A 288,358-nucleotide genomic window follows, 5' to 3' on the forward strand; every position below is an offset into this window, starting at 1 on the left:
TAACGAGAAGCATTGGCCTTCCGTGATTTATATGCAGTGACTGTAAACCCAGATGCTTCAGGGACCAAACTAACAATGAAATGAGCAATGAGGGGAGGGTGCAAAATAATACAGAGTGAGGAGAGCTGAAGAAAACCCCAGCATGGTTCCCCATCTAGGGAGAGCACCAGATACTTAGCTCAGATAATTGTTGCCATAAGGAATCTTGCTTGGCCCAGTGATATCAGAGTTTCCAGTTTTTATTTTTTTATTCTTATTTTTAATTTTTAAGATTTATTTATTTATTTATTTGTCAGAGAGAGAGAGAGAGCGAGCATGTGCCTAGGCAGGCAGAGTGTCAGGCAGAGGCAGAGGGAGAAGCAGGCATAAGCTGAGCAAGGAACCTGATGTGGGACTCGATCCCAGGCCTCTGGGATCATGACCCAGGCCGAAAGCAGCTGCTTAACCAATTGAACCACCCAGGCATCCCAGAGTTTCCAGTTTTTAAAGAGAGGCTAAAATGTCTACTGTTCACACAGTCATCTGATGTTTTTTAAAGGTTGGCCATTAAGCCCATTTTTAAGATCAGGGCCAGATTCTGAAGGCTCTCGATGTCACTTCCCATCTGTGGATTAGCTCTGACTTTTGTCTGGAGACTGTGCTCAGGGAGCCTGTCTGCTGAAGCCGGGCCGTGGCCTTGAATCCGAGAACCTATCCTGGCAGGCCTGCTGCTCGGAGATGCTTTTGGAGAGAGTGGGTGCTGGTCCCGTGTGCTCAGGCTGGTTCCAGGTTGGTCACCTGCCCATTGTAGACATAGTTACAGATGCTTGGGTTTAAAGGATCATTATTAAGCTGCTCTCAACAATAAAGAACATAGAGAGCCAGAGGGTTTCTGTGTCCCCCCCACTACCCACCTCACTGCCCACAGTCCTTCACTCCACAATATGACCTATTAAATCACCCAATCGAAAATCCAAAAGCTTTTAGACCACATGTTCAAAATGTTTTATTGTCAATCAGGTGAGTGTGACAGGGGAATGGTTAACTGTGTGAGAAAGACGAGCTTGTGATTATCTGTTGGTTTGTGGCCACTTTTCCATAACTGTCACCTCGTTGGTATAATTACTCACAATAATCTCTTTTATGTAAGTGTTAGAAAAAGCGCTTCTCTCACTAGTCACGTCTGACCAGTTAGAAGAGGTTCTTGTTTTTGTTTTTTAAGATTTTATTTATTTATTTGACAGAAAGGAAGAGAGAGAGTATGCGCAGGGGGAGCGGCAGGCAGAGGGAGAGGGAGAAGCAGACTCCCCATGGAGCAGGGAGCCCAATCTCCATTCCAGGCCCCTGAGATCATGACCTGAGCCAAGGCCAGATGCTCAATACACTGAGCCCCCCCCCCCCCCCCCCCGGTGCCTCTGTTAGAAGAGTTTTAAAAGAAAAACAGATCTTTTTAAGTCATAAGAGTAATTCATTGCTGTGAAAAACTGAAACAAATCCCAAGTGCATAGAGTAAATTTACAACAGAAAGCTCCTGTTTGCTCCTCTCCTATGCCAGGAGGTATGCATCAGCAAGTGGGTGTTTTTATCCCGAATCTTCTGTTCCTTTGTATGTGCACACACAAGCACATACACACACACACAGATACATAGTTTGTGTACCTTAATATCTTAAAGGTAAATAGCAAAATGCCGTACGTAATGTCCCGTATTATTCTAGGACCTGCTTTGTGTGTTAGACCCCGTGTTGGAGGTGAATATCTGTGAAGTTTTCTGACCAGCTTTTATAAACCTTGTAGATGATTCATGAATATATGCATGAAGTGTAACTAAAAATGCTTGCCTTGGATTTGGAAGCTTATATAGAGGCTTTAAAATCTTGATAACCAAGTGGGATAGTTCTACCCCAGATCTATGTAATAAACACAGCCTTAGAAAGTGTTACATTCACTGAATTTGTACATTGAATCGTATTATAAAAATGTCCAGGAAACTGGCTATTGGAAATGATTCAACAATTGGAGTGATATTCATAGGGAATGTTCTTTAGGAATAAGAATGACCATCCCTAATATACCACTTGTGAAGAGTCAAATACATTTTTTTTTGTCTTAAGTTGGGGCACTTATTACATGAGCTTGAGCCACCCCAATGCAAGCAAGCCTGATGGAACTGGAAGAAATTATTCATTTTTCTTTTTCAGTGTTTTGACATGTTTTATTAAAGCATAAGCTAAACAAAGAGAAGGACCGAAACCTCTTGGCAGGAGGGATAGCTCCCATCCCTCGGATCCCGTATTTAGATATAGCATGCTAAACTTTACACTGGTCCTCATAAAATGCTCAAAATCCATCAAAACTTATTAGAAAAAAAGAAGTATTTTTTATGATATGGATTGATTCATCCGGAGTCAAACTCTTAACCGATATTCATTCACCCTGATGAGAGCATGCGCACGGGGCCATTCCTCGTCCAGCCCCCTCTTTGCAGGAACATCCCCTGCAACTGTTTTCTTTGAAAGCAAGGTTTTAAGCTGACATTTCTCCCAGCCCGAAAGGGTTTTTGTTTTTGTTTTTTTCCCCTCAAGAGAACTTATGTTGGATGATTTATTGAAAGTGTCCACACAGAAAAAACGGTTTTCATTAGTTGGAAGAAAAGAGTAGCTCCGTGAACCACACAAGATGGGTGTGCACGGAACCAAGGAGAGTCCTAGAGCCTAGGGCTTTGGTCAGTTTATCAGCAAACGGTCATCCCTAGTCGCCAGAGGCTATTAATCCTCAGGTACTTTACATAATGTGCATACAAAGGTATACAGTAGCTTTTAAAAAGACCTGCCAGCCATCATCCTACATAGCAGTTTGCAAATTCTGAAAGGGTGGTGTGCCAAATTTTGCTTGGATCTCAGAATGCATTCCCCAATATGAACTGACTAGATTTCCAGCAAAGCCCAGGAAGCAATTTGATTCATTTCGAGGGGAAATATTATCCATAGATTCACTGAATTCCAGACTATCTTAGGAAGCCCAGACGGTACTGCCCTCTCCAACACCCCAGGGGCCTGGGACAGGTGGGTGTGTAGGTTTGGGGAGCTAAGGTGGGGGACCTGTGGTTTCCATGGCAGCAAGAAGCCGTCTCCTGCAGTGAGAGCTGGGTGGGCCCATGGCGATGCCCAGTCTCGAGAGAAAGGTGGGAAACTGCTCAAATCTGAGTCCGAGAGCTTCAGTTTCCGTGTTCTGCCAATTCCTGGATGTCCGAGTTAGGCCTCTTCAGGGTGGGAGGAACAGAAATGGGAATCTGATACCAAGAATTCGAGGACTGGGGTGCCTGGGTGGCTCAGTGGGTTAAGCCTCTGCCTTTGGCTCAGGTCATGATCTCAGGGTCCTGGGATCGAGCCCCACATCAGGCTCTCTGCTCAGTGGGGACCCTGCTTCCCCCTCCCCCTCTGCCTGCTTCTCTGCCTACTTATGATCTCTCTGTGTCAAATAGATAAATAAATAATAAAATATTAAAAAAACAAAAAGAATTCGAGGATGGCACAGGAAAGGACCTCACAGTGACTGAAACAGGCACCTTGGAACCGTCTCAGGGGTGGTTTGCTCCCCTGGCCTGCTTCCCGGCACACCTGCCTCCTTTCTTCCTCACAGCACAGGGTGGAGGTATCTGGGCCATGTTGTAAGCTCTGGTTTCCAAGTTTTCTTCTCTTTCATTCAGCAGAGGCTGCCAAGAGGCTTGGAATCCAAATTCCCAAGAAGAAAGCATTTGGGGAGCCCCAGATAGGTCAAGTGTCCAGCCTAAGGCCAGCCAGCTCTGGCTCTGGGCGGGCGGGACTGGGGGGTGGACAGGCCAAGTCAAGCAGCTCAAGGCTGACTAGTAGCCTTCCCTCCCATTCATTCCTCTGCCTTCCCTGCGGAGCCTGTCTGCGCAGACCCTGCACAAAGTATTTAATACATTTTGTAATTTGGGGGAAAATCACATCTTGGCGCCTCCCCTAAAATGAAGAGAAAACCACTCCCCTCTCAGAGTGGTAGCCTTTTTTTTTTTTTTTAAAGATTTTATTTATTTATTTGACAGAGATCACAGGTAGGCAGAGAGGCAGGCAGAGAGAAAGGGGGAAGCATACTCCCCGCGGAGCAGAGAGCCCGATGCGGGGCTCGATCCCAGGACCCTGAGACCATGACCTGAGCCGAAGGCAGAGGGTTTAACCCACTGAGCCACGCAGGCGCCCCAAGAGTGGTAGCCTTTTTGAAAATGAGTTGTAACCATTTGAAAATGAGTTGTAAACTCTAAAAACTCTCAAAATGGTGAGATTTTACTCTTGGTCACCATTCACTGAATGAGTATATACTGAGCCCTTGGTTCACACTGGAAACGCTTTCTAATACAAATATGAAGAGTGAAGATGGATTCTGGGACGATCATGTGAACGTAGTAACAGAGAGAGGGCACTTTGGAGTCGCCCGGGCCCTGCACTGAGTCCTCCTTCTGCCATGTATCAGTTGTGAGCTTTGGGCATGTCTCTTCTCTCCAAGCCTCAGTCTTCACATCTGTCGAGTGGGAGTATTACTCCATATGACAGCCTACATGGCCTTATCTGGTCTTGGTAGGACGGACTCCTTTTTTTCCTTCAGGTCTTTACACAAATATCCAGTCTCAGAGGTAACGAGCTTACCTAAATAGGTCTTTCCCCTTCCCAGCACCTTGTCCCTCGTCACAGCATCTACTCCTCCCTAAAACTACATATTACTTGATTTCTTTTTAGCTGTGTTCCCTACCAAATAGAAGTTTCATGATCCAAGGACTTTGTTGTTGTTGTTGTTGTTAAACTTATATAACCCCCCCAGCCTGGAACAGTGCCTGATCTTAGTAAGTGTACCTACTGTCTTTCCGGGAGAACCCATTCGACGGCAGAGAAATTGGAGCAGTACTCCCGTGAGCCAAGGGTCACCAAGGTTTGCCAGCGGCCACCAGAAACAAGGAGAGGCATGCTGCACATCCTCCCTGTGAGCTCCCAGGAAGGAAACTAGCCTGCCCACACCTTGGTTGTGGACTTCTGGCCTCCAGAAAGTAGGAGAGGATAAATGTTTGTTGTCTGCAGCCATTCAGATAATGGTCATTTGCCACAGCAGCCCTAGGAAACTAACACAGTACTTATTCGATCCATGGAGGTTATTATTATTTGCGTTAATAATGTAGCTCTCAAAAAAAAAAGTAATGTAGCTCTCAAAAAAAAATAATGTAGCTCTCACTACAATAACCTTGGTAGACAAGGGCGAGCAGTCATCCTATAACTGCCTTTACTGGGAAGATTCTCTACTGCTCTGAGAACATACCCACCCAGTTCACCTTGGGTGGAACAGGGTTTCCAGACCAGGTTTGGTCCCTTTCTCTACCTGCACGGTTGTCCTGCGGGCTTCCAAAGGTACTCCGGGACCAGAGTCTGCTCTGTCTGGCACCTTGGTGAACACTGGACCAGAGTTGAAGATGACATCTAAGTCAAGAATAGCGTTGTTCGGAAGCACCCCAAATGTTCATCAGTGGATGACTGGTAAAGTATAGTGCCTCTTCCACTGATACAGAACAATCTCTAGTTATATAATATGTAAAAGAAGCAAGATTGAGAACATTATGTAAGGAATGTGACTATTTGTATCCAAAATAACAAACTGTAGATTCACATTTGCTTGTCTATGCAATGAAGTAAAATCCCGCTTGAGACAGTCCTTTGGGAAATCTGAATTCCTGACAGGATCCTGGGACGAAGCTCCCACCCCCAGCTTCTCCCTGCCCCAGCTGCCCTTCGTCTCCCAGCCAGCCTCCCCAAACATCGTCTGGAAACACAGCTTTTCACAGGTTCTTCGTTTGCTCTCCAGTGGCTTTGCATGACGTCAAACATCTACCACAAACTTTTTTTTTTTTTTAAGATTTTATTTATTTATTTATTTGACAGACAGAGATCACAAGTAGGCAGAGAGGCAGGCAGAGAGAGAGAGGTGGAGGCAGGCTCCCTGCTGAGCAGAGAGCCCGATATGAGGCTCGATTCCAGGACCCTGAGATCATGACCTGAGCCGAAGGCAGAGGCTTTAACCCACTGAGCCACCCAGGCGCCCCACATCTACCACAAACTTTAATTGCCATTTGGGTCCCCCTGCTTACCTCAGGATGCAATTTCTCTTCCTCACGTCACTCCATTACTCAATCTGGGAACTCTCTCTTCCAACCAAACACAAGTACCTTCCAACCCAGACACGACACCCATTTCTATTTTATTGAGGGGTTTTGACAAGAACGCATGTTGACTTTTGTCACATAACTTTTCTGCATGTGTCCAAACGAGCCTGTCCAAGTTTCCCAGGGCTGCTGTCACAGTACTGCAAACTGGGTGGCTTCCAACAATAGAATTCTTTTTTTTTTTTTTTTGAGATTTTATTTACTTATTTGACAGAGATCACAGGTAGGCAGAGAGGCAGGCAGAGACAGAGAGATAGGGAAGCAGGCTCCCTGCCGAGCAGAGAGCCGGACACAGGGCTCGATCCCAGGACCCTGAGATCATAACCCAGGCCGAAGGCAGAGGCCTAACCCACTGAGCCACCCAGGCGCCCCGCAACAATACAATTCTTTAACTCACAGTTCTAGATGGGGGAAGCCTGAGCTCTGGGTATTGGCAGGGCCTTGTCCTTCCCAAACCCCTTTGGTTGCTAGTTTCTCGTGGTTTGCCAGCCATCTTCCTGACAGCTGTGTAACTCAAATCTCTGCCTTCATCCTCCATGGTGTTCTCCCTGTGTGCCTATCTTCTTAGAAGCACATGTGGCACATTGGATCAGGGGCCTGTGCCACTCCAGTATGACCTCATCTTAACTCACTATGCCTGCTGCGACCCTATTTCCAAAGAAGGTCCCATTCTGAGGTACTGGGTGCTAGGACTTCAACTATCTTTTGGAGGCAGGGAAACACAATTCAATGTATATAATAAATCATATGACTTTTCTTATCACTATTAATATGATGGATAATATTGGTGGTTTTTTTTTTTTGTTATTTAATGACGCTTATTCATGCTATGGTAGGAACCAATTGCATTTAGCCACAATACCTTCCTCTTTAAATGGATTGTTGGATTTCAGCTGTTGATATCAAGATTTTGAACCCCACTCACCAGTGAGAGTATTCTGTTGTTTTTCTTTTGGTGCTCTTTCAATTTTAAGATCAATATCATAATGGCTTTAATAACAGGAATTTTAAAAAATTCTTTCTTCTAGAATAAGTAGCACTGAGGTTATCCATTCCTTAAAGGTTGGGTAGAATTTCCCTGTGAAACCATCTAGGCTAAGTGCTTTTATGGGGGAGAATTTGAACCCCTTTATCTTGGTCTGTGATAATTGCTCTCTTAGAAATTCTTTACTGGGGCCAATTTTAGGTAAGTTGTTTCTTTCTAAAAAATTATCTATTTCATCTGCATTTTCAGATCTGTTTGCACAGGGGCATGGGAAGTGCCCTCTAAACACTTTTAAAATTTCCTCTGCTTTTGATGATTATTTTTCCTTAGCATTTCTAATTTTAAGCTTTCATCTTTTTTCCCTTTTATTCTTTCTTTGCCATACTACTGGTTTTTTTATTTTGTTAATTTTTTCCATAGACTGCTTTTGGATTTATTTATCAGTTTCATTGTTTTTCTCTTTCTTAACTTAAGAATTTATGCTTTCAATTGTCTTTCAATTGTCTTTAAGGTGTCTGTATCTGCCAGATTTTTGAGGTAATTCTGATCCCAGATTTGGGAATTATAACTGTGGCACATGCAGTTTTTTACTAGAAATTAGTCTTCTGATGCCCTAGGTCTTCCATTATACCATTGGATATATGACTCATGTCATAGCACATTTTTTGTGTGTGTATGTGCATCTTATTTTGGTAATAGATGGAAGCTCTGTGAGGCCAAGGCTATGTATCATTTGGGGGGGGGACAATAAATATTGATATTGTAAAGATGAAGTTAGAAAGTTAAAGTAGGTGTGAGAACCTGTAGTAAGCAGCTTCCAGAATGGCTCCTGGTAATCCCTACATCCTACTGTTCACACTCTAGTCTCATTCCTTCTCCCTTTGAATGTGGGCTGGACTTACGGACTGGCCTCTAATAAGTAGACTGTGACAAAAGATACTGCGGTGTGACCTCCAGTATCAGATCATAAAAGATGACTGTGTTATCTTGCTCTGTCTCTGATTCTCTCTGTTTGATGAAGGAAGATGCTGGGTTGTGAGCTGTCCTGTGGAGAGACCCATATAGTAAGGAAGAGACGGTGACCTCTGGCCAATGACCCACAAAGAATGGAAAACTACCAACCACCACTTACGTGATTTTGGAAGCTAATCTACCTTCAGCTGAGCCTTGAGATGACTGCAACTTTGTGCAGAACCCAGAGCCAGAGGACGCTGTTAAGATGTTTCTCAATTCCTGACCCACAAAAACTTCAAGATAATAAACGCTGCTATTTTAAGCCACTTTTTGTGGGATAATTTGTTTTGCAGCAATAGGTAACCAATACAGAATCCCAACCCTGGATATTTGTCTTAATCTAACAAATACTGTCAGCTTGAAAACTGAACGGTTTGGTTGAAATCTGGAAGTAACCTTCTCTGTAGAGAGAGAACTCTAAATCAGAATTTAAAATGGGATAATGCAATTAATACCAAACCTTTTCATTTAAAAGGCATTTTGACATCAATTTATTTTAATTTCCTCATTTTTAATTTTTAAAAATTTTTTTAAATTTCATTTTTTCAGTGTTCCAAGATTCATTGTTTATGCACCACACCCAGTGCTCCAAGCAGTTTGTGTCCTCCTTAATACCCACCACCAGGCTCACCTATAATTTCATTTTGATTCAACAAAGACATGACAGGTTTCCCTTTCACTTTACTTATTTTTAGCACTTTCTTTTTAAAAAGTTGTATCTGCACATGCGTATTTAGAATGTGTCAAATTAAAGACAGACTGCCTAGATAAAATTGGGCAGATGATGGGTTGAATTATAACATAGATTTATATCTTACAACATTTAAACCAACATTGGTTTGATTTCCATAACTGATGTCTGCCAAAAATCTGTCCTCCCTGCTTTCATAGAAATGTAGTTGAATCTGGACATAGGCTGCCCTGCTAGAGATGACATTTCCAAGCCTGTCTTGGGACATGTGACTTTGTTCTTACTGATGGAACACAGGCAGCTGCTCAGGATACTCACAGATTTCAGATGTACCCATAATCCAGCTTCAATCATGCAGAAGAAGAAAGTGGCCTTGGGCTTGGTTGCAGGGTGGGAGGGGGGCAGGGGAGGACAGGGAAGGGTGATAGTCAAGATGAAAAGAATCTGAGTTATAAGATGAAAAGAATCTGTGCACTTTCATGGAGCAGAGCCTCCACTAACCCAGACTTCTCACCTTGGAACTCTTATATGAAAAGGAAATAAAAAGCTGTGCTCTTCAAGCCACTAGATTTTGGGGTCTCTTTGTTGCAGCAGCTTAATGAATACATCCATCGCTGTCCCTTTAAAATATGTCACTTAATAATTATTATATATGGACAATTAACCAAAGTGCTAATACCTTGATTTCTGCCCTGGGGATGGGGGAGGTGGGGACCAGCAAAATCTATTCCTCCCAGGCATGACTAATGTTAAACTGTCCAAACAACTACAACTACAGATGATTTTTCTGCATCAACGTCATTTATTTATACGCATGACTTCAGGCTTGTAACTTTTTGTAACTTCTCCACTAAATATTAGGCTAGAGCAGTCCTTCAGCCTAGCACTTCTCGAGGACATTGATTTTTGTTAGATGGGATGTTCAGAACATCAGCCTATGCCCTAGAAGAGAGGATCTGGGGAAGCCTACGGATCACTGCCAGAAGTCCCTGGCTTTTCAGTCTCACTCAAATTGTTCGGGGCCAAATCCTCCTGAAGATTCATTCCTAAATTGAATGGCTCCTGAACAACACAGAAGGCTACGGCTATCTCACCAGGTTGCCTTATAGAGCTTACTTAAAGATTTTTCACAATAACCTTATAAGATAAAAAGTGCAGATTATTATTATTTGATCATATGAAAAAACCAAGGCACACAGTGGCATCACAAATCACAGGAAGCTGGAACCATTACTTGGTCCTCCAAGGAGACCAAGTACATTATCTGAATGCTCAATTATTTGGTCTTACGTTAAGCCATGCTTGCTTTGCTTCTTCTGTCTAATTGAAAGAAAGGAAAACTGAAGCATGAAATTTCAGAGATACACCACTCAAGTGTCTTCATGGGAGAACCTATTTCATTCGCACATAAAAAGAACAGGTCCTGCACTAGTCCAACTTTAGCTTTTAAAACTAAAGGATAGAGTTTGGGCCCAGGGGCTGTAAATGACAGCAATGTGGGGGAGAAGAGCCTTCTGCCTCCAGGACAGGATACCTCCATGTGTCATACATCTGGGTTGTGACAGTAGCCCTGTGCTGCTTCTGTAAACTAAGTATCTCCCAAGTGTCATTGCTTTGTCACCTTGATCTTGCTCTCCATCAGGATTGGGAAGGAGAACAGAAACCAAGGCATGAGGGAGACCAAATCATCCTTGAAAGCTACATCCCAAAGACATCCTGATCCAAAAGGACAACTGGATAAACGGGAAAGTGGCAGGTGTTTTTTGATAGTCACTTGTGCAACCAAATACTCAGTAGGCTTTGCATGGGCTGCCAGTAGCACGCAGCCTATGGCTGTAAACTGAGGACGGGACTAGGATTGCAATTCTGTTGCAGGCTGAGCAGCTCAGCCCAATTTGACTGTACCTCTCACTCCTTGTCAAGAAGTGCAGAGGCCCTCGTGGGAGAATCGCAGTTTCCTTTGCTCCTCTTCTGCTGAGATCCTTAAAGCAGGCAAGGGCGCGGTGAGATGTCTAATCCTCCTCCCCGCCCTTCACCTGGTTCGCTTGGGGCCTAAAGGTCGTGAACGATCTTGTTGTGTCTCTTCAGTGCCCTTTCCTAATTAGAGGCAGAGCAGACAAAAAGTAGAAGGGAGGGGCAGCATCATCTTTCCCAATGCAGAATACTGAGGAAGAGTAGCGTTTCCTCCACACCCGTCTAAAAGTGTTCACCAATTGCCCAATCACGAGAGCCAGCACCAAGGACTCAGGATGATTCAGGGCATACTTTCAACCTCCTCAGTTCTTGAGCAAGGTCGAGGAGGTCGGGCTTCCGGGGAGACGTTGCATCACAGTTTGGAAAAAACTTGGGAATCTTCCTTAGAGGACTCATTCTTCCAGGAAGCGGGCAAAGAAAGAGCGGAGTGGACGCCTGGGTGCTAGAAGCTGTAAAGAAATCCGACCTCACCTTGGGCTCAAGAGTGAAAGTGGGGTCACTCCGGGACCAGCCCGCGCATGGCAGGAAGGACTCCCGCAGTTCTCCACGTGCTCGGCCGCTCCCCATTAGGTGGCACTTCTGCGCCAGCCCGAAGGGACCGGGGGCGCGGTGGCACAAAGATAGGCGCGGTTTAAACACCTGTGCGCCTCCGCCCAGTTGCGAGCCGGCGGGACGCCAGGGACCGCCCGAGCCCTTCCGAGCCCGCGGGGAGGGCAAGGAGCGCCGACGTGCCCCGCGCAAGGTGGAGGCGGCCACCTGGGCGCCCGCGCGCGCGGGGCGGCGCTAGGACCCGAGCGGCGCACCTGTTGGCTGGCGCCCCGGGCCCCGCCCGCCCTCCGCCCCGAGTGTCCGGCCCGCCGAGTGCCGGAGCGGCGGGGACAGTGCTAGCCGAGGGCATCGGCGTGGCGGTGTTGGAGCGCGGCCCCGGGAGCACCATGGCCGAGCTGCTGCGGAGCCTGCAGGATTCCCAGCTCGTCGCCCGCTTCCAGCGCCGCTGCGGGCTCTTCCCGGCGCCGGATGAAGGCCCCCGCGAGAACGGCGCGGGCCCCGCGGAGGGCGCGGCGCGGGCGCCGGGGCTCGGGCAGCTCTCTGCGGCCAACTGCAAGGGCGGCGGGGGGCCGGCCAACGGGCTGCGGAGAGTCGCGGCCCCGCAGGTAACCGCGGTCAGGTGTTCGCGGGGGGTGGGGGAGGGGACAGCCCGCGCCGCAGCCGGCGGACTTGAGGGTCCCGCGGACTCCGCTACGCCGGGGACCGGCGAGCGCCATCCCCGGCAGCGACCGGGCTGCGGGCACCGGGTATGGAGGGGAGTGGGGGCGGGGAGTCCAGTCACCAGGATGCCATCCCTTAGGCTGCCAAGTAGCACCCACGTCCGTTCAGACATCAGATGCACCAGGAGCTTTAGACACAGTCTAAAGACTTTCTCCTTTCATGAGTGAAATTCATGTTGCTGAGCTTTCTCCCAAATGTGTAAGAGTTACGTAATTGAAAAGGGCGGGGGGAATGTCCTTGGCGTTTTCTCTGGAGGCTTCTCTGGGGAGAAATTCTGAGGACTCCCGCAGGATTCTTGAGTTTTCGCCCCATTCTCCCCACCCACCTCCCCCCGGCCTGATCCGCACTCAAGGGGTGTAACAGGGCTCGCTGTGCCCTTCACTGTCCCGCATTTCCAGCTCTAAGGACAGAACTTCAGGTTTCAGTTGCGCCTGGAGAGATCTACAAACCGCACCCCTACCCGCACCGGGGCGGAATCCCCATCCCCTTTCTGCCGGGTGGGTCTCTTGTGACTGGCACCAGGGACTTTGAACAGATGCTGTCGAGAGAAAAGCTCACCGCGCTTCCCTCCAGGCGTTCAGAGTGTGCTTATACAACCCACTGCGGCTCTGGGGAGCCAGCGTGTGTTGTCATCGCGGTGCACAGAGACTCAAGGCAGGAGGGACCGAACAGGCTGCAGATGCTAGCGGGCCAGGGCTGCTGGCCTCCCCGGCGGGGGGGAGGGGGGAGGGCTGCCCGAGTCGGCCCTGCCACCCGCAGAAGCTGCCCTCGCCCTGGGAGAGCTCACAGTGTGGCACTGGAGGAAGGAAGCAATGTATTGACGATTCCCACTCCTTGTGTTGGGGGCGGGGGTTGGGGAGGGATGAAGAGCTGTCTCAGTGACAGGGAGGTGACATTTATTCACGTGTAGCTTTCCAGATCTCCTAACTGAGGAATGACGGAGACCTGGCTTCAGTGTGGGATGGCATATTGTGGGCATTGGATTAGAAAATTTATTTGAGAGAGTGAGGGTGGGGTGTGTGCTCCACTCCAGAGAAATCCTCTATAATGTTCTTTTCTTTTCTTTTTTTCTTTCAATTGTTCCTTCTCTGTCCCATATGACATCTAGTAACTTTTAGATGAGTTTGAGACCTGCCTCCACCCCTTCCGCTTTCCTCTTGCCTTGTCTTAAAAATGGGACAGAGTGAGGATCTAAGAACCAGTCACATACCTGAAATGTGGCAGGGCATCTTCTGTGCACACACATACGTACCGTTTAACACACAGGGAGGGGCCCCAGTGGCTTTCTGATGCTCTCTCCCCACCTTTCCCCTCTGTTTCTTCAATTCCAGAAGCTAAGCAGGGTGCATTTTCCCGCGAATGCTTTTCCAACTGTTCAAACATTACCTCAATTCTGGAAAAGGTTCTTCCTGCCTTTTAAAAGCAAGATAAACAGATGTCTTGCAGAGAGGTGACCTCTACCTGCTTAAAAAGCCTGTGCCCCCAGCCACATAGCAGGGGTCTCTCTCTTCCCGTCCAACACACAACCTTTCTCACCATAGACGGTGAAATACTGAGAGGAAGCTGAAGATTCACGGTGAGAAGTCATTGTATTGGTATATGATGGGGGGAAAATAGCCCAGGAGAGCATTTGATACATGAGAGGTTAGTGAATGTTTTTATTTTTATTTTCATTTTTTTTATTTTTAAAGATTTTATTTACTTATTTGACAAGCAGAGATCACAGGTGGGCAGAGAGGCAGGCAGAGAGGAGGAAGCAGGCTCCCCACTGAGCAGAGAGCCCAATGCAGGGGTTCGATCCCATAACCCTGGAATTACGATCTGAGCCGAAAGCAGAGGCTTTAACCCACTGAGCCACCCAGGCGCCCCTAGTGAATGTTTTTAAAGGCGGGTCTGTTTCAGGTGACTTCGGGAGATTAATATTTTGCAAACGTAGAGAGGGTTCAATAGGAAAATGATTGCATACCTGTCTTGGATCCTTAATAGGACTCTAAGGGGACAATTGGGAAACTTCTCTCCAACAAGCTATTCTTCCCTGTGGCCTTTGGCCTCTGCCCAACCTGTGGCAGGCCTGAGCTGCCTCTCCTTTCTCCAAATAACCCCACTCATCCTTCAGTTTCAAAGGTCAGCTCTTCAAGAGACTCTTTTGCTCACCTTTGAGTCTCACTCCACGTTTTAGAGGTTCTCTTTGTTTCTGGTGATTCTTCATTACAGCGTTTATCACATTATGTAAATATGCCTTTGGAGAGGGGGTGGTTCCTGATTATCATCAGTCTTTTCCAGTGGGGGAAAAGCTCTGAGAATGCAGGAAACTTGCCTGGTGTGCTCATTATTTTCTTCACGTGGGAGCTCAGTGAATTTTGGGAATAAATGAGTGCGGACTGTAATATAAAATCTGCCCTATAAAAAGCAAGATAAGCAGATTTCTTGCAAAGACTCATCTTCTTGCTGCTTCAGCAAGCAGCATGGTAGGGTTTTCCCCCTTCCCATCCCCAACACGACTTCACTCACTATAGATCATGAAAAAGTAAAAGAGCTGAAAATTCAAAATAAGAGATTAAAGATTTTTTTTAAATTGAAGAGTAACTATGGAAAATCAAATGTTTTCCATGTAGCCTAGAAATCAGGAAGCATGTGGACACTGATTTAAGACCCTCCTAACAGTAGAGAAGTGTTTTCTTCATTTGGGTGACTTCAGAATGCAACACATCTAATTTTTCTCACCTCGCACATTTGCTGTATTTATTTTAATCCTTAAAACAGGACAAATGCAGAAACAAGTAATGACTTCCGGGACCAATTTTCACGTAACACCATGCACTGCTAAGTTAAAGATTAACTACATCCTTTACAAACCAGGGCTGGGCTGGGATTGCACAAAGCTGTCATTGAATAAGCCGGAGTGGACCTCAGAGGCTGCTCACTAGTCCTGCCTTTCACGGACAGATCTGAGTCCTGAAGGCTTAAAGGCTTTGTTGAGGACTTCCCAGACTTTCACACAAGCAGGTCTTTTGATGCTCAGGTCTAAACTGCTCTCTTCTGTGCACCTTCCAGGATTTTGTTTTATCTGTCTCACTGTGAAGGTGTGAGGTGTTGGGCATGGCTGGGAGCTGGGCAGAGGTTGGGTGGAAAGGGAACACGTTGCTTTCAGAGTGCAAGGATAACTGGTTTGCAAGGGTAACCGTAGGAGGACATTCCTGGCAGTAGCCAAGACCAAGAAGCAGGAATCCTGGGACCAAGGAGAAGGGCAAAGTTCTGGTTAGAATAGTGTTTGTTTGTCCTGGGGTAAATCCAGCCTCGGATAGAATGGTATTTTGATTTTTATCATCTTTGCTTACTCAACATAGTTGCATTAAGACAGACTATGCAGAGCCTTTCCCTATCATTACGTTAGACTGGAGTGACCTTTCCAAATTGTACTGTGTTCCATAAATACCTTTTAATAATTATTTTTTCAGGCATAGTTCTACAGTTGGGTTGAGGTATTTAGAGAAGTCCTTGCATCCCTATTTTGAAATATTTGGGGACCCCCAGGTCTGACAATCTACAAAAAGCCACCCGTCCTTTGTTGGCTTGCTCCAGTAAAAAGAACCATCTTTGCAATCAGGAGACCTGGATCTGGCTCCACCTTCATGTCACCTTGAACTTCTCTGGGTCTCATCTGTAGACGGGCAGAGTGGAATAGAACCATGGGTTTCCACCTGTGGCTACACAATATAGTTAGTCAGAGGAACCTTGAAAACACAACAAACCAGTGTCCAGGGTCCAGGTGAGAAGTGGGGTCTGGAGAAATGGCCGACAGAGGTGGGAAGCTCCCTTCTCCTGGGACCCACCACACTTAGTGTGCTCAGGATGAGAATGGTGGTACTGGAGGCAGCGGTCATGGCCACTGGGACATTTTGGCTTATGACTCCACTGGCCAACAGGCTGAACTTCAAGTTTTGATTTTCTTTGATGTTCAGGTTTGAAATGGTAAAATAAGCCACTTTGAAAAAGGTCCCTTTGATCTTTTTTTTTTCTAGTTACAGATATTATTCAGATGAGAAAACTTGGAAAAAGACAAACAAAAATTAAATCCATGGCCATTATACCACTGCCCAAAGGTAATCATGCAGTACATGTTCAACCTGATTTTTAGGGGCTGTCTGCTACTCTCTAGCATAGATAAACTATGATTTAGTTGGCCTATTGCTGGGCTTTTAGGTTTTTTCCAGGTTTTGCATTAAAAATAACATCTTTATATAAGTATCTTTCCATGTATCTTGATTGTCTCTTTTAATTAAGATGTAATTAACACATAATATTGTATTAATTATTGGTGTACAATATAATGATTCAATATTTGTAAATACTGTATTGTGAAATGATCACAGTAAGTCTAGTTAATATCCATCATCACCCATAATTACAGTTTTTCCTTCTTGTGATGAGAACTTTTTTGTTAAAAGATTTTACTTATTTATTTTAAAGAATGAAAGAGAGAGAGCTTGCAGCCCAGGGGAGGGACCGAGAGGGAAGGAGAGGGAGGGAGAGAATCTCAAGCAGACTCCGAGCTGAGCGTGGAGCCCTTCAAGGAGCTCGATCTCAAGACCCTGAAGTCATGACCTGGGCCAGAACCACGAGTCAGGCGCTTAGCCACCTGAGCCACCAGGCGCCCCATGATGAGAACTTTTAAGATCTACCCTCTTAGCAACTTTCAAATATACATTATTAACAGTCGTTGCCATGCCGTATGTTACACCCACAAGACTTATTTATTTTGTAACTTTACGGGTGTATTTTGTCACCACCTTCACCCATTTCACCAGCTCCCGCCCCCAGCACCTCGGGCAACCACCAATCTCTTCTCCTCATCTATGAGTGCAGGTTTTTTGTTTGTTTTATATTCCACATATACATGAGGTCATACCGTATTTGTTTTTCTCTGACTTATTTCACTTAGCATAATGCCCTCAAGTTCCACCTCCCATATTCTCACAAATGGCAAGATTTCCTTCTTTTTTATGGTGAATATTACAGTGTGTGGTGTGTGTGTGTGTGTGTGTGTGGTATGTGTGTGTGGTGTGTGTGGTATGTGTGTGTGTGTCTGTGTGTGTGTGTCTGTGTGTGGTGTGTGTGTGTGGTGTGTTTGGGGGTGTGTGTGTGGTGTGTGTGTGTGTGGTGTGTTTGGTGTGGGGGGGTGTGTATGTGTGGTGTGTGTGTGCGTGTGTGGCATATTTTCTTTATCCATACATCCATAGATACTAGAGTTGTTTCCAAATCTTGGCTGTTGAAAATGATGCTGAAATGAACATGGGGGTGCAGATATCTTTTCAAGTTAATGTTTTCTTTTTCTTCAGATAAGTACTCAGAGATGGAATTTCTAGATCATATGGTATTTCTATTTTTAGTCTTTAAAAAGATTTTATTTTCTTTTATATTTAAGACATTCATTTATGAGAAAGAGAGCGGGGGGGGAGGGGCAGAGGGAAAGGGAGAGAGAGAATCCCAAGAAGATACCCTGGTGAGCACAGAGCCCCATGTGGGGCCCAATTCCATGACCCCAAGAGGATGACCTGAGCCAAAATCAAGATTCAGACACTTAACTGACTGAGGTACCCAGGTGCCCCTCAAGGTTCTATTTTTAAGTAATTTTGACATCCAACATAGGACTTGACCTCATAACCCCAGATCAAGAGTTGCATGATCTACTGACTAAGCCCATGCCAAAATCAAGATTCAGACACTTAACTGACTGAGGCACCCAGGTGCCCCTCAAGGTTCTATTTTTAAGTAATTTTGACATCCAACATAGGACTTGACCTCATAACCCCAGATTAAGAGTTGCATGATCTACTGACTGAGCCCACCAGGCACCCCTATTTTTAGTTTTTTTGAGGAATCTCCATGTTGTTTCCATAGTGACAACTTACATTCTCTCCAACAGTACACAAGGATTCCCCTTACTCCACATCCTTGCCAACACTTGTTGTTTTTTGCCTTTTGGATAATAACCCTTCTAACAGGTGTGAGGGGATATATCATCATCATTTTGATTTGCATTTCCCTGATGCTGAGTGATGTTGCACATCTTTGTGTGTGTCTGTTGGCCATCTGAATGTTTTCTTTGGAAAACTGTCTATTCGGATCCTCTGCCCATTTTAATGGGATTATTTGAAAAACAATTCCCCTTATCACTTATATGATTTGCCAATATTTTCTCCCACGTGGGAGATTGCCTTTCCATTTTGTTAATGTTTTCCTTTGCTGTGCAGCAGCTTTTTAATTTGATGTAGTCGCACTTGTTTGTTTTTGCTTTCGTTGCCTTTGCTTTGGGTGTCAAATCCAAAAAAATCATTGCCAAGACTGATTTCAGTCTTTGATTATCTTTTTAATTTAAATTTCCAGCCATGGGACTGCTGGGTAGAAATACACGTATTATGGCCTTCAACACTAAGCTGTCTGCAGAACAGGGGTACTAGGATATGTAACTGTGAGTGCAGGTTTTCCCAGCCCCTCACCACTAGTAGGTACTAACACCCTCTTTAATCTTTGGTGAAAATAGACCACCCCTGCATCTTTTTTTTCTTTTTTTAAGATTTTACTTATTTAATAAAAAATAAGAGCGTGTGACAGCAGGGGGGAGGGGCAGAAGGAGAGGGAGAGAGAGAATTTCAAGCAGACTCTGCCCTGAGCGTGGAGCCAAGTGTGGGGCTCAATCCCACAACCCTGAGATCAGATGCTTCACCAACTGAGCCACCCAGGCACTCCAATAAGCCACTTTCGCATTTATCTCATATTTTCCAACCATCATTTCTTTTTTTTTTTTTAAGTTTAATTTTTAGTTTATATATAATGCAATATGGGTTTCTGGAGTAGAAATCAGTGATTCATTACTTACATGTAACACCCAGAGCTCATCACTTAACAAGCACCCTACTTCCTCCTCACCACCCAGCTAGCCCCTTCCCCACCCACCTCCCTCCAGCCACCTTCAGTCTGTTCTCTATGTTAAGAGTCTTCTATGTTTTTTTCCCTCTTTCCATTTTTTCTTTTCCCCCTTCCCATATGTGCATCTGCTTTCTCTCCTAAATTCCACATATGAGTGAGATCATATGCCAGCCAACATTTCTTAATCAGCTACTCTGATTCTTGGATTGGCCTCATCCTTAAAGATCCAAAGATAAATAAGATCTAATTCCTGTCATAGGAAAGCCACAAAGAAAATGACACAATGTAAAGAATACAAGAATAGAATAGGTATAATAGCTCATAATAATATTAGGATATGAAGCTAATAATAATAATGATAGGCTGATAATAATAATAGGATAAGTTTGTGGCCAGGGAGACAATAGCAGGAGTAGCTCACCATCCCTGGCGGAGCTCATGAAGTCTTGAGTGGGGACTAAAAGAGCAATAAGAGTCAAACAGATGAAAATGTGAAAATCTCAGGGCACCTTGATGACTCTGAGGGTCTGGCTCCGTGCTCAGCAGGAAGTCTGCTGGAGATTCTTCCTCTCGCCCTTTCTCTCTGCCCCTTCCCCTGTTCACATGTGCACTTTCTCTAATAAATAAATCAATCTTTAAAAAAAGAAACTATGAGAATCTCCTTTCTTTACCTAGGAATCTTAAGTGATAAAACATAAAGGCACATTGCCATTTTTGGTGAAGAGTGAAACATTGAGCCTGGGTAGAGTAAGATTCCCAGCAGGAAACAGATCAAGGGGTAATTGAGCCCTTAAAAAAGGTTAAAATGGCAAATTTGGGGATGCCTGGATGGCTCATTCAGTTAAGTAGCTGCCTTCAGCTTGGTTCGTGATCCCAGGGTCCTGGGATTCAGTCCCTCATTGGGCTCCCTGCTCAGAGAGGAGCCTGCTTCTCCTTCTGCCTTCTGCTCCCCCTGCTGTGCTGTCTCTTTCTGACAAGTAAATAAAATCTTTTAAATAAATAAACACATGGCAAAGTTTATGTTTTGCATATTTTACCTCAAAAAAAGAAAGAAAGAAAATATCCACAGGTTCTACTTCAGGGAGGAGAAACATAATGTCCTTCTCCTTAAGTGTGGGCCACAGAGGAGTCATTTTACAGTACAGACTCCAGGAAGACACCCCCCCTCAGCCAGGTCATCACGGTTAACGTCAACAGTGTAAGCCACGGTGATGCTGTGTGCTCTTGACGCATGTCGAAATTATGTACTCTTGATACATGTTGACCATGGCACTTCACCGGGGTGGTCTTGTTGAAAACCCACACCCTCAGCCTAATCACAAGAAAGACACCAGACAAATCCTAGTTGAGGGGCATCCTGCAAAATACCTGGCCTATCCTCTTCAAAGTGCCAAGGCCGTAAATAACTAGGAAAGTCTGACAAATGTCACAGCCAGGAGTAGTCCAAGAAGACATGACAGCCAAAGGTCATTGTGGCATCCTGGATGGGACCCTGGAATAAATAAAAAAGGACGTTAGGTAAAAACTAAGGAAGTCTGAAGAAAGTATGGAATTTAATTAAAATGCATCAATAAATTTTACTGCAAATTGAAAACTATATTAAAAACTAGGGGTGCCTGGGTGGCCCAGTGGGTTAAAGCGTCTGCCTTCAGCTCAGGTCATGATCCCAGGGTCCTGGAATAGAGCCCTGCATTGGGCTCTCTGCTCAGCGGGGAGCTGGCTTCCCCCTCTCTGTGTCTCTGCCTCCCTCTCTGCCCACTTGTGATCTCTATCAAATAAATAAATAAAACCTTAAAATATATATATATTCTAGGGGTACCTAGGTGGCTCAGTCATTAAAGTGTCTGTGTTCGGTTCAGGGCATGATTCCAAGGTCCTAGGATCGAGTCCCACTTCAGGCTCCCTGCTTGCAGGGAGCCTGTTTCTCTGTCTCCCCGACCCCTGCTCATGCTCTCGCTCACTGCCTCTCTCTCTCTCAAATAAATAAAATCTTTAAAAATAAATAAATAAATAAATTTAAATAAAATTTAAAATAAAATTTTAAATTTAAATAAAACTTTAAAAGTCTTTAAATTTTTCTAAAAGGAGGTAGGTAATTGAAGGAAATTCAAAGATGGATCATTTACAAAGTTGTAGGTGGTGTTGGAAAAACCAACAAGGAAGGGTTAGCATCTAGGAGCAGATGACTGTCAGTCTAAAATGCCAAGAGGAGAACATTGGTTCTGGTAAGGCCAGCCTCAGTGAGCAATTAGCTGTCAGAGAGAGGCCCCTGACAGGAGCTGCCTTTAGTAGAGAAACAGCCACAGCCAGGCTGGAGGAGTAGAGGAACTCTACCTCCAAGTCATTCTCCACACACCCGTTCCTATGCTGCCAGTGCCTTCCTTGGGCCAAATTCAATCAGAAGCCAGGGAGACTGGGAGCCTGCCCATGGCCCCACACGAAGGTCAGCCTCCATGGAGAAGGGTGTAGGGTGGACCCAGAAGGACAAATGGGAAGTATCCAGCCTGGGTAGCATAAAGAAACTGGGATGGTTCTACCAGCTGAAGTTTGGAGCTTGAGCCAGAGTTTTAGGCTGGAGCCTGAACGTGGCTTCCTGCAGAATTTGGTCTTCATCCTGTAAACAGGGGGATGGCAAATCAATTCCATGCCATGTGTCAAATCAGAATTAGTGATGGAGCATCGTGATAAGAAAGGTTCTTGGGGTGTCACTGTGCTCCATCACAAAGAGTGTGGGATTGAATGGCGATGTCTTTGCGGAGTATGGGGGGAGCCTGGTGCTGAAACATTTAAGAAATGGCAATGTTCTGGGCGCCTGGGTGGCTCAGTGGGTTAAGCCTCTGCCTTTGGCTCAGGTCATGATCCCAGGGTTCTGGGATCCAGCCCTGCATAGGGCTCTCTGCTCAGCAGGGAGCCTGCTTCCCCCTCCTCTCTCTCTGCCTGCCTCTCTGCCCACTTGTGATCTCTGTCTGTCAAATAAATAAATACAATTAAAAAAAAAAAAAAAGAAATGGCGATGTTCTGTTCCAACAGCAGTGGACATGGTGCTAACATGAAATCAAGCCTTAATATCTGTTTGGATTCCTTTGTGATACCCTTGAGTGGCACCTTCACCCACAAACTCTTAGGAGGAAAGAGACCACTAATGGTTTCTTAAGACATAGGTTTGTCTTGTTAAACTTTCAAATAAAACAGTAACTTTGTAACGAAAATGGTTTTATTCAGGAAGAGCAAAGAATTGCAATTTGGGACAAGGAAACTCCAGCAGAACCAAACTACAACAAAACAGAAAAGAGGAACACTCTTTACAGAGCGAAGAGGGGGGTTGGGAAGGCTGTTAGAAACAAAAAGTCCATTGGCATAAACTAGAAGTTTGAAGTATAGTAGCTTTTCATTGGCTGAGTTGTGACAGCTCTCATTGGCTGGGCTGTTGCTTGGCCTGGAGAAAACCTTTCTTCCTCTTGCTGGGGTGGTCTGGACTTGCAGGTTTGTTTTGGGTTGCGTCTGTAATTGGCTGAAGAGTGGTAGGGTATGAGAGCTCCCCCTGCAGGCCGCTGGTTCCATTCCAAAGGAGGTTTCCTTTCACCAATTTTCATACCATAGTTTGGGACAATGGGACCCATCCTGGGACCCCATTATTATGGCTCCAAGCCGATTGGATTGGGAAGCAGCCCTCTACTCGTTGGAAGCCTTCTATAGGCTGTTCAATGTCTGATGACGTGGCCTGAGGTGAGGACCTCACCCAAGTGGGCCATTATTGCCCAGGGGAGAGTGATGGCACCAATCGCATTGCACCCCGGGGGGAGTCTGAATGCAGGACCCACAAATAGGGACAGAAATGGTGGAGTGGTGGTGAGTTTCAGAGAGAGAAAGGAGGCCACAGGCAGAACCCTTCAGCCAGAGATAGCAGTAGGAAAGTAGAAGCTCACAGTATCGAGGAGAGCAGCAACTCCACGGCCATGGTAAGAAGTCGAAGAGAAAACTCCCAAAAGGAGAAAGAAGCTCCATCTTGAGTGTGGTTGGCTCCCCTTCGGAGGGCAGGTGCTGGAGGCACTGTTGGCCTTCGGGATGGAACAGCTGGAGGCGGAGGGGGGCGGTGCCCAGGGATGGTGACTGGTTGTACGGCCTCTGAGCACATCTCGTTGCTTCCTGAGGAATCACGGAACAGACTCCTCTCCCTGGAAGAGGCCTGTGTGGGTCTTTCCTTGTGAGCGATTTGTGCTGGTCCCCTGCTGCTTCGAGGGCGTGCCCATAACTTCGATCAGATTTTATCACTTTTTTATCACTTTTGTATAGTTGGGAATGGGGACAGGTAGGTAGTGGCAGGGGTCAGATCCCCCTTTCTCCTGTGCACCCCCAGGGCCAAACATGGCAGCTACTTAATACTACCTGTTGAACGAAGCATGTAAGGCTGTGCTAAACTCGGAGTCTTTTCTTTCTTGGCAGAAATACAATCACCTGCTCTCTCCTGTCACAACTGGGGTCATTTTATCCCTGACGACTTTACCTGGCTATGTGTTCTTTTAGCCTAACTTTTTGTTGTTGTTGTTGTTTTGTTTTTGTGTTAGCTCCTTCCTTTTAATCTGGGAAACTGATGAAGGGTTTTGATTAATGAATAACTTTTTTTTATGAATTTGCTTTCTTTGGACACTGTGAACGGAGTTTGGGGATGGATAGAAGTTCATGAGGGTGAAACAGACACCTGTCAACTTTTTTTTTTTTTTTTAAGATTTTACTTATTTATTTGACAGACAGAAATCACAAGTAGGCAGGCAGAGAGAGAGAGGAGGAAGCAGGCTCCCCGCCGAGCAGAGAGCCCGATGCGGGGCTCGATCCCAGAACCCTGGGATCATGACCCGAGCCGAAGGCAGAGGCTTTAACCCACTGAGCCACCTGTCAACTTTTTAAAAATGTGATTAAGCTACTATGTTTAGGAAAGCTGTTGACAGCAAGCCTTGTTTAATTCTAATTATCTTGACTTATAATTAAGATGTCAACATTTTTAAATTAAAAAAAAGCACTTGCACGTCTGTTGTTACAGTTTTTGTTAATTATTTAATCCTCTGTTTTCCTGATAAGAATTATGTCTCCAACAAAGGCATTCTTGCATTTTGTTTGGCACAGAATTTTCCTGGGAGAAAATACTGTCACGGTTTCCTGGCAACACGTTTTGAGTGTTTCTATCTGTGTTAGAAATCTATGAAAATGCTAAAATTGGGGGCATCCACTGGCCTTTATTATCTGCTTGCCTGGTGAGATACACGGCACATAGAAAGAAAATGAGATATTGAAAAATCCAGTGGAGACCGCGTGACCCATGTTTTTCTGTCCTCACTCCTGCTTCCAACACAGTATGAACTAATTAGCCAAGTGTTTTAAAAATCAAAGCAAGCAATCCTTAAGTGCAAGCCCCGGTGGCCGGAAGGAGAAGGAAATAACCACCTGAGATCTTGAAAGGAGGGCTGAAAAGGGAGTCATGGTTTCCTTGAACCATTTTGAATAAATGCCTGCAGGCTCCCAAATGCTCACTGGCATTTTTATACCCATTTGTTTAATAAAACAAAACAAACCATCAGATTTATTCTTGCTTCTGTGAATGCTGTTTCTTTGGTATGCATGCCTGCTGGAGAAATGCCCTCTCAAGTATGTTTTGATTTTTCTAAATGGCAAAATCTTTGTTCCCATAGAGTTTTATGGGAAACAGCCCACCAAGGCAAGGGCTCCTATGGGTAGGAGGGAGAGGGAGTGGTGGTGAATAAGAAGGTTCCTTTGAGGGGCGCCTGGGTGGCTCAGTGAGTTAAGCCTCTGCCTTCGGCTCAGGTCATGGTCTCAGGGTCCTGGATTGAGCCCCGCATAGAGCCCCGCATCCGGTTTTATGCTCAGCAGGGAGCCTGCTTCCCCCTCTCTCTATGCCTACTTGTGATCTCTCCCTCTTTGTCAAATAAATAAATAAAATCTTAAAAAAAAAAAAAAAAAGAAGTTTCCTTGGGTAAAATGTTGGGAGCTGAGAAGCCAGGATTTAATTGGTGGAGAAGGGACTTAGGTAAACATGATAATGTTTTTCTGAAGTTAAAAAAAATCGCCTTCTCCTGAAAGGTGATTTACAAAGTGGCCATGAAATATACATCAAAGATTTTGTTAAAGACATAAGTGAAAAGTGGCTCTGTTAGAAGTTGGGTTTTTGTGGAGTTTTTTTTACGCCTATGTTCTGAATTTTGATCTTTTGATGATTTTCGGAGGAAGACATTAAATATTTTGTAATTAATTTTTGTACTTTTTAACTCCTTTTTTTAAGGAATTTTTCTTCTCTCTCTCTCTCTCTCTCTCTCTCTCTCTTTTTTAGGATTTTACTTATTTTTTGAGAAAGAGAGAGTGAGAACTAAAGGGAGAAGCAGGGATCTGCTTCTCCCTTTAGGAGCAGGGAGCTGGGCAGATGGCCCGGTGCGGGACTCCATCCCAGGACCCTGAGATCATGACCTGAGCTGAAGGCAAGACGCCTAACTGTGCCACCCAGGCATTCTTAAGTATTATTTCAGAAATCTTTTATTTTTGACTTTTTAGGATGTAATTTCTGATTTTTGAAAATCTGCAAGAACACTATGAAAAAATTCCTATGTGCTCTTAACCCATGTTTTCCTAATGTTAGCATCATATATAGCCACAGCATAGAAAATAGTGTGCAGTCTGTGGACTTTGTTCCATTCTGGAAATTCTTCAGTCTTTCTTTGCATTTCTCACCTTGACTTCTAAAAAGTACAGACCACTTTGTATAATGTCGTTTTGATTTGTCAGTGTTTCCTCATGATGACACTTAGATTAGATTCTGTATTTTGGGTGGGGAACACTACAGGCAAGATATTGTATTCTTAGTGCATCATATCAAGAGGCACAAAATGCTGATTTATTCCATCACCAGTGATTTTAACTTCAAACACCTTTAAACGTGTGTTAAGTGGTTTCTTTCAGGTAAATGTTTTTCTCTTTACAGTTAAGAACTATGCTGTAGGGTTCCTGGGTGGCTCAATCGTTAAGCTCAGGTCATGATCTGATGATCTCAGGTCATGATCCAGGGTCCTGGAATCGAGTCCCACGTCGGGCTCCCTGGTCAGTGGGGAGCCTGCTTCTGCCTCTCCCTCCACCACTCCCCCTGCTTGTGCTTACAAGCTCTCTCTCTCAAAGAAAAAAACCAAAATCTGTAAAAAAAAATAAGTAAATAAATAAAAAGTATGCTGTAGGCCGGTATTAAGACACATCGTAAATGTCTTGTTTCTTGGCATATTTTCATCATCCATGAATTTTGTCCTCCATTAGTGACATTATCCTTTAAAAAGTGATCAGCCAATTTGGTAGTGGAATGAAAGCATCTCATTATTCTAATTTTGTATTGCTTTCATCTCTAATGAGGTTGAATATTTTTCTTCTGTTAGCAGATACTTGTATTAACCCTTTTTGTGAATGGTCTGGTCAGAGACTTATTTCTTTTTTCCCCCACTGTGATTTTAGTGGAGGTGTTTTTCCTACTGATTTTGGATGGTCCTTTTTTAGTTCATCCATTGTGCACCAAAATCTTCCACTATAATCGGTTAACATAAGCTCACAACCAATAAGTGACTAATCCTTCCTTGTAAAGAGAAAACCTTTGGAGTCTGGGGAGAAGGGAGTTACAGAGGAAGTAATAGCTTCCCTCTAGTTATCTGTGGGCTTAGATAAGTTATGCTGGGTTTCCTCGTTCTTCTACCTGTTATTGCCAGGTCCAGAAAGCCCATCATCCCCATCCTGTGACATGCTTGTGATATTTCAGTAGCGTGGGGCAAGGGTTGGGGGTTCTGAAAGGTTAGGGAAAGCCTGCATCCCTGACAACCCTGAGCAGGGAAGGCAGTAGCTTCGAGGGTGTTACCGCCATATTGTGATGGTGTGTTAGTGAGGCAGTCAAAGAATTCGTTCGGTTGTGCACTGCAAAGGGTGACAGACAATTCTGAGCTCTCCCAACCTTGGTTGGTTCCCAAGGTGGCCTCTGGGCTGCTTTCTTGCTGTGCTGTTATTATGCCACACGTGTCCTCAAAGAGAAGGAATGGATTACTATCCCCAACATTCATTCAGTAACGTTAATTCTGATAACCATCACTTTTGGAAAGGAGGGACTAATGTCCATTGATCACTTAATTTTGCCTCCATCTAACCCCATCTAATGCCTCAGTCATATTTTTATCATCCGAAAAATTTTGACCCTGACAGAATTATCTGAATTTTTCTAACATGTTGGGTTATAAATGGTCTAGCCTTGATTTCTTCATGTTTACCTCCCTAGTACCACTGCAGGGATGGAAATGGGACTTCCCACACTCATCCCGAGTACTTCCAGGGTTAGACAAGTATATCTGCATAGATAATGGCCTTATTTATTTAAACTTTAAGAGCTTATGTATTTAATTTTTAAAAGTTAGTACTAAATATACATTTACCTTGCAGTCCACAATTACACTCTTGGGAATTTATCCCAGAGATATGAAAGCTTATTGACACAAAAAACTGTACATGATTGCTTATAGCTGCTTTGTTTGTAATAGCCAAAACCTAGAAATAGACAAAATCCCCCCACTAGATGAATGGCTAAATAAACCGTGGCACATCCATACCATAGAATACCACTCAGCAGTAAAAAAGAATAAATTAAGGACACCTGTGTGGCTCAGTTGGTTAAGCGTCTGCCTTCAGTTCAGGTCATGATCCCGGAGTCCTTTGATGGAGCCCTGTGTCGGGCTCCCTGCTCACTGGGGAGCCTGCTTCTCCCTCTCCCTCTGCTGCTTCCCATGCCTGTGCTCTCTCTCTCTCATTCTGTCAAATGAATAAATAAAATCTTAAAAAAAATAGATTATTGATATACCCAACAACTTGGATGGATCTCAAAGACATTTTGCTGAGTGAAAATGCCAATCCCAAAAGATCACATGGTGTATAATTCCATTTATATACAACATTCTTGAAGTGACAAAATTATAAAGACGGAAGACAGATTAGTGTTTGCCAGGGGTTAAGAATGTGAGGATGACAATAATGGGGTTGTACAAAAGGGATCTTTCTGATAATGGGGCAGTTTTGTACCTTGATGGCAGTGGTGTCACATGGGTCTAGGGAGTCTACACAGGTATAGTAAAATGGCACATAAATGTATATACACATTGTCCCAATGCCAGATTCCTGGCGCTAATATTGTGCTATAATTATGTCGTATGGAACCATTGTGAGAAAACAGGTGAAGGGGATATGTACATCTCTGCCCCTCCTTTGCAAATGCTTGTGAATCTACAGTTATTTCAAAAATAATTTCTTTTTTAAAATTAATACTACTGCCTTCTAAAAATTGGTCCTGCCACCCTTCCCACGGCTTTTACTGAAGGCGCTCTTTGTGTACCCCACAGGAAACACAAAGCAGAATTTGGGAGATCTTCCTGAGTTTGAGCCAGTCATGCTGCTAAATCTGTTTCCAGAGCTGTAGGGCTGGGTTGTAACCCTGCCCTTGACCCTAGTTTCCTGACCAAGGAGAAACAGAGAAGTATTTGGGGGTCTCAGAGCATATCTATCCTTAACTTTATTTCAATTCGTTTGCTTTATAGCTGCAGGGTTTTTGCATTTAATATTTTTTGTTGTTTTTTGTTCTGGGAAGTCACTTCCAATGGGTGTTGCCAGTAGGTCAAGTTCACACATGGTGTCTTCAGTCTCTCCTCCAATTATTTTTTCTCTCAATCTGTAAACATGCTGAAAATGTTCAACCTCCTCTTTACACACTGCAGAACATCTCCTTTCAGCCACAGTGTTCCTGGCAACTACAAATCCTGCCTTTCTTGAACCATGAGCATCTCCAAAGAGTCATCTGAGGTCTACCCTTCTTTATGCTTTCTCACCCATAATTTTCTGGCAATGTGGCCTCAGCTGGTCCAGTAAAAACTACAGTGAAATCAAACCAGGAGAGACTGCTTAGTGGAATATATAATTTTTGAGGTTTCCTTTGGCCTTTTCATTGAGAATAGCTGATTTTAAATTAAAAATTGGAAAAGGGAAGTCCCTTCAAATATATATAAAAAGTAAAGCAGCTTCTTCTTTATTTCAACTATTTTCCAAAAGGGCCATGGCTGAAGTTATGGCCAGGGGAGTTGAATGGAAGCACAAACTCCTATTTTAATGGCTGCCTTTTCTGGTTTCAAGGTTAACCACAAGGTCAACAAGCCATTTGCCAAGTAGTAAACCCATTGTGTCTGTTTAGTAGATGAATGCCCTTCTCCCACAGGTGGTTTTCGTCACCCGAAAGTGTTTTCAAATATCTAACTGAAAAGGTTTTTTTCAACTGTGTTCTACAAAGGGAAAAAATAATGACATCCAAAGGAGATCTTGAAAATAATTAAAATTCCATATATTTCTAGACATGGAAATGCAAAAAACAACAACAACAAAATTTAAAAACAATATCTGTAATATAACCCAAATTTCAAAAACTACATAAGCTTATATTTGAATGTATTTTTGAAAAGGATCTGGAGTAATGAATCCAATGTTACCAGTGGTTCTTTCTGAATATCTTTAAATATTTCTTCAATAACGCTTTTTATTTTGTTCATGCTTTTATATTCTGCATTTTTTATACAATTAAAAAGTAGTGGTTTTATGTTTAGAGAGAATTAAACTATTTTTGTTTTACTGAAAAAAGAAATTTGCCCTGAGGATGTTTTGTAGTTTTGAGGAATTTTCGTTGCTAAGATTACTAAGGTTGTTCCGCATAAAACTTTTTTTAAATTACCATGGGCATCTCTGCAACAAAGTTCTGAATATCAGCAGTTTTGCTTGTGTTCCTACCTTGAGGGGATATTTATTAAACCACTGGAAGTACTCCAAAGCTTTCTTAAATGAAACAAAACGGCTCCCTCCCTGTCTGGGTAAAGACCCCATGTGAAATTACAGCACACCTTTTCCTGTCCTGTCCAAACAGCCGCATGAAATGCCTGCGCTTAAAACACTCGTGGGAGTTTCTTCATGCACTGAAAGAGTTTGGCCCCCAAAAGATCTCCTCTTTCCTTGGCCAAAGTTGTCTTATTAGAGAGTCCAGGAAGTCTTGAGAAAAGCAGATGCAGCAGTTACCCCTCCCAACACCCCCCCCCTTCAGGCGAGTTTTGGCAGGTAGTTTTTGTTGTTCCTTTAAAAGTTGTTTGGGAAGGTCTCTTTTTATTGTCATAGATCCAAACACTTGTGAGTGGTTTTAGTTCTTGAGTCACCAGCAGAAGGTATCTTGGGCTTGCTCTGTGTTACAACTTAGTTTCTCCTAATCTGATGACAGTGTTTACAACCCCCCCCAAAAAAGTACAGAGACCCAAAATTCAGTGTAGCGTAGGGACATCACAGCCACCGTTGTCCGTTGTTTGGTGTGGTTCTTAATTGAATAATATAATTTATCAGTTTTCATTTTAAAATAAAGCATAATTACTAATTTCAAAAACAAATGAATGGATATTTTCTTTTTAAAAGTAACAAAATTCCTTACTTCCCTAAAGAAATGTAAAATAATTTTTACATAATATTAATTTTACTGTAATTTTTTAAAAATAGCCAGTTTTTGTTTTTCTTTTTTTAAAAGATTTTATTTATTTTTTTGACAGACAGAGATCACAAGTAGGCAGAGAGGCAGGTAGAGACGAGGAAGCAGGCTCCCTGCTGAGCAGAGAGCCCAATGTGGAGCTGGATGTGGGGCTCTATCCCAGGACTCTGGGAGCATGACCTGAACCAAAGGCAAAGGCTTTAACCCACTGAGCCAACCAGGCGCTCCTACTGTAATTTTAATTTGAGTTATATTTAATCTGTGGGTTTATGTGGAGATAATTAACATCTTTATGATACAGAGTCTTCCAATCTCTGAACATGTTAGGACTTGCCGTTTACTTAAGTCTTTTTAAAATATCTTTCAGCAGAGTTTTATAATTATTTCCATTAAAATCTTCTACCTCTTTTGCTAGATTTATTCCTAGATACTTTATGTTTTGTTACTATTAAAATAATACTTTGAAATTGGTTTTCTGCTGTCATGTTGGAATGCAGTCGTATTTTGTGTATTTATTTCACAAACTTTCCAAATTTCTTTAATTCTAACAAATTGTCTCTCATTTCTTTGTGTTTGCTATGAAAACAGTCAAAAAGCAGATTTTTTGTGTTTCTTTTCAATTCTTATTCCTTTCATTTCTTTCTTTCTTTTTTTTTTTTCCTACCTTACTGCAGAGACAAGGACCTCCAGTATTATGTGGAGTAGAAGTGGTGATGGCCCACTTTCTTGTCTTGTACTTGAGTGTAAGGGAATGGTTTTAATATTCCACTTTTAAGTGTTATATTTGATGTAGTGTTTCCCTCCCTGCTAGGGTTTGTTTGCCTAGTGATATACTCATGAATTATGGCTGAATTGTATTGACTCTTTTTTCTGTATCTAATGAGAGGATCATACCTGGGTTGTTTTGTTTTGTTTTGTTTTAAAGCCCTTTGATCTTACAAAAGGTAAGTTTAAAGAGATTTTCTTTGTTGAACCAAACTTCTATTTATGGAATATACTGAGTCATTGTCATGATATAATAAATAGCAAACATTTACTGCTTGTAGCACCTATGATAAAAATACTATCTAATAGAATTTTTATAGTAGTGTATTTTAAAAGCCTCTTCCTCCATCCCCCTTCTCTCACCCTTTTTGGCTTTATTGGGTGAAGCACAGAAAAACACTGGACAACTTACTGACGCCGTTTTTGTAAGCACAGAAAAACACTGGACAACTTACTGACGCCGTTCATCTTCCTGTGTCCATGAACATTGGATATGCATCATAAAATTTGCTTAATTATGTAAAGATCCTTGAACATAAAAAATGAGTTTCCCTCAGCTAAGAATCCAAGCTGTCTTTTTAAAAAGTAGTTTCTTTTTGCAACGTGCTTCTGAATTAGTATTTGAACTGTGAATTAGTATTTGAAGTGTGTAGCAGTTTAGGAAACCACATTGGAAAGACGTGACACAGGGGGCCCTTGGCTTCCTCCTTCCTCCGCGCCACCACTGTTTGGTAGCGCTCTGAGCCACAAAGTCTCCACCCACGAGCCTGGCAAGATCCCTCAGAGTGGAGCCTGAGCGAACAACCCTGAATTCAGAGTGACCAAACATTGAATCACAGTATTGTGCCAAGGAATTGGCACACTTGCATGTAGGGACCTTTCTAAAACACCCACACTTCCAAGGAAAATGACCATGGTCGGGCTTTCTCCCCTCAAGAGTCACAGAATTAAAATTGAAAATATATCGTCCGCACATCAGTTGTCTTGTGAGGTAAAAGTACCGCATCATGAAATCAAAGTATCCTTGGCTTTGCTCTGTGAATCTTTTTCTTTCTTTCATTTTTTTAAAAAAATATCGGTTTATTTTATTACTGACAGAAAGGATGCATGAGGAGCCAGCAGAGAGGGAGGGAAGGAGCCCCAGTGATGGCTGGTCCTTCCTACTGCCCCTCCCACGGTGGTTCCTGAGAGATCTGTGTTGGGCCAGGAACAGGTGTCACAGTAATTCTGTTGTTCTTAGGTTTCTCACCACTGGTTTTGGTGGTGTTAACTTGAGCTATGGGCTACAGGGATGTTGTTTGTGGCCAGCCCTTCATGGTTGCCAGGGCCCTGGTAAAAGGTCTGTATGTTCCGTGCCTGTGTAGTGCTTTGGTGGGAGGCAGTGTAGTAAATAGACCAAGATGGAACCTTATTTCTTAGACTTCCAAACCACGTCACCCTGGGCATATGATATGAGCTTTACCGCCTTGCTCTCCTTATCTGTGAAATGGGGGAAATAATCACATAGACCTTCTAGTGTTCTGAGATATGAATCAGGTCATCACTGGAAGTGCCGAGCATCACGTTGTGTCTGGCATCAAGATGCTATCTGTCTACATCAGACAACAACTGTCTCCACCACCGATGCTGCTACTCGTCCTAATGACCCTACTGCTATTTCTTTCCAGCAGGTCTTCTGGAATAGATTTCCTCTCTTATGGTGGGGCAGGAGGAGTGTTGGACCACACAGGTCATCAAATCTACTTTCCGTGCCACTTCAGAATGGCTTCTACCCTAAAATTTGGGCCAAATGTACATTAAATTGTCTTGAAGTACATTTAGTTTCATGTTTCTTCCTTTTGAAAGTTTGTAGTATCCAACCCCTGGCCATAAAAATGCTTTCCCAGGTCCCGCTCCCCCTCCTCTGAACTTATTGAGTTACAGAAAGTATACCACGGAATGTTTTTGCTTTGACATAATGCTATCAGTGCTCAGCCTAATACACGAAGAAATAGTGTGCCAGACCTTGAACTGTACACTGAGCACTCAGCAAGGCATTTGCCTCACTTTTCCTGCTCTTGAAGAGCTGTCAGTCTATCTGGAAGATGGGTACATTGATGAACATAACGTGTGGTGAGAAAAGACATATCTCAAAGATTTTCAAGGTTCGGTTGGACAAGATCTTCCTTTCTCAGATTCTTCCTTGTTCCTTTTGGAAAACTCTAAGTGAACATTCTGAAAGAAGTTGCTTCTAAGATTTCTGATGGACCCATGAAGAGAATCCAAAACTTACCAAATTTTGAATTAGAACAGCTGGCGGTCTCAGATTTTAGACAACAGTAAATATGATGTCATATGGAAAAATATTCCTGGAGGGTTTTTTTTTTAATTACAGTATGTGATGTATAGATTTCATGCTTAAGACTAAAGGGACGCCTGGGTGGCGCAGTTGGTTGGACGACTGCCTTCGGCTCAGGGCGTGATCCTGGAGTCCCGGGATCGAGTCCCACATCAGGCTCCCAGCTCCATGGGGAGTCTGCTTCGCTCTCTGACCTTCTCCTCGCTCATGCTCTGTCTCACTGTCTCTCTCTCTCAAATAAATTAAAAAAAAAAAAAAAAAAAAAAAAGACTAGAGTATCATGGGGCACCTGGGTGGCTCAGTGGGTTAAGCCGCTGCCTTCGTCTCAGGTCATGATCTCAGGGGTCCTGGGATCGAGTCCCGCATCGGGCTCTCTGCTCAGCAGGGAGCCTGCTTCCTCCTCTCTCTCTGCCTGCCTCTCTGCCTGCTTGGCATCTCTGTCAAATAAATAAATAAAATCTTTAAAAAAAAAAAAAGACTAGAGTATCATAAGTTAAGAGAATTTAAAAATGGGAAAAGACCTTGTGTGCCTGAGTAATATGGTAAAACTTTGAGTATGTGGGGGTCAAGATTCCTATCGATTCCTGGCCAAACACCTGGCCCAGGAGAGCATTAACTATTTTAGGGTGGAAGCCATTCTGAAGTGGCACAGGAAGTAGAATCATTGTGGAGGGGCTGGGCTGTGAAAATCTACTGCTGTTGTGGGGAGTGGAGGTGCAAAGGCTGATGAGCTCTGGCTTCTTGGAATCCTCCCAGCACCAGCCTTGTATGGACCCATCACCTGCCTCCTCCATACACTGGCCCAGGATCCTCATTCTGCGATGAGGCTTCAAAGGATTTGTTGGGTTTTGAAGAATGAAGAAGATATGAATTGTCAGAGGAGATGGAAAGACCATTCCAGAAGGAGGGAACCACGGATCAATGTGGGAATGAATGTGCTACATAGAAGGAACAGTTAGGAAACCAGACCCACAAAAGCAGGGGAGTAAGGTGAAAATAAAGTTGGTTCTTTGGCTGTTTAATCTGTTCTTGAATTCTAGGCTGAGGACCGGGGGCTTAATCTTAGAGAACTCGCCCCTGTTCACTGTAAACAGGGGTATGGATGACGAATGCAGATGATGAGGAGGTTAATTTGGGGGCTGAAATGGTAAGAGACAGGAGGTGGGGACCACTGGAGGTAGTGGCTGAACTGTTTTCCCTGGATGCTGGTAATGACTGGGGAAGGGAGACATTGGGATGAGTCAGAGCCACCAAAACAAAAGGACAAACTTTTTTTTTTTTTCTTATTACATGATCATTGTGTATTTGCTGTGGAAACTTTAAATAACCAAAAGCTTGAAATGAAATGGTCAGACTCAGTACCCAGATTACCCAGAGATATTTGATGTTACTATTTTGGGGTATAACTTGCTGGACACTTTTCCTGTGCATATATTATATACATTTTTTAAAAATACTGTTTATAAAAAAAGTACTCTTTTCTAATCTGAGTTTCCAGTTGACATATCTAGAACTTTGTCCCACATCAACAAATATTTGTTCACAATACTTTAATGACTACATAATATCCCATTTTCTATCTGTTACTTGTCATGATTTATTCTTGCCAGCCAACTAAGATCATTTCCACCTTTTCTGCTAACCGGCACTTACCCTGTTGCACTTACCCAAACACTGTAATAGTTGTTTGTGTGCACATCCTTATTGATTTGACTGAGACATTTTGAATGGATTTGAAGAACTTGGAGATGGATACCTTCTTTGCCATTTGTATCCAAAGATAACTCAGCATTCTGAGCCTGAAGAATTTGGAGCATAATGACTATTGACATAAATGAGAAAATATGGAAACAGGAAAAATTGCAGTTGTGAAAAAAGACATAGTAGATCAGTAAAGATTTTTTTTTTTTTTGGCTATAGGTAACAGTAAACCCTATAATAGTTGCTAAAAATTTTTATTTTTCTCATGTAGCAGTTAAGTCCAGTGTTGGTGAATGCCAACATTTGTTCAGCTGCTTCCCAATATCATCAAGGACTCATGCTGCTTCTTTTAGCTCCTCCAGCTTTAGCTTGCAGTCTTCTTGTCTCATGATGCTAAGATGGCTGCTGTTGCTCCTGGCATCTAGTCATGTTCAAGTTAGGAAGGAGGTGGAGGTAATGACAGCTGTCTCTATCGTTTTTATGAGGAAAACAGAAGATCCTCCCAACCTCCTTACTTCTCACTGGCTGGAGTGGATGACATGGCCACCCCTAATTGCAAGTAAGCTTGAGAAAGGAGAGAGGAGAATTGTCCAGATTGACTGGCCCTGTTGCCTGAGGTTCAACCTGAGTTTGGGTTCTGCTAACAAGCCAGAGGATAGGGCAGCATCTAGTAAGCAATTCATGATGTCTCTGAGCTATGCTTTGACAAGCTGAGTTATCAGGACAATCAGGAGGTATTGCTGGGGACAGCAAGGAACCCTGGTTTCTAGGCCGGGGCCGCACGGTGGAAGAGAAGATCAGAAAGATCACTGCACAGCCATAGAAGGAGCCAAGTTGGCAAGTCACACACATAGGACAAAGTTAAACGCAGATTATTAGGTCTGAAGGAGCCAACTGTGGGAAGTGGGAAGAACTCTCATCTTTGTTACATTTTACAGAGGTGGATTGATTTCATCCTCCTAATGACACCTGAGTCATTCTCCAAATACTACTGAGGGCTTCCCATGGCAGGGCTGGGCACTGGGGTCACAGTGTTGAATAAGGCGGGCAAAGCCTGTGCACTTCTGAGCTCACAGACTAGTGAAAGGAGGCACAATACCAACCAGGGAAGCAGATCATGTCAGGTAGAAATCGTGCCATGAGGACACACAGAGCTGGATAAGGGGAGAGGTGCACCTCCCACACCCTACTTTCCTGCCAAGGGCCCTGAGGCAGGCGGGCCGATGTCCGCAACGACCAGGTAGCATTTAGCAGAGCCTGGACCCTGATCCTGGTCGGCTCTGGAGCACAGACTTGGGAATTCGCTTTTTGCCGTGACTTCCTGGGCACCGCCGGCCAAGGCCAAGTGTGGTTGTTGGAACAAAAAGACCGCACTCCCTGCCGTGAGCTGCCTGGGCATGCCAGCCCCAGTTTATGGGCAGGATGGAGACACAGTGAAGGGATCCCAGTCTCCGAACTCCAGCTACTTGGGTTTGAACCAGCACTGCTAGGTGTATACCCTCGGGCGAGTTAGCCTGCTGTGCAGCTAAATTTAGTGCCTTGCTATGAAGAGCACCTGAAACAATGCAGGTTCCGGGCCCAAGGGCAACACTTAACACACGCTCACTGTGTGAGTTGTCACTTGTGGTGGCTTCTGGAGAATCTTGGCACCCTTCGATGTTAATGCTCACAATGCAGAGCAAGCCTCTGAAAGACATCCTTTTTGTCTCCATGTGAGAGACCTCACAGCCACAAATTTATAAACTGCAAACAGCCCGGTGGCATGGCAAGGGCTCGTGTTCTCCTGATGGCACATTTCTGAAGCACAGCATGCTCAAAATTTTATCTTCCCGCTTGACATGCTTTTGCAGACGGCACAATATGGAACTGGTCAGACTCCTAATTATGACAGTGGTCCAGAGCCAGGATCCAATCATCCCGTTGACAAAGAACTTGGTACAGAGAACGGTGACCAGCTGTTCCCCATCTCCAGTGAGCAGAGAGTAAAGAGGAAATGGGTTTAAGCTGCGTGAAGGATTTGGGTTATTTATGGCGAAATTTCCTGACAGTGAAGGTTGCTGAACATTAGGGCCGGATTAGAGAGAAGAGGTGGAGGAGCCCCGTCTGTGGAGATTCTGCAGACGTGGTGTTGGGTGTGCGACTGTTGCTGATGGAGCCTTCCAGCTGTGCTCTCCGTCCTGTCCCTCCCTTTCTGCCCATGTGGTGCTCGTAACCAAGCGACCCTTCTTCGAAAGACCAGGAAGGACGAGGGTGGTCTGCAGAGAAGATAAGGGGCTCCTGGTTAACCCACCTGGGGCATTCTGGGTGAGACACATGAAAAATTGGGTTAGTTCACTTTGCACTGAGAAGCCCACCTGGGTCAGGTGAGAGGCGGGGATGGTCAAGTCGAGGACCCGGCTGAGCATGGAGGACACAGGGCAGCCCTGTATGAGGCCTGGTGAGTCTCCTCACAAGGCCCGTGGGCACTTACCCAATTCTCAAAAGAAGAACAAAATGTAGGGGGATTGAAAATTCTGGCCACTGTTTTGTTTTTTAAAGATTTTATTTATTTGGGGTACCTGGGTGGCTCAGTGGGTTAAAGCATCTGCCTTCGGCTCAGGTCATGATCCCGGGGTCCTGGGATCAAGCCCCGCCTCGGACTCTCTGCTTGGTGGGGAGCCTGCTTCCTCCGCTTTCTCTGCCTGCCTCTCTGCCTACTTGTGATCTGTCTGTCAAATAAATAAATAAAATCTTTACAAAAAAAAAAAAGATTTTATTTATTTATTTATTTATTTGACAGAGAGAGAGAGAGAGAGAGACTCAGCGAGAGAGGGAACACAAGCAGGGGAAGTGAAGGAGGGAGAAGCAGGCTTCCCCTGCTAAGCAGAGAGCCCAATGCAGCATTCAATCTCAGGACCCTAGGATCATGAGCTGAGCCGAAGATAGACGTTTAATGACTGAGCCACCCAGGCACCCCTGCCCACAAATATTTTAAAAGCCAGTCACATGTGGGCTAGAATGAGCATATCTCTGGGCCATAATTCTGCCCAGAGGGCCCTCTCCTGTGACCTCCGCTCTGCCGGGCCCTGCTGGCCAGGAGGAGGATGAGCAGCTCTTCAACTTCAAACCCGGACCCGAGGCAGCAGAATTTCTCCTTCAGAATGCAAACCTCTGTATTCATGGTTTGAGCCCAAAGAACTGCTGTTTTGTAGAGCAATAATTATCAAATATTGGCAATCTTGTATGCTTTGATCTAAAAGGAATCATTCACGCCTTAACAAAATAATATTTGATATAAAATGATATAATATTCGATATAAAGCAGAGGGAGTCTACTTCTCCACTCACTCTCTTCCTCTCAAATAAATAAAGTCTTAAAAAAAAAAAAAAAAGAAGAGTGATACATTGATTTTAAAACTGTATCCTCGCGACCAGGGAGCGTGGCAGCAGGTGTGCGGGGGAACCCAGGGCCTAGCGGTGATTGCTGAGTGCCTGGAGGGGTGAGCGGTCATTATCATCGTCAACAGCCGACGGTCGTTCACTCAGCACTTTCTACACGGCACGCACTGTTCTAAACACTCCGTGCGCATTGATGCGTTTCGTTTTCGCAACTCTAGATGGTTGATGTTGTAGTTTCTAGAGTTGCAGACCCAGGCACAGAGCCAGGGCCACCAGGCTAGTAGGTGGCAGGGTAAGGAGAAACAACCCAGTGCTTAGCCACGGTGCTGCCCTGCCTCTTCCGATCAGGGTGCCAAACCATTCGGGTATTTCAAAACAGGGCATTCATTTTGTGAACACGTTGCTCTACTTAACACTCTTCTGTGAAGGTCCCTTTGGAACCTCCAGGAATGAGACCTTTTCTACCTCAGGCCTTTTTTGTCAGTGCAAATCAGGGAGTTTTCTCTTAAACCTGCCAAGAGTCTAAAGGGGAAGCGGGGAGAACCTGGTGGCTTTTATCTTTCTAACGGAGAGAAGGGAAAATATATCCGTGCTGGCTCTCGGTGGAGGCTGTTCCTTCCTGTTTGCCCAAGTCCCGTGTTTTATATCCTCCTTTGGGGGTCAGACTCTGGAGAAGAGCAGCCAAGGTGACCTGGGCTACGGCTCTGCCAGGGCGGAAGTCTTAATGCCAGGAGAACGTGGGAGAGAAAGGGGCAAGTTGGGGACTAATGTGGCTACTTTGTGATAAACTTTGAGGTGGCCTGTTACAAGAGGTCTTCCCAGTCCATGATTTGGAATAGATTTCTCCTCGCCGTGAGCCACAGAGGTTTCACAGGTATAGGGGATCCAAAGTTCGTGTAGATTTGTTCCTGGAGAGTTGAGCTTCTCAGACTTGATACCTAGGCTTGTTGCTTGACTAGCTTGAAACCCCATCAGGCCTGAGTCTCAGTCACCTCCTCTGAAAACAAGACAATAGGATCAAACAGTGGAGCTTTAAAAAAAAATAAACCAGTTTGGGTCTCACTCCCAATCTGGTAGATCAGACTGACTCAAGGGGTGAGGTCCAGGCATGTGTGTTTTCTTCAGTTCTTTGGGTGGCTATTAAGAACTTCTAGATGGTTCTAAGGCCCCTTCCATTCAGAGTGTATGCTGACGGCAGGCTCAGTCCTCATTACTCTGTTCATTTAAGAAGTGTTTATCGGATGCTTGCTGGGGGGTAGGCGGAAAACAACCACTGTGCTGGATGCCGGGGGTCCCACAGGAAGGCGCTGGTCAGGCTTGCCGTCTTCAAAGAGCTTGCCATCTGGTGCAGATGAGCAAGCAGGTCTGAGAGTGAGAAACTCCAAGGTGGGATAAGCTTGAAGAGAGTGGAACAGGGTCCTGCCATGGAGCCACCGGGCGGGGGACTGGAGAAGGCATCTCTAAGGGGAGGCCTTGAGGGGCTGACATCTCAGAAATGGGAAGAAGCCAGCCAGGCAGAGCCAGGCTCAGTACAAAGGCCTCGAGGCTGTAACATGCTCAAGGAACAAGTATGAAAAGAAGGCCGGAGTGGTTGGAGCATAAAAAGGGAGGTGGGCCTCCGGAGAGGCCGGAAAGATGCACAGTGGTCAGATCTCCAGCCTTGACCAGGAACAGGCATGTGGACTTCCAAGTGCAGCATGGAGACATTTGAGGGGGGTAGCCATTGTTTGTTTTGTTAGCTTTCCCAAATGAATGGGTTCTCTCAGATTTATGAATTTACGTTTGTATAAGGTCATTTGGGCTGCTCTGAGGAGATCTGACAGGGAGGATTTATGAAATTAGTACTTGATATTTGGCCAATTAGGCCTTACTTTTTAAATTGAGATGCCAGCGAATTCACCCTTTTGGAATGTACAGTTCAGTGGTTTTTCATTTATTCACAAAGCTATGAACCAACCGCCCAGCTCTGGAGACAATATATCATAGCTCTAGAGATATCGTATCTCTGGAGATAATATATCACCGCTATCTACTTTGAGAATTTAAGAATAATTTGCATTAAGTTGCAAAAATGTGACAGGATAAGAAATCACAGTGCCAACAGCAGAGTGAGTAAGAGAAGGCTTGACGGGAACTATAGAGAAAACATGAAAATGCTTCCTGTTCATTCAGGACATGCACTAAAACTTTCTGTGAGGATGGAAACCTTCTATATCTGTGCTGTTCAAATTGGTAGCCATTAGCCACATGGGGCTGTTGAGCACTTGAAATGTGACTAGAGCAACTAACTGGATTTTTTATCTAATTAAATTTAAATTTAAATTAGCCACATATGGCTGCCATATTGGATGGAGCAGCTGTATGGCAACTTACAAATTCAGTCTTATCTGAGATCATATCCCCCATGTCCCCTAGCTCCCTAGTTTCCAAAATGATTGAAATTTTCAAACATATGCTATACAAATTGTTGTATTTAAACTTAACCTTCACTACAAAGAAAAAGCTGCAGAGTTCCCACAAGGAATCCAGATGACAGGATTGGGAGAAAGGCAGAAGGGACAGGGGAGCCTGTTCTGGAAATACATCTGAGTGGGAGTCAACTTGGTCGGTACCAGGCACGGGTGACATCTGTACACTCCCGGGAGGGCAGAGGAAAGTCACGAGCTTGGCCTCGGCTTCACAGCTCACAAGGAATAAAAGTAATTCCAAAACCAGAATATTTTGGAGGCCACGAAAATAAGGTTGCTTCTCCGGCTCAGATTGTGGGTTGTGTGTGACAAGAACAAAATGGTCCCTTCCAGGATTCTGTCACCAAACTACCAGTCAAGAAGAATCAGAGAGCCGTGAGAGGCTCTATAGACTCTTGTGCTTAAACTCATTAAGTTTTTCCTCCTCCCCAAAGTTCCAGTTATGCTGCTCCTGTTATTTAAAAAAAAAAAAAAGAGTCTACAGTGCTTGCTTTTTTTTTGGCGGGGCGGGGGGGTAGTGGTGGGCTTTTCTATTCTTCAGAAGAAGAAAAGCAGCTCAGGAGTGCCTGTTTTCATTGCTCTTTATTTCCTGGGGGTCCCCCTCCCCTTTTGTTTAACCACCAGGTTTTGCAAATAGGAGGCATACATGAAGACAAACACATTTAAGATGCTTCTTATCCTAAAGCTTCTTGCAGTGTTTCAGAGCAAAAATAAATCCTTGGTATTTATTATGTATGAAGTTATGAAAAGATGAGATAGCCTTTAATGAATATTTTATATTTATCTATAAAATCTGACATGCTGGGGAAACCAGAAATACTGCTCGATAAACTTAGAAGAAAAAAATAACCGACCTCTAAAATTACAGTGTTTTAGGACAAGTCACAAATGAAGATAGAGATCCCATAGACAACATATTCTGAAGTTATTTCTTTAGCTAATTTATGCATTAAATATGATATGTTGTGGCTTCCTACTTTGACGTATATAGCTTCCTGTAACCTGGAAAGCCAGGTTCATGTTTAGAATTCTTAGGCTCCCAGAGTTCCAGGTTGGAATGTTGCAAATTCAGGAAGCCAGCCCTTCACCCATCCAGGACTACAAGATTCTCTCCCCCATACCCCCCAACCTCCCTTATTACCACACCACACCCCCCCCCCACCCCGTGCCTGGGCTGTCCATGTCCCCCTCCCCCACCACCAATGGCTAACCCTCAGGTCTGAGGAATGCACACTGGTGCTCCCATCCACACTAGGGAGGACAGACCTCCAGGGGACACCTGCATATGCCCTGTAGGCAGGCACTTGGGCATTTCAGCCAAGAATGCTGGGGTTCCAAGTGCCTGGAGAACAATCTAGAAGTCTAGACCTCTTCCCTTGCTCTGTGAGAAAGGACATGGCTCAAGGAGGGTCAGAATGGGGCGTCCAAATCACAGAGTCCAGAGCATGGGCCCTGGTGGCCTAGCTCTAAGGGTAGCACTGAATCTTTTAAGAGCAAGTTAACCATTTCAGTGCTTCTGTGTCGAAACCAGCAAGCGGGGATGGTGGAAGAGTCTCTCTTGAGTTACCCTTCAAGATCCAGTTCTCCACATGGTCTTTGTTACAGAAATCAGAAGTTTTTAGTTTGGTATTTCCAAACCTTTTGAGTGTTTTTATTTAGATTCTGAAGCTTTATTGAGATATAATTCACATACCATGCAGTTCACCGATTTTACTCATTTTTAGTATATTCCCTATATTCTACGCTGCCCTCACCACCATCAGTCTATGAGCATTGCCATCACCCTAAAAAGAAACCCGTATCCATTAGCAGCCTCTCCCCTCAATCCCCGCCCTAGGCAACCCCCAATCTTCTTTCTTCCTTCCTTCCTCCCTTCCTTCCTTTCTTTTTAAGATTTTATTTACTTGTTGACACAGAGAGAGACAGCGAGAAAGGGAACACAAGCACCGGGAGAGGGAGAGGGAGAGCCGGACGCCATCTCCATCCTAGGACCTGGGGATCATGCCCTGAGCCAAAGCAGATGCTTAACAACCCAACCACCCAAGCGCCCCCCGAATCTACTTTCTGTTTCGACGCATTTGTCTGGTCTTCATGGCATGATTCTCTGCTTTTCAAACTGTTTCCCCTTTCATGGTGTCTGGGCCCAGAGAGAACAGTGTAATTTCAGTACATTCAAACATTTTATTTGTTTTCTCAGGAGTATAGATCAGTGCTTCCCAAACATTAATCTTCTCGCCTTTTAATGCACATGCAAATCACCTGGGGTGTCGGGTTAAAAGTTGCTGTGATTCTGTAGGTCCGGGGTGGGGCCTCAAATCCTAAATTTCAAACAAGAAGAAGGACACGGATGAGGCTTGAGGCATGATTTTAGCAGGGGCAGCCTCCGTTTCAGACAGCGCGTGGAGGACTGTCTTGGCGGGGAAGGCGCCCCTTATCGCCCGGAAAGCCGCGGGAAGCGTGCGTGGGTCTGCACGAGGCAGTGGATGGGGCTTGGCTACGTGGGCCTCCGACTACCCTTCTGAAATCTGGGTGGGAGGATACCCACCCCCAACCTTTTTTTTTTTTTTCCCTCTCTTCTGTCTTCAGATCTGCGCTCTCCCTGCTGCATGCTGGGCCCCGGATAAGCAGCAGAGATGCCACAGGGTTGGGGGTGGTGGTGAGGTGTTCAGCCTGGTCTGGTTTCCTGGCTTATCAGGGCTGCAAACCCATGTTTCTCTGATGCATCAAGGTCATCGGTTCTGATCATGCCGTGCGTACTGGAAACTGTTCCGTGAAAAGAAATGAGAACCACATTTTCAGCGAGTTTGGTGTTTTCAGCGAGTTCTATGTCCTTGGGTCTATGAACCGTGGACCCGGTGACAGAGATGAGCGGAAACCCGGAGCCTCTGGCTTTGTTCAGGGTGGAGCATCACCCGGCCCATGTCATTCAGTCACTGTCCATGGAATAACTCACTTTCTCTGGGTTTCATCAAATTGTTTTTGTTCCTGTGGTTTCTTGTTAAATAACTGTATCATCAGATCCCACATGAGTAAGCCACGGCCAGAAGCAGAAACCAGGCTGTCTTCGTCTTCCCTGATGGCCCGTGGAGACGCTCAGAGGGTTCAGCTTTTCCTTCAGATGCAAAATGGGATCACAGGGAGGCTCACATGGGTCTGTGGGGAGCAGGGGCAGAGAGAGGCCAGGTGTAATGCCCTCTAAGAGCACAGCATGGGATGGGGTTTGGTGGACCCAGGCAGCCTGTCTGTGAATAACCCTTGGACATTCTGCAGCTGCAAGAGATGGGAACTCATCAGAAAGGACAGGACTGCAAGCATATGGTGGCCATTTAGGCACATCCCTGATGGGTCACTTTCTGGCTCTCTCTCTGTGGCCCCCTGTCACCCAACCTCCTTGTCAGGTTCTTAGGACTCCTCTGTCTGGCTCTGGTCTTCTTCTGGCCCAGCTACCAGCAGCTCCCCTTGTAAATACCTTACACTCTGGTTTACTGGACGTGTCCCACTCGGGGACATTGTGGTTGGCTGCCCCCGTGGCTCTCCTCATGCTTTCCCCTTTGGCTGAAGGCCTGTCTTCCCTTTGTTGTCTGTCACAGTCACAGTCATCCTTCTGGGACATCTTACTTGCCTCCGCTATGATTTTTTGAATTTATTTTATTTATTCATTATTGTGTTTAAGTAGGCTCCGTGCCCAACATGGGGTCCAACACAGGACTTGAACTCATGACCCTGAAATCAAGACCTGGGCTGAGATCTAGAGTCAAAAGACTAACCAATCAAGTCACCCAAGAGCCCCTGATGTCTTTGTTTTTTAAATCATCTTACTTCTTTCCCTCCTTGTATTCCACTGTAGTTGGATACTTCTGACAATTTCTTGTTAGTTATACTGTTAAAAAAGCAATGCAAATACAACTACCATTTATTGAACATATACTGAATGTCTGATGTGCTATGATGTGGTTTATAGAAGGGACTTCATTTCCTCTTCCAAACATCTTTGCAAGGGAGCTGGTGTTAAACGCACCACACAGGTGAGAACACACCTGCTGCATAGGTGAGGCCATACTTCCTGCACAGGTGAGAACATACTTCCTGTACAGGTGAGAAAGCTCAAACCTCCCCAGAGCGGTCCCAGCAGATCTGTCATTGGACCTAAGACTGGGTAACACCCAGCCCCTCTTAGGTTCCATTTAGATCCATTTACCTCAACCAGAGGTGGCTGGAGCTGATGAAGGAGGGCTCTGGGTTGAGTGCAAACCCTAGAACTTTCCGAGCCAGGAAGGCCTGGGTTTACCTCTTGCATGATGGATTATGGAACTGTTTCTCTTCCTCAGCATAGGGACTGTCATGGCTCATGCTCATCTCCAGGTCATTTTTTCTTTCTTTTGCTTTCTTTTTTTTAAGATTTTATTTGTTTGAGAGAGAGCGAGCGCACAAGCAGGGGGAGCAGCGACAGAAGTGGGGGAGTGGCAGGCTCCCCTTGGTGCAGGGAGCCAGACGCAGACCTCTATCCCAGGAGGGGAGATCATGACCTGAGCTGAAAGCAGATGCTTAACCAGCCGGAGCCACCCATGTACCCTCATTCTCTATTTTTTCAGCAGTGCACATTGTAGCCCTTGGATGGCGTTAAAGGGCATCTCTGCAGCTTTTGCATAATCTGGCAACGAGAATTTAAGTCGTTGGGAAGACAAAACAAGCAAACAGTAGTACCAAAAATTATAAACAAGGGGGTTGCAGGGAATGTCATAGGTGTGGATGCTTATTTGGTCGGGTTAGGAAATGAATGAAGAGAGAGGCTCCTGGAACGGTGCCTCCAGGTGCCTCCGCAGAAGTGGGCAGGGAACTCCGTACAGCTGGTGGCTGGTGAGATTCCTGCTCACACGCACACAGGCCAAGCTTCAGACTTGTTTGCTGCATCAGTCTGCGTGGGGATCTGCCATGGGAATGGGTGAGTGAGAAACTGGAACACAATGAAGGCAGCACTTGTAAAAAGTTGACAGCCTGGGGCACCTGGGTGGTTCAGTGGGTTAAGCCTCTGCCTTCAGCTCAGGTCATGATCTCGGGGTCTTAGGATCAAGCCCCGCATCGGGCTCTCTGCTCAGCAGGGAGGCTGCTTCCCTCTCTCTCCGCCTGCCTCTCTGTCTGCTTGTGATCTCTCTTTCTCTGTCAAATAAATATGTTAAAGTTAAAAAGTTGACAGCCAAAATCATGATCTTAAATAATATTTAGGGACCTAGGGAAATACAATACAATAAATAATACTTAAAAATTTAAGGGAATTTAAGGGAGGTCTGGGTGGCTCAGTTGGTGAAGCATCTACCTTGGGCTCAGGTCATAATCCCAGGGTCCTGGATTGGAGCCCTACATCAGGCTCCCTGCTCAGTGGGGAGCCTGCTTCTCCCTCTGCCTGCTGCTCCCCATGCCTGCTCATGCGCGCTCTCTCTCTGACAAATAAATAAATAAAATCTTCAAAAAATATTTTAAGAGCAGAATCTCAATTTTGTTAGAATACATGTTACCACATGATCTCATTTATAAGTAAGAAAAAGACCAGTGGAGATATCCAAAGGGGTTGAGTCTCAGGAGTGGGACAAGGGGGCATCTTTACTTTATTTTTATGTAGTTTTTGGACTCCCAAATGTTCTCCAGTAAAATGTGCTAATCAGAAAAAAACATAAGCAATAATCAGATAATCAGGGAAAAGAAACACAAAAAGCAAGTGATATATTTTTTAAAAAAAAAAAAAAGCCCAGAACTTTAACTCAAAAATATAAAAAGTGAAACAAGATGAAAACAAAACAAGAACAGCCTTCCAAAGGCACAAAGAAACCAGAGTGTGCCAGGGACAAGCTGGGTAGGAAGAACCATTGTTCCGACCCAGTGTGGCTTTCTTCTTCATGTCCTTTCAAGGGTGTGCACACAATTTCAAAGCTTTTCCTAAGTTTATTTTTGTGACCAGTGGCTTTAAACTGGCTCAGAGAGAACCTTCCAGAGGGAACTTCAGTTTGAAAACATGGTGGAAATTGATGGAATTTCCCCTCCCACACACGCAAGGCTTAGGGAGAGCGTGGAGGGAGCCAGCCTCTGGGGAAGCATGCTCCCCAGGTCCGTCTGTCCTTCCTGGATCTCTCCCGCCCCACTCCCTCTCGTGCCCACTGCCCCTTACTGACAGTGCCCCAGGGAGTGGATGTGGACCAAGAAAGAAAAATTGTTCCAAAGTACTATCTTCACCATCTTGGATTCCTGGAGAGTTCTAAAAGTAGAGGGCTGGGTTTAAGAAGTGGGGAGGGGCAGCGAAGAGAAGGATTTTTTGCTTTCCGCCTTCTTCCTGGACAGACAGGCCTGCATTGCAACGGTAGACTTGGACAAAGAAAACTCCAAGTTAAAAACGCCAGGCCCTGTTTGGCCCAGCGAAACAAGAAAGGAGCAGGAAAGCCTCTGGATAAAACCCCCTTGACTTCGGTGGCCAAATGGTCAGGCTTTATTTTCCTTTTGTCTGATTAAAATATGTTTTTAAGTCTTTAGAAGTAAAAGATCACCAAGAAGAAAACCTTCCACGGACCCAAGTAATTTTCTTACGTTTTGGTGGTGCCTTCTAACGCTGTAGAAAATGTTTTCTGAAGGGACTTAGGAATGGGTGAGTTCATGCTGCCTGTTAGGACTAAATCAGCCTGTCCACATTCTAAATGTGTGCATCAGGACAGGAGGGATGAAATTCCCGGATTAAAACTAATGAACTCCAAGTTTATAAGACTCCTTCTTGCACATACAGCTCTTCCGAACGTCATTTTGATAAGTTAATATAAATGAATCAGAAACATCTGTACCAAAAATCCCCCCTGAATACGCAAGGGCTTACCAATTAAGCAGAAGAATGTTTGGTACAATGTGTTTCAGGTTTTAGCAGATCCAAAATGTTTTGAAAAACAGTTAAGTTCTTAACACATTTTGAGAATTTAAAGGGCAGCTGTTTCTCCCTCCCCCCCACTTAAAAATGGGAATGGTTATTTCTGTTCTTTGTGGTGACTTCTGCTGCTCTTAACTGCCTGGGGAGGGAATTCTCCGAGTAGAGGCCCGCATCTCTCAGCTTTGCAAAACACTGTCCTTCTCTCTCTCTCTTTCTCTCTCTCTCTCTCTCTCTGATTCTTCAGTTTGCTTCGAAGCAGATAATCGTGTGTGTCAGGCACAGGGTTCTGGAAGCGATGATGAGACTGCGGTTCTTTCAAGTTGTAGGACCCGTTTCTAGCTTCAGGCGGGGCATTGTTGCCCTGGTGGGTCACTGTCACAATTTCAAGAATTTCACAATCTGGGGAGCCCGGGGCGCTCAGTGGGTGAAGTGTCTTCCTTCAGTTCAGGTCATGATCTCAGGGTCCTGGGATCGAGCCCTGCGTGGTGCTCCCTGCTCAGTGGAGAGCCTGCTTCTTCCTCTCCCTCTGCCGCTCCCCCTGCTTGTGCGCGCTCTCTCTCAGATAAACAAATATAATCTTGAAAAAAGAAAGAGAGAGAGAGAGTTTCATAATCTGTGATACTTATCGGTCCGCTCCTTCTGCTGGTGCCCAAGATGACAGCCAACTTTTGAGGAAAAGAAAAAGAAGACATCAAATCCCCAGAGGATGGGCTGAAAGGTGACGGATCGGCAGGAGGGAAAAAAACAAAGTTCAAACCCCACTAGAACCTGCTGTCAAATACCGCATTGGGTCCAGTCCCTTCCAGCCACTCTCTTATTCTGGGACACAGACTGAAGTGTCCCAGCAGATGCCAGCAAGCAGATGAAAGGGGTTGGTGGGCAGTTCTCCTTCAAGCTCTTTTATTCAAGGAAGCTTCCCTTCCATTTTATTGACTCTCAGTGTCACCATCCTGCAATTTTAATCACTGAGCCCTGAGCAGACATCGGTGAGCTCACCCAACTTGTAATTCTATCTGGACTTCAAGATGAAAGGAGAAACCCTAGCTCATTCTTGTTCCTTCTGTTTCCCCTTCAAGGGACACTGCCAATCTTTCTTAGGCTTGCTAAGTAATCACCATTTAATTGTCTCTGTGGGTTGGACAGTCTTGATTCCCTGAACTTAAAAAATATAATAATAAGAGTAATTAAAAGTGATGGGAGCGTACTGGTAAACAGACGTGAATCTAGGACACCACCGTCTACCTGACTGTGGAAACAATGGGAACCCCCCCCCCATTTAAGTTCAGGGCGGCTAATGAATGGTATTTTCCCACGACGTTTAAGAAATCAAAACACCAAAGAGTTAAAGCAGGGCTTCTTCTCACTGTTTCTGAGCCAAAATTTGTTTTAGTCTTGTCAGAGCAGATCAGATCATGCTCTTATATGAAACTGTCTCAGCAATTTACCACTCCTGCTAGCCTAAAACCCCAAGGCTTGGCCTGACCCTGCTCCTGCTTTGCACCTCTCTCTCTGTCTCTCTCCCCACCTCTCTTTCCCGCCATGTTCCGACGCACAGACCTGGTTGCTTGTTTCAGGGTCTTAGTAAGCGGTCCCTCTGACCCTCAGACCCCGAAGGAACTGGCTCACCTCCCCGTCCAGGGCTCAGCTCGAAGGGGTCCCCCTTGGAGAGCAACCCCTAAAACACACATACCACTTTGTATCACACTATTCGCTTTAATTTCCTCACATTGCTGACTGACATAATCTTGCTTATTGTCAACTTTCCATCACCAAAGAGCAAGCAATGAATGACTCATCTACAGAGTCATGGCCTCTGTGGAGAAAAGATTTGCCATTTTCAGTTTTCTTTTGAAATGTTGGGCCTTGCTTGGTTTGTACATGGTGTGTTAACATGCTAGGTAGCTGTGTCTCATGATAGCTTGAGAGAGTTTATTTTATAAATATTCCTCCAGGGTGTAAGGACAGGTCCACCCAAGCCTAGTCTTGCAGAGCTAGATGGCAGGACACAAAACTTGCAAATCATAGATTCTATTGAAAGAGGCATTGAGTTCCTTGAATTCACCCTTCCCAATCTCTGGGCTCTAGATCAGAAATTCTGGCTGAATATATACAGGGTATGACAGCAAGACTGGGTGGAATTTTAGTCCTGAATCTATTGCCTTTTGAGGCATTGCCCTAACCATGGAAGGTATTTTTCTGAGGTGCCCCCAGTCTCCATAAATGGCTAAAAATCTGGACACCAGAGGCTGATGCCCCTCTTCTCCCACAATTCCAAGCACATGAAGAAATAGCCAATCTTGAAAAATAATCCTGGGCAAGCGGGTGCTTGGAAATGAATGAGGATGAGTGTGCAGGCTGAATGCACGGGAATGCGGATATAAGGAGAAATGACAAAGAATTTCCAAAGTTGGGTTAAAAAAAATTCAGAATTTCCAAAGACCATCGGCTTTAATAGGATATGGGATACTTTCCTCTTAGATTTTAATCTTTCCTTTAAAAAAAAAAAAAAAAGCAAATTGCTACCTCCTTTGTAACGGAGAACCCAAGGACGGATTCTCAGGCCTGTAGAGGTCAGAGAACCTAGTTTTCAAGCCAGGATCCTGCAAGATTCTGACAGCGCGGCAAAAGCTCTTTTTAGGGAAATAAGGTTTGTTTTTGGGATGCCCTGAGAGGTGAGGCGTGTTTTCAAAACTTCATGACTCCCTCACTAATTTTGGATTTGTCGTCCAGGAATTTATACAAACCCTTCTCCAATGAAGGCAAGGAGCCCAAATGCCTGCGGGCTTTCTTGCTTCTTTCTTTTTCTTTCTTTCTTTCATTCTTAATAATCAGTTGGTTAATCTGTTATTCTATTGGCTGCTGTTTCAGGGGGAGCATCTCTTTTAAGATTTTTTATTTATTTCACAGAGAGAGAGAGAGATCACAAGTAGGCAGAGAGGCAGGCAGAGAGAGAGAGGGGGAAGCAGGCTCCCCACTGAGCAGAGAGCCCGATGTGGGGCTCCATCCCAGGATCCTGGGATCATGATCTGAGCCGAAGGCAGGGGCTTTAACCCACTGAGCCACCCAGGCGTCCCATGGGGAGCATCTCTTACACGTGCCAATCTGAGAGCTTGACTTTTGTCTTTAAAAACTCCTCAGTGGGCTGGCCTTTCTACTCAAAGTTCGCAGCTGCACGACATGGCAGCCCCCGGCTCACGTGGGAGCTCGAGAACGCGCGGCCCCGATCCCGGTGATGCGCATGCCCGTTAGAACGGCGAAGTGTTTTCTGGGAAATCTCTCCTGCTACCGTCCCGTCTTGGCGCGCCGCTCAGTCACTTCTTTGTGCCGAGGGCTTGGCGGGCGTTATCAGCAACACTGATTTAATCCTGCCAGTGTCCCCAAGGGGTAAGTGCTCTTATTATTCCCATTTACAGAAGGGGAAACTGAGGCTCTGGGAGATCATGGCATTGGTGTGAGACTAGGCAGTCGTGCATGTCGGTCCTTTGCTCCAGAGTCCGTGGTCCTGACCCCCGGGGCCTGGTGACCTACCCTCTGCCCGGCTCCTGTGTTCAGTGCTGCTTTCTCGTCAGGGTGTAAAACTTCCCTAAAGCAAAGCCTGGGTGAAAGGAATGCTGCTGTTCAATGTGTTTTTATAAAAGAGCTTCGGGCCTTTAACTTCTTTTTAAGTAAGACCAGGCCGTACCCCATTTAGATGTGACCCCCCTCGGCCCTAGAAGATGAGCTTCCTGCTACTTTCCATTTGAAGTGTCCTGCTTGGGGCGCCTGGGGGGCTCAGTCATTAAGCCTCTGCCTTGGGTTCAGGTCATGATCCCTGAGTCCTGGGATTGAGCCCCGTGAGCCTGTTTCTTCCTCTGCTGCCCCCTCTGCTTGTGTTCTCTCTCTCTCTCTGTCACATAAATAATAAAAAATAAAATAAAGTGCCCTGCTTAGAGCCGCAGACGGTATGCCCCTAGACATGAATCCCTTCGGGCTCTGCTGAAGTAGAGGACTCTCTCAAACTTGACCTTTCAAAAACACCATTACAGCTCTGATCTGAAAAAAAAAAAAAAAAAAAAAAGTAAAATGACCTCACAACGACATTGATCCTGAGTTTATGAAATCCTTTAAATAAAGACCTCAAGGTCGGCAGACCCATAGCCTGTGTCCTTCTGGCCCCGGGTTCATTACAGAAAGGTATGAGAGGTCTGACAGAGATGAAGGTCAATGGTTTTCAAGCTGATCTCCGACCTGTGTTCAAGGAGACACTCCAGAGAAAGACTTGGGGGTACAAGGTGGCCTGGCCTGAAATTAGGGGTCCCTTATACTTCCCCTCACTTTCAATCAGTTAGTCCAGTCTTTCAGTCTTATTTTATAGAATAGGCTCTGGGATGACATTTTATTCAAGGGGCCTTTCCCCACCTGTAATTGTTTTTTGTATATTAAAAAGCAACGGAGCTAACCAGACTCCATCCTCTGCCGCTGAGGCTGCTGAGGTGCAGAAGGGCGAATTCACCTCCCCAGGGTCACGTATTGTTTTGGCTAAAAGCAATTCCTTGTATTCCTCTGAAAGCTCAAAGGCTGGGCCAGCTGCCAGGCCCACTCCACGGTCAGTCGCTCCTCTCCTGTCTGGGTCAGCCCTCACTGCATCCAGCGGTGCTGACCTGGCTGGATTTCCTTTTTGTGTAGGACTCCTCAGAGTGTATTTGGAAAACCAAACACCGTTCAAGGTGTTCAGGGGTGGAGGGCGGGTGGGGCGCGGGGAGAGCCAAGTCCAGAAATCCTGTACCTGTGTGCCCTTTCCCTAAGAGCCTGCAGTCACCCCGTGTGGTTCCCCTTCCTTCTGATTTATTTATGCCTTGAAAGCAGCCTTGCTGAGAACACGCAGCAGCAAAACACAGCAGCTGTTCTCCACCCAAAGGCCGTTCCCAACAGCCCCATCTTGGGAGCCTACGTTAGAGAAAATTATGCCCTGAAAGGAAAAATTGTTTTCACCTATGGAAACACTTTTTGTTTTCTAAGTTCCCGAAAACTAAAGCAATAAACAAAACATGCAAATAGGAATGTCCAGGACGTTTGCCACTAGTAATAATGGGTATGTGGTCCTTTCTGCCTTATCCTCCCTGTTGACTAGAAACATCTTCATTTGACTTTGTGACAGATGAGCAGCTTACTGAGAAATAGTGGATTTCTACGCGTAGGTCTCCACCCACCTAAATATCCAATGCCTTTATGATCTTTTGTGTAAAAACTAGCTGCTAATTCCTGCCTCTTGGGTTCGTGGTCCAGAGACGCTGCCCACAGCCTGGCGTGTCAGCCCTGGCGTGTGGCTGGTTCTCCAGAAATCGAGGAGAGTCCTGGGACCTGGTTTCCCTTCTCCCAGCTTCAACTCTGCTCCTCTCTGCCATTGGTTTTATCTACCATTCCCTGTTTCCGCTCCCTCTAATTGTTCCCACTGAGACCAACACAGGCACTGGCATTCTTGTTATGTCCAAAGATATACTGAAGTCCTACACTGAGATTTCCTACAAGGGAAATGTAGATTCTGGTTCGGAAAAGACAAGAACTCTTTTATTTAGGTTCATCTAATTCCCAAGAATTTGGAGACCGATATTGGCTCTCCTGCTACTACTTAATTACATATTCAGAGATGTTATCTAAAAACTCCTTCGGGTGTCCTATATATGCGCTGATATTTTTAGTTTCACTTTTGCTTCTTCTGTTCCTAAGAAGATTTAAAGAATATCTAACTCTCCTTTAAAGAAGAGAATTCCTCAGAGATTGTAAACAGCAAGTCCAAAGATGTTAATTAGTAGTATGTCACACGAAAGTGATTTGCTGTCTTCCCTGACAGTCTTCCAGTTATTTACCAGGATTAAGGTACTGAACTTGGTGTCAGGTAGAGCTCTCTGGGGTAGGGAAATGGTCGTTGCTGAGTGTTGATAATGTCCTATAACCTTTAGGTATCATGAAATGACACAAGGGAGGAGTTTGACCCTTTTCAGAGTCTGGGAAATTCCTCCCTGTAAAGCTTCAAGGCAGGACAGATTCCTGGGTATACTGGTAGTTGGTGGATTAAAATAACGAATCTTTATGTTTCGTTGTATGTTCAATATGGGGTTTTTACAGGTTTTGTCTCAAGGACAGGCCTGTAGGATGTACTCTTAAAAACCAGAAGCCGCTGGATTAAGTCCTCCTATCAGAAAGGGGAAGGAGCTTGTCATTTATTTGTCACAATTTTATTTTATTGGTTCTTGTTCTGCAAATCCAGCCCTAATATCTTGGCAGAGAGATGAAACTCTGTATGCTTCCTTATTTCATTCATTGTGGGCATTATTGTCTTCCCTATTTAGGATGGATCTGTCGCCATCCTAACTTGAATTTACTTAGAAGTAAATTTTGTCCCTGAAGAGACATGCAGTGTTTAGCTAAAAGCGTGTGCTTGCCCCTGACCAGTGACTTTCTTCTGGGTTGTGCCATGCACTTCTTGGCTTGAGGCCAAAGCCTTGAACTTCTCATGACTGGAGCTAAGAGCAGTGTCAACTTCCCCCTGAGTCACAGGACTCAGGGGGTGGGAGGGAGGTGGAGATGTTGGAATAAAATTGGGAACCTTTTAGAAGACAGGAATGCATACTTGGCAGGCAGCCAACAGTGTCAAGTACAGTTAATATTCATGCAATTTCCAAGGTCATTTTTTTTTGTTCCTTAAATATAAAAGTAATCTTGGCTTTTTTTCAAAGCCTCAAATACCATATTGGTCCTTTAAAACTTCATTCCCCCAAACAGTACTCTCTGGTACCCGCCCCCCCCAACACACACAAGAGCGCCTGGAAGCCAGGCACTGTGCCTGGCTCATCTGAATATCCTTGGCACGCACAGGTTCTCAGTTGCAGTAGGCACAGAATGAGTGTTTGCAGAATAAATGCATATGCAACTTACTCTCTGAATTCCCCCAGGATTCGAGCCCCTCGGACTTGGTGTAAAACAAAGCAGAGCCAAAATGCAGACCTACAAAAGTCCCTTTACACCATTCCCTGCCATAGGTCTGCATCTTCTCCCTATTTTCATCCTTGACATTTTGCTTTGATTTAATTTTTATAAAGTTTATGACTACCATAAAAAGCAGCATGAAAACTCTATTTTTTAGATTGATTTAACAGGGTGACCATGTTTTTGTTTGTTAACTCATTACTAATCTACCATAATTTAAGGACATTTGTCACAGTTTAAAATAGATTGCATATTCCTGTTTTAACCCCCTTAAGTCTTTTTTTTCCCCCCTGCCTGCTGCCAGGATAAGAGGGAGGAAAGGAATGGTTGAAAATAGGTTTGCATTTTAGCAGACCCTGTTCTTGATGTGTTTCTTATACCATCCCTCCACTGGGTTGACTGTACTAATCCCATTTAAAAGGTAAACCCAAGGGGCGCCCCAGTGGCTCAGTCAGTTAAGCATCTGCCATCGGCTCAAGTCCTGGGATCAAGCCCCAAGTCTGGTTCCCTGCTCACTGGGGAGTCTGTTTCTCCCTCTCCCTCCACTGGGTCTCTCTCTCAAATTAAAAAAAAAAAAAGGTAAACTAGAAATATTCACTGGTGAGTGATGTTTCCAAAGTCCCCGTGTTCGTTATCCGTGACTGCTGCAGTTCTCTGTCAGGCCACCACTCGCTCAGTGGCTCAAAGCAACACAAATGTATCTTTTTCAGCTATGGAGGTCCAAGGTCCAAAATGGTTCATATTCAGACAAAACCAAGGCATCACCGAGGCTTCATAGCTTTCGGAGCCTCAAGGGGAGAATCTTCCCTTTCTTTTTTCCAGCTTTCAGGGGTGCCCTGCCTCCCTTGCCCGTTGGCCCTCTCCCCATTTTCAGATCACCCTCTCCTTGACCTTCCTGCCTCCCTCTCCCATTTTGCGAGAATCCTTGTGGTCACACTGAGCCCAAAGAGAATGTTATCTCTCTATCTCAACAACGTTAATTACACCTGCCAAGTCCTTTTGGCCACATAAGGCAGCAAGTTCACAGATCCCTTAGGATGGGGAAATATTTGGCTATGTTATTCTACCTGCTATAATCCTAAACCCAGAAAGTGTCTTCACAGCATTTGCCTTCTGTATATACAAAGGAGACAAGATTGAGGCTTGGCGTGCCTTTTGCTGATAGCCTGTCATGATGCTACTTAATTTTATGAAGAACTAACCTCTTCTGTATCAGGGTTGAGAACACGGATAGCAATGCTACTGTAATTACATCATGGAAGCACCCTGGCAATTCAGAGCCCATGAGTTTTACACAGAAGTTTTTTAAAAACTTGCCCTACAGTGTCATGTTGGAGGAACTCAGAGTCTTCTAACTTTTGTCTTTTAGGCTTATGTACAGAAGTACATTGTGAAGAATTATTTCTACTATTACCTATTCCGATTTTCTGCTGCTCTGGGTCAAGAAGTCTTCTACATCACATTTCTTCCATTCACTCACTGGAACATTGATCCTTATTTATCCAGAAGACTGATCATCATATGGGTTGTAAGTATGCTTATTACCTACTAACCACGACGCCGCCTACAACAACCACCTGCTTTGGAATTCAAGTACTTTGCATATGTGTTGTTGTTGTTCTTCTTTTTTTTTTTTTTTTAAATCACTTAGAGTTAAATTTTTATATGGTTTACTTTGGAAATATTTAAAAGCTATGAACATAACTTGTTTTGTTTGCAAAAACCAGACAAACCTGTGATGCGTGTACACTGGCGCACACCTCTGTTTGTGGGAACAAACCCAGAAGAGCAAAGATGTGAGGTGCAGAGAAGAAAGGATGTTTCTGAGAACCCATGTAGGGGCATAAAAATGCATCCCCTCAAGAGGCCAATTTTAGTACAATCTGACCCAAAACCGAAACTAGAAGCTGTTGACTGATCATTCCAAGTGGTCTTAGAAGCTTAGAAGTAGGGGCCTGGCATGTGGGAGGACGCTACCCATCGCTGCTTGAATGTGGTAATGCTTAGCAACTCATCTGTGAAGGCGAAGGAGTTTTAATGGTCAGCCAGTTCAGAGGTCAGATGGCTTCTCTGGGCAGGGGCACATCAGAGCGAGGCTGCCAGCATGGCTGTTTCCATAACTCAAGATTCTGTGCTGAAAACGGGGGTTCAGGAACACTTGGCTGTGTGAAGGGATCTGGGCTCTTGCACAGCTCTGCTCTGAAAAGCTGTGTGATCTTAAAGAAATGACTCCACCACTCTGGGCTTTATTTTTCTCATTTGTAGACCAAGTTCTAGGGGCCTCAGACAGAAACCATAACGTCACATGTCCTTTAGGACAGGGGAAGGGAAATCAAGGGGTGAAGTCCTGGGTGGGGAGGGTGGTGGGGATGGTTAGGGGTCGTAGAGGGAGTGGGGGGTGTCAGTGAGAGTCACGGTGTGGCCACTAGGGGCACTGGGGAGCAGCCACCTCTCAGTTCCACCTGTGACGGCCCTGAAGCAACTGGGCTGGAGCTGTTAGATTTGTTTTTCGTGGGAAGCCTCCCATTTTTTAAATGTAGGCATACATCTTTAAAACATTATGCGTCAGCTGAACAAAGAATCCTTGAAGTCCACATGTACGAGGACTGGTTTGAAGCCTCTAGCCTAGAGCTTTAACCACTAAGGTCTCCAGGGCTTATAGTTATGATTATTTGGCCCCAAATTCTTCCCGACTTTTTTTTTTCTCCTTTTCTCTCTAAACCGACAAGCCACTGGTTCCTTTCCCCATCCCTGTCTCCCAAGCAGTCCTCTTCTGAAATCTAGCTCCTGTAAGCGCGAGTATGACCTGAGACTCTGCAAAAGCATAGGCTTCTTGCAAAAGGCGAAAGGTGGTGTCATCAGTCGTGCGTGTCTCTTTCTGCTGTCCCTCCGAGACCTGCAGAGCAGGGCCGTCCCGGCTCCACTGGGAAGGCAAGGAGCGCGCATGGGGGCAGGGAGCATTTCTGAAATGCAGCAAAGGCACTGGGTGCTTGAGTTTCCTCCCATTCATTTACTTTCTATATGTGTGTGCATATGACTATATATCAGTTTTCCAACTTCTATGGTGGTTGAGGGAGGCAGATGATGTTAAATCCTTTTATAATTGTTCACGTATGCCATCGGCTCGAGGCCTGCTGTCTCCCCCACCGAGAGTGGTCCGTTTTTCCTGAGCAGCTGAGAGAAACTTTACACCGGATGGTAGTCAGGGGACTCTCTGATTGTCGTTTGGTTGTCACAAGTCTTCCTTTCAAAGTGCCCGAAGGATTTCCTGTGTGAGGTGGAATTACCAGTCTTTTGTCAGAGAGTGAGTAGATCAGATCTTTTCCTGAGAAAGGAAAAGAGCAACCTTTGAGTAGTAGATTGTCTTGTGCTTTGGTGACCTGTTCCTTGCTTTTAAAAAAATGGCTTGTGCGCTCAGGTCCACAGGCCACCAGGCTCGAGGTTCCACGTCCTGTGTGGTCAGTCGGATCCTCGAAGCAGTGAATTCCTAGTAGGTCTTTGTGCAGACAGTGGAGGCCATTTGAGGAGATAAACGAGAACAGTGAGGGACAGGGACAAGCAAAGGTGGAGGGGGAGAGGTAGGAGGGGGGAGACAAGAGGGGCGAGGGGGAGAGAGAGAGAGCAGCCCAGAGACTTAGATGGAAAGGTACGTTGGAAGGTGGGGAGGAGGGAGCTCTGTGCCTGTTGCAGAGATAATAAAAGATGCTTGGTTTGGCTCTGGGAGGAAGGCAGGAAGGGAAGGGGAGTCCCTGGTGGGTTTGGTGGGAGTGGGGGAGGTTGGGAGGGACGGCAGGATGGAGCACAGTGAGGCCCTCCCCGGGGAAGGAGCTTCCTCTGAGGCAGCCTCTCTGGCAGAAGAGACATGGGTCTTTAGGGAGTGAGGTTGCAGCCACGCCAATGACACGGGGCAGAGTGCGAAGCCTCCTAGCATTAAACATCTTCTCTCATTTAAGAGGCTTGAAAAGGCAACTGTGTTCAGGAGCACTAAACCTCTTGTGAGATTTTCTGTCCGTTCCACGGTTTTCCTTGGATGGAATCCCAACAGGTCTTATTGCATTAAAAAGTTACTTGTTATCACGGGGGTGACTCATACCATCTGAGGTAGCTTAGCAGAATTTATGGTTCTAGTAAGCACTTCCTCGTCGCAATCCTGACTATCCCCCCACCCCCACCCCCCCACACAGTACATCTTCTATTGCTTTTACTGGCATCTGTGTTGTTTATCTTATTTGATTTCATAACAATGGATGAGTATCATTTTCATCATTTTATAGATCAGGAGAGTAATGCTTCAAATAATACTGAGCCATAGCCTACATTGAGTGCATCAGCGTCGTTCTACAACTTATGCCTTCCGTGAGACGACGCCTTCGTATTTTTACTTCCTTTAACCCTGCCTGTGATCCTGAGAGGTGGTGCTTGCCAGCCCATTTTACAGATCAGAAACTGGTATCTAGAAAGACTGAATAACTCACCCGTGATCACATTGGCTTGAGTGGACTTGATCCTGGCATCCAGGGCCTCGTGGGCTGGAGGCAGCTGCTGCTGTCAGTTCCTAGAACAGAGCTAAATGACATGAAGAGCTTCTCCTCTTTTTTTTTTTAATATTTTTTTTAAGAGGTGTTAAAACCAAGGCTTTAAGCATTAAAATCACTTGCCCAAAGTTACCCTTTTTTTTTTTAAGATTTATTTTTAAGTTATCTCCACATAGAACCTGGGGCTCAAACTTACAACCCCAAGATCAAGAGTTGTTTGTTCTACCAGCTAAGCTAACCAGGTGCCCCCCAAAGTTACCTTCTATTGCATATTTGCTATGATTGTGTTTCAGGTTTGCCCATCTGACATTTATGAACTCTGTATTTTATCTAAGTGTCTTTTATGTAACTTTCTTGACAAGTCAAAGTATTTCATCCCAGAAAATTTAGACAAGCGAGCCTTTTTAGTTAGCTAAAAGACATCTGTCAAGTCATCATTTCCCTCTTCTGTCACTTACCAGGGTATTTAACCTGGCATTGGATTCCACCATTGGATTTCACGGAGCAGAGATGACTGTGAATGGTTATTGACCTAGATTCTCATGAAAAGACGTGGTAGACCGTGCTTTAGGAAGAGTCACTATCCAGAGTGACTGTCCCAACTCTTGTCTTCCACTTTGGTGTGGTGACACCCCTACCAAAAAATAAAGGCTTTAAAACAGTATTGCTGTTCTCAAAAAGATGAGAGACCATTTCATTGAATCTGCATGGTGGTTGGCTTTGTAACGTGAGGCAAAATCTCACTTTCTGCTAAGTCAAGTTATTCTCCATTTAGTAAAATAGCAGTGCAGATATCAATACCACAGTTCATCCTTGGGAAGCGCCTTTTTGTCTGCTCTTATGTTACTTATTTCTATGCTGCTCTTTTAAGATATCTCTTGGCATTCAAAATGAGATGCAAGTAAAATGGGAAAAGCAAAATTAGGGGAAATATGGATAAATTAGGAGATAAAGGCCTAGTCTGAAATGAAATGTAGCTTACTGATTCAAAGTTGAGCCGCAAATTTGTCTTTGACTTTGTCCTAACCAAACCAAAATGAGATTCAGTTACATCCACTAGGAAACATTTGGTTTATTCCTAAGGGAGCAAAACTTCTGACACACAGAGTTTATAGAATCGTTGAGCTCTGTTGCTAAATTATTTTCCTAGAAATAGTTTGGTATCAAGCACCCCCATCGTGTGTGAGTACCCCTTTTGACATTTCCTCATAAACTTTGTGCATTCTTTTTTTTTTTTTTAAGATTTTATTAATTTATTTGTCAGAGAGAGAGGGAGAGAGCGAACACAGGCATACAGAATGGCAGGCAGAGGCAGAGGGAGAAGCAGGCTCCCTGGAGCCCGATGTGGGACTCGATCCCAGGACGCTAGGATCATGACCTGAGCCGAAGGCAGCTGCTTAACCAACTGAGCCACCCAGGTGTCCCGTGCATTCTTATTTTTAAATCACTGCTAATTTCACCAATGGAAAAAAAATGTTATCTCAGTTAATTTTCATTTCATATAGTTTTAGTGAAGATGAAAGCATTTTTCAGATTTTTATTAACCATTTGTATGAACTCCACTGTGAATTGTTATTCTGCCTTTTGAGTCTGTGTGTGTGTGTGTTTTTTAAAGAGAGGCTTTAGATTTTAAATGGATTTTTCATCAGTTATAAAAATGATACTGAGCTATTGATTTTTTTCCATGGATCAGAGACCATGTATCTTTACAAATAAGATTTTTAGAAGTTTGCGACTTTGAGAAATGGTATTTAAATTTATGGTGTCATTAGTAGTGACTTAAAGTCCTTTAAAACTGAACAACACCGGTTCCTTTGGTTAAGTGTCTGACTTGATTTTGGCTCAGGTCATGATCTCAGGGTCCTGGGATTGAGGCCCATGTCTGGGCTCCATGCTTAGCAGTGAGTCTGTTTGAGGATTCTCTGTCTCTCTCCCTCTGCCCCTCCACCACCCTCTAAAATAAATAAATCTTTTACAAAAATTGAATTTCAGTGCTTTCCTACTGGGTATTCAGTTTGGGCACAGACCTCACCACTCCCTGTTGTCTTACCCTTTGTGACCACACTGGCCCCTTTCAGGCATTTGAATTTGGGATTCCTAATTTCAGGCACCTAATCTTTCTGACTAATAGTTTCTCTGGCCATAAATAGCTTACTCCAGTGACCGGCCCTTAGAAAACCTGGTTCCTGATGCCTGAACTCCAGTAAAGTTAAAATTTGTCTCGAGTTTTTCCTTGCCTTTTTTTCTACTTGTAAACATTCCTCTCATTTGTAAACACAGCACGTTTGCACATGAGAAAATTTGCAGATTTTTTCCTAACATCAAAAAATCTGTTCCCCACCATTCTTACTTAAGTATGACTATTTTAAGAAATTATTACCTTATCCAAACTATTCTGACAGTTTTTCTGATGGCTGCTTCTGAATGTTTTCAGGCAGAGTTCATCTCTCTCCTAAGAATCCATGGCTTCTGCTGACGTCCCTGATTAGAAGCCAGGCCCGCATGTGGGGGATAGGATGGGGGGGCTCCTTCCACTTCCATCCTCAGCTCTGAGGTCTGGTCAGAAGGATCTGGTCCTGTAATACCATGAAAGGAACATCAGGCTGATGTTTATAGGTAGTGTTGTTTGGTTCCCAGAAAGAGAGACCCACTCAAAGTTGCTCGGGAAAAGGGGGACTTAGCGTAAGATTCCAGGGAATCTGAGAGCCAGAATGTCACAGGGCCAGACTCCTGTGGACAGTGTGGTCCTCTGATCAATGAAGCTGGGACCCCATGTACTTGCTGCTTCACCTCCTGTTGCCTGCTGGTCACCTCCCAATGGTCCTTTCCTTTAGATTTTCAAGACCAACGGACCCAGCTCAGTAAGTCTCATGATTCCAGCCATCTCGTGCCAGTCCAAACTTGGTCCGAACAGCTCTTTTGGGGTGGGGATAGACAGTTAATTGAGGCACAGAGCCACGGGCCAGGTCAGAATATCAAGACTTGAACCATAATCCTTGCGGTGAAACCTGTGCAAGGCAGGTGAGGATTCCCGCCAGCAGCGCCCCTAGCTCTCAAATGGAAGGACTCAGCTAGACGATGCTCGGAGGCCTGCAACACAACACGGTCCTGAGTCCTCTTTGTATGTCTGCTGTGTGACCCTTAGAAGAGCTTCAGCTATGGTGTGGAGTAAGAAGCAAAAGAGCCAGTGCTGGGCCAGATCACATTTAAAAAAACAAAAACCAAACCCATGTCCTCTCTTTTGCGGACCGAATGCTAATGTGGCTTTACTAATTTTGTCTCTGCGGTGAATCCCGTCAGTGTTAGTGCAGTTGACATCCATATCCAATCCATTGCCGAATAATTGTTGGGCTGCCCGCTGTTTGTGTTCAACAGGATCGAAGGAACACTTTAAAGGAAAATGCTTAATTGCTTGGCGAATATAAAAGGAATCTGAACAGATTTCTTTTTGCCAGGCCCTTCTGTTCCTAGTCTTTTCAGTCATATTCGCACCGGAGTGCTGAAGTTTGAAATGATGCATTTCACGTGGCTCACATGCTGATTACTGAACACTAGCTGGCTGATATCTGTGGTTCAAAGACCTGAAATTTACACCTACACTGTGTCCATGATCTAGACAGTGTCTAATGGCTGTGGAGTCTAGAGTAATATTTTATAAAGCTTACCCATCAGTTGGTTAAGAGGCAAACTTTGTGATAACCTGTCGCAGTGGGCAGAATGGAGCCCTGTCTCTGGACGTGGGCAGGCTGCCATCTGGCTGTCCCACAGGGGAGTAAGGAAGAAGAGGGAACGGCCGCCCAGTCCCTGTAATTCATTCCCCTCGTCCAGAGTCAATTTTAGTGCCCAGAGATGACTTTAAATGTGATTAACTCCTAATCCTCTGTTTAAACCACTACCACCGTTCACTTCAAAAGATTGCCCTGCTCGTTAAATTGGTTCTTGCCTGAGATTAATGAGTCTTGAAAAGTATTCAACACTGGCCAGATTGTAACCCACGCTAACTTGCATTGAATGAAGCAGAATTAGGCGGCAGAGATGCTGCCCAGTTTCTCTGAAGTAGCATCTCTTAATTTAGTTTTAGTTAAATATTAAGTAAATGGCTCTAGGGGGTTTCTTTTGCAAACTCTATTGGATTGGTTTTGAAACACAGTAAGGAACTAGTTTGGTTTTAGTCTGGGTTTAAAAAAAAGAAAAGCTTAAAACTGGTGAACAGATAGTTTGGGTCTCTCTTTGGATCGTGGGTCATTCTCATTACTGGAGAAATGACCCCCCCCCATATTATACCTGGAAAATGTGCCCACATTCTTCCCTACTCCTCCTGCCACCCCGCCCTCCAATACTGTCCCTGCTCCCTGCCCCTTAAGACTGCAGTACTGGATTCAGTTTGGTTCTGTTTTGATTGAGCAGAATTGTAATCCTTCCAGATAGTGGCCCCCCTTTTCAAGAATCCCCTTCTAAATGTGCCACTTAATTTATCTTGTGGGTATGTGATGGCTTTAGAGCTTAGTTAGGTATGAAGTTGTTTGTTAGAAACCCCAGGGGCCTGGAGGTAGGATGCCTTTATGGAGCTGCTGCTTTTTTTTTTTTTCTTTTAAATTAACATATAATGTATGATTTGTAGGGGCACAGGTCTGTGATTCATCAGTCTTACACAATTCATGGCACTCACCATAGCACGTACCCTCCCCAGTGTCCACCACCCAGCCACCCCATCCCTCCCCCGCAACCCCCCAGCAACCCTCAGTTTCCTGAGATTAAGAGTCTCTTACGGTTTGTCTCCCTTTCTAGTTTCATCCTGTTTCATTTTTCCCTCCCTTCCTATGATCCTCTGTCTTGTTTCTCAAATTCCTCATATCAGTGAGATCATATAATTATCTTTCTCTGATTGACTTATTTCGCTTAGCATAACACCTAGTTCCATCCACATTGCAAATGGCAAGCTTTATGGAGCTCCTAAAATAATGCGAAACACTAAATATTTCATAGAGTTTTGTGTGCGGTTAGTCCTTATCGGCTCCCTTTGGTTTCCTGGCAGCATTTCAAGTCTTATATAAAAAACAAACAAACAAACTAAAAAAAAAAAACAAATAGTATTCGCCAAGTCCTGTCCAGAGCAGAAACTGAGAAACAGACAGGCAGGGAGGAGCAAAAGGCATTTGGGACTCTCCGAATTCACTGGAGTGGCCCCGGGAAGGGGGTCGGGGGCTGCTGCGCCCCTCTGCCTGTGGGACAGTCCCTGCAGGGCTTTACAAAGTACCCTCCTGGATGGGACTTTTGTCCCAGATTCCCTCCCTGTCACCTAATCCACAGGCCATGGGTGGTGGGGGGCAGTCTTTCAGATAAAATTTTCAAATTAAATCTTAACAAAACTCATTTTTTTTCCTACCAATCAATTCCATTTACAAAGCTGTATTCTTGAAATGGGGCTGCTTAAGGTCTGCTTATAGACCCTCCTCTCCACGCCAGACCTTTTATATCTATGAACCCCACTTTGCAGATGAGAAAACCAAAACCCAAAGGGTTAAGTGACTTAACCCAAGGGACAGGACCAGTGAGTAACACAGGGAGGGCTCATCCCTGGTTCTAGCTCCAGACTCCAGGTCCTTCTCCACTTGCTTGAACTGTGGCTGCACTTGGCTCATTCACCACCCACCCACCAAATGCAATTCTTCGGGAAACACGCTGGGCCTGCGAGGTTGGAACGTCTCCTTTACAAGTGCCCTGTGGGGTACGACAGCACTGTCACAGATTTCCCAGACATTCACCCCTCACTTCTCTGTGCAGGGGTCCCTGTGAGTAACCCGCTGGTCAGACCATGTGCCCCAGATATGCTCCACTTTTCCAGAAGGCCTGGAGCCCAGGAGGGTGGAGAAGGGCTTTGGTAGCTTTGTTTCAGGGCTGGAAGCCTGAGGTCTGTTGCCTGCCGACCCCGTGGGCTTGTCATACCTGGGCCCACTCTCCACGTCCTTGCCCTATCGTGCAGAGCAGTCAAGTGGAAAAGGAGGAGCGAATATAATAGTGGCCCTTTATCCCACGAGGAGGTGGTGATTTGACCCTCAGGGGGCTATCCTCGCCTGAGGAGACAACCTCCTGGGGAAGGCCAGCCTTTTTCTTGTCACCACCATGCCCTGCGTGCCTTGTGTTTCCCAAGCTTGTGGTCTTCGGGCACCTTCATCAATGGTGCATTCCGCGCCTATGGGCCCCTCAGTGCGAGGATGAGAGTCTTACTTTCCTCAGCAGCTCTCCCAGAGCTTTTGAGGGTCGGGAAATTTCACCTTTGCTGGGAAGGGGAAGGAGAGGCCTTCAGTAGTTAAGTGCTCTACCTGTTTATAGCTGGAAGGTCATGCTTTAGTTAGGCCTCCGGAATTTTCTGGAAGCCTGAGACCTACTAGACAAACCCAGTCTTACTAACCTGCTAGCTGTCCTCTCTCCTCCTCCCTGTCCTTTCACCGGCGCAGCACCAGAGCTTCCCAGAGGAGGCAGTTGTAGCCTCTTCTCCCCAGGGCAGACAGCGCGGGAGGCCCTCCCCAGTGGGCGGACCAGCTGCCACCAGCCCCAGTCTGGTGGCCTCTGCGGGCACACACAGCAGCCAGGAGGCACTAGGCCTGCTTGGTGGGAGTCGGACCTCGGTCATCTGAAGGTTAATCTGGGAGACAGGCTTGCTGGCCCGATGGACTCCAGAGGCCCCAGCTCTGTCTCCGGTCCATCTGCTGGCATCGGAGCCCCACTCCAGCACTGTCCTCGGGGGTCTGTCCTCTGGGTGCAGCCCATTTGCTCTTATCTTGTCCCCTGTGAGGTGGAGAGAATATATACTTTTCAAGGAGCCACACAGTATGAGTGCTTATGAATACATGACAGCCGAAAATTCAGAAGTGTAAGCGACGTGCTCCTCCCAGGAGCACAGCCTCTATGCCAGCTTTCAAGACCATGATGGCTCAGCGTGGTGACAGCCATCATTTGTCAAGTACCAACTCTGCTAGATGCGGACAATGGACTTACAGACATTACTGAGCACACTAGAGGCACTGTTGTTATTCTCCTTCTAAAGGCAAAGAAGCAGTGAGGGCAGAGACTGGGTTTGAACCCATGACTCTCTGATCCCAGAATCCTGGCCATGAGCCACTGCCATCTGCACTAGCCTTTTCCCTTAAATACGTTCAGTGTACCTCCACTTTTTTATGTATTTAACATGCTCAATTTTATTTTTTTCATTTTATAAGTAGCAAACTCCGTTAATACAAAAAGGTAGAAAATAAGAAAAAGTTTCCTAAATTCTACCTCCTTTATTGATTGGAGGGCAGTTCACCCCTTCCATCTCTTTGCCGCCCCAGCCACACAATATCTGACCACAGCATAGGGTTTGCGTACTGCTTTGAGACAAATGATGTGCTAGAACATTAAAAAGGGCTCAGCATTCACGCATGAATACAGAAGAAAAAGAGGGAACCGGGGTCGGGATGACTCAGGAATCTTTCAGCTTAAAAGGAATAATTGAATGAGAGGATGGTTTGTTTGCCCTAAGAGGTAGGAGACTTGGATTCTAATCCAAGTGAAAATTGCTCCCTATTTTACACAGCGTGGGTTTCCGCAAGCCGAGAGGGGCCCCTAGCTTGCAGGCTGTTCGAGGTATGCAGCCTATGGTAGTCCAAAGTTTACTAGTAGCTCCTCAAATGACCTTTCTGGGCCTGTCTGACCATCTGTGAAATGTGGACTTGAACAAAATAACCACAGGGCCCCTCTTACTTTGAGAGTTTTGCAATTATAAAAAAAAAAATGCAGATGGTCTTTCCAGAAAACAGTCTTTAATCCTATGTTCTGACTTTGACAATGCATCTGGCCCCATAATATTTCCCTGGAGAGACGCCCCCTACACCTTGACTGGGTTAGCTCCTACTGGTTTTTCTGGGGTCGCCCATGAAGAGCTATAGTGGTTCCCTATGAAAAGGGTCCTTAGGGAGATAGGTGGAGCCACTCCAAGACTGAGTCCCTACGAACCATTTGGCCTTCGGGCGGAGGAGGGACAGAGGGACTCACTGAGGGTTCAAGACTCCTCCTGGTTTGGGCACAATGGCAATGGCAGACATCAAGCACGCAAATCTAGCTCTGAGCTTCCGTGTGCGCGTGCGCACTGTGGCACGTATGAATTCATTGTATTGCATATGCGCAGATTTAACTAGAAAAAGATGTTGGTTTTTGTTCTTTCAAAATTAAATTTCTTCTGGCATTCACAGGCACTGAAATCAGAGGGGAAAAAATGTTTTGTTCAACTTGAAAATGTTTTTCAAACACAGAGCAGATTGACTCTAGAGGTTGGGAAATGACGTTCTGAAGGTTTTTCCAGAAACTCTCAACTTGGAAATTAACAAGCTGTGAGCAGCCGTAAGCAGGCTTCCTTTTAAACTAACACGGCTATACCAATAAAGGCTCAGTGAAAGAAATAAAAGCTGATTTCTTTTATGAGGCCTTAATAGAAGGTGCAGGCAAAGGAGAAAATGAATCTGCATGTAATACTAACGCTACAATGCACCCTGGTGGGATAGGGGCTGCCCATGGGAAGTCAGCCCATCCCTGCCTGACCACACCCCAAAAGGGCTTCATAAAGAAGGGGCCGTGAAACAGATCAAGGCTGAGCAATTTCCAGTGTTTGACTACATAATTGGGAAAAACATTTAGCTAGAAAGAGGGGACACGGGGGAGGGGGGTGGTAGGGGATGGAGAGGGGTGGATTGAAAGTCTCCATTTTTCTCTAGCCAACAAAAATCACAAGGTGACTGTTTCATTGGAATTCATTTAAACCCCCCCCCCCAAAAAAAAAACAGAAACTTGTTCACTTGGGTAAGTAAGCATTCCCAACTCGCTAAATGTTCATTTGAGGCTTTTGCTTATTGGGGCCTGGATTCAGAAATTCAGAAACCTAAATTTGTACTGTAGAAAGCTTTTCAAATGTGTAAGACTGAAGTTTTACTGCTTTAAAAAAAAATTCACTTAATCTACAAAGAATGTTTGACTATTCCTCCTCCCCCCCCCGGGGGGGCAATTAAAAGGGTATGATTAACATTGAATGGATTAAATAATTGAAACTGTCAAGAACCTGGGTTTCAGAAAACCAGGTGCTCATCTATATTTAAAAACCTCTCCCTTACCTACAAGAGTATTGAAGGTATGATAATCAGTTACCTAGCTCTCTTATGAATGTTGATCTTGGGTAATTTTATACATTCATGAGGAATATAGTTTAAAGAAAACCTATGAAAGAATATAAAATAAAACTACCTAGAGCTTTCTTAGGGGATCATCTTTAAGATTAAAACCTTAAACACCATTCATGAGATGGATCCCAGTTCAGAAAATAGTCTTGAAAAATGGAAGAGCAGCTTCTGTGATTGCGATTACCCTACAAAAGCCAAGGTGAATGGACAGGCACCCAAACCAAAACCCCAGGATAAATACTCTGTTGTGGTCCCCTGGCCATTTTCCACCCTTTGCAACCTGAAACGCTGGGAGTAGGTGCATTTACACACCAGACATTGAGATAAGTGGGAAGACAAGCATGAAGGCGTCTCCTAAAACATCTGCCTCTTGGGTTCTTGGAGAGACATCAGGCTTGAGTGTCTACCGGTAGTTTTTTGTTTGGGGATGTTGTGACCATAAACTTAACGCATTAGTCATTGCTACCAATGCTTTGGTCCTCAGCTACATCCAGGTGGACCCCTGGGTGAGTAAAAGCAGATTAAAATGTGCTTGTCTCTTAAGATGATGAGATGGTGCCGGAGTGTAATTTGATCTCATGCCTGCTGTGTGAAAGCACACAAGCAAATGCTGTAGAAATGGGAATTGTTGCATTTCTTTATCTACAATATGATGTTGGAAGCATGTTGATAGGTTCCACACATGGAATAGAAGTTCCATGAGTCAGTCATTGTTTCTAAAAATAATGTTTTAAAAAAAAGAAGCCTACAAGTCCACAGATGGCATAACACTTCCAAATATGTTCCTTTCCCCCCACCCCAAACATATTTTTATCTCAATCTAACTTCATTTTGATAAGATACTTAATTCCCACATTTACATATGATGAAATAAATGAAGGATGTGATCTTGATAATCCTGCCCAATCCAGCCACCTTCCCATGTCCTCATACTGTGTCCAGCCTAAAATAAAGGGTGTTTTGGAGGAAATGAAGAGTTTTTGGAATGGGCCCAGTAGGTTAGCCTGTGGATGGTAGAGAGAATGTTCATGGATGGGCGAAAGCATCTCTTAGGAAAGTTCAAAGAAAAACAATCATATAATGAGTCACTATCACATATATGGGATAAAAAGAGCAGGGTTTCAAGACCTCCAAACCTTCGGTCAAGACTGGGTCTTTTGGTTTCTTCTAAAGGAAACCTTGCACCTTTACACCCAGTGACCCAAGTCCTGGTTTCACTTTGCAAGTCAGCTTCTCTGAAAGTTCCTGGCAGTTTTCTTCGCTTGTTCTTAATCTAAGGTGATGAGAGCCTTGAATGGGTTTACAACCTCAGAGCTGATCTCAAAGTACTTTCACCAAAATCCTTTTTAAACCTACACTTTCTCGGGGTGCCTGGGTGGCTCAGTGGGTTAAAGCCTCTGCCTTCTGGCTCAGATCATGATCCCAAGGTCCTGGGATCAAGCCCCACGTCGGGCTCTCTGCTCCGCAGGTAACCTGCTTTCTCCCCCTTCTCTCTCTGCCTGCCTCTCTGCCTACTTGTGATTTCTGTCTGTCAAATAAATAAATAAAATCTTTAAAAAAAAAAAAAAACCTACACTTTCTCCTACAAAGCAAAACCCATTTAGGTCAAGTTCTCAGTATCTTCTTCCCTTTCTTTTCTTTTTAAGCCAAGAGCATATCTCTTGAATTTTACCTGAAACCCTGAAGACAATCCTCCCCTCTTTTGTATTCCAGGAAATGACTCACTACAAGGACCCACCCTTCCCCAGGTGACTTCAACAACACTCACAGATTTCCCCCTTATCGACCTGTGACAAGGCCAGACTCAACCCTTCAACTCCCATTTTTTGCCTTGTCAATGATTTGAACCTTGTCTCCCCTGACCAGTCTGGACAATAAGTGACTTGACCAAACTTGGAACTTCTCTCCCTGCCCACACCCCTGAACTTTGACCCACCTTTGCCCCACACAGCACATAGCCCCTCCTGAAGGGCCCTCCTGAGAATAAATTGAGCTCAGGGTCCATATGCTCTGATCTACTGTCCTGTCCACCTCTCCATACCCGGGAACATCTTCATTCCTCCCTAGTAAAGGAAAGCCCTTCTCTGACTAATCTTTGAATGCTCATAGATCTCCCAGTCAAAGAGGTTGCCTGATTGCCATAGTCCCCTCCATTTCTTGCAAGAATCCTTTCCAATAAATCTCTCCTTACCTGAATCCAGATTTGGGGCTTTTTTGTTTGTTTGATGGAGGCAATGAAGAAGCTTGGAGAATTCCACCCTAGAATAAATACCTGTGTGGGGCGGCACTACCGTTTTCTTCCAAATATTATTTTGTGGCAAATTTTAGTTTGTGTTTGTTGCCTTTATGCCACATGCAGTGTTTTGTGTTGCAGAAAAACTTTCAGGAAGGCATTTGAATTTCTCCTCTAACTAAGGCGACATGTAAATAACAAAATGAGGAAACGGGGCCCTCTTGTTCAGGCTGGTATTTAGCCTCACTTGGACTAGTGGTGGAAACCAGATAGAGATCTAAAGATTGCTGCTTGAACAGGAAATAGGTTCCTAACTTTATTTTTATAGTGTCCAATCACAAGCATCAGCTAGGATTGATTAGATTATAAGAGAGGCAGTTGACCCTTGAACAGCATGGGTTTAAGCTTTGCCGGTCCAGTACACTCCGATTTTTTCAGTAACTGCAGCCTACCACTATAAAGGTGAATGCATTTTTCTTACAATTTTCCTAATAACATTTTCTCTAGCTCACTTATTGTAAGGATACCATACATAACACGTAGAACATACCAAAAAATGTGTTATCTAGCTGTTTTTATTATCTGTAAGGCTTGTAGTCAACAACAAGGTATTAGTAATGACATTCGAGGGGTGCCTGGCTGGCTCAGTCAGTAGAAAACAGGACTCTAGAGATCCTCGGGGTTGTGACTTTGAGCCCTACGTGTGGTATCAAGTTTACTTAAAATAAAAAGAAAATGCGTTTTTAAGTTACACGCTGATTTTCCACATTTCCCCATGTGCCTCTAACCCCTGTGCTGTTTCAGGGACCAACTGTATATTCAAATGTAACTACAAAAGCATCTTCCACAACCAAACATTGCATTATTTCTGTATGTTTTCCCCCTTTATTTTAGGGCTGGCTTTCGCAGCATTCATGAGAACCTGCTCTCTAATACCCCCTTCTCCGTGGGGTGCAGACGGTATATTAACTTGTTTTATTACTGTTTCTAAGTGAATAAATAGTTCACAGAGATCATGGATTTTTAAAGATGCTGTATCACTTTCAAATAATATGTGGAAAAACTAATTCTATTAGGTCATGTGCACTGTTGATTCAGCTTTATCAAATGTGTGTTCTACTCAACATGCTGGTTAATTCAGGGACCTTGATCTCACGAGATGTAGGATCAGATCTGGAGTAATCAATCCTACAATTTTTTGTTCACCTCAGTAGGTGAGCCTACAAGTTACACAGTATCAAAGAAGGTGTTGCATAGCATTGTACGTAAGATTCTCAGTTCTGTCCTAGAGCACTGGCTACAAGCTACAGTCCTAAATTACTTAGCGATATGCTCGACTTGTTGACTTTTATTTTTTCATGAGCTTCTTGGTAGATCCAAAGAGTAGGACTTTTAAATCAAAACATCCGACGCCTGGGTGGCTCAGTTGGTTAAGCAGCTGCCTTCGGCCCAGGTCATGATCCCAGCGTCCTGGGATCGAGTCCCACATCGGGCTCCTTGCTCGGTGGGGAGCCTGCTTCTGCCTCTGCCTGCCATTCTGTCTGCCTGTGCTCGCTCGCTCTCCCTCTCTCTCTGACAAATAAATAAAAAATCTTAAAAAAAAAAAAAACAAAAACATCCGAATGATCTCCCTTCACACAGGGAGCTGTGAAACAGAAAAGCTATAAAATAAACACGAGCCGCCTTAAAACTGTTCATGTCCACTGGGTCCTCACGTCTCAGATTGATCCGCTTCCTGAAGCAGTGAGCAGAGCCATTCTCCAGGGAACCATGAGCAATGCACTTATTCATTTAGTAGAGATTTTTGTTCTATACTGTGTCCTTGTAATTTTATATTTCCCACATTTCTGGAAATATGCCTTCAGTGCAAGCCTGCATCATCTTTATTTAGTGCTATTGCATTAACTTTCTAATGAATCTCCTTCCAGCTATTTAAATGTCCCCCTCCCCCCCACACCCACAGCATGTAGTGTGACCTCTCATGCAAATCTGACCACACACCACTCTTTAAAACACATTAATATCCAAACACCTTAAAACTACCTGTAAGGCCTTTTACAAGATTCCTGCCTAAATCTCTATCTTTAGTCCTTCCTATCCGTTCTCTGGAATTGCAGAAATCCTGGTGATGACCCACATTCCCATCTCAGGGTATGCATTTTAGGCATGCCCTGCTCTGCTTTATGCTTCCTTCCCAGAACTGCCACTGTCTCTCATGATGTCCCAGCCCCTGTTTGCTGCAAGACTCAGCACCGGCTTCGTCTTTAGAAAAGTCACCTGGATCTTGTATGTGCATTCCCTCCTAGATGGCTCCTTATTGTCCCTCAAAGCTACCACATAGTAGCTACTCAAATAATTGGGTAAAATAAATAAAGGCTGTTTCTACAAAGATGACTTAAGAGTTGTCCCCTCTTGGGGTCAGACCTGCAAAGAAGTAACGAACAGTTCAGTGTACTTAAGGTACTCTCAAAATTTACAAAATCCTGGGGTAGTGTCCTGCAGAACGTTCCAAGTGGAATTCCTCCACACCATCTGGAATGGTTCTCCAGTGTCCCTACTGGAAAGTCAGGACCCACATTTGGTTGAGGTTCCATCAAGGTGTTTTCAGTATGAGATTAACAATTCTATTTGTTTCTGAACTCATAAATAGTCAAATCAGAAACCAGACTTTGTTTGCTTTTTAAAAAGAGGGTCAGACTTTCTTACCCTGTCGTTGTTGGGCAACAACTTGAATCTTAGTCACTCATTTATTCCTTTAACCAACATCTGATGACACTAGCCTAAGTGCTGGGGAATGAGCAGCAAACAACACAGATGCCCTCCTGGAATTACCATGGAGGCAAAATAGAAATAAGGAAATTGATACAGTCGAGATGGTCTGATTATCATTTGGGCCACAACTAGGGGGAGAGCAGAGACCTACTTGAAAGATCAAGAAAGAGCCCTTTGGGGGCACCTGGGTGGCTCAGTGGGTTAAAGCCTCTGCCTTCAGCTTAGGTCATGATCCCAGGGTTCTGGGATGGAGCCCCACATCGGGCTCTCTGCTCAGCGGGGAGCCTGCTTCCCTTCCTCTCTCTCTGGCTGCCTTTCTGCCTACCTGTGATCTCTGTCAAATAAATAAAATCTAAAAACAAAAAACAAAAAAAACGCTTTGTGCTGTTTCATTTAACCCAAGGCTTGAAGGATGAGGGGGAGCCAGCCAGGTGGGAGGCTGGGGCAGAGATTTCCAGGTTGAGACAGGTGGAAAGGGCAAGGATTCCCCCGCTGACCCAGGCACTATTCCAGACTCCATGTCTCGAGTAAGGTAGGGCATCTGCTCAGGGTGAGGGTGGGACCAAGAAAGTAAAAATACATAGTCTAAATGGAGGCAGGGTAAAATTCTATGAAGAAACATAAAAAGGTGTGGGGAGAGGTAGCCATGTTAGGGAAGGGGGTCAGGGAAGGTCCTTCCCAGATGGTAGCATCGGGGCACAGGGCTGACTTGACACGTAGTTACTTAGAGCTCACATGCAAATTGTGGCAAATCTGGAATGTTTCACAGTTAGCAGCAGTCTTTCTTTCTTTTTTTTTTTTTTAAGATTTTATTTATTTGACAGACAGAGATCACAAGTAGGCAGAAAGGCAGGCAGAGAGAGAGAGAGAGGAGGAAGCAGGCTCCCCGCTGAGCAGAGAGCCCGATGTGGGGCTCTATCCCAGGACCCTGGGATCATGACCCAAGCCGAAGGCAGAGGCTTTAACCCACTGAGCCACCCAGGTGCCCCAGCAGTGGTCTTTCTATATCCACAATGTCTGTATTCATTTGGAATTCATTTGGAAACCGGGGTTCTCAAGAATTCTGAACGACCTGGCAAGCAAGACCCGAAGAAGAAGCTAGAAGATGAGAAGATTTTTTAAAAAGCTCCAAGCCACCTTCCAGGGGGTCTTTTCTGTCTTCAAAGCAAAACTTGGGCTGTGATTCAAATCTCTAAAATGTTTTGTGGAACTTTGCACAAAGGCTTGTATTGCCCACCACCGTGTGGACTGTGGCCTTCCTGTGGCTGGTGCAAGTGAGGGACAAGGGTTCAGCCAGAAGAACATGGATGTGCCTGCTGGCCCAGAAAGCAGACACCAGCTCTCAAGCCTCTCCCATTACAAAGGGTCACCGGGAGGTTATAGCGCTGGTTGCATTTGGGGGTTGCTGACTGTGTGATCCCCAGCCCCCCCTAATAGAGTTAATCACTCACTGGCCAACTGGAAAATCAGTGGAGCCTGTGTCCCTCATGCCTGTCCTCCTCCAGACTCCCTCCTTTGCCTCCTGCAGAGAGCAGGCGTCAGGCAGGGGACCCTCTGGGAGTCTGTCCCTTCCTGCTCATAGATCTGTGCTTCTGGGGAGTCGTCTAGCTCCAGGGGAGGAGGACCAATTCTTCTCTGCCTGGAGAAGCCTTGTAATGAAGCCTTCCTCCGGAGAGGCAGAGGAAGCAGGGAAGACAGGACATGAGGGGGAAAAACAAAACAACAACAGCAAAAACAAAAACAAAACAGTTTTTTGGAAGAAAGACATTTTTGCAGCCGAAATGAAAAGGAAACTTGATTTTCAGAGATGACAGGCTCAAGACTATTTCCACATCTACCACCCCTTGTCAGATGCAGTGGCATTTCAATTTTTAGGGGGTGGGAGTTGTGTTTTGGGGGTTGGTGTTGTTATGTTTACACCAAGCAAGCCCTTCTATAGAGCTCACTAGAACCAGAGGTCTCTTGGCAGAGATCCTGAAGGATCAGGGTACCAGCAGCTGACATGAAAACTTACAGTGTTACCTTCCCACATCAGGCTGGCTCAGAGTCGGTCTGAACCATTTGGCTGGCAGAAAGATGTCACCTGGAGAGGAATTAACCCAGTGTGTCTGGCTGACTGGTTTCGTGCCTGAGGTATGAAAACCTCCACCTGGATGTTGGGTGGGGGCTCAAGTACTCTCCTCTCTCTAGAGGAGACTGTCCAAGGTTCAGGTGTTTCCCAGGAGTAAGGTTAAGTCTTAGACCAGGACCAGATACTTTCATAAGTGGGATGGGAAGCTGCTGTTCCCAGGGCTAGTGATAGTGGGGGAGGGGAGCAGCAGAGTCCTGACTGTGTGGGTCCTAACGTTCATAGTTATTTGAAATAATGATAGTTGTTCAAACATGAGTATGAGGGGCGCCTGGGTGGCTTAGTGGGTTAAGCCTCTGCCTTCGGCTCAGGTCATGAGCTCAGGGTCCTGGGATCAAGCCTTGCATTGGGCTCTCTGCTCAGCAGGGAGCCTGCTTCTTCCTCTCTGCCTGCCTCTCTGCCTACTTGTGATCTCTCTCTCTGTGTCAAATAAATACATGAATAAGAGTATGAAATTGGCTTTGCCCGGTGCTGATAGCTCAGCCAGTGATGTCAGCCTGAGAGTGGAAATAAACGTTGTGTAAAAGAATAAAATAGAAGAGACCATTTGACTGTTCTCCCTGATTCATTGAGTAGATACATAGCCAGGCTGCCTTCACCCCAAACTGACATCATCCACGTTGTCCTAAGTGAATTTTCCTCCTTACATCCTATGATTATGGCTTCCATAATTTTGTTAGCTTGCATATTGAATTTTTATTCTTATGCATTTCCTTAGCTCTCCATTTCCTTTCCAGCCTTTTAACTGGTAATTTCGTTTGCTCAGGGACTGCAGCACAAGAAGGCACCTTATCAAGAAAGCGTGCCTTCTGCGCGAAGGTGTGGCTGTTCGAGTATGAGGAATTCCTCGTTGGCGGTACCGGCCTTTAGAGACAGAGAACACCCAGACCTGAAGGTCTGGGGACTGTCACCCACTGTTCTCACCCCAGTTAGCTCGATGTTAAATTCCTTGCTGAGGAAGATTTGGACATATGTGGAGGGAACAAATCTGGGCAAGCAGACGGCCCCTAACCCTTGAACTTCCTCTAAGAAGGGCCATTAGCACACTGTTTTCCTGATTAAAGAGGGTTGTAATCCCTTCGGGTTACAGTAGGAGTTCCCTGAGCCCAAGCCATTAACTGTGTATCTTTCTGTGCAGCGGGGTTCAGTGGTCCTGGGAAAGGCAAGCCACCGAGACGCGGCTGACTGCACTCAGAACTTGAACAGATGAGGCTGCAGGCTTGACTCCTTGAAGTCTTTAATCCTTCCAGAAAGAGAGCTTTCTTTTTTATTTTATTTTAATTTTTTTATTTTTTAAAATTTCTCTTGTGTGACCACCATTCAGAGCTTTTCTGAGTTGTATAGGAATTCAGGCTGTCAAACCCACCGAGGCAACCTCTCAAATCTCAAGAACCTCTCTTTTACAGGAAGCCAACTTGAAATGACCCAACTCTGACTAAATGTGTGAGGAGAGCCTGGAAAACGGTCTAATATCAGACCGTTAGCCTAAAATTAGGCTCAGGGTCTGTCAAAATCAGCATGATGGCCACCCCAACTTCCCCACACCCAGAGACTCCCTCCTCCACAGATGCTGCCGTAGAACATAGATTTTTTTTCTCTTGTCTCCAATTTAAGACTAGACTCCCTCTGAGGCTAAAGAGATCTCAAGATCTAGTGAGCCTGAATCCCATTTAAACAGTACCTACGCTTTTTCCAATTGATTTCTTTTTTCCTCAGAAAATTCTGACACACATTATAGAAAGGCAAATGCTTTAGTCTACACAGCTGTTTTTGTTTTATTAAATGTTTGGGGTTGGGTGGAGTTGAAAGGGGACATGTAAGAACATTTGTTTTTATGACCAGCAATTTTTAAGACAGATGCTTTATGGTGAAGCAGAAGTTACTGGGTGTCCCTAGCCTGGCCTGAGCTTGAAGAAGGTTCTGGGCAGACATTCCTTGTGTCACTCTCATAAATTTTCCCATTTGCTAGGCCCACTGCTAGAACACGACTGATAGAATTGTGGGAACATTTGTAAAAGATGAACAAAACAGAGAAACTGGCCGAGGTGAGGTAGATTTGCTCAATTAAGTTTTAAAAAATCACCAGGAATTAGAGTAGTACGTGAAAATGTCTTGGGAAAACTCTGAGATAAAAAATTAATAATTTGGGGCAACTGAGTGGCTCAGTTGTTAGCCATCTGCCTTCAGCTCAGGTCATGGTCCCAAGGTCTTGGGATCGAGCCCCGCATCGGGCTTCCTGCTGGGCGGGAGGCCTGCTTCTCCCTCTCCCACTTGCCCTGCTTGTGTTCCCTCTCTCACTGTCTCTGCCAAATACATAAATAATATCTTTTTTAAAAAATTTCAAAAATTCATAATTTAAATTTACCTACTGGTCTCTCCTTCTCATTATATCTCTGGAGAAAAATAAGAGAAGGACTTCCCGGAGTCCTTTGAAGATAGAAAACAGTGCTTTCCTGACTTTTTGCTAGAGCATATCTTATATTTGCTTTATCATATGAGCCATATATAGGCTGCTGTTAGCAATGTTGATTTGTAACCTCTAAATGGCTCCCAAGCTGATGGATATACAAGCAAGTAGGGATTTAGGGAAAGACAGCAGCAGCTTATTATTAATGCACTGTGCTGAAAAGCTCTGGCTTGCTGTTGATAAACACAAGAGCTCTGGAGGGAGATGATAGCTCATTCTGGAAGCTAATATTAGAAATGGTAACAGTACTGAGGCCAAGCCAGTGAGCTTCCCATTCAGCTTGGCAATGACATTGCACACAGCCTTGGCAGGACTAGGGATTCAGGAGTAATGATCATGGACATTACATGACAGCATGCCAGAAGGGCCATTATGATCCTCACCCATGATCATCACAGAACCATCACGATCCATGAGCACTGATAGCATGGACCATGACCTTGGGCTCCTCTACATTGCCAAGGTCGTCATGGATAACCTTGGCCAGGAGGGTCGAGCACTAGGTCTGTAGATGGTATTGCTGACAGTCTTCAAGCAGTTGTCCTTGTCACAGTTATCTCCCTTTCTGAGCATTGTGACATCAACACAGGGGTTCAGGATGACAATCCTTTGTCTTCACCTTTCAAGTGAGCACCTGCCTTGCATAAGATGGTAAAGATAGCAGTGGCCTCTATGAGGTATTTAGCACATCAGCCCATTTGATGTTGGTGGGATCTTGCTTCTGGAAAATGGGGATGGAATTCCTGCTGTCAGGTTCCCATTCTCAGCCTTCATGTTTCCTTGCACCTGCTAAGGGTAGAATCACTTACTAATATGTAGTCCATGTTATCAAGGTCAAGGAAGGGAATCACTAATGGCCACAATGGCCACTTTGGAAGCGGGCTGGTGACAAGGCACCCGATACAGGCAAATCCCCTTAATCCAACTTTTACCATCATGACAAGGATGTGGCCAGCACCACGTAAAAAGGTGAAGCTTCTGGAGCACCTGGATGGCTCAGTAGGTTGAGAGGCTGACTCTTGATTAGGCTCAGGTCAAGATCTCAGGGTCCTGGGATTGAGCCCTGTGTCGGGGTCCATGCTTGGGGGCAGGGAGTGGGGGAGAGTCTGCTTGAGGTTTTCTCTCCCTCTCCGCCCCACTTCTGCTCATGCTCGCTCACTCTCTCTCCCTCTCTCTCTCTAAAATAAATAAATCTAAAAAAAAAAAAAAAGGTGAAGCTTCTATTGAGTGGGGAAGAACTGAGAGTTGTGTGAATTTTAAACATGAAAAAGGAAGTAATGCATTTTAGGCCAAGTCCACGTAGCAAGGTGGAGTACAAAGGGTTATGATTTGTTCAAATCTATTTGGTTCCTGCATTCCAGATGGCAAGTGACATGAGGTTTGATAGCAAGAAATTTATCCACATGTTTACCTCCGTCTCTTCAGCTTCAGATTTCAGAAAACAAGAATTTGGCTAGTGATGGATACATGCATATTTACTGCTTGTTTGCTTGCTTGTATGCTGTGTGCGTTCAGGACCTAGGCTTGTTGCAGGGGCCAGGGAGGCTGGGTGGCTCAGTCGATTCAGTGTCCGACTCTTGATTTTGGCTCAGGTCATGATCTCAGGATCATGGGATCGAGCCCTGCATCCATCTGGCTCCACCCTCAGTGGGGAGTCTGCTTGTCCCTCTCCTTCTGGTCCTCCCCCTGCTTGCACACATGCCTGCTCTTTCTCTCTCTTTCTCTCTCTCTCTCGTTCTCAAATAAATAAAAGCTTTTAAAAAAAAGCATAGCCTAATCTAGAGGTAATCATATGAAAATGAGTGGCGATCGGCAACCTCATAATTATGTAACTGTGATTCCCAGAGTGCCTAGTACGTCAGAAGGGGAGGTTTGTTTTTGTTTTTTTTTTTAAATATGCATATCTGAGTTCTACTTATGTTGTAAAATATAACCAACAATCAGGTTGATTTCACAAATGTTTTATTAGAAATGAGTAAGCCACTCTGAAGACCAGTATTATTTAATAACATGAGACGTCCATGGATGCAGCAAAATCTAGAAGGTGGTGTGTAACTGACTGTCGTTTAGAAAATGCTAATGAGAGTTTGACCTGGGGGGGAACCCCAAACCCAGCGGGGGAGGAGGGCCACAGAAAGGGTCACAACAGAGGTCCAGACAAATTCCAGTTAAAACAATCCCAACTCAATCATGAAAACACTAAGAAGCTAGTCGTTCAGGCTGTCCTTGCCCCACAGAGGCCAAGGATGATGCTTGGCTGATTGGTAAAGCTGATCGCCAAAGAATTCTTTTAGACTCTTGGTTTTGATTGCTTGGGGTGATTTTCCTGAATTTGTTGGGTTTCCACCCTGTGGGAAAGTCCCGCTGTAGGTTTTACTGTTTTTGATGCAGACAAGAGCAGGAAGAGTCTGGGCTTAGTCGTCAATCAGCCACAACTGAAGGTGGAGTTTCCTTCCAGCTTAAATTCTTTTTTTTTTTTTTTTTTAAGACTTTATTTATTTATTTGACAGAGATCACAAGTAGGCAGAGAGGCAGGCAGAGAGGGGGCAGGAGAAGCAGGCTCCCTACAGGGCAGAGAGCCCAATGTGGGGCTCGATCCCAGGACTCTGGGATCATGACCTGAGCTGAAGGCAGAGGCTGAACCCACTGAGCGACCCAGGCATCCCTCCAGCTTAAATTCTAAGAATTTTTTTCTTCTTCTTTTGCTATAGCCTAGGCTGCCTGGCTGGGTTACACGCACAGCATTTTAGTGCATGCTTGAAGATGCAAGTAGTTTGTGGTTTTAATCAGATGAGAAAGTTGAACATGGTGAGGGACTAACATCTATTGCATTTTTGCTTTCAGGGGTCTATAAAAATAAAGGTTTTGATCTTTCAACATTATTTTGCAGTTTGTTTTTCTATAGTCAGCAGGGCCGACAATGAAAATACTTAAAAATGTGAGGGAAGAGTCTCATAAAAAGGAATTTTCTTTGCCATGGTTGCATTGTTATCTGAAGGGAATTTTTATTTTGTATTTTTATTTGTATGAAAAACTCAAATAGTGCACAAGGTAGCCACCCAGACCTCAGTTCTACCCCCCCCTGTGATTCTGCTGTACACAGTTTCCCACACACCTACATGCATTTATATGTAAACACATTTTTTAAAAAATACAAATGGGATCAATATGTACTCTTGCAGACTCTGGCTTTTTTTCACTTAACTGTCTATTTCATAATGCTTTTTGAACTGTGGCATAATTTATTTAACCAGTGGTTCTGTCATGGATATTTAGTTTCCAAGTTTTTGTGATTCGCTGGTTGAAGGAGGGTGGGTTTATGCATGATTTTAGCTTTTGTATGTGCTCTATAATTATTAGGACTGAAGACACCCATTCTGTCAGTGGGTGCCATTTTGGAGGTGATGTCTCTCCAGTAGTGCTTAAAGGATGCTGTGGTCCCAGCCTTCGGCTGGATGGTTCATTGGTGGAATGGTACAGCTATGAATTTGGTAATTTTCTTGTCAGCGGTGACATCTTAATCTCTTAGTCCCAGGGTAGTCAAGTGACCTCTATTGTGTGCTACATGTGTGTAACGGGTTAGGATCATGGAATTTGGGCTCCTAAAGAAAGATATCTGTTTGAATATATTAATCGTCAGATGCTTAGTGGTGGAATGTGGTAAGAAGACCATAGGATTTGGAATCAGAAAACAAAATTCAAGTCCAGCTCCACTACACAGATTATGTTATCTTTAGTGAGGCATTCACCGTCTCAGTTTCCCCATCTGTAAAGTAGGAATGATAAGAATATTAAAATAAATAAGGTCTCCGAAAACGCACTCTAAAAAAAATCACTATACAAATATTAGGTTATTACTGAACCCAGCTCCTTCTTAATAATGAAAAGGAGGCTCAGTTGGTTGTAAGTAATTTTCCTAAAGGTGTTCATATGTCTATGACTTAGTTACTAATCTTTGTGCCTTTAATAGGTCTTCAAAAAAGTTCAGAAGCAGATCTGAGCCTGAAAAAAAATGGAGCATTAGGAAGAACCAGCAAATGTTGTAACTTAATTATTTTATTTTTCTCACCTGTCATTTGTGCTTTAGTTATTATATCTCCATTTCCAAGGGACCTTGAATATGTAAAGACCAGTTTTCTGTCAGTCTTCAGTGATTTATGGTGTTTGCTCTGTAATTTCTTTGTTTTGGTGCTTCAGGCATAGAATGAAATCTTATTAGTTTGAAATTACAGTTGCTTCTCTCAGTGACTCACCATCCCACCCCACCCCCACTACACACACACACATGGCACACACTGGAAATGAGCTTATAAAATAAAGCCATGCCACAAGTACAAGAAGACATTCACTAGCTGAAAACAACTCATGCTGGCTGGTAGGCAGTGGCTTCTAGAATGTTCTGAAATAACCATAACAAAGAGCTGTTTAAAGCTGCCACAGAGACCCCCACCCGATCCCCATCCCCACATCTTCCAGGGAGAAGGGAGGACAGTACCCAGGGTCAACAGGAACACAGCCCAGTGCAGCCAGTCTCTTGCAAAAAGCGTTGATCTGGAAAGCTTCTGCAGCTAAATGCTTTAAAGTGAGTCCCCTACTCCTATTTTGGAGTAGGTGGGTTTTCAGCAGCCTTCTGTGTGGCCTTGGTAGTCACCCCCTGGCTGCCCTGCAGTACCCGGTATGGGCAGAGCTGGGCGGGGCTCCTGAAGCAGAGAATATTAGTAATCCCCCTAGGGCTTCTCTGGAATAGGTACTGGAAGGCGTTGTCAGTAACACTTTGCAGCAAAGGACTTCAAGGACACAAAGAAGAGGTATTTCAAGGACCCATTTTGCTGTCTAGTTTCTCTTTTCAGAATATGTTGAAATTCCCATATCATGATATCCACTCTTTAAAGGACTGTTAATTCAGTGGTTTCTAGTGTATTCATGAAGTTGTGCAGCCCTTACCCCGATCTACTTTCAAAACAGTTTCATCTTCCCTAAAAGAAGCCTCCTATCCCCGTTCCCCTCCCCTCTAGCCCCAGACAGCCACTGATATAATTTGTCTCTACGGACTTGCCTATCCTGAACGTTTCACATACATGGAATAATACAGTATTTGTCCTTTTCTCATCTGGCTGCTTTCACTTAGCATAATCTTTTCAAGGTTCGTCCACATTATAGACTGTTTCTGTACTTCATTGCTTTTTATGAACACATAATATCCCATTGTAAGGATATACCCCATTTTGTTTCTCCATTCATCAGTGGATGGATGTTTAGGTTGTTTGTTTAAATTTCGTGGCTATTGTGAAGGATGATGATAAGACCATTCATGGGCAAGTCTCTATGAGGACATAGGTTTTTAATTCTCTTGGGTACGTAACTAGAAGTGGAATGATTGGGTGTCTGGTCTTTCTTCATCCAAATCATCAGATCAGTAATGAGAAGCAGAGGAATGAGCTTAATTTGGTTGGATTAAGAAACAAGATGGGTATGTATGGCCAGAGAAACTGTGGTCTTCGGATTTCATGTTAGTGTTCTCTAGTCTCCAGCAGTTAAACAATGATATAACTCAATTCCTGACTTCTTAAAAATAAATCCGTGGATAGGTGAGCTATAAATCCCAGTGACTCATGATGTCTCTGCCCCATGAGACCTAAGGAACACAGTTTTTGTTATTGTAATTTTATGTTACTGTGAGCCATGGGTATAGGAGGAAGGAGGAAAGATGTTAAAGTTTATCAAAGTGTGCTTCTGGATGGAGGATGGTTGGGGGAACGTAAGAATTTAGCTTTTATTATAACAACAGTGGAGCCTTTACACCATGGGGATGGGGATGCTTCGAGAGGGGGAGGACAAATGGGGGAGCTGATAATCTCATTGTATAAAAAAGAATGATTAACTGCCTTACTAGTAATAATGTTCTTGCAAGGATCCTCTATTTTCAAAACGATCTGAGTTTTATTTAACTAGTGTGAAGAGTAAAGTCTTGTTAATGTGAGATGTGTTAGACACAGTGGAGTTGTCAGTGGAATTGTAATAACACAAAAGGACAACCACGCAAAGAGAGCATGCACTGTTTTCTCTGAGTGCCCCAGATGAGCCCAGATATTAAGATTAGACCCCAAAGCTGCAAGTCCTTCCATGCAGGTGAGACGTATTTTGTGTTGACAGAACTGGTTTCCTAGAAAAAGCCTTTTGTCTGCTTGGGATCAACAGTAGCCTATCCAGAAAACTAGATTTTATCCCCTCACCTATACATTTCCTTTCTCTTGTAATCAGGGCAGAAGTATTAAAACAGAAAAAAAAAAAAAAAAAAGACTAATTCCTTGTCACCAAATGCCACAGGGCCCCAGCACCGTACAGGAGACCCAGACAGCTTGCTAAGGCGTTAATGATCTATAATTACTTCCTGCCTTGCTGTGTCTCATGGATTTTTCCTTCACATATAGGCCTTTGGAGCCTCAGCCCAAAGGAACATGATGGATGATGAAACTTAATTTGGTCCCTTTAGGTAGGAGGACCCTTCAACAATAGAGTGAAGCCTTCCATTTAGGGCCAGCCATGTCAAGTTAATCATTATACTCTTGAACTGCAAACTAAATGGAGAAATAGTTCTCTTCTGCCATAGTACTCTTTTTTTTTTTTTTTTAAAGATTTATTTATTGTAGAGAGCATGCGGTTGAGACTGGGGGCGCCAAGGGGCAGGAAGAGAAAGAGAGGGAGAAAGAATCCTCCAGCAGAGTCCCCTTTGGCCGGGGAGCCCCTCAGGGCTCCATCCCAAGTAACTGAGATCATGACCTGAGCCAAAAATCAAGAGCCGGCTGCCCAAATGACTGAGCCATGCAGCCACCCCTGCCGTAGTGCTCTTTTTAATAGATTTGATTTTTTTAGAGCACTTTTAGGCTCATAGCAAAATTGAATGAAACATATAGAGAGTTGCCATATAGTCCTTGCCCTCAGCCAAGCACAGCCTTCCCCATTATGATCATCCCCCCCCTCAGACCAGTACATTTGTTAGAATTGAGGAGCTTACACTGACATGTGATATTCCCACAAAGTCCATAGTCTACAATTCGCTGTTGATGTTGAACATTCCGTGGGTTTGGACAAATGTCTAATGACTTGCATGCACCATTACAGTACCATACAGAGTAGTCCTATTGCCCTAAAAATCCCCTGGGCTCTCCCTAGTCCTCTTTCCTCCCCTCCAGTATCTGCCAACCCCTGATCTTTCTACTCCTCCACAGTTTTGCCTTTTCCAGAATATCATATAGATGGAATCCTATAGTATGTCGCCTTTTCAGATTTTTTTTTCACTTAGTAGTATGGACTTAAGGTTTTTCCATGTCTTCTCATGGCTTGAAAACTCGCTTCTTTTAGCTCTAGTATTCCTTTGTCTGGGTATACCACAGTTTATTTATCCTTTCACCTACTGAAGGACATCTTGGTCGCATCTAACTTTCGGCACTTATACGTAAAGCTGCTATGAACACTCATGTGCAGAGTTTTGTGTGGACATAAGTTTTCAGTTCATCTGGATTAAATACTAAGGAGCATGATTGCTGAATCTCACAGTAAGAGGTTGTTTCGTTTTGTCAGAAGCCTCCAAACTGTTCTCCAAAGTGGCTCTGCCATTTCGCATTCCGCTGACAAAGAATGAGCATTCCTGTTGCTCCCCCTCACCAGCCTTTAGCGTTGTCGGTGTTTTAGATTTGGGCTGTACTGGTAGATGTGTGATGATATTTCATTGATTTATTTTGTAATTCCCTAATGATGTGATGCGTATATCTGCGGTAATGTTTTTATATATTGGACTTTTTGATTCTGCCAGACCCAGCGGAGTTTTTTTTTTTTCTTTATCTTTTTCTTTTTCTTTCTTTTTTTTTTTTTTTAAGCAGGACAATGTTGTTTTATTGAAGTAAATGAAATGCAAGGAAGCTAAGCATACTTCCTGCTCATGTTTTGATTCATAGACTCCCTAAGAACAAAGATCTGGTCTGTCTTGTTCTTCATGGTGATCCCCAGTCCAGCACAGTGCCTGGTTATCCATACACTATTTGCTGAATATAGTGGATTAAATGGTAGTCTTCAAAAAGATACGTTTGCATTCTAGTGTATGGGACCTGTGAATGCTATCTTTTTTAGAAAAAGAGTAGTGGGAGAGGTAATTCAGTTAAGGATCTTGAGATGAGATTATCTTGGATATGTGAGTGGCCTTCAATCCAATGGTAAGTGCCCTTATGAGAAAAAGGCAGAGGGAGAGCTGAGATGGACGGAAGAGCAGTAGACAGAAGGAAGAGGAAGAAGAAATGTGATCACAGGGGGTGCAGCCACCAGAAACTAGAAGAGACAAAGAAAGGACTCTACCCTAGAACCCCGGGGAGTGTGGCCCTGCTGACACCTTGATTACAGACATCTGGTCTCCAAGGTCTAGCCAACCACTAATCTCTCTTCTGTCTCACTGGATCTGCCTATTCTGGATATTTCTGGATATAAATGGAATCATTTATATGTAGTCTTTGTGTCTGTCTTCCTAAACTGAGCATAGTATTACCTCCTTTTATACCCTAAATGTATTGTAGTTGCTTTCCTTAAGCGATATTCATAGAAAATATGACTTACTTGCATAATTCCTAAAAATCTGCCTTGTCATAAGAGGGTGGCTTTTAAAATAAGCAAATTCTAGGCCTGTCCACATAGGGTAGTAGGATCCTTGAACCTATAAACAGGGTCCCTGTGTGTCAGCTATGGTGGCGTGGACACAGGCATGTGGCATTAGAGTCTCAAACATAACAAACAGCATTTCCAGTGGTGACCCGATTTCTCTAAATGGTGAGCAATTCTAGATACAGTTCCAAATAAATCAAACTTCAGTCTTTTTTCTGTTTACTTGGTTTTTATGTTCTCAGAACCTTCAGTGCATGTTCAAATCTTGCAAGAAAACATTTGGTGTTGACTTGTAACAGAGACTTAGGCCCTCCATTCAGAGGATTACAGATAGGTGTTCACCTACAGGAATGGTGGAGTCCTCAAGAGTCACATTGGAAACAAAAAACGATGTTCTAGAATGGTACCATCTTGTGCATTGAATGGCACACTGTGACCCGAACTTCTTTCTTCATGCTGGCAGTGCCCACCATCTTCGAGCTAACCAAGAGTGTCTCCAGGGAAACCATATGTTCTTTGTGGGGACCAGTGGTTTAGCTGTTCTGAACTTAAAGACTTCCACATACACTATCACCTCTGGGCTCCTAGTCCACTGATTTCTGAGGATTTTCCCCCTCCTTTTTATTTAAATAATTTCTACTTGCCATTCTTCCAAGACTTATAAACCTATTCAACATTCTTCCAGTTTAAAACAAAAATTTCTTTTAATCTGTCTGCTGCCCCACTTTTGCTGACCTTGGACCCACCTTCATCTCTCACCTGGATTTTGCAATATGCTCTTACCTGGTCTCCTTCCATCTAGTCTTGATGTCTATGCCCCCACTCTGTCCATGACCCCAGAGGACAGATCAGGTCTGCCTACACCTCTTCCCCAAACCTCCAAGTGGACCGAAGCTCCAGATGGCCTTCCATATAGTGTCTCACAGCCAGGCCCACCGCACAAACACCTCTTCATTCTTGAGAAAACTTTCAAAGTTTTGACATGTTGAAACCCAGTTTTCAGTGGGATGGTATTAGGAGGTGGGGTCTTTGGGAGGTGTTTTGGTCATGAGGGTGTAGCCTTTACAAATAGGGTTAGTGCCCTTTTAAAAGGAACTCCAGAGAGCTTCCTCACTTCTTTTGGCACATGAGTATCCAGTGAGAAGTTGGCTGGCTGTGAGCCAGGAAGCAGGCCCCACAAGACCCCAAATTTGCTGGTGCCTTGATCTTGGACTTTTTCTCCTCCAGAATGTAAGAAATAAATTTCCATTATTTATAAGCCACCAGTCTATGTTTGGTTGTTATGGCAACCCAAGCTATGACAGCCACATTTTAAGATGTGATTGACATACAGTAAATTGCATGTCTTCAACAGCTTTATCAAGGTATAATGCACACACCATACAGTTCACCCATTGAAAATTGTCCAATTCCGGGGTGTCTGGGTGGCGCAGTCGGTTATAAACATCTGCCTTTGGCTCAGGTCAGGATCCTGGGGTCCTGGGATCGAGCCCCACGTCACACTCCCTGCTCAGCAGAGAGCCTCCTTCTCCTTCTCACTCTCCCTCTGTGCGCTCTCTCGCGCTCTCTCTCTCTCTCTCTCTCTCAAATAAACAAATGAAAGTCTTTAAAAAAAAAAAGAACAAAAGAACATGAAAATGTCCAATTCCATAATTCTTAGTGTGTTCGCAAACATGACACATTTAAAAATGTCTGAGTCGGAATATATGACATACCCCTGGAGTCATCACAATTATTAAAAAAGATATCCATCACCCTAAAAGTATCCTCATGCCCGTTTGTGATTTCTTTCCTCCTTTCCTGGCAACCATAGGTCTGTTTTCTGTGCCATAAGGTTAAACCACTTTCAAGAATTTTATAAAAACAGAATTATATAGTATATGCTTCTTTTTTCTTTGTTTTTGTTTTGGTTTCTTCATTCTGCTTCTGCAGATATATATATGCAGAGAATTTGTTAGATAATTTTTTTCAAAGCATATTTGCATTATGATGAGGTCTTCTTTTTATGCAATGGTTTCCTCCACTCAAGGATGGGAACTTAACACGGGCCTGAGCACATCATCACTTCACTCTAGTGACTACAAAGACAGTGACAGTACTTCCCAAGCCATGAGTGGTCCTCCTTTCCTATGACTTAAAAAATATAGCCCTATTTTCTGTTTAAAGAGAGCTGTCATTACCGTAATCGTTACTTGAAATTTATTGATCAGATACAATGTGATGCTGTGGTAATATTGTTGAAAGGAAATGAACAATTGTCCTAATTCTTAAAAGCATCCTTCAAACACAGAAGACAAAATAGAAGTGAAGTCAGAGGGATTTGTGAACGTCAAGGAAATTTAAAACTGTGTCTGAAGACCTCCCTGGCTGTCTTCACCTAATGATTCTAAGGGTCCCTGTCTGAGGATTTTAAGAATTTTTGAGCAAACCAGAGTTATGATGCCTGCAGTGTTTTATTTCAGCCGGTGAGTGGGGAAGGGGCAGTGTTGAGAAATCCATCTCAAGCAGCTTCTGAGACATTCCTGGTCGTCAGTGAGAACTGTGAGTTTTTCAACTCCACACATCATTGTCAGTCTGATGTGGTTTTTACAGGTTCACAGGAGGGAGGCGGAAACATAAAAGAGTGAGTTGGTTTCCAGGACAGTAGTTCCTGGTAATAAGGGGATGGTAAAGAGGTTGGATTTCAAAGTCAGATTAGAAATCACAGCTATGGAATTCAGTGATTGTCACTGAGGCTTTAAAGCCTGTGGATCTGGCCTGCTGTGCACAGACAGTGGCTCTTGGTTTCTTAACCTGAGCAAAATGGCAGCAGAGCACAAAACAGCAGTAGCGCCTTCTGGGGAATGTGTGTATGCTGGACTAATGCTCTGAATTAAATGAGTTAAAAGAAAGGACCAGAATGTGGAAACCCCAAAGCACTCTGGCTGACTAATGAAAGTTATTTTGAAATAGTCCTTCATCGTGGGTTTTGTTCCAAAGCAAGGTAACTCCATCCATCATGAGCTAAATAAAGCCCTCGTAAAATCAATAGAGTCGCGGAAAGATGATGGGAAGGTTTATGATTAAAGTCCATGACGAGGGGCCTGGGCAAGGACGCAGGGTCAAACAGGGCTCCTCAAACTCTCGTGCACCCATGAACCACCTGCGAGTCTTGTGACCAGGGATTCTAACTCGGTCTGTCCAGGAGGCTGGGGACTGAGATTCTGCCTTTGAAACCAGCATCCAGGTGGCGCACACGCTGCTGGTCCTCAGACCACACTTGGAGCTGCAAAGGCAGATGTGAGGAAATGAGAGCTCTTCCCTCCTTATCACTGATCCTGAAATCATCCTGTAAAGTTCCCTGACAAAATGAGTTGTGGTTATACTCCTGTTCCTCTCTGAAGGGCAGAGAAGCCAAATTCTGATTTCTACCTTGTGCTTTAAGAAAAAGAAAGGGGGGCAGTCTTTTCGTTCATGCCATCATGAAAAATCATTTGAAAAAAAACTGTAACGTGAGTTTTCTGTATTGTAGGGTTGAAAATACTCATGCCGTGTATTTTACTGATGCCTCTGATGACTGAAAGAAATTAAATTTTATCCAGTATGTTACCTACCTGCATCAGGAATTCACAACTTTTTAAAGCAGAAGTTCTGTGAGAACAGTCACTTTTTTGGTTAAAACTTAAAAATGAAGGCTGTCTGATTAGAAAACTGTCCTGGGTTTTGGGGTGTTGCCATGGTACCGTCAGCCACAGATTTTGCAGCAAAACTCCCTGGTTTCTTCGCGCACTCTGAGGGTCTCACTTGTTTGGTTGGACTCACCCCGGTCCTTTGGTTTTTCAGCTGGTGATGTACATCGGCCAGGTGGCCAAGGACATCTTGAAGTGGCCCCGCCCCCTCTCCCCTCCAGTGGTGAAGCTGGAGAAGAGGGTGATTGATGAGTACGGAATGCCGTCTACCCACGCCATGGCAGCCACCGTCATATCCTTCACCCTCCTCCTCTCCACTATGGACAGATACCAGGTGAGGCCGCCTGACTCCTCTCCCGCCCCACCCCCATGTAACCTCATCCATGCAGGGAGGCAGCAGAGAGGTTTGCCTCAGAATTTTCCTTTTTGAGGGACTTTGAGGCTTACGAAATGAAGACTATAGGGGATCGAAATGTATTGAGCCATCAGTGACAATTTCTTCATAGAGAAAGTGACATATGGCTTCGCGTCCAAATGAGGCCGTGCCTCATAGTGAAAGTGATACCCCGGTGACAACCCCCACAATGCGACAACATGGACAGTCCTGGGATCCAGGTATGGAGTCTCCCCAGAATTGCACCGTCACTCTGAGATGCCCGACTAGACAGCACGCCATCCATTCTCTCCTGTTCTGTTTGCAGCAGACGCGAGGAGCTGATGATCCTCGTAAATAATCCTCCCGGGCTGAGATGATTCCCCAGATAAATCCTCCTGCTAGACTCCCCAGGGCCTGGGGCAGGAAAGAGTCTGTGTCCCAGATTGACTCTCAAGGATGCCTCTGCCCCTGGTTGGGGCTCAACCACTAGAAACAATGGCTCCGTGTTTTCTAGAGGACTCTCTGACAGCAGATTGATAAATGTTGCAAATAGAAGAATTTCACTTAATATCTGCTTAGATGCCAGTTACAGTCAGACCTTTTAAAAGTTACATTCGCACAGCACTGAGGTTTTGTTTCACTTGTCTGACAAATTTTGCTTCAACTGTGTTTCATTTCGTAAGTGTTACCCTTTACTCTCTGAACAATTTAGACTTCAACCTAGCTATCTTGTATGTAAATGGCAGTAGTGTTTCACCTCATCCCTTTACCCTCGAAACACGGATATTCTGTGCTCCAGGTGGTGCAGAACTAGGGGACAAGGACAAGATTAGGGTTGGATCCTGGCTCTCCCTCTGTAGTCTTATACCTGCTCACTGGTTGGGGCGGGGGGTGGTCAGACCTCAGTTTCCTGGATGGGAATGGGACAAGTCTAAGGAATACGCCCAACTAGGTATATTTTCTATCGTAACTTACTTACATGTCATACAAGGATTAGAGATGTCCGAGATCTCCAGCACTGTCTGAGTTCAATTAATGCAGACTTCTGAGCTATGTCATACAGGGTATCTGCCCCAGAAGGACATGGGGGAGCCAGGGCAGGTCCCCTTGGGCTGCTCTCAGCGTCCAGAGAGGCCTCATGCAGGAAAAAAGCCCCAAGTAGCAGCTGACTGCAAGAACACAGCAACAACACCGTTTATAGACTTATTTCAAGGCTGCCTGGTCCTTCTCAAAAAACTCTTTTCAGCTCATATGATGCAGCAGTTTTCAGCCTGAGTTGTTATGGACGTCTCTCCTATTCAATTTTTAATGAAAAATATATTTAGCTTTTTGGGTTATTTGCTGTAAACAGTCCTGAATATGGTTTATTTATATGACTGTGTGTTCGGGCAAATGCCCCAACTCTAATTTCTGAATGCATTCACTCATTCATTTTTAACACTTTTTCTTAAATTAAATTCTGAGACCCAGTTAACGATAAATGTTAAGAGAAGACCTATGACCATGTGTGATTGTTCTTCCATCTTGCATCAGAAAGAACGTGCTGGGCTTGGATTCAGGAAAGGTGGCTCTGGTTCTGACTCTTCCCTTCTACGGGCTGTGTGACCTTGGGCAGATCATTTGACCTCTCTGGGGCCAGCTGCTGCTTTGAGGATCAAATGGGATGATGGATGGGAAAGCGTCTTTGTGCTTAAGTTTAACAGTAACTGTCAAGGTTAAGGGTTTCCTCGGTTGTGGACTGGAGCTAATAATAGAACCTACTTCATAGGGTTGTGTGAAGGGAGGAGCGTGGGGCTCTAGAGTGCTTCCCGTAATGCAGACAGCTCTCTGCCGCCTTTATTCTCTTCACCGTGGGACAGCACAGGTGTTCAAGCTTGAAGCACATGGATTACGTCTCTGTGTCTTCATTTATAAGCAGGATATCCCTATAGGACTCAGCAGTAGCCTGAGTCCTCTGGCTGCTGTTGTTATACACCAGCAAACGTTGAGTTGTAGTAGAGTCTGGATTTCTGCCTCAACATCTGTATGGAAAGGTGCCCGTTCTTAGCCTGGGCTGGGCTTCCTTGGGAAGGTTTACTCACCCAGCCCTCAATGGGGAAGCTGTCAGTTGCACTTCTGGGTGATGGGACTGTCCCTCTACCTTGCCCCTCACTCCATACTGTACCCTTCATGCATGTTATGCTAAGAATAGTCTGAAATAAAGAATGATTTATTTCAAGAAAACTGTCAGCACCATGTCTGTGGTCATGAGACCTAACGCCAAGTCCTAACTGTGTCTGATTTGTAGGTTTATATGGTGAGAAGCTTCCTCCCAGAGCCATGGCTGTGGACGTCTTCCCCTTCTCTTTGCTCTTTTTCCCACTTTTCAAATGGTTTGAGACCCTGAGACTGCTGGTCTAGGGAAACTGAGGTTGAGACTAACAGTCACTGGGTGGAAATCTTTTCCTCCCACAGCATCAAACTGTGCAAGCGTGATCTCATGGCCTTGCTTTCCCTTCTCCCCCCACAGTATCCCTTTGCTCTGGGACTTCTGATGGCTGTGGTGTTTTCCACCTTGGTGTGTCTCAGCAGACTCTACACCGGGATGCACACGGTGCTGGTAAGTCCTGCTGTCAGGCCTTCGGGTGACTGTCCCTATGACACTGTGGCCCCTGTTTCAGTGTGTTCTTCATGCTGTATTACTTCTGAAGCTGTTTGTGTGTGTCATTATATTTCCCTTCAGGCCATTGAGGTAAGTCATTATTATTTTGTGGCCTAATTATACTAATGAATCATTAAGATGATATCAAGGAGGCTGAGCTGGCCTAGACCCTCATGACTTGGAAGATCGGCTAGAATGGCAACAGTGACCCAGTCATTTAGGTTCATGTGGGTTTACTGATGAAGCAGAAACAGTGCAGGAAAAACACCCAGGGTCAAGGAGGCGGGTGGGTGGATAGGGTTCCCCACAGAGACCCTCACAGAATCAGGCCTGGATTTTTAAAGATCTCAGCTGACCTTTCAGGGAAAGAGTCCTGTTGTGTCAGAAGAGCCCAGAATCATGGGCTCACTTCCTTCCATTCTGTTCTGGGCTGGAGGTGGTGGTGGGCACAGAGAGACCCGCCTGCATGTAAAGGTTCAGCTACCCGTTTATCGTACTCTGATTTCCAGGGCTGCTCTGGTTAGCACAGTTAACATTACCTCAGAGCTCAACTTCCTGGTGTAGCAGCCAGCTGCCGTGACGTTCCAGCACACAAGGCTGCCCGTGGTCTACCACAAGGCCGTACTCCTCATCATAACTGGCCTAAGAAACATCTCTAAAGAGGAACGGGCCCTTGCTAATTGTGTTACTCTCCATACGAAGCTCAAAAACTGTGTTAGCAAAAGACCCGGGAAGGAAAGGCCATCCTCTTGTTTCTCCTCCTGGTGTTGGTGGTCCCGAGAAGGGTGGCGGGGCGGCCTGGAAGGGCAGTAGCAGCAGAGGTGAACACAGGCAGCACGAGAGCTCGTCGAAATGAGCAGAGGCAGAAGCCTGGGAGGAAGTAAGCCCAGAGGAAACAAGCTTATGGCTGCACAAGACTCAGAGAGAGACATCTTGTTTCCCTCATGAAAACACACGGCCTAACTCAAGGAAAAGCAAGGAGGAGCTGGGAGCCAGTAGAGTCAGGGCTGGGAAGGTGAAGGAAGTGAGACACAAAATGGAAGGTGTGCCAGATAGCTCCATGACCGAGGTAAGCAATTTAATGTAGTACTTACAAAAATCAAAATGAACGTGAAAAGTTTCTACAATAAACAAAACATCTGGGGCTCCTGGGTGGCTCCGTTGGTTAAAACGGCTGCCTTCCGCTCAGGTCATGATCCCAGGGTCGTGAGACCGAGCCCCACGTCGGGTTCCCTGTTCATCGGGGAATTTGCTTCTCCCTCTGCCTCCTGCTCTGTTTGCTTGCACTCTCTCTCTCTTTCCCTCTGTCAAATAAATAAATAACATCTTAAAAAAAAAAAATCCACATTTTCAATGAAGACCAGCTCCACTGCCAAATTCACTGCTTCTCTTGCCCCATCCTCACCGTGGCCTGACCAGATCTAGAAGACACTGCAGAATCAGCTAGGGGCCTCCTCCTTCTTGTCTCCCTCCCAAGCCGCGTCCTTGCTGTCCAGGTCCTGTCACGCGGCGCATCTGGCTTCTGAGCCCACAGGGGAACAGAGAGGAGAGCATTCTCGATTTGCCACACTCCTGCTTCGCATTAGAAAGAGGTTCTCTCCAAATACGTCCGCAGACTTAAAAATGGAACCAGGCAGAAGTCTCGCGGGTGCTCTGGCATTTCTTTTATCTGGGGCTACTTTTTTAATTTCTATAGGCTGTAATAAAAAAAAAAAAAAGGATTGTGAGAATTCAGGCCGACATGAAAAGCGGTATAAATGCGCGGACGTGGGGCCGCAGACGTGAATAGAGAGCAGGGAAAACCCACCTCAAGGAAAAACACAGCGTCGTGTCCGGTTTTTCTTTTTCAAGTGGGTTACGGGGCTAGAGAAGCCGGCATTTGTGGGGAAGATTACTTAAGCATCTCATTCAGCTGCAGGGAATGGGCACAGCTGCTCCTTTCGGAACATCTGTCCCAGAAGAAACTGGGGCGAGGCCGCAGCAACCCACACCCCCACCTTGGGCCCCCACCACCCCCTGGGGCTCCTTCCACATGGGCATCTTTATTTTATAAAGGTCTGAGACCCTAACCCAGGCCCAGGCCCGAGTGGGGCCAGATGCGTGGCCGAGGGTTTGATGGCACATCATTTCTAGTAGCAGAAGGGGGGACAGTTGACTTTGATAGGGGGATTCGGTTGAACGAGGGATTGGAAGTCTTCTTCCTTCAATAGCAACTCAATCGTTTCCTGTGGGGTACCCGGGTGGGAGTCGGTCACTGAGATGTGGAAGTAAACAAAACCTACCTCGCCCTTCTGGGCGTCTGAGCGTGGATGCTGACAGATGTGGGAGCTGCTGATTATGGGCTCTGCTGAGTACTGTAATTAGCAGGGAGCAGCTGCATCGGGCTGACGAAGGTGGCAGGCCTCAGACCCAGACCCCTTGCGGTCGCCAGGGACTGCCACGCACTAATGGTCCTCAATCCTGACTGCATATTCCACATCCCATGGAAAGCTTTTTAAAAATATCCCTGGGGGCATCTGGACACCCAGGTTCATACCAGCAGCATTATTCACAATAGATGAGGAGTGGAAATGACACACACATACATACACACACATGCACACACGCCTATATGGTAAGCATTGGTATTTGTTCAGAACTCAGGAGATTTCAGCGCACAGCCAGGGTGGAGAGCCGAGACTAGACTAATTATCCTTTAGGACTGGCCACAAGCCTGTGCCTGAACCGAACTGAAGCAGGAAGGTGAAAAGCAGGTGGAGACGGATGCCATGTAGACACCCATCACGTCTGTAATGTGAGCTCCTCTAATCGCACACAGCTGGGACAGGACACTCACAGCGGGGACATCATGCCCTCCTCGGGGACTGCCTGCTTTAGGTAAATGGTTGCCCATGAAGCGGAAGCAGTTCAAGGAGAACAGAAATTTACTTAGCTCCCCCTTCAGGAAATTATGCCTTATCAGAGGTGAGTGGTTTGCTCTCTGATGTCAAGGCTTTGGGGACAGGCCCCAGTTGACTCCTGGACAGGCCTGAACGAAGTCTGAAGAGGCAGAGAACCCACACACGGTGTCACTGTCCTGCCAAACTGGCTCTGGAGGGCCCTTAGAGAAGGGTGTCTCCATTCACCAAGATGCCTCAGCAAGAAAGCTGGGCACTGCCCTAGCTCCTCCCTTCCCACGCCCCACAGCCAGGCAGTCATCAAGCTGAATTAGTTCTGACTCTTAAAAATGCCTTGGAGCTGCTCTCACACCACCGCCAAGATGTTCAGAGTGTCTCTTTCCCCTGCTCGATGGGAAAGATGACCCAGGAAGCGCTGACTGTGGGTGGCAGCCATCCGGGGATTCTAGGTGGACTAACCTGTGAGAGAAGTCAGTCCTCTTCCTGGCAAAACACCTAAATAAAACACGGTGGCCCTGATGATATCCTTGAGCTGCTGATACACCACGCCTGAGGCTATTGCCTCGAGGCTTGTTGTTCAAGGTAAAAAGTTCATTATTGCTCAAGCTGATTTTTATTGAAGTCTTATGTTTCCCATGGTCAAAAATATCCTAACCAATAATTTATAGAAACAATTTTTTGTGTGTAAAATTTCATGTTCTCTTGGTTTGAAGACAAAACTAGTTGTAGCCAGCTGAAGCGCGGGGGGTAGGGGGAGGAAGAGAGACAGGGTAGAATGTCTTGGACTGGGGCAGCTCATGGAGCTCAGTGTGGATGGGGCTGAGTGACTGAAGCTCTGAAGGAGCCAGAACCACAGTGTCTCTGAGAACGCCTTCCTGTCCCTCCTGAACACCACTGCTCAAAGAATCCCACAACCTCTCAAATCCAAACCTTAATTTCCAGAGGTGAAACCTTGATTGCCCTGCATGCTACCCTTGGGCCAGTAAGGCTCATGGAGAGAAACAGTTTCCAGAGCAGAAACATGACCCGATAAGTCACCCCTTTGGCCGCAAAGGCAGTGCCCCAGGAACAGGGACTAGGAAGATAACTCAGTAAGTTCACTCCTGAGAATTCCCAAACCCAAGAGGTAACCGTCTGCACGGGTCAGGACTCCTGGAGTACAAATAACAGATGCCAGCTCAAACTCACTTAAGCTTAAAGGAAGGTGTATTCGCTTTTAGATACACACTGTAGAAAGGGCAGAAGTGCAGGTCGCCATTGGGAGAACAGGACTTGAGGTCTAGATCTTTGCTAGAAGTCCCCTCCCACTCTTCCTTAAGCTTCTCTGTACATCTCTGCACATGACGGATCCATGCTCCTGGGCTGCCTTCTCTCTGCAGCGAGACCCAAGGAGCTCTGGGCTTTAGTTCTTTGTTTTATTCCTGAAAGGATTATAGTAGGGAAAATTTCAAGAATGTCTCTGATGGCTTGGCCTGGACAGTGAACCCATTTGGTGCACCAAAAGCTATTTAAGGGGCCTAGGACGGTGGTTTGGTCCCGCTGGGTTAAGAGCCAGCCTGTGGGGGCAGGGGCCACCATGGGCAGTGATGGTTAGGTATGGGATTAGGGTTGGCCTGTGGGAGGGGCCGTTCTCCAAAATGAAATGGGTCTGTTGCCCAAAGAAGAGAGCAGAAAAAGCCCCCCACTGGTATTCTTTCTACATTGACTTTATTGCATTTTCCTGCTCTTTCAAGGACTCAAAAACTGACATATTATGGTTTATGTGGGCAAAGGAGGATTAGAGCAAGTCAAGAAGGTTTCATGCTCAGTTTTCAGTGCCTGAAATAAGTCAACTTGTACAGAATTGATTTTAAATCTTTCTTTTTTAAGATTTATTTATTTATTTGTCAGAGAGAGAGAGAGAGAGAGTGAGCGAGCGCACAAGCAGGCAGAGTGGCAGGCAGAGGCAGAGGGAGAAGCAGGCTCCCGGCCGAGCAAGGAGCTTGATGCAGAACTCTATCCCAGGACTCTGGGATCACGACCTGAGCCGAAAGCAGCAGCTTAACCGACTGAGCCATCCAGGCGTCCCTGATTTTAAATCTCTTGACTGATAAGGCAATTATCCCCAATATGCTAACAGTTAAAATTAGCCAGAATTGTTGTTGTTGTTGCTAGATTAGTGAATGGTTGTCCCATTATTTTGAACTTGAATTAGCTGAAATGCTGTTCTATTTTATTGTCCCTAAATTGTTTGATCTGTGGATAATTATATAGATACTGGATTTTATTGGCTTACTCATTTATTTTGTTCCCCTAACTATTGCTTTAGTTTTGGTTGCAGTTGGAGAACATTGAAAAGGCTTCTCAAATATTAAATTATCTGCAGCCCATACAAAACTGTGTTCTGGCTTTGGACTAAAGCAGTCCTGGTGTGTTTGTTTTTGTTTTTTCCCAAGTTCTTTGAAGCTACTTTAAAAACAAACAAATAAAAAACCCCTTACTCCAAACTCCCTTTTTTAATATGAAAAAGAAAGCTAATTATAGTATGAACTATAACCAACCAAGCCTTACTTTCTGTTGTAGGATAAGTTAGTTACTGAGATTAAAGGGGGATTTGGTTGTGTTTCTGAGCATCCCCTGACTATGCACATTGGCCATTCTTTACCTTGGAGAGACTTATTCTTATACTTTTATTAAATAGAGAATTATTTCTGGTTTCCTACTAAGGACTCGGGGTAGAACATTCAACCTATGTTGTATTTAAAGCTGTTGTTGCATTGTTGTTGTTGTTTTTTAAGATGAAATAAAGAGAAGAAGGGAGTTGGGGTAAATTGGAAGGGGAGGTGAGTCATGAGAGACTATGGACTCTGAAAAACAGTCTGAGGGGTTTGAAGTGGTGGGGGGGTGGGAGGTTGGGGTACCAGGTGGTGGGTATTATAGAGGGCACGGATTGCATGGAGCACTGGGTGTGGTGAAAAAATAATGAATACTGTTTTTCTGAAAATAAATTAATTAATCAAAAAAAAAAAAGAAAAGATGAAATAAATCATTATTTGTTAACCACTGTAGAAACCCCGATAGCCATTCCTTAGGATGATATAAAGGGAAACTGATGAGCTTTATATGCTTCTGCATTAATCAAACTGAAGGTAGGGCATTTCCAGCAAGAGCTGCTTGCAATATGTATTCCTAACAATAAACGTAGGTAAATTAATTTTTCATCTGCTTTCTCCACACTGTCCAAAAAGCCACAGCTGCGGCTCAGTTTTCTGTCTGTTCTGTGAGTGTTGGGTGAGCGGGCTAGGCGGGAGTGCTCCGAATCCAGGAGGGGAGCCGGCCTGACCCTTGCATGCAGCCCACAGAAGACAAGCAAAGACAGAAGGTGGTCCACGCCCACGTGCTAGAATTGTGCAGAACCCAGAGGTCCCTGCGGGCTGTGAGCAAAAATGTAAAGCGCTGAAGCAGGCAGGCATGACTAGAATGGGGTCGGCTGGCCTCGGACCAGAAGTCAGGTCCATCCTTCCTGCTGCAGAAGAAACTGGTTGGCCTCAGAAGCTGTTCCAGTGTTGTAGGTTGTCAGACCTGAGGGCCCGTGACAATTAACTGACAATTAACCTGACTCTCTGAGACTAATGGTTGGGCAGCCAAGCCAAGTGGACAGGGCCGGCAGCTACGGAGATGGTCCATTGAAGTAGAGGGTGCCAGGCAAGGTGGCCATGGGGAAAGGTCATTTACCCCAGTGACAGCATCCCAAAAGTGTCCTTGTATCTCAGGTTGCTAAAGAAGGAGCTCAGATAAATGTTTAAAGTCTAGATTGTGTTGAGAATGCTTTCACTTGTGCCAAATAAATACAAAAAACCCCATCCAGGGATAGAGCCCAGCACTGAGATCTAGGACTACACGGATACATTTGTGCTTTACGTTGAGTTCCAGTTACTCATAATGTAAGAGCAAGAGATTGGATTAAACCTTCCGCAGAAGCCCAGTCTCCTCCTGTTTCTTTTATTAGGTACTTGCCTTTGTGATGATACAGTGTGTTACAGTTTCATTGAAGGGTGAAGTGTTTTTATAAGCTTATAATTGAGTGCCTCTCAGAAAACCCACAGTCTTCAAAATCTGTGCAATCAGCTTTTGTAAAATGAGTCAGACCTTCCCATTTATTTACATGATTTTTTTTTAAGATTTTACTTATTATTTATTTGAGAGAGAGAGAGAGATCACGAGCAGGTAGAGGGAGACAGAGAAGGAGAGGGCAAAACAGACTCCCTGCTAAGCAGGGAACCTGATGCAGGGCTCCATTCCAGGACCCTAAGATCATGACCTCAGCTGAAGGTGGATGTGTAACTGACTGAGCCACCCAGGTGCCTCTATTTACAGGATTTTTGAAAGATATTCTTTGGCCCCTTGTGCATATATATATAAATTTCTCCCATAATGCTCACTGCTCTGACATTCCAGAAAATGTTGACATGCACATGCCGACACACTTTATTCTCCTTGCAACTTTCTACATCGTTAGTGGTTTGTCCTACCAGTGGAACAAAGGGAAGGAGAGGGAGAATGATCTGCTGTGATCCTCAGCTAACCCCCTGAAACCTGAGGATGGAGCCTATTTCTAAATCAAATTCAATCATAAAATAAATTCAGTTTAGTTCAGTAAACTATTCACCTTCAGATGACCAACGTACCCCTTAGAAAAGAAGAATCCTACACATTATCAGTAGTTCAGAGCTGTAGGGGCAAAAGCAAATCCAGGGTGCTCAAGGTGAGGTGACTGGGTCTCAACCAGGAAGCCTCTTCTACTCATCACACTATCTCAAAAGCCAGAAAGATTAGAAAACATTAATGAGTATTTATGGAGGCTTAAAATAGAAAAAGTCATGATGTGAAATGTAACAATCCACAAAGGAAAGGTAAAAGAGCTGACTACATGCACTAAAGTTCTGTATATTTAAAAAAAAAAAAAGTCATCATTAAGGGATGCCTGGGTGGCTCAGTCAGTTAAGCATCTGCCTTGAGCTCAGGTCACAATCCCAGGGTCCTGGAATCAAGTTCCATATTGGGCCCCTGCTCAGCGGGGAGCCTGCCTCTCCCTCTACCTACCTCTCCCCTTACTCGTGCATGCTGTCTTTGACAAAAAAATCAATAAAATCTTAAAAAAGAAATTCATTAAAAACATAAATGTAGTAAATGATAGACAAACAATTATTATGAGGACTCAAGAACAGGCAATCACAAGAACAGGCAATTTCCAAAAGAAAAAAAGTAAAAATGTCCAATAAGCATAAGGAATCAATCTCACCTGTATTTACAGGGATGTAATAGAAGTCATGAAGGACAGGTGAAAGATGTCATTTTAAAATTTTTGCTTGTGAGATTGGTGAAAAATAAAATCAGCGATGATAAGGAGTTAAGTAATAGGATAGTCTCATAAGGGAAGGGGACCTTTTGATCTAATGTGTATCAAAAGCAGTAAAAGGTACAATGCATGACTTTTCCAGGTACTTATCCTAAAGAATCATTGAACATGTTGGGGATAGTGTTCTTTAAAAATAGTGCAGGGGCGCCTGGGTGGCTCAGTAGGTTAGGCCTCTGCCTTCAGCTCAGGTCATGATCCCAGGTTCCTGCTATCGAGCCTTGCATCGGGCTCTCTGGTCAGTGGGGAGCCTGCTTCCCCTCCTCTCTTTCTGCCTGCCTCTCTGCCTACTTGTGATCTCTGTCTGTCAAGTAAATAAATAAATAATCTTAAAAAAAGAAAAATGCAGCATTGGGGCACCTGCGTGGCTCAGTCAGTTAAGCGTCTGCCTTCAGCTCAGATCATGATTTCAGGGTCCTGGGATCAAGTCCCACCTCAGGCTCCTTGCTCAGCGGGAAGTCTGCTTCTTCTTCTCCCCAACCCCTGCTCATGCTTTCCTTGCTATTGCTCTCTCAAATAAATAGATAAAATCTTTAAAAAAATTTTAAAAATAAAGATATTTCAGCATGAAAAATAATTTGAATGTGCAGCAGTAAGGAATTGCTCAATTAAACAAACTATCCATTAAGACCTGGGACAACATCCAATTATTTAACATTATGTAATTATGTATTTATTGATAAAGCAGTTATTCATAATCTCTAAGAACTGGAAACAACCCAGATAGATACCCTCAGCCGTGAATGGATAAGCAAACCAGGATACCTCCACAGGATGGGTTACACTCAGCGGTAACGCAAACTCTTAGCGGTTGGTTCTCATGTGTATTATGTTCACTGAGAGAAGCCAGACTCAGAAGGCTGTGTATTGTGTATGACATCTGGAAAAGGCAAAACTGTAGTGAGGGACAAAAGATCAGTGATTGCCAGGAGTTGGGGTGTAGGAGAGCTTCTCTGGAAAGGAGTGGTGTGAAGGGGTTCTGGTTGATGAGGTCATTGTTCTGTGTCCTGATGTGTGTGGTGGTTCTCTCAGCCCATGTGTGGGTCAGACCTCCGAACTATGAACTCGAAAAGGTGAATTTTAGTAGATGTAAATTTAAAAAATTATACTCTGAAATATGAAAGAAGGGCAGACTGGGGAGAGAAGGGGAGAAATATACTCAAAGAGGAATAAAAGCCAAAGAGGCTCCAGTTTTGTTTTTTTTTTTAAGATTTTATTTATTTGACAGAGAGAGAAACAGTAAGAGAGGGAACACAAGCAGGGGGAGTGGGAGAGGGAGAAGCAGACTCTCCACTGAGCAGGGAGCCCTTCGTGGGGCTCTATCCCAGGACCCTAGAATCATGACCTGAGCCAAAGGCAGATGCTTAATGACTGAGCTCTGAGACTCCCAATTTTTTTTATTAACATATAATGTATTATTTGCCCCAGGGGTACAGGTCTGTGAATCGCCAGGTTTACACGCTTCACAGCACTCACCATAGCACATACCCTCCCCAATGTCCATAACCCCACCACCCTCTCCCTAACCCCCTCCCCCTGACAACCCTCAGTTTGTTTTTTTGGTGTTTGTTTTTTTTTTTTAATTTAAAGATTTTTATTTATTTATTTGACAGAGAGAGATCACAAGCAGGCAGAGAGGCAGGCAGAGAGAGAGAGGAGGAAGCAGGCTCCCTGCTGGGCAGAGAGCCCGATGCGGGCCTCGATCCCAGGACCCTGAGATCATGACCTGAGCTGAAGGCAGCGGCTTAACCCACTGAGCCACCCAGGCACCCCTCAGTTTGTTTTTTGAGATTAAGAGTCTCTTATGGTTTGTCTCCCTCCTGATCCCATCTTGTTTCATTTTTTCCCTTCCCTACCCCCCAAACCCCCTACTTTGCCTCTCAACTTCCTCATGTCAGGGAGATCATATGATAATTGTCTTTCTCTGATTGACTTACTTTGCTCAGCAAAATACCCTCTAGTTCTATCCACATCATTGCAAATGGCAAGGTTGAGACTCCAATTTTTTTTTTTTAAGTTCTAGAACACGGAAATCTGTTAATATGTATCAAGTGAAAAAAACAGAGTAATCTTCGCTATTGCTTCTTGCAGGGTTCTGTGGAATAGGTGTCCCATGAGATTCTCTGGTAAGAATTAAAAAAAATCCCAGAAGCAGTTTGTGAGTCTACCAAGGTTCTTAAACATTTAAAGTCAAAGAAACCAGCTTAACATGGCTCACCCACCCAAGGCTCTATCCCATTTTATACAGTTAAGGAAATTCTTTTTCTTTATTTTCCAGAGAGAGTGGGAAAGCACAAGCAGGGAGAGTAGCAGGCAGAGGGAGAAGCAGACTCCCCTCCAAGAAAGGAGCCCGATATGGGACTCCATCCCAGGACCCTGGGATCATGACACTTAACCGACTGAGCCACCTAGGTGCCTTATGGTGAAGGAAATCCTAAGTGTTTACTCTAAGATGCATTCTAGGTCTCTCTCTGGCCAACTCTCAATTATTTCTGTGGAAGTTTCTGATCTCAAATTGAGTATGATTTGTTTGTGCTACTTTGTACGTTCCTGGACTGCCTCCGTCCTGACATCTATTGATGGGCACTTGGTAACTGCTAATTAAACAGTAAAATTTTATTGGAAACAAAAGCACAACCTAAAACTCTATATTGGAGTGAAAAATATAGAATCAACTCTAGATACTTAGCGAAGGGAATTTAAACAGGGGAATGTGGTACTCACAGAGCATGGGAAGGGCCTGATGGGCAGAGAGAACCCGTAGCTGCTGCTGCCCCCAGGAGCCAAAGGGCTGCTGGTGACAACGCCACTGACCCCATCGTGAGCCCCATGTCTCACACTGACTCCCCAACCTCATGAACAGATGCTAGACTGAGTCCTACCACTGTATCTATGCCCAGAGAGGCTTCTAGAAACTAGGAGCCGGGGACTAGACATTGGAATCCTTAGACCAGCCGCTTCAATGAATGTTGCCGGGACTTCACCAGGTCACAGAAGCAGCGGAGGAAGGTGCCTTCCCCGTGAGTGCACTGGCTGGGTGACCTGACTTCCAAAGGAGCTGTGGGGATGGCACCTTGACCTTCTCCATGTCCCCAGTTCCGCAGGAGGTGGGAATGACCCAGGAGACCAGCTGACTGTTTCCATCGGGCTTCGTGATCCTTGTTCCCACTGTCATCTAGTTTCTATTAAGCAGACTCTGAAAAAGTCTGCTCATGATAATTTCCAAGAAGTGCACCTCCTAGGGAAACATGTTTTGCCAACAGAAAAGGCAGAAATGTGAATTTCCCAACCTTTCTTTCTTTTAACTCATCTATAAATGTTTCTATTTCATAGATTTAAGGACACCTGAGAGATTTTCATCTGAAGTGTCTTAGGTCAGTGTGCATTTGGATGTGTAAAGATCACTTTATTAGCCGTTAAGAGCAAGCTAAGATACAGGCATGTGTTGGCTGTGTTCATCCTTTCGACCATTAGGCTCTTGAGGCTAAGAATCTTACTTTCCTCACCGTTGCATTCCTGGCAGTTCCCACTAGTGCCTGCCAGTGGGCAGTAAGTGCACAGTAAACATCGAGGGGTAGGGATAGCATCTGTAATCAGTTCCTAAATCAATGTTTTTCTCTCTTATTTCTTTGTACTTTATTGAGGTAGATTTGACAAGATTCACCTGTTAGTCTGAATACTGCCTTCACCGTAGGAGAAGTCTAGCTCACATCATCTCCTATTTGTTCAACATTATTTCCTTCTACCTGAAAGAATAAACTCGTGAACAAGGTATTAGGTGTGTCACTGCCACAGTAAATACCGGGTACGCATGGCTGCTCCATTTCCAGCTTCTCGAACTCCCCGAGTCGAATGCGGCCAGCGTCTCGCTGTGCGAGAAGGGACCGTGGAACAGGCCTCAATGGCATGAAGCTTTGAGGCTCCTTGACGGCCCATTTCTTAGGAGAGAAGGAAGGGGGTCTGAAGACAGGCCACTCAATACCTCCCACGTTTAATTGAGCAAATAGGATGGTGATACAGCCAAGGATGAGGAAGAAGGTTCTGTAGTTCCTAACGGACTTGAGAATTTCATGGAGAATCTGGGGCCTGGATATAGGTGTGTAAGTAGCATCTAGAAGAGAGGGAGAGGTAAGTAAGCACCCCCAAGTAACCACCACCCAGGTCGCAGTACATAGAGCATTACCAGTATCTCAGAAGTGCCCCCCATGCCCTCTACACTGTACCTCGCCAGGCACCCCCTCCCCAGGTGTCCTCCCCACCCCCTAGTGGAACTCCCTGTAAATGGAATTACATGCTAGACATTCTTCTGCCTTGGGCTTCTTTCACTTACTAATTTGTTTGTGATATTCACCCCTGTTGAATGTAGCTTTAGTTCAGTACTGTTCGTTGCTGGATAGTATTAGAACATACGACAATATCACACTTTATCTCTTCTGTTATCAATGGGTATTTTGGATTGTTTCCAGCTTGAGGCTGTTGTAAATGATGTTACTCTGAGCTTCCTTTGATGTGTCTTTTATTTTTTTTTTTAAGATTTTATTTTATTTATTTAACAGACAGAGAGAGAGAGAGATCACAGGCAGGCAGAGAGGCAGGCAGAGAGAGAGGGGGAAGCAGGCTCCCGGCTGAGCAGGGAGCCCAATGTGGGGCTGATCCCAGGACCCCGAGACCATGACCTGAGCCGAAGGCAGAGGCTTAACACACTGAGCCACCCAGGCGCCTCTGATGTGGCTTTTAGAGCAAGTACGTACGTCTGACTCGGAGTATAAATGTAGAAGTAAAATTGCTCAGTCATCAGGTAGGCTCAGCTTTAGGATATACCGTTGTGTCTTCTGAAGAATTAATGCCAATTTTCACTCCTATTGGTAGTCTATGAGATGACGAGTTCTCTGCATCTCTCCCCACCCTCCTGATGTCAGCCATTTACATTGTAGTCATGCCCTTGGGTGTGTGATGGTAGTTCATTTTGCTTTTATGTTGATTTCTCTGATGAATAATAATTCAGCCCCTTTTCATGTGATTATTGAACATTTATATAGCCTCCTTTGTTGGGTGCCTTTTATCTTTGACTTTCTTTTCTTTTCTTTTCTTTTTTTTTGCTGGGTTGCTTATCTCTGTTGGTGAGTCACTGGTCAGATATATGTACAGTATTGAAATTTCTTTTCCCATCCTGTGGCTTGCCTTTTGGCTCTATTGGTGGTATCTTTAGGTAAAGAGATATTTTTAATTTTAACATAGCCCAATGATCAAGTTTTACTTATGTTTACAATTTTTTGGTCGGTGTTTAAGATACTTTGGCCTACCACACTGTCTTGAAGATATTCTCTTGTGTTTGAGAAGATTTATTATTTGACTTTTCTTATTTAGATGGACAGTCTACTTGGAATCAATTTTTGATTCATCTGTATTCTATGGAAATACCCAGTATGCACAGCACCATTGATAAGGATTGTCCTTTTTCCATTTACTGAAGCATCAGTTTTGTCATAAATCAAATGACTGTTGACACTCTCTATGTGTATACACTCCACTCTCTTGTGTTTGTCTTCATCCCAATGCCATCTTTCTCTTTTCTGTACCTTTGTATAAGTCTTGATGTGAGGTGGTAAAAGTCCGCCAACTTCAGTCAAGTATTGTAACTCTCCTGGTTTTGATCCTCTTTGGGCTTATTAGAAAGTCTTCACAGTTCTTTTAGTGGTTACCCAAGAGATTACAACATGCATCCTTGATTTATGGGAGTCAAATGCAAATTGGTACCTCACCACTCGCTGGGAGGAGTGTGTCATTAAATGAAATTCAATTCTATGTAGATTTAAAGCCCACAAGAACTTAATTTTATTGTTTCATAGTGAACGTGTATTTAGGTTTGTCTGTGTATTTATCCTTCCTGTTCTTCATTCCTTCCTGCAGTTCTCTTTGTCCATGTGGCATCTCATTCTTTCTGCCTCCATTAGTCTCTTTAGTGTTTGTTCCAGCATGGTTATGCTGATAATGAATTCCTCTCAGTTTTTGTTTCTTTTGGAAAAGGCTTTGTTTCACTTTCATTTCATTCTTTGGAGGATATTTTTGCTAGGTATAGAATTCTTTGTGTCCTGTCCTTCAGGGTCCCTGAACTGGATTCTTGCCATTTCCATGTGCCCACAATATGGACTAAGTTGGTATAACTGGCTTGGTCAGATAACAGTGAGTTTTCAGATCTCATATCTGCAGAGCAAGGAGGACTATTTTTAGAGCTATGGATAACCCATCAGTATAGGCTTTTTGGAGGGCATTTTGCAGAATATATGGATGTCTAAAGTGTACATTCTTCGTCTTCTGGGCTTCTAGCCCAATTCTAGGAGTTTTCTCTAAAGCATATAATTGCACAAGTGTAAAAGTGAAAACGATAGCAAACATTTATAAGGTACTTATGACCTACTGGGCACCATTCTCAGTGTTTTGCATGCATTGACTTCCTCACAGGACAGTTGACTACTTCATAGCAACCCTACTAGGGAAGTGCTATTGTTATCCCAGGCTTACAGAGGAAGCAGAGAGAGGTTGAGTGACCTGACCAAGGTTCTATAGTTGGTAAGAGATTGGACGGAGATTGAAAATCAAGCAGTCTGACTTCAGAATTCATGCTTTTAATTACCATTCTGTACTACCCCTCCAGGATGTTATTAATGCATTTAAAAGCAAACAATGAGAATATACTAAATGTCCATCGATCAGATCTAGTTAAGTAACGTATAGTGTTTCCACAGAGTGGAGTGTTCTATAGCCATTGGAGTAATGCTTTAATGAGTCATGCTTTCATGATTACATTCTTGTAATCATGGAAAGATGTGTATGACATATTGTCAATGAAAGAAAGCTTTGGAACTCCATGGAACAGCTTATAGAGTATGGCTCCATTAGTTGTGAAATCATGTGTGTCAGGGGGTGGTTATGGACAGAGGCCTCTGCCATGCACTTGTAATACTGTTTTTGACAAAAACAGTAAAGCTATTTTTGTTTAATGCACAGAGACTGCATTTTACTCTCCCTCTATCCTCCTATATTTCTTGGTATGTAGTAGCCAGTTGAAAATAAAAGCACATGATTGCTCTTGAATGGATGCATAATAAATATTTGAGCTCTATTATTATTTATATGAGGATTTCCTAGAAGGCAGATTTGACACTTTACTGTCATGAACAATGACTTCTTTGACTGGGCACTTGCATTTCTTAGTATTCCCCTGCACTGTCTGGTTTTGTTTTTTTGTGTTTTTTCTTCAAGAAGCAACACTTAATATGGATTTTGGCAATGAAACAGATACGTGAGTTTCAAAGAGCTTACATCTCTTATCTGTTTATTGTTTGAGAATCAATCAAATTGGCAAACCATTGATTAGCAAAATTCTTCTTATTTGCTGTAATCCAACCTCCCAAACCTGATTGACAAAGGGAAGCCACTTCTCAACAGAGTTACTATACACCCAACCCTTCTCTGAGGTGCTGTTTCAAAATGAGAAGATCACCTCGAAGAGTTGAGTTGAGCCGGACGATGTTGCCCACAGAGAGCAACAGCAGTGTTTCTCCAGCCAAAAAGGGCAAAGGAGGTGTTTCTCTAATACAGCCATAAAACTGCCCAAGAATTGGTCTTATGACCCAAGTCTGCCCTGCTGCTGATCTGACAGACCCAACTGGGCCACAGCAGACAGACAGAGAGGAGGCAAGGAGCTGCCTTTCATCCTGTCCTCTGAAAATCAGCATAAGTTCCAGAATTTAATTTTGATCTCAAAACACCACTGGGGTCTGTGTTTAAGGTATGTCTGTGGGAATGTTTCTTAAAACATGCTCACATGGGAAAGGAAGTAAATACTTCATGTATCGTATTTTTTTAATGCACTCAAGTGTTCCTGTAAGTGCAGCAATTGATTTGATTCTTTAAATAAGAAAAAAAAGGATGGAAACCTCTATAAAATTATTTCATGTGCAAGATTGTTTCCGTACCATACCCCGAGCTCTCCCTGCACTTGTGAAAACAGAGGGACATCCATGTACCAGTCTTGTGCCTCATTGTATCCTGGCTCTCACTTCTCATAAAGTGACACACTTATGTGCTCACTTAGCACATACTTAGTGATGAGGAAGTAGAAATCCCGTAGTTGGGATTGTCCAGCCTCATCAAAGCAAGCAAGACTCGTGTTTTTCCAGGCTCCTAATCTCTAGTTCCTACCGCGATGCAAGGGCCACAGGCTATGCCTAGAACTTCTGTGTTTGCACAGGGAGTCAGGACTCGAGAATTCAAGCCAGTGTTTCCTAAGGTCAGTGACAAAGGGCTGGGACACATTTTCTTTCCCTCCAATTGTGAGCACCCCTGTTACTAGGCCAACAAAGAATTCTCAGATCTCTCTCTCGTACATCTTTATACACAAGAATTTCTACATCAGAGGATCACCTTAGGACTTTCAAAAGCTCTACTCTCACTTTCAAGTCTGGTACTCCTATAATCCAGAAATTCTAGTCTTTTGTGTGTGTTTCAAAGAAGCCCTCCAGCAGCCCTGACCTGCTATATTCACTGAGAAAAGCCCACGTTGGCCTCAGGGGTTGAGCAAGGTGAGACTGGGCCCTGACCAGAGGCCTCAGCATCCCCGGGAGCTGGTTAGAAATGCAGACTCTCAGGCCCCACCTGGACCCACTGAATCAGAAGTGCCTTTTAGGAAGCCTCACAGCAGATTCTAATGCAAGATACAATTTGAAAAGCCCCATAACAGCCTCTGTACGATATCCTAGCAAATATGGGGACAATGCCCATTAAATTTCAACCTGCATGGGCCTGTTCAATTATATTACATCGAACATGACTTTCTTCTGTTCTGTTGTTGCTCAGAGGCCCCTCTGCCCACCCAGATTGGAGAAAAATCGCTTAAATGTTTGACAGTGCCTTTTGTGTCTTCTAGCAGATTGCCCTTCCCTATGCTTGTCATTCTAACAGGCTGCTTAGCAGTTGTCAAAAATGATGTTATAACCTGTCTCGAAGCTTGCTTGATCTCCTATCATAATCCCAGTGACCTGCCAAGCCTTGTGATTCATTATAGTTAGAGCTGTGCATATTAATGCGAATTATAGGTGGGGGAGTTTTGTCTGCTCTGTGAAGATCTGCTGTTTGGACTTGTTAGATTCTGTGAAGCCTAGACAAGCAAGCGATTGTTTCCTAAATCACATGGCATGTGGACTGAAGTTCAGATACATACCTAAGTATCTATTTAGCTAATATTGGTATTTTAAGAAGCATGCAATAGTATCTTATTACATCATCACATTAGGAAACACAGAACCAGCCTTTTTTACTTGTTTACTTAAGAGATAGACGAAGTAAAATGAGGTAAGAGTGGTGGTCGGTATAGGGAATGTACATATTCAATCATCCTAGATAATTAAATGAATAAACATGGCAATAATTATTTACTTGCCTGGGTATCATCTTAAATGGTATAATCCTAACTCTTGCCCAAACCAAAAAAAGTGTCAAAGATTTTATTCAACCGATTAGTTAATGAAGGAAACTATAAGATATATGGCATGAAATATTTATAGATAATTTAATAAAGAATATTACTTTGAGACTGCTGGGTTATATACAAAATTGGTTACTGTCCTATAGGGCAACAAACTGTCAACTTTGAGTTTATCCTTTCCACTGGACAGAAATTATTTGCATCTCTGACAAACAAAAATCTAGCAACTAGCCGGTCACATCATGAAGTCCGAGACGTCTATCCAATCAGTAGTAAACAGTGAACAAAGTACCATCCCTTCTATAATCCTTGGGTGGCCTTTTCCGGCATATGGCATTGAAAGGAGGGTTTGGGTTTTTTTGGTTTTTGGGTTTTTGTTTTTGCCTCATGCCCAAGTTTTATGTCATTTCTCTTAACACGCTTACAGAAAATTTTTTTCTTTAAAAAAAAAAATTAACATAATTTCTAATGAGGGTTTAAATGTGCTCATTTAGAAAGTGAGCATTTATTTTAAAATTGCAGAAGGTGAAAGGCGGCTTGCTTTCTTCTATCTCACATAGTTACTCCCGAGCTTGGTGAGTTTTCAAAAGGTCCTTTTCAGAGCTTTCTCTTTATGGCCATAGATTTCCATGCCTTGTGACCCTTAGTCCTAGATTTGTGCTTGGCTGTCAGGTGGCTCAGGAGACAGTCGTGGCAAGGGGGGTGGGGAATCAGTGACAGAGCTCCCCCTCAAAGAGCCATGACTATCAGGAGAGTCGACCGCTTATGTTCACACCATGTGGCGAGGTCAATCTTCCTGCTTTTGCTTGGTCCCTGTGAACGCTGGTGTGTTTCAATGGGAAATTAATATTTTTTGAACTTATGCATTCGCTCTTTCTCCCCTATACATATGCTAATCACATAACATGTAGGTTTCTTTCCATAATCATTCATATTCATATTCATGAACAGTGTTGCCTCCCTCTTGCCATTTGGCTTCTGCTGAATCTCATCTGCATTATTCTCAGAAATTGAACTGTGAGCCAGCATGGAAATGAGGATGTATTCAGAGTGTGTTAACTAGGAAATGCTGATCGATAACTAAAAGTTATTTTCTAGAATGATTGTAGGAGTTTGGTTTTTTTTTTCCCCAGTTTGTTGTAACGTCGGGGTCTGCCCGCACTGAGGGCATTCACTGTGCCTACAAAGAAGTGGTCTTGGCTTTTCCTCCGCTCCTGGCTGCAGCCTGCTCTGTGAAGGCAGCCAAGGGCAGAGGGCCCTTCACTTTCTCAGTGGGGGACCTGGCTGAAGGGAAGATGGCAGAATCCCAGAGTAGAGTTCTCGGCATAAATAGTTCCGAGATCTGAATGCATTCTTTCCTAACAATCGAATGAATGGGTTTCTTCTCCCCGCTTCTTTCTAGTTAGCTAACCTTGTGTTGTTCTGCTCAGTAGCATTCTTCAGTGAAGATGTTTGGAGATGGAGTGTGAGTTTGCGGCAGGAAGCTGCCGTTGGGATTGCGCTGTAATGTCAGAATTCATAAACGCTGGCCATTCGCAGGGTGGGGGCCTATGCCTTGAAATATCTGGAGGTGCTGACCAGGAGGAGCGTTTCTGTTAGGCCAAGAATAAAAACACGATTTTATGTGTTTGTATAAGCACTGGCTGGAGTTTGTCCTGGTGCTTTGGGCTAGCTTGATTAGCATTCTTTCCTAAACGCTCCAGATTGCCAATCTTTATTTTTGTTTTCTGTAATGAGACAAAATAAATCTTGAGCTTTTATCTAAGTACTAAGTTTTATAACTGAAAATGGGAATAGGTACAAAAGTCGTCCTTCTGCCTTCTAACTTGGAAAATGTTAGTCTCGTGTAATGACTTTTTCCAAATAATTGAAAAGGTTTTGTTCAAACCCAGGATGGTAAATGAAACTCAAGGTTCATTATATTTCAAACAATGTGCTCAACAGGGAAGCCCTGACTACAGACCTCACGGGCCTTATTTTAAACATAGTTACATCCTGGAGGAATGGTAATGCAGACTGTCATATCGTGCTTGGGGTGCTTCCTTTCTTAGCATCACGTGAACATTTATAAGCATCAGCTAATTATTTCTGTCTTCATCTATTTCAAAACAGTCTGATTTTAACATCCTGATTTCTTCACCTGGATTATATTTTTATTATAATAAAATACTAGGTGTTGACCAGAAAATTTACACAATACTACAAAGCATAGAGAAGACAATCATCATCTATAATATGCCAACAGAAAAAAACTGCTTTCAACATTTTCATTGATTTCCTTCTGATATTTTACCCATGCATGCAAGTATGTGTTTCTATAAAACTACGAGCATCCTTTATGCAAAGTACGTATTCTGCTTGATATTATCTCACTTTGGGTTACTTTGAAACCATAAAAAATAAGGCTCCAGAAATGTATCCTCTCAAATATTCATGCTATATTATTACATATTATTTATTTATTGCATATTATTACATATTTTATCTTATTATAGTATGCTTGATTTTATATCTTTCTAGATTATTTTTCTTATTATGATGCATGCCCCATTCCTTGTGCTATTTTTGCTTGATTGTGTTCCTGAATTGTTCTGTCGTGGAACACTGTTACTTTTTGGACTAATTGGTATGAATTGAACTAACCCAATAAGAGTCATTCCTCTACACAGATCTTTGTGAACAGCTTTATTATTTTCTTTGTTTTTTTTTTTTTTAGAATAAACTCCTAGGAGTGGAATAATTGGATCAAGGTGGTGAATATTTTGTACACTACACAGTCCAATTATATTCTGTGAAAAATATTTTAAACCTTTTTTTTTTTCGAAGTAAGGAATATCTCTTCTGCCATTTTTGTCATGTCTTTCCTTACCATGTGTTAGTCCCAGTCCCTTTCCCCGATCTCCTGTGCTACCCACATCTCTCCATAAACCGCACACGCCTTTCCCTCTCTTCTCTCTGCCCTGCCTGCCACATCCACCTGCTCAGGACAGCATTGTGCCAGGGCTGGCTGCTGGCTCCCCACCTCTGCCCTGTGCCCTCTGCACTGACTTCTGCCCACAGCCCATCTTCGCCTTCCCCGAGACCTGGGAACTGTTTTCTCTCTGGCCCCGTGTACTGTGCCGAACAGTAGAGGTTCCAAAGAAATCGCCTCTTTGTTTAGAATGTGCTCACATCAGAACAGCAGATGCAATTGTGAGATGGCAAGTTTTGTCCGTCCCTGTAGTTTGAGTAGCTTGAGAATAGTATAAAATGTTGTTCTTGAATTTTCAAACATTAGCAACCTTGGGATCATTTTATTACTAGACCATTAGAGCCCCAAATGGGAAAGCTCATTTGAGATGATTCAAGTATTTTTCGTAAAAAAAAAAAAAACAAAAAACTAAAGGTCTTTATTACAATATCACCTTTTATGGCAGAAAATGCAACCATGTGGCTGGAAGGAAAAAAACTCCACACCAGCAGCCATCCATATTGGCAAAGATTATTTTTGCTGAAAATGCTAGGGCTGTGGACCAAAAGTGTCTAGTCTCCTGATGCACTGAAGAGGAACAGAATTAGCTTATGAAGAATATTCCAACCAGATGTCTGGGAATTGGTAACTGCAGTGGCAAAAAAGACAGAAGGAAGGAAGAGGCAAATTTTCTTTTATGTATCAAAACAGTGGGTATTACCGATTAGGGATATTCAGGATAAGAGAAAGGCATTAAATTCTCCTAATCACTATCAACTGGGAATCTGCTATGTGTTCGGTTCTATTGTAGAAGTGAGGACAATGCCAAGGTGCAAGAGAACGCACCTTTGTTGAAGAGTCTTGTAATCAACTCAGGGGAAAGCGTGTGGACGCAGGACCGCAGCAAAGGCAAGAGAAGGGAAGGGCTTTCTGAGTGATGTTGAGCAAGGCCCTCGGCATTCAGTTCAGGGGGAGGTTATTTCCAGCTGCGGCGATACACGAGGATATTTTGGAAAGGAAATAGCTTTTGAGCCAAGCCTTAGTTGCACTGATAGGATCTTGATAGAGATGGTTAAAGTGTATGGGACATAAAAGGAATGCAAACCTGGGGTGACTGAATTGTACCAGGCATGTTTGGGGAAAGCAAGCAGCTCTATCCAAGTGCAGTGGAAAAGTTCAAATGGGAAAGCAGTGAGTGAAAGCCCTAGAATGATAGACTAATCAAACCCATATCATGCTGGACTCTCTCGATCTGTGAGCTGGTATTTCTCAAGGTTTTTATCTGGGCTCGCTGCCTCAGTGTTAGGGCAGGTGTTCAGTGCAGACCCCTGGGCCCACTTCAGTCCCCTGAAATCTGCATTTTTAAAAAAGATTCTATTTATTTATTTGACAGATCACAAGTAGGCAGAGAGAGAGGGGGAAGCAGGCTCCCTGCTGAGCTGAGAGCCAGATATCAGGACCCTGGGATTGGGACCTAAGCAGAAGGCAGAGACTTAACCCACTGAGTCACCCAGGTACCCCTGAAATCTGCATTTTAATAATCCTTCTCGGTGACTGCAAAGCATAGAAAAGTCGGAAAACATTTGCTATTGAAACAGCCTTCAGGACAGTCAGTGAAGGTTTGGGTGAGGGAGAGTGGCAGGCAGGAGGGGACATGAAGGGTCAAGCTCTGGATGGCGACAGCAGGAGCAGGGATTTCACTGAAGGAGGAGTCTCTGGAATGTAGTTGGGGGGGGTGTGGGCTGCGAGAGGAGGGAGGAGGGGGTACAGCCAGCAGGGCTCTGAGCTTCCGTGGCCAGGGGCAGTGGGGCACCCCAGTAGCAATATGGATCATGTGATTTTCCCCGAATACCCACAAGATCACTCCATGCCTCACCCCCCACCCCGGCAAAACTGCATTTTGTCCCCATCCCTAACTGAAATGCCCCCTACGAAGTATTTCTGGAGTACTGGCAGGTACTCCTATGGGTCTGAGCCCCCTCATGCCTCCTTGCTGTCAGCAGGGGGGTCTCGGGACGGCTTGGCTGCAATCCTTGCTTCCTGGCCGGTCCATGAGCTCCAGCACCTTGGGCTTGCCCAATGCCTTCAGGGCTCAGCAGCTCCCTGATCCTGGCAGTGACTGCCCCACAGGGGGTCCAGGAGAGGCGTGTGTTACTCTCAGTAATGTGGCCCTGCCCCGTCAGCCCCCTTCCCTGCTGGCCTGCCCGTCACCAGCTTCTCCTCTGCCGCCCCTTGAGGTCCAGGAGATCCGTGCCCGAGAGACAGATCCAGGGGCCGTCGTGAACCATGTCCTGCCAAGGGGTATCCTCCAGTGCTCACGTGGGGTGCTGGGGCCTGGAGGTGTGAGTACGGATGGATTCTGCCCTTTGGAGAGTCTTTGGCCAGAGGGGTCCCAAAACAGTCTTCCTCAGGTCTGAGTTTTATAAATTGAGGCAAAAGGACTCTTTTGTCCTCACCTCTTCAGAGTTCAGATGGGACATCAGTGGGGCTGCCAGGAGACCCTCTGAGTGGTAGAATCTTCTCTCCCCACTAACAGTAAAGGCTTGTTTGGGGTGTTGGGTTCAATGAATTCATTGTACCTGGGTCTCCTCCTTCCCTCAAAACACGTGTCCTTTAAAACACACAAAGTATTCTCAGTCCTCAGCAAGTGACATTTTGGCGGGTCCTTTCCCTCCCCCTCCCCCCGTTCACCAGATATACCAAGGCCCCTGTGGAGGACACAGCTGGGCTCACCTGGGATCCCCACTTCATATGGGAATCCAAGGCAGATCCTGTTAGTAGAGGGGAGACTGAATTATTTCACTTAAAATTTTTAAAGGAGGCGATGTGTTTGCATGATGACAAAGTTCCAGATGCACACGGGGCATCCTGTGAAGAGTCTCCTTGCCCACTGTGTCCTCTGCCAGTCAAGTGAACTTTTGGTGTATCCAAGAAAGAATGTATCTATATATTCTCCCGTCCTTTTAAAAATGGGAACGGTAGCATCCACACACACTGCACCGTGCTTTAAAAAATCCCACGTCAGAGGGGCTCCCGGGAGTCCCAGTTGACTGAGCTTATGACTCTTGGTTTCAGCTCAGGTTGTGGTCTCGGGGTCGTGAGATGGAGCCCCACGTCAGCTCTGTCCTCGGTGTGGAGCTCGCTTGAGATGCTCTCCCTCCCCCTCTGCCCCTCCCTCACATGCTCATGCGCGCGCTCGCTCTCTCTCTCTCTCTCTCTCTCTCTTGCTCTTTCTCTCAAATAAATAAACAAGTCCTTTAAAAAATCCTATGTCCCAAATGAAACCTCCTCATCCATGTCACAGTGACAGAACATATTGCACTGCGTGACCGATGATACCACGGTGAGATCTAACCAGTCCCTCTCAGGGGGACGCGCCATTTTTCTCGTCCCTGGTTAGCACAGACACTGCCACATGGACCACTTATAAATACACACCTCGTTTGGATGCAGGCAGGTATATCTCTACGGTCAAGTCCCAGAGAGATTGTAGGTCAGAGGTTCAATCAAAAATTTCCTCCTCGTGAGGGTTGTGCCATTTTGCACTCATACAATTGTGTGAGCAAGAGTCCCCTTTCCCTTCTACTGCTTCATCCACAGAATGTTTTCAGGCTTCTGGGTTTGTCAAAGCCTACAGGCGAGAGGTGCAGTCCCAGCACACTTTGCTGGGCGGAGGAGGAGGGGTACACGGGGAGCCTGTAAGCATCCAGATCTCTGCTTGACACACAGCAGCAGACACCCAACAATGGCATTTAGTAAAAGCAAAAAAAAAAAAAAAGTCCACCAGCTTTTAAATTTTTTTTAAGATTTTTATTTATTTATTTGGAAGATTGAGACAGAAAGAGTGACAGAGAGCACAAGCCAGGAGAGAGGAGAAGCAGACTCCCCACCAAGCAGGGAGCCCGATGCCGGTGCTGGGCTCCATCCCAAGACCTTGGTATCGTGACCTGAGCCGAAAGCTGCCGCTTAAGGAACTGAGCCACTCAGGCACCCCTAAAGATGTTTTAAATAGGCATTTAAGGGTGCCTGGGTGGCTCAGTGGGCTAAGCCGCTGCCTTCGGCTCAGGTCATGATCTCAGGGTCCTGGGATGGAGTCCCGCATCGGGCTCTCTGCTCAGCAGGGAGCCTGCTTCCTCCTCTCTCTCTCTCTGCCTGCCTTTCTGCCTACTTGTGATTTCTCTCTGTCAAATAAATAAATAAAATCTTTAAAAAAGGCATTTAAGAAAAGAAAGGAGGGATAGAGTGGGGTAGGGCACAGGGGGAGGAGAAAGGGAGGAATAGAGGAAAGAAGACCACAATCTAAAATGTCCTAAAGAAGGAATAGTGAAGACAAGCCTGGTACAGCCATTCACGGAAACGGTCTGCGTGCTGTTTGAAATTCCGTCTCTGAACATGGCGCCAGCGCCGGTGGTGCTCTGGCAGTACCCCATCCAGAGCGTCTTCCCAAACCACCCCAAATAAATGTACCTTAGAAGGGACGGCGGCCGCTGGCGGCATGCACACGGCACCTCCAGCAGCTAACTGCCCCCCCCACCAGCCCGCACCCCTGGCCTGCCAAGGAAGGGTGACACCACCCCTGCAAAGACTGTGACAACCCTGCGACCCAAAGTTCAATGATAGAAGATGGAGGAAAAATGGGATTAGAGCTGCGCATTATGAAAACATTTGTCTACAGGACGAGGAAACCGGGAAATACACAACGTGAACACCACAGGTGTTCTTCCCATTCTCAAATCTTGGCAGCTTTACACTTTTCAAAACAATGCCAAGTAAAGCAATGCCAAAATTGTACTTCCGATGTCAAAGCGGCCGCACTTGACTCACGGTTATGCCGGACCGCGGGGGCTTACGTTCTTCTTTTCTCTCCTTCCCACAGGATGTGCTGGGTGGCATCCTGGTCACTGCAGTCCTCATCGTCCTCACCTACCCCGCCTGGACCCTTATCGACCGCCTGGACTCGGCCAGCCCCCTCTTCCCCGTGTGTGTCATCGTGGTGCCCTTCTTCCTGTGTTACAACTACCCCGTGTCTGACTGCTACAGCCCCACCAGAGCGGACACCACTACCATTCTGGCCGCAGGGGCGGGGGTGACTCTCGGGTTCTGGATCAATCACTTCTTCCAGCTCGCGTCCGCGCCCACCGAGGCTCTCCCTGTCGTTCAGAACATCCCGCCACTCACCACCAACATGTTGGTCTTGGGACTGACCAAATTTGCCGTGGGGATCGTGTTGATCCTTCTAGTGCGTCAGCTGGTTCAAAACCTCTCCCTGCAGGTGCTGTACTCCTGCTTCAAGGTGGTCACCAGGAACAAGGAGGCCAGGCGGAGACTAGAGATCGAAGTGCCTTATAAGTTCGTCACCTACACGTCTGTGGGACTCTGTGCTACGACCTTTGTGCCCATGCTGCACAGGTTTTTGGGACTGCTCTGAACCTCAGAGAGGTGGAAGGGAGTCCCCTGGACCAGGGAGCCCAAACAGGAAAGGGGTGAGGTGGGCAAGTTTTGACAATACCTTTTTCTTTAAAAAAAAAAAAAGAAAAAAGAACTCCTAAGTCACATATCCGTTTTGCTGATAGCTGAGATCAACGTTGCTGCCGTGTGAAAGGAAGTACTGTGTCCTAGGACCATCAGTCTGTAAGCATCTGGCCGCAGGGGAAGCCAGGCTAACCCCGCAGTCTGTTGTTTGAGGGCCTCCCGCCCTGTTACACGGACTTTGGGCCTAGTCGTGGGCCGGCAGGAACTGCGGCCTGGTTTGGGCGATCCAGAAGAGACAGGCATGATCTGAGAGGCTGGAGGTCAGTGTTTCTCTTCCGCTATGACCTTGCCTGGCACAGAGCCTCATGTCCAAACTTGGAACTAGGGTCCGGAGAAAGGGTGGCGTCGTGTAGAACTGCCTTCCTTGGACAGGAGGGCATTTTTGTTATGACTCGACTGTGCCCACACAGGTGGCAAGAGCGTTGTGGACCACACCATGGGCTGGGGTGGTAAGAGACGGGAGCACCCGTGAGAGATCGTGGGCAGGAGCCTGTTTCCCTCCGGAGTCCTGCTTTCTGGGGGCATCCGCTTGTCCGTGTCCGTGCGTTTTGCAGAACTCCGGGTTGTGTTTCCCCACTCTTCTGATCCAAGAAACCCACTAGCTGCCCGCACCTCTGTACGTCGGGGTTCCCAGGGTGTCCTGCTCTCTCCTGCTTCACCGTGACTTGGGGCAAGCCCTCGGCCCGTCATTGGGTGTTTCATGCTTCCCTACAAACTGGGGAGGCGCTATCATCTGCCTGTAGGAGTGGCCCCATACAGCCCGTGAACTGAACGCTCCCTGGGCCCTGACAAGGAGGGAAGTGGCCTCCGGGACCCTGCTCCTGCATTTCTGTTACTTTCTGTAAACCGATTTTTTCACCTACTAAATAGAATCGGGGGCTCCCTTTCCATCTCCCCACCACCTATCTTGCGGCAGTGTTAATTAATGCAATTAATGTAATTAATGCAAGAGCGGGGTCAGCCTCTCTCGGGAAGACAAGCTGACCAAACACAACACAGCCTTTCAGGCTGCGTGTGTCCTCACGGGGCGTAGGCAGGCCGTGTTAGGGGAGCACGCCCTCCGGGGGCACATCTTCAGCTCTGAAGGACCAGGAGCACGCATCGACGGTCCTCTGAAAAGTTAGCAGAAATGCGTGGTTAGGAAGTCTCTTCTGCAGTGTGGTACCTGGGCCACTGAAACCAGGGACTCGAATCCCAGCAACTGGTTTCTGGGCACTTAGTTCAGGGTTGGGCTCTTCCCTCTGCCTCCAGTGTGAAAACCGAAAACCCCATTGGTCCTGATTTCAAACACGGCCCCTGAGCTTTCTGTCGAGGTCCCCTTTGCTATTTGGCTCAGTGGTCCAGTCTACCGAGAACAATGTTGAGGAAACCATTCTGCTTTTCCCTCGAATCCTTCTGACATTTTTCATAGTTAGAGGCGGCAGGAATCAAAAGGACCTGCCATTTATTTGTTCTTACAGCAAACTCTGCCTAGTATTTGTGGCACCAGGATGGAGCATGGTGGGGGTGGGGGGCAACGTACAGGCATCCCTACCCTGGGCCAGCCCCCGCCATCCAAGCGGCGGACGAGGCATGTTCCTGCATCATTTTTAGTTGCTTTTTCTGAAACTAATTAGCAAAAGGATCAGGGTTTTCCACTTACATCTTTTGAGAGGAGGGGCTGTAATTGTCACAGCAGTGGGTGTTGGCAATTCACTCAATTGTGTGTGTGTGTGTGTGTGTGATTTTTAATGCTGTCCTTTTAAGTCCCAACAATAGGACAGCAATCAGCTGTGATAATGTATTTAAGGCTGTATTTACACGATTGGATGGAGGATGATTAGCTTTGGATCTTAAAGAACGACCCAAGGGCTTGTCGTGGTTGGTCTGTTTTTTAAAGTATCTCATTTTGCAACTGGAAAATTAAAAGAGTGTATATGGGTGAAGACCATTTTAGCTTTTGAGCTCTACTGCTCTGCAGGAACGGACTGGAAAAGTCACTACCTGCTTCCCACTCTTGCTCACTGGCCCTCTTCTGGCACTTGTTATACCCTCCCAGGCCCGAGGTCTCTCCCACACACCCCACCCCTGCCCCTTCAAAGAGCAGGCCTACTGGCTCCTTGGAGACAGTTGGATTTTCTCTCTGGGGAGAGACTGCCCCCTGCTGGCATAGCCTCAGTCGTGGTCCAGAGCCCCTCTCCTGCTGGAGACTTGGAGATTAAGACTTAAAAGTCAAACTCACCATGATGTATGCAAGATAAACTTAGGACCTGGGGTCTGGCCAACCCTGCATTTGGAACCCTCAAAGCCCTCAAGACGACTGGCACCTCCAGGAGCTCAGCAGAACATGCCCTCGTCCTTACGGGTATGCCCTCCCAGCCCCCTCCTGCAACGTCCTTAGAACCAGCTGTCTTGCTGGTTTTGCTCAGGCCTGCACCACAACAGAATATGTAGAAGGAAACACAGATGGGACCCTGCACTAAAAACCCTTAAATGACTGTGGCTGAAGTCACTCTACAACATGCCTGAAGGTCGCACTGTAACCTGGGATTTTTCTCCCCCAAGTAGGCATCTCCTGCTTCCTGGGTGTAATCAAAGCATGTGGTGTTTCGGGGCCATATGCTCCTGGTTTCTATTTTGGAAGCTTTCAGCTGTCTTGCTTATGTACTGTATGTAAATTTATTCTTTTTAAAATAAAATCATTTTGTGTTTGATTATGACTTCTTATTAAATGTTTCGAAGGCCAATGTTGGGCTTCCTTGGATTTTTCCCCTGGACTTTTCAGGGTTTTCAAGTTTCAGTGGACCTGAGTTTCAGGGTTCACTGGACCTGAGTTGAAAAGAAGTGGCAAAAAGAAATGACAGGCTATCGAATTTTATGTTGCTGTCCTAATTCAATCGCGTGCAGGTGTTGGGGAGTCTCATGACCACCATCGATGTGAACAGGAAGAGGAATGAGCACCTCCCATAACTCCTTAATACTAAAAAGAATCGCCTTACCGGGGCGCCTGGGTGGCTCAGTGGGTTAAGCCGCTGCCTTCGGCTCAGGTCATGATCTCAGGGTCCTGGGATCGAGTCCCGCATCGGGCTCTCTGCTCAGCAGGGAGCCTGCTTCCTCCTCTCTCTCTGCCTGCCTCTCTGTCTATTTGTGACCGCTCTCTGTCAAATAAATAAAATCTTAAAAAAAAAAAAGAATCGCCTTACCTTAGTGTCGTCAGAGATAAACGTTACTGTGTGTTGAAAAGTTAATGTTACGGTGTTACTAGTTAAGGTAACTTAAAGGTTTTCGTGAATGAGTCCACTGCTGAGCCATATGAACATGACCCGATTTCATATTCACACGGTTACAATGATATATTCTGTCTTTAAGCATCCCAGATTTGCTACTTGAAATGGTACAGAGAGCTGACCCTCATTGGCAAGGTCAGGGCCAGGAGCCTATTTGTATTTTTAATACCTGCTCTGCTGGATACCATGGACATGGGACGTTGGATGGGACCTGATCTGCCCTGTGTAGTTCTTCCAGGAGAGAGGGGACTGGGGCTCAGGGAAATGAGAAGAGGGGAGGAAGGGGAGATTAATTCCTGCCCGAGGCCCGCAGCAGCTCAAGGAAGGTTCCGGGGAGAGGCAGTATGTGAGCCAGGCTTACAGAGCAGATGGGGTGTGCACAGGGACGTGATGAGAAGTAGGTAGGAGAGGATCCTCCATGGCAAGGGGCAGCTTGCCAGAGACACTTCCCCCAAACACCTGCAGCTCTTAGAAGGAGAATCCAAACCGAACCCAGGGACTGGCGACTGTGTGTGGTGCTGGAACAAGGGATGAGCCAGGGGCTTGACCCTGCAGAACCCAATCACAAGAACAGGAAGGAAGGATGAGAAAGCCCCTTAGTCCGTTTTATGTCCCTGTGGTACCATTCCAGAAGAGGTGACACCCAGAGGTGATTTCCTAGTCTCCTCCACCATTTCTTATTCCAATATTAAACAGTGGGCAGTGGGCACCTTCCCCTTCTGCCATCTTGGACCTGGCACCTCAGGCTTAGCTTCATTCCCGGGGCCTCTTGTTCGGCATTCAGCAGAGGTGACAGCTGCTGGGAACTCCATCCCTGTCCTTGGTCCCATTCCCCCTCTTCTCTTGGTTCAGTTCCCCAAACTTCTCCTGTGGAACTTGATTTAAAAGTATTTGCCCTTGATCCTGGCTCTTCGAGAGACCTGTGTATGTGCTCGCTCACATCCCTCTATCCGGGATCTAATGAGAGGCTAACCAGAACCAAGTGGCGTAGATGTATCCAGTTTTAGAGGATAGATGTTTGCCTAAAAGCTGTTTCGATTTTTTTTTTAACTTGAATTTTAAGTGCACCCAGGGATTTGTTGGTTATAAATGACATTTTTAATCATATGGCAATCCTTCATTTCTGTAAACATAAGGCGCTTCAATGGCTTGCTCGGGGTACACCATGTGTCCATTGTTCTCTTACAGCGGGGCGCACCTGTAGTACAGACTTGACTATTTACAGGACGCATGTGAAGAAGAATAAGAGTTGGATGCGGACCATGAATAGAATGTTACATTTTAAAACTGTAGCCACATGAGACAAGGGAGCTCTATGAAGCCAAAAATCCTTTTTCCTTTTCCACGCCTGTCTATGTGGCATGCAAAAACAAACAAGAAAAGCAAGGATGCAGTGAGGAGTTCCGGCTGTGACGCTCCTTTAATGCACACACTCACGCACAGCTGCTGGCCTTGCTGCTCCCTGCTAGGACAGCGGGGTCCCCTTGCCGGGGGACCCCAGTGGAGGTGTTCAAAGAACGTGCCTCCTGACAAAGCCAGCATCAAATGGCTGAGGCCGGGGCAGGGTGCTCAGTGGCCGCCGCCTTCGGGCGCTGGACCCGCAGCCGCGATCTGAAAGGGCGGGGGCCTCCTGGGATTCAGGTCTGCGGTGTGTCTCGGTCACGTGGGGACCCGCCGAGCGGTGCTGTGAGGGGGGCAAAGGATGCCCGGGGCACACTGAACCGTCCTCGTGAGCCATCTTAAGTTGGTGCCAGTAAGAATACATCGCTGGAAAGTTATTCTTGTGGTGAATGGAAAACCATAGCATAATGTCAACTTTTCATGAAGTCAATTCTGCAGTTATTACGTAGGTTGGTATTATTTTTTTCTATATGTATTTTCTATCAACGTGTTCATCTCTCCTCTAGCATCTTGGACAGATGGAATACAGTTAGAATAATATCCTCCCTTGGGGTGCCTAGGTGGCTCAGTAATTAGGTGTCTGCCTTCAGCTCAGGTCATGATCTCAGGGTCCTGGGATCGAGCCCTACATCGGGCTCCCTGCTCAGCAGGGAAGCCTGTTTCTCCCTCTCCCTCTGCTGCTCCCCTGCTTGTGTTCCTTCTCTTGCTGTGTTTCTGTCAAATAATAAATAAAATCTTTAAAAAAAAAAAAAAAGAATATCCTCTCTATTAATTCTACCATCTCTGCCCTGTCAGTTTCTGATTCTCCCCCCACCTTCCTCATTATGGGTTGTATTTCCCAGCTTCTTGGCTTGCCTGGTAATTTTTAATCGGATGCCAAATACTGTGACTTTGACATTGTTGGGTGGTGGATATTTAGTGATACTGTCAATATTCTTAAGCTTTGTTCTGGGATGCAGTTCATTCCTTGCAAATAGTTTCTCTGGGTCTTGTTTTTAAGCTTTATGAGGTGGAACTGGAGCGGCGGTTGGTCTAGAGTAGGTTTTCCCTACTACTGAGGCAAAATCCTTCTGGGACTTCTCTGCATTGCCTTGTGACATCTGAGGTTTTCTAGCTGTGGCTGGCCTCAGTGAGCTCTGGGAATGGTTCCGTCAGTTCCTTCAGGTCTCTGTGGATGGTTAGAGGCCGTCTCCTCTGTAAGAGACGTGACAGGCTCACCGCGACTCCCCTGGAGACAGGCCTTTGCAGACGGTTGAGTCTAATGACTTCCTGAAGGCCCTACGGGGTCCTTCTCTTCCCTACTGTGCAGCTTTTTCACAGGGCGCCTTTCCATCTGACTGATCTTGCTTCATCCGCCTTGCCCCCCCCCAACTCCCCGTTTAGGTGTTCTGGATACCCGAGAAATGTCTCCACCCGTCCATCTCTGGTTGGCCTTCTACTCGCTCTATGTCCAGCATTCACGTTCGGGTTTACGACGTTTGCACCCTTCACAGCTGCCTTCCAGCTGGCCCGAAGCAGGTGGGGTGTTTTCAGACATACTCATGCCTCATGACAAAAAGTTGTGCCTTGTGGAATGCAGGAAATTTCTTTTGATACAAGGTTTGGTATCAAACAAGTGCCTTTCCTCCGTATCGTCACTTTTCTGTCCTAAGGACAGCTTTGCTCTGAATGGCTGGGAAGTCCTGTAATTTGAACACTGGAGTGGTTATCTCTTACAAGGGCCTCCTCCTACAACAAGGGTCGGGGGGCAATTCAAAATGTTTTCTAATGGAGAACCAACTCCTGTCCCTTAAATAAGAGATGACAGAGGCCAAACCTTACGGATGAGTGTAAAACTTGAATGGAGAACGTGAGCATATTCTTAGCACACAGCCTTCAGTCACACGGGGGGAGAAAAGTCATACAGGGCTTTAGTCAGACACAATTCAACTGAGCTCCTTGCTGGAGATATTTGTTCAACCCACAGTGGGGCTGTCACGTCTGCAGTTACCCTTTTCAGTTTACTAGAAAGTTAAAGGAGACTATGATACTTGACATCAAAGCAGGCAGTGATGGAAGCTAAAATCACTTTGGGTCTGCTCTGCCTTCCCGCGGCCCCACTTGTTGAAGTGAAGGATTGGCTGTCTGGGTCCGCCCCCTTTATCCAAGAAGGCCCATTGCCTCGTGCTGACTTTGCTTGGGGGCCTTCGGGAGCTGCTTGCTGACTGTCCCAGAGGTGTACTGCCACATCAAATTTCACGATGTATGACAGCTTTTATTTATTTATTTATTTATTAAGTAATATTACTCAAGCTCCTTATAAGTCACAACCTGGAAGACAGCAGATGTGTCCAGTGCTTTTGTTGTGTTGAGGGCATATTTCACTTACGGCACTTGTGTCCCTTTAAGGCAACTGTCTGCCAATTTGGGATAAAATGGACCAAAGAGCCAACTCAGGAACTTGGGGTTTGTGGTATTTACAGAAAACATCAAGCATGAACGGAAGCTAAGGCTGAGACACAAGATCGTAAGCAGAGCTCTTTTACCTACCTGATGAGCTCCGTAACGGCTGAGGGCAAGCGCAGCTGGGCAAGCTGGTTCCTAGTTGGGCTACTCCTGTTCAAAGGAAACAGTAATTGAGCATCTGCTACATCTAGGACTCTGACCTATTGGGATAAGACACTGCTCGAGTGCAGAAGTCCCATCTAAGAACTATCTAAGCAGCCCCATGCCTCTCAGAATGTGTCTGCCAAACACAAAATGTGGAGGTTTACATAGCCAGTAGGGCTGGGTTTTTGTGGCCTCCAAGCTAGTGCTGGTTTAGGGGGAGGCATATGGAAGTCCATTGGTCACTGTAATTACAGAGTTGGAAACAAGAGAATGTCAACAGAGGAAAAGCTGAACAAATTATGGACAGCCATACAGTAGTGCATCATTTAAAACGACGAGCTGGGTCTAGAGGGACTGACCTAGTAAAATGGGACATGCTAAGTGAAATGTCGTGAGACATACCATGTAAAATAGAAATCAAAACGTGTCGCAGATCAGTAGTGTATGACCCAAAAACCAAGAGCACGTGCGTGTATGTGTCAGGGGGAGAAGGGGTGTGACGGTCTAAACTATGACAAATGTCAGAAAGCGCACAAGCTAAATTATTAACAGGGGTTAGTTACTTTAGTAGGAGATTGGAGGAGGAAGGGTAGATTAGCTCGGGAAGGTTTTACTTTGTACAATTTCCTAAAGTAGTTAGTATTTTTAACTTTTTGTGTTTTTCAGTAATTTTTTATAAAGAAAACTCAAATTTCAACATTTTGGAAAAGTAGGAAAATGACACAAAACACTGTAATCTACTGAATCTGTACTCATTGTCACAATCCCATTTATTACCCATGGGACTTTCGGGCACATCATTAATCTCTCTGAGGGCTAAGGTTCTCATCTCATCCATCAGCAAGAATTCCTATTTCTGACTACCTCCTCTAATTGTTAAAAATAATAATAATAATAAGGCTGAAACAAGTTCATATGTGAAAATACTTTGTAAACCAAAGAGCGATGCAGGAACATCAGGCTTCAGTGGAAGCTCTCTGTAAGCCAGCACAAGACACCAATTCTAATTTCCCTCTTGATACTCGGCTCCCGGTTTTTCCTAAGAAGGCGTGTGTCTTCTCCAGCAAAGGTTTTGGCAGAGCCCACCGACTGCCCCGGCTCCAGTCCAAACGCCTCTGCCAAGACAAGTGTAACCTGATCTTCCTGCGGAACCTCAAGGCCCAGACTGGAGGTTCATCTCTTCTCATGTACCCGAAGTGGTGTTTCTTCTTACGGTTTCCTGCTTCAGAGGGCAGAAACTTCCCCATGATGGATGGAGCTGATCTTTCCCCTTTCATGCTGGGATCAACAATCAGGGAAGAGCGGGTTTTCATTACAAGTAGTTTCTGACCTACCGAAACACACCCAGGTGGCTGGCTGCCAACGGAGCAAATGGCCCCACTCACTTCAAACCGCGGTGATCACGTGGCCCACAAACCAGGACTACCCACAGCAAACCTGAAACCGGGGCAAAGTATCTCCTTCATAGCAGTGGACCAGTAAGCCACTCTGAGCAGACATACCAATTCTAAAATTCATGCTCTTAAAAAAAAAAAAATTCATGCTCTTTTATCCTATGCATATATCTGTTGTGTAAAATTATTAGGGAATAGCTTCTTTCCATCATCCCCAAGGTCTTCCTCTGTACCCTTTGCAGTCCCTTCCCTTCCACAAGCTCTAGCCAACCAAACTGCATCTGACTTTTCTAGAATTTCATATATGTGGAATCACAGGTAGTCTTGGGTCTGGTTTCTTTTGCTGAGCATGCCCTGGGAACCATTCATAATCTTCAGTAGATCATCCCCCCTCTCCTTTTTTCAGCGGTGGAGGGGGAGGAGAGAATCTTAAGTAGGCTCCATGCATAGCACGGAACCTGACATGGGGCTCAATCTCATGACCATAAGATAATGAATGGCCTGAGTTGAAATCAAGAGTTGGACGCTTAACTGACTGAGCCACCCAGGCACCCAGCAGTTCCTTTTTATTACCAAGAAATACTCATTTGAAAAAAAGAAAAGAAAAGAAATACTCATAATATAGATGTAGTAGAATTTATCCACTCAGCTGCTAATGAACATTTGGTGGTAGCTACTATATAACTTTCTTCTGTTCCCACCAGTGGGGCATGGAGGTCCCACGCCTTGGTCTCACCAATACTGGGTATGAACCAGTCTCTCAAATTATAGCCACTTTAATTTGTATTGTAGTTTCTATCTGCATGTCCCTGATGATTAATGACGGTGAGCCTCTTTTCAAATGCTTATTTCCTGTATCTTCTTTGGGGAAATACCGGTTTAAATCTTTAAGTAGGCTGGATACAAACCTTTTGAGGTTTTTTGTGAGCATATCTCACTTCCTTTAAATGCTGTTAGGTTCTGCCTACAACAGATTTGGGAAAGAACAGGATAGTCTGTATGTTCACAGATCTTGCTAGGTTGGACGCTGCTGTCTTGACTCAAGGCCGTAACTGGGTGGGGCTCCTCACAGGAGGCTCAGCAGAGCTCCAGAAACAAAGCCCTTCCTCACTCCATTAACTATTTCTACTGGAACTTAAGGTTTTACGTTTTGTGTTCATGTCATCTTAACAGTAGCTAAGAAACATTAGACCTAGCTGGGGCACCTGGGTGGCTCAGTGGGTTAAGCCTCTGCCTTCGGCTCAGGTCATGATCTCAGGGTTCTGGGATCGAGTCCCGCATCGGGCTCTCTGCTCAGTGGAGAGCCTGCTTCCTCCTCTCTCTCTGCCTGCCTCTGCCTACTTGTGATCTCTCTCTGTCAAATAAATAAATAAAATCTTAAAAAAAAAAAAATTAGACCTAGCTTTTTTCACTATCAGTATCTACTGGAAGAGTCTAGATCAAAGTATAAAAGTAAATCAGAAGGCAAGACAAGGAGGACTGACAGAAAATTAGCTTCAGAGGAGATCCAATACTTCCCTATAAGACAGAACCTAGTTGCTCAATTAAATATTAAATGCCACGATTTTATAATACTGATTACAGTGAAATGTATGGCCTAGGGCAAAAGTAATTTTTCACTGTTCCCGACGTTCCCGCTGCACGGCTGTCACCATGTTTAACTCCGCCGGCAGAGCACAGCTATGCAGCAGGGGCTCGGTCTCAGGGTATCAGGGAGTGAAAACACCTCTGCACATTCAAATATTTCAAATACCTGCGACATTGTTTTCACTTTAAAATAACTTCAACGGCTGCAAGACTAACTGCTAGACTGTCACTGCTTCCTAATGGTCTCCTAAAAATACTGTTTCCCAATGCTGAATGTCAAATGTGAGCACTGACTGGAAATCTTCCACTCGCTCCTACTCGAGCGCCCTGCATCCAAATCCGCTATCTGCGGTTTCATCCGTTAAGCCTCCGGTCCTGTGCTCCTCTGGGCTTTTCCTAACCACGTAGCTTCACGGACACCGTGTTCACACAAGCTGGCCTAACGCAGGGAGTGGGCGGCTTTTATCCACCGAGCCAGAATAGCTTTCTACTTTATTAAACATTAAAGCATAAATGGATACTCCCTGTGGGGAGGGCTACAGGACACCAGGGAAGGCGAAGGGGACACGCAGGGAGAGAGTCACACAGCGGAGCCCCATCTTCACAAAAATGGCTCAATATTGATTTCCAGGGAGGAGCAGGGCATGGTCAGCTCAAATTTGGTGATGACGTCAGGATGAAGGACCCCAAGCTTCCCGATGCTCTGACCCCTGGCAAAGATCTCCGCGCATCTCCCAGGGAAGAAAGCAGGGCCTGAAAAAGAGGACAGAAATCAACGTTTCTCCTGGCAAAAGCATCAACAGGCATTTAACACCTAAGTTTTTCATTAGGCTGCTGGAAAAGTAAGTTTTTTAAACCACTGGCTAAGAAATAAAAGTGCCATCCTCATACTTTCTAATCTTGAAATATTTGGTATTACAGCAAGAAACTCTTAAAAGGAAAAGGTTAAGGGCAAATATGAAAGTCAGGGCCCTGCATGGGTTTTTGTTTTTGTGGGTTTTTTCATTTGTTTGTTTGTTTTAATCATGGGGCTCCAGGAAGGCAGAAGAGGCTGGAGGAGCACAGCTCGAGAAGTCTTCAGGGAGCTCGGGGAGCTCCGCAGGGAGCAATGACAAAGGGGAGAAAGGAAATGTAAAACTGATGACCTTGCATGGGAAGAACCTGTTTTGAAACGGGTTTTTCCATAGTCCTACCTGCTGGATAAGAAGTCTACCCTGAATCCATTTACGACTCAAAACTCACTTTTCTACCTTCTTACACAGAGAAACAAGCTGCATGGTCACTGGCAGGCTCAAGCTTTGCTACCAGAATGCAACCCACATTCCTGCTGGAGAAAGAACTTTCTCAGTAGTTTCAGAGCACCTTCCTTAAAACCCATGCTCGCAAAGGCGAGCACCAAACCAGTCTGGGGTGAGCCCCGAGTTACTTAAGACAGGTGGGAAGTGCTCTCTTCTTCTGGGTATCAATGCACAGGGCTAGGGCTCAGCGAACCAGGAACTGTTATGGAGGTCCAAACAGCTAAAAACAAGCAACCATCCGGGCCCACTCCACACTCGCTGATGAGGGCCACAAGAGTTCATCAATGCTTCAATGCTCGTGCCCTACTCAAGATTCAAAAAAGGCTGACTCATTTCACTTGCCACCAATTTGAAAAGAGATCAGACCCATAGCTCCCAACTGATTCAACCAAAACTTTTACCGGAATGAACTAAAAATACCCAGCAGGGCTGGGCCACAAGCCTGCAGCCTGCCATTTCAGAGTGAGTGCATTATTTATGAAAGGATAAACTGCTGAGTCTCTACTAATGGCTCCAAGGTCAGCAGGATGAAGAAATCCAGCACTGGCGGGGGAGTGCATGCTGCTAACAAGTCATGGGTACCAGCCACACCGTAAAGATGCAGGACAATTCCACCTACCTCACAGTCAGCCTAGAACGATGTGTGTTTATATTCCTGAAAAACATTTTTAATTGTCATTCTTAATCCCCAAAGCACCCTGAGCTGGAACAGAAGGTGGCCTGTTCCCCACAATCCCTCAAACTAAACAATTCTGCCTCACTGTCTTATTAAAGCAAGACTTTCACTGCACTGCCTTTGAAATAGACGGCCCTGCACATTACTCCACATCTGGGGACAGGGCAGAGAGGGAACTCAAAAGACACAGAAACCCAACTGGACTGATAATGTAGAGCCTTAGTGAGATATGAATAGCACTAAATCTATTAAAGATGGTCTACTTATTTTTAAAGATTTTATTTGTCAGGACAGAGGGAGAGAGCCCAAGCAGGGAGAGCAGCAGGGAGAGGGAGAGGGAGAAGCAGGCTCCCGGCTGAGCAGGGAGACAGATATGGGACTCGATCCCAAGGTCCTGGAATCATGACCTGAGCCACCAGGTGTCCCAAGTTGGCCCGTTTTGACACTATCAAAACAAAAACCCAATTTACAAAATTCTGCCCCCTCTCCCTGGCCCAAATCTTCAAACGACAAAAAAGTGAAGCTGATATAAAGCACTAATGCTAAGCAGTGTAACCAAGAATCAGGAAACCTTCACTTCACCGTGCGTCACCCCTTTTTTACAGAACTATAGCGGAACACCCTTCGCTAACTGGAAAAAACAACAACAACGAAAAACAAAACCAGCCTATTTTTAAAGGTCATCCAGAAAGGAAGCTTAAGGTCTTCTCTGGTAACCTTGCCATGTTTAAGAATCCTCAGTGTGTATCAAAATCCTTCCTTTTTATCTACAAATTCCAATTTGATTGGATTCATTTTAACTGAAGCATAAAACCAGACTATTTTAGAATCTAAGCCAGATGTGCTAGTTCTAACAATGTTAGCAAAATAAAGCTTAAGAGATAAGAACTTAGAATTTTTACTTCATAAAACAACTTTTTGAATCAGCACTTTTTAGCGAAACCAGTTACCTTCTTCTTCAGTGAGCAGGCACGATAATGCCATCTCTGCCCCTTTCTCCAGAAGTCTGGACCACACTTGGCTTTAGCTCATTAACCAGTCAGGTCTCAGTCAAACAAAATGTTCCTATTAGTCAATACAATTTTCCCTCTTTCCAAAGAAAAGCAAAGAAAACTGAAATCTGTATGTTGCATTATTTAAAACATACTCAAGTAGGAGAGTATTCTACCTGATGTAAATATCAAAAGCTCTCCGTCCCGCACACAGATCTGTCAGAGCCCCTGTCACACCCCAAATCACCCCCGGCCAGAGGGCCTTCACTGCAGAGGAGCTGCTTCCCAACCGAGAGGGCGCCAGAGGGGTCCTCTGGCCTCTCAACCAGTGCTAATCCTCCCCTCCCTCCCCGCATGTAACAATGACATTCACTAATGGATTTCTATATAAACTTTGCTGAAAACCGCACACTTTAGCCTATAACGACCATGATCATTTTCTTGCCATTTTTCATTTCTCACAAAGTCAGATGATGATAGGAAGCCCTTAGGATTTGCTTCCTCTCTGTTTAGTTAGAGCAAGGCTGCAATTTTGTTCTTCACATGCACAAGTTGAGAGGCACACAGAAGGGACTTGACTGATGGGTGTGGACTAGAAATCCTGAAAGAAAATACAAGACTGAGTGGTCGCAAACAAACTCTGCAGCAGAAAGGAACCGCTCTGAAGAAGGCAGTCAAGAGAGCATTGCTTCACTACCGAAACAAGGGCACGCACCTGCTAAGGCAATTCGGCCCAAGTTCAAAGACAAGGGCATCTCCCATCAGCAGCATTGTGGTTGTGCTCAGTAACTCGGGTGGAGGGATGGGTCCCAACACTCTAGAGCTGGGACAGGAGGCAACTTAAACCGGCCTTTCCAGAAGAAGTCACATCCAAATAGAGCCACAGTCTGGGTCTGGGCTTGTGAAAAACCACACCCGGATGGCAGTCAGAAGCCACTCTAAGCCCCTCAACAAAAACCAAACAGATGCTTCTGGAGAAAGAGCAGCCTGCTGGGTCCAGAGACAAAGTTGTCAATTCAAGGAAAACCATGTTGTCCTATGAATGGGAAATCTAAAACTCAAATTCTAAAAAATACAGTTGCCTACCCTTCAGGTATCTAAGCCCAAAAAGAGTTCCTGGTTTGCTGTAAAGACTCCAATTTTCAACCTGTGCCCCCAACACTCCACGGCACAAAGCCCCTCAGCCCACTTTTCCACCTGGTTCCTGACACGGATTAAGCGCTCCGCTTTGCTGGTATCCATCACAGTGAAACAGCCTCCAACATAAAACAGACCTGGGGGAAAATAGCCCTCTCTTGCTGAAATCCATGTGGAAGCCCAGACAAAAGAAACATCAGTTAAGCACAAGCAAGAATTTAATTTCCAAAACTTAGTGGGGTGTAAGTAAGTCCCTTAATTAAAGCTTTTGTAGCATCTCCTCGAGGTCTGTAATTGTCTCTCTGTGCTCAAGCGGCAGGACCACTTTGAGGACCTTGGGGGTAATTCTCGGCCAGTAACGCAGCCCAGCACCCAGTCTTTAGCACATTTTCTGGCTAATTGACCTTCAAAGAGTTTGTGAGCTCCCACTCTTGCTCGTTGCCAAACACCTTTCACAGTTTCTTTTTCCCCTGTCTTTCTTTTAGAGTCGTACTATAGGCCCAAAGTTTGGATAAGCTTTCCACAACGAGTCACTCCTGTAATTTTATGAAGCATCGGAAGTAGAGGTTTTGGGCGGTAACTGAGCAGACCCCTAATCCGAACGCGGGACAGGTTATCAAGCATGAGGCCCTTCATGCCTTAATCTTCAACCCCTGCCACTGGCTATATTCTACTAATTCATCTGGTACTTAAGTTCGCCATCTCTAATAACCATCTGACTCACAATTTTATTTTTCCCTCTCTTCACATCACTAAGACACTTTGGGATTCAAATCTACACACTGTTAACTGCCTTCATCACCCCGATTTTCTCCCAAAGAAAGGTAGGAACAAAATGAAAAGAGGCAAGGAACTCTGAGAAAGGACTGAGTGTATATCTCATGTGTCAGAGCAAAAAAGAGAAACCATCACTGTCGGCTTAAATACAAATAAATACAAAATGCATAATTCTATTGATACAAGGGATCAGTGGGTCAACTGAGTGTGCTTTAAATCTGTTCTAAATGACCAATGATGTAATATGCATAACAGAACAGGAATAATCACTTGACAGGCTGGTCCTAGGGGGTGGCCCTACCAAAGCCTACCTGTCCTAAATCCCTAATTCCAAATACAATTAGATATATATAAAATAATCCATTCCATGGTGCAACAGTCCATCCTAGGAAGAACACAAAGGACAAAAAATCCCCAGTGTTCCATTCTCGAGTGAAGCCAGCAGAGCACGGCACAGAGTGGGGCACAGTCAGAGCGGAAGAGGGCTCACACCATGCTCCTTTCCCTACGCAGGACGCGTCTCCCGGTTTCCCAGCAGCTCTCTGGGCGTGCTGTAACCACAACTGTCTAACTCGGCTGCCAGCACCGCAACCCCTCCCTTTCCTTTTCTGAGTGGCGTCGGTTTAAAGGAAGAGGAAGGACAAAATAAAGGGCTTAAAACACACACACACACACACAAAAACTGGGTACACACTTAAACTGAACACGGGAGCATGGCTGGTTGTTCTCCAAGTTTTCAAGGCAAGAGTTTTTGAGCGTACAATTAGAGTTATACAAAGTGGGGAGAACCGAAGGGGCAAGGGGGAGGCACGATGTAGGCAACATATTAACTTATTAAAAAAAAAAAAAAAGGTAGGAATAGAACAGAAAACAATCAGAATAACTGAGATATATGCCCGCATAATTTATTTCCCCCAATCTCAGTCCACTACAGTTTGGGAGAAAATACCTCTACAAAGATCACTTAATTTGTAAGTGGAGACTGAATAATTTCCAACTGGTAATATAAAACACCCATTTTCCCTCAGATGTATACAATTCTTCACCTTACATCTGAAGTGAAATATTTATGGTACCTAAAGTCTTTAAAGAGAAGGGATCTAATCCCTTGAGTTTAATGGCTATCTTTCATCCCTTTCAGAAGATCAAAAGAAAGAAAAAGCCCTTACACAACTTTACAGTGCTAATCCCAACACACCTGCAGACATCATTAACTCTTAAAGCGAAGGCAACCGGACATGAGGCGGCCGGGTGCCCGCTCAGCCCCACAGCACGGGACCAGCGAGGACGCCTGTGCCCATGGCAGCATCCTAGCGAGACACGACAGACAAAACCCTACTGGATCCTGGACACTTTATTCTTAAAAAGTAATCAGCAGAGCCCAGACTATCTAGTCTTTGAATAAAAAGGAGAAATGTCTTCAATAAAGCACATTTTAAAATAAATCACCACAATCAACCTTATAAGTTTTTAGAATCAGAACTCCGAAGTTTCCCAGTTTTATTTTGTATAGAGAAATGTGCCATTTATTTCCATGGATATCACTTGACATTTCTTAAGATCTACTTTAAAGTTTAATCTTACGTGCCTCTCATACACACTCATATTTAAAAACCTGAAGGTGGTCAGCAATGTTCGAAGAATTTAAATGTGATCCATCCAATAATGATTTGAAATCAGGCTCAAATTTACTTGTATAAAACCAAAGGATTTTAAACTCCAGATTAAAATGTGCCCTATCTCTACTGGTTTTGAAATTCCTATTCTAAAATAATGCCACTATCTGACATGTAAGTCATTTCCCCCAAACTGTCACATTTCTTAAACACTCATAGGATGGTTTTAGAATTACAGCCTCAGAAATAAAACACTTTTGGTGTTTTATAAAATAAACACCTATAGGTGTTTTATAAATAAAACACCTAGGCATCACCTGCCTTCCTGGGCCGATAAAATGGTTCTTTTCTAGTTTTTCACCTATAAAATCCTTTAAGGATACAATTTCTCAAGCCAAATATGAACAACTTTATTAATTTCTTCACAATTATAGTGAAATAACAGATTATTACAGGGCTAATTGGGGAAAAAATGGGAATATGGGGTAAATAAGATTAGATCTATAATTTCACAATTAGTTAACTTACTATTCAAATTCAGACCTTTGGCCACAGTGCAGTGAACAGAACTTCCAATGTGTAATTATGCTGGATGGGCTTTAGTTACAGAATTTGATTACTGCTGACAAGTAGGGAATGCAGGAGAAAACGGAAAGAAAACAGAGACTGTTAAAGCCAGAGTACCCGGCCTTCTACTCCTCTCCTTCCATCCCCAGGAAAGGCAGTGCCTCCTCAGTCCCAGCGCAGCCCTGGCCAAGCCCCTGAGGACAAGCAAGCTACAGATGGGTAGAAAGCGAAGCACAAGGAGATTAGGAGACCTGCCCAAGGCGAGCAACAGTATCGGCTACAGCGCGCTGAAGGTGCCGCGGCCACGGACAGGGGTGCCTCCTTGTGTGGGGCCCAGAGGCACAGATGGCCTACAGGATAGTGTTCTCAACCTTTTGGTCAAGCTGTCCATTTCATGTTTGCAAACTCCTTCTGGTTCAAAATAAAATAAATAAACAAAACTTGAGAGGGAATAAAACGAAACAAAACAAAACCTGACAACCTCTAACCTTAGGACATGCCAAGTACGCTCTGTAAAATTATGAATACAACATAATATTGACGACACGGAACAAACCCCCAGGCCTTCCAGGGAAAAGAGAACTACGTTTTTCTGATCTCACACAACACAGGCACCCTTCAAGAATAAACACCCTTCAAGAATCCGGAGTTTATTCTAGACAAAGCTAGAATAACGTGAGCAGCTCAGTCAGCACCACAGCGACACCAACTAAACAGGCGAGAAAGAAAGGCAGGTCTGTCCGAACTCGCGGCAGAGCCTGCTGCCGAGGCACAGAAACTCCCGCAGGGTCTGCACACTGGCGAGGGCTCTGAAGACCCTGTCCGTGCTCTGTTTCAGAGATGAGAAAACGGTACCAAAGAGGAGAGGAAATCACCCAGCCGGGCAGCAGCAGGGCAGAGACTCTGTCTCCAGCGCTACTTCGCTGAAGGGCAGAGCTGAAATCTGCCCTGGGTTTTTTACTCTGGAGAGGAGCTATTCCAAAGTGCTGTCCCAAGCTTACCGGACTCTCAACAGCTCTGTGGTCCAGGCGGACAGACCCCACCATTCCCACTAGAGATGAAGACACTGCCACGAGAGGACTGAGTCCTAAATCACCAGGAGCAACATCCAGGGTTGTCTTCACTGTCCCACAGCTGACCACACATGCGAGGGTCTAACAGAACGTACTCTTCCTGTCATTTTAAATGGTGTCTCTACCATCTCAGGATCTGCATTTCAACTTAGTTTATATTCATACATGTAAAGAGATTTTTAGCATTTCCTGTATGTGCCATAGTGTTGCCAGACTCTAAAAGTATGTTATGTTGGAGTCCTTTCCAATTACCCACTGTTACACAGAGGGCTTCTACAATACACATTGCTTCTTGCTCTTTCTTGGTTTCTTTCCCTTGGCCAAAAGTAATACCACACAAGTTTAAAAAAAAAAAAAAATCGAATCCTTGTCTAGCTCATTAGATATCAAAGTGTTCAACAACAGACTTCTAGCAATGGTAGCAACAAACCCCAAACTAACACTAATAAGGATTATGCGGATCCCATCTTGTGTGACACCAATTAAGAAATACCTTCCTTTGCATTGTACCAACTACTACCTTTTTTAGTTCTACTGGTGGGTGAAAACAAAATGCTTCAAAGCAGCCAAGGAAAATAATTTTAAGAGAAGGTCTCTGTTCAAAGAATGTAATTCAAGCAAGCCAGGAGACTTTAGGAGTTAAGAGAATAATCAGAAACGTTTCTCTTCCGGAAGGGGAGTGCCCAAGTTCAGTGGCTGAGATAACAGCATTGATAAGAGACATACCAGCTACTGACAAATGTTAGACACATCAAAACAGGTCTTACCGTAGAAACAGGACATTCTGGAACTGTTCAGGGCAAAGCATTTTATCTGATATTTTTGCTCCAGTGCTTACTCTTTACGGCCTTCAGTATCAACTCAGAAGAAATAAAAATCCTGAAGCTACAGTCACGGTTTTCCTTTCCAGTAAGGCAAGGAAACAACTGCCTGCATTTGCTATTATCCTGGGCAGTGTGGTGGGCCCCACATTTCTCCTTCCACCTCTTCTTTTCCGCACAAGAGCACGGCTCTCACGAAGGCACGGTGTCAGAGGCCAGGGAGATTTTTCTATTCCACCAAATTAGCCCCCATTCTTTGTGTTAATACCTGAGATTGTTATAAAGGGACCATATTTCTGCCCCTTCATAATTAGAAAGGCAGCTAAAAATCAAAGCATCTCTTAAGTTCACACTGATATGCACCAACTTAACCGAGGTCAGATCCTTTCCTGAGAAGAAAAATGTTTTTCACGGAACAGAGGAAACAGGGAAGAGCACGAGGGTGAGTGGGGCGAAGGCGCGCGGCGCAGACGGCCTGCAAGGGCTGCAGCACGGCGAGGCCAGGGCTCCTTGATCACTAGCTGCCACCTCACCTCTGGCCTGGGCTCCTCGATCACTAGCTGCCACCTCACCTCTGGCCTGCCGGGCCTAGAACAACCCCTGGCAAGGAGATTCCACTCCTGAGCCCCACCCCGCCTGCGTCTGCAGTTCTCAGAGCTGTTTCCAGGAGGGAGGAGCCCACGGCTACGTCCCCCTCGTGACCAAGAGCACCGCTTTCTCAAACGGGTCAAGACGAGGCCAGAGCTATTCAACACCAGCGTAAGCAAAGTAACTCCTCAAGATCCAAGTTCTCGACTGGGGCCTTAACGAAGTTAATTTGTCCTTCTATCATTTATTTAAAAGCTTGGAACACTGAATGTCGATCTGTGGCATTCCTGCAATCAATGATAACAGAAGACTAAGCTAAATGGCAGAAAGCAGTCTCTCTGAACAAAATCTGGGGAGAGAGAAAAGGTGCTGGCGGACGAAAGAAGCTCTGGAGAAGACAGATATCTAACGAACATATGATTATGGTTCGGCTTCCCCAATGCCCCAAAGTGACAGTAAAATAGGCATTTCTCATCTTTAAACAAAGCAGATTATGGGTTGATATTTAAAAATCAGGGACAGCTGGGTGGCTCAGTTGGTTAAGCAGCTGCCTTCGGCTCAGGTCATGATCCCAGCGTCCTAGGATCGAGTCCCACATCGGGCTCCTTGCTCAGCAGGGAGCCTGCTTCTCCCTCTGCCTCTGCCTGCCATTCTGTCTGCCTGTGCTCGCTCTCTCCCCTCTCTCTCTGATAAATAAATAAAATCTTAAAAAAAAACAAAAACAAACAAACAAACAAAAACACAAAAAGATTTAAAAAAATAAAATAATAAAAATCAGCAAGCAGGGGTGCCTGGGTGGCTCAGCGGGTTAAGCCGCTGCCTTGGGTTCAGGTCACGATCCCAGGGTCCTGGCATTAAGTCCCGCATAGGGCTCTCTGCTCAGCAGGGAGCCTGCTTCTCTGCCTCTCCCTGCCACCACTCTGCCTGCTTGAGCTCTCTCTCTCTCTCTCTGGCAAATAAATAAATAAAATCTTCAAAAATAAAAAATAAAAATAAATAAAAATCAGCAAGCAATAGGTTATTAAGGATCCTGGAGTTTTGCTTGCTAAGAAAAGGGAAGATGTTGGTCAGTGATTTTTTAACAACCTTTTAATTTCCTAAGCCGTAACAGATAGTAAGCTATTAGCTACCGAACAGTGGGAGTTACTACATCAAACTATACCTTTGGTTCAACTAAGCAAGGAGGGAGCAAAACCGAGGCTGCGAGAAAAGTGCTGGCATCCAGTGGAATGACTTTGTTATTCTAAAAGGACAGAAGCAAAAAACCCAAACCAAACCAAAAATCAACAACCCCACAAATACATCACTCTAAACAAAGTCCTTGGGTGGTTATTAAGTTGCAAAGTGCTCTGAAAGGATGATGGATACCAACATTTGCTCCAGCTCCAGGACAAACCGGACCATATACAGAGTCCTCTACTTTGATACAAACAATTACAGAATAAGGCCAACATATAAATACACCATCAGCTAAAGGTTTTATAAACTTCCCAGTTGCAGTACAGATGTTTCCTTTTGGAATAACTTTGAATCTTATCAATATATTACATGATTAAGGTCTAACCTCAATTTCTAAATATCTACCTTTACATATAAACAAGACATTTATTTTAATGCTGGAAAAGACTGCTAATGGGCTAAGAGGGCTGGGCTGATTAAGGAAACTATCATGCCAACTTTGATTGTGCTTGCCAGTTTCTTAAAACAGTTCCCAAGAGTTGAACAATGGAAGTTTTCTTTTCCTCCAATAGTCTGACCCATTCAGATATCCTCGTGTTTTCTTTTGTACCTGTTCACTCTAACAGAGGACTTCCAAAAATCATTCTCTCTTTTAAAGATACCAAAGATAGAAGTTCAGATCTCTTCTATTCTTTCATGGATTCCAAAAAAGCATTTACCCTAAATTTAGAAAGTTAAGCAGTATCATTTAAAAAAAAGAAGAAGAAAGCAAGCAAGCAAGCGGTAACTGGAAAACAGCATGTATCAAACTCTCCAAAGAATATGGAAAAAGAGAAAACTGGATCTATTCCTCAAATGTACTCAGGATAAATTACAAACAGGTAAGAGGTGTGAATGTAAAATAAAGAAACACTTAAGCACTAGAGGAAGCATGGGGAATTCCTCCCTCATCATGGAGTAGAAGAAACTTTAGGACTCAAAATCCATACGCAATACGGAAAAAGCAAATTTTACTACATAAAAATCTACATGGCAAAAACCAAAAGAAAAAAAAGATAACTTAAGAACTTATAAAGAATGGTGTGATGTACATCACAAAGGGTTAATATCCCTAAACACATTAAAAAATTTTAAAACAGAGAATTAAAAGACCAACATACCTGAAGAAAAAATAAGACACAGGAACAGGCAGCTCACAGAAAAAGAAATAAAAATATCCTAAAACATGAAAATATATTTACTTGCTCATAAGAGAGCGCCAATTAAAGCTACAGTAGATACAGTTTTCCTCCTGAAAGACTGTCCCCCAAATAGAGAAGTCTGACAAGTCTGTGAACCCAGTTCAGGAAAAAAAGGTCCTCTCATCCAGTGCTGCTGGGTTTGTACAACGCCAGAACACAAGCCTTCTGGAGGAGTATTTGACAATATCGAACAAACATATGAATTTACCCTTTGTCCCAATAATCCCATGCTTCAAGCAATCTGTCCCAAAGAAACACTAGCAAAAATACTAGATAACATATGCACAGGGCTAGTCACTGCGGCATTACTTGCAGCAGCAAAGACTGGAAAGACCCTAATTACGTCCATCGAAAGGGAATTAGCCGAATCAACTGTGGCCCTCCAAAGCAGCGCTCTGAAAAAAGAAAGCAGCAGATCTCCCTCCCTGTGTGGCTGCAGTGAGCTTCAGATGCAGATTAAGTGAAAAAAACAAGGTACAGAAAAAACCTTATGTAAAGTATCAACTCCCGAGTCAAAACGTGGAGAATACACACACGCATTTTTAAAAAACTGTAAAAGGTAACTGAAAACTAATAAAAATCATAACCTATACAGGCAGTGAGGGAACAGTGTGATGGGAATAGAAATGGAAGCTAGAATTCTTGAAATACACTTCATTTTGTAAGCTATATCTTAAGTACAAAGAAAACTGAGGATAACATTTAATTTATTGTAATAATCATATGATCCATTTTTGAAAAACATGTAGCGTGATAACACCCAAAAAACAAATAATCAAGTCAAAAAATGGGCAGAAGACATTAACAGACACTTCTCCAAAGATGACATACAAATGGCTAACAGACACATGAAAAAATGTTCAACATCATTAGCCATCAGGGAAATTCAAATCAAAACCACACTGAGATACAACCTTAAACCAGTCAGAATGGCAAAAATTCACAAGGCAAGAAACAACAAATGTTGGAGAGGATGTGGAGAAAGGGGAACCCTCTTACACTGCTGGTGGGAGTTCCAGTTGGTACAGTCACTTTGGAAACAGTATGGAGGTTCCTCAAAAAGTTAAAAATAGAGCTACCCTGGGAACCCTCCTACACTGTTGGTGGGAATGCAAGCTGGTGCAACCACTCTGGAAAACAGCATGGAGATTCCTCAAAATGTTGAAAATAGAACTGCCCTATGACCCAGCAATTGCACTACTGGGTATTTACCCTAAAGATACAAACATAGTGATCCAAAGGGGCACGTGCACCCGAATGTTTATAGCAGCAATGTCCACAATAGCCAAACTATGGAAAGAACCTAGATGTCCATCAACAGATGAATGGATCAAGAAGATGTGGTATATATACACAATGGAATACTATGCAGCCATCAAAAGAAACGAAATCTTGTCATTTGCGACAACATGGATGGAACTAGAGCGTATCATGCTTAGCGAAATAAGTCAAGCGGAGAAAGACAACTATCATAGGATCTCCCTGATATGAGGGAGTGGTGATGCAACATGGGGGCTTAAGTGGGTAGGAGAAGAATCCATGAAACAAGATGGGATAGGGAGGGAGACAAACCATAAGTGACTCTTAATCTCACGAAACAAACTGTGGGTTGCTGGGGGGAGGGGGGTTGGGAGAAGGGGGGAAGGTTATGGACATTGGGGAGGGTATGTGCTTTTGGGTAAATTGGAAGGGGAGATGAACCATGAGAGACTATGGACTCTGAAAAACAGTCTGAGGGGTTTGAAGTGGCGGGGGGGTGGGAGGTTGGGGTACCAGGTGGTGGGTATTATAGAGGGCACAGCTTGCATGGAGCACTGGGTGTGGTGAAAAAATAATGAATACTGTTTTTCTGAAAATAAATAAATTGGAAAAAAAAAAAATAGAGCTACCCTATGACCCAGGAACCGCACTACGGGGTATTTACCCTAAAGATACAGATGTAGTGATAAGAAGGGGAACAGGCACCCCAATGTTCATAGCAGCAAGGTCCACAACAGCCAAACTGTGGAAAGAGCCAAGATGCCCTTCAACAGATGAATGAGTAAAGATGTGGTCTATATATACAATGGAATATTACTCAGCCATCAGGATGAATATCCACCATTTGCCTTGACATGGATGGAACTGGAGGGGATTATGCTAAGTATAATGAATCAAGCAGAGAAAGACAATTATCATATGGTTTCACTTATATGTGGAACATAAGGAATAACATGGAGGACATAAGGAGGAGGAAGGGAAAAATAAAGGGAGGGAAATCAGAGGGGTGACAACCCATGAGAAACTATGGACTCTGGGAAACAAACTGAGGGTTTCAGAGGGGAGTGGGTGGAGGGCTGGGTTAGCCCGGTGATGGGTATTAAGGAGGGCACATGTTGTAATGAACACTGGGTGTTATAAACAATGAATCATGGAACACTACATTAAAAATCAATGAAGTACCGTATGGTGACTAACATAATAAAAAAAAGAAAAACACACAGAGTAAGCAAATAACATAAGCTCAGTAGGAACCGAGATTTTCAATGTAAAGGAAAGAACTATAAATATAAAGCCAAGTATATGAAGTAAAAATCCTCTAATCCTAAATATAAATTGGAAATATCCATATGAACTCAATGTTTTCTCATTTAAAAGAGGACCAAAAAAAAGCCACCACCAACAACAACAAAAAAACCCCGATTTCCTCAGCTCTACACACCAAAGTCCTAGAAACAACTTCTTTAGTAGCAGTGTGCAACTTCAGCACCCAGATGGCGAACTAAATTAGATTTCTCACTAAAAGGAACCAGGGCCACTTGGAGATACACCTGCTTCCAGGTCTGCCACCAAAAATACACAGGAGCCCAGAAATGTTTTCTATATTATCACCAGCTTTAGAAAAAGGCTCCTCCATGCCCGGTATACAACCATTTCCCCTTCTTCGTTTTAGCAAGAACATCCTAACAAAGGTTTCTCAAGACTTAGAGTCTTTTCCCTTCTCTTCAAGAACTTTTCAGGCAGAAACCCCCACCCTAGGCACCGTGTGTCCCCCAGATCAGGTAAGAGAAAGTTCAGCAAGGAGCTTCAGAACCTAAGGGGCTGGGGAGGGTATCCACAGGTAAGCAGAGTGATGCGGAGGCAGAGTGATGAGCAGAGCAAACGTGCAAGGGGAAAGACGGAGTCAGGTTACAAACGGGGCACTGTTCAAGTAAATAAAGAACTTAGGAATAACAGAAGCCAGGTTTTTCTCTGGTGAAGAGACACACAAATATGGACCAAGAGAAAACTGGAATGAACCATGAAGGTCTGCATGGCATGGAGGAACTGCTGTGGACTTACGGGCTTCACAATACTTACAATGGAAGAAGATGTGTGTGTGCATGCACATAGGCATGCAAATAAATCTTACCCCTACGAGCAATAAACATACCCTAAATCTTGGCTTTTACACCACTCCCTAACAAACAGAATCAGGATGGAGAAATGGGGCAATGAAAAGTTCCAGATAAGCCTGAGAACATCTTCTTGTACCCAAAGCAAGGGAAGGGTAATAAGTAACAGGAACATGTTAAAAGGACACAGAAGGGGCACCTGGGTGGCTCAGTCATTAAGCATCTGCCTTTGGCTCAGGTCATGATCTCAGGGACTGAGCCCTGCATCAGGCTCCCCACTTGGCGGGAAGCCTGCTTCTCCCTCTCCCCCTGCTTGTGCTCCCTCCTCTCTCGCTGTCTGTCAAATAAATAAAATCTTTAAGGAAAAAAAAAAAGGACACAGAAGCCAACTTGAAGGACACTCACTTGCCAAACTGGGGACAATGTGAGCATCACAAGAAATGGTTATAATGGGGACGCCTGGGTCGCTCAGTTGGTTAAGCAGCTGCCTTCGGCTTAGGTCATGATCCCAGCATCCTGGGATAGAGTCCCGCATTGGGCTCCTTGCTTGGCAGGGAGCCTGCTTCTCCCTCTGCCTCTGCCTGCCATTCTGTCTGCCTGTGCTTGCTCTCTCGCCCTCTCTTTCTGATAAATAAATAAAATCTTAAAAAGAAAAAGAAATGGTTATAATGGATTAAAATATTGAATAAGAAATAATGAGTCTATACAGATATAAGTAGGAAGACACATTTGGAACAGGACACTTAAATAATTTCCAAGATCTCCCACATGGAGGAAGGAATAACTTTACAGGATACCCTAGTCCCTACCACCTTAATGATGAAAGTGGACAGCATCAGATATGAAATAAATGGAGACTGGGTGCCACCTGAGAAGATAGCAGCATTTCTATATTTCTCCAAAGATGCTTAACCTGAATCTAACAGTGAGAAAACCATAGACAACCCAAAAAATTGAGGAATGCACTAACACGCTCACTCCAAAAATGAATAAATCTTAAAACAACAACTCTTTTCAGGGTCACTCCAATGGGTAGATGGACTGATGGTTGGACAGATCTTAAGAAGGAAACATCCTATCTAAATATATGCATACGTGTTTTGTTCTCTATAGTAATATTTCCTGTTGTGGGAAATGCAACACCTTATTTCATTTTGTTCCTTTACCCTGACAAAATATTAGACATCACACATTATTTTAAGTGACTAATTGTGTTGAGTAATTTGAGTTTATCAGACTAAAAAGGGACTGCCATATTACATTAACTCCTATCATTAACTCTTCAAATTATCAAAGAACTTAAGAAATGTAAGTTCAATCAATGTTTTGGAAGATTTTCCCTTTTAAGTCAGTGTTAATGAAAAATATCCTTAATTTCCAGTACCCAGAAGTGTTAAGACACTGTTAGGTACCTAGTCTTCCTGAACAACTAGAACTGGAGGGCACCCAAGTCTTGGCATGTCACTGCTGACTTAAGAGAAGCGGGATTCACAGCAATCGTTCTTCACAATGTGCCACTCCCTGTGACAGGAGGCCTGTTGTTACTAGAATCTTAGATACTCTTACCCAGGGCATGTAAAAGAACAGCAAGTGAAACTATATAGTCAGGAGTGAGAATATCTAACCATCGTCAATACAGCATTCATGAACTTCCTGCTTTTCTACCACGGTGGGTCTCAAACTTCTTTTTTAAACAGGGATGCTTTGTTCAAATCTTACTTGGAAGTATATATACAAATGGTTTGTTGTTTCACAGCAGCCCAGGAGACGTTGTAAAAGCCATTCCCACACAACACATTCCCTGGGAATGGCCCAGGTCTTCATCAGCTGTAAAAACGCACACTGGAACAAAATGCCAGTGACTACCAACAAGGCGTAAGTGCGTCCACGAGAGGAATATCCATGAAGGTGCCTGGACTGAACACTCCGTATGTGGACAGGAGAGGGAGCCATCGAAATAGTGCTCAAAAGTCAGAAATAAAGGGACACAGCAACTAAGAGAAAGAACAAATGATTTTATTAAGAATTTTAAGATGACTTAGAAGACTACTTCCATCAAGAGGGAAACTTGATTCCATCACCTTAGAGCGGGACAGCACTCAATTCTCCCAAGGAGTTCAGGCAGGTAGAAATTAAACTATAACTTGTAAGTCAGGATTGGTTCTTTTTTTTTTTTTTTAAAGATTTTATTTATTTATTTGACAGAGAGATCACAAGTAGGCAGAGAGGCAGGCAGAGAGAGAGAGGAGGAAGCAGGCTCCCCACCGAGCAGAGAGCCCGATGCAGGACTCGATCCCAGGACCCTGAGATCATGACCTGAGCCAAAGGCAGCAGCTTAACCCACTGAGCCACCCAGGCGCCCCAGGATTGATTCTATCCTTGAGAAAAGAAACCTCTGAATACAAATGGCTTAAAGAACACAGAAGTTTGTATCAAAGGCAAAGTTAAGTGCTCTGGGGAAATAGGCCTTTATTCTGAACGCCCACGTGTTCCGCTGACTACTCCACATTAAACCCACCTAGGGATTCATCCAGTGTGTCCCGCTGCTTTTCTATCCACCCATCCATCCATCCTTTTAACCTTCTGGATTGGCCACTGAGAGGGCTGAGATTTAGTCGACCAGAATGCATCCTTCCCTAGGAATTCACCGGACGGTGTTCATAACCAACACACGGCAGCACACCCACGTGCCAAAACCAGCCGCCACCGAAGTCGGACCAATGTGCAAACCTGCGACCTGAGGAAGGTAAAGCCGTCTTATACATGAGATGAAAATGGAGTCGTCAAAGTTACCACCCAAATCCTCTAATTCTCAGCATCTGGGCACTTGAAATAAGCTAAAAATGAACTTCTTTGTATTGGGGCCATGACCTTTTCCACAGAAGAGCAGAAGCCAGGTTCTAGCCTGGAAGTAGGAAAGAGAGGTGTATAAGGTGGCAAAGACGTTTTGCCCACTACAAACAGCTGGACTGCAGCAACTCCGAAGAACTCACGCATTCACTGCACCAGGCTCAATACTAGGTCTTGGGGGCAGAAAAGGAGGGGTGAAGAAATCTTATAAATTACAATGGTTTGTGGCCCTCCAAAGCCGAATCCAACTCTATCGTCTTACTCCTCAGTATTCAGTTCCTCTCACTGGGTTGTCCTGGGCATCAAAGGAGCAGCACTGACATGGGAGAGAAAGCAAGTATACACAAGACCAGTCAGTAGGACACAACCACAGCGACAGACGGCTGTGATTCTGTGGCTGAAGACTTGTCACAGCTCATGAAGCCAAGTCAAGGGTGGCCCGCACACGCGCAGGGGCTGCTGTCAGCTGCCTTAAAGATGATGTTCATGTCTGACTTCAAGAGCTTCTGTGCATGGCTCAGCCTTTGAGAAAAAGAAAGTTTCTAATTCAAAAAGTTATTCAACACGTCATTAATTATATCATGTGCCAAAAAGAAGAAACAGTGACAATATCCGTCTACTAGCTAGTTATTTCTTCTCAAGGAAAAGTTAAATTCACTAATGATTAAGAAATTAATGTCAGGGGCGCCTGGGTGGCTCAGTGGGTTAAGCCGCTGCCTTTGGCTCAGGTCATGATCTCAGGGTCCTGGGATCGAGGCCCGCATCGGGCTCTCTGCTCAGCGGGGAGCCTGCTTCCTCCTCTCTCTCTGCCTGCCTCTCTGCCTACTTGTGATCTCTCTCTGTCAAATAAATAAATAAAATCTTTAAAAAATAATAATAAAAATTTAAAAAAGAAATTAATTTCAGTTGTTTTACTTCTGAAAAAAATGTTTTAAATGACAAAATTGGCTTGTATGTAATTTGACACACTATTATTTGTATAAGTAAATATACCCGAAAAGTTATTCAATAGACACAAACTTTCATTTAGAACTTCAGCTATTTTTAACCTTCAATTTTAAGAAGGTTCATACTTATTCCTTTTATGTATGAAGCACAGCTCTACATGGAAGTACGTAATATGCAGGGGCAAATAGAAAAAGGTCTAAGAAGGTTCGCTAGAGGACAGACAGTAAGAGCAAGCTGAAAAACGGGACAACATCTATCAGATGGACAATGGAGCAGAGTCATCCAAGTGGAGGGTCCAACACACCAGTCTGCTGAGTTCTGGCACATCAAGTAAGTCTCCGCCCCCCACCGCACAAAGTGAAAAGAGCACCAGTGCAGGGAACTTCGTCTGGCCCATGTAAGAGAAGGAGGCAAAAACAAACACTCCAAACCATGGGGCTAAGTGAACTGTATGCTAATGGCTCGAGCGTCAGCACCGTGGCCCCCGGTACAGGGCTGCTCCCTGCGTGGGGATCACGGCTGCTGTGACACTGGCTCCAGCTCTTTAATCCCTTCCAAGAAGGTAACAAAAGCTGTATTTGAAGGCTTGCCTCAAACACAAAAAAGAGAAGCAGAGGAAAGAAGAACTGTTTTTACACAGAGTAATAAGGTCAGGAAGCTTAAACACATCTAAACCTTTTTTCTTTTAAGCCTGATGCCTTAAGAATGATGCCTCTGCTGGCAACTAGTGTGGACACATCATATGGATCCCCCTTCTACTGGCGTCCAGAACAATTATGTAAATCAAACCATAAACGGAACACCTCCACTTCAACAGTTGTTCAACAGATCTGCTGTATTTCCAAGCTCAAGTTACACTAAAAACCAGTGTGAAGACTAGAAAAACCTCAGTTTCACCTATATTTTTTTAGCATCTGAAATCCTTCACAGGTGTCCTAAAAAAGGAAAAGGTCATGACCTACAGGTCAAGTCGATGATCATTAGGTGTTACTGTAACAGAAGGTCTCTAAAGAAGCACCAGCAGCACATATGGTGCAGGATTAAATGTGTGTATTCCTTACACGGTTATTATTCATTTCACAAGATGAATTCTGAGCAGCATGAAAACTAGAATGGTCAAAACTAAAAGCTGTAAAACCTGTCTCTTAGGAATCTTATCTCAAGTTAAACTGAAGTTTTTTGAAGAACTGTAAATAAAACAAACAACTCAGTAAAAAAGTTAAAAAGGGGAAAAAATACAAACTAAAGTCAATGCAGCCAACTGCACACAAAAGCCTACCACCTCCTACAAGAAATTATTTTTGCCACTGATTTGCCCAGCAACCATGTAACTGTCCTAAACACAAAAACATTGAGATTTTTTTTTCTTGCCCAAAAGTGGTTTCTGAAAAAGATAAATACATTCTGACATACATAATTTAGTTTGCAACAAACCACAAAAGGGAAGAAGCTTGGGTGGGGGGGAGAAAAGGCAATATATATATGCTGCAATAATCTGATCAAATGCCACTAAAACACTGAGCAAACCCTTCTGAAACCCTCAAAGGGCTCCACAGTCTGCTAAAACGTTCAAGGTCCTCCCTCCCCCTTTAACTGTCCTTATTCTATCACCAACTCCATATTCTGTCTCATGCTATGTTAAGTGCACAGGTGCTCAACAAGGAAAATTCTAAAGCTAAGCGACATGGCTTCTAAGTCCGGCTGTAGCCGCGAGCCCTGCGTGCTCCTGCACAGAACCCTCAGGCTGCAGAGAGCGGCTACCTAAGGTTACCGGGGCACCTGGGTGGCTCAGTGGGTTAGGGCCTCTGCCTTCGGCTCAGGTCATGATCTCAAGGTCCTGGGATCAAGCCCCACATCGAGCTCTCTGCTCAGTGGGGAGCCTGCTTCCTCCTCCTTCTCTCTGCCTGCCTCTCTGCCTACTTGTGATCTGTCAAATAAATAAATAAAAATCTTTAAAAAATAAAAAATAAAAAACCAAAATAAACATGGTTACCCTCTGATGTCAACAGAACGCCTTGGGATCAATGCAGTGATCGATCAAATGAGCTTCCGGATTTCTCTCACAATGGACAGGGCCACATTTCTCAAAGGGAAATCAAATTCTATCCACTTATCACCACCAAACAGCACAGCACAAAGGGAAGTCCATGGTGTTCATTAGAAAACACAGAAGAAATCAAGTGTAACTGCCAAAGAACTGACACTAGCAGGGATCTCTGGCAAACAGACTTAGCTCAATTACAAATGCAAAGCCACCAGGGACTTTTAATTATTAAAAAGGAAACCATATGCCAGAGTAACAGAAGACAACTCAGTAATCAAGAATGGTAGGAAATGGTAACCCTTAATCCGTTTCTATTCTTTACGATACTTTCAAGACCTTTTCTTTGCAGAAAAAGCTATATACAAAATCACAGTAAATCGGTGGAAATGATGTAGCTAAACACGCTCCAATTATCAAATTCCTATATTTACATTTTTACTTAGGAGATATGTACATATATCTATATGATCTATATATGTGAGATTTTAGATGAATACCAGCTTTACTACTGACTTATTCTGACAAACCACTTACTTTAAGTGTTGATTTCTTTAACCATAAAAAAGTCCATGTTTGTCATTAATCAAAATAGACTTAGAAAAAAAAAAGGCTTAGAAATGCCTACTAGAAATGAGGAATTATTATTTAGAATGACAGTAATTCTCTTTGGTTTGATGGCTCTTACAGAAAGCGCTTAGAAAAAAAGATGTGGCCAAAGCTGGTGATAAGGACACTAGAAGTAAATACCCTGTTTTATTTACCCAGAATAGCCAGTTTAGATATACTGAAATATGTACTGGTCCAGGCCACCCGTATACATAAAGAAGTTGTACCATAGCTTTTAGATTTCGTAGACATCAAAACTTTAAAATGTTAGAATATTCTACTATGAAACCCTAAATAAATTCAAAAGGAAAACAGACTATTGACTCTGTTCTCATACTAAATCAAAACCATAGTAACAACTTGGTCTAAAAAACTGAACATAAAGATTTACAACCACATGAAATGGTTACAATTTATGAATGCATTTTCTAATTAAAAAAACAAAACACAACTCCAAACCAAAACAGAATCTACATATTAGGGAAATTAAGTGAGAAGCATTACGTATTTTAGCAACAAAATAATAAAGGATTTCAATACTGCCACAGGTTTAGAATTACAAAAATCTGAAGATCAACATATACTAGCTGTTATTATAAAAGTTTCAAGTGGCACATACCATGAAATTTTCCAAATTCTAAGTGCTACATCTTCTACCTTTCAGAAGTTCCTTGAATCAGTCTTCTCCTTGGAATAGCTATGCCTAGTACTGAAGTTCAAGTCCACACCCTCACTACTATAATTTAGTGTCTATCACAGTATACACACTCCAATACGTTCCAACCATGCTCTCTACCCCTACTCTCTATGCCACCCAACCTCCATACTGCTGCCAGATTAATCCCTTGGACTCACATATCTAAGTCATATCACTTACTTGCTTAAAAAAAAAAAAAAGCCTTCAGTATTTTTCTCCTAATTTTTTTTTTTTAAAGATTTTATTTATTTATTTGACAGAGAGAGATCACAAGCAGGCAGAGAGAGAGGAGGAAGCAGGCTCCCCGCTGAGCAGAGAGCCCGATGCGGGCCTCGATCCCAGGACCCTGAGATCATGACCTGAGCCGAAGGCAGCGGCTTAACCCACTGAGCCACCCAGGCGCCCTATTTTTCTCCTAATTAGCTAAAATCCCTTATTCTAGCATCCAGGATGCTAAATATAGTCCTAAGCTTACTCCTCATCATATAGTCAAACCAAACTGCACTAGGCCCCATATGCCATCGTATTTGTCTTTCCTCATGCAGCCTGCCTTGCTTCCTCTGTCTCCACCTACTTCTTCCTTCAAATGCCCATCTGAATGCCCAGAAGCTCATTAATGCTCTCCCAGATGCCCTCAGTTGCATTACTTCTCTCTTTGGAAACCTTAAGGCACTTGTCATACGGAGCAGTGTGGTACGAGAGTCGGTATGTCGTGCTCCCTCCTGCCCCCCACAGGCGCCTGGAGAGCAAGGCCTGTCTTCATCTTGGTCTTCCTGAAACCTGCCTCATGAACTAGGATCTCAGATTCTTCTAAGAAATAAATGTCTAAGGAGCTTACTAAAGCTAGAGGGGCATAATATGAAGATGTTGGTTTGTGGTTTACAGAAACATCATTAATATAAAAGTTATACCTAAAAGTATCCTGTCCAAAAGATGTGATTTGTACACACACACACACACACACACACACACGAATATTACGCAGCCATCAAAGAATGAAATCTTGCCAATTATAACAACATGGATGGAACAAGACAGTATGATGCTAAGTGAAAGAAGTCAGAGAAAGACAATTATCTTATGATCTCACTGATATGTGAAATTTAAGAAACTAGGCATAGGATCATAGGGGAAGAGAAAAAAATGAAGTAAGACGAAACCAGAGAGAGAGACAAACCATAAGAGATTCTTAATTTTAGGAAATAAACTGAGGGATGCTGGAGTGGAGGGGTTAGGGAGATGGGGTAAGTGGGTGATGGACATTTGGGAGGGTTTGTGTAGTAATGAACACTGGGTATTACATAAGACTGATGAATCGCAGACCTGTACCCCACATTATGTTAATCTGAAAAAGATTTTAAAGTATCTTATCCATAATCAATTATGCTGCATTTTACCATTTCAGCTCTTTGCAACCTTTGAAGAAAAAGAAAATTATACCTCATATACATGGCATAATCTGTTTCAGAGCTGACTTTTATCCGGTTAGTCTGTTTATGAAGTGAAGATGCTAAGACTTCAGAAGGTGAAGATGAGTCACATCAGCTTTCAGGCTGCTATTCATTTGGAGGACTGTATCTTAATACAGAATTCTAGAAGAGCAAACTCGTGAAGGAGTAAGTAAAGGCACTGTGAAGGTAGGCAACTTGGTGCTGTGGGAGGGCCACTGGGTGGCAGGAGCCCTCAGTTCTCCAACTGACACACAGTCCAGCTCACTCGACTTGCCCAGTCCTGGTTCCTTCACCTGTCAAACCAGGAACTGGACTTGCTGAACTCCAAGATCCCGTTCTACCACTTCCGAGTTTAGAAGGGTAACACAGGTTTTAGTAGGTAATTGTTAATGAGAGATGTAAAAGAAAACAGTAACTCCCTGTCATATTTAATCTCTCAAACTTCATTAAAAAAAATAAATAACCTCACACATCTTCAACCTAAAAAGGCCCATGTGTTTCAGGATTATTGCATTTTCAGAGAAGTCTTCAAATAAAAACAAAACATTAAAACAAACCAACAATAAAAAATAATCTATGAGGACTAAGAAAAATAAATATAAGAAAAACAAAAACAGGTCCTCCGACAAATCTCACACTACTATATGTAGCTGCCAAATAACACTTTAAAAAAAAAAAAAAGAATGTTGTGTCCTAAGTTTAAGAAGCCAAATAATGATGAAAAATTGTCAGGTAAGCAGTAGGAACAAGTTGCTCGATATTTCTTTCAAGCTGTTTCTGGATCTCTAGTCTAACAAAACAAACTCAGATGCAAACTACAGGGATACTAAAAGCAAAAACTCCAGAATGCCTCACATCAGTAGTACACAGACTCCGTCTAGTTAGCCTAACTGAAACTCCCAACACATTTTACTGCCCTTGGGCTTTTAGACAGGAAGAAGCTCACTCTTCCTCAGCCAGCCTTAGAACTTAATTACATGTGAAGCCTCTCAGGATAACTTTCAGGTGTTTCCTTTGCCTTAATCGCTTCAGACAGGCAGCTTCTGAGTGCACATCATCAGGTCAGGTTCTCCCAGCGTCCAGTCTGGACTCCTGAGTTCAGAAGTCTCACCCTGGGGCTGGGGGCTTGACAGTGCCAATAACTATGGGCTATCACACTCAGCTAGAACAAAAGTATTTTGTGCAGACCTAGAAGACTCTACAAGCATTTTCCTAAGATGCTTCAAGGAAAAGGAATGTTTTCTGGAAAATACTAACCATTAAATGAAGTTCTATTTCCCACCTCCCCACCCCAATCAAACTGAAAAAAATACCAAAACGGAGCCTGGACTCTTCATTACATTATCACTAACTCTGGATTCGGCCGATCAGTCTTACCTTCTGATGCTTTGATCACATATCCGCCCTTCTTTTCACCAGGAGGTACATTAAGCAACTGCATGATTCTGTCCAGCAGCCCATGGATTATCTCAAACCCAGGATTCTTGTTGTAATAAACAGCACAGAGATGCCTGTAGTTTCTTGCACCTACATCTGAAAAAATAAAAGAATTGGCCACAAGGCCACAGTGACCATTACTTAAGAAAGTACTGTGAGCCTAAAAGGCATCTTTAGGAAACTTAGAGCTAGAGCAAATACAACTTATAGTAAATTGGGAGGAAAAAAAAGAGACCACTAAGTTCAAAAAAGGTCGAAATTAAATTATATTGTTTGAAGAACACACATGGGTTAGAAACCCATGAAGTGAAGAAGGGAATAACTATCACGGAAGTTAGGATAGTGATTACTCTAGTAAGAGAAGTGCCTCACAAGATGCCTAAAATACTGGCGATATTCTATTAGTTTGGATGGTTACCGTAGTATTTGCATTACAGTCTTCTTAAACCATATATTACAGACACTCCTCATAATTAAAACATGAAAAAAAGCAATAAAGGAAGAGAAGAACCACACCAATGTAAAAATAAACTAAAACAAAACAAAACAAAAACCTCTACACACAGGAAAAAGACTGAAGAAAAATATACCTAAATGTCAACAGAGGTTATATTTGGGCAGACACTATTTTCTCCAAGTCTTACCTATTTTCCAATTGTTCCTTGATTAGTATACATTATTCTACTTTGAAATCAGAACTTACAAAATGTGCTATTTTAAGACAGACTTGCAGCAATCCAAAAGAACCCTGCCAGTGACCGGATAAATAAACTGGTTCATCCACACAGCGGAATACTACTCAGCAATAAAAAGGAACAAAGTATTAACAGACCTGACATCTTGGATGAATTTCAAGGGCATCCTACTGAATGAAAGATGCCAGTCTTGAAAGGCTACATTTAAGTGCATTTTTTGGACATTCTGGAAAAGGCAAAACAACAGCATATGAGAACAGACAGTGGTTGCCAGGGTTTCAGATGTGGGGGGAAAATGTGACAGGTAGGTTTTGGTCGTGACAGAGCTGATCTGTATCTTGTAGCCATGGTTACAAAGATCTGAACTCCCCCCCCCTGCCTACATGTGATCTCTCTCTCTCTCTCTCTGTGTCAAATTTTAAAAAGGGGGGAGGAGTGCCTGGGTGGCTCAATGGGTTGGGCCTCTGCCTTCAGCTCAGGTCATGATCTCAGGGTCCTGGGATTGAGCCCCACATCAGGCTCTCTGTTCAGTGGGGGGGCCTGCTTCCCCCTCTGTCTCTGCCTGCCTCTCTACCTACTTGTGACACCTCTCTCTCTCTCTGTAAAGAAAAAAAAAAAATCTTAAAAAAAAAAGAGATCTGAAACTTTATTAAAACCTCTTTTCAAAAAAAAGTGCACAGCATATAAAGGTAAACTCAAATTCAACAGTGAGCATTTAATCTTCACAGATATATACACTTGTGGCCCTTTAATTCCGAAGGAGACAACTGCTCCGACACAAACACTGTATAAATACAGACTTCATTTTGGTGTTCAAATTACAAAAAGAAAAAGCAATTTAGTATTGGGGGTAACTGAAAATAACCTTTATATAACTTTGTATTAGCATGTACTGAGCAAAAGTTCTTCCCCAGATTTATTCCTGTAGCCATTCCCATTGACAAAATATAAAATGTCTTTTACCTTCCAGATATCCAAATAAAACACAAATTTTAAGACATGATACTACTAAAGTGATATAAAAGTAAGCACATAAATGGAGTGAAAAGTGAAACTAACAACTGATTATCTACTATGTGGTAGGTACTTAGCACCTATCATTCTATCTATAATCTTAATTTTCAAGACAATCATGTAAAATGGGTTTATCATCCCTATGAAATAGGATAGGAAAAATAAGATGGAGAAACAAAGGCTCAGAAAGACTGTCTAGCGTCAAGCCAACTGGCTAGAGCTAACTGTAATTGATTATACAGTTAGTAAGTTATAAAAGCAGAATTTGACCAGTGTCATTTAGCTCTAAAACACACCTTCTTTCTACTAAACAATGGAAATCTCAGTCTCGAAAGGATTTAGAGGAGAAAGTCTCTGAAGGACTTAGATGAAAACAAATAATATAAGAACAAACTTACCGATAGATATATACCTACTTAATGTTAGCCAAAGATATACATTCTTGAAATGGTTTTGATAGGACACATATTTCAGTATTCTCAAGTGTTTTATTTTTGAAGTCCTTAAACTAAAGTCTCTAGCCATCAACAACACTGTAATTCATAGAAAGCGTTCGGAGTGAAACTTCTGACTGAGAGAAATAACTGTTCTTGCCATATAACATTTCTTAGTGCCCACTACGATCAAGGCACACGGCTCTGGGTACTCCTGGAGGGATATAGTCAAAGCCAGCACAGGGTCTGCACAGACTACACTCTCAACAATTAATTTCTGAATAAATGAATAAAGCCCGGAAAAGGAGGTAAACACACACACACAACTATTAAACAAGATCAGGCCCAGTCAGTGGGCCACATTCTAAGTCAGCACAAGAACTCGCTGATGTAGGAAAGGGAGTTCTGTACCACTGTCATTCTCTATCATTTCCGTTTGCAAGAATAAAGAAATCTGGTATCTAAATGCTCTAACCGAAGGTGTAAGAATAAAGATTAATATTAAAACCAGGCAGGCATAAAACCTCACTAAACCAACCACATGCATAAACTCAAATGAGGGGCTTGATTTCTCCGTAGGAACACACACACGCTTGCATATACAGGCATACTCCCTGAAGGGAAAAAAATGAAATGAAACAGAACTAAATTATCCCTTTCATATTACTGACTTGCTCCTGGGTATCTTTGCCATGTGGTACCCATTTGTTGGTGTCACATGCTTCCACTTTAACACAGACATGTATTCAAACTACTTTGTTCCATTTTTGCTGGGAAAGAAGAGCCCAGCAGTAATGCCAGCATTCAGACAGCTTAGCAACATAAACTGAATCTTTATTTTGGTAACCTTGTACCTTGGAAAACTTCTTTCCTGATCTCTAAACTGTGTAAAACTTACCTTACTGATAAGAGGAGCAACATCTGGTTTTAAGACTTAGAATTTAGAACAAGTTGAGTGATTCTGATAATCAAAATGATGCGCTTAGAGTAAAAAATACAGGACTTAAATTATACTCAAGTCAAGAAAGGTTTCAGGATGTCTGCATAACACACACACACAAATAACCTGTGTATTTCTGGATTCGATTCTGCAATATTTTTAAGAAAACCCACAGATTTTTAGGGCCTTGTATTAAATCCACTGTACGAATTAAGCTATTTAGGCTGCCCTTCCTACTCCTACCACTGACTGGCCATTTTCTCCACCTTTCCCAAGCGTTACCGCTCCCTCTAGACTTGCTTCTTCCCATCTCGCTAAGATACTCCCCTTGCTGTAGCCGAACTGAATTAAAGAAGGAAATAACCCTATATTCAGTTCTACCAACTCCTCCTTGGAGAAACTGCTAGGTATAGTAAAATTCTCATTTCCTTATATTTTGCACTGAGGGACTATATTACATCACCGGAAGTTCACTCACTGCATGCCACAAAGTAAGAACTATTTAAATTTCATGCCAAAACAAGGGTTTGTTGGAAATGCCTCAGTTCTTTATAACTCAGTTAACAGACCTCTTGTGTCATACCATCAAACAATTCTGCTTTTTAAATGGGCCTGCCAAGTATGTCAGCCTAAATTACCAATGTATTTCACAGACTTCAAAGTACTGCCCGGAGAGGCTGATCTAAACCACCCAAGGGGGGCAGGGGGGTGGGTGGAGTAGGCTGGCTACAACTCCATAAGCTGAAAGAACATGCCAAATGACTTTTTTTTTAAAGAGGAGGAAAAAAAGAACGGTACATGATGTTCCTCAGTGAAGTAAAACTACTGTCTACAACTCAAATTTTTCAAATGGGCTCCTACTTGGTATAGGGCCCCTTTCACCAAAGTACCAATGATAAGAAACAAATTAAGGGTGTTAGGTTATGTTATTATATATGGACTGCCTGGAAAAGGGCAGAGTTTTTGAGAAAATGACTCCATATTTATTCTCATATTCACCTGAAGGCCCAAACATAGATGCTAGAAGAAAGCCTACTGAAAAACCAAGAAGGCTTTCAAAGTAATCAGTGGCTGATAGGGAGCATGAGATTAGTAATCCAGCCAAGACTGAGAAAATAAAATGAAGCACCCTGATTTTAATTCCATCCAATACATTTCTTTAACATTAGTACCCAAGAGACTATAGCTAACATGGCAAATTTTTCATATCTCCTGAAGAATTTCAGTGTAATAGTAAATGATTCACAAAAGCTACAAAAATCCTGTGAAGACACACACCTTAAAAACTATCTAACGTGTGAAAGAGGAATCTTTACACACTGGTGGCAGGGCTGCAAGTTTGTTTTAAAAAAATGCTTTTTGGAAGAGAATTTAAGACAGCAATCATTTAATATGCTTACCTATGGACTGACCAATTCTATTTCTACAAATACAAATAAGTAAGGGTATAGAATATTCATTACAATAGACATGTTAGCAAAAACCTGGTTGCAATCTAAATATTCAAAACAGTCTGAATTATTATGCAGTAATACAATGGAATATTATACAGCCATTAAAAAGAAAAAGATGGACAGAATGTACTCATAGGGAAAAGGTAAAACATAGGACAGGTAAACCATAATCCCATTTATGTAAACACTAGAAAGTATTTTTTGTAAAGATTTTACTTATTAGAGAACAAGCGCAGAAATTGGGGTGGGGAGGGACAGAGGAAGAGGGAAAAGCAGACTCCCCACTGAGCAGGGAGCCCAGCGTGGGGTTCGATCCCAGGACCCCGGGATCATGACCACAACTGAAGGCAGATGCTTAACCAACTGAGCCACCCAGGTGCCCCAATACTAGAAAGTATTTATCTGTATCTATGGCTATACAGAGAAATGGACAACATATGGTTGCATATGCAAAGAAAATATCTGGCAACTTATTGTAAGAGCAGGATTAGGAAGAAGTTAGATACATGAATTTTTTTTAATGTGAAAAGAACAGAATTGCTCTTAATATATATCTATGAAAGCCCTTAAAGGTGGTACAAATTTTATGAACATAAAACTTAAGAACAATCTTCCTTAAAATTTCTGTGTAACACCAAAGTACAGATTTTTTTTTTTTTTTAAGGTAAGGCTGAAAGCCAAGAAATTAATATGAAGAGGAAAAAATCTATGACCTTCTCAGTGCATGAAGGAAAAAGTTATAACCTTATGGGTTGGCTTTTAGTTAATATAAACCTGGAATAGATTTTTATCTATTAAAAAAATATGGTATGCAATGCATGACAGAGCATATTATACTCACGTTTGCAGATTTTAACTATGTGGAACCAAATGTACTAAAATAACTTTCCATATTAAAAATGATGTTATTTACAGTTAAGATGCCATCATATAGGAGAATGATGCTATCAAATATTGTTAATGTCAATGTTCCTTACACCCATATTTTTTGAGTTATTAATTGGAAATTCTACATGCCAAAAATATGAAGTAGTAAAATTGAATTAATCCAGACTGATGACATAAGCTCTCTTCAGAAAACTGCATTCCACATGTGGATGCTAGATAATCTTCCATCATTTGATGGCTACAGAATTAATGAACAATTTCTCAGAGCTTAAGTATTTCTCAAGCTCATAATGAAAATGCTTATTATTAAGCTCTTTATCAAACAAAGAATTATAAAAAAAACTATAAAGACCTGGCCCTCATATTCAGTAGGTTACAATATGGAACAGATCCATGAATGGCACAGAGAGCAAACAGGAAGAACAAACCAAATCATATAACAGCAACTTATTTATGTTCTATGCAGCCATGGTAGCCCAAGGAGGAAAAAGGAATAAGAATCTTATATATTGCGATTAACATTAAAAGAGGTTCTGAATTTCCATATTCAAACAAGTCAGGGTAAAAAGTAGATCACTGTGATTTAGAAAAGCTACAGGAAAGCACACCTGGGTGACTCCAGTTGGTTAAGTGTCTGACTCTTGATTCCGGCTCAGGTCATGATCTTGGGCTCAGGGGACTGAGCCCCACAATGGGTTCTATGCTCAGTAGGGAGTCTGCTAGAGATTCTTTCCCTCTCCTTCTGCACCTACCCTGCTCACACCTCTGGGCCCTTCCCACCTCCCACCCCTCACCCACAAATAAATAAATCTGAAAAGCTTCAGGAAGTATGTGAAATTCTAGAAACTAGTAGAATAATCTGGGGGTGGGCAGAGAAAATGCAGCTCATTACCTGGACTGTAGCAACGCTCTGGAGAAAGTAGGAATGGTCTGAGCAAGAAGTGAAGGCTTGGCGTGAGCACGCATCCTACGGCAAGTGATGCAGCTGGAGCCCTCTGAATGGTCAAGGGCCTGCAGCCTACTTCATCTACTCTAATATCAAAACCCAAAAGTCTCTCAGTGCCTAGTTAACACTAAAGTACATGGTGATTCGATTTTCAAGATTCTCTACAGATACACATCAGAATAACAACCGGACGACTGTATCATGCTAAATCTAACCGACCCTGTACACTTTAAAAAGCCAAACTAAGTCATCTTTCTTAAGCTGTGGTTCCCTTTAAACTCAGACTCAACACGGTGATGTGTTTTCTCCTGCCATCTCAGTGAGCTTCTAGGCATGCTGGCAGCCTCAGGAATCGTAATAGAATAAACTGTGATGGCAGAATTCAATGTGCTTTTAATAAAAAGCCAGAATGTTGGACTTTGCAAAATATAGTTGCTTTTCTGGGCACAAAGATTAGCAGTTTACAGGTAGGTACTTCGCTCCCCTACAGTAATTTACTATTTTGTTTATAGTTTAGTTAGTCTTGCCATCAAAGTAGGAACAACTGAAACCAATCAAGAACTCACACAGCAGCCTGATTTGATAGCTCCAGGGCCACTTCTACTGACTTCCGCCATAAAGCTGAAAATGTACCCCACAGCAGAGTCTGCATTTAAATTCTCGTTCCAAAGACACATGCCACTCTGCCCAAAAGGGATAAATCAGCTTAACTGGTGGAGTCATGACTAATTTTTAACAAGGCGGCAGCAACTCTGGATCTTACAGCTCAATAAATGTAGTGATTGGCTCAGCCTTAAAGAACTGGAACGTGCGGGACTCCAAGTGGAAGTTTTACTATCCGAGAAGTCTGCCTGACTTAGTCACTAGATAGGCAGTGGGACTGACAGTCTCACAACATGGACAGTCAGTCAAAGAAGTCCACAAGAGCAAAGGAAACTATCCAGTGAGGTCAAGCATGAAAACAGGGGCCAGTGGGCTTTCACTTACTTATAGGAATTTAAGTCAAACAAAATTTGTGGGAGGCATACTGAAATCCGGCATAGATTCCTTTTCATTTCCACTGTGGAAGATACATTTACCCACACAAAACTGACAGGAGGCTGAGAGTCAGGGTTTTCCTTAATGTTAGAAAATGACTCATGGGGCGCCTGGGTGGCTCAGTGGGTTAAAGCCTCTGTCTTCGGCTCAGGTCATGATCCCAGGGTCCTGGATCGAGCCCCGCATCGGGCTCTCTGCTCGGCGGGAAGCCTGCTTTCCCCTCTCTCTCTGCCTGCCTCTCTGCCTGCTTGTGATCTCTGTCTAATAAATAAATAAATTAAATCTTTAAAAAAAGAAAAAAAAAAGAAAATGACTCAGTGGCAACGGTCACTCCTTCTCTGTGTTCTCAGGGCCCCTCGTACATTCCTTCAGAGTACTACCTATAAAAATCTGCTCACCATCAGTCTCTCTCAAGACTGGAAACTCTCTCATACTCCAAGCAGACCGTAGCAAAGAAAGGGAATTCAAAAAGACTTTTACCCCAGTGCAATGAATGAGACTGTCTTACTCACTGTTGCCACACATCTACTGCCCCTTCTGAATCAGTCCTTTGGGTATGGCCCCCACTAATGAAAATCTAGGATTTATACATAACTGAAAAATTCCTCTATCATTTCACTTTTAATGGACTACATTTTTTTCTTCCAAAACAGTTTGAATACTTAGGAGGAAATGGCTAACATAAATACAACAGAAAAATGCTGGCTGGCTTGAAAGGCAGTAAAAACATTTGTGCTCAATTCATTGAAGAGAAGTGGGTGATGAATTACTGGAAACACAGCATTCCTTAAAAAAAAAAAAAAAAAAAAAAAAATCCTCAAAAACAATGCCGCCCCCCCCTCACAAAACGCAAAAACAAACAAACAAACTAAAAGCACATTCCTATTTTTAAGTAAATTGTCCCATCAGTACATTTTGGTTTTCATAACCTAAAAAAGATAGTGCACAACAGAAGAAAAGCCAATTAAGTCAAATCAAGGATAAAAATGAGCCCTAAGTACCTCATTTTTAGTGTCAGCAAGGTGACATTAACCCTATAATAGCCAAAAGTCTCTAAGTCACTCTCACAGAAAATTACCAAAAACCAAGATGCTATCTATCTGGCCTTAGGGACTCTAACAGTAAGAGCAGACACCAAACAGTATTTATTATGTGGCTCGAACTTTTCAAAAAAAATTTCACTTAATTCTTACCAAAAATCTAGTAAGTACTATGATCATTCCCGTTGCAACAGATGAGAAAACAGCACAGAGAGATTACATAAAGTGTCCAACGTTCAGCAGCTCATAAGTGGCAGAACCATGACTCAAAACCGAGTAGTCTGGCTGTACAGTCTTAAATCCATGTGCTACGCTGCCTTTCCCATAGAACCCTCTATGTGCACCAAATGACAAGTAGGGAGTCTGCCTGAACATATGTACAAAAATCCTTCAGAAAAGCTACTTGTTAGGACATAGAATCCAGGCCTACCTAAAAAGAAAAGCCACTCCGAAGCAAACTTATGTTTTCAAGATGATAAACTTATTGAGCACACTTACCTCTTCTCATTCCTCAAATCCTATTAATGGCATAGAAAATTGTGAAGAAAACCGTAATTCCAAGACAACAGGCAAAAGCAGTATCAAATAAAAAGGTTCCCACAGGGAAAACCGCAGAATAATCACTACTAAACCCCCAAATAAAAGAGGTCTGCTACAGAATGAAAACTATTCTTTCTGATGAAACAAAGTGCAGCAGAAATCCCAATCTGAGTTTAAAAGAAAGTATAGCGACTGGGTTTCTAGGATTTTTACCAGGGTGACTTATTAAATGATGGCCTACAGCCTAGCCCTGTACAATAGCTCGCTCTCAACAGCTGAGGTTATCTCCTAGCATGGGCCTTGGGGCACAGTGGAGTCTATGTTTGGGACTTCCCGAAAGACACATGAAAGAAAAAACAGTTAAGCTATCCATACCAAGGACAGCAATACAGTCAAGTGCTCCGTGCTTACTGTGAAAATTGCCCATGGCAATTGTGGGGAACCCCAGCTTGTTCCTTACTCTCCAGACTCTGAGCTGCTCGCCTGCAAGCAAGCCTAGCCCTGCAGAGCCCTGTAGGGAGTCCTTACCATGAGGGAGGAGGCGTACTGCTGATATAGTATTATAAAACTTTTGAGGAAACTTAGACTCATTTTATACCTAAAAACTCCTGCAGATTAAAAGTGAGGGTACAGTGAACCATTTATCACGCTAATGGACATCACAAGAGCAACCTGGAGTAGCCATACCTACACCAACTGGATTTTAAACCATTTTAAATATAAAGAGTATAACGAGACACAAAGAAGGGCACTATATCATAATATAGGGGTCCAACAAGAAGATCTAACAAGTATTTATGCCCCCAAATTGGGAACACCCAAATATATAGAACTTTTGAGGAAACTTAATATAATTAACGTAAACCTAATCCTATATTTATAAATACGTTTGGATCGCCAAGGATCAAAACCTACAATTCAAAGACCTAAAATGAAAGGAAAAAAGTCAAAGTTCTCAGAAAAAAATTGACATTAAAATCATAACAAATTCTTAGGTATCCGTACTAGTGGAGGCACAAGAACTACAGAACTACTTACAGCTGGCACTGAAAATGTTTTCCAATTCCTGCCAGATTGACCACCCAAAGAAAATTCTACATAGACTGGTATTAAAATAAACTTTTATTCTCTAAGGATATATGCACAGAGACCAAATTCTGGCCCTAGCTCTAAGTCCAAAATTTATGCAACCTTGGGAAAATTACTACTTTTCTTTCTCAGTTCTCCTACAAATTAAATAGGGACAATATTTTTTGGTCCAATCTGCCTCAAGGAGAGAGATTAACAATCCCAAGAGAAAAGGTGTATTTTTAAAAATTTTTTAAAGTACAAAGCACCATACAGTTGCAAGGTGATGCTATTAATTGAAAAGAAGGCTGCATAGTGGAGAGCAGATGGAATCCAGCTTTGGCTGCAAAGTTTGCTATGGAAGGTCCACATACAGTCAAGCGGGCAAGCCTATGGTATCTGTTTCCTAAGACAGACTGATTTACAGTCAATAGTTCTTGACAGCTCTGGGTAGTCAGAATAATGCCATATTATCCTCTTCAGGAGTAACTAAGGAAAAGGCCTTTGCTGTTGTCGAGTGATTCAGGAGCACGTACTCAGTTTTAAAATCTGGAATGAAACTCCTGTATAAACATGGTTAGGACTAGAACTGTTCCCTGGTTCTCAGGGAACAAGAGAAATACTGCCAGCAATTCAGTCATTTCATGGCCCTGCTACCAAGAAATGACCCCATATGCAGCTCCAAAAAGACTTGTGTCAGTCTGAAGACAGAAGTTTGAGTAAGACAGATATCCTTGGTAATCAGGTTTAAGTACTACCTAAATATGTTCACCAAATAACCTCTGAGTTCCATATGGTAGACCAGGCTACTCGCTATCCTAACAAGTCCAGCCTATTCTTGAGGAAAAAACTGGTCAAACACATTTATAATGACAAATAGCTAATGCTAAACTAGAGTGGCAAGACAAAGTACCTTAAAATGATTTGCACATAAATCACAAGATTTTAAAAAAATGTTTCACTGTACTTTTCAAGTTGAGGTTTTAACAGGGTTCTTCATAAATGTTAAGTTCTTTAAGATCTGCTTTCTACTAAAAGAAATAAAAGCAACCAAATATCTGAAGGTATTACTTGGATGGATTTATATCAATCAATCATGAAAAGTAAATTTATGAAACAATTAGGAAAGTTTAAACACTAGCTGGCTGTTTGATGATAAAATAGTGTTGGGTTATTTTTTAAAAACAAAAGTGGTATCTTTTATCTTTAGATATATATATATATCTTTTGGAAGTACATACTGTTTGCTGGTGAAATGGCAGGATGTCTAGGAATCACATCAAACTAACATGGGGGGGGGGTGCCTGGGTGGCTCAGTGGGTTAAGCCACTGCCTTCGGCTCGGGTCATGATCTCAGGGTCCTGGGATCGAGTCCCGCATCAGACTCTCTGCTCAGTGGGGAGCCTGCTTCCTCCTCTCTCTCTCTCTCTCTCTCTGCCTGCCTCTCTGCCTACTTGTGATCTCTGTCAAATAAATAAAATCAATCTTAAAAAAAAAAAAAATTTTAAAAACTAACATGGGGGAGTGCATGTGCTGATAACTGCTGAAGGTGGGTGCTGGATTCACAGGGGTGGTTATACTGCCCACCTTTATATAGAGTTGAGATTCTCATAATAAAATGCTTTAAGTGTACAATCAAAGGTGACTTGTTCTTACCTCTGCTAGAATCTTTTACTACGATGTCAGAGATTTCAAACAGTTTCAGAGGAAGGGGCATCTTCCGATTCGCGGCTATAGTCTTTAGGAGGCCAGGAAGAAGGGTAGTGCGTGCCACCTACAGGAGAAGACATGAAACTGAAATGACCAAAAAATAATCCAAACTGACTTGGTTATAAAACAAGGCCAAAAGAACTCGACAGCTTCACGGTAGTAAGACTCTTCTGGAAAATGCAATGAGTGAATGTCCAAATCATTTTTAATTATCAATTCCAAGACAAAAAACTGAAAATATCCTGGCTCCCAAACTTACAAAATAAAAAAATCCTAAAGTCTGATTAAAAACTAAGAAGTATAAATACAATGCCTATATCTAGGATTGGTTATGATCATTTTTAAAATTAAAGTTAGCTTTTAAGATTACAAATATGTAAATTTTGATATCTTGCTTTATTTTATAAAGTAACTGAAGGAGATTACAAGAAATTCAAGTATTTAAATGAGATTAAATATGAGCTAATCAAATTCTTAAAAACCAAGACTAGGGAAAATGTAAATGCAATTACAGTATCACAATGAGAAAACAGAACACAAATATGTAAGCACTAAAAAAATTATGCAGCTGCTATGGGCAACCTGTGACCATAGTTTTCAGCTAAGTGGCCAAAGAAATAAAAACAAACACGCTAGTTCTAAAAATAAACAAAAAGACAAAAAACAACAACTTCCCTACTTCTATCTCAAATTTCTCACTCTAAGCTATATGACAGGTTAGCTGTCAACACCCTATTCCCAGAAGTTTTAACAGCAGTGGTAGGGCACCACCCTTAAGATCCTGGGCTCGCAGCAGACACCAGCACCACTGCCCTTCACCCAGACTTCTGCAGGAGCTTAAGCTGGTTTCTCTGCTTCCACTCCTGCCGCCTTATGGCCTGCTCTCCACACACAGTGATGATCTAAGGCCTACATCAGATGACACTCCCCTGCTCAAAAATCTAATAGGTTGCCATCAAATTTTGAATAAAATCATGCCCTGCATGGGGTCCTATCTGAATCTGGCCTGGGCCTCCTCTCCACACTCCATGCCTGCCGCTCCCTCTGGTTTACTGGGTTTCAGCCACACTCCCCAAGCAGTTCCATCTCAAGCCCCCATGCCTCCCTCCTTCCTCTACCACATACAGTCTTCCTCTGGGTTCACATGTGGCTGTCTTTCTTTCTTCAGGTCTCTGTTCAAAAGGTCCCCACAGAGGCCTGCCCTGACCCCCTTGGCTAAAACAGCAGCCCCTCCTAGATCCTACAGGCATAACAGGAAACCCCTATGAAGACTTGCTTGTACAATGTGTATTAAGGGAAAGAGAAAACCTTTCCGAATACATTCACTCTGCCACCTGCTGCTGGTAGTCTTCAACTCCTTGCTTTTGTAAATATCTCTTAATTTCACAACTGGAGAGCAAGTGCACAAACCACTCACAGAAATAAAAGTACAATGTTAAAAGAAAGCTTAACTTACTGGAATATAAACAAGCTACCTATGTAAATAGCTTTTCCTAGTGGTTTTTTTTTTTTCCATTTTATAGATCAGCCTTATTTGCTTGTTTAAAAACTCACAGCAATACAAAAAATGAAACCTGAATCCAATCAAGCTTCTAGATCTACCTGCTAATTTACTAGAATGTATCTAACAAAATCCCAACTGTGCGAACTCTAAGACAAATGACCCAGTTTGTTCAATGCAGAAAGTAAAAGGAAGAGAGACAGAGAGATGGACAGGGGGGCAATCTGTAGATTAAAAGAGACATAAGAGGGCACCTGGGTGGCTTAGCCATTAACCAGCTGCCTTTGGCTCAGGTCATGTTCCCGGGGTCCTGGGATTGAGCCCCGCCTCGGGCTCCTTGCTCAACAGGAAGCCTGCTTCTCCCTCTCCCAGTCCGCCGCTTATTGTGTTCCCTCTCTCGCTACATCTCTCTCTCAAATAAATAAACAAATCTTTTTAAAAAAATAAGAGACATAAGAAACATTATCAACTTTGACTTGGGATTCAGATGAAGTTCATGAAAACTATTAAAAAAATTTAGACAGGGACGCCTGGGTGGCTCAGTTGGTTAAGCAGCTGCCTTCAGCTCAGGTCATGATCCCAGGGTCCTGGGATTGAGTCCCACATCGGGCTCCTTGCTCGGCAGGGAGCCTGCTTCTTCCTCTGCCTCTGCCTGCCTTTTGTCTGCCTGTGCTCACTCACTCTCTCTCCCTCTGTCTCTGACAAATAAATAAATAAAATCTTAAAAAAAAAATCTAGACAATTAAGAAAATTTCAACAACTGAACATTTAAAAATATTAAGGAATATTATTGCTAATTTGGGGGAACATGGTAATATTCTGTAACTTTGTTTATAAAATCTACATGTTTACTGACATTTTTCTTTTTATCCATTCTCTAACATATCTAGTTAGAAAACAGCCCCAAATTAAGAATTATCCAAGAGAAAGAATAAACAATAAACTGGGTTACTAGCCCAGAAACAACTTTATATTTAAACAAACAGAACTCTGTTAGCTATGTTAGTAATGGGAGGACCTATGTACTGGTAAAGCAGGAGTAAAATATAGAATCTGTCCAGTCTAAAAGATGGACTCATCTAATGTGTTTTATGCAGAAATATAGATTCTGAAAGTGTGCTAATCCAAAGCTATTTATAGTGTTATTTAATGTGTTTGTGATTTTCCTTCTACTTATTAAAGTAGAGAAAACAGGATATAAACCCTACGGAACATTACCACATCTTAAGAAATCTATCAAGCTTGATAAATGAAACTGGGAGGAAAAGGAGAATTTGGAATAAAAGCAAATAAAAATCCAGTAAGATTTACTGAAAAATCCCTCTACCCAAATGAATTTGAGTGTCTCTCACTGAAAAGAACAGGGCATCTTTTAAGAGCAGTAGGAAAGTGAGTGGACCTTGTCACAATCCTTCCAAATGGCGTAAGAATTTAAAGTTCTTACACTGAATACAGAGAAACAATTTGTGTACTTGATGAGTATTACTACCAGTTAGTTCTTTAAATAGCAAGCAAGCCCTAATCTACCATTTTAGTGGTACAGATTAAATCTAACTTTAAAAAATCCAAATTTTAACATTTTTAGATCTTTAAAAATTTTTAGAACTTGAGATCCCCTCCCCTACTTTCAGAGATATGAAAATCAAGATTCACAGAAGCATACAGATCAAAACCACAATGAGATACCACCTCATACCAGTCAGAATGGCTAAAATTAACAAGTCAGGAAATGACAGATGCTGGCGAGGATGCAGAGAAAGGGGAACCCTCCTTCACTGTTGGTGGGAATGCAAGCTGGTGCAACCACTCTGGAAAACAGCATGGAGGTTCCTCAAAAAGTTGAAAATAGAGCTACCTTACGACCTAGCAATTGCACTACTGGGTGTTTACCCTAAAGATACAAACATAGTGATCCGAAGGGGCACGTGCACCTGAATGTTTATAGCAGCAATGTCCACAATAGCCAAACTACGGAAAAAACCTAGATGTCCATCAACAGATGAATGGATAAAGAATATGTGGTATATATATACAATGGAATACTATGCAGCCATCAAAAGAAATGAAATCTTGCCATTTGTGACAAGGTGGATGGAACTAGAGGGTATTATGCTTAGTGAAATAAGTCAATCGAATAAAGACAATTATCATATGCTCTCCCTGATATGAGGAAGAGGAGATGCAACATGGGGGGCTTGGGGGGTAGGAAAAGAATAAATGAAATAAGATGGGATTGGGAGGGAGACAAACCATAAGAGACTCTAAATGTCACAAAACAAACTGAGGGTGGCGGGGGAGGGGGTTAGGGAGAGGGTGGTGGGGTTACGGACATTGGAAAGGGTATGTGATACGGTGAGTGCTGTGAAGTATGTAAACCTGGCGATTCACAGACCTGTACCCCTGGGGCTAATAATACATTACATGTTTATAAAAAAATTTTTAAATTAAAAAAAAAATTCACAGAAGCTAACTCAAGTCACAAATGTTCACATATTATAAAGCATTAATTTTTTTTTTTTAAAGACTGGTGTTAACTACTACTTTTAGGGACACCTGGGTGGCTCAGTGGGTTAGGCCGCTGCCTTCGGCTCAGGTCATGATCCCAGGGTCCTGGGATCGAGTCCCGCATCAGGCTTTCTGCTCAGCAGGGAGCCTGCTTCCCTCTCTCTCTCTCTCTGCCTGCCTTTCCATCTGCTTGTGGTATCTCTCTGTCAAATAAATAAGTAAGTAATCTTAAAAAAAAAAAGAATTTGTCAACAAGAGGCACCTGGATGGTGCAGTCAGTTAAACATCTGACCCCCGGTTTCCGCTCAGGTCATGACCCTGGGATTCTGGGATCGAGCCCCAGTCAGGCTCCCTGCTCAGCAGGGAGTCTGCTTGTCCCTCTGACTCTGCCCCGCCCCAATTCTTGTTCTTTCTCGCTTGCACACACATGCTCACTAGTATAAAATCTTTTTTAAAAATTTTTAAAAATTAAAAAAAAAATTTTTTAACTCTCTGCCCCTTTCCCACATGCTCTAATAAATCTTAAAGATCTTAAAAAAAAATTCATCAGCACTTATGTAAGAACCAACCATAATCTTATCTAAGAAGAGATTTTTAACAAGTTCTAAGATTTTGTCATCTTAAGTATAACTTAGGTACTGCCTCTCAGTATTTACCCAAGTTCTTACCTACTTAAAATTCTCACCTGAAATTCAGCTGTTTTGGGATTACTTATGTGGACTGCCTTTGTTGCAGAGATGTCCAAACCAAGCTTATCAGCAATATCTTCTTGGGAACACTAAAAAGTATATGCAAAATAAAGAAAAACAATGACTAAATTTAATATACAATGTATTTAATGCTGTAAGTCAACTTATAGTCTCATAGCAATGTAGGTTCTCTATATAAAGAGGTTAAAAATAACAACTATACCAACTAATTAGGGCCACAGCAAATACAATTTAACATTAACAACAGCAAATACAATTTAACATTAACAGTTAGTTCTCTTACAAGTTCTATCTATGATACAGAGCAAAGTTTTTCCCATGTTGATGGTGGTATAACTATATTTGGGCCCTTCCTAAGCTAGTCTCCCATTCACCTTACCAGTCTAGTTCCTTACAGTTAACTATCCATTCCCTGATTCTTACACTCTTCCTTACATTCACCAGAAATGTCTCAGGGTGCCTGGGTGGCTCAATGGGTTAAGCATCTCCCTTCAGCACAGGTCACGATCCTACGGTCCTAGGATCAGGCCCTGCGTTGGGCTCTCTGCTCAGCAGGCGTCTGCTTCTCCCTCTCCCTGCCACTCTTCCTTCCTCTGTCAAATAAATAAAATCTTTTTTCTTTCTTTTAATTTAAAGATTTTGAGAAACTGAGTGTGAGAGAGTATGAGCAGGGGGAGAGAGGGAGAAGTAGACTTCCCACTGAGCAGGGAGCCAGATGCAGGATTCCATCCCAGGACCCTAGGATCATGACCTGAGTCAAAGGCAGACGCGTAACTGACTGAGCCACCCAGGTGCCCCAAAGAAAATCTGGGAGGGGAGGAGGGGAGGAAGGACAGAATAGCCTCTCCTCCCTACCTGCTCTCATCCCCCAAGGCTCTACCTTAAATGACAGCTCTACACTTCCATAAAAATATTCCTAATGACTTCTGTCAATTCACTCTCCCCACCCTGGTGTTCCATGGCTTTGATTACCATTGTAATCCCTGCTAAATCCATACTGACTTGTGGTAGAACAGTAAGAATAAGAGCAGAACTCAAGTGGCCTGAATTCTGCCCAATATTCTTTCTACTTGACCATTCAATTTCTGTACATAGGTGCTTGATAAAGCTCTGAGCAGTAAACTCCTAAGTACTCTCGCTCTGAAAAGAAAAAAATACCTGTTGCACTCACAACTAGGATGACTGAAAGAAGTTATGAAAATAAAACTATTAGATGCATCACATCTAATAAATGATTAACAAAGTAATGCAAATAAAGTACCTGCCAGAAACTAAGTACTCAAGAAAATATTAACAATGATGATTAATGATGATAATACTAAGAATTATCACATATATTAATGCTAACCATTGCAAAGGAGTTAAAACAAAATGAAAACTGATGGGGTGCCTGGGTGGCTAAGTGGGTTAAAAGCCTCTGCCTTCAGCTCAGGTCATGATCCCAGAGTCCTGGGATTGAGCCCCATGTCAGGCTCCTCTGCTCAGTAGGGAGCCTGCTTCCCCCCCCACCCTCTCTGCCTACTTGCGAGCTCTCTGTCAAATAAATAAATAAAATCTTAAAAAAAATTTAAAACTAATGTACCATCAGATTAGTGAAAAATTTTCCAACATTAGGTCACGTTGCCTACTGCACTATTTTACAAAGTGGACTTCGAGGACTAGTCTGCATTTCTTAGAGAAGCACACACATACACGGGTTTAGATTTTAGGTCAATGCCAGCTCTAATGATTCCTGCCATGCTTTCTTGGGAAGGATATTAAAGTCACATCCAGACAGAGAACAAAAGAGCTCCCTGATCTGCCACGGCTGTAGAGGCGGAGAATGGTAGCAGGCACGCTGGACATAACCAGATTTTTCTCCTCAGAATGAGGAGTTTTTCAACAAGATATAATGTGATTAATTAGGAAATGCAATTTCAATGATGGAATCAACTTTCAAATAGAAGTAGTACTGGGGCGCCTGGGTGGCTCAGTGGGTTAAGCCACTGCCTTCAGCTCAGGTCATGATCTCAGGGTCCTGGGATCGAGTCCCACATCGGGCTCTCTGCTCAGCAGGGAGCCTGCTTCCTCCTCTCTCTCTCTGCCTGCCTCTCTGTCTACTTGTGATCTCTGTCTGTCAAATAAACAAATAAAATCTTTAAAAAAAAAAAATAGTAGTAGTACTGTGTGTGTAGAAGAAAGGTTGTTCCACAAACACAGGGCAGTGGAGGTACCTGAGTGGCTTTGTACTTCATCATGACAATAAAAGGGACAGATATTAGAAGCAGTTCAAAATCAAGGGAACCTTAAGTGGCAGTAGCTAGTAAAAAATATAAATATTTTTTTCAATGTTAATATGTTTAAAATATTAGGAAAATATAGTAAGTATTTTATTTACTATAAGAAAAGTATAGTGAGTATTCACTGATTTTTATGAATATTCTTGTACTAAGGCTAAAGTAGATACTTAGTTTTAAAAATGAATTAATTTAGGGGTGCCTGGGTGGCTCAGTGGGTTAAGGCCTCCGCCTTCAGCTCAGGTCATGTCCCAGGATCCTGGGATGGAGCACCACATTGGGCTCTCTGCTCAGCGGGGAGCCTGCTTCCCTTCCTCTCTCTCTCTGCCTGCTGTTCTGCCTACTTGTGATCTCTCCGTCAAATAAATAAATAAAATCTTTTTTTTTTTAAAAGTGAGTTAATTTAAAATATTACAACTAGTAAGCAGACAGATAAAAATCATAATGATGAAAACAATTACTTGCATTTGGAAAAATCAAGGGCTAGGTTTTAGAAAAGGCTGTTTCATTCAAAACTAGATATAAGGCACAGAGATACTTAGGTTTGCTAATTATGTCACATAAATACCTCTGACATTGAAACTCCTGTAAGACAACTGTCATTGCGTATCTGAAGCTCTAACACCTCATTCCTTTCCCCCGCCCAGTGACAATGTGTGTTGAACTGACGGGACAGCTGAACAGACTGTTTCTGGCATCCCTAGGAGACAGTATAATCACGGGCCCGAGGTGCACATAGGCCTGGGCTGGAATCCTGCCCCACAGCTGACTGGCTGTATGGACTGGGACAAGTTACCTAAAATTACCTGCTGTGTAAGACAGAAACACCTACTTCAGAGCACTGCACAGAGAGGGAATCAAACGCAAAAAGGCCTGGACACAGGATAAACCCCCTGCAGAGCAGCCCTGGTCAGGCAGAGTATGCACTCCCCTGAGACACATGGGCTACCCACAGTTACAGGCTTAAAACTCACTACACTTCTATAAAAGGGCAGGGAAATACACAGGCCGAAGTCTGAACCACAGTTAGTTCTGGGGAGGAAAACAGGGTTGGAATCTGAGGGGAAACAGAGGGGAACAGTCATGGTTCACTCTACATGGTTCTTTCTGTACAGGTTGAATCCTTTCAGATCAATCCTATGTCACTTAATTTTTTAAAAACGAAATAAATTATCTTACAATAAACAACTTACCATAAAAAAAAAAACGAAATATATTCTCAATGTTTTTTTTTTTGTATTTCATTGATGTTCAAGACTGTATAAGTATATGCATAGATAAATGACCTATACTATAAACTGAGCATACACAGGCCGAGACAACAGAAAAGCACTGCTCTAAAAGCCAAAAGGCTAGGATTCTGGTCCTGGTTCTCCTGCTGTCTGTGTACACTTCATTAGGTACTTATCCTGTTGACTTCAGGCTTTTTCACTCCTACAGTGCCTGGCATACAACAGATGCTCTGTAAATGAGGAATAAAGGACTCCTGAGTCAAAAAAAAAAAAAGGACAATGCTGAGCTAGAAAATCTGTAAGGTTCCTTCTGAGGTTAGCATCCTGTGAATGACAAATGCTCAATAACGAGAGAGAGGCTCCTCTCCTTTCCGATGACCCTCTCCCTGTCTTTCTGGAGTTGAGCTGGGGGGTTGAAAATGAAGTCATTTTGTTTTTGTGTGGTTTTGGTTTTCACCCTCCATCATTAACATGACACCTACTTGAAGACTCCAGAACTACACAGTGTAGGCACCACACAAATGCTCAGCAAGGCAAGAGGAAACTATATATGGCACAGACTTTTTATTCTTTTCAAATGGTCAGTCTGGTGGGGGAAGGGCATTTCCTTCAATTTTGTAATAAAATTCATTTCCTAATTCAGGCCTTTTATGTCAGCTTTCCAATGCAAAGCAAATGATGTGAACATGTTCAAAGAGAAAGTTTAATGTGGAACAGTCCACAAATCCTTAACTAGGGCGGCATCTAGTGGGCATAGATACTACCAAATTAAGACTAAACATTCCAACTTAATCAATTTGATTATGAAATTTGTTGTAAATTCAACCCTCAACACTTCCATAAAAGTAAAAAATACACTGTTATGTGTCATTTAACACTTTTGTCCTTCAAGATTTTCTGTGACTGAAAAAAAAACTTTTTACTAGACTATACAATCTTAAGTAAAAAAAAGGTTATTCTTCTAGAACTTGGAAATTTTAGCAGTCTAGATTTTATAAATTCATGTAAGGAATCAGAGTACTTCAGAGATTCAGTGTCAACAATCAGCTGCAGAGACCGCACATGAAACATACCAGGGCAAAGGTAAGTGCTTCCGTGAATCCAGCAGCTGCCATGTCATGTCTTAGGAGTTCTGTGAGCTTATTAAGAGGAAACTGAAAAAAAAAAAAAAAAAAGATAGTTAACTTTACTCCACTTCAGTAAAATTTCTTACAAGAAAAGATTTATATAGAACAGGTCACTAAAGGGCAAACCCCCTTCCATCCTTACTAATACTGCTAGTACCACCACTTCGCCACCCGCTCCCGTGCACTGCCTCACTACCCCAATACTCCTACACACATGCACTAACCCCCCACTTCACCTCTCCCACAACGAACTTCTGCCTACAGGCCAGGTTGAAAAATGAATCTCCCAGTTCAAGAGTCAGAAGAGCTCCAAACTCAAAACCTGTCTTTCTTCAAATACTAGTCAACACAGGTTTTAGACTTACTCTAATCCACTGGGAATCTGTCTTGTATCCCCCAAATGCTTCTCATAGCACAGCATGTCCAAATACTACTTAATTCCTATGTGCTGTTTTTCTCGAAGCCTTCCTGGCATTCAATAATCAGTTTCTAACAACAAGGAGTATTTATTTAGGGGTACAATCTTACTTGATTAGCTATGGTGTAGGTTTTTGGAAGCATCATCTGAATGTTGTTATATCCATAGGCAATAGCTGCATCTTCTACAATATCACATGCATGGATAACGTCAGCTCTGGTCGGAGGGATTTCTATCTCAATCTGATTCCCATCACCTATTACTTCTGACTTTAAATACATCCTGGTTAGAAGCTTGGCAATATTTTCTGGAGTTTCTCTGAAATAGGAATGTACATTCCATAAACGTCATGGATTACTTAAAATGCGCTCATTTTTTGTTTTTAAAATATTCTATTGTCTGAAATATCACCTTCCTTTCGGAATTCCATGAGACACCAGACAGCCTAACAGACGATTTATTATCATTTACTCACTCTGAAAAGATACCAAAACCCTCTCTAAGCATAAGCATTCTTTCAGGAAAAATTAAAGTCTTGTGGGTACTTCATTCTTGAATTCAGTCCAACAGTAAACAAATGTTTTCAAAGCATACCTGATTCCAACTTTTTTGTTAATTAGATCAGCTCTCACTATCTCCTTTCGGTAAGCCAGTTCCTTTAAAGAGAAAAAGTTTGAGAAGCTTAAGTGAGTCCCTGTCAGCTACAGCGTTAGGCTCTAACTTTACCTCCTCTCGTTGTGGCAGTTTCACTGCCCTCCCAAAAAACAGTTGTTAAAGAGAGACACTGAAAATAAATGTAAAGTTTCAAAACATTACGGAGCAGTAAATCTGCTACAACAGGCTCATAACTGAACATTCTACTTGCTAGACAACTGGAATTGCTCAGAATAGAAAATGTCCAACACTTTTCTCTCAGATGGCCAATCACCATCCTCTGCAGTAAAAGCCTGGTGCATTACATCATTTCTAAGATGCTTATAAATCCTAGGATTTGCAGTCTCCTCGCAAGCAAGCAGGTATTTATGACCAAGAAAGAAAAATTCAAATATCAGCATTCAAATATCTCCATGTACTACCAACTATCACCATTATACTAAGCCCAAGTATTACGAAGAAATTCCTTTCTTGTCATTTATCCAGGTGGGGGGAACACCACCAGGCCCCCAGGCCGTCCTAGCTGTCATCAATCTGCTCCAGGAGATGGCAGGACTGGAAGCATCTCATATATTGGTACTCTCCTTCAAAGAGTATATAGCTTTACCACGTTAGGTAGGAACAAACATGTAAAAAACCCAGGCTTTTGAGCACCTTTGCAAACATATCTATGAATGTTTCTTATCATTATATTACTCTCAAAGGTATATCTACCACTGGCAAAAAGGCTATAAATCTAAAAACCTGATTGGACTCAAGTAAGTACAGACCAGAGCCTTGCCATTCAAAATGCAACTCTCAGGCAGAAGTATCATCATCACCCAAGTACCTCTTAGAAATGCAGGCTCTAGGCAGGGCCTCTAGAGCTGGTAGCAGTGACACTGGACTTACTGAATCTGGAACTAAAGGTTATTAAGATCCTGAGGCGATGTGACTGCACATTAGGGTTCAGGAAGTGCAAAACTAGCTAGTGAAAAAAAAGCTAATGATTGCAACAGAAACAAACCTTTACTGAGCAGTTAACCATGAAAAAAACACTTTCAAGGTAATCTTAACCCTCATAACAAATACTATTAGATTCCTTATCAGTGAAGTGAGAACTGTAGTAGATGAGTAACTATTCTCAAGTCCCAGCAATGATAAACTGCTGGGCCCTAGTGCTTACAAAAATGCTTGTCAGATAATAAACACTCCATATGCAGTTAAAGAGTAAATGCAGAAAGTAACAAATGAACAAATTAATGAGTTAACAAGTTCAGGCAGCCTAATTCCGAAGGTCACACCATTAACCATTCCTCTCTGACTACCTTCCACTTCTCTCATCTGGTCCTCTTATTCCAAAGTCCATTCTTTTATATGAAATAACAGAAGACTAGGAAAGAACTATCAAAGTACTTAGAAAAATAAACTATTTCATGTGAGGAAAAATCAGTTCCTCCGAGGATCATTCTCTTCTGGGAGACAACCTGAGAAGAGCTGTTCTAATCCACATTCAGAAGAAAACAGATTAACAAATGACAACACTGACACAATACTCCTTTTCAGAAATCCCACCATTTCAAATTTATGAAAGCTCTTTATAATGCAAATGATTTCAAGGAATTATCTACCTGAGAAAAGTGAACCAAACTTTAAGATATCTTTTTCCTCCCCAAAGTACATATTTCACTTCTATTAATAGTTGATAATTCTTCATATTATAAAGAAAAAAACTTTTCTCAAATCAGACATCATTTTAAAATAGACTAAAAAGCTATCTCTGGCTAATCCCAACTACTACTGTGGTATAGATGACCGCATTCTTCCCTTCCCTGCTGCACCCAAGGCCTTAAAATGAGGGACCTCAGGTCCTCGAATTGGGAAATGGGAGTCTATTTCATCCTTCTTTGAATCTAGCAAAGTGACTGACCAAGGCCAACAGGACACCATGCTTAAAAAGACTTAAGCACTGGACTTGCTCTTGTGCTGTTCGGAATCCTGCAACCACCACCATATAACAAAGACCAAGCTAGCCTGCTGGATGATGAGACACTTGACCTGGTAACTCTAAGGGTAAGCAGACTTGTGAGTGAGGCTATCTATCCCAGGTCACCTAGATGCTAGTTTACCAACTGGCTGATTACACAGAAGCAAGCCCAAGAGAGGTTAGCCAAGCCACCCAGACCAGAACTACCCAGCTGACCCACAGAATCATGATAAGCAAATCACTGTTGTTTTAAGTCACTAAGTCTTGGGGTATCAGTCTATTATGTAACAAAAACTAACAACCACTACAAATTTTTTTCAAACGGAGACTGCCTATAATTTCAATTAAGTTTTCTACAGCTATACACTTGTTTTGAATTATAATCAATATTCTAGAATAAAGTATGATGCTAAATGCTCATGTTTTCAGGAAGGGAAAGGTTTTGATCTTGGCAGGTTTTATCTACTTTAAATACTATTTAAAAGAGTAGAAATAGGGGGCACCTAGGTGGCTCAGTGGGTTAAAGCCTCTGCCTTTGGTTCAGGTCGTGATCCCAGGGTGCTGGTATCGAGCCCCACATTGGGCTCTCTGCTCAGCGGGGAGCCTGCTTCCCCCTCTCTCTCTGCCTGCCTCTCTGCCTACTTGTGATCTCTGTCTGTCAAATAAATAAATAAAATCTTAAAAAAAAAAAAAAAAAAGAGTAGAAACTATTTCAGGCTATGATTCACTTCTTAAGCAATAGAGGAACTGTGAAAAAAATCCAAAGAGCTAAACAAATGACTTCACTTCATTTGCAACTAAATGATTAACACAGTCATATGCTGAACAGCCATCTTTATATTAATAAAATCATCTTGGGGAAGAAAAAATTTATATTAATAAAATCATCTTAGGGAAAGAAAAAAATGCTTAATTGTTTAAGCAATTAAACAATGCTGTTTTTCTGGGGGTTTTTTGTTTGTTGGTTGGTTTTTAACCAAGATTCCACATCTTGACAATAATTCTGCTTACTACTTAGTCCTGTTAATGTATCTGGAATCATCAGTTACAGTAATGGCTCTTCAGTGACTGTTAATTCAAGTGTGAACAGACTAATTAGGTTGGGAGGGCTGAGTAGTCTAAAAAGGGGGTAGACTAAATTACCCAATAAACAAATTAATAGGAGAATAAATCAGAACCTGCACCCCAATGTTTACAGCAGCAATGTCCACAATAGCCAAACTATGGAAAGAGATGTCCACAGATGTCCATCAACAGATGGGTAAAGATGTGATCACACACGTGCACATGTATGCACGTGCACACACACACACAAAAAAAATGGAATACTACTCAGCCATCAAAAAATGAAACCCTGCCATTTGCAACAACGTGCAAATGGAACTAGAGGGTATTATGCTAAGCGCAATAAGTCAGAGAAAGACACTTGTGATCTCACTTATATGGAACTGAAGAAGCAAAACAAAGGATCATAGGGGAACGGAAGGAAAAACAAAACGAGACAAAAATCAGAGAGGGAGACAAACCACAAGAGACACTTAACCATAGAAAACGAACTGAGGGTTGCTGGAGGGGTGGGGTGGGGGTGGGGGCATGCGATAACTAGGTGATGGACTTTAAGGAGGGCACATGATGTAATGAGCACTGGGTGTTATTTAAGACTGATTAATCACTGAACTCTACCTCTGAAACTAGTAATATACTCTATGTTAACTAACTGAATTTAAGTTTTAAAAAATAAAATAAAAAGAGTAAGTCAGAGGAATTACGGCCATATAATAAAGTGGTATAATGGAGCACACTGGAGCTGAAGCCAGACTATCACCTAGCTCTACCACTAACTGTAACAGGCAAGCTATTTAACATCTCAAGGTCTCTATCTCCATTTATGAAAAGGCCAAATAGCACCCACCTTCATAGGGTTACGATGAGGATTAAATCCAGGTAATGCACATATTATCCCTGTCATGTGGGTGGATGGATGGACAGACATACAACAAGCACTCTATAACCATTATTATTACTAGTATTATCATCAAATCCACTTCTTAAATACTTACTGGAAAGGTATAGGATTTTCCATTAGGAAAAACGACCTCAGCAGCTTCAACCCTTTAAAAAAAAAAAAAAAGCCAGAAATATTAAAAACAAAAAGGGCCATAAATTCTAGAAATGTGTATGGTTAACAAGTCTCTCACTTACTGTACAACAGTAACCTCAACACAATCAATATACGCACGTTCCAACACTGCTGCCTGGATTAATCCTCCTAAACACAACCCCACCCTACTGTTCCATTCCCTGTGGCTCCCACATCTTTTCAGACAGCACACATCTAATGTTTACTTCTCAGTGTGACAAAGCATGCATCCTCTATTACTCCTTAACAGTATCGATATACACATTCCAGGCTCTACCAGGGTGCTGTGTTACACCATGAAAGCTGACCATTTGAGCAACCAGTAATAGGCAAATCAATTTAAAAAACAGATCCTGCCACACAATTTCAGTCCTGCACTCTGCAGTAATACTGCTATTTTGAATTATAATTAAATTCTATAATAAACTATGATGCCAGTACACACCATTTAGTGAAATCTTTTAGTGAAATCTTTAATTAATTTAATAAAAAAATAAGCTTTGGAAAAAATACAGTAATCCTATTGATTTTAAACAGTTATGCATAGGTTTAAGCTCCATTGCCCCACCCCTGGCAAAGAGAGGATATGTTCTAGTCACAGGAGCCACATTTTTCATCTTTATATTGGGTATAAGGCCCTAGTGCTTCGCCTTCGGAACAACATGCTTCAATAAAGTTGTCAAACTTACGTAAATTGATTCTCACAATATTCACTGAACATGGTGACAATAACATCAAGAACTATTTTTGCCTGCAAAAAAAAAAAAGAGAAAGAGACAAATATTTTAATCTAAAAATACACTCTCTTCACTCAGATGGAAAATTTAGCCCTCAAACATCTAAAAATGAAACATATATATATACACATTCTTAAAAAAGGAGTGGAATAAAAACTTATGGGCTAAAGTAGCCTAGCCTTATCTTCAGGTGGTCTGCATTTATTCGGTTCCCTGAGAGTTAACAATCCATGACTGAAACAAATCATTTACTTCCCCTGGCCCTCTCCCTTGGGTTCACCAAGTTTCAAGAGAGACAAATAGCTGACTATGGGAGTAGACCTTATCAATCTCCTAGATCTCTACAGCCAGTTGCGGGACTCCTGGCTCAGGCACTTACTAATAATCTGACGTAGGGCAAGTTACTTACATCTTTGTACTTTAGCATCTTCATCTGTTAAGTAGAGATTATAAACATTTCTATATCCCATTTGGTTATTATGAGATTTAAATGTATTAATATATGAGCAATGCCTAGCAAAACTGTAAGGACTGTATAGATTTGTTCAAGTTTTTAATTGGAAACATATTCTTGGGAAAAAACACAATAACCTTAGCAGGATATATATAGGGTTTGCTTTTATATATACATCACTGTTTAAATATAAGCTTCAGGAAAGGTATCTAAGGTCAATGTATGAATTTTTTAAAAATTTGTAAATAGTATATGCTATATTATTCTAGTATTTCTAAAGGCAAGTATGGCCCATAAAAGTTGTAAATGAAGTAACTTACAATGGTGTCCAATCCTGTAAGATGTACTGAATGCCATTTATGGCCCTATTTCTACAGGCCAACCTTCTTCTGCCATTCAAGCTTACCTGACTAATTTGCTTAATTGCCACATTACCCTATGCCTTAAAATGTATATAGAAATCTTATGCCATAAAAAAAAAAAAAAAGCTCATAGCAATATAATCCAATATAGGTAGTTACTAAATGTGAGGGAACCAGTATTCTACATATTCTAGGTATCACCGTTACACAAACCCTTTATCAATTTGCCAAACAACACTTATTTATAAACCGCTTCATTTTTAAACATTTATTACCAAGAACACAAAGGTACCAAATTTCTCAGCATTTAAATTAAGCCAACTAGGGTGCCTGGGTGGCTCAGTGGGTTAAGCCACTGCCTTCAGCTCAGGTCATGATCTCAGGGTCCTGGGATTGAGTCCCACATCGGGCTCTCTGCTCAGCGGGGAGCCTGCTTCCTCCTCTCTCTCTCTGCCTGCCTCTCTGCCTACTTGTGATCTCTCTCTGTCAAATAAATAAATAAAATCTTTTTAAAAAATTAACTAATTAATTAATTAAGCCAACTAAGATAAACAATGGATAAAACACTTATTCCATTCTCAGTTTTACAGTTAGGTATATGGCGAATTCTCCCACTAGAATGAGCTCCTTCAAGTCAAGAAACATGAAACTCATTTAATGCACAGCACTGGAAAGACAGAAGTGCCCATTAAAGATTTGTTGATTAAACAAACACACCATAACCAAAGTACAGAATATCTGTATCTTTCTAATTTTCTAAACTTCTGAAATACGTTCCCACCTACAAAACACTTTAAAATTCAGCCATCTAGTCTTGGCCCACAACTAAAATGTCCTGTCTGACAGTACAAAAGTGGAATTAGAGTTTTATTTACCTTCGTGAAATCAGTTCCTGTGCATTCAATAAATACATTTTTAGTATTTACGGTTATTTTAGAATGATTTCCTACAATAAACACAAAATAACACAATGAGTTTCAGAAACATAGGTACGCTAAAAAAGTTCTCCAAAACAGAAACTACATTTTCACTTAGAGTACCATATAAATGGACATCTCAGACATAAGGTGATAACGCAACATGTATTTTAAGCCCCCACTACAAGTGGGAAAATACTGCATTCAGTGTGTCAGAGTTGCTCCACCCAGCCTAACAAGAGACAGTCTCATCTCCTCTTCACCACAACCCTATGACAGAGCTAGAGGCAGATCTAAGATTCAGAGCTTCAGCTCACTAATTCTGATTCACAGTCTATTAAGCAGCAAGGCTACACTCTGGGTCTGGGTCTGGCTACTCCGAAGCTCAGGTTCTGAACCCCTGTTAACAACTTGAGTTCAACCTCAAGGAGGAAGAGACTCTTCCCATCATGAATCAACTAAACCCTCTTCTCACCTCCAGAGGGTCAACATCTATGGCTATGACACTATTAAATTTTGTAAATACATGCAAGTTGCCTCCTCAAAAGAGCCTTCAGAAAGGAGGTAAGAAGGTAAAATTCAGTTTAAAAGTTTTAACTATAAAATAGCAAGCAAGGCAGAATATGAGTTTAACCAAGTTGAGTCATGGGCTAAAACCAAAAAATATCAATGCTCTTTGGAGGAATATAAAAGACTCCAGAGAGTGGCACCAGTAAATATCTATGTACTTATAAATATTTATACATTTAAAAGTTATATAAAAATCACAAGTAAGCTATTAATAAAAAGAACTACTACAATAAAATCTACAAAAACCAGAAATTCCAGATTAAGATTTATTTGACTCCATTAGCCAAGTCTAGAATTCAATTCTTAGAGAAATGTTGAAGGATAAGAGAAAAAAAAAATCTGATGCTTAAGAAATAACTCACCATTGATAATCGGAGGCATTGAAAGGATGACACCATTGCTATCATAGATAACTGGGTACAGGGGTTTATTTTCAATGATATGTAAATAATGTTTAAGGTGGTTGTCAGTCTGAAAAAAAAAATTGATTTTCTATTTCTAAAGCTAATTAGTTTATATACCTATCTAGTACAAAAAAGGGGAAAAGTTAGAAAAACAATAAAACAGCCCCATATTACATAAAGTCCTAGATCTGTAAGATTTCCTAAATATCTTAATATCCTTATATACCTCATCTCCTACTGGGGAGAGATGAGAACACAGCTAAGTCGTTTTCCAAGAATAAAAATAAATTTGCACTGGTAAGTCTGACTCGTCTCAAGGAAAATTCAAGCCATCACAAAACTGTTTACGGAAACAGGAAGAACACACTGGCAAATCAGACCAAGGATAAAAACTTTTTTTCTGCGGAATGATACACACTACTTATATTATTTAAGCACCATTAAGTGACTATGCAATCATTTTAACTGCTGTAATCTAAAATGCTAAACAGTAGAAGACAGACACTTCTAATACCAGTTCCCACCAAAAAAACTTCTTAAATCTTATTCTTTATACTGTGCATGTGTTATAATTATACCCACAAATGAATATTATAATGTGACATATTCTACTTAAGTGGTTCTCAATTCCAGCTGTACGTTAAAATCATCCAAGGGGTTTAAGAAGTAATGAAACTTTGTCCAGGACCCACTCTACATCAAATGGATCAGTAGCTCTTGACTGGAGCACAGACATGGTTTTTAAAAAGTACTCATTTACATCTCCTGAATTCCAAGATCTGACTTTAAAGAAATTTTCTTGATTTATGGAGAGCTATTTGCATAATATGAAAAAAAAAATCTACCTTGTATATGTTCATCAGTTCACAGGCTGTATACTCCTTGGTCTTATTCAGAGGCTTGAATTTGATATCTGAAGGTCGCTTTGCAGTGTATGTAAAAGGGCCTGACAAAGTGTCCAAATCATGGGTACCAATAGCAACCAAGGCTCTTTTCCTAAATGTTGAGGAAGAGAGAAAAAAAGAGACCAAAAAAAAAAAAAAAAAAGATTTTTTTGACACTTCCCTAAAATAGCCTGCTACTATAAAGCAACTTTAGAAGAGTATAAGGAACACATTCTCACAGAATTTAAAGTAATGAGAAATTCTAAAAGCTGTTCAAAACACATTATTTCAGTAGCTACAGTCAATTCCTTGCCACTATGCCTTCCCAAGTACTGTGTTAACTAGGACATTTTCCAAGTGAACATTCCCTTTTTTTAACCCATTTCCTCTCAGGGTCCTCAAGTAAACAAATGTTTTCTTAGAATAAACTACCAAATTGCTCTGTTTTTTTGGTTTTTGTGTATTTTCCTAAATTTTCTGTCACAAAGCTGTATTACTTTAATCATAGAAAAAAATAACTGAATTACACTTAAAATTTAATGTGTAAGGAAGTTCAAAAGCTATTAATTTCATTTGTTCTACAGTTTATGTGCAAAAGAATTTAAGGTAATTTTGGGAGCTTACAGCAAGTTAAGATTAGGAGAGAAAGAAAGAGCAGGGATATAAAACAGAGCCAGGAACAGTGTTAATACCAAGAATCTAAAGGCCTACAGTCTTAGCATACAGGGTCATAAATTTTGCCCTAAGCTTTCTAAAAGATAATTCAAAAATAAACTTGGCCAGAATTTATGGCATCCTTAAGATTTCTTAGAATTAGTTTTAGATGTATGTACAAATATATTTGAGTATTTATGCTTAAATGCATATGTTTATATGCAGATAAAATACATCAGTAATCAAGGATTTTATTGAAGTCCATATTACATGAATTATGAAATAGTTTTCTAAATTTGTAAGAAATAATTTTTAGTTATCCTTCAAGACTGGTAACAAGAACTTTAATAAATATGATTAACTCAAAAAAACTGTTAACGAGCATGAAAGAAGTGTTACTCAATGATTTACACACTTAGAGAAGGTAACTCCAGAAATACCAGAGGTTGAAATATACAGTTAAGTGTAGCTAAATTAACAACTGATGAAACCACAAGTAAGAAGGTCCATGTTTTGTTTTTATAAAGATAGTTATGGTCCCTAAATAACTGAATAACTAAATAACTAAATAACTAAAACAGTTATTTTAGTTATAATAAACTAACTAAATAACTAAAGATAGTTATTAATCCTAATAGAGTTAATATTAATAAAGATAGTTATTAATCTTAAAAGAGTACTCCCACAAAAGATCACTAAATTCCAATTTCAAACCAATTACAAAAATAAATTCTAGATGAATCAAAGAGCTATGCATTTTGAAAAAACAAGACACAAATGTACATATACACCCAGAAGAAACCACAAAAACTATTTAAAGAAAATACAGGACAACAATGTGTAAAACTGGAGGACACCCCTTGACACAAAATAAAAAAGTCATAGGAAGACTGATAAATGGGACTATCTAAACTGGAAACTTTACATAGCCAAAGACCCCAAAAGTCAAGACAGACTGAGAAGAGACTTGTAATTTACATATAGAAAAAGACTGATATCCCAGACATATGAAAATACGCAAACTAAAAACAAGTCAGAAATCAAAATTGTAGCTATTGTATTGGCAAAAATTTTAAAGTCTTGCTGTGAAAAAGCAGGACAAAGCTGAAAGAACTGAACACACTCCGCTGTTGCCAACTTCAGAGACCTTGCCTATTGCCTAGCCAAGTGTTTCAAGTTTGAGTCTAGCTTAGTATCCAAGAGTCTCTGCCTGTAAGACAAAAACTAGTCCTTAGAAAATCAAGAGCCTTATCCATTACGTAACATTCTATGTGCAATCAAAAATGCAATGGACATGAGGGGCACCTCGCTGGCTCAGTCAGGAGAGTATGCAACTTTTGGTCTTAGAGTCCTAAGGCCAACCCCAACAATGGATGTAGAGATTGCTTAAATAGCTTTTTTTTTTTTTTTTTTTTTTTTAAAGCAGCGGACATGAGAACAGGGAAATGGGATTTTTTCTCCAGACAAAACCAGTCCATACAATCCAATGCTAAAATGACCCATATTTTTAAATCACCACACAAATTTTAAAGTTCTTACCACAAAAAATATCCAAAAATTATGGGGAAAATACGCACATAATGAACAGATGAGGAAGTAACAGCACAAAAAGAAACTTGTAAAAAGTAACCAAATGGATTCTAAGATGCAAACTAAAATAACTGAAGTAAAAAATTCATTGGCTACTTCTAGCCGAGATGGAGTAAGAGACTAGATTTACGCTCTTGCCCGAAACCACCACAAAGGGGCAAAATACAGCAAACAGTTTCATGGGTGGTGCTGGACATCAGGCAATGAAGGGTAGCAATCTCTGACAGGAAGGAAATAAATGAAGTGAGCCCCACAACTGCCCCAGCTTACTGCTTGGAGGGGTTTCCACATTGCATGTTAGGAAAGAGGGACAAGAGCGGAGATCAGCAGACTCCCTGAATTGAGAAACCTAACTGAGAGTCTAAGGAGACCCAAGACAGCGGGGGTTCACTGGAAATGATACTGAAGTGGACAGAGCTATGAGAATTCTGGAGATCTGCAGAGGTTCCCCTACCCCTCTCCAAGTGTTTGGCTGAGTCCTGATCTGTGCACGCATGTGAAGAAATAGACTCATCGGTGAAGAAATAGACTCATCGGAGGAACAGTGTTCTTATAGACTGAAAACCTCACTACTTCTTGTGGGAATGGATCAAGTAGGCAGAAGGATCTTGCCTCAGTATTAGCAATTAGCCCGTCACAGAACAGTGCTTAATCAATGGAGAGGGGAAAAGAGCCAATAAAGCCAAAACCTGGTTCTTTGAAAAGATCAGTTTATTGATAAACCTCTAGCCACCCTCCCCTGATCAAAGGAAAAAAAGACAAGTGAAAAAGGTGGTATCACTACAGATACTCGATATTAAAAGGATAATAAGAGAACATTGTGAACAACTTCATGCCAATCCATTTGCTAACGAAAACAAAAGGCATATATTCCTTGAAAAACACAAGTTTCCAAAGCACATGCAAGAGGTTATTTAGGATTTATTGACAGATAAGGACTCTGGTACACCAGGGATTTATTTCTCCCCTTTCAAAAAGCTCATGACTTCCAGAAATACCAAATAACAGAGCTTAAAGCTGAGTAAGACGAGGAAGCACCTTCCAATTCAGATAAAAATAGATTCTTCAAATAAACTATGTTTAAAATAGATAATCGGCCTCAACCACTTACTAGCTTGTCAGAAATCTATTTTGTTCTTCATCTGAGATTATATTTAAATTCTTATCGTTTTGCTTAGCAATTCATAAGCTAACAAATAGACTATATAAAAGAACAGGAATAAATATTATTTAGAATCTGAAAAAGCTTCTTTTACCACATAAGCAAAGATGTTTCTGGAAATAGAGACCTACTGGTGTTTTATTTTTAAAACATTCCACCCCAGAAGAAAAAAATCCAAGGTCCCCTCCAACCCTGTCCCTAGCCCATTACTTACATAGAGAACTTTTCAATCTCGTTTACCAAACTGCAATTACAATTAATAAAAATTTTCTATTTTTATTCAAGATATCTATAACCATTAATCATAACTTTCGATCAGCCTGAGATAGGCTGATGTACTTCAGGACCAATACAAAAAAAAAAAAAAAAACTTGACATGTTAGTTAAAGCTTAATGTTTATCAGTACATCTATAATTTCCATCAGGATTTCTTAAATAATGAAGTTAGTTCAAAGACTCCCATTGTTACCTTCCTTGACCTTTAGGAGTTCAGGAATTATGTTTGAAGATCACTGCATTAAAAGGAGCAGATGAGAAATGATGGATAGTAAGGTCAAATAGGAGTAAGAAAATACAGTTATTTGAAAGTCTTAAGTTTCATCTGTAAATTTATAATTATACTCAAAAAGTGACATCAAATGAAAAATTTTTCCATTTTTTAAAATAACAGGTCATACTTCAACTACCATCATTTAACATTTAGTAGTATAATTCACTACTAATAATTTGAGCCAAACAACAAAAACACAAACATAAAAATCAAGAAAATCTCTAGGACAAGAGACTTCTTGTCTATGTGGTATTCCAAATAGAGCTCTTATTTTTCCATGCATGCACTGTTTAGTAACAATAACAGATAACTATCTGGTAAAATGTACACTTACTTAAATTAGTTAGGCAAATTTAAACTGTTATTCTCACATATTAATTTAGAAATGCTCTGAAAAATCTGTAGAGAAAGAAAGGAAAGAGAGAGAAATAGAAAGGTAAAAAGAAAAAAAGAGAGAGGGGGGGAGGGGAAAGGACAGAGGAAGGCAAGGAGGAAAGAAAATACAACTACAAACCTGCAAATGTTCTGATGTAATTTCTCCTGGAGTTCAATGAAGCTGTCGTATCGATCTTTAGTGAACTTTATATTTCGGAGAACTGCTGCCACAGCAAAAGGACGTATTTTAGCTGTCTGAAGTTCAATGTATGATTAGAGATTGTCCATACTATCACAAATTCACAAACAAGCATATATATTTCATTCAAAGATATAGTGGTGACAAGAGACAAAGTTAACTTTCTCGTGGAATGTACACTTCAGTAAAAAATTCTGAATATTTACTAAACAGAAAAAATTAACCTGTTAAGGTTAACCTGCTCATAGTTGATATTTTCACCAAAACAATGTCCCCTCAAAATTTCTTTAAACTTTATTAATATACCAGAACTTAATTCTATCTCAAAGTGTTTTAAACAAACACTTGGGTGTTATTTTCCAAAATTATTCAGGAAAATGAATGCTTTGCTTTCACCAATAAATGAAAGGGAACAAACTGATAGTTTTTAAGAGCTAGAAGATAAATGTATGTCCATATTTGGCAAATGTCAAAGAAAACTGTATTTGGCAGAAGGATCAGCTTCGTACCTTTTCCCTCCCTACTTCATAAATATATACTCAAAAGAAACTTTCTAAAAAGGAAAATAAGAATTTATCCTTATTACCTCTTCTGTGATGATCAATTTCTGAATTTCTCCATTAGGCATTACCCGTTTATACACTGGAGGCTTTATCCTAAAAGGATTAAAATTAATTAATTAATTAATTAATTAATATTAATTAAAAATTAAACTTGAATTTTAACCAAAACATTGGGTAAACTGCATTCTGCATAAAAGTACAGAAAATGAATAGAGCTAAGACAATAGGCCAAAGTTACAGCAAATCAGATTTAGGCTGAATATTAAAATGCAAACTTTCTAACATTTAAGGTGGTCCAAAAATGGTATAGGATGCCTCATGGTAAGAAATGTCTGGTCACTTGAGGATCAGGAGAGGCTAGAAAACCACTAAGAAATCATATAGGGGGCATTTGTATCAGCTGAGGGACTAGATTTATTAACTTTTTTTTAGATTCAATAACCTTTAAAGTTTTATTCCAACCATGAGATTCTGAACTTCTAAGAAAAATAGGGTTTATTAAAAATACAGATTCCCTGGTCCCATCTGGACCTACTGAATCAGGATATTCAAAGGAAAAGCCAAGGAAACAGTACCTTTTGAGGCCTAGTCCAGGTAATTCTTACCAGGAGAGACTGGGAATTACTGTTTTCATTTAGTGCTTCTCAAAAACCTTAAGTGCTCACAGTCAAGTGGGGAATTTGTTAAACCACAGACTCATTAAATAGGTCTTGAGTAGAGGCTGAGATTCCGTATTTCTAACAAGCTCTTGCGTGATAAAGAGGACGCTGATCCACGGACCACACTTCAAGTAGCAAAATGGCTAAATTACTTTCCTAATCCTGTCTGATCATCAAAACGACACTAGGAGTAGAAAACCCTAATGAAGCAGGTCTGGAAAATGCCTCTAAGGGATCATCCCTGGCCCTAAAATGGGAGGGTCTGACTGTCACACAGAACCAACCGAACCACCTTCCAAATTTTAACCACGTAAGCCAAATGCCTAACTATCACCCTTCCACCAATACCCATCAGTCACCTGAAACCTCACAGGTTCAGAGTCTAGCCCATCGGCCAGTGGCTCTCCTTCTGCAGCTGACCAGATGATGTGTCATTGAAAGCAAAAATAATTATTTTTGATAGGAGTTTTACATCTTCCACTTCATATACTCATTACTTTCTATACTCATTACATGAATAGTTGTAAAGGGACTTGAAAATACTCATTATAAATTAGGAGACTGAGGGGTGCCTGGGTACCTAAGTTGGTTAAGTGTCTGACTCTTGGTTTTGGCTCAGATTATGATCTTCGAGTTGTGAGACTGAGCCCCATGCTGGACTCCACGCTGGGTCATGGAGTCTCAAGATTCTCTCCCTCTCTCTAGCCCCACTCCCCCGGCAAGAGCAGGCAAATGCTCCCTCTCAAAAACAAAAACCAAAAAATTAGAAGATTGAAACTAGAGGTCAGTTAACCTGAGCAAGATCTGAGAGCCATCATAAGACTTTTTCAGCTTTCCAGTCAGGAAGCTCCACTCCTGAGCTTCTTTAAAGTTCTTGAGCAAACGCATACTAAGTTTTGCCACCTCTACTTTCTTCCCAACACTTAGCAAATCCAACTACTCATCTATTGCTATTGGCTTACTGAGGAAATTCACATGAACCCACTAAAAACTTTGTAAGAAGCCATAAAATCATTAACAACTCCAGTTTTAAATAGCTGCCCAGATGGAAGGCTAGGACTCAATATGCAAATTTTAAACGGCTACAATCCACATTAACCTTCTGGTCCAACCCTCCCTCTATTCAAACCTAAAGCTGTGTACCTGCCCAACAAGTTCTTTTCTAAAGACTTAAAAGAGCATTGCTGATAATAACAGGCAAAAGAATCTAACTGAGCAAACTATTTAACAAACATAGTCTCTTTTTTTTCATCTTTAATAAACATATTCTCTTACCTTTCTTTGAAAACTTTAAGTCCTCGAACCAATCCTTCCAAACACAGGAGATCATATCTATTGGCAGGTACATCAATTTTGTAAAGAACAACATCAGAGGCTCCTTCTGCCTTTTCATTACCTTGTTCCTTACTTATGATTTCCTTCTCGGAAGTCTAAAACAAGCCCAAAAAAATAAGGTGAAACAAATCTAAATTCTTTATTTTTTTTTTAAGATTTTATTTAGTTATTTGACAGACAGAGATCACAAGTAGGCAGAGAGGCAGGCAGAGAGAGAGGGAGGTAGCAGGCTCCCTGTTGAGCAGAGAGCCTGATGCGGAGCTTGATCCCAGAACCCTGAGATCATGACCTGAGCCGAAGGCTTAACCCACTGAACCACCCAGGTGTCCCAACAAATCCAAATTCTTTGGAAAAAGTCATTGTTAGTGCTACAAAGGGGCACCTGGGTGGCTCAGTCAGTTGAGCATCTGGCTCTGGGTTTCAGCAAAGGTAAGGATCTCACTGGTCCGGTCCTAAGATCAAGCCCTGGAGCAAGCTCCCAGTTCAGCGGGAGTCTGCTTGAAGGCTCTCTCCCTCTGTCTGTCCCTCCCTCAACTTGAGTGCACACACATCCTCGCTCTCTCTCTCCCAAAGTAGATCTTTAATTAAAAAAAAAAAAAAAAGTGACATTACACATGTTTTTCCTGCAATAAAACGTGTTTATTATACTTGCAACAAAAATATTGTTATTATCACAGCAACAGAAAATACCCAAATTTTTGCTGACTTCAGACATCTAGCATCTTCAGTCATTTCGTAACAGCGTAACTCCTCTACAGCAAAGTTCAGCAAACTATGGTCCACTGGCCACCTCTTTTTCTAAGTTTTAATGGAACATCACCAAGCCCATTTGTTTACATGTTATCTATTGTGACTTACATACCGTAATAGCTGAGTTGTGATAGAGACTACACCATCTACAAGATTTACAATCTGGTCCCCTATAAAAAACTTTATCCAAACCAGATTTAAAAGAAAATACCACCAACAAGTACGCAGAGCAGCAACAACAAAAAGTGTCAAAGAGGCAAAGTAAATAAAGATAATTCACCAAATAAATGGGACTTCTTACAATGACTCTAAAAGCTAAATTCAGTAGGCACCCAAGCCTCGAAGCAACATGAGAATAATATTAAAAACAAAACAAAAAACAAACATCTGAAGAGATCAAAACTGTGGTGTAAATTAGCAGAGATTACAGGCACAATGGGAAACAACCTAACAGTAAAGGTATAGAACAGAAAGAATAAAGGCAACCAAAAAGATCGAAGAAACAATACTATAATTTTAATGCAGTAGCCAAAAGCTTAGAATACCTCAGTCATCATATTCTAGCAGAGAATAACAGATTTTCTTAAAAATAACCATTTGGCAAGAATCACTATGATACACGCCTGAGAGAAGATAGGTCTCTTATTCTTCAACTTAAAAAGGCAGCAATTCTACAGACCCCTTTGACTGAACTTTATTTAAATTCTAATTCTTCCTTCTTTTCCTGCCTCCTTTCATGTCATACTGTCACTCCCTCATCACAGGGGATGAGGCATTTTAGGAGAGACCCATATGCCAAAGGGGAGAAAATGTGGTAAGCAGAGAAATTAAGACATCTGAATTAAAAAAGAAAAAAGGCCTACTCCTTTTTGCAAAAAAGATACACCAGCTTAAATCACCTCAGTATCTCAATTCATCATAAGACTATCTTAAGACTGGGTCTGTAAGGGCTGATAAAATCCTTATAGAAATAAAAGGTCACAGAACTTTCAAAGCTGGAAGGGATCTTCAGGAATCATAATCCACAGCCCCCATTTCACAGATGAAAAGGAGGCCGAGAAGCAATGTGGTTATCCATGGTTACATAGCTAGTGAATATGGGAGCCTGAACTCAGATTTTCTGATATCCAGTCTAAGGCTCTTAGATATCATACAGCCTCAAACGTAACTGAAGTCTAACTATTAATAGCAACTTGAAGAAATCATAACCAATTTCAAGCATAAAGATGTTCATTAACAACAACAAAAAAAAACTTCCTATAACACCAGTAAAAAAGCAGCAGAAAAAACAAGGCGAGTCAATGCACATTTTTGTCAGCCTAAACCTCCTGTTAGAACACTGAATAGATCAAGAAAATAAAAGGCTTAAGAAAAAAACATTAATTACAACAGAAATACAAAATTATTATTTTAGTTATAAATATAATGTCTTATGTGATCATTAGTAACATTTAGCAAGTAAACTTTTTAAAAGTATTTTAATTATACAATTAAAAGACTAGGAAAATGCTTCATAATGATTTTTATAAGCCATTCTTCAAAATCTAGAAAATCATCTCAGCCTTTAGGATCAAATGCAAAATTAAGATCAAATGCAAAAACTAAAAGATCACTTTACAAGGTCAATGTGTACAAAAATGATTAGGAATGAATTAACACTGGTGAAACAGAAACAGAGGAAACAGGAAAGGCAGTAGAGCACAGAAGAAGTGAAAGAGGAGGAGCCACAGGCCACCGGAACTCTGGCTAAAGCAACATTTCCATTGCTCCCCAGGCCCCTTTCCATAACTGATTTGTAAAAAGACACCTCACTGCCAGGGAGCACACACTCATTCTGGGTTACTCAAGATGGTCTATCCATCTCCATAGCATTAGCCGGATAACTTAGGTGACTGCATATAACTTAACACATGAACTTCTTGAGATTTTTAAGAAAGCAACAGATACCCTTAGAACTGGAGCTTAACCCCTTAACACCAAGAGCACAGAAATCACAAGAGCCCACAAATGTTCCATCTTAGTCTAGCCATACAATAACAAAATACAGTAAACCTCTGAAAAACACGCTTCTATGTGAAACATTTTAAAAATATTCAATACATACAATTTCATCAAGTTCCAGACCAAATTCAAAACATAATTCATCAAATTCTTCGTCAGCTGTAAAAAAAAAAAAAAAGATTGCTAATTTTAATCTGCTCAGTTTAAATGATAGTATGTAAACTGCATTTTCTTAATAACTGTCCAATACCAAGCTAGTATCAAGCATCAGATAGTACTATTTTAAAACCAACAAAATGGACCAACACAAAACAAAACCCCTTAAAAGAAACAACTATTTGAGGGCTGATTCCTTTAATTTCAACTACAGAATTAGGTTACATGCAGTGGGAAACTCACATTTACTCAGAAAAACTTATTAGGTAGCTATCAAACGTAAAGTAGGCTTCAAAACACAGATCCAGCACAATGGGATAATGTCATCTAAGTCGTAGCATTTAAAATTCTGAGGCCTGATAATAGGCTTTGGAGGCAGGCCAATCAAAATTTGAACTCCTGACTATTCCATACATTAGTTCTGAGAGGTTGGCACCTTATATTAACTTCCTGATACCTAGGCCTCATCCATAAAGTAGCATTTTACAGCCATTTTTTAGCATGGAACTCTGGGAAAGATTTCAATGACATTACGCAGGTAATGGATTTGCACAGCACTCCAAAACACAGTAGGTCTCCGATAACTATCGTTCTCGTCCTTGAAGTTATATTCTACTTTGCTACCTCATGCAGCATTTAGGGGAATTCCGTCATAATCAAAACTTGAACACAAACAGGGCGCCTGGGTGGCTCGGTGGGTTAAAGCCCCTGCCTTCACCTCAGGTCATGATCCCAGGGTTCTGGGATCAAGCCCTGCTTCGGGCTCTCTCCTCAGTAGGGTGCCTGCTTTCCCCTCTCTCTCTGCCTGCCTCCCTCCTTACTTGTGATCTCTGTCAAATAAATAAATTCAACAAATCTTTAAAAAAATTTGAACACAAACCATCATTACTAGTATATTCTAGTGAAAAGATGATCTTAAAATTCTGACCCTGGGCACCTGGGTGGCTCAATTGGTTAAACGACTGCCTTCAGCTCAGGTCATCATCCTGGAGTCCTGGGATCAAGTCCTGCATCGGGCTCCCAGCTCCATGGGGAGCCTGCTTCACCCTCCGACCCTCTCCCCTCAAATGCTATCTCTCACTTTGTCTCTCTCTCTCAAATAAATAAATAAGATCTTTAAAAAAAAAAAAAAAAAAACTCTGACCCTGACAATGGACTTCAATGCGACACTTAAAAGTGTTATCTACTACATGCCAAGAGCCATACTCAGTGCCAAGGCTACAAAAATAAAACAGTTCCTACTCTAATAAAGAAATCAGATGTGTAAATACAGTTATGTTAAGTGCAAGGTACAGAGGTGGCAGGAAGAAAGTAATCAGCTCCACTTAGAGTCCGCTAAGGCTTCACACAAAGGCTTAGTTCATCAGGCAGAGACTGTGGGGAATGGGACAACAGCATGGAAACTTTGGAAAGGTCAACAGGGATGAAGCATAAGGATAAAGTCATAAAGAGACACAATGCAGCAAGCAGAAAGAACCCACATGCCCAGGAATGTGTTCAGGCAGTGGGGGTTACCCTGAAGGATTTACCGCCGAGAAAAGCATGATTAGATCTGCACTTTGAAGAATGGAGACAGAGTGGTGGATGGACTGGAGCAGGGAGGCTTCTGCAACAGTACAGGGGAGGCACAGCGAAGACCTGACTGAGGGAGCAGCAGTGGGTACAAGGAAGGAAGAACGTGAGGAACGTCAAAAAGGCAGAATCTGTAAGGCTCAGCGAAGGGATGGGAGGTGGAAATGGTGGGAGCAGGAAGAATCTAGCAGGAAGAATCTAGCATTCCCAGGTCTCCAGCGTAGGTCTGTTAACTAGGGCAGGAACAACAGATGTCCCCAGTGATTCCTGCTCTTGGTATTCACACCCTTGAGTAAACGGAGGTCGGAGGCAACCGCAGAAGTGATCCTGGAAGCATATTCCTCAGCCAGCCAAGCCTTCAGACAACTGCAGGTCCAGCTGACAGCTTGCCTGCAACCTGGTCAGAGACCCAGAGCCAGAACCACTGAGCTGAGTAACTCCTCCACTCCGCTCTCCAAACTGAAATAATCACTTGCTTATACACTCCTGTGTACTGGGGTAATTCGTCATGCAGCAACAGAGAATACAGACTTTAGTTCCTGGAAGTGGAGTGCTGCCCTCACAAAATATGGGGGGGAAACGGGAATGGCTTGAGAATCAGGAGGTGGTCTTTGAGCAAAGTGTAAATCAAAACCTCAAATGCCTTGAAAAAAGCTGTCATATTCAAACAGCTATACTTACACAACTACACCTGAAGAGCCTCATCCACACCTAGACCTGATTTAGAGGAGATTTTGGACTGTGAGATGCAGCTGTAATGGGATGACACTTCTGGAATCCTTGGAAAGGGGAGAGTAGATTTTACATGTAAGAGGAACATGAATCACTGGGGGCCAGAGGGCAGACTGGCAGTCAGCCTCCCAAACTACCTGCCTCCTGTTATTCACACCCTTGTGCAGTTCCCTCCACACTGTGAATTGGTCTGTGTGACCTAAAGAAGATAGGAAGGGAAGGCATGTCACTTCTGAAATACTACTGAAAACTGTGCTTCTATCATTCCGAACACTCAATTACCTGCTCTCTTGGGTCCTCTCATTTTGAGACAAACAAGCCACCATATTGCAAGCAGTCCTAGGAGAGGTCAAGATGGGAGGCACTGAAGTCTCTGACCAAAAATGTGCAAGGAACAGAGACCTGCCAATAACCACTTGAGTGAACTTGGAATTAGATTTCAACCCCATTTAGGGCCTTGAGAGGACTACAGACCTGACACCTTTATGACACAGTAATAAGAGATCCAGAGCCAGAACCACCCAACTAAGCCACTCCCCAATCCTGGACCCTCAGAAGCCATATAACAAACGATTATTTTAAGCTGCTGAATTTAGGGGTAATTCATTATGCAGTAACAGACTGCCATCTGGTCAGTAATCATTTAGTTATTAAAATATTGAATCTTTCGGGACGCCTGGTGGCTCAGTGGATTAAAGCCTCTGCCTTCGGCTCAGGTCATGATCCTGGGTCCTGGGATCAAGCCCCGCATCGGGCTCTCTGCTCAGCAGAGAATCTGCTTCCCACTCTCTCTCTCTGCCTGCCTCTCTGCCTACCTGTGATCTCTGCCTGTCAAATAAATAAATAAAATCTTAAAAAATATATTGAATCTTTCAATGAATCCTAATTAGACAGTTTTACTCCTTTTAGCTGTATTTCATGTGCTTAGAAACAAGAACCAACAAAATTGCAATGAATAATCCTAACAAAATGATGCACCTAAGTGCCTGTATCTTAGCGGTTTGTAGGACATACACAGGTGGCTCTGACAGTACTGTCAGCAAGTCACACCAAGGCAGAGCAGGACCAGAACTGAAGAGCAATAATCAGTTAACAAGAAAACACCGGAGGTGATAAAAAGGCGGACTGAGAGGGACACCTGGGTGGCTTAGTCAGTTAAGTGTCTGCCTTCGGCTCAGATCATGATCCCAGGGTCCCGAGGTCAGTCCCACATCCAGTTCCTTGCCCAGGAGAGAGCCCGCTTCTCTTTCTGCCTGGCATTTCCCATGCTCGCTCCCAAATAAATAAAATCTTAAAAAAAAAAAAAAAAGACATTGCCAGATTCTTTGGGGGAGGGGGGGAGGTAGAAAGAGAGAAAATTGCCCCAGAGAAGCAAAACGACTAAAACTAAAGCAGCTTGAAAAATATCCCTGGTAAGCAAAGAGATTGAAAGGGAAGGCATGAAGGGATGGACTGGAAGAAACAATGGAGTTTAGGACAAAAAGAGATACAAAAGAGTTAGTACAGAAAATAGAAAATCGGAAAATAGAGAGGAAGACTGATTAAGAGAGGGCAAGAAACAAGATGGACCCACACTACTTGGAGACTAGATACTTTGTTCAACATGCTTTTCCAACTGTGACCTCAACCCAATTAAGTTCAAAAGTTTCAAGAACATGAAATATAAACTAGTAAGTTATTTCTGACTGTCTTAAGTACATCTCAATAACATCAGTCTTTCTGACTGATGTTTTTAGAGTCAGTAGCTTATGGGTACTTATGGGGGGGAAATCAAGCTTGTCTGAAAGCTCTCACTTAAAAAAAGGGGAGGCTGCTAGAGAATATATTAAAACATCAGATGACAGTAAATAGGTTATAAATCTCACCATTTTTTAAAATTTTTTATTTATTTGACAGAGATCACAAGTAGGCATAGAGGCAGGCAGAGAGAGGAGGAAGCAGGCTCCCCACTGAGCAGAGAGCCAGATGTGGGGCTCAATCCAAGGACCCTGAGATCATGACCTGAGCCGAAGGCAGAGGCTTTAACCCACTGAGCCACCCGGGCGCCCCAAATCTCACCATTTTAAAAACCTAGAACAGGGGCACCTGGGTGTGTCAGCCAGTTAAACAACTCTGGATTTCAGCTTAGGTCATGATCTCAGGGTGGTGGGATACAGTCCTACAATGAGCTCCACACTCAGCGGGGAGTCTGCTCGAACTTCTCTCCCTCTCCCTCTGCCCTCCCTCCCCATGTTTGTGCACACACTCTCTCAAATAAATAAATCTTTAAAAAAATAAAAATAAAAATTTTAAGAAAGTAAATAGGAACCTAGAGAATGTCTTACTTTCCCAGAAATGGATACTTGGGTAGTAACTAATCAGAGGTCTTGAACAAATATTTGCCCCATACCATCTTTTGCAATTCAGACGTATCATACATCAGTAGTATATGAGAATATGGTTTAGAAGAATGGGTTAAGGGGATGCCTGGGAGACTCTGTCGTTAAGCATCTGCCTTCAGCTCAGGTCATGATGCCAGTGTCCTGGAAGCTAGTCCCACATCAGGCTCCTTGCTCAGGAGGGAACCTGCTTCTCCCTCTGCCTGCTGCTCCCCCTGCTTGTACTCATTCTCTCACAAATAAAATCTTTAAAAAAAAAAAAGAAAGAAAGAAAAAGAAAAAGTAAAAAAGAACTTTTTTAAAAAAGAAAATGGGTTAATATAAATATACACACAAAAAAAAGCATATAAAAAGTATTAAAAAATTAAAAAGTATAGAGAATTAGAGCTGAATTCAGAGTTCAAGAGCATGACCTCTACTTTTAAGGAATAGGGCAGAACCCTAAAAGTAATACTTGAAGAATACATAGTACCTAAATTTACATCTTCAGAAACATTTTAAAAGCTAACTATTTTCAGGTAACATCTCATTCTAGGAAGGAGTACCTGTTAACCGGACTAGGGGTCTGTTATCATACTGAGCCCTAAAATCCAAAAATAGCTCTCACAAACCAGCTGCCACAGCCTTTATGTAAGCTGATAACTAGGAGAGGCAGACACCATTTCAACTGCTACATCCATATGGTCTCTGATAATTGTACTTAGTATTTCATCTTTTTTCTAAATGGGATGTTTTTGGAACTGAAGGAGAGACGAAGTGTGTATGAGATGCCGACAGCCCACCCAGGAGATTCCTCGTCGTCATTCGGGTCTCAGCTCAGATGTTAATACGGCATGTAAGGTTCTTCTTAGCACAGTATTTTTGTTTCCCTGATAGCCTTTAATGTAATCCAGAATCATTTTATTAATGTGCTGGGTAATCATCGTCTGCCTCCCTTATTAGAATGTGAACATGGACCTCATGTCATGTGTCATGTGCACCGCTATATTCCCAGAGCGCTTAGAACAGTGCCTGGCACATAACAGGTGCTCAGGAACCATTAATAAAACAGACATCATACCACCCCTTCCTGCTCCAACTTCTCCTTCCACTCCCTCATAAATAGAGTTTCTATAGCGCCCTGGTTGCACTCCACTAGCTGCCCTCAGGCTGCAACCCAGGGCTTCATTCCTACTCGATCCCCTGGCACCAAGCAAGCCCGCGGCAGATGCTCCTTGGGAGATGGCTGAATGAATGACACGACGAACTAGACAGGCGCGAATGATGCAAAGACAGCCCTGGCATGTCTGGTTGCGAGAGGTTACTTCAGCCCAGCCCCGCTGGTTGGCCGGCCAGCCAGCCAGCCAGCCAGCCCGGTCTACACCCGGAGCACTCGAGGCCAAAACCTGCCGGGCAAAATGAACGTTACCACCACGAAGCCCTTTTGAGGGAGCTCCAGGCCGCTGAGGACAGGCACAAAGCCAGGTAATGGAGCCGGCACTTACTGTAGTTCCGACCCAGGGCTTGGAAGAGCAGATCTCGCTTCACGCTGACAGTCGGCATGGCGAGTCAGACCCCACTGCGCCTGCGCCGTGAACGGGCCGGCGCTCTGCTCCGGAGGCGCGTAGGACCCGGCACCACGTGCACGGGCTCTCTTAAATATTGCCAAGCCTTCTTCCAATAGTTTCTGCCTCGTTTTTCTTCTGGAGGCAAGTACATTGCCACAAATAAACTCTCTAAATCCATCTAGTTTTATGAATGACTTTAAGGCTAAGAAAGGAGGCAAAAATTGGGTAGAAAATGTGCTATGATTCGATAGGCAGTAGAAAGGACAGACTGCGAAGGCCCTCATGCGTCTAACCTCCCCCCCCCCGTGGGCGGGGTACGACCCACTAGTACGTGAGGCACAAGGGACAGCATGTAGAGGGGCGGGGCCTGGGGGCGCGTCTTCTCCTGGTGTGGGGAGAAGGCAAGCGGGCAGGCGGGGTTTGCGGTATCTTACGAGGCAAAGTGTGGAAATATGAGCTGTGGACGCAGGACTGCAGTTTGGGCTTTATTATTCGTGCTTACATAGTTTCCCTTGTCCCCTGTAAGTTTTATGCCTGGGTTGTACTTTGCAGCAGCCCCCCCCTTTTTAAAATTAAATTATTTTTTTATTTTATTTATATTTATTTTATTAATTTATTATTTTTTCACCACACCCAGTGCTCCATGCAATCCGTGCCCTCTATGATACCCACCACCTGGTACCCCAACCTCCCCCCCACCACCCCACCCCACTCCACCCACCCACCCACCCCTACCCCACCACCCCACCCCCCACCCCCGCCACTTCAAACCCCTCAGATTGTTAGATTGTTTTTCAGAGTCCATAGTCTCTCATGGTTCACCTCCCCTTCCAATTTCCCCCAACTCCCTTCTCCTCTCTAACATCCCTTGTCCTCCATGATATTTGTTATGCTCCACAAATAAGTGAAACCATATGATAGTTGACTCTCTCTGCTTGACTTATTTCACTCAGCATAATCTCTTCCAGTCCGGTCCATGTTGCTACAAAAGTTGGGTATTCATCCTTTCTGATGGAGGCATAATACTCCATAGTGTATATGGACCACATCTTCCTTATCCATTCGTCCGTTGGGGGGCATCTTCGTTCTTTTCATAGTTTGTCGACCGTGGCCATTGCTGCTATAAACATTGGGGTACAGATGGCCCTTATTTTCACGACATCTGTATCTTTGGGGTAAATACCCAGGAGTGCAATGCAGCAGCTCCTTTTTAAGGAAGGTTTCTTTAGGGACTTTAGAAGAAATTGATACTCAGTGCTGTCTGCTGGCCGAGGCTGGGCTCAGTCCTCCGCCGGCTTTAGCAAGTTTCCTATTTCTGGCAACCCTGAATGTAATGCGCTGAATGCCCCTCCACCCCGCCCAAGATAATCAGGTCCTAAGCTCTGACCCCTATAAATTTCACCTCATGTGGAAACAGTTCTGCAGGTGAATTTAAGGATCTGGAGTTGGAGGAATTATCCTGGATTATCAGATGGATTCTGAAAACAATCACAGGCATCCTTTGAAGAGGGAAGCAGAAAGTATAACCAAGAAGGCACAGGCTGTAATGATGTAGCCACAAGTCAAGGAATGCCAGGGGCCACCTGAAACTGAAGAGGCAATGAGGGGTTCTCCCTCTGGCCTCTGAAGCAGACCTACAGTGTCTACATACACTTTGATTTTGGCCAAGTGAAACGGATTTTGGACTTCTGACCTCCCCAACTGTGAGAGAATAAACTCGTTTTAACCCACCAAGTTTGTGATTATTTGTTGCAGGAAATACACCTACGTATGTGATCATTATTCCCCTTTTACTGATGGTGAGACTGAGGCGCAAGCTGAGTCGCTCAACTCTCAAGGCAGAGCTGGGGCAGTTTCATGGGCGGAGACTTGCCCTTAACCTTCCTCTATACAGTGAGTGAGGGCCTCCAAAGCCATTCAGGTGGGGGGCAGTAGGTGGGTTGAACTTGGGCCTCTCTGACTACCATTCGAGCAGGTTTGCACTACATTAGCTTCCCTCCATGACACAAGGAATCCCTCCCCAGGGCCCAACATAATAGATTGGCAGAGGCCCCATCAATGGCAAACCTCTCCAATGCCCAATAAAATCTTCTGCCAAATTGGTACTCACGTCCCAGTGAATAAAGGACTTCTTAAGTTTCTGCATGCTGACCTGCTCTCCTCTGGGCACTCCAAAGTGTTCTGTCACCTCTGAACCTCACTTTCCTTATCTATAAAAGGGATAATATACACCTTAGAGAATTATCCTAAGGATCAAAAATCCTCATGAATGATTAATACAGTTCTTATGTCCTAGGTCCTGGAAATCAAGCAGCTGTCAGTCATCTACCCTCCTAGTCAGTTTCCTGCTGGTCTCAAACCAGCAGGGCATTCTGGTTTTATCTTCCCATATCCCCCAATGCATCCACCCTGCTTTTCATCTTTGTACCTGCTCTGGTACTGAACGTTTAAAAGATTCTATCGGAAAAAAGAAAACTATATCACTCATCACAAGTGCTCAGCTAACTGATAGGGAAGACATTCAGAAAATGTTGAGATAGTAGATCACAAAATGTACATAGGTGTTGCTTTTGTCTAATGTTAGGGATGGCTGGAGAGCCAGAGATGGCAGCATTTCCTAGAAATGAAAGTTGGGCTGGTCAATACACATAAAGGAAGTTTTCACACTAGAAATTAGGGAAAAGCAAGTTAAAATCATAATGAAGTACATTTTCATACCTACCAGATTGGTAAAACCGTGAAAGTCTGACCCAGGCAAATGTTGGCAAGAATCTGGAATATAAATTGGTACAACCACTTTGGAAAATAGGGCCTTAATTAGAAAGGCAGAACACATGCATACCTGACTACCGTTACACTCCCAAGAATATTCCCCAGAGAAACTTACCCATGTGCCCTGAAAGAGCAAATTAAAATGTTCATTATTAAAAAAAAAACCCACAACCCAAACTGGAAACCCAATGTCCATCAATACTAGAATGCATAATTAGGATAAATCCACACAACAAAACACCATGCAGCTGTGAAAATGAATGAACTACAGCTGATGTATAAACTTGGATAAGTCAAAAGAACCGAATATTGAGAAAAAAAAGTGAACCACAGAAGCATCTACACAGTGTGGTGTCATGTATATAAAAACAAAAACTAGGTTAACCTAGAAAGTGTATGGTTTAGGCATACATAAATAGATGGTAAAACTAAATAAAATGGATTATAAAATATGGGAGTAGTTAGTTCAGAGTGGAGTAGAATCGATGTGGCCTGGGAGCATTTCAAAATCATTTCAAAAATATTGGTAATGTTATGGGGGCGCCTGGGTGGCTCAGTTGGTTAGGTGGCTGCCTTTGGCTCAGGTCATGATCCCAGGGTTCTAGGATTGAACCCCTGATCAGCAGGTAGCCTGCTTCTCCCTCTGTCCTCCCCCATCCCTGCTCATGCTCTCTTTCCCTTTCTCTCTCTCTCTTTCTCTCACATGTACTCTAATAAATAAAATCTTAAGAAAATATATTGGTAAGGTTCTGGGGCACCTGGATGGCTCAGTGGGTTAAGCCTCTGCCTTTGGCTCAGGTCATGATCTCAGGGTCCTGGGATCGAGCCCCACATCGAGCCCCACATCGGGCTCTCTGCTTGGCGGAGAGTCTGCTTCTCCCTCTCTCTCTGCCTTCCTTTCTGCCTATCTGTGATCTCTTTCTATCAAATAAATAAATAAAATCTTAAATATATATATATATATATTGGTAAGGTTCTGTTTTACCTAGCATACCTCATGGGCATATATTTTTTTAAGATTTTATCTTATTTATTTATTTTTTTATTTGACAGACAGAGATCACAAGTAGGCAGAGAGGCAGGCAGAGAGAGAGAGGAAAAAGCAGGCTCGCCGAAGAGCAGAGAGCCTGATGCGGGGCTCGATCCCAGGACCCTGGGATCATGACCTGAGCCGAAGGCAGAGGCTTTAACCCACTGAGCCACCCAGGTGGCCTCATGGGCATATTTTAAGAAATTAAAAATGAATGTAAGAAATAAGAGATGAAGGTGGCACTTTTTGGGGGGCAAGGGGAACAAATGCTTGGTGGCCTTTAAGAAAGCAATAGGAATAGTTGACTTTGTTGTTTTTTTTTAAATGAAGATTTAAATAAAAAGTTTATAGATTCTTTCACCACCTCAAGATTGTTTTATAAAAATCACATATGCTTCTTAAAGGGCTTAGAATTTTTTTAAAAAAATCTTAGATCTTGTTGAAATTTATTTGGGTTTCAGAGCAAGTGAGTAAACCAGCTTTATTTTGTTTTCAAATAACAATCTAGTTAGCCCAACACAATTTGCTAAGACTTTTCTCCACAGATTTGAAATAAATGTAGAGTATTACATTTCTTTTTAAAATTTTAATCCAATTAGCCAACATATAGTGTATAATTACTTTCAGATGTAGAGTTCAGTTATTCATCAGCTGCAAATAACACCCAGGGTTTATCAGTGTATACTATATTTCTATACATATTTAGGCCTACTAAATGTTCTATTTCATTACCAGTACCAAAGTTTTAGTTATTACAGCTTTCTTTTTTTTTAAGATTTTATTTATTTGACAGACAGAGATCACAAGTAGGCAGAGAGGCAGGCAGAGAGAGAGAGGAAAAAGCAGGCTCCCCAAAGAGCAGAGAGCCCAATGTGGTGCTCAATCCCAGGACCCTGGGATCATGACCTGAGCTGAAGGCAGAGGCTTATCCCACTGAACCACCTAGGCACCCATTATTACAGCTTTATAATGCATTTTAATGTTTGGAAGAGTTAATGTGTCATCAAGATTAGAAGGTGAAGGAGGTCAGTATTCTCCAGGCTGAGAAAGCACTTTGAGATGTAAAAACAAAGCTATCCATATATATATATGTATGTGTATATATATATATTAAAATACATATATATACATACTTATACATGTATATAAGTATATATATGTATATATATGTATATATACGTGTGTGTGTATATATATATATATACATATATATAGATATATATATAATGCATTCTCTTTGATCCTGAAATTCCACTCTTGGAATTATTTTAAGAAAGTAAGCAGGTATTCTTCTGTTTGTGATATTAAAAAATCTTGAAACAACCTAAATGTCCAACAATACAGGCTTGATTAAATAAAGTCTGATACTGCCATACAGTGGAATAGTGTAGGTTATTACAAATGATACTGGAGGGGTGGAGGACAACCCTGCCCTAGGCCTGTGGGAGAGAGGGCTGTCTTTATGAATATCACCTGTGACCAACAAAGAATAAATAGCCCCTAAAAGGAAGTCAGCCTCTGAAGGTATTATCAGTAGAGATGTTAAAAAAATCTAAGTTTGGAAAAAATAAAAAAAATTTTTTAAAAATCACAAAAAAAACATCTAAGTTTGGGGGCACCTGGGTGGCTCAGTGGGTTAAGCCGCTGCCTTCGGCTCAGGTCATGATCCCAGGGTCCTGGGATCGAGTCCCGCATCGGGCTCTCTGCTCAGCAGGGAGCCTGCTTCCCTCTCTCTGCCTGCCTCTCCATCTACTTGTGATTTCTCTCTGTCAAATAAATAAATAAAATCTTAAAAAAAAATCTAAGTTTGCTGGTTAGCTTTCTATAAAAGACCAACCCAAAAAGCCCTCATTGGCAGCCCTAGTGGGACCCTTCTCATTCTTGAGAGCTTTTTCTGTATCTTCACTTAATAAAATTCACTTAATAAATTTTTATTGCTTTACCTAAAAAAAAAGAAAAGAAAAGAAAAAAATGATTTTGGAGAACTACATTTTTTAACATGGAAAAAATTCTACATTAGACGAAAACAAGATACTAAATAGACTTAAAGCGATCAATTTGGTTTTTTTTAAATGCATGTACATGAATGTGAATAAAATTGAAACAGCTGGCATGATATACACCAAAGTGCTAACTTTGTTATCTTTGTCTTTTATAGTTTTCTTCCTTTTTTTCAAACGTTTTCCTCTTCTTCTTCCTCCTCCTCCTCCTCCTTTTCCTCCTCCTCCTCCTCCTTTTCCTCCTCCTCCTCTTCTTCTTCTTCTTCTTCTTCTTCTTCTTTTAGGATTTTATTCATTTATTTGACATAGAGAGAGAGGGAGAGAGACAGTGAGAAGGAACACACGCAGGGGGAGTGGGAGAAGGAGAAGCAGGGTTCCCACCAGGCAGGGAGCCCAATGCAGGGCTTGATCCCAACTGGGATCATGACCTGAGTCAAAAGCAGATGCTTAACAACTGAGCTACCCAGGCTTCCCCCTATTCCTTAATATTTTTCTTAACTATGGTTATCTTTGGGTGGTGAGATTATTTCCTTTACTGTATCTTTTGTACTTAACAGAATTGTAATTATCAAGAATACTTCTGTTTTGAGGGGAAAACAACAAGGTTATTATAAAACACAATCATGTGTCATTCCCTATCAGACAGGTGTAGAAAATCCAGCTCTATCACGGTTATGTGAGATGGGATCCTGTGTAGACCCGTGCTCGCACAAATGTTTTTGCCCCTAAAATGGGTAGCACATAGTGAAAGTTTCTGAGATGATTATACCACCTTCCTATAATGCTTTTGGGTTGGGCAGCAACTGGTTAAGAAATCTAATAATATCTGAAATCCTTCCAACATAGATGCTAAAGATGCAGTTGTGTCTAACAACCTTTGCCACAGATAGTTTGAAGCAGCACACCAAACACATCGTCCAAACTGTCCTCGGGTTCTTCATCCGTAAAATGCAAACAGAACCTCAGCAGACGGCTGAGTGGGGATAAAGTATTTGGAAATGATTTGCAACCGGCAAGTATTAGATATTTATACGCAAGGTAATAACTCAGTGATCTGAGACTATAAATTTGCTCTCATAGTAAGCTTAGTAAAGCTGGAGCTGATGCCTCCAGGGGGATGAGACAGGGCTGTAAGCTCAGGGAACAGATGATACAATTTACCATAACCAGCCTTGTTTTAATTGTGGTATATGCAAAACTGGTTCTGTTCTGGCTAAAACCTTGTATGTCTTTCCTATAAATTTCCAGGACACTCTAATCCCTTTGCAGGTGACCCTGAAACTTTTAGGACATGACCAAAGTCCACCTTTCTTCTTGGGTTTCTACTGATGGATCTGTCTGGAGCCAAGAAGGTCTGCTACACCTGCCAAGAGTCAAGTTGATTGGTATCGACTTCCCAAATGTCAAACCAATGGCTGTTTTTTTTTTTTTTAAATATTTTATTTATTTATTTGACAGAGAGAAATCACAAGTAGATGGAAAGGCAGGCAGAGAGAGAGAGAGGGAAGCAGGCTCCCTGCCGAGCAGAGAGCCTGATGCGGGACTCAATCCCAGGACCCCGAGATCATGACCCGAGCGGAAGGCAGCGGCCCAACCCACTGAGCCACCCAGGCAAACCCCAATGGCTGTTTTAAATTGTATTTTAAAAATAGACTTGATAGACACTTTGATTATTAGCCATCTCCTCATCCTTGAAATTCTCCCTTCTTAATTTTCCTGACTCCAGATTCCTCCATTTAGCTCCCTGGACTTTTTCTACTACTGCTATGTGAGAGACAGTACACTGTAGTGGTAAGATTTCTCCAAGTTAGTAATAGATTAAAACCTTTTATTTACTGCTGACAGAGACTTTGGACCAATTACTGATTACTGATAAACCTCAGTTCTTTGTGAAGTGAAGGGAATAATAAAATGTACACCACAAGTATGCCATAGGATGCTTATGCAAATTTTAAGAGTTCATGTTAGGTTTTGGTGCTTGACACATACTAACTCTCACAGCCTCCTCTCCCTCCTGTACTACCTTTACCCTGCCTTCAGTGGTATCCACAGATACCCTCTGGAATTATGTCTGAAGATCTTTTCCCCCAACAGTCTCAGCTTCCACCACTCCCTAATTGCAGATGGTGCCCATTCTAACCTCCAGCCCATCTCTCTCCTCTGTGCATATTTTGTACCAACTTCTGAACATCTGGATGTGGATGTCCAACAGGCTGGCATGTCGAACTCAAAAACTGAACTTTCCTCTCATCCCTAAGCTTACTCTTCCTTGTGTGCTTCCTACCCTTTTCAAAGTCACCATCATCGGACAAGTTACCCAGGCCAGACATATTTCACTTGACCCAACTTTTTCTTCATCACTCTCTTCTAACTGGTTATGACTGAGTAAACTTGGGACAATTCACCCAGCATGCCTTATTTCTTTCTGCACGAAGTAAACCTTTGGGTCACCATGCTAAAGCAATGGGACCCAGTATCCCACGCTGGTATACCAGGAGTAAACACCTGATCCAAGCTGGATCTTGGACCTGAGACCGCAGGGAACTTGAGTTCCATGTTATTCAATGGTGGAAGCAGCAAGGTACAAGTCTGGAGTCACTGGTGGTCACGTTTCCCACCGCTCAGAGAAACTAATCTGCAAAGAGATAAAAGACACTAACACCAAGAGAAAAGATAGTGGAGAGAAACCTGAATGCACTTAAATGGGTGTTCTTAAGCCCCCGCTGTCTCCCTCTTCTTCCTGAAATTTGGTTCCTCAACTGAATGAAGTTCAGAAGGCTTAAAGCTTAAAGTGTGAGAGATGGAGGGTTACACCTGAAACTCAAGAAGTAAGCAGATGCCCCGTAATGTGGAGCTCAAACTACTTTAAAGGGTTTGAACTTTATCTTAAGAACAACAAGAAGGGGCGCCTGGGTGGCTCAGTGGGTTAAGCCGCTGCCTTCGGCTCAGGTCATGATCCCAGGATCCCAGGATCCTGGGGTCGAGTCCCGCATCGGGCTCTCTGCTCAGCGGGGAGCCTGCTTCCTCCTCTCTCTCTCTGCCTGCCTCTCTGCCTGCTTGTGATCTCTCTCTGTCAAATAAATCAATTAAAAAAAAAAAAAAAAGAACAACGAGAAGATGCTCGGCAGGGAGTCTGCTTCTCCCGCTGACCTCTCTCCTCTCATGCTCTCTCTCTCTCTCTCATTCTTAAAAAAAAACCCCAACCAAACAAAAACAATGAGAAGAAATTCAAAGACTTCAAGCAGAGAAACAACATGATCAATGAAGTATTTTGGAAAGATCACTTTGGGTACATTATAAAGAAGGAATTAGGGGTGTCCGTTCAGAGGGCAAAACTCAAGGCAGAGAGACCAGTTAGGAGGCTGCAGTTATGGAGGGGAATAATGATAGCAGCCAGGACTGGGGAAATGGCATGTGTTTAAAGAAAACAAAAAATAATAATAATAGACCAGAAGAATCAACAGGTCATATACCAAGTAGCCATAAACAACCAGAAAGATACAAAACACAAGCACAAGCGAACCCATTGGATTGGACCTTCTTGGAAACTGGAAAAGGTGGAGTCTGTTCCATTATCTCCAAGGACACTGCTGTTGGACACTGCTGATTGCCTCTTTGAAGAGCTGGTCCAGACCCCAGGCTGGTAGCAGTAGACCTTTCCAATCTCTTTCTCCTCATTCCTCCCTCACTTGGGTTGCTGGAACCTCAAATAGGTTTCCAGACCAAGTACGAATGGAAACATGGATGAGGGTCATGAGAAGGGAAATCATGGCAGCTACAAAGCCTTGGTATCTTGGGCAAGACTGCTGCAGCTCTGCCCAGAGCAAAAATACTCGAGCCTTGTCAGACTGATAAAATAAGTTAATTGATAGGACAATGAGAAAACAGAGGGGCCAGAGCAAATTTCTTCAACTTAGTTCAAAAGAATGTTGAAAACAGAACTTCTTGAAGGACATTCCACTGAAACTATCATTATGATGGCCTTCTGTTGACTTTAACCGGATCTGGCCACTCTCAGTGACTTACAGTAACCATGATGTTTGGGTTTCATGAATGTGTGGGTGTGTATGTAAGAGAGAAAGAGAGTATTTGCCTTTATGATGAACGCACCTTATGAAAACTGGCACAGTGACCTTTGTTCTAAACTATCCCCTCTGAGACCTCTCAATCTGGGAGGAATACTATTTCCTTTTCAACTAAAAGACGGGAACATATTAGCTTAAGCTACAGTAAAATGTCATGTTATGGCGAAACATTCTCTTCCCTTTAGTAGAAATTACCTGTCATGAAATGCACCGGAAAAAAACTAAAACAAGGAAGTGATTTTAAAGTAGTCATTTCCACACATAGGTTTTGTAACCTATGAGGGCAATCTGAACCATCATCTTCTTATTCCTTAACTGGAGCTGAGACCTAGAAAGAGGAACCATCCTCTGTTGGTGGAATCTCAGATCTCCAAGCTGGACAGTGTAGATTTCCTCTCCTCATGATCTCATCAGGACTTGCCACGGCACAGGTGTTTGATATACTGTGGTTGAATTTTTGAAAGTGTATTATGTTTTATTTGCTCACAGATAACTAATGCCAAAGCCATAGTATGTGGTTGGTAAATATTTGTTGATTGAATGAATAACTAATCCCAACCCAAACTATGGCACATTTGGTCCTCTGCATTCTTCAGCTCATTGTTCCATGACTTCTCCATTTCAATGACATCCCCTTCCTTCCTTGTGCTATCATTCAAGAAACAGCAGTTATGTGCTCAGACTCTGGAAACAAATTTTTTTTCAAAACACAAATGGGGGGCGCCTGGGTGGCTCAGCGGGTTAAGCCGCTGCCTTCGGCTCAGGTCATGAACTCGGAGTCCTGGGATCGAGCCCCGCATCAGGCTCTCTGCTCAGCAGGGAGCCTGCTTCCTCCTCGCTCTCTGCCTGCCTCTCTGCCTGCTTGTGTTCTCTCTCAATAAATCTCTCTAAATTAATAAATAAAATCTTAAACAAAAAAAACACAAATGGGGCACCTGGTGGCTCAGTGGGTTAAAGCTTCTGTCTTCGACTCAGGTCATGATCCCGGGATCCTGGGATCGAGTCCCACATCAGGCTCTCTGATCAGCAGGGATCCTGCTTCCCCCTCTCTCTCTACCTGCCTCTCTGTCTACTTGTGATCTCTGTCTGTCACATAAATAAATAAAAAATCTTTAAAAAAAAAAAACCAGACACTTAGTTCTACTACTTAATAGGTGAACAATTCGTTTCATCTGCGTCTCGATTTCTCCATTGGTTAAAAATAATAAATACTACCTAGACTGGAGAGCTGCTGGGGGGTTTACATCAGACACAGAATGATAAAGCATGAGCACAGTACTTGCTAGATGGTAAGCACTTAGTAATATTAACACACTTGTTTTTTTTAACTGCAACCACATTCAGACCTTGAACTTCTCCAAATATTAAGATACCCAGACACACAAAAAAAAAGCAAAATAAGCTTCCAAACCGGGTTTTGCCAAACCCTACGAGCTTCTGAAACTGTTTAATATCAATTTCATTTTGTTACAAATACAGTCGCTATGGGAAGGAAGGAGATGCTGAGAAAGTGGGTTCCTCACCTTCTTTCCCAATAAGAACAGGTTCACTTGGATTTATCACTCGGAGATCTTTTGAAGATTGAAAAAAGTTCCTCTACTAAAGTCAAAGTTTGAAACCATGATCCCATACCACGTTGCTTCTCCTCATCCATTTTAGTAGGCTATGAAGAGATCTAGGTCTATTCCTTGCCAGTAACTGGCTGGGTTATCTTGGGCAAATCACTTAACTTCCCTGCTCTCAACTCCCCATTCCATGAAAGGTGTAGTTTGGATAGATAATGTTTACGGTTCATGTTTTCATGTTAGTTTTAGTTCTGGAAATCTGAGAAGAGTTGTTTTGAATAGCTTGATAAAGCTTTCTCGCCATTTAATGCTGGTAATCATTTAGCTACAATAACCTGGGGCACAATATATACACAGACACCTGCTGAATATTAAATGAGTGAGTGATTTAATTGTTACTTAGGATGGTGATAGACTGTGCCTTGGCCTTTGCTTCAGTGTGCTATGCTACAGTGTAACAGCTGTTTACTACTAGCTGAGGGCCTAGGAAAGTGACAAGAGCATGACTCAGTACAGTAAACTCCAAATGATTAGGAAAGGTCTGGATGTCTTGCTTATTTACCAAGAAACTGTGAATCTGATTAACCAATTCTACCATTTATATCTCCTGTGCATATTCCAAATCCATCTCTATCCTCCTTTAATACCACAGCAGACCACACCACCATCTCCTAGTCCAACCCTACAATGGTTCCTTAGGGTCTGCCTGCTTCCCACTCTTGTTAATTCCAATCTGTTCTAAATACATGCTCACTATTCCCTATCACTGGAACGTTTCTTTCGGGCACTATCATATATTTGGTTCTATACCCATGTGGTTACTTTGATTCTTCCAGGAGGCTGTGAGCCCCTCCAGGACAGAGACCTTTCTTATTCACTGTTATAGCCCATACCCACTCCCCAGCTTGTGCCTAGTACAAGAAGCCTTTTCATAAATAATCAATGAATGAATGCTCAAAGGCTCAGAGACCATGTCTTAATTTACTCTCATGCTATCAACACCATGGGCAATGGTGATGCAAAGGGAGCAATCGTTTGTTCCAGGTAAGATTCATTTAATGAAAGGATGACTCTCCTCTCTGGGTTTTAGACAAAACTGTATTTGAATCTTTTCCACTTTGCCAGCTGTGTGACTTTGAGCTTGAATTTCATTAACTGCAAAATGAGCAATAAGCTAGTGCTTATTGCTCTCAGGTTGCTCTAGGATGAGTGAAGGGCTCTGCACAACATCTGAGACAGAGTGTTCTCCTAGTATCCCCACTGGCACTGGGGGAAGGCTCAGGGAAGAAGTCTAAAAGAAGAATATGAATCCTCAACTAGGTAAACAAAACAAAACAAAACAAACAAACAAAAGCAAAACCCACAAACCAGGAAGTTTTGCATACAAAAAGTCACAACTACCCTGAACTACTTTGCCTTAAGTATTCATTTGTATCCAACTTTCTATTAGAATTGTTGGAGAAAGGGACATGATGGTGGGGGTGGCTAGTCAACTTTGTTGTTTTGCCCTGTTGCAGATCCCTTCTAGCAATGACTTAACAGTCACGCGCCACTTGGAGTTGTTCAACTATACAGTAGGTAGTATTTATTAAAAAAAAAAGTAGCAGTGCTCACAAGGATTAGGCAACTACTCAGAATCTAACCATTTAATGCATCATAACAAACCCTTCAGTGGCAAACTTCAGGGCAAATAGTTGAATCTAAACAGGCTGCAAAGTTCTGGACTTTGGCCGTCATTTTCACCTCATTCCACCCCAATGTTCTCCTTGAGCTCCCAATATATTTTATTTGAATTTCAGCCACAGGACCTTTGCACATGTGCTCCTTTTTTTCTGGACAACTCCCCCAGTTAACTAGATTCACCTTTATAGCTCAAGGTCACTTCTTCAGAGACTTCCCTGACCTCCAGCTTAAGTCCTATAACCCTCCTACAGCCATTCACAGTAGGGTTTCACTTTGCAATTACACACCCAATTATGTGGTTATTTTGCTTAATGTTTGTCTCCGCCCGTAATTTGTACTCAGAGCAGAATCAATGAATGTCTAGGTAACCAGGTATAAGGCCAGGGCCCAGAATGGTTCCTGACCTGTGGTAGGTATTCAGTCAGTATCTGTTAAAGGAATGAATAAATGAAAGGTTTCCGGAACTAGTGGAAGGATCTGAGTATCCAAGGGAGGAAGTCGGATCCTTGCCTCTCCTCTCCCGCAGGAGTTAAAAGGTGAGGTAGGGTACACACACCAATAAACACACAGAATACACAGAAGCAATGTCCCGCACCTCCTTCTAGCTGGTGGTCGATTTCTTAAACTAATCCCTCCCCAGCCAGAGTAGTCAGAGGAAGGGGTGGGTTTGAGGGCAGATACTGAAGGTGATGGAGTAGCTGAACAACGATCAGATCCCAGTGGAGATCCCAGGTTATCCTCAAGGCTGCAGAAGCCCAGGCTGCCGAGCTCGGGGAGGCCACCAGCTGACCCCTCGCCATCCCTAGTACCCACAGCAGCGCGCTCTCATCAGCGCCGTGGCGCTGGGGCCAATGCGCCCGGGCGCGCCAGCTGCACCTCGGCCCGGGCGCGCGCGATTGGCAGCCCCCAGCCTCAGCCCTCCCGCCCCACCCTCCCCCCCCGACGAAGTCCGGCCCCCGCCTGCTACCCGGGCGTCGCCGCGGCTTCCCCCTCGCCGCCCCGGGGCTGTCCCGCGCGGGGCCGGAATCCGGCCGCTCACTCCTCCCAGGCGCCGCGAATCTACCAGGCGCTCGCAGTCGGCGCAGTCCTGTCCCGGGCCGGAGCATGAAGGTCGAGTTTGCGCCGCTTAACATCCCGCTGGCGCGGCGGCTGCAGACCGCCGCGGTGCTGCAGTGGGTCCTGTCCTTCCTGCTGCTCGGTAAGGACCCCGCGCGCTCCCGGGCGCCAAGATCCAGGCCAGTCTATTCGGTGCAGGGGGTCTCCGTCTCCTCCCTCGCCGACAGTCCTTGTCCAAGGACGCGCTTAGATCCGCCTTCTTCCCGTGTAAGTCAGAACAAGAAGGTCAGAGAGGGCTTTGGAGAGCTAACTTGGGACTCTTGGTTTTTCTCCCCACGTGCACCTCGTAGCGAAGGACTGTTCGGCAACTGCTTTCCCTGGGATTTTTTTTTTTTTTTTCATTGATGCCTACCTTACCTACAGTAAAAGTCACTGATGATAATTATGCAACTTGATGAGTTTTGGCAAATGGATATACCCAGATGTCACCAGAATCCAATCAAGCCCTGGAACATTGCACTATAGGCCTGCAAAGTTAGTAAACTCGTTTCCTGAATTGTCGACTGATTAAAAAACAAAAAAACAATGCTCGAGTATTTACAGCCTGATTCCTTCCTCATCCCACCCTCGTGACAAATAGCCGCGTAAGCGTTTCCGTGTTTAAGATCCCTCTGGTGCAGAAACGTACCTTTGTACAAGGAAGTCCTGCAGCAAACACGGGTTTCGCTTGGGTGGCTTCTGTAGGTAAATAACTCAACCCAAGGGTGTGTTCTAGCGGGTTCCCAAGTTAATCCCATCGAGAAAGGCACCTTGAGGCTGTCGCTAGATGGAGCGGGTTGGGTTACCCAAGTGCTTTTTTTTCCTGGATGTTTGTTCAGCTCTTGGAGTAAATGGGGCGTGGATGGTATGAAACGAGGGAGGAATTATCGAAAACTTGGCGCTGTTCTGAAGGCTAACAGCATTTGTATGCTATATTAAGATCATGGGTTCTACCCTGTGGAGGCCACAATGATAATAATAATAATAAATTCTTTGCACTGTAGAAGTCTACAGTTTTGAAATGCTTTCATATTTTCAATGCCTGTGTCAGTGGTTCTTTTTTTTTTTTAAAGATTATATTTATTTATTTGACAGAGAGAGATCACAAGTAGGCAGAGAGGCAGGCAGAGAGAGAGGAGGAAGCAGTCTCCCCGCTGAGCAGAGAGCCCGATGTGGGACTCGATCCCAGGACCCTGAGATCATGACCTGAGCTGAAGGCAGCGGCTTAACCCACTGAGCCACCCAGGCGCCCTGTGTCAGTGGTTCTTGACCCTGGTTACACATTAGAATCACTGGGGGAGCTTCTAAAAAATACAGGTATTGGGGGCTCCATCCCTAGTATCTTTAATAAGTTCGTTACAGAATGGAGCCCGTGGATCAATATTTTGTGTATCTATGTAACTATATAAATGTGTGTGTGTATACACACACCAACTCTCCAAGTGACTCTAGGGTACAGCTAGGGTTTACTGAAAAAGGAACTTCAAACTGGTAACTCATTAAGTCTTCACAGGCCAAACCCCAAGAGGTGTGGCAGCATTACAGTCCAAGGAGCAAAGGACATCACAACATTGACATCATAACAAACACTTATTGAGGGCTTAGTGTGTGCCAAGCCCTGTTCTAAGCACCATACACTATCAACCCTGCGATCTTCCCAACAACTCTATGAGAAAAGGAGTGTGTGTCCCTGCACTCATTGGACAGATAAGGAAACTAGGAGGTGAAGTAAATTGTTCGAGGTCACATAGCTGGTCGGAGTGCGAGGAGCCAAGTCCAATCCCAAATATTCTACCCAGGGTCCCTGCTTTAACCACTGTGCCGCCCACTCCAATGGCTCAAACTTGGAGACTGTCTAACTTGCTGATCAGTTGCACACCTCTGGTGGCCCACGGTCCTTTCCTTTTATGGCAGTCAGTCATTGTCATTGCTTGTATTTATGTATGTCTGTGGTTACTTGAGAAAGGTCTGCATGACCAACCTTGTCCACCAGCTCAGTGTGGGAGCCTGGCCCCTGGAAGGCACAAAGTAAATACTTGTGGAATGACTGTCCCCACTGTGTCACCCAGAAGGGAGGCTCTCCGCTCGCATGTGTCTCTAGTTGTATTAACCTGCATCACCCTCACAGCAACCATTGGAGGTAGGCCCTGCCCCATACTCGTTTTACAAATGAAGGTGCCTAGGGGTGAAGTCAGTTGCTCAAGGTCACAGGTGGGGGAGCCGCAGGTGTCAAATGTGAGTGAACCAGTGACTGAGGTATGACTAATGATTCTTAATTTGAGTCAGACTAGAGTGGCTTGCAGACCATTTAAATGCCTTTTACTGCATGCATTTGACATTTTTGTTACTAGGAGTGTATTATTTTGTACTATATGTAGCGGTAATTTTATTTTAAAACTTTCAAACATGCAAAAAGTAGAGAGAAGTGTGTGAACTCTCATATATACCCATTACCTGGGTTTATAATTATTTTAACAATTTACCATATTGGTTTTTTTTTTTAACAATTTACCATATTGGTTTTATCTATTGTTTTTGCAAAGACTTTTTTTTTAAGATTATTTATTTATTTATTTGACAGAGAGAGATCACAAGTAGGCAGAGAGGCAGGCAGAGAGAGAGAGGAGGAAGCAGGTCCCCCGCTGAGCAGAGAGCCCAATGCGGGACTCGATCCCAGGACCCTGAGATCATGACCCGAGCCTAAGGCAGCGGCTTAACCCACTGAGCCACCGAGGCACCCTGCAAAGACATTTTAAATCGTATATTTTAATCCTAAATACTTCGGTATGCACATATAAGATTAAGTATTTTTTACATATTTATAGTACACATGTAGCATAATTAACAATCATTGCTTCAAATCATTTAAACTAAGTGCATATTTCCTAAATTGTGCCGGAAGTACACTTTTCTTGGTGATTTATTTGAACCAGGTTCCAAACAAGATCCTTGTGTTGCAGTTGGTCTTTACATGTCTTTTAATTTAGAACAGTGTTCCCTATTTGTTTAACTGTCAGCGAAATGGTAAAAAAAAGAGGCTATCTGTCCTGCAGGGTGTCTCCCTTCGTGGTTTTCCTGATTGCTTCTTTTGTAATGTTAACCTGTCCCCCAACACCCTGTCTTTCTTTCTTTCTTTCTTTTTACCCTGTATTTCTTCTATAGTGGAAGTTAGATCTAAGACTTAATGAGATTTATTTATTTATTTTTAAGATTTTTATTTATTTGAGACAGAGCACACAAGCTGGGTGAGCGGCAGAGGTAGAGGAGAAGCCAACTCCAGCCTGGGATCATGACCTCAAGCAATGGCAGAGGCTTAACCTGCCTCCCGGCCTGCCAAGGCTTGATTCGATGTAAATTAAACCTTTGTGGCAAGGCCTCTTCCCCAGGCACCACTGTGTACTTCACACTGAATTATGTCAGGGTGCACACAATGTCCAGTTGTCCCATTAGTAGTGTCTAAGCGTGATCGGTGGGTGCAGATAGGAAGTAATCTGAGGGCTGGTAATTGGCATGTGCAAGTAAAAGTTCTCCACTGACCCTAATGGACTGCATTAATGATCCTTGCCTGAGTCAACTGCTATGTGGGCCTGCAAAATGCTAGTTTTCTTATTCTGTCATTTACTGGCTAGAATTTCTGCAAAGAATAATTTTTCTCCGTCATTTAGGGCCATTTGACTACCCTACAATTCAATTCGTACTGGAATGGTAGGATAAGAGCTTACTTCTTTCTTTCCATTTAATGATCAGTCTTGAAGGACGGAGTAGATGTAGAAGGTACTTTCAGTGGTGTCAAGGGAGTTTTATTAACTGTCTATTTTAAGACCTCTAAATCAAAATCTTGGAAAGCATTTTCCTTTCCAGGAAATGAGTTTAAGCTATTAGCCCTTGAAATGTATTTTCAAAATCTCAAAATGTTTCATTTAGTCATGCACTCTTAAATGTTATATACCTGTCATCCAGTTTTATAACATTGTATTAGTATTAGGTGGATTATATTAATAATGATTTGATACATGTGTTTATGACAAAATAATTTTCACAATGTTAATGTCTATCATCATACATAATTACAAATCTTTTTTCTTTTTTTTTTTTAAGATTTTATTCATTTATTTGACAGAAGGATCACAAGTAGGTAGAGAGGCAGGCAGAGAGAGGGGCTGGGGAAGCAGGCTCCCTGCTGAGCAGAGAGCCCAGGACAGGCCTCGATCCAGGACCCTGAGATCATGACTGGGCCGAAGGCAGAGGCTTAACCCATTGAGCCACCCAGGTGCCCACAAATATATTTTCTTTGTGATGAGAACTTTTAGCAACTTTCAAATACAATATAGTATTGTTGGGACATCTGCGTGGCTCAGTCGGTTAAATGGCTGCTTTCAGCTTAGGTCATGATGCCAGAGTCTTGGTATTGAGTCCCATGTCAGGCTCCCTGCTCAGTCAGCATGGTGTCTGCTTCTCCCTCTAGCTTTGCCTGCTGCTCCCTCTGTTTGTGCTCTCCCTCAAATAAATAAATAACATCTAAAAATACACACACACACACACACACAGTATTGTTGACGATAGTCACTATGCTGTGCAGTCCATCCCCAGCACTTACTTATCTTATAACTGGAAGTTTGTACATTTTGACCCTCTTCACTCAATTTGCCCACCCCTCCACCCCCTGCTTCTGGCAACCACTAATCTGTTCTCTGTTTTTACAAATTCATTTTTGGGTTTTGTGTTTGTGTTTTGTGGGGGGATGGGTAGAGGGATAGAGGGGCAGAGGGAGAGGAAGAGAGACTCTTAAGCAGTCTCCACGCTGGTCATGGAGTCTTATGTGGGGTTCAACCTCCCAAACCCGAGATCATGACCTGAGCTGAAACTAAGAGTCTGACGTTCAACGGACTGAGCCACCCAGGCACACCTAAGAATTAGTTTTGTTTGTTTTCTTTTTAAAATTTCACACACAAGTGAGATCATACAATGTTTGTCTTTCTCTGTCTCACTAATTCCACTTAGCCTAATGTCCTCAATGTCTGTCCAATGGTACCACACATGGCAGGATTTCTTTCCCTTTTTTTTTTAATGGCCGGATAACATACTTATCTTTATCCATGGACACTTAATGTCGCTTCCATGTCTTGACAACTGTAAGCCATGCTGCAGTGAACACGGTGGGTGGGGGGGTGACGGGCAGATTTCTTTTTGAGATGATGATTTCGTTTCCTTTGGATAAATTCCCAGAGTGGGACTGCTGGATCACCAGCCATCTGATCGTAATATTCGAGAAACTGAACCATTACATATTAGTTTGTGGGCTACCAGCCTGCTAACTGGAAAGTAGGAAGCTGACAGAGAGAGAGCCAGCATTTACTGACTGTCTTTTACCTGTAACTGCTTGTGGCAGAGAGGACTAGATTTCCTTTTTTAGATGACAAGACTGGAACGCAAGAGGTTAAGTGTCTTGCTTAGATGGCATTGGATTGGCCCATGATCTTCTACTGAGTGGGTTTATTTATTTACTTGAGCATTGTTCTTGAAGCATGGCTGACATACAGTTTGATATGTATACAGTTTGATATGATACAGTATACAGTTTGATAAGCTGACATAGATCTCTCCAAGACATTACCACAGTGAGACAATGAACATCATCCCAAAGGTCTGTCCTACCCCTTTTGTAATCCCTCCTTCTCCATTGCCCTTCATCTCTTGTGTTTTCTCTCCTACAGATTGGGTTGCGTAGTGTTTCATATCAATGGAGGCATGCCATAGGTACTCTTTTTTGGTCTGTTTTTCTTCGCCCAGCATCATTATTTTCAGATTGGATCTTGTGTATAAGTAGTTCACTGCCTTTTGTTTTGAAGGCGTATTCTAGTGAAGGGATACATTGCAATTTGTTCATCTGTTGGTGAATAGTTGGGTTGTAGGTATTATGAATGATGTTGCTGTGAATTTCTGCCTACAAGTCTTTGTATGAACACGTGCTTTCTTTTTTCTTTATTTCCAAACCTGGGAACAGAATGGCTGGTCACGGAATGGTATTTGCAGGTTTAACTTAAAAAAGAAAAAGATTTTGTCTATTTATTTGAGAGAGAGAGAGAGAGCACAAGTGGAGGTGGGGAGGGGAAAAAGGGCAGGAGGAGAGGAGGAAGAGGGGAGCCTGAGACGGGACTCTGAGATCGATCATGACCTGAGCCGAAGGTGGATGCTTAACCAGCTGAACCACCCAGGTACCCCAGGTTTAACTTTCTAAGAAACTGCCAAATTTTCTTCCCAAGTGGTTGTACCATTTTTCTATTCATACCAGTAGTGTATGAAAGTTCCAGTTCCTCCAGATCCTTGCCATCACTAGATATACCCATTTTTTTAAATTTTGGGGTTTAATAAGTACGCAGTAGTGTTTCATTGTGGTTTTAGTTTGCATTTCCCTGATGGCTAATGACGTTGAGCTTCTTTTCATATACTTATTTGCTATTTGTGTATTTTACCTTTTGAAGTACCTGTTGAAATCTTTTGCCCATTTTTAGTTGGGTTGCTTGTTTTCTTTCTATTGGGTTTAGAGAGTTGGTTGTGTTCTTTGGGATACAAGTCTTTTGTCAGGTATATAATTTGTATAGAATTTTCTTCCACTCTAGGGCTTATCTTTTCATTCTCTAAACTGTCTTTGAAAGAACAGATGTTTTTAACTTTGGCAGAGTCCAATCTATCCATATTTTCTTTGTGGATTGTGTTTTTGGTGTTTTTTTATTTAGGGATCCAAGGCCAGAAAGATTTTTTTATACTTTCTTCTACATGTTTTATAGTTTTAGGTTTTATACAGAGATACTTTTTATAAGTGCTGCACTTTTTATACAGAGATTACTTTTTGTAAGTGCTGCAAGGTCTAAGTTCATTTTTCTGGCATATGTGTAATCCAGCTAGTTCCTGTCCTGTGTCTTAAAAAACAAAACCAAACCAGAATCTGTCCCTTCTCTACTGTAGTGCCCTGTGTATTTGTATATGGGTGGGTTTACTTCTGGAGTCTCTGGTCTGTTCCATTCATCTGTTTGTCTATCTTGATGTCAGTACAATGCTGTTGTGATTGCTTTAGCTTTATAATAATTTGTGAAATCAGATCTCGTTAGCCCTCAAAACTTGATGCTTTTTTTTTCAGAGTGGTTTTGATAATCATATAAATTCTTTGTGTTTCCATTTGCACTTTAGAATCAGCTCGTCAGTTATCACACACACAAAAAATGCCCATTGGGTTTTCATTGGAATTGATTTTTTTTTATTGTAATTAATCTATAGATGAATTTGGAAAAAATTGATATCTCAAAAATACTGAGTCTTCCACTGTGTGATTTTATTTATAGCAGAAGTTTTTAAACTTTAGATCCTATTTAAGAATGACTTGGGGATTTTTGTTAAAATGCAAATTACCCAGAGACTTTGATTCTGTAGGTCTCGGGAGGGCCATTATATGGTTTTTTGTTTTGTTTTGTTTTGTTTTGTTTTGACAGACAGAGATCACAAGCAGGCAGAGAGGCAGGCAGAGAGAGAGAGAGAGAGAGAGAGAGAGAGGGAAGCAGGCTCCCTGCTGAGCAGAGAGCCGGATGCGGGACCCGATCCCAGGACTCTGGGATCATGACCTGAGCCGAAGGCAGAGGCTTTAACCCACTGAGCCACCCAAGCGCCCTTAAGCTTTTTATTTTGAAATAATTTCAGAAATATGCACTGTAGAAAATAAAAATTCTGGGCATCTGGGTACCTGCGTAGCTCTGTTCGTTAGGCATCTGCCTCAGGTCATGATCCCAGTCCGCTTTTCCCTCTGCCCACTCTCCCCCTCATGTTCCGTCACTCTTTCTCTCACAAAAATAAATAAATAAAATCTTTAAAAGAAAAAAGAAAGAAAAGAAAAATTCCAGAAAATTACAAAAATTCCAGTATTCCTTCACCAGATTCCCCAAATGTTAACATTTTACCATGTTTTCTTTCTTTCTCTGTCCCTTTCTCTTTCTTTTCACAAACACACATGTGAGCGCAGACACACACACATGCATAGTTACTTTTTTTTTTTTTTTAAAGTCTTTAAGGATAAGTTACAGACTTGGTTTTCCTTTATACTTAAGTACTTTGGTGTATATTTCCTAAAACCAAGAATACTCTCTTATATAACCACAGTACAATTATTTAAATGAGAAAAAAAACTGGTACGTTCATCAGCCTAATCCATACACAGACCCTATTCATATTCCGGTAACTGCCCCACAAATGTCCTTTATAGCAAAGGAACCCACATGTTGCATTTAGTTATGTCTCTCTTTAATTATGGTTTTCAGTTTGTAGCTATACAAAATCGTTGTGCTTATTTTGTCCTTCAAATGGTAAACATTTCAGAAATATTAGGAACATGGGACTCATTTCAACTGGATCCTGGTAATTTATGTGCATTCATTAGGTGAAGAAGTAGGTCCAATAATGAATTTGCTTTTAGACGAGTAAAAGGCAGTTCCCTCTCCCTAAGACATTTTAAAAGCAATGTGGAACAGAACCATGTATGAGGAATACTGAGATGCAAAATTCTGCAGAGGGATCTGAGGTTTGTCTTTTAGTACCATCCTAAGAAACTCTGGGAGGTAAGTTCCCTAAATAGGAATTTTAAAAATCAGAAGAATGTTACGCTTACATTCTTATAATCAACAGATGGCTCTGATTGTGTTTTGAAATACAGTGCCTCAGGAACAGGAAAGAAGAGAATATGATGTGCTAAACTTTGAATTCCATTTCCTTCTTCCATACTCTGTTGCATGGTTAAAATAAGTATAGAAACAATTTTCATAGGGGAGAAATGAAAACTTCCTGGATACAAGTGGGAAGGATATACATACAAATTAAACATTTCGAATTATTTCTTAATATTGGTCGTTATTTAATCCAGATACATAAAACTTAAGTAGTTTTTGCAATATTTTTCTGATCCTGTTTGCTCATGGAAATTTAATAGAATCATGTTCAAGACGAGAATATTCTCACATAAGTAGATTTGTTCTACAGTTTGTTTTCTTATTTCTTTCTAGTGGAGCCATTTTGTTTCTTTCTTCTTCTTCTTTTTTTTTTTTTAAGATTTTATTTATTTGTTTGACAGAGAGAGACAGTGAGAGAGGGCATACAATCGGGGGAGTGAGAGAGGAAAAAGCTGGCTTCCGGCTTAGCAGGGAGCCAGATGCGGGGCTGGGATCATGACCTGAGCCGAAGGCAGGCACTTAAAGACTGAGCCACCCGGGTGCCCCATTTTGTTTCTTTTTAAAAAATAATCTTGATTATAAGATAATTCAGACTAGTTATTAGAAGAATTGAAAAGTGTAGAAGGGCTTTTAAAGAACCCTAGAGAAATTCCATATTCTTATTCAGAGGTAATTATTATCAATATTTTGGTGTATTTTTTCCTCCTGTTTACCTGTTTTTTAAAACTTACTTTTACTAAAGAAATACGCACACTGGAGAACAAATCAAATAACATTTTGGAGTGAATCGTTTGCCATTGGTGTTTTTGAATGTCTCAAGCAGTCAGTGGGGGCTAAGAACGTTTATGGAGTTTCCCAGTGTGCTGTCAGTATTCGAAAGCCTGTGTGTTCTCTAAGTTTTATTAACCACTTATTTTTCCGTGTTCTAAATATTACTGTCTGATATCTTGAAAAACTGATAAAGTTACACTGAGGACTTAAAGGATTTATCAGTTTATATACATCAGGTCTTTGAAGAAGTGCCTATAGATAAAACATGTCATTAGGATTCACGGACTTTTCAAATTCTGCCAGCACTGATGGGCGTTTTGCCCTGGATCAGACAATGCCTTTGCATTTGTGCTTTCTAGATCAGCACCCTTGAACTGTTGTCAGCATCCAGGTGAGTGCACTGGAGTCAGGAAGGGGCACGGGACAGCAGAGGAAGGTCATTAGTTAATGCTGCAGAAAATGACATATGGATCTACCTAAGCACTGAGGAACTTTCCCCCACCCCAGAGCACACACCTTGCCACCCCTCCTTGCCAGAAGTCTTCAGTTCATGGGAAAAATGTAATCTTCACCCCTGATTTTGCTAGAACACTTCTTTTCTGTAAAGCTAGGAAAACCTACAGGCAGCTTTGAAAGGTTCCAAGTGGTTCATTCAGTGATTCCCTCTACGAGTGGAAGGTTGGAAGTCAAGATTTTTTTTTTGCAAATGCAGGGTTGGCTCTGTTATACTCCAGCTCATTCCCAGCCAGATAGCAGTGCTTAACCTGCGATGATCAGTTATATGTGTAGGTCATGTATTTCCTCCCATTTTTTAATTTGGAAAATTTCAAACTTACAGAAGTATTGAAAGAATAGTTCAGTAAGCCTTTTTTTTCAACCTGGATTCACCAGGTCTTAGCATTTCTCCACATTTGAATGCATACACACACACACACACTCTCTCCCTCTCTGTGTCCCCCTCCACATACACTTTCTTCTTCTTATTACTGTTGAACCATTTGAAAGTAAGAAAGTAAGTTGTAGACATCATGGCACTTCATGATAAATACTAGAGAATGTGTCTCTTGAAAACAAGGAACTTCTACATAATCACAATCCCAATATCATACGCCCAACATTTGTCAGTGATACAATAATCTTATTTAATATACGGCTCATATTCAGGTTTCTTTTTTTAAAAATTTTTTATTTTTTATAAACATATATTTTTATCCCCAGGGGTACAGGTCTGTGAATCGCCAGATTACACACTTCACAGCACTCACCAAAGCACATACCCTCCCCAATGTCCATAACCCCACCCCCCCTTCTCCCAACCCCCCTCCCCCCAGCAACCCTCAGTTTGTTTTGTGAGATTAAGAGTCACTTATGGTTTGCCATATTCAGGTTTCTTTAATTGTCTTCAAATTTTCCTTTAAAGCCAGACCAGCTCCTATACCTTTCTTTATCCCCCAAGATTTTATTTATTTGTTAGAGAGAGAGGGGGCAGCAGCAAGGGAGAGACAGAGGGAGAAGCTGACATGCCACTGAGCAGGGAGCCCCATACGAGGCTGGATCCTAGGACCCTAGGATCAGGACCTGAGCCAAAGGCAGATGCTTAACCGGCTGAGCCACCCAGGTGCCCCACCTTTTATTTTTTTTTTTAATCTCTTATAACTCTGGTATTTTCTGAATAGCCCCAGCTAACTATCTTATAGAATGTCCTGGAGTCTGGACTTGCCTAAATATGTTGTCATGATTAGAGTCAAGTTGAGTGTTTTTGGCAAAAGGACTGCAAAAGTAATGAGGTTTATTTCCCATTAGATCCTATCAAGAGGCGTCATGTCATTTTGTCCCTTTATTGGTGTTGCTAAATTTAATGACAATGCCATACATTTTCGCTGAGCGCTATTTGTTTCTCTTAGTACTGTTGAAGTGGATGGGCCATTGCAGCACTATTCATAGTAGCCAGAAGGTGGAAACAAATCAAATGTTGAATGGTGAATGTTGAACAGATGAATGGATGAACACATCATGATATAGTCATATAGGGGAATATTATTCAACCCTAAAAAGGAATGATGTACTGATACACGCTTCAAGACAGATGAACTTCAAACACCTGATACTAAGTGAAAGTCTACAGAAGCTTACGTGTTGGATCATTCCATTCATATGAAATATCTCGACATAGACATAATGCAGATTGCTGGTTGCCAGGGGCAGAGAAGAAGGGAATAGGGAGTAACTGCCTGATGGGCTCAGGGTTTCATTTTTGAGTGATCTAAGTATTTTGCAACTAGGTAGAATTACAACACTGTGAATGTATTAAGCGCTACCAGATTGATTTCTTTAAAATGGTTCATTTGTGTTACGTGAGTTTCACTGCAATTAAAAAAAGAAGTGAGGGGGAGGCTGCTTCTTGATGATGTACAGGAAGTAGAATCTGTGGGCATGAAGTTATAATAGAGTGTGAGTGATAGAGGCTGGCTTTTGGTTTTTCATTCAACATATACCTTGGTCATCACAACTGAAATTTATGCCTTCTGTGCAACTTGGTTTGTAGATCAAGACGCTTTTAAAAGGTATCAGTATCAGTTTTGAGAACCATGCAGTACATTGGAGTAGACTTTTAAAAATCTTTTCTCTTTGACCTCCCATTCAGAGGAATCACGTTACCTTGGATTGCTTAATGGGATAAAAATAGAAAAGAGAGGTGATCCAGTCACCTAGTTTTTTAAGCGTTTTCTTTTTTAGTCCAATGTAGGATCATGGGATTGAAAAAGCTATTTTGGTGCTGTAAACGATATGAAATATTAAAGAATGCATGCAATGTGTGCAGTGGGAGTTTAAATTAGAACAGCGCCTTTGGATTGTGAGGAATCAGAGTGTATCAAGTGACAGAGGTGTTTCTGCTTGGTGATCCAGGGTTTTCCTGACTGTCCTCTAGAAATTAATTAAAATGTGGGCAAATGTTATACAAGTTTATGTTTCTAGAGAAAATTTGTGAGAAGCCCACATTTTCAAAAAGAAAAGAATGGTTGAATTAGTATTGCCATCCAATGGAATGTGAATCAGTCATCAAAAAGACCTTTTTTTTAAAAAGATTTTTATTTATTTATTTGACAGACAGAGATCACAAGTAGGTAAAGAGGCAGGCAGAGAGAGGAGGAAGCAGGCTCCCTGCTGAGCAGAGAGCCAGATTTGGGGCTTGATCCCAGGACCCTGGGATCATGACCTGAGCCGAAGGCAGAGGCTTCAACCCACTGAGCCACCCAGGCACCCCGAAAAGACCATTTTTTTTTTTTTAAAGATTTTTTATTTATTTATTTGAGAGAGAGATACAGTGAGAGAGAGCATGAGCGAGGAGAAGGTCAGAGAGCGAAGCAGACTCCCCGTGGAGCTGGGAGCCTGATGTGGGACTCGATCCCGGGACTCCAGGATCACGCCCTGAGCCGGAGGCAGTCGTCCAACCAACTGCGCCACCCAGGCATCCCGAAAAGACCATTTTTGAAGAGGCTTTAATACCAAATTTATAAAATAAAACAGCTAGTGTGAGATCATCGTAAGAGATACAATATAGAACCTTAAAAAGTGATCAGCCATGTTAAGGAAACATAACTGTTCATAGGAAAAAAAAAGACACAAGGAAAATTTTAACAGTACTTTTGGTTGAGTGATAAGAATGTGGGTGCTATTTTATCTGCTTTTAGTTTTTGCATTTTCCAAACGTGTGATAGTAAACACCATCACTGTAACGCCGCTCCCATTAGTCAAGAGTGTGCTAGGCATGATGGCGTGTCTACGTTTATTTCCCCATCATCCTTGGAGGCAGGTGCTGTCATTAGCTCATCTCACATGTAAAGGCATTAAGGTTCAAGAGTAAAAGAACTCGCGGCAGGTTAGGCAGCTAGTCGGTGGCAGATTCCAACATGAGCAGTCCAATTCCAGGTCCGTGTTTTTACTATCATCCAAGCAGAACATTTAGTGGCTGTTGAAGAGAGATGCAGTATGTATTCAATTAGTGTGTGTGTGGTTGGGTTAGTGGAACACTGAATGCGTAGCCCGGGGACTTTATTTCTGGATCTGCTCTTGACTCCTATGGTTCAAATTAAGTTACTATGCTTTTGGTCTCAGTTTCTCCATCATTATAGTAAGGAAAACAGACCCTCCCGTTTGCCTGATTTCTTATGCTTATGAGCCTGCCTATGCGTTTCTAATAAATACTTGTAAGTTTATGGTGCTCTTGCCATGAGCTATGATTAGTTTTGTTTTGTTTAAAAAAAGTGTGTGTCTGGGGCGCCTGGGTGGCTCAGTGGGTTAAAGCCTCTGCCTTCAGCTCAGGTCATGATTCCAGAGTCCTGGGATCGAGCCCTGCATCAGGCTCTCTGCTCAGCAGGGAGCCTGCCTCCTCCTCCTCCTCCTCCACTCTCTCTCTCTCTCTGCCTCTCTGCCTACTTGTAATCTCTGTCTATCAAATAAATAAATAAAATCTTTTAAAAAATAAACAAAATAATAAAAAAAATTGAAAAAAGTGTGTGGGTTTAAGAATTAGGCAGATCTAGGTTCAAGTCCTTTGGACCCTAAAAATCCCTGAGATTCAGTTTCCACATCAGCAAAATGGGGACAGTACTGTGTACCTTGAGGGTTGGGAGGAGAGAAAATGACATTGCCTGGGGGAGGTGGTCATCACTCAGAAACTGATTCTCCCTTCCCTGCTGCATCTTAGCTCACCCGATCCAGTGGAGAGTGCAGCCTAATGAGACCTTAGAAGGAAGTTTCTTTTTTTTTTTTTTTTAAGATTTTATTTATTTATTTGACAGAGATCACAAGTAGGCAGAGAGGCAGGGAGAGAGAGAGAGAGAGGAGGAAGCAGGCTCCCCGCCGAGCAGAGAGCCTGATGCGGGGCTCGATCCCAGGACCCTGAGATCATGACCTGAGCCGAAGGCAGAGGTTTAACCCACTGAGCCGCCCAGGCGCCCCTGGAAGGAAGTTTCTTGTACATAATTGACACATGGTAGTGTCATAATTGACACATGGAAGTTTCTTGTACATAATTGACACATGGTAGTGTCATAATTGACACATGGAAGTTTCTTGTACATAACTGACACATGGTAGTAAAATAAAGAGAAAATTAACCAACAGTGGTAAATTGTCAGACCTGGGTAGAGGGAAGCAGGTGAAGCAAAATGAAATGACCCTGATAGGAATGAGGGCAGAGGACACTCTCTTTGGCCGTACTCCTGGAGTCATGGAAACGTCCCTGGCTGTTCCAAAATGCAACAAAACACCCCATGGAGGGATAGAGGGCACATTCTTCCTTAACCTTTCATGTACTTTCCTTTAACAAACCTTAACCTATCCTGGAGAAAGCAGGTCTGTCCCCTTATGGGGGTCAATTCTGTATTTAGGTTAAATCTATACCGGGATATTTACAGATTTATATAACTCCAGAAATATAAATACATGTTCTATTTTTGGCCCAAAAAAAAAAAAATTGTACCTACAAAACTGTGATAGGCCGAAGTGCTATTAATCGGATACTATGATGGATAGTTTAGAAACAGAACTCTTTGTAGCAAAGTTGATAGGGAGTGGATAGGAGTTTGGGGAACTGAAGTCAGCTCTAAAACCAAGACTGCAGAACATAACAGAAGAAGAGACAAAGGCAGTCCTTAAAGTCATAGGTAACGGGTGGTATTTATTGGGCACTTACTGTGTGCCAAGTTTTATGGCTTTATGCTTCCCTCCTCCTTTCTTATTAATATTTCTCTCACTCTCTTTTTTTAAAGATTTATTTCTTTATTTGAGAGAGAGCAAGGGGGTGGGTGGGTGGGAGCAAAGAGGGAGAGGGAGCACATTTTAAGCAGGCTGGCTCCCCACAAAGCATGGAACCAAGACCCAGGGCTCCCAGGACCCTGAGATCAGGACCCGAGCCAAAATCAAGTCACATGCTTAACTGACTGAGCCACCCAGACCATCCATATCTCTCTTTTTTTAAAAAAAATTTTTTTATTTATTTATTTGACAGACAGAGATCACAAGTAGGCAGAGAGGCAGGCAGAGAAAGTGCGAGAGGAGGAAGCAGTCTCCCTGCAGAGCAGAGAGCCCGATGCGGGGCTCGATCCCAGGACCCTGGGATCATGACCTGAGCCGAAGGCAGAGGCTTCAACCCACTGAGCCACGAGGCACCCTCATATTTCTCTTTTTATAAATATTTTTTAGTATGAGAGCACTGATCTTAAAAAAAAAAAATCTGGCTTAGCTTAATGTATTACTTTAAGGCAAACATTCTTGTCACTACTACCCAGTCAAGTTTTCTTGCTTCATATATTTTGAAGCTATGTCATTCGGTGCATAAACAATTTGGATTTTGCTTTGTCATAATAAAATGTTGTAAGTAGTGAAAGATGAACTAAGATGTAAAGAGTTTCTCCTACGCTATTTCTGTCTCTGGCGACAGAGTTCTGAAAATAGTTTGTTGCTAGAATGTTCCCTCTTTGTGGACACATAAATAATGGTGGCTCAGCAAGGTAAACACCTATAGTAGGAATTCCTGCATCTCTTTTTTCAGCAATGATTCCTCCATATATCATGTCAGGGAGGCCTGCAGATCAGCAACTTTGAGAGTAGACTGTGGATTTAGATCAACCAGTTCCTTTCTGTTGGGCTTGGGCAATCCACTTAACCTCTCCATGCCATTTTCTCTTCTACAAAAAGGGCTGTCTGTGGCCACTTTGTTGATACTGTAGCTATGCAAGGACTACATGAAAATATTTTGGGAGAATACATAATACAGTATTTGGCATATAGTCAGTAGACAATAAATGTTAAATAATACTGTATCATTGTTGTCTTGTTATATTACCTCACTTGGACTTAGGCTCAGTTTAACATACCTAGTGTATTAATTAACCCCCCCTGCCATGGACCACTGATTATACAGTACAGTGAGCAGATGCTGACTGACCCTGATTCCTGAGGTCTTTTCCTTTCTTACAGCACAAGTGTGCATTGCAGTCATCGTGATACTGATCGTATACAACTATTGGTTCCTCTATGTCCCTTATATGACATGGCTTTACTTTGACTGGAATACCCCAGAGCAAGGGGGAAGGAGATCCAATTGGGTCAGAAGCTGGACCGTTTGGAGGTATTTTAAGGACTATTTTCCAATTCACGTGAGTAGAATTGTTTTATGTTGTACTATCTTGAACTGGGAGAAGAGTGGAAATTTGTTTTCATCATAAATAGTTCAAGCTTTTCTCTTTGCAGAGGGAGAAAGCCTACAGATCAGCCCAAATTTCTAAATGGGATCTGAGCTAAATTGACATCATTTTGAAGGCTACGTGTGGGGGCTGCTCTGGGCTCAAGAAATAGTTTACACATTTGGAAACAGCTCTAACCCAGAGAACTAAACAAGTCATGTTTTCCGTTTCCTTTTTTGTTTGTTTGTTTTTAATATTTATTCATTTATTTGAGAGAGAGATAGCAAGAGAGAACATAAGCAGAGGGAAGAGTGAGAAGCAGCCACCCCCCCACCCTCCCCACCACCTCCCCACCTGCCTCCCCACCAAGCAGGGATCCCAATGTGGGATCCCAGGACCCTGAGACCATGACCTAAGCAGAAGGCAGACGCTTGACTGACTGAGCTACCTAGGCGCTCCTCTGTTTCCTTTTGACATAAAAACTAATCATGAGTTTCTTGGTTTTTTATTGGAACCTAATCTGAACCTTTTTTTTTTTAATCTCACTATATATGGTAGCTTATCAAAACCTGGGATTTGGATCCAAGTCACAACTATATATTTGGGTTTCACCCCCATGGAGTGCTTGTTGCTGGAGCCTTTGGAAATTTTTGTACAAATTATTCAGACTTCGAGGAGCTGTTTCCTGGCTTCACTGCGTATCTTCATGTGCTCCCATTTTGGTTCCGCTGTCCACTCTTTCGAGACTATCTGATGACCAGTGGTAAGTGAAGGCAGATTCTTATTTCTCCAGTGTTTGAGGGTGGTGGGATCACACAGGATATTCCCTCCCAAACACAGGTTTATAGTTTCTTTCATTTTTTTAAAAAAAGATTTTACTTATTTATTTGATGGAGAGACTGAGAACACAAGTGAGAAACAGAGAGAGGGGGAAGCAGGCTTCCCGGCAAGCAGAGAACCCAATGCGGGGCTTGATCCCAGGACCCTGAGATCATGACCTGAGCTGAAGGCAGAGGCTTAGACCACTGACCCACCCAGGTGCCCAGGTTTATAGTTTCTTAGTTAAGCCCTGTGTCTGTATCCCTGTCTGATTCTTCCCATGCTGCTTAGATGTTTCTTGTCTCCCCCACTGGACTGGAAGTTTCAGGGAGACCCAGACTATTTCCTTTTTAACCCACTCCTTTCTAGCATAGGGCCTGGGATATAGGACTGTTCAATAGATGTTAATTCAATGCAAGAATAAATTGATGAATGCATTTTGTGTATCCAGATATGGAAGAAAGAATCTTGGGTCAAACAAGTGATAGATTGCACCTTTGGAGAAGCACTTTGCCTGTGTTTATGAGCATTAGAGATGGAAAATAGCCTCCAATATGTCCTGAAGTAACATCCGTGCATAAGTGAAGCATACTCAGTCTGAGTTTTTCTTCCCCGATTAAGTAGAACTTGGCTCAGAACTGAGTTCATTCTACTCTGCTACTCTGAACTAGTGGAAGACTCTTTGATCGATGAAACCATGATTCTACCAATTCCAAGAATAAAATTGAGCTGAAATACTATAAAGACACATATGAGTGTGTACAGAGGCTAAGCTTGTGTGAATAGCTCTCACGTCAATTTGAGGGGTTCCAATTTATTTGATTTTTTAACCCGACCAACTTATTGACTCAGCATGAACTACAGGATCTTACAAAGTGCTTTATGTTTATCGTCATCATCTATGTTAACTATTGTTGTCTTGCATTTCTGGGATATAAAGAAAAGTGGGTAGCCTTTTTTTTGAAAATGTGTAATTTCAGGAATAAGCAGCGTATTCAAAGATAGAATTTTCCAGGGTCTCCCAGGTTTTCATTAGTTCCTATTAATCTCTCAAGTCTCTGTTGTCATTGTATACCTGATAGGAAATCACTAACCACCAGAGGACTGGGATCCCTGGCTGGGTTTTCAGGTGCTGCCTACAGACGGACCTTCACCCATAGAGCCCTGGGCTCTCTGTCCAGTCTGGCTGTCACTGCATGTGGCCTCTAGAGGGCGCACCAAACCTCCAAACTACTATACAGGCAAAATAATCCCTCCCTTGTTTTGCAGACATTGATTGGCTTAGTTTTATAAGAGGAAAAAAAATTAAAGGGAAATTTTTTAAATTTCAAAAAAAGCACAGAAATATATTTCCAATAAACTGTTTTCTGATTCCAAGCTGCAAGTGAGTTTGGGTAGTGGTAACTGAGAGCAGGTGTGGCAAATTTATGGTACAAGAGATGTACGAACACCCCTTTCCGTGGCCATGTCAGATACATATAGTCAACCTTAAGAGTCTTTCTCCATATAGTGCCCTCGGAGTCATTGCCATTTGCTTGAGATGGCATCTGAGATTAAGCTTGTCTGTTCTTTCTGGTTTATGACGTCATGGGATCTTTTCCTTTCTGCCATCACCTGAGTTATCTCTAAAAGCTAGATAAAAAATATCCAAACTAAAGCTAAATAAAATATCCAAACTTGTAGCTCATAAAAGCTAAAATAAAGCTAAATAAAGTTAAATAAAAATACCCAAATTTGTACCTGGTAGAGCCTCTCAAAGTTTGGAGAGTTCTCAATTTTTTCCTAGGACCAGCTTCCAGGATGGCCCCTGGTCCAAGGCTGCCTTTCTACTCTATGCCTGGCTTGGTTGCTCTCTCTCTGGGTGTGAAAGACAGACACACATGTGTACCAAACCTCATGCAGTAAAGAAGCAATAGAGGGGTGTCTGGGTAGCTGTCATTAAGCGGCTGCCTTCGGTTCAGGTCATGATCTCAGGGTCCTGGGATCGAGCCCCACATCTGGCTCTCTGCTTGGCAGGGAGCCTGCTTCCCCCTCTCTTTCTACCTGCTGCTCTGCCTACTTGTGATCTCTCTCCTGTCAAGTAAATAAATAAAGTCTTTAAAAAAAAAAAAAAGAAGAAGAAGCAGAAGCAATAGAGTTTCAGAGGTCCTTTGCTGACCAGTGCCTGCTTTACTCTTACCCAAGGGATTTCTGTCACTGTAAGTCCCCATAAGTCCCCCCTCCAAACTATTCCTCTGTGGTCCATTTTGGTGAATCTCTACTCATCAGCCAGGGCACATTCTGTGTTTCGAGGCTCATGTTCCTTCCCATGTGCCCAGTACGGCTCGGCAGGTAGCAGAGATCAGATCACAACAGCCACGTATATAGCCCAGATGAGGTCGCTATAAAAAACAGCTGATGGATTCGACAAGACTTACAGACTGATGTGGCCTCATGAAGGTAGCAACTATATATGTCGTATCATCAGCATCTAGCACGGTGTCTTGCCTGTAGCAGGTGCTCAAGAAGTGTTTTGAATGAGAGAATGAGTGATGAGTCAGCGTGGTTGCTAAGACGAGGGGGGGTATGTATGGGAGGAGCCTATACCTCTGACTTGTGTGACAAGATAGGTGATGGTCCCGTTCACCTTGAGAGGTAATGTTGCAAGAAGAACACAGTGCATTGTTTGGAAACATGGAGTTTTGGTGTCTTTGAGTTGGTAAGGCAGAAATGTCCATTGGGCCATTGGAAGTGTGGGTGTAAGAGCCTCAGGAGGAAGATGCCCCAGGAGATGGATTTGGGAGAGTTCAGCACACGTAAGTGGTACTTGAATCCGTGTTCGTAGATAACATTAGAAGATATTAGAGACTCTGAAGGAGCCTGTCTTAGTTCAGCCTTACTGTAACAGAATACTATAGACTGGGTGACTTAAATAATAGACATTTATTTCTCACTCTTCTGGAGGCTGGATATCCAAGATCAAGGCTCCGGCAGATCTGGTGTCTGGTTAGAGCTCCTTTCCTGGCTTATGGATAGTCATCTTGTTATGTCCTCTCTTCCTCTTTTTGTGAGGACACTGATCCCATCTTGGGGGCTATGTTCTCATGACCTAGTTACTTTCCAAAGGCCCTACCTCTTAATACCTTCCTACTGGGCATTAGGGTTTCAACATAGAAATTTTCGAGGAATACAAATATGCAGGTCGTAGAGCTGTAAGTCATAGCAGCATTTAAGGATGGTCTATAAAGAGAGCCCAGAGAGGGAACTGAGAAGTGGCCAGAGGAGAGCTGGTGTCTGGAAACTCAGAAGGCCCCCCCTTTCCAATGGAATTAATGCCTCTAGCTCCCACTCCAGGCATGCAGGGCAGAATGGCAATGCCTTGAACTCAAGAGAAGTTCAAACCCACTGAGACTCAGGTTCTCTACCCTCTAACCCTCCACCTTCTGCCTCTTTAGTAAGTGGTTGGTCACTCAGGATCCTGCCTTATTTTATATTCCCCCAGTAATAGGCACTTATAGTAAAATGAGCATATAACTGTCCTTTAAGAAATGAGGTGTATTGTGTCTTAATAAAGCCTGCCTGACACATTCTTTTATGACTCAAAAAATGGATAAAGCCATGAATAGAAGGAAACAATAAGACTTTAAAAAGCAATTATCTCTGTAATACAGGTCATGAGTGGCTTGTATTTTTTTTTTTTTTCCTTTAAGAGTTCATGACTTTTTCCTCCACGAGGAAAAAGTACTTAGTACATTCAAAATCTGACAAGGAATCTTTGAAGTTATTTTTATGTGGGAAAGCCTGGTACAAGACTGAACAATTATATAACTATCTTAAACAAACAATTTATCAAAGTCAGAATAGATATTTTGGAACCATGTAAAGATCTGGTTATTTGTCAGATGTCTGCATTTTTAAAATCATTTACATTATAAATCTAGATTTGGGAAACAAGAATCCACATAGAATATCTGAAAACAGGTCCTTGTGTGTTCAGAAGGTCCAGTGCAGCCTCTTTGGTTCTGAACCAGGATTCACCAGGGTAGTGATCAAGGCCACCATATACAGCTATCCAGGTTGTGCACTGAACAACTGCAGAGGGCATCTTTCACTTCTAGTGCAATGTGAATAGAGTCCATAGAGTTGAGCAGTATACAACCTACCCAGATAAGTGATAGATCTAAAAACAAGTGATATTTTAAAGACCTAACCCATCACCTGCCAAAATGTTGTTTTATTAATGGAATATATTACCAAAGATCCAGCTGTGACAAAATTATAAACTACAAGATGTTTCAAATGTAAGCAGAATAGGGAATTTTGTTAAATGTTAGCTGATGCCATTGAATATTATGATAAAAAGTTTTTAATTTTTAAAATAAATAATTAGCCTTTTGTTTTATTCACTAAGGGTCAGTCTCAGTTTCTAAGAAAAGTGTGTCCCATGTGCTGAGCAAGGAGGGAGGTGGAAACATTTCAGTCATTGTTCTTGGGGGTGCAGAAGAATCACTGGATGCCCATCCTGGAAAATTCACTCTGTTCATCCGCCAGCGGAAAGGATTTGTTAAAATTGCTTTGACCCATGGGTAAGTAACTTCTCATTTCAGGTACCTGGGTCAGAGAAATTAAGATGTTATTAAATGAACACAAAGAAATAAAGTAATTTTTCTAGTCCTTAAAGACAGACTTCCTCTTAGTTGACCTTACAATAAAAGCAGATGTGGATATTCATGGGAAATGGTATACAGCCTTCCCACTAAGATAGCTCAATTCTGTCGCATCCAGAAGTTAAACGCACCTTTAAAAATAAAGCAAACAGGGTGTCTGGGTGGTTCAGGCAGTTGGGCATCTGCCTTCAGCTCAGGTCATGATCCCAGGTCCTAAAATTGAGCCCCACGTTGGGCTGCCTGCTCAGGGGGGAGTCTGCTTTTCTCTTTCTCTTGCCCCTCCCTTCCCCACTCATTTTCTCTCTCTCTCTCTCTCTCAAGTAAATAAATAAACTCTCAAAAAAAAAAAAAGCAAGCAAAAATTACGAAATTTTATACACGGAGTATAAATTTCCAGCCAAATGAACAAATGAATCATGACCTGAATTATAGGTGGGAAAGAAACTTCTTGGACCCTTGATTTTTCTGTGGAATAAAATTCCGCAAATCACTAAATGGCTAAAATACCGCCCCAAAGGATTTCAAGTATAAGTCAGTCGCATTGTGTGGAACATGAAATTAACAGTACAGACAGACATGGAACACTGAAAAATTCTTGGTTCACATATTCATCGGTTAACGTACAACACCCATCAAAACGCATGCCCAATCATTGAACATTACATCAAAAACCAATGATGTACTATATGCTGACTAGTTGAACTGAATAAATAAATAAATAAATAAATAAATAAATAAATAAATAAATAAAAATATTGAAAGGAAAGAAAAGAAGAATTCTTTGGATATGTTGCAAAAGTCATCTGAACAGAATAAAACGCTTAAATTGTTTTCCTTAAAAATTTGTATTCTTGGGGTGTCTGGGTGGCTCAGTGGGTTAAAGCCTCTGCCTTCAGCTCAGGTCATGATCCCTGGGATAGAGCCCCGCATGGAGCTCTCTGCTCAGCAGGGAGCCTGCTTCCCTTCCTCTCTCTCTGCCTGCCTCTCTGCCTACTTGTGATCTCTGTCACATAAATAAATAAAATCTTTTTTTAAAAAAATTGTATTCTTCTGCATTGTTCTTTGTAGCGCCTCCTTGGTCCCGGTGTTTTCTTTTGGAGAAAATGAGCTATTTAAACAAGTTAACAACCCTGAAGGCTCATGGCTTCGAACTGTGCAGGAGAAACTGCAGAAGATCATGGGGTTTGCTTTGCCGCTGTTCCATGCCAGAGGAATTTTTCAATACAATTTTGGCCTGATGCCCTATAGGAAACCTATCCACACTGTTGGTATGTATATTGAAGACTAAAGGCTTGTTAGAATAAGTAAACGTATTACTTTCCTCTGAGCAATGTTATTGTTATTGATTGCAGTGCTAAGGCAAGAGAAGGGGCTTTGAATAAGACCTTCCTAAAATAAGAATCTTATAGACGTTATTTGAGATTCATTTACAGTATGCCTTCTGGCTAAGAAATGACTGTATTTTCCATTTGGGAATTGACTACTTTCACAAATACTACTGTTGAACTACAACAGGGAGAATCCAATTTAGACATAAAGTTCCTAGTACTCCATATGAATCTACTTCTCTGTGCCAGCAGATTGGAACATAGCAGTTCTTTGATGAACACATTACATCAGTCTGTTAATAGAGGCAGATTTCTGTGTAATTCACATGCGCCGATTTCTGTGGCAAAAGCATTTTGGGGGGGCCACTCGCTATTTTTATGTGTATTCTAATATGAGCTGATTTTATTTTAAGAAATGGTATACTGGGGGGAATTGAGATGCGGGAGGAGGGTGACAGACTGTTGATAGAAGGAGCAAGGCACCGAGTAATGAGCTCTTCACACTGAGAGTGACCTGGCTTGCTGAGCCGGAGGCAGCGTGGAGCCAGACGCGGGCAGCACCGTTAACCGAACTGTGCGCTTGATCTGAAACTGAAAGTAACAGTTTCACCGCGGATCGTCCATTAAATGACGTTCAGAATATTTTTAGATCTGTTTCATTCGCATGGGATTTTACCACTTACTGTCAGTTTCGGAGAGCCTTGTGTTGCCTGCGCAGTCACGTGACACTATTTTTTAATGCCGTATTTAATTCAAATGGAATGTTAACGCTGTTGATTAGTTCGTGTAGTGGGAACAGGGAGATAAGTCTGCAGTTGTGTTTTTCCAAGATAAGCTGGTTACATGTCTTTGGCATAATGTATATTTTTTGACCAGATAATCAACATGGTTAGACCATGATTTTTCTTCGTTGTAATATTAAATAGTCATTTTTGGTCCCTTATGGGTAAAGTACTATAATTGGCGTTTTGGGGGATATAGGGAGACTTGAAAGACATGATTTTTAGGAACTAGAAGTTTGATTAAGTGCAACTCATACACGTATGAAGTTAGTTGCTGATGTTGAAAGCTAAGTGTATTTTGTTGATTTAAATGATTATAGTTATTGCCTTGTGGGGATGAACTTTAGTGTTATTGTTTTTTTTTTTAACTCTAGTTTTAAGTTAAGTGTCATCATGTGAAGCAGCCTCGTTATAACCAAATAATTAATTGGTCAGGGGTCAAATAAAAATGATTGAATCCGAATTTGTTTTTGAGACTAGAAAACCTAGATCTCTTGTTTTCACTTGTGCCTATTTAACATGCTAACATTCTAACTTCAAAGTTAGAATGAGAGAAAATTGCTTCAGTCTATCCTTCCACTTACCTCCCAAATGATTAACATCAGAAATACCGTATCTAGTCTCTAGCATCCTCAGTATCCTGCTGTTACTTGAAGCCTCTTAAAAACCAAGCTGAGAATATGAATGTTTATTACATAAAATATCAGCTGCCACGAGTTTGATTTTATGGCAGTAGGGTGCGAGTCAGATGATTGAGAGCAGCCGGATTTGGGTGAACCAGACCCTCACAGACTGTGTGCAGAAAGACTTTCATTTGAGGGTGACTGCATGGCTCCGTCGTTAAGTGTCTGCCTTCAGCTCAGGTCATGATCTCAGGGTCCTGGGACGGAGCCCTGCATCGGGCTCCCTGCTCAGCAGGAAGCCTGCTTCTCCTTCTCCCTCTGCTTGTGTTCCCTCTCTCACTGTACCTCTCTCTGTCAAATAAATAAATAAAATCTTTTTTTTTAAAAAAAGAGACTTTCATTTGGAGGATGCTTGGCTGATAAGTTGGTAGAGCACACAACTCTCAATCTATGGATATATGAGTTCAAGCCTCATGTTGGGCATGGAGCCTCCTTAAAAAAATAAATAAATAAAATGGAGACTTTTATTTGAAATAAAAGTCACACATACGAGGATAGAATATTGACAATTCCATAAACAGAAGCAAAGCTATGTCTCAATCCAATGCAAAGCGATATAGTAACAGTGATCTAAGTTACTATGTTCATTTCTTTCTTTCTTTCTTTTAAGATTTTATTTATTTATTTGACAGAGAGAGACACAGTGAGAGAGGGAACACAAGCAGGGGGAGTGGGAGAGGGAGAAGCAGGCTTCCCGCTGAGCAGGGAGCCCGATGTGGGGCTCCATCCCAGGACCCTGGGATCATGACCTGAGACAAAGGCAGACACTTAATGACTGAGCCACCCAGGCGCCCCTCTGTTCATTTTTATTTTAAATCAATGCACTGCAAACCCCAAATTGTTTCTTTGCTGACTCCCTGACATAGCCCAGGCAGATCAGGTAGAGTCGAGACCAGCAGGTTATTTTATGGCCCATCTGCTCCCCTTCCATTTAGTTAAGAGTTTGTGAACTTAACTCTACCTCTTCAGATCAGTAAATGTTAATTCAGTTCATCGTAAATCATCACTTCATCTGTAACCGTCTCAGCCACAGCTCTCTGGAGATGCTCAGATTCTCCATCCTGCAGTCTCTCCATATGCCTGGAGACCTCACTTCTTCAGTGACCTCAGAGCATTCATTTCAGTGTTAGCGGTTCTTGAATACTAGTGAGAATTATTAACACTAGGGATTTTGTCTGTTAATATCCTACTAATTTAATCCTCTTAAATATGTGTTCTTGGGCACCTGGGGTGGCTCAGTTGGTTAAGCTATTACCTTCAGCTCAGATCATGATTCCAGGAGTCCTGGGATAGAGTCCCATATCAGGCTTCCCCTGCTATGCCTGGAGCCTGCTTCTCCCTCTCCCTCTCTGTGCCACTCTGCCTGCTTGTGCTCATGCTCTCTCTCTCTCCCTATGTCAAATAAATGGATAAAATCTTTTAAAAAATAAATAAAAAGTAGATTAAAATAAAAATAAAAGTGCCATCACCAGGTCACACTTACCCTCTCTGCATATTTCTTACACTACACCTTGCTAAACCATCAGGTTTCTCTGTGTCCTCCATCAAAACCATCTTCCCTATTTTTAAAAACATTTTATTTATTTATTTGACAGACAGAGATCACAAATAGGCAAGAGGCAGGCAGAGAGAGAGGGGAAAGAAGGCTCCCTGCAGAGCAGAGAGCCTGATGCAGGGCTCGATTCCAGGACCCCGGGATCATGACCCGAGCTGAAGGCTGAGGCTTTAACCCACTGAGTCTCCCAGGTGCCCCTCATCTTCCCTATTTTTTTAAAAGATATTTAAAAAAAAAAGATATTTTTTATTTATTTGAGAGAGAGGGTGCGCAGACACAAGTAGGGGGAAGGGCAGAGGGAACAGGGACAGGCAGACCCCTCTCTGAGCATGGAGCCCAGGGTTTAATCCTAGGATCTTGAGATCATGACGTGAGCTGAAGTCAGTTGCTTAACTTACTAAGCCACCCATTTTTCCCCTTAGCTGAGGGTCACTCAGTGGAAATAATTTGTGAAGAAGATACCATATATTAGCTTCTGCACAGCAAAGGAAACAATCAACAAAACTAAAAGACAACCTACTGAATGGAAGAAGATATTTCCAAATGACATATCTGATAAAGGGTTAGTATCCAAAATATATAAAGAAGTTATACAACTCAACTTCCACAAAACAGTCCAATGAAAAAATGGGTAGAAGACATGAAATAATGTTACTTCAGAGAGGAAATACAGATGGCAGAAATACAGATGGAGGAAATACAGATGGAAATACAGAGGAAATGCAGGAATGGACAGGTGAAAAGACACTCAACATCACTCATCATCAGGGAAATGCAAATCAAAACTACAAGATAACACCTCACACCTGTCAGAATGGCTAAAGTAAAAACACCAGAAACAACAAGTGTTGGTGAGGATGTAGAGAAAGGGGAGCCCTTTACGCTGTTGGTGGGAATGCAAACTGGTGCAGCCACTGCGGAAAACAGTACAGAGGTTCTTCAAAAAGTTCAAAATGAAACTACCCTATGACCCAGCAATTGCACTACTGGGCATTTACCCCCCAAAATACAAAAACACTAATTAAAAGGGATGCATGCACCCCTGTGTTTATTGCAACATTATTTACAATAGCCAAGTTACGGAGGCAGCCCAAGTATCAGTCAGCAGATGAATGGATAAAGAAAATGTGGTATATATATACTGCGCAATATTATTTGGCTGTAAAAAAGAATGAAATCTTGCCTTTTGCAACAACGTAGATGTAGCTAGAGTATAATGCTGAGCAGAATAAGTCAAAGAAAGACAAATACCATATGATCTCTCTCATATATGGAGTGTAAGAAACAAAACAAATAAGCAAAAGAAAAAAAAGGAACCCAAGAAATAGACTCTTAGCTATAGAGAATGAACAGAGGAGAGGTCGGTGGAGGGGATAGAGGAAATAGGTGATAGGGATTAAGAGTACATTTATGATGAGCACTGAGTACTGTATAGAATTGGTGAATATTGTATACCTGAAACTCATATGACACCGTATGTTAACTATACTGGAATTAAAGTAAAACACTTAATAAAAAAGTAAAATAAGATATACCATATATTTACACATTTCACAATAGTATGCAATTTACATATTTTGTTATTGTCAGTTTTAAAATGTAAAATATTCACATATATTGTGTTTTGTTACATAAATAAATAATGGAGAGAAACTGATTTAAATATCATATCCCATCATGATACCCAGGAGGGATAATTTTTTTTTTTAAGATTTTGTTTATTTATTTGACAGAGAGAGAGAGAGAGAGATCACAAGTAGGCAGGCAGAGAGAGGGGGAAACAGGCTTCCCGCCGAGCAGGGAGCCCATCACGGGGCTCGATCATGACCTCAGCCGAAGGCAGAGGCTTAACCCACTGAGCCACCCAGGCGCTTCCCAAGGAGGGATAATTAAAAGAAGTTTAGACTCGAAAAACAATGTGTAAAGAATAGCAGGCTCCTGGAATTACTTTGTTTGTTTCTACTATACAGAGCTCCAGGAGAACAGGGATTTTGTCTGGCTGTTCTCTGCTGTATTCCCCATGCCCAGTGGATAGTGGCTGCAGACACATTTGTAAACAAATCATTCTTCAGTTATGCCTTTCTGATTTGTAAGTTTTCAAATATCTAACAAGTACCCATTAAAATTTTTAAGGGAAGCTAATGTTAAATTCAAGTTGTAGAGCCAGTACAGGTAGTATGATGGGAAGTTATGTGTTTGGGGAGAAAGTAAGAGGCAAGGCTATTTGCCTTTGAAAGGGGGAGGTTTCTATTCAAAGGTTCAGAAAAGTTTCCTGAACAGTAAAATGAACTCCTGTGTGCATTTCTCCCACACTCACCAGTTGGTAACATTTTGCTATGGTTTTTATCTCTCTCTAACGGTGTGATAAATACACTCTTTTCAGTTATCACTGAGCTGTTGGAGTGTGTGCAAACATGACATTCGCTCCTTTGTGTCTCTTTTAAGAGCAAGATGATTCTGATCTATAATGTCAGTGCAATTCAGGAAATCGAACGTTGATAAAGTACTGTTAACCAGTGTACAGTGTGTATTTAAATCTCACCAGTTGCCATAATAATTTCCTTGTTAGCTGTGCTTTTGGTGGGTATCAGGTGGGGGGGGTGTCAAGTGTTTTTTTTTCCCGCAGCAGGATCATACATTGCATTTAGTTTCCACATCTCTTCAGCCTGCTTCAAACTGCATTAATTTTTCAACTTCCTTTCTGTTTTTATGACATGAGCAATTTGGAGGATTGTAGGTCAGTGGTTTGTAGGTCAACTTGGGTCGTTGTGTTTCCCCATGAGTATATTCCAGTTATGCATATGTGGCAAGAATTACACAGAAATGATGTGTCATCCTCAGTATGTCACATCAAGAGGTTCTTGCTGTCAATTTGACCCATTGTTGGTGATACTCATTTTGATTACTTGAGTGGGGTGTTTGCCAGGTTTCTCTACTATAAAGTTAAATCACAAAGATTTATCTACATAAATTTTTATGTTTATATATATATTATGTTATATATTATGTTTATGTTATATTATGTTTATAAAGACTTTTTCTTTTCATGAACAAGTAACCTGGTGATGGTGTTACTTAGACACTGTGTAATTATTCTGTTCATCAGACTTTACTTGATGGCTTTAATAGCCATTGATAATCCTTGCCTGAATCAATTAAGGAAGTCATGGTTGCAAACTGGTAATTTTCTGGCTCTAGTATTCCTTCTATATTAATTATTTGGCTGTCCATCTTCCCAGTGTTAGATTATTTGAATTCTGGATATCCAGGGAGGTTTATCAGCTGTGTTTGCGTGTGGCATGGGAAGGGTTCCCATCCTGTCTTGTCCAGCCTCACAATGTCCCCTGACTTCATAACTCCTCAGTCTGCCTTTTGATTATGGATGTGATAGAAGTGTTTGTTTCATGTTTATATTTATGGCAAAATTGAAAGATAGAATCACTGCCATTAGGAAATTGATTCTTTCCACTGTAGGCTCAATATGATGGTAGCAGCTACGCTCAGGCACCAGCTACATAAAGAAATCACTATTGACATTAAGAAGCTGTTTATCATACATCAGCTAAAATTTACAGACGGAGGTAATGTGGGTTTGGGGCCTGATTCAGGGTACTTCCTTTCTCGTCCCTGAGCCTCAGATTTTACATCTCTGAAGGAGAAACTCTTAAAATTGTCCTGTCTTGTCTTAGGGTTATTCTGGGGATCAGATGACATGGTGTGTGGGGAAGTGCTCCATACGCCCCAGGTCCTGAGAGAGCACTGGTTGGTGCAGGAGGCCTGGCCAGATTGTTGAGGGCTATTAAATGTGTTTCCATCTCACTGTGTAAGTATTCTTGCCAAAGTGTTCATCTGAATCAGACTGTGCGAAATAGACAAACCCAGATTAGGAGACATTGTATTAAACAACTAGCCTGGATTCATAAAAAATACTAACGTTGTAAAAGACCAAAAAAAGGAGAGAGTACCCAAAGACACAACAGCTGTCATAGGGAGAAGCAACTGTAAGGATATCACTGAGACAACTCATCAAGTTTGAGTGCAGATTTGGTACAAAAGAATATCACATAGAGGTTAAGTTCCTTGGGTATGATAATAGTGTTAAAAAGGACAGTGTTTTGGTGGTGCCTGGGTGGCTCAGTGGGTTAAAGCCTCTGCCTTAGGCTCAGGTCATGATCCCAGGGTCCTGGGATTGATTCCCGTCTCAGGCTCTCTGCTCAGCAGAGATCCTGCTTCCCCTCCCTCCTCCCTGCCTCTCTGCCTACTTGTGATCTCTGTCTGTCAAATAAATAAATAAAATCTTTAAACAAAAAAAAAAAAAAAAAAAAAAGGACCTTGTTTTTCCTCTTAGGTACTTCATGCCGAAATATTTAGAGAGGATAAGGCTATTGAACGATTGACATCTACAGCTTATTTTCAAACAGGTCTACAAAAATAAAAATACATATGTATATACACACAGGGGGGTGTGCAAAAGATGTTCAGAACCTGTGAGTCTAGAGGAAGAGTATGCAGGTACTTATTGCATTATTTGTTCTGTAATTTTGAATTTTTTAACATAAAGATAGGGAAAGGAATGTACTTTAATAAAATAAAACTGGTTTGAAACGATTTAAGGACCAAAGTGGTCCCTTATATTTCAAGTCATTATTATATCCTGATGGGGGGGGGTGGGAGGGAAGCTGGCCAAGGGATTCTCTGAAATACAAAGAAAGGAAGGGGAACCTAATTTAAATTTAAATGTAAAATAGGGATTTCAGGAGATAAAAATGTTAGGGGGATTAGTATGGTACTCAGTACAGCCCATTAAGCGTTCAATAAATATTCTTGAGTGTGTATGTGTATGGAAGCACACATACACTCTCTCTCTCTCTCTCTTTCTCTCTCTCTCTCTCTCCTCACATCTGGCATATTTGAGCCTGCACCATGAGTCTGAGGTTCAGTGAACCCATGTTTCATTGGCACCCACATTTTGACTCTTCCCAAACCCCCTGTGCCAACAGATTGGCCTTTGTCTCGTGTACAGCTGTGTAGCATCCAGGAAAAGCCTAATTCCTGTATGGGACTGTTAGAACTATAAACTCTGTGGAATATTCATAATCAAAGAAAAATAGAGAAAAGATTCCTTATTGCAAAAGATCTACTCTTTGCCTCGGTGTGAAGAAAATGATGCCCCTTTCCAAATTTCTCTCCGGCCCTGAGCGCAGTGCCCCATGAAGCTGCTCATTCTTCATCTTAGGTAAATACAACACAGCACCATAGAAATGAGGGCAAGGCTGCTGTGTGAGGCCCTAAGTGCATAACTAATCTTGAATTGCTTGATGGAATTGGAAAAAGGAACAAATGGGCACGCCAGCTAGATAAAGCACTGAAACAGAAACAGGAGCATGAGGATTCCTGACTCTGCCATGAGGAGATGTGGGCTGATTTTTCCAGGGCAAGGAGTTCTGTTTCTAAGAGCAGTGTGATGCAGCTGGGGTTTTTTTGTTCTGTTTTGTTTTGTGTTTTTTCGTGTTGTAAAGAGAGTTACAGGGCAATTTGCAGCTAACTTAGTCTTAGCTTCGTTTTCTTCTCCTTAGTAGTAAAAAAAATCTCCTTTTTGGCAGTGGGTGGGTGGGGAGAATACTGGTCTTTCTAGGGCTCTGGGGACTCTTCTCAGATTTGTTTTGTGACCTCAGTCTTTATTCCTAAAAAGTAATTGAGAATGATTTCTTACTCTCTAGTCCGATTTTGGATTAGTAGGAGGGGTAGGAGAACCAGTTTTACCTCCTGAATTCCAGTTCTTTTGGCGTAGTTTGGGAATTTCCAGCATCTCCATTTCTCTACAGGTAAACAAGAGAAGGGCAAGGATGAAACTGCCCATCTCACACTTTAAAGGAGAAGTCATGGGCATATTTGAGCTCTCTGGAAGAACCGTCTGAAATATAGTGAGCCCATGATTAAGAAAAGAACAGGATTGAAATTAGTTGTATGCAACGAGGAAGTAGTTTCTTCTTTCATAGGAAGTAAAACTTAATTAATAATTCAGAATTCATGAGTCTTAATTAAGCTGAGAACAACACACTTCATCTTCTCAGACCTCTTTCTAAGGCCCCCCCACTCCCACTCTGAATAGTTGCACTTGACCTTTCTTTTTCGTCAATTTCACTTAACAGAAGCTAGTTCTATAAAACTGTGAATTTGCTAGTAGATTGCTATTGCCTAATAGATTCTCAATTCACATGTAGATAGCTCAGGTTTTTTTTTTTTTTTTTTTCTTGAAACAAAAAGGTCAGAGTGAGGAGGAGGCTTTGAGATCATTGAGTTCTACTTTTTTATCCTATGCATGTGGTAAGACCAGAGAGGAAGCTACTGCCTAGCTCAGTGTGCTGGTCTAGTCCAGTGGTCTTTGTCTTGTACCAGCTCCTTCCTGTTCCACCCCATCACCCCATTAGCCTCCCCTCTTCTGTATTTCCAACCACAACTGACAGCAAGACAGTTCCAGTTCTTTCTGTTGGGTTACAAAGGACTGATGTCTACTCTATGTAAATTTGACATTCAGGCTATCAAAAGAGAACTGTATGGGAGATTCTTGAGGCTGGATCTGTTTAAAAACTTAGCAATTGGAGAATAAGGTGATATGTATCTACCATGTATGTCTGTGTATATCTCCTTACTGCAACATTAGATAGATAATCTTCTTAATAATACATTTTGTTATATGTAACAAAATGTATTATTTTGTATTTCATATATATATGAAAATGTATTTCATATATATAACATGTATTTCATATATATAACATATATATATGTTACATATACATACATCACTCTGTTCTGTGCCCCCTTATGTCCCACACTGATTTCATTTATCACTTTCTTCTTTCTCTGTGCCTTAACATTTGCCTGGTTTTCTCTTAACTCACCACCTTCTGTTACTGACATGGATTTGAACCTTGGATGTAGCATGGAACAACCTAGGGTACGCCAGAGGAAACCTCCTCTCTCCCCTCTGAGTTCCATTCTAGTAGCCACGGCCCCACTTGGCCTCATGCCCAAGTTAATAGAGGGGAATAGAGAAGCTGTTTGCTGCCCAGCAGGTTACTGAACATCTGTAGATTTTCAACTCTTGGCATCTGTAAGCAGCAGGGGTTGCAGTGAGCTGGGAGGACCCAGGAAAGCAGGAGCCAAAGCCACCTGTATCTTATAGTTTCAAACAGTCTGAGACACAATCTAAACATCTTTTTAAAAGATGTTTAAAAAAAATTAGGGATGCCTGGGTGGCTCAGTGGGTTGAGCCTCTGCCTTTGGCTCAGGTCATGATCCCAGGGTCCTGGGATCGAGCCCCACATCGAGCTCTCTGCTCAGCGGGGAGCCTGCTTCCCTCTCTCCCTCTGCCTGCCTCTCTGCCTACTTGTGATCTCTGTCAAATAAATAAACAAAATCTTTAAAAAAAATATTTCTTTATTTGACAGAGAGAGTGATCACAAGTAGGCAGAGAGGCAGGCAGAGAGGGAGAGGGGGAAGCAGGCTCCCTGCCGAGCAGAGAGCCTGGTGCAGGGCTACATCCCAGGACTCTGAGCTCATGACCTGAGCCAAAGACAGAGACTTAACCTACTGAGCCACCCAGGTGCTCCTAAACACCTTTTTAAATATGTATAGAGTTGCCAGGTTAAATAATAATTAGCTCATTTTTCATAATAGGTAAAACACAAATGCATTCTCATTGTAGGAAATTTCTACAATACAGATAAAGTGAGAAGTCTCCCACCTCTACCTTCCTTCCATCCTAGAAGTAATGGTTATTAGTCTCTCTTTCTAGATTATTTTAAGTGCACTAAAGCTTATGATGCACTTTGGTACATAAATATCTTTTCATAAATAGGATCCTACTGTATTATTTCACAACTTTTTCCCCCACTTCTTACATTTTAGACCTCGATGTGTGTGTGTATGTGTGAGTGTGTACACATATAATTTCATTTTTTAAAAAACAGCTGCCTAGGATTCTGTTGCATGAACGTTCTGTGGTTAACTTAAGAAATTTTCTACGGAGACCTCTGCTTGGTTTTGTTTTCCACTCTTAACAAACAGTGGGACTCTTGTGATTGTGTGTGTCTTCTAATACGGATTCTTAGCTGTGAAGATACACATTCCTTAAATTAAAGAGTCAGAGGAGAGGGCCGATGCCTGATGACTCAAGACTTCGCAGTCGGTCACAATAGGGCACTGTGGCCGGGCTGCCAGCGGTACCAGAGGGACAGGGCTGGTGACGTTCATACACAGCTATGCCCTCTTATCTCACAGCTGTGCTCAGCCCAGTAGTTCACTTGACTCAGAGTCAAAACCACCAGGGGCCTTGCACTGCAGCGATTGCGGAGAAGGAAAGTTCTTTATTGGTTCTCAAGTGGGATGGTGTGACTCTTGGAGGCAGCCAGTGAAATGAACCAGGGATTGGAGCAGGCGGATTCTGATTGGTCGATCTCTCTCTCCCCTGGGCGGTCTGTACGCGTCCCCGAGGGGCAGCTGGTGCAGGTGGAGTGGTTTCATTTCCTTACTTCAGATGCATTCTCTCTTTTTGCAGTTGGCCGTCCAATCCCTGTGCCTCAGACCCTGCACCCAAGCCCAGAGCAGATTGAGGAGTTGCATCAGACCTATATGGAAGAGCTGAGGAAGCTATTTGAGGCCCACAAAAGGAAATATGGCATCTCGGAGCACGAAACTCTCATTTTTAGATAACTACTCTTAGAAGGCATATAGAGGACGAGGGAATATCCGATTGGAGGATATATCTCTTTCACTCTGGAATCAAGATTACAACTGAAAAGTATTATTTATGGTGAAAAATGTTAATGTCTATCCGTGGGAGATAAAAATACAGTGGGTGACTGTAGGAGAAGGAGGGAGAGGATGATAACCCTTTGGATAATCCTCATTAGGGAAGGTGCAAGCATTTCCCGGGTTAAGAAAAGGTTTAGGATTATTCGTGTGCTTAAAAAAATTTTTCAAAAAAAATTAGACTCTTTTACCAAAATCACAAGAATTTAAGGTGGTGTTTTCATGAAGTATCACGGCTCTTGTTTAGCACAGCTGAAACACTTAGGAGACAGTGTGTAAACTAATTTTCCATACCTAGCTAGAGGAGATCATTTCTTTCCTTCTTTTTTTTTTTTTTTTTTTTCCCTGCTTGAATGGAGAATTTTTTTGGGTGAATAACATTACTTTTCAGAGTTAGATAACTTGATCCTTTAGGTCCTCACACCCAACACATTTTTATACAGTCATGCAGAATTTCTGTGCAGGCTTTGAAACAGGATGAATCTACCATCTGGAAACCCATGTGGATGAGAGCATGTCTCCTTTTCTCTTCATGCTTAGAAATGCTCATGCTTGTCATTTGCTATATAGACAAGAAGGTCTTTGGGGAGACATGCTTTAGAACGTTAAGATTCCAAAAGGTTTTCAAGGTATTGGTTTTAATCTCCTTCCCAAATGGCCTCTTTGAGTAAGACCAGCTATGAAAGAAAGTGTCCTCTCCGGTTGTAATGTGTCCAGTTAGAGTTGTCTGGTCCACAGGAATGGGAATCCTGTTCCTCCTGTTCACTGACCTCTCCCTAGTGCCTGGGTCCCGCACAAGATAAGTGCTTGTTTACTGAATGTATTTATAGATGAACCCACAAACATCTTTGCCTTCAGGTGAAGAATTTTTTTTTTTTTAAGATTTTATTTATTTATTTGACAGAGAGAGAGAGAGATCACAAGTAGGCAGAGGCAGGCAGAGAGAGAGGGGGAAGCAGGCTCCCCGCTGAGCAGAGAGCCCGATGTGGGGCTCGATCCCAGGACCCTGAGATCATGACCTGAGCTGAAGGCAGCGTCTTAACCCACTGAGCCACCCAGGCGCCCCTCAGGTGAAGAATTTTTAAAGCTTTATTTACAATAGGACAAATGTATTCTAGACAAGAGCCTCTTTCAGAAGGGGAGAATGTGCTGGGTCTGTTTGTCTCAGAACAGTGATTGACAAGTCAGTCGGTCAGTCAGTCTTGTCAGTTGCCTTAAGGAAGAAGAATGTCTAGTTTCCAGATGACCTCCACTGCTGCTTGTTGCTTCTCTCACTGCTGCACTTGAAGTATCTGAGGACACCTTCACTGAGTCCTAACTTAATAGATCTTCAGGCCTCTGATTGTTAAAACGTCAAGCCCTGGGCTAGAGTCTGAACTGTGTTCAGCATCAGACAGACAAAATCAGGCGGGTAATGTCTTGAGGAGGAAAGCATTTCACAGAGGAAAAAGTGAACCTCCCCCATGGTTCCATTTGAGGTGGTTTTGGCCAGCATCGCTCGGGCTTCACGCTGGTTGAGCAATCCTGGAGTCCACTGACCCGTGGCCTTCAAATTAGACCAATTGTATAATCAGAGCAGAGAAGAGGACACAACCTGTTTTCAACAGATGCAGGAAATTGGATTGTAAATCCTTTTTTGGTATTATTCAATACTAGCAAGGCGTAAAGGAGCACCATTTATGGAAAATGACACACCCTAGCTGGTTAGGGGTCAGTCTTCGTAAGATCAATTAACCACCACAACTAAAGACTTTCAAGTTATTTAAAAACCCGTGGGGACTCCTGGGTGACTCAGTTGGTTAAGCCACTGCCTTCAGCTCGGGTCATGATCCCAGGGTCCTGGGATTGAGTCCCGCATCAGGCTCCTTGCTCGGCAGGAGCCTGCTTCTCTCTCCACCTCTGCCTGCCACTCTGCCTGCTTGCGTGCTTTCTCTCAAACAAACAAACAAACAAATAAGTAAATAAATAAAATCTTTAAAAAAAAATAAAAAATAAAAAACCCATGAATTTGGACCAGGTAAATTAAAAAAAATTTTTTTTTAAAGCATGAATTTCTTTCCTTTAGAGAAGTTTCTTAAGCGCTTATGACCCACAGTGCTGATTTCATGTGCTTTCTTTCATGAAGGTATGATGTTTAATCTCCTACTTGGTAGTGGGGGCCAAGCTGACCACCACCCCCAGCATCAGCTGGATCATCGAGAAAGCAGTTAAAGCCCACATGTAGTGAAACAGAAACACTAAAAATGAGAAAAGTTTTGCTGTGATGAATTTACCTCAAATTTTGCCATTTCTAAAATCCAGTCATCAGCAACTTTAATTTTGGCATCTGTAAAAATCTTATTTTTAGGTACAAATTAGGAATTTTTATCTCTTTTTCTTTCTTTGGGTCTCCAGAGGTCTTAATCCAGCCAGAAGTCCTTTCATAAAGTCAAAGTATAGTAGGAAGTTCCTTTATAGTCCTAGAGATTGCAGATGAAGATTTGGACATGAATTTTTGCTATAGCACAAGTGTGGGTCATACATGGTATTCGCTAATCCCTTCCTGTTGTTTTCCAGTAGCCCGTGATTGCCAGTTGTATCTGTCTTTTTATTTATTTTTTAAAAAAGATTTTATTTATTTATTTGACAGAGATCACAAGTAGGCAGAGAGGCAGAGAGAGAGGGGGAAGCAGGCTCCCCACTGAGCAGACAGCCTGACTAGGGGCTTGATCCCAGGACCCTGGGATCATGACTGAGCCGAAGGCAGAGGCTTTAACCCACTGAGGCACCCAGGTGCCCTGTATCGGTCTTTTTAAACTAAGTGATAAAACGTCTTTCTGGGGCTGGAAGAGTTACTTCAAATAGAATTTGTATATCTTTTTAAAGGAAAAAACCAACAACAAGGCAACTACTATATAACCAACTAGTTGTGCCAGTTTCTCTGGGATGGCAAATACTGAAGCAGTTTTTTATATTTAAAACCAAGGGGCTTGTCAAATACCTTATATGTCAGTTATTTTACTTAATCCTTCCCAAACACTCCCAGCCTAGTGCCTTCACAGCATGTATGGGAAGGCGAAGGTCTAACTCCGTCCACAGTTTGCTCATGGGATGGGTTCCGCGTTGGTGGAATCTGTGTCTCACAGAGCACAGGCCTCCGGTGCTCTCTCAGCGAACGCTGTGGCTCTAACCCAGAAGTCTGATAGACTGTGTCAGTGGAAGTCAAGTTCTAGGGCCAGAAGGGGCTTTGTGTCTGGCATGAGTCCTTCTGCAGATGGAGCAGTTGAACCCCAGCGGCTTAACGTGGCTTGACACCGACTCCATGATCATATTCCTCTGCCCTGATGGAACAGGAGGAGATACGGCTCTTCGATAATTGTTGATGAACCCACCTGTGAATCCTCCCGTAAAACCGAAGTGTCCAAACATGGAGCGTGATTAAAGATACTCCCCAAATGCAAGGGGTTTAACAACTCTGAAGCGAGCTCTGTCTTCTTGGGACCTGGAACGTTTTTCTTTTTTGAGACCGGTCGGCCGCATTGTTGATTTTTCCCTTCTGCAAGAGCTATTTTGGGGATGTGCACTGGGGAACGTCCAAGGTTTTCAGCAACAAGCTAAGCCACTAGAGCCTTGTGTATGGAGCAGCAGGATAAGGCAAAGTGCTTTATGTCCCCGTGAGACAGAGCCGCAGAGGATTTTTCCCTCTCAGTCACGTTGTGACCATTAATACAGGTCAGAGCAGTCCTGTTACTCAGCGGTGGAAGCAAATCTTCTGTCTGTCACCTTGCTGACAGCCCTAATCCCATTCTGGCTCTAGCATCATTCAGCTGGGTGATTTTTAATTTTATTTTATTTATTAAGTTTTTTTTTACAGCTCTTAGATTCTGGTTAAGAATTTTCTTAGGCTCTCTTGAGAATAAAGATAAATCTGACCTTCTTGTATTCCCAAGAGCCATGTAATTCTCCCCTCCTCCGTTTCCAGACCCATTTGGAGCCTTTGGTCTTTCTGGTTGGGTTCCAACTGTCCAGTGTGGGGTACAGTCATGCAGAGACAACCAGAAAACACAACTGTGCTATTTTTTTCTACCTTCCAGGGGCTTCTGTTTCAAATAATCCTTTAGCCTCTGGTCCTCCACTAAGTGACTGGGTGACCTGGACCCCTTCTTAGGAGTGAATGATCTCCAAGGTCCCATTTCACTCTGTCTCTATGGTCTCCGCCTGGCCCTCGTTCTCTCATGGTAATAACATCCAGCGGGGAGATGGAGATTTATCCATAGACTTCTTTTTCCTCTGCCATCCTCCCTTGTATTCCTCTGGACACGCAGAGGGTTCAAATGACTGTCTCCCTTAGCATATGGAAAACATAAATTTGCTATGGAGATTTCTCCAGCATCACAGTGGCCTTTAGGCATGGTGTTCCTAAGAAACAGTTTCGTTCTCTATAAATAAAAACTGGAGACATTTATCGAAGTGGTCTCCTTCTTTATATGGCTCAAAACTGTGAAATAACAGTTTATTTCTTGTTAACATCTTTTTAGGAGATGGTGAATTTTTATATTTTCTGTTTTGGATGTGTTGCCGTGTGCTTTTAAAAAGCTCTTGGTTTCTAAAGTGTTGACCAATAAATGTGTTTTGTGCCAGAGTTGTAACTGTGTGGGCGTGGTGTTTTGGCTGAGTGGGATGGTTTTCCTGCCCATGTCTTGCCAAGGCTGGAGGCGCTCGGACCTGGGGATGGATTCAGGCAAGGGAATTGCGGTGCTGTTGTGAGCATTGCCTGAAGAGCCAGGCCTGGAGATGCTCTCCACGGGAGAAAAGACAAAACAAAGCAGGGGCAGGGCTAACCGAAAAGTGCAGACAGATGTGCCAGATGAAAGGAGCAGAGGGCAGGAAGAGGAAACAAGCCAGGGAGGGGCCGCGGTGGAAATAGGAGTGAAACTTGTCAGATATGGAAATGTTCAAAAACTGGTAGAAGAATGGGTAGATTCCAAATCAAGTGAATCACCGCTAATAGGTTTGGGGTTTCTTTTTGGGTAATGAAAATGTTCTGCAATTGGGCTGTCGTGATGGCTGTCCCACACTGCAAATATACCAAAAACTCCCAAACGCCCCTCTCCAAATGGGAGGATTTTACGATATGTGAATTACATCTCAATAAAGTGGCTTTGGACACTCGAGTCAGTCATACACTTGGCAAAATAACAGAAGAAGCTAAAAACGCAATTTCTTTTTTTTTATATGTCAGGAGTGAAATTGCCTCCTTTGGATGCATTTTGGATGACAAAGTTTACATTTTGATTTTTGAGACCTGTTGGTGTTTCTGGTGTCTGTTATCAAAATAGGGGTTTTCAATACTCTTTTAAGATATTTTATTGGCTAAAGAACATGCTGAGATTGCCTGGGTGGCTCAATTCGTTAAGCGTCTGTTTTCAGCTCAGGTCATGATCTCAGGGTCCTGGGATCGAGTCCTGCACTGGGCTCTACCTGTTGTGTGGGAAGTCTGCTTCTCCCTCTCCTTCTGCCACTCCCCCTGCTTGTGTTCTCTTTCTCTCTCTCTCTCTGAGTCAAATAAATAAATAAATAAAATCTTAAAAAAAAAAAAAAAAGAAAATGCTGAATTATTATTGTGTAAAAATACTGTTTGACTTTAATTTTTCCTAGTATTTTATTAATACTGTAGTTAGAATATATAAATAAATATAAATAAAGAAATAAAACTGTGGTTATACTAAGTAAATATTATCCTATAAAACCCATTAATATTTATTAACCACCTTCAATGTGCCAGATACAGAACTAGGGACTTTAAGTACATTATAACATTTAACTCTTAAAATAGCCCTGTGAGGTCAGTACTATTTTTATCCCATAACGAGTTAGAGTTCAGAGGAGCTAAGAACTTTGCTCAAGATAACCCTCATGGTGGTGGTGGAGTTCAGATGGGATGCCAGGGCCTCTGGCCAGGGCCCTTGCTTTGGATGTAGGGCTCAGGAGCCCTGGGGTATCCACCATCTCTGTCACTAACTCGGGGAAGTGAACTTGACCTATGGAATGAAAAGGTGGAACATGACCACAAAGGTTCTTTATGGGTCCATCTGCTGGTGATTCTGCTCTAAAGCCATCGACATTTCCAAACACTGCTCCCTCTCCCCAACCCCAGCCATATACACACACAGACCTAATAGGCACAGGAGTCCCCCACCCCCGCCTGCGCTGAGAACAACCCGGAGAACCAGTTGTGAGATGGCAAAGTGTTGTGGCCACCCTCGGAAGGACGGGTATAAAAGGTTCATAAGTGGGCTAATATTTATTGTCAAAGTTAATCATTTAAAATGTTAGCTTAAGAACACCTGTCTAGCTTAAAGTATTGACTGATTGATTGATTGTAGCTGTGGTTGCATGAAGCATTAGCTGGGGTAAGCTCATTTCTCCAAACTATCTTTTTAAATTGATTTTATTTTGGGCACCTGGGTGGCTCAGGTGGTTCCATGTCTGCCTTCTACTCAGGTCATGATCCCAGGGTCCTAGGATGAGTCCCACATTGGGCTCCCTGCTCAGCGGGGAGCCTGCTTCCCGCCCCCCCCGCCCCTCCCACCCTGGCCCAGCTCCTGCACGTGCACTTTCTCTCTCTCTCTCTCTCTCAAAAATATATAAAATCTAAAAACTATCCTTGTTAAAAAATTTTTATTTTCTTTCTCTTGCGTATATGTATGTGTGTATTTCCGAGTACCTCTTAAAAGTTTTCTTCATAAAACAGTTGCCACATGTTCCAAATTTAAGAAGAAACGTCTTTGGTTTGACCTCTCCTTGCCTGCCTCTTCCAGTTCACCAGCAACATCTTTAAACACTCTAGATGGAAAGGAAATGTGATCTTCAGTTTGACCTGGCATGACATCTTCTGTGTAATGCTGAAGGAAAGGAATGCGTGATCGCTCTTAGATTGCTTGACTCCATAACAGCAGGATTTTTAATTTGTCATTTCAAATTCACTTAACTTTAAAATAACATTGAACCTGTAAATATGGAATGTTAAGTCATAGAGTCATTGATACGTAGATACATCTGCATTGCTGTTATTGAAATAAGAATACCCAAATAAAGGAAAATTTAAATCATGGGGAAGAAAAGAAAATGTGGCTTATTTGAGAGCTAGCTATACTTTTAAAGATGCATTCGATTTATATTTTGAATAACATATAGGCGATTGAAATTAGTGTCATTATTACTGCAAATAAATGCAGGAAGTGTGACATAGTGACAGTCCATGATATTTCTGCTGGAAGCAACACACTATTCCAAACCAGGACCCAAGCCTATCCAGGTCTTAAAAGCAGTTTCAGAGGGAGGAATGACCTTGTCAACCAGGGACGTTGACCCACATGCCTCCCCTTTTCTACCTTCTTCTATAATTTAGCTTTTCCTCTCCACATTGGTTTCCGCTTTTCCCACAATCCAAGAAAAAGAAAAATAAAAGGAAGCGAAGGGAAAGGTTGAATTTCAGGAAGGAACTAAGGAACTCTTACTTTCTAGCAGAGGTAAGGTCAAGGACAGTGGCAGTAGGGAAAAGTTGAACAGGAAGCGAGGTCCCTGCTCAGAGGAGGAAGGACCGCAGGATGGAAAAGAGAGACATCTTACCATTATACATGTGATGGTCAAAGACCTTTCCCAGTTCACTCCACGGTGTGCCCTTGTCCCAGAGCGTCTTCTTTTCGGTGACAGATGACAGGAACACGTTTGGGACTGCCCAAGAGAGATGTTCTCTCAGAAAAGGTATTCGGCCAAAGGAAGACTATGTCCTCATGTGAGCCCCTTCTTGGTAATGAGAGAGTGAGTCCTGCGTTGGAAGTTCACCCTTTCCTTATCCTTGCCAAGACGCCATGATTAGGCTCTTTGCTGATGTCTGATTTCCGTCATAATTCCACCTAAGTAGACAGCTCGACCGTGGAAGATCGTAGCTGAAAGTTAGGGGATTCGCGGAAAGCCCTTTCTGCCCCCATTACTATGCCAAGCTGATGCATGATATTATAGCAACGATCCACAGATCAAACAGGCAAATGACAACAGTGGTAGAATCGTGTTTGTCCAAATCTGAGTACGTCTGTCTGTTTCACTGTTCCTGTTGAAGAGTTCCGTGAAACACACCGTCAGGATGATTTGGCTACAAAGCTGAGTTTCAGTGTTGAAGATGACAGACTGTATGCAAAGCAGTGTGCCCTGCTGGTCATTTGTGGCCGGAGGAAAACGCTTTTCATAAGAAGCTGAACTTTGGAATTGCTCTGAAGCTCTCACCACATCCTTTCGGCCTAACTTGCCTGTGAGGGTTATTTCCTTTTCCACATCTTGATAGGCTTAGACACTGCCCCAGGGCCTTTATTTCAAAGGAGAAATTTCTCTTCCATCCCACCCGGGATTTCTCTTTGCTCTGGGCTCTTGTTTCTGTGAAACACGGATGCAGAAGCTTTGGTCTGATCCTCTGTCTGGGTATGTAATGTGTTTTCTGCTCATTCACAGAGTTCCATCAGGGATAGTCTCTGCCAGGATTCTTTGGCAAGAATCCACTGAAGAATTGCTTTCAGCTTTGTTTGTGGTTACTAGATTCAGTTGGAATTTCCTGCATCTCCCGGCGATTCAAAGATTCTCATGGAGGGCTGGAGGCTGGGGCGGCAAGGTGTGTTTTTGCCAGTAAATGCAAGAAGTCTGGGTCCTGTGAGGAAGAAGATGCGCAGGGCCCAGTCATTCTGAACGTCTTCCCAGTCAGCTGGACAATATTTTTTTTAAAGATTTTTTTTATTTATTCATTTGCGAGCGAGAGAGAGTGAGAACACCAGCCAAGGGGAAGAGCAGAGGCAGAGGGAGAAGCAGCCCTCCCGCTGAGCACGGAGCCCTACGTGGGGCTCGATCCCAGGACCCCGGACTGTGACCTGAGCTGAAGGCCGACGCTTAATTAAACCACCCAGGTGCCCCTCAGCTGGACGATCGTGATCAAGCACCGACTTGGAGGAAAGAACCAAGCTGCAGGCCCCATGCATTGCCTGCTCTGGGACCATACTTAGAAAACTATCTCATTGGAGAGTGAGGAAAATGAGGGTCACAGGAGCAGCTCCAGCCAGGAGTTGTGAAGAGATGCGTTCCAGCGGGGAATTTTGGGGGAGCTCTGGAGGGAGCAGGATCCACTGAGGCTTTCAAGATAAAGAAGGCTTAGGTGAGCACCAAGGGAAAGCTTAGGCAGAGGAGTCAGGATAAGGGTGACCAACGTGTCACAGCTGGCCCCAGACTTTCCTGCCTTTAGCAGTGAAAGCTTCCGTCCTGGGAAGCCCCCTAAGTCTAGGCCAAGAGGGACTCCCCCCAACCCAGGCAGAAAGGCACGGCACCACATGGCCCTGGTGTGGCGGGCACAGCTAGCTGCTCGGTCTACCTTTGGGTGGGGAGACAGGGAAGCATTTTTTTTTTTTCTTTTTAATGTTCCAGAAGGCAACTTTTAAACTAATTTTTAAAAAACGAATATCCACCTCAGCTCTATAATCATATGATACTCTGAAATGTCTCAGTTTCTGTGAGTTCCATGTGAGCGACAGTCTCAAGGCTCTGGAAGGTCTCCATATATTTGAGGGAGATTTTTTCATAAATTCTCCTTAATGCACTGTCCTGTGTGAGGGGCCTCGAAACTAATGACAGTGACTGTTCCCTAAGAGTCTGGGTCCTGTGGAGAGGGTTGTGGGCATGTGTGAATGTGACAGACTCTTCTGCGCCTCAGTTTCTTTCTCTTCAAGGAGAAGTTATGTTCTCCTGTAATGGGTTTCTAAAATATTTTTAATGAAGGGATGCTCAGACCCTGAAACTCAAATCTGAAATGTTAGGAAATGCCCTAATCTTTACATAAACTTTAAGTGTTTATTTTCCCCCCCTACCTTTTACTGGTTAAAAATATACATATAGGGGCACCCAGGTGGCTCAGTTGGTTGGGTGGCTGCCTTTGGCTCAGGTCATGATCCTGGAGTCCTGGGATCAAGTCCCACATCAGGCTCCCTGTTCAGCGGGGAGTCTGCTTCTCCTGCTGACCTCTCTCCTTTCATGATCTCTCTCTCATTCCCTCTCTCTCAGATAAATAAATAAAATCTTTTAAAAATATATATACATATATGTTTAAATCTTATTTATTTTTTTATGCATTGTTCCTGAAAGGACCATAGATGGAATTCTGTTGGAGATTTGAGAATCTTATTCATCACGTGAAATTTAATAAAAATGAGAATTGAATATAAGAACATAACATTTTGAGCATTCACTTACAATAATAAAATTATCTCTCCTACACAAGAAGATCCATTGAGTAGTAGAAACTAGAAATCATGGGGGTGCCTGGGTGGCTCAGTCGGTTAAACGTCTGACTCTTGTTCTCAGTTCAGGTCTTGATCTCAGGGTCAGGAGCATGAGCCCCACGTTGGGCTCCATAAGGGGTATGGAGCCTGCTTAAAAACAAACAAACAGGGATGCCTGGGTGGCTCAGTTGGTTAAGCAGCTGCCTTCGGCTCAGGTCATAATCCCAGCGTCCTGGGATCGAGTCCCACATCGGGCTCCTTGCTCCGCAGGGAGCCTGCTTCTCCCTCTGACTCTGCCTGCCACTCTGTCTGCCTGTGCTCGCTCTCTCTCTCTCTCTGACAAATAAATAAATAAAATCTTTAAAAACAAACAAACAAACAAAAAAAACAAACGAAAGAAACTAGCGATCACTGAAACTTTTACGTCTTTGCCACAGTTAAATGAGCATATTTAATCTTGAAACAGTTTTTTTTTTAGTGTAAAAAAAACTACTAGGATTTTTAAAAAATTTTATATACTTATTTGAGAGAGAGAGAGAATGAGCAGGGGAAAGACAGAACCAGAGGGAGAAGCAGACTCACCATGGGACAGGGAGCACGATGAGGGACCTGATCTCAGAATGCAGGGATCATGACCTGAGCCGAAGGCAGATCCTCAACCAACTGAGCCACCCAGGTTGAAACATAGTTTTGAATTTTGTTTTTAGGGTGTGTGGGTGGCTCAGGGTTAAGCCTCTGCCTTCAGCTCAGGTCATGATCTCAGGGTCCTGGGATCGAGTCCCACATTAGGCTCTCTGCTCAGCAGGGAGCCTGCTTCCCCTCTTTCTCTGCCTGCCTCTCTGTTTCCGTGTGATCTCTCTCTCTGTCAAATAAATAAAATCTTTAAAGAACAAAACAAAACAAACTAATAAACTCTTAAAAAAATAAAATAAAATTTGTTTTTATATCCTTCCCACTTCAAGTACCTTGGCAGATTAAACTTAGGCTGAAGTTGAAGTCCCCTCAAGTGGAATCCAGAGTTACGTGACCACAATCAAATTCCTAAAGAAACAGAAAGTTTCCCATGAGAAGCCTCTGTCTAAATTATTCTTTCCACAGTGACTATGCTTGAGACTAGATTTAGAAAAGCTCTAGATTGCTTCAAATCAATTCCAACTCCAGAGACTCAGGAAAGCATTAGATCTTTGACCGACATAGCCAGTGAAACCGCAGAGAGAAAGGCCAACCTCATGCTTGTTTTATCATGGAGGCAAAAAGTACCACCGCACCTTCAGCCACTACATGTCTGTTTAAGGCAGGAAGATGAAAGGTGTCCTCTCTCTTCTTTGACTATTTTTAGAATCCTTGCTACCTTTCGCAGAATCCCTCTGGCAAACTCTGCTTGATATCTCATTGGTCAGAACTGGGTCCCGGGGGTCACACCCAGCTACAAATAAGGCTGGGAAAGTAACAACTGACTTTCCATTCTCTACGGCAGAGCTTAGCAAACTTTCCCCATCAAGACCAGGACGGGAAATATCTTACCCAGTAACTACTCACTCCCTCATTATAGTGCAAAAGTAGCTGGAGATAATTAATGAAAGAACATGGCTGTGTTCCAATAAAACTCTATTTATGGACATGGAGTTTTGAATTTCATGTAATTTTCATGAAATAGTCTTCTTTTGATCTTTCTTTAACCATTTAAAGCTAAAACCACTCTTAGTTCGGAGGGTATATAAAACCAGGAGGCTGACCTGATTCAGTTTGTGGATCCCAGAGGAGGGTGACAATGGTTTGGGGGGTGGCGGGACACCATAATTCTGCCGCAAATAGGCTCTGTGCTTTGAATATAAAATACCGGAAAGTGATGACAAGTTCAACCCATGAAGCCAACTTTAATTTTCCTGAGGTCGGCAAGCAAATTCTGCTTCCAAATCGTGTTCCTTGTCATAAACACATTAAATCTACCAGGCCCCTTTAACTCAGAAAATCTGTACTGCTGATATCCAGGAGATCTTTATATATTTTTACACATTTTCTTTTAAACTGCCCTATAATGACTGCAAAACTGGCTCAGACCTACACAAACAAACTCTAGAATGGAGTGTAGAACTGAAACTCGAAAATTATTGACTCCATAACATAGACATTTGCACAGCTGCTCAAAGGTCTGTTTGTATGAGCTTCATGAAAATTCAGAGATAATACTACCTTCGATACTGGTTAAACAGAAGAGTGATATCTTAGATATATTGATCGAATGATTATTCTTTTTGAAACTATTTCTAAACGTTACCTTTTCATCCCCTTAGAAATGTTCTGTATGTTCTCTTTTGAAATTTATAGTTAATTTTATAATTATGCTATATGTATGTGTATGTAAATATAAAAGTATTATTATGTATGTATACATACATAATATAATACAACTAAAGCATAATATATAGCATATATATTACATATAATATATACATATAATTATATGCATATATACATATATACTATATACATATTTATATATAATAGCACTCTCTCCCTCCTAATAAAAGAAATCTGAGTTCCATAGCTAAAGAGTCTAGGGGTTCAGGCATGGATCCAGATGCTCAGATGATATCGTCAGAAGTCAGTCCTGCTCTATCTCTCTTCTCCCACTGTGTTGACTTCACTGTCCAACTCCCTTCACCTTCCTGGTGTCAGACAGGCACCGGCAGCTGCCGGCGCACATCCTACCAGGTCAGCACTCCCAAAGGAAAAAGAACTGCTTTTTTTCCCTAGAATTGGGTCTTATTGAACTGACTTGGATCATGTGTCCAATCCCTGAACACATCCTTGTGGTCAAGAGGTTGGAATATGCTGACTCATCTGGGCTCTGTGGTTAAGGGCCTCTGCCCTAGAGATGGGGAGATTGTGGGGCCACTGGCTTTCTGAACCACATGGACAGAGAATAAAGGATAAATGGTTCCCCAAAGGAAATCAGGGTGAATGGATTCTGGGAAGACAAAAATAATTGTCCAGTATGATAACATTCACATTCGACTTTTAACAAAGGAATCAGGAAGAGAATATGGAGACTCAAAGGAAATAAATGAGAAATGGGAAAACCATGGGAATGTGAGGAAAGTGTTTTATGTAAATTGGGCAGGGTCAGTGGTTCATAATCTTGGCAATGTATCAGAAAAATCAAAGTGGTTAAAAAACAAACAATGAAACAGACTTCTGCACCTTACACCAGATGGACTGAAGCAGAATCTGGGGAAACGTGGTTTGGGATTCTGTTATCTTTGTAAACCACCCCACACGGAAGATCTGCCGCTTATGCATAGACTTGCTTTGGGAGCTACCAAAGGAGGTTGCATTAGAGCAGGGGCTAAGCTACTGTAGCAGGGAGACTGCAAGCTACGGAGGTGGGAAGAAATTGATTTCTGTCTCACATTATAGTTTGGAGGTGAACAGTCCAGGATGGTGGCCGTGTGTATTCAAAAGCAAAGTTCCGGGGGTGGGAGGTTGGGGTACCAGGTGGTGGGTATTATAGAGGGCACGGCTTGCATGGAGCACTGGGTGTGGTGAAAAAATAATGAATACTGTTTTTCTGAAAATAAATAAATTGGAAAAAAAAAACACAAAAAAACAACAAAAAAAAACAAAAGCAAAGTTCCTTCCACTTGTTCTGGACCATCCCCCCTCCGGTGTTGTCCTTGTCTGCACAGTTGAAGCTGGCTGCTGCACCTCCACATGCTAGCCCCCTGGGGAGAACAGAATGAGGAGGGTGGAGAAGCCCTGAGTCCTGAAGGCCAAGGCTCCAGAATGCACACGGCATTTCTGCTTTCTTTATATTGGTCTGAACTTAGTCACGTGGCACAGCAAGTGCAAGGGAAGCTGGGAAGTGTAGTCTTTCTCTCACCTAAGATATCAATATATAGGGGTACCTGGTATCTCAGTCAGTGAAGCGGCTTCCTTCGGCTCAGGTCAGGATCCCAGGGTCCAGGGATCCAGTCGCCCATCGGGTTCCCTGCTCTGGGGGAGGTTTGTGTCTCCTTCTCCCACTCCCGGTGCTTGTGTTCTCTCTCGCGCTGTGTCTCTGTCAAACAAATAAAATCTTAAAAAAGAAAAAGAGATACCAATATATATATTTTTCTTGTTTCTAAAAAGAGCCCCCCCCCCATCTCTACATCAGTTGCTGGGTGGGTGTGTGCTCAGCTCACATAGGACACCTACAAATGAAACATCCACAGCTTTCTGTTAAACATGACAAGTTGAATCGCATTAATCTTGACTTCTTCACGAAACTCCTCTGAAGTGAGAATAAAGGAATAAAAGCGGTGAAAAGCCAAAGAGAACAGGAGGAGCAAGAGGAGAAAGTGACGTCAACACTATTCTGCAAAAATGAAAAACAGATGGACAAGTGGTGAGTGAGTTGGCAGCACAGAAGAAGCAGAAACCGTCTGCCAGAGAAAGTGCGGGAGGGAGAGGGTCCTCTCGGAAGCAAGTGGCTGTGGCCGCAGGATCATCTCAGGAAGGCCGGGCATGGAGGCTGCCACGTGTCTGAAGTGGAGTGTGGACGGGATCAAAACCAAAGCTGCAGACTCTCAGGTTCCCTGCCCTAACTCGAGAAGCTTGTGCATATCTGAGCAGAGCACAAGAGTTTTGCTCTTGGAAGTTCCAGAGAAGCTCTAACTGGCATGCCGGGCTCAACAGAGAGGGATGGGGGTGGTGAGGCCCCTCTAAAACCAGTTGAGTGACAGCCTCCATTTTGAATGGTAATTCCCATCCCACCCCCTTCCCGCACCATGTTCCTACAATCCTCAGCAGCCAGCTTTCTATTGCCCCAACAGGAGAATGGATGATTCCTCTCTGGGGGAAACCCACCAACCGACAGATTCCAATTTTTGGGAGTCTCCATCTGCCACGATCTACTGAGGTCTACCAATGAATAAACTACTTTCACAGAGCCGCTGGTCAGTTTTCTGGTGTCAGTAAAGGACATTCAACAATCACCACAGTTTTTAAGAAGGGCTTCAATGGGAGACGGAACAAATGAAGAACGTGAGAGAGAGGGAACCAGGGGAAGGAAACTTCAGAAAATGGTAATTTATACCTTTAAAGAGATGAGATCATTTTGTAACAATAAAACAAGAACAGAATGCTATGCAAAGAAGAGTGTGTAGAAAAACAAAGTGACATAACTATAGAGCATGATGGGGGCAGGACAAAAATAGGCACAAGAATGTATGAGGGAGCCAGATCCTCACACTGAAGAAAGACAAGAGAAGAAGTCCCAAGTTAAAAAGTCAAGAAAGAGCAATTTAAGCATGTAATTTAGGGGCGCCTGGGTAGTTCAGTTACTTAAGCATCCACCTTCAGCTCAGGTCATGATCGCAGAGTTCTGGGATTGAGCCCTCATGGACCCCCCAGTTGTGGGGGGAGTTGATCAGCGGGGACCCTGCGTCTCCCTCTCCCTCTGCTCCTCCCACCCTCCTGCTCTCTCTCTCTCTCAAATAAATATATAAATAAAATCTTTTTAAAATTGTAAAAGGCAGGGCATCTGGGTGGCTCAGTGGGTTAAGCCTCTGCCTTTGGCTCAGGTCATGATCTCGGGGTCCTGGGATCGAGTCCCACATCGGGCTCTCTGCTCCATGGGGAACCTGCTTCCTCCTCTCTCTCTGCCTGCCTCTATGCCTACTTGTGATATCTTGTCTGTCAAATAAATGAAGAAAATCTTAAAAAAAAATAGAAATTGTAAAAGGCATGTAATTTAGAATGTAGATATAAATACATAAAGGAAAAGGTAAATGAGCTGAAAATGACTGACTCCAGAAGTGGGAGTGGAGGGTGGGTGGAGCTGAGGGGGGGAGACGGCTGCTTTTCATTATGAGCCGTTTATTTGGCTTGCTGATTGGATTAGCGAATCCATGCATATAACAGTGAAATACATTCTAAGACTTTTATTGGTTTTAATACTATTCTAAAATAGTTTATATACCTTAAAATATTTTATAATGTTAATATCTCATATCACAAGAGGTACTTCTTCACAAGATACTGAGATAGAAATGTATGAGAAGCTTCTATGTGAATTAGTGAGAAGATTCACAGATGGACCAGGGGGAAGATGAAGTTTATGAGGGACCTTTGCAGACTTAAGACATGAAGGCATTTGAGAGTCCAGGAACTTTCAGGAGGGAAAGTGAGAATTCCCATTTTAAGAAATCTGAGCAGGGTCACCTGAGTGGCTCAGTGGGTTGGGGTTCTGCCTTGGGCTCAGGTCATGGTCTCATGGTCTCAGGGTCCTGGGATCGAGCCCCGAATCGGGCTCTCTGCTCAGTGGGGAGCCTGCTTCTCCTTCGCTCTCTGCCTGCCTCTCTGCCTACTTGTGATCTCTGTCTGTCAAATAAATAAAATAAAATAAAATAAAATAAAATAAAAGATATCTGAGCAAACCATTATAGACCAAGCTGCCAAATATCTACAGAGAGTTGGGAGATGTTATAGAAATCATAGATGCTCTGTTTTTTTTCTCATTGTTCATATATTTTAATAATAGGAAGTCACTTTGTTTGGATAATTTTGGGAAATGATGACGTGGTTTTCCTGTTGAGCTATAAGCAGAAATGCTTTGCAGAGCATTTCTACTAATCAGCTTCTCAAAATCCTGTCTTGCTCACTGACACCCGCTCACTGCACTGCTCAACGGGTCAGATACTTGCTTCCTTAGTCTTACGCTGAGCTAAGAGTGCCCACGTGTTCCAGTTCTGGTCAATGAAATATATGGGGGTCTTGGTCAGGGACCTCTGGCAAGTGTTTTTCTTCCTGATAAGGAGTTGGTGCATTGAAAGAGAGATTCCACGTGATGCCTTTAGACAAAGGGATGTCATTTTGGAGCTCTTTGTGGCCATCTTGAAACCACAAGGGCAAGGCCAGAGGAATTTCCGAAGGCACTGATCCAAAGCTGGGGCAGCAATAAATGTTAAACCGATACCAACAACAAACTCATGCCTCCTTGTTATGCAAGAATAAAAAAAAGCCAAGTTTTCTATTTTGTGCTACAAAATCATTCCTGTTTTCATTATTGGCCCAAATATGTCATCATATTATTTTTATAAATAATATCACTATCTCAGTGTCTGCTATATGATAAGGCACTGCCTTAATTGCTATAAGGCAGTGTCCCCCGTTGTAATTGAGTGAAGGAAAGTAAAATGATTGACTCACATCAGCATGATCATTTCGTGACATTTGTACACTTGTATGAAACATTAAAACAGCTTTTCAAGAAGTGTGGCTTGACACACATATTGTAGTTGTGATGACTTCTGGACTCCCTCAGCCCTCCGGGTAGCTTAGAGGGCCTGGAATGGTAGGCGTTTCTAGGGCTGCTGGCATCCCTGGGGCAGTGAGAACCCCTTCTTGGCTGCCTTATCGATTTACCCTCAATGCCCTCTGCAAATATAATCCTTCACTCTGAGTGTCATTGGGTAGAAGGTGCCCAGAAACCATGCTTTAGGATTTACACATTGCGTTTACGTGTATCTGCTCTCTTGGTTTTTGCAGGAACATTGTGGCCTTATTATGAATCTCATCCTCCAAATCCTCAGCCTCAGTAGACACCGAGTGCCTGGATAAGTTAGATATTTGGGGATTAAAAAAAGTCAGACATTGCACCACTCCAAAAAAAGAACTCTGCCCTATAAAACTTGATTTTTAAATTTTAATCACCCATTCTAGGTTTGGGCCATTTTTGCTTTATCTGTTGATTCCTTGACAAATGGTCAGCAAGCATTTGTTGAGTACCTATTATGTATTTAAAGGCCTAATGGAAGAACATGTCAACTGAAATCCCCCCCAAAACAGGCCAGAAATAGGCAAAAATGAGAAAAGGGTTAAGCCTATTAGGATGGCCTCTAGGGGTGCCTGGGTGGCTCAGTGGGTTAGGCCGCTGCCTTCGGCTCAGGTCATGATCTCAGGGTCCTGGGATAGAGTCCCGCATCGGGCTCTCTGCTCAGCAGGGAGCCTGCTTCCTCCTCTCTCTCTCTCTGCCTGCCTCTCTGCCTACTTGTGATCTCTCTCTGTCAAATAAATAATAATAAAACCTTTAAAAAAAAAAAAAAGGGATGGCCTCTAAACTCTTACTACATGGGACCCATCACCCTGGCATGATATCTTGTGGGTTCACATGGGTAAAGGCTGCTTTAAACAGTGATTGAAGTACGGGGGTGTTAAATGGCCAGAAAGACGTAATCCTCCTCCCCAGGTCTTTCAGCATTGGGACCCCCCAAGAGAACATTATTATACAGAAAACAAAGTTTACTTCTTGACTTTAGTCCCAACTTAAAAAAAAAACAAAAATTTACTTAGCGTGTCCCAAGTCACACGGCCATTTGGCGGCAGAGTCAGAATTTGGAGCTGGGTCTTCCCTGACTCTGTGCTGCAGAGAGAAGAGGTGTATTTATTACCCCCAGCTCTCCAATCTTATTCTACACTTCCCTCTGAATCTCCTGGACAATAATGAGCTTTGATTGCTCAGAGGAGGTGGTGGGAGGCGGAAGCGAATGGGGTGATGTGATGCAAGAACGCTTTGGCAACCACAGAGCTGGAGGCTGACAGAAGGAGGCTGGTTCGGCCAGCTCACATCTCTTTATTTGTGGGCCGGGGAGATGTGACGAGACCAGAGAAGCCAGGACGGAAGACAGTGGCCACATTGTTCTGCTGGACCGAGGGCCCACGTGCTTCCTCGCATTTTGTTTCTTTGGCCTCCTGAACTCCACTAGATGGCATTGTACTTGTCCGCTGTGCCAGGTGCTTCTGGCAAGAAAAGGGGGAAGCGTCTGTGGGGGAGCGCTGGGCTCCGTCCAAGCGTGTGTGTTATTTCTACTTGTTTCCTTAACTTCTGAGGCTGTTTGTCCGAGACCCTCAGCCCTGGGGCCACGGCTGGCCAGATATTTTATTTCTACTTGTGAACCAAGATGGTGGGGCTCCGTGACAGGGGTTTGGGGGACCAGAAGGCCCATCTGGAAGTCCCTTTTTACACATGAGAAAAACAAAGCCCTAAAGGGCCCAAGGAATTTCCCCAAATCCCTAAACTAATGAATGACAGAGGCCAGAAGTTGCCCCTCCTTGGGAGCCGCTACCTCCTCAGCCTGTGATTCTGGCCAAGAAACTTGGCATCTCCAAAATGCAACGTTCCTATCTGTAGAGATTATGAAAGCACGTTTTCTACAGGGATAGGAGACATAGCTGAGATTATGCATGTAAAGAGCATGCTGGAAATGTTTGCTTTCCATTTACACTGCTTCTTTCCATTCAGTTCTGGCTCTCCTTACTCTGCTAATCTAACTGTGGGACTCACAGTAAAAAGCATCCCATTTGTCAAAAATCATGGAAATTACATACTGAAAGAGTATGATTTTTATTACACCTAAATTATAACTTAATAAACCTGAGTTTTTTTTTTAAAAAGGCATTTATTCATTTCAAACTATCAAGTCTCATTAAAATCCTATAACCCTATCATTTTAAAAAGGCCCTTGCACGGTTACAGGGGCCAACTTAAAACATGAAGGATAAAGGTATCAAGTTAGAACAGAATTTAAGCACTTTAATCTTACTGTAAGTAGGAACAAACTGAGGGCAATGTGGGTACAGCTGTATATATTGCCCAAAGGATGGGTTAAGTATTCAACAAAACCTCAGCAGCTAATTCCGAAAACTGCTGATTTTCCATTATAGTTTATTTTTTTTAATAAATAGAAATCTTGCATTTCAAGTCTTGAACAATTTCCGTGAACTCCAGAAGTTCTTCCTCTGAAGCTTTGTGAAGTCGGAATATATTTTTCTGCTTTCCTTTTTCTCAAGCAGACATGACTTCCCTCCTCTGAAACCTCATGATCTGTAATAGTGTCACCAAGATCTACCCCACATCATAATTATCTGTGACTCTGTCTTATTTCCTCATCTAGATTTTTAGCTTTCTGAGGTCAGGCCTCTCTCTGAATAATGTTGCCATTCCTCATGGTGCCTAAGAATATGCTTAGTGAATGAATGAAAAAAATCTATCATTGTTAACTGATAAAACAGAATTAAGAAGGGATGCATTGTTTCATTGAGAACTGAATGAATGGACAAAGACCAACAAACAAAATGGTGTTTCATTATTGTTAACTGGTAGGGGCAGCATTAAGAACAATAAATTGTGTCAGAAGGAACTATAGGTCCTTGACTGAGTAAATAGACAATCTTCCATTAACATATCCATTATTTTTAAGTGAAAGCTCCTGACTAAACCTGGAATTAGGACATCAGGACTGTAATCCCAGCCCTGTGACTAGCAAACTGGGGGAACTTTGCCAAGTTACTTGAGCCTCTGCATATCAGTTTCCTGCTCCATACAATGAAGAGATTGAAGTCAACATTAGGTCATCACTGAAGATCCTTCCAGTTTTTGCGTCCGACAAGTGTGGGGCTCTCTGTGTCTGTCTCAGTGTCTCAGGCACAGTGGACCTTCAGGAAACATCTTTGACTAAATTGAAGGGGTTAGTGAAAAGGTAACACATTTTTATTTTTTTTCATCAAGCTTATGCCTGAGCTGCACACATGTGTGCACGTGCACACACACACACACACACACACACATACACACCACCCCTCTAGACTATAAAGCTCCAGAAGGAGAGCACCTCATTCTGTCTTGTTCACCAATGCACCCCAGTGTCCCCAGAAAGGGGCCTGGCACGCAGCAGTTGCTCAATAAACATTTGTCAACTGAATAAATGTGTAAACCAAAACTAAGCAGATTATTTTGGAACAAATCTCAATTCACCATCCCATCCCTAAATCCACAAATCCAATTCCAAATTCTTTTAAGAATACATAATGTCTGAAGATTGCAACAAAAGAAAGTGGGATATTTCCCAAATATACATCAAACTTTCCCAAAACCCTCTTTACCCATTCATCTGTCCCACATTTTATACAAGGCAGGGGTCTTGAACTTTCTTTTCTCTTTTTTGCCCAAACTCTGACCCATACTGCTTCCCTTGTCGTCCTCATTTCTTCTCTCCTGCCTCTAATCCCTGGCCTATTCTTTTAAAAAAAAAATGAGATATAATTCTCACACAATAAAATTCACTATTTTAAAGGGTATACAGTTCAGTGAGTTTTTGCATATTAGCAAGGTTGTACAAGCATCACCACTAATTCCAGAACATTCTCCTTACCCTATAAAAACTGGTACCCGCTAGGGGTCATTTCCCATTATCCCTCCCCCCCCAGCCAGTTACCTCTTGACTCTCTCTGGATTTGCCCCTTCTGGACATTTTGCCCAAATACAATCATACGTTATGTGGCCTTTTGTGGCTGGCTTCTTTTGCTCGGTGTGACATCCTCAAGGTTCATATGTATGGTAGCACGTATCAATCCTTCCTTCCTTTTTATGGCTGAAGAATATTCCATTGTATGGAATATTTTTGCTTATCTGTTCATGAGAGGATGGCCACTTGAGTTGTTTCTTCTCCTTGGCTATTAGAAACAATGTTACTATGAATATTCATACACAAACCTTTCTGTGAACAGCTTTTTATGTGTTTTCAATTTTCTTGGAGACTATACCTAAGAGTGGAATTGCCGGGCATGAGAAAACTCCTCCCAAATTGTTTTCCATAGCTGCTGAAACACATTTGCATTTTCACCATCAGTGTAAATGCTTTCAGATTTCTCCATATCTGTGCCAACAGTGGCTGTTGCCCACTTCTTTTTTTTTTTTTAATCATGGCCACCCTAGCGGGTGTCAGGTGGTATTTCATGCTTGTTTTGGTTTGCATTTCCTTGATGACTAATGATAATGAGCATCTTCTTGTGAGCTCATTGACAATTTGCATACCCTTGTTAGGGTCAAGTCAAGTCTCCTGCCCATTTTTAAATCAGGTTGTTTGACTTTTTATTGTTAAATGGAGAGAGTTTTTTGTATACTCTGAATACAAGTCCTTTGTTGGAGAGATGATTTGCAAATATTTTCTCCAATTCTGTAGGCTGTTTTTTGCCTTCTTGATGATGTCTTTGCAAGCAAAAAAGTTTGTAGTTGTGTAAAGTACATTTTGTTTTAAGATTTTATTTATTTGACAGAGAGAGACACAGCAAGAGAGGGAACACAAGCAGGGGTTGTGGGAGAGGGAGAAGCAGGCTCCCTGCCCAGCAAGGAGCCCAAGATTCGGGGCTCGACCCTGGGACCATGACCTGAGCGGAAGACAGACACTCAACAATTGAGCCACCCAGATGCCCCAGTGAAGTACATTTTATCTATCCGGATCTATTCTTATTTATCTTCCCCATTAGCACCTTGACCCTTAGGTAAGTCAATCTAGTTTCTCTTGTTACTTCCAATTCTTCTTTCTACACTTTAGCCTGATCTGTATAACGAAGGTCCCAAGAAAAGTATAACAGACACTCTTGTCTTCTTTGGAGTGTGAAATGAGGAAATTCTGTGACCTCCTGTTTTGTCATATCATTATTCCTTTGAGAAATTAAAAAATATGTAGGCACCATGTTACTTCTCTGAGGGTATGGTCTATTTATTTTATCAGATTTTCAAAGCTACCTTTAATGTCAAGAATATTTTTAAAAATGCATATAAGCTTCATTCCCTTGTTTTACAGGTAAATGGGACTCGGAAGGGTTGAGTGATATGGCTAAGGCCACACAGCGGATTAGTGACAGCTCTGCAGACATTCAGGTTTCCTTATGGCCACCACCCTCCCCCGTGAGCACTGTCTCAGCATATCCTGCTGTCTCTAGAATTTCTTTATGGCAAGTGGATTCCTCTTGGAGCAGCACATTAAGCCAGCACCAACATTTTATCACAGATTTATTCATCAGAGATGGAGGCTAGGCCAGACTGACTTGGAAGGGTGTGTAGGAGCGGGGGACCAGGGTGGGTCTAGGTGGAGCACAGAACCATCCACCCTGAGACTTCCCTAAGAAGGTGGCATGCCTAGATGGAGCTCAGACTGGAAAGTCACAGAATAAAAAATGTGGAGAGAGAAGGTGAAGGTGAACCACTTTGCCTGGGTTCTGCTGGAAACAAACTGAGGACTGAAATCATGGAAGCACATGTACTGAGGAGTGAACAAGAAATCAGAGAAGCTGGAGGACTAAGAACAGTGGGGGAACCAAAAAGAGAGTACAGCTGATAATCATAATGCTCTCTTCTCCCACCTAGACAATTACAGAAATTTATCTGAGTGTTACTATGGGGGGAAAAAAAAGAGAGAGATGCTTTTAGAAACTTTCTAGTTGATTTTTAAAATTCTGGACTTTTTTTTTTTTTTGCCATCAGCAAAGAAATTTCTAAATGTTTAGAGGGGCATCAAGGTTAATACTTTTGGCTAAAAGTTTAGTTAGTGATATTGTATCGGTATTAATTTTCTGGCATTGGTAACAATACTCCATTTATGTACAGTGTCATTGTAAGTGGAGGATGCATGACGGACACACAGGAATTCTCTATTTTTTTGTTGACTTTTCTCTATGTCTAAAATTATCTCAAAATAAAAAGTTTAAAATTTTTAAAAATTGGCTTGATATAGAATTTCAACAATACAAACTGTGAAACTGAAAGACCCCTGTTAGACCCTTCCCCCAGTTGTTAATTATTTAACCGCTCTTTTGCCTTTCTGTAACCGTTTGGCTTTTAAGGTGTGACACTGGTCTCCTGTTTGAACAAGATACCTTCTGCTAATAGCCGAGGCATAGGCAGGGGGCCACATAGTCACGTAGGCAGGATGCATCTCTGCTGAGTAATAAGGTCCAACTCCCCCTCCTCACTCCCCCTTCCCGCCTTTTTCTTCGCGCGCGGGTCCTCCAAAGCCAATCCGCAAACACCAAGTATGCCTTTTTCAAATGTTCAAATTGTCAGCCAATCAGCCCTGCCCCATCCAAAACTTGTTTGTATCTGTCTATAAAAATCCTGCACCACCCCAGCCTGGTGTGCTCAGCTAGCAGGAGCTGCTGACCACCCGCAGGCGCCTGCGCTACAATAAAGAACCTCTTGCTGTTTGCATCCTGTGGCAGTGTTGAATTCTTGGGTAAGGGGATCCGCGGGTCTTACAAAACGAGCCCAGTGTCCAGTAACTGATGAATGGATAAAGAAGATGTGGTATAGATATGAATAATGGAATATTACTCAACCATAAAAAAAAAGAATGTAGGGGCACCTCGGTGGCTCAGTGGGTGAAAGCCTCTGCCTTTGGCTCAGGTCCCAGGGTCCTGGGATCAAGCCCAGCATCAGGCTCTCTGCTCATCAGGGAGCCTGATTCCTCCTCTCTCTCTGCCTGCCTCTTTGCCTACTTGTGATCTCTGTCTGTCAAATAAATAAATTTAAAAAAAAATGTAATCTTGCCATTTGCAATGACATAAATGGAACTAGAAGGTATTATGCTGAGTGAAATAAGTCAGAGAAGACAAACATCATATGATTTCACTCATATGTGGAATGTAAGAAGAAAAACAGATGAACATGGGAGGGTGGGAAAGAGAGGCAAACCAGAAAATAGACTCTTCACTATGGAAGACAACCTGAGGGTTACTGGAGGGGAGGTGTGGGGGGTGGGATGGGGATTCAGGAGGGCACTTGTAATGGGCACTGGTGTTCTATGTAAGTAATGAGTCACTAAACTCTGCTCCTGAAACTAGTATTACACTGTATGTTAAGTAACTGGAATTTAAATAAAAAATTGATAAAGGGAAAAAAAATGGCTCGGTTTTTTAGGTTTTTTGTATTTTCAGAAATGCATATTTTAGCAATGCATTCTTTATTGGATCATAATGCAGAATAGTAACTAATAACTGAACATAGCAAATTTTATTAAATTTACATTTTTTTTAGTATTTTGAGCAGGTGGTATATTTCTAACATCCAAAATTTTAAATATTAAAGGACATTCAGTGAAAACTCTGTCTCTACTTTCAGCCACCTACCTGGTATGTGCCCTTCCAGAGAGATTTCATATATATAGATGTCGGGGTTCTCCAGAGAAACAGAACTAATAGGATATATAGTAGCCCCCCTCACCCTGAGGATATATGTTCCAAGACCTGCAGTGGATTCCAGAAGCCAAAGATAGTACCAAATTCTATATATACACTGTTTTTTCCTATATGGTTTAATTTATAACTTAGGCATAGTAAGAGATTAACCACATAAGTAGTAATAGAACAATTATAACAATATATTATAATACAAGTTATGTGATTGTGGCCTCTCTTTCTCTCAAAATGTCTTATTGTCCTGTACTCATCCTTCTTGTGATGGTGTGAGATGAGAAAAGGTTACCTGATAAGATAAAGTCATGGGAATGATGTAGGCACTTGGACATTTGCAGCGTTAGGCTACTATTGACTCTCAGCCAATACACTTTTTCTGGAGCACTTTTTTTTTTTTTTAAAGATTTTATTTATTTATTTGACACAGAGAGAGAGGTCACAAGTAGGCAGAGAGGCAGGCAGAGAGAGAGGGGGAAGCAGGCTCCCCGCTGAGCAGAGAGCCTAATGCGGGGCTGGATCCCTGGACCCTGAGATCATGACCTGAGCTGAAGGCAGAGGCTCAACCCTCTGGGCCACCCAGGTGACCCACACTGGAGCAGTTCTTAAAGGACTTAATATCCACCTGACATTTCTGTCCCTTCCTGATCACCTCGACTGACTTCCTTCTGTGAACTTGCTGAAAATAGAAATAATGACCCAACCACCCATCATTTAACTCGAGGGAGTGTTTGACTTTTAAGGGGAAAAAAAGGTGTTTGTGTATAAGGGCAGGCAGCTCCACTATCCAGGCCCTCAAAATACATATTCCAGGCCTTTCCTAACCTATTACTATGGCTTTTGCAATGTCAGGGATCCTCCCAGTCTTAAAAATCATTTTGTAGGGGTAGAGGGTAGTAGAATAAATAAATAAATAAATAAATACGTTATCAGTGTTCCACTTTTCCCCAGACATGTTTTCCATCTCCCATTTTGCTGAGTTCTATAACCTTTTAAATGGCTTATTTCCAGGATTATCTGTTACTTTATTAGATGGCATTGTTTAGTTTTTATTTATCTACTAACGTAATACTCTTCCTCCAGACTATGCCCAGGAAAGCATCTCTTTTCTCCATCAGTACTGCACAAATGATAGATTCTCTAGTGGAAAACACTACCCATCCCCATTTAGGGAACTCTCCCCCATTGTGATCGAGATGCAGAAGTGACTTGAATCATTCCCCCCGCTCCTCCGCGCGGTAAGTAACAGTTCTTCTGGTTCTCATCACATCAGTTCTTCAATACCGGAAGGCCACCCCTCCAAGCGGGCTCGTGTGCCTATTGGTCAGGCAAACCATCTGTTGCAACTGCTCCTCCAATTGCCAGTGAGGAAGGATTTGGGAGCTAAGCCGGCTATTGGCTGAACTTGAGATGACCAGAACAGTACGGAATTCATGAGTTGCTGGGACTAGCTAGCATGAGGGGAAAGGTCAGATTATCAAGGAACAGAAAGAGCTTAGGGAAAAGTCTATTTCTCTTTATTGGCCATGGTTACTGTGCATTTACCATTTCTTCGGACCTGCACCTGCCACAACTGCACATCCTAGAACACTAGGAAATGAAGCTGAAAACACAAGGAAAGTTGTGGCTTGTGGTTGAGCATCCTCTTAGCTGCTGAATTCGTGCATTGAAGTCATAGTAACATATTCCGATTCCATAATCTCTGTCAAATTTTAACAGCCCTTGGAGATTGTTTCTCCAGGGAACACTGATGTTCTTTTTGAAACTTGCAGCATCTCCTTTAGTAGATAACTAAAGAATTTCCAACTTTGGCACAGATAGAAATCTTTGGGCTCAGAAAAACTAAGGGATTGACTCCAGGTCACTGTGTTGGTTTCCTAGGACTGCCATGACAAAGTGCCACACAACTAGGTGCCTTCAAACAATGTATTTCATTGTTTCCCAGTTCTGGAGGTGAGAAGTCCAAAATCGAGGTGTGGACAGGGCTTTGCTCCCTCTGGAGCCTGTAGGGGAGAATACTTCCTGGCTTCTTGTGGCTTCTGTGGGTGACCAGCATCTCTCAGCGCTCCTTAACCTGCGGTGATATCAGTCTGATTTCTGCCTGTCATCACATGCTGTTTTTCCTGTGTGTCTCTGTCTAGATTTCCTTCTTCTCATAAGGATGCCAGTCATATTGGATGACCGCATTGGATTACCTAATGACCTCATCCTCACTTGGATTCATCGGCAAAGGCCCCATGCCCCAAAACATCACATTCACAGGTACAGGAATTAGGGTTTCACGATATTTGAGGCCGGGGATGGGGAAACTAAGGGAAGGGGATGTCACTTAACCCCTAATGGTTGGGTTGGAAATCTGGTGCAGCGCTGGGAAAATATCGACTGCCAAACCACTATTTCTTTTTTTTTTTTTAAAGATTTTATTTATTTATTTGACAGACAGAGATCACAAGTAGGCAGAGAGGCAGGCAGAGAGAGAGAGAGAGGAGGAAGCAGGCTCCCCGCCGAGCAGGGAGCCCGATGCGGGACTCGATCCCAGGACCCTGAGATCATGACCTGAGCTGAAGGCAGCGGCTTAACCCACTGAGCCACCCAGGCGCCCCCAAACCACTATTTCTTAAATTAGTTCAGATACATGTCTCCTGAACCTCTTGTTAAAGCATGGTTTCTCATCCAGTGGGTCTGAGAGGAGGTCCCGAGAATATGCGTTTCTAGCACACTACTGATAGTGCCAATGCTGGTCCAAGAGCACATCTAGGAGCAGCAGGAATCTTACCCCTGTGCTGTCCAACACCGTAGGCACTTGTTCATGTGGATATTTAAGATTACAACTGAATGAAGATTCAATTACATAAACGAATTAATTTCCTTAGTCTCATTGGCCATGTTTCAGGTGCTCGATAGACACGTGTGACTAGTGTCTACCATCCTGGATGGCCCGGATATAAACAATTTTCACCATCACAGAACGTTCTACTGGATAATGTTAATCTAGATCAGTGGTTCTCCCAGGAGATCCAAGGGCCACTTGGGAAGTGGCTTCTCATGCATATTCTCAGGTCCCACCACAGATCTACTGACCTGGCAAGTCTGGCCTTGGATCCCAGTAGGGTCTGTGAATAAAACCTCAAGTTGACTCTGGAGGCGTGTGCTCAAGTTTAAGAACCAGCTCTCTTTGAGTGATTTTTTTTTTCTTTTTATGGGGACATAATAAGAATCTAAAACACCTGACTGTGACTGCAAAAAGGTTATCAAGGGACATGATTACCCTCTTTTAATATCAGCTGTGAAGAAGTACCTTAATTGGCCCTCTTTTGGTCCAGTCTGCACCCAATAGAGCTTGAGACAAGGACTTGCATGCAGATAGTTTATTTTGGGATGTGAGCCCAGGGAACAGGAGCATGTAGAAGATGAAAGTTAATGCAAGGGTGCATCATTGGGCTGCTCATCCCATGGAGAACTTTTGGGGGAACCTTGCAGGCTGGACCTCTGTGTTGTCCAACTGAAAAGGGGGAAATGACCAACACCCTCAGTCAGTCAAGGACCATAGCAGAAAGTGTTAATTTTCCCACACTCTCACACTTCTAGTTTTGTTCATGCACCAGAACTGGCAAGTGAGCTCCAGCAGGAGTTCCATGGCCAGAAATGGAGCAGAGAAGCTGGGATAGAAAGCAGGAAAGGCATGATGTGGCCAAGCCTAGGTATCAGGTGGTTGTAGCAAAATGAGGCAAAGATGCAGACCAAATTTGAGATGAGGCATAAAAAGCATCCAACCCATTCCCTGAAATGGGATCCCTACAGCAACTTGTAAAAGAGGATGAAAACACAAGGAGAGGGGCGTCTGGGTGGCTCAGTCTGTTAAGCATCCCACTCTAGGTTTCAGCTCAGGTCATGATCTCAGGGTCATGGGATCGAGTCTCTAACTCGATCTCTGGGAGTCTGCTTGACATTCTCTCTCCCTCTCTCTGCCCCTCACCCCGTGCTCTCTCTCTGAAATAAATAAATCTTTAAAAAATAATAACAATAGGGGTGCCTGGGTGGCTCAGTGGGTTAAAGCCTCTGCCTTCGGCTCAGGTCATGATCCCAAGGTCCTGGGATCGAGCCCCACATCGGGCTCTCTGCTCAGCAGGGAGCCTGCTTCCTCCTCTCTCTGCCTGCCTCTCTGCCTACTTGTGATCTCTCTCTGTCTGTCAAATAAATAAATAAAATCTTTAAAAATAATAATAATAATAATAAAGCACATAGAAGGAGAGTCAAAAAAGCCTTTTCTTTTTTTATAAAAATCTCTGCCACGTAAACATTCACAAGTCTGCAAGGATGCCTGGCACGTAGCAGGCACTTAGTGTAGTTACTTACCACCTTCCATGTCCTTCCTCCGCCTCTCCTTCTGAGACTTCTAACATTAAGGAATGTGAAAACTCACTCTTCGTCCCACATTGATATATGAACCATTCCCTGTATGCCTCCTGGCAGAAGAGAATAGTGATTCTTTTTTTTTTTAAGTTTTTATTTATTTATTTTTTCTTTTCAGAGTTCCAGAATTCATTGTTTATGTACCACACCCAGTGCTCCATGAGATTCTTTTTTTTTTTTTTTAAAGATTTTATTTATTTATTTGACAGAGAGAGATCACAAGTAGGCAGAGAGGGAGCAGGGGAAGCAGGCTCCCTGCCGAGCAGAGAGCCCGATGTGGGGCTTGATCCCAGGACTCTGAGATCATGACCTGAGCTGAAGGCAGCGGCTTAACCCACTGAGCCACCCAGGCGCCCCATTCTGTGTGATTCTTGATGTTCATTTGTCGTGGAGAACGCCTTCCGAGGACCCTGACTGCCAAAGAGCTGTGTGAAACCCAGCACACTGCCCACCCCCTTTGCAGCTTCAACTGTGTATTTTAACCTTAAAAGTCTCTGAAACCGTGTATTTGCTGTGTGGTCCCACCAATGGCATCAAGACCCACGTAATTAGGAAAGCTAAGCTGGTAGACAAGTTTCATAGGCACGAACCATTATACTACAGGAAGTTGGTCAATAGCCCTTTGCCCTTTAGGCTCGGAAAGCAGTGGTTGGTGGCAGGCTCCCAGCTTCCAACAAATATGTACTTCCTTTTCCACCTTTCCATCCTCAGATTTTCTTTCTCTCTTGCTCTTATACATCTTCTGTGGGGCATGCACCTAGGGACCCTATTGTCCACCCACTAAGTGCTGCACCATAGAGGAAACTTCCAGGGGCTTCTCTTGCTCCATCTGCAAACTGAAGACGAGAAGTTCTGCTTCCCAAGGCTCTGTAACGATTGAGACCATGTCTGTGAAAGGTCCTTATCTGGGAGCCATGTTCACTCTCTAATCCAGATTCTTCTAGTTCTTTCCCTTTTTGTCTTTTTCCATCTCTCTTTCCCCCTTCTCTTCTTTCTCTCCCTCCACCCTCCTTTCCATGTTCCCCTTTTCAGTTTTCCTTCTGACTGGCCTCTGCCACGGGCTGCACAGCACTTTCCTTCACATCACTTGTGAAACACAGCTGTAGATTTCTGTCAGGAAAGATGGAGGAAACAGAACAGGACCCAAACTGACCATTTCATCTGCAAAGCCCAAGAGGAAACAAGAACGAGGGCTGTTAAAAAATACAAGGAGCTCCCTGTCATCCAGTTTGGTAACTTGATATATGCAGTTCAGAAAAATACACTTCCCCGGCTCAGATGATCCTCTAATGTGGGGACCAGCTGCCCGCTGAGGGTCGGGTCAGCCAGCAGAAGTAGCAAACAGGTGGTCTGCCTTTAGATCTGCCCCATGGACCAGCACTACGTGGCAGGAGGGTTTTAAATGGAAACTTGTTCATATAAATCCCAATTCCTAGTGTCTCTTGAAAAATGAGAAAACCTGGCAATGCTGGGTCCACATTTCTGCATGACAACAGTTTTCAGGAGATGGGTCGTAGGTGTGCTTCCTAGAAAGGGCACTTCCGTTCTCTACTTTACCCCCATCCCTGCTACTTCCTGTTGTAAACACTTGGCTGATGTCACTTATTTGTTACTTGTCTGGTCCCCTGAAAGTATCTGGGCTCAGGAGATCAGTGTTCTCCTTTCCCTAAAGGCTGTCCTGCAGGACTATGAAGGTAGGGGACATAGACGGAAGCAGGTCAAGAGAGAAGGCACTCTAGGCCTCTTTTTTTTTTTTGGTAAGATTTTATTTATTTATTTATTTGACAGTGTGAAAGCATGCATGAGGGGAGAGGGAGAGGGAGAAGCAGACTCCCTGCTAAGGAAACTGGAAGTGGGGCTGGATCCCAGGACTCCTGGGAACATGACCTGAGCCGAAAGCAGAGGTTTAACCAACTGAGCCGCCCAAGTGCCCCTCTAGGCTTCTTGTTAGTTGGGGTAAAATATACACAACACAAAAAATGCTATTTAACCATTTCTAAGTGTACAATTCAGTGGCATTAATTACATTCACAGTGTTGTACAACCATCACCACTGTATTTCCAAAACTTTTCCCTAGCCTAAATAGAAACTCTGTGCCCATTGAGAGGAACGCCCCATTCCTTCCCATTCACTCGGCTGCTGGTAACCTCCAGTCTGCTTTCTGTCCCTATGAATTTGCCTATTTTAGGTACCTCATACAAGTGTAATCACACAATGTCTTCCCTTCTGTGTCTGGCTTATTTTACTTAGCAGAATGTTTTCAAGGTGTCTCCGTGTTGTAGCAGGTATCCATTCTTCATTCCTTTTTATGGCTGAATAAAATGTTATTGAACTGATACAACACATTTTGTTTATCCATTCACCCATCAATGGACACTTGGGTTGCTCCCACTTTTTGGCGCTTGTGACTAGTACGGCTTTGAACACAGGTGCACAGAGATCTGTTCAAGTCTCTTTCAATCCCTTAGGATATATATCTAGGGATGATCTTGTGGATCACATGGCATTTCTGTTTAGCTTTCTTTTTTTTTTTTTTTTAAAGATTTTATATCTTTATTTGACAGACAGAGATTACAAGTAGGCAGAGAGGCAGACAGAGAGAGGGGGAAGCAGGCTCCCTGTTGAGCAGAGAGCCCGATGCGGGGCTCGATCCCAGGACCCTGGGATCACGACCTGAGCTGAAGGCAGAGGCTTTAACGCACTGAGCCACCCAGGCGCCCCCTAAGTTTAGCTTTTTAAGGAACCACAAACTGTTTTCCATGGTGACCACATCATTTTACATTCCTATCTCTGAACTTTGAACAACCAATCATATTCAACCGGAAGAGAACTGTATTTACTTCATTCTTTTTCCCCATTTTTCTTAAGAAGTATATGACACTGTTGACTTTCTAGGGTATCTGGGTGGCTCAGCCAGTTAAGCATCTGCCTTCAGCTCAGATGATGATCTGGAAGTCCCAGGATCCAGTCCCGCATCAGGCTTCGCACTCAGGGGGGGTTTGCTTCTCCCTCTGTCTCTGCTCCTCCCCACCTCCAACTTTCTCTCTCTTACTCTCTCTCAAAAATAAATAAAAAATAAATAAAATCTTAAAAAAAAAAAAAAAAGAAGTACATGTCTGTTGGCTTTTCAAAAGACGAACAGAGGGGCGCCTGGGTGGCTCAGTGGGTTGGGCCTCTGCCTTCTGCTCAGGTCATGATCTCAGAGTCCTGAGATCAAGCCCCACATCAGGCTCTCTGCTAAGCGAGGAGCTGGCTTCCCCCTCTCTCTCTGCCTACTTGTGATTTCTCTCTGTCAAATAAATTTTGTAAAAAATTTAAAAAAAAACAAAAAACGACCAGAGAGACCTGTTGACCAATCAAAGCAATTTTACAAAGTCTATCACAGAAAGATAGATTACTATATCTTTAAAGGTTTTAACAGAGTCCTGGAAAGGGAAAGTCAGTGGATATGCCTGGTCTTGGCGACTTTAAGGCAGGTCTTGGAAGCTGAGTCACTGGTTGGCATTGATAACTTTGGATCAGTGAGCACAGTGAAGTGACCATCCTGAAGCTGGTCTTCTTAAAAAAACTACTGGTCTTGCGAAGTAAGCTCTTCTAGTTAGCTCATAGTCTTATCTTCCTGAAGCAAGTATTTATTTACTGCCACAAGTAGATAAAATAGTTCTTGCCATGGGGACAATATGCCCCATGCCAGTATTATTTAACACAGGCACCAGAAATCCTGTCGGTTTCCATCCTCACAAGTGAGGAGCAAAGAGTCTGTAGTTTCATGTCACAGACTCACTGAGTGAAAGTCACCACAGGAAAAGGAGGGATGTAAGGACCGGTGATGAATGAGCTGTGAGTTGGCAGTTGTAACCCTTCAGGCCAGTTCTCTAAACCTAGATCAGGATGAACTTCTGGACTTTTTGCTTGAATTCTAACTTGTGAATGCTTTCTTTTAATATTGTATGAACTATATGCCCAGTGTTCTGTCTTGTCAGCCATGAAGGTAATGGGTCTTATCTCTCTTCTGTCAGAAAACTAACACACACACACACACACACACACACGGTCCCTATCTTGCCCACATCCTCCTAACCTCCACTTAGTCAAAAACTAACGAGGAGCAATGAGAAAAACTGGGGCAGCTTCACAAGACTCTGCATTGTTTAGAAACATGGGGAAAATAGCACATTTGTTCACTTTAGTCTGATGATGGGTAGTTGTGTGAGCTGTTTCATCCTTACAATATGTTTTATATATTGAAATTCCTACATTTAAAAATAACGAAATCAGAATTTCGTAACAGTTTTTTTTTTTTAAATATTTTTTATTTATTTATTTGACAGAGAGAGATCACAAGTAGGCGGAGAGGCAGGCAGAGAGAGAGAGAGGAGGAAGCAGGCTCCCTGTCAAGCAGAGAGCCCGATGCGGGGCTCGATCCCAGGACCCCGAGATCATGACCTGAGCCGAAGGCAGCAGCCTAACCCACTGAGCCACCCAGACGCCCCAGTTGTTTTTTTTTTTAAAGATTTTATTTATTTATTTGACAGAGAGAGAGAGAGAGGGAACACATGCAGGGGGAGTGGGAGAGGGAGAAGCAAGCTTCTCGCTGAGCAGGGAGCCTGATGTGGGTCTCGATCCTAGAATCCCCAGGTCATGATCTGAGCTGAGGCAGATGCTTAACAACTGAGCCACCCAGGTGCCCCGCTTTTTGACAAAAGGTCCACACAATGATTTTGTGGCTAGATTTTGTGTTAAATATGACTTCAGAGTTTACAAAAGTCTCTTGAAGCAAAAAAATTTTGAGAAGTCAAAAAAATCATGTTCATCGGGGGTGCCTGGGTGGCTCAGTCAGTTAAGCGTCTGCCTTGAGCTCAAGTCATGATCCCAGTGTCCTGGGATCGAGCCCCATATCAGGCTTCCTGCTCCGCGGGGAGTCTGCTTCTCCCTGTGCCTCTTCTTTCCCCCTTCTCATTCTCTCTCTCTCAAATAAGTAAATAAAATATTTAAAAAAAATCTTATTCATCAAAATTCCTCTTGGAAAAGCACCTTATTTATTGGAAAGAAAGATTTTGATAAGCAACTTGGGCTGGGAAGATGCGATCCCAAGAATAAGTAGCTATAATAACGTCTGTCAGCTGCTTCTTATGGTGCCCGAATTCTGTTAACAGGAGGCCAGCGGTGCCGCTGAGCTATGAATTAGTTTGTGTGTGTCAGCCTGAGAGTAGAAGCAAGAGGAAAGGAGAATTTCTCCATGTAATAGAAAGGGGTGGGGGGCGCCTGGGTGGCTCAGTTGGTTGGGCAACTGCCTTCAGCTCAGGTCATGATCCCAGAGTCCTGGAATCGAGTCCCGCATCGGGCTCCCTGCTCCACGGGGAGTCTGCTTCTCCCTCTGACCTTCCCCTCGCTCATGCTCTCTCTCACTGTTCTCTGTCAAATAAATAAATAAAATCTTTAAAAAAGAAAGAAAGAAGGGACCAGGCAAGGTGGGGCATGGCTGGAGGAAGGAGAGAGAGAACAACTGTCAGCCATGGTACCTCAAAGTGCAGGTGGAACCGACGTAGTAATATTTGCTCTAAGGAAACGACATAGTAGAATTCTAGGCCAAAGTTTCTCACCCTCGGCGCTACGGGCATTTTAGGCCACATATTTGTTTGCGGAGGGGGCTGTCCTGTGTGCTAGGGTGGGGTGAGTGCCATCCCTGGCCTCTGACCACCAGACACCAGCAGCATCTTCCCCTTCCATCTGTTGTGACAACCAAAAATGTCTCTGGGCATCGCCATGTGTCCCCTGGGAAGCAGAAATCGTCCCCGGTGGAGAAGCATTGTGTTATATCTTTTTTTTTTTTTTTTTCCACTGTGTTATATCTTTAGTAAAGTCGACTTTGCTCACGGGGGACAAAAGGCCAACAAGGTGAACGTGCTAGTGGGAAACAGGATGGGACTAGAGGCTGACACCAGTCCCTGGGACGCTTTATTCCTGTACTAACGTTGTCCACCTGCGTCCAGCTTGCACACCTTCGAGTTTCTAATCAACAGTCTGACACCTGTTGCAAAGTCGAGATGAAACAGGGTTAGATCTTATCAGGGTTCCTAATCCTCTGTGCCTCTTGTTAACTTCAAACAGTTCTTTATTGCGGCATTTTACCTTATTCCTTAACACCTGCATTTCGGTTTCCTCTGTAGGCTGCAAGCTTTTCTGTTATGGGAACTGCCCAATACAGTGTCTAAAACATGTTAAGCCTGAAACACACACCTTGCTTGGCCTGTGGCTGTGTCTTATTTAGCTATTTTAAACACTGAGAATGTTGACATTAACGGAGAGTCACAGCTTCTCTGGAAGCGTCATAGGATGGTCCAGCGGTAGACTAACACGCCATGTCAGCAGGGGCCGCAATTCTTGGAGCTGAAAATCCGCTTCCTCATTAGGAGAGGTCCCCACGTAGCGTGTTGTGTCCAGTGCCCTCCATCCTCTTGGTACTGCGGCTGCCTCTTGTCTTGCCTCTGTTCCCGGCCCGGTCCCTGAAGGCATGTGAGTTTGCAATCACTTGTTTAAGTGCCCCT

General features: G+C 42.9%; 3 protein-coding genes across 4 annotated transcripts; 2 read left to right on the forward strand and 1 right to left on the reverse strand.

Annotated features, from left to right (window-relative positions):
- Positions 1-11,803: 11,803 nt before the first annotated feature.
- On the forward strand, positions 11,804-122,797 carry SGPP2 (sphingosine-1-phosphate phosphatase 2). Its single transcript, XM_044241690.1, has 5 exons — positions 11,804-12,022; positions 56,535-56,693; positions 90,981-91,160; positions 93,712-93,801; positions 119,449-122,797. The coding sequence occupies exons 1-5, from the start codon at positions 11,804-11,806 to the stop codon at positions 119,998-120,000; spliced, it is 1,200 nt and encodes a 399-aa protein (XP_044097625.1). The 3' UTR covers positions 120,001-122,797.
- An 8,018-nt stretch (positions 122,798-130,815) lies between these two features.
- FARSB (phenylalanyl-tRNA synthetase subunit beta) lies at positions 130,816-202,589 on the reverse strand. Its single transcript, XM_044241691.1, has 17 exons — positions 202,498-202,589; positions 196,279-196,334; positions 193,365-193,519; positions 191,454-191,523; positions 190,808-190,923; positions 186,299-186,449; positions 185,412-185,520; positions 184,438-184,508; positions 182,699-182,760; positions 181,930-181,981; positions 177,844-177,905; positions 177,360-177,567; positions 176,778-176,858; positions 172,172-172,264; positions 167,427-167,544; positions 155,654-155,809; positions 130,816-131,094 (listed from the first exon to the last, which is right to left on the reverse strand). The coding sequence occupies exons 1-17, from the start codon at positions 202,553-202,555 to the stop codon at positions 130,943-130,945; spliced, it is 1,770 nt and encodes a 589-aa protein (XP_044097626.1). The 5' UTR covers positions 202,556-202,589; the 3' UTR covers positions 130,816-130,942.
- Positions 202,590-216,680: 14,091 nt separating this feature from the next.
- MOGAT1 (monoacylglycerol O-acyltransferase 1) lies at positions 216,681-253,024 on the forward strand. Of its 2 annotated transcripts, none has more exons than XM_044241693.1 (6): positions 216,681-216,893; positions 233,257-233,435; positions 234,021-234,225; positions 238,672-238,846; positions 239,996-240,195; positions 243,698-243,784. In XM_044241693.1, exons 1-6 carry the CDS (start codon positions 216,800-216,802, stop codon positions 243,745-243,747), a joined length of 903 nt encoding a protein of 300 aa, XP_044097628.1. In that variant the 5' UTR covers positions 216,681-216,799; the 3' UTR covers positions 243,748-243,784. The 2 variants fall into 2 exon arrangements, with proteins under 2 accessions (XP_044097628.1, XP_044097627.1); XM_044241692.1 differs by lacking the exon at positions 243,698-243,784 and adding an exon at positions 251,839-253,024 and having other exon boundaries at positions 216,686-216,893.
- Positions 253,025-288,358: the final 35,334 nt, after the last annotated feature.

The sequence above is a fragment of the Neovison vison genome, chromosome 3 (assembly GCF_020171115.1).
Source record: "Neovison vison isolate M4711 chromosome 3, ASM_NN_V1, whole genome shotgun sequence".
NCBI lineage: Eukaryota > Metazoa > Chordata > Mammalia > Carnivora > Mustelidae > Neogale > Neogale vison.

Bases quoted from the DNA above. Each gene is read 5' to 3' on its own strand.
- MOGAT1 (XM_044241692.1), top strand. From the start codon at position 216,800: ATGAAGGTCGAGTTTGCGCCGCTTAACATCCCGCTGGCGCGGCGGCTG. The intron at 234,226-238,671 runs GTAAGTGAAGGC...TTATTCACTAAG, and splicing joins AGACTATCTGATGACCAGTG to GGTCAGTCTCAGTTTCTAAG. The intron at 238,847-239,995 runs GTAAGTAACTTC...TGTTCTTTGTAG, and splicing joins AAAATTGCTTTGACCCATGG to CGCCTCCTTGGTCCCGGTGT.
- FARSB (XM_044241691.1), bottom strand. From the start codon at position 202,555: ATGCCGACTGTCAGCGTGAAGCGAGATCTGCTCTTCCAAGCCCTGGGT. The intron at 172,265-176,777 runs GTATGTTTCATG...TATACTTTTTAG, and splicing joins AAGCACTTACCTTTGCCCTG to TGTTCCCAAGAAGATATTGC. The intron at 167,545-172,171 runs GTGAGAATTTTA...CTTCTCCTGTAG, and splicing joins CCAAAACAGCTGAATTTCAG to GTGGCACGCACTACCCTTCT.
- SGPP2 (XM_044241690.1), top strand. From the start codon at position 11,804: ATGGCCGAGCTGCTGCGGAGCCTGCAGGATTCCCAGCTCGTCGCCCGC. The intron at 91,161-93,711 runs GTGAGGCCGCCT...CTCCCCCCACAG, and splicing joins CCACTATGGACAGATACCAG to TATCCCTTTGCTCTGGGACT. The intron at 93,802-119,448 runs GTAAGTCCTGCT...TCCTTCCCACAG, and splicing joins CCGGGATGCACACGGTGCTG to GATGTGCTGGGTGGCATCCT.